The sequence below is a fragment of the Orcinus orca genome, chromosome 8 (assembly GCF_937001465.1).
Source record: "Orcinus orca chromosome 8, mOrcOrc1.1, whole genome shotgun sequence".
Classification (NCBI taxonomy): domain Eukaryota; kingdom Metazoa; phylum Chordata; class Mammalia; order Artiodactyla; family Delphinidae; genus Orcinus; species Orcinus orca.
Window position 1 is genome coordinate 84863470 of NC_064566.1, and position 243793 is coordinate 85107262.

A 243793-nucleotide genomic window follows, 5' to 3' on the forward strand; every position below is an offset into this window, starting at 1 on the left:
CACAATTCTCCAGGAATGTTCTGTAGAATGCTGATGCTAATGATGAATATGTGAATCCTAAATCTTTCATTTGTATTGACCTTATCATCATTAACTCTTCTCCCAACAATGCCATAACTAGAGTTGACTTCTAAAGTGTACCTTCCTCTTTTCCCATAGAAATTGTCCCACAATTTCAAAAAGTGCTCAAAGGTGAAAAAGTGCACACAACGTTTATCACGTTTGCAAATGCCAATGAAAATGCTAAGGTAACACTGTCCAAAATGCAATATTCTTCTGTGAGAGCACCCAACTTTAAACAAATACACATATTCTAAATACAACTTAGATCTGTGACATGTTTTGACCAATGAAGTCTGAGCAGACATGATGGCCTTAAATGAGCAGCAAAGGGCTTAAATGGGCTTGTGCGGTTGGGCTCACCTCTTATGTTTCACTGAATTTTGTGAGAAGACAGGGCCTGGGAGTTGTGGCCTCACAGTTGGGCTCCAGAGGAAGATGTGTGGGACAGACCTCAAACTGACCCAAAACACAGAGCAAAAGCAGCCATCTAGAGGTCTAAAAGAGAGCCACTGCAGCTAGCCCATAGGTCTAAGAAAAACAAATTCTTGTTTATGTAACTGAGTTTTGGGGCAATTTGTTCCAAAGCATTATCACAGCAAGAGCTGACTAATACAACATCCTCCAAAGCTTTGTTATGTACATGGCTGCCACCATGCCTACATGTAAGGCAACTGTGTACTCAAATTTTGAGAATTATTGAACTGTTGGTGCCTCTCCAACACAATGTACATGGCTAAAGTTTCCCCAAATAACGTCACTAATATACCACAAAGATCTCTCTAAACTTTTATTAAATGTAATGCAAAGTTCTTTCTATTCATTTTCTGCTTCTACATAGTTAAAATGCTTTTCATGAATCTAAAGGGTGGAAAATTCGAACGAAACATCTTTGTGGATAGCTGTTATTCACAAAGGAAAATTAAAAACAAAATAGGCATTTCACTGAGTATAGAGCACTGATGCCCCTAGTGCCTCTAAATGTCAAGTGGACAAAGGCACTTAATAAATATTGAATCCTGCTCTCTCCACTTGAGAGGGAGAGCAAGCTATTCTAAAGTGGTGGAAGGATGCTCTTAGCAGCTATTTGCAACACTCTTTGAGCTTGGACACTGTGTAGCTACGAAGAAACCTTTTGTCTAAGGAAACTAACTAAAGAAACTTGAAAGTGGAAAGAGAAAGAATGAGAGAATAAATACCCTTCTCATGGTGACTCATTCACTTATTCATTCATTTACCAAACATTTACTATGTGTATAACACTGTGCTAAGAACTGCACAGAACACAGAGATGTACCCCTGTTCTCAGGGAGGTTAGATACCACAGAGGGAGATAAGATGTAGATGCCTTATGGCAGTTCCACATACGTCTTGTTAAACTGTTTACAAGTTAAGGGGAGAGAAGGGATCCATATCTTGCTTGGATTCTCAGTGAAGTTTTCCCAGAGAAAACTGGGAAGATAGATTGACTAGGGAAAAAAAACTAACGTCATAGGTAGATATGAAAGGGAGCAAAGATGCAGAGACAATTAGACCCAGTTATTTCCTAAAAAGTCTAGAAAGTGAAAATAAAGCCAAATTATGGAGGGACTTGAAGGTCAATCTTAAGAGTCTGGCTGTATTGTGATGACAATGGGTGTCATGGACGGTTTGGAAGAGGGCAATGGCATAATCCAAGAACCTTGGGAGGTGTAATAGAGGTTGTAGGGAGGAACATAGGAAGACATGCTATTCTCCGAAGCAATCATCGTAACCCAGGTGTAAAATAATAAATGGTAGAATCGGAGTAATGGCAACACAGATTGAAGGGAGGAGTAAAGAGACACTATAAAGAAAAACTGTCAGGACTTGGTCATTGACTGGATACATTCATTTCTCCATTTAACAAAGGTTATCAGTAACTTTGCTAGCCGCTGGGGATGCAAGAGTAAGCAAAACAGACATGATCTCTTTCTTACGGACCATATGGTAAACACCTATGTAAAACTGAATGTGAAATGTAATGAAGGCTATAAGCGAGAGGTACCTGGTGTTATGTGAGCTATGGTAGGGGGATGTGATGAGTTGAGTAGGTAAGGGGATACTTTTTTGACAAAGTGACACAGGAGAAGAGATGAGAAGGATGAGGAGGCATTAATCAGTTGCAAACTAAACAGAAGGACATTTCACGCAGAGGGCCAGCATGGGCAATGTGCCGTTGTAAGTATGCAGGCCTGAAAGGAGGCCACTGTGGGCTGGATGATTGAGGAAGGACGTGTAAGACAAGGCTGCAGAGATCATGCTCCATCATGCCGAGGGGATGCCCTGCCCTGCAGACTAGCGCACCCAGAGTGCCAGTGCACAACAAGATAAGAAGCTTGCTCTAGAATGCAAGTCAACACCCTGCTTCGTTCATCAAGAAAGTCTTGCCTGTTAAACCAAACAGTATATCTAGTGGACATATGATTTACATTGTGAAGCAACCACCTTATCTTACAGAATGGCAACAGTTCTCCACCGGCAGCCAGGCTGTGACTCCACATTTTAGACCACTGTAAAGAGGTGTGTCTTTATCCTAAGAGCAATGGACAGTCACAGAAGGATTTGAAGAGGAGGTGGTGGTGCCTGCGTCATGGAACATGGATTGGAAGGCAGCCAGAGTCAGCAGAAAGATGACGAGGAAGTGTGTGTCTGAACCCTTACTTTCCTGGTGAAAGAAGAGGTATCCTCTTCAGGTGAGAGAGCAAGGACACAGAACAGAGTCTAGTGGGACATGAAAAGAGTGGAGAAAGAGTCATTCTTAACAGCCATAAGTAAGGGAGTAGAAAAAAGAAATGGTCACCACATGTCAGTTAAAATAAGACAGGCTATGTTGTTGACATAGCTCTGTGACTGCATCTAACAAAACGCATTGCTCTGAAAGCAGGTCCAGAGAAGACGAATGTTAGAGATGAGCAAAAAACATCTCCACTGAGGTTCCATGGGAAGGTAAAATGGCTTGGCAGTCTAGGTATAATGTTGTCATGATGGACCAGCAGTCAAGTACAGGGAATCAGAGGTAAAATGATAAACTGTATTCTAGTCAAACTTACACTCACCAGAGCCTGGAAGGAGGAGAGCCCGTGTCTTATACTGCCCAATAGCCATGTCCCTCCCAGGTCAGGTACCTGCAGCAAAGCCCAGGCATCTTGTCTTGGGCCGGGCATGCACCTGGCTTGTCAGAGGGTCCCAGAGGTGCTGTGGGGAGGCAGCTTTTGCTCACCATGTTCAGGGAAGCTAGAACACACCAGATAATGAAAGGAGAACCAAAGCCACTATTAAGACATAATTCAATGTAAGGAGGGAAGAGATGATCAGGCAAGCCTTGAGTGCCAGACAGAAAATAGGGAAGCTCGAGGAAAGCACATTTTAAGTTAATCTGTTACATGATTAATTAATATGATAAAGCTTCCCTGAGCTTCATCTGTGGGCAGTAGCCACAAAGTGCTAGTAATGACTTATATGGAGAATAGACGAGAAAGTTCCAGGAGTCATTAATCAGCACTTCCTCTGTACCAACACTGTGCTAGGCATAGGGAATATAAGGATGAATGAGACACGGTGCCTGGCTTCAAAAGGCTTAGAGTCTATGGAAGGAAAACTATCTAAAAGGATGCTTATCATTGGGGACACTAAGTATTATGATACAGGGATGTCAGGGAGCAGAGTAGTGAGGCACTAAAGAAGCAGCAGAGGGGCTTCCCTGGTGGCGCAGTGGTTGAGAGTCCACCTGCCAATGCAGGGGACACGGGTTCGTGCCCCGGTCCGGGAAGATCCCACATGCCGCGGAGCGGCTGGGCCCGTGAGCCATGGCCGCTGAGCCTGCGCATCCGGAGGCTGTGCTCCGCAACAGGAGAGGCCACAACAGTGAGAGGCCCGCATACCGCAAAAAAAAAAAAAAAGAAGCAGGGGAGGAGAGATGAGGGTTAGGGAAAGAAGGGCTCCTAGGGAAGCTGGCCCCCAACCTGAGACTGGGAAAGAAGCAGATGTCAGCTTACTGAAGAGCAAGCAGAAGAGGAGGGTCTTAAGTAAAGAAGCAGCATCTGTAAAGGCCCAGGCAGGAATGATGGAACATCAAAAACTACAAGCTGGTCCACATGTCTAGAGAAGACATTCAGGAAGGAATGCAGCCAGAAGGCAGACAAAAGAGGTAGTCCAATCGTAAAGGAGCTCATATGCCAAGCTGAGGAACACAGATCTGATGCTGAGGACAATGAGAAATATGCAGCTTTCCAGGAGGCAGTTTGATGTATGGAGACAGCTATCTTTTTTAGAAGACATCACCCTGGAGGCGGGAAGTTAAGCCTGAACAGGAAATAAGATCACCCAGAGAAACTGTGAAATGTCCGAAGGGGTGGACGCTGAGGATGGGAAACTAAAGAACACCTACATTGAAACTGGGTAAGCAAGAGACACCCAAGAGTGAGACTGAGAAGAAGGAAGTAGAGAGGGATAAAAACAATAACTTACTTGATGGAAAACACAGAAGAGGGAGCTTTAAGAAGACAGGAGACAACTACATTAAGTGATGCTGGAGACTAAAACAAATGGATATAGCAACACAGAAATCATACTCAGAAGGATTACCACTCTCACCACTTACATTCAACATAGTTTTGGAGGTCCTAGCTGCAGCAATCAGAGAAGAAAAAGAAATAAAAGGAATCCAAATTGGAAAGGAAGAAGTAAAACTGTCCCTATTTGCAGATGACATGATACTACACAAAGAAAATCCCAAAGAGCCACCAGATAACTACTAGAGCTCATCAATGAATTTGGTAAAGTTGCAGAATACAAAATTAATACTTAGAAATCTGTTGAATTTCTATACACTAACAATGAACTATCAGAAAGAGAAATTAAGGAAACAATCCCACTTACCATTGCATCAAAAACAATAAAACACCTAGGAATAAACCTACCTAAGGAGGCAAAAGACCTGAACTCCAAAAACTATAAGACACTAATAAAAGAAATTGAAGGTAACACAAACAGATGGAAAGATATTACATGTTCTTGGATTGGAAGAATCAATATTGTTAACATGACCGTACTTCCCAAGGCAATCTATAGATTCAATGCAATCCTTATCAAAATGCCAATGGCGGGGCTTCCCTCGTGGCGCAGTGGTTGAGAGTCCGACTGCCGATTCAGGGGACACGGGTTCGTGTCCCGGTCCGGGAAGATCCCACATGCCGCGGAGCGGCTGGGTCCATGAGCCATGGCTGCTGGGCCTGCGTGTCCGGAGCCTGTGCTCTGCAATGGGAGAGGCCACAGCGGTGAGAGGCCCGCGTACCGGGAAAAAAAAAAAAAAAAAAATGCCAATGGCATTTTTCACAGAACTAGAACAAAAAATTTTTTGAATTTGTATGGAAGCACCAAAGACCCCGAATAGCCAAAACAATCTTGAGAAAGAAGAACAGAGCTGGAGGAACCATGCTCTGATTTCAGACTATACTACAAAGTTACAGTTATCAAAACAGTATGGTCCTGGCACAAAAACAGACATATAGATCAATGGAACAGGATAGAAAACCCAGAAATAAACCCACACACTTATGCCAATATACGACAAAGAGGGCAAAATTATGCAATGAAGAAAAGACAGTTTCTTCAATAAGTGGTGCTGGGAAAACTGGACAGCTACACGTACAAGAATGAAATTAGAACATTCTCTAACACCATATACAAAAATAAACTCAAAATGGATTAAAGAGCTAAACGTAGGACTGGGTACGATAAAACTCCTAGAAGATAACATAGGCAGAACACTCTTTGATATAAATCACAGCAATATTTTTTTGGATCCATCTCCTCAAGTAAAGGAAATGAAAGCAAAAATAAACAAATGGGACCTAATTAAAGTTAAAAGCTTTTGCAAGCAAAGGAAATTATAAACAAAATGAAAAGACAACCTACTGAATGGGAGAAAATATTTGCAATGGATAGGATCAATAAGGGATTAATATCCAACATATATAAACAGCTCATAAAACTCAACATCAAAAAAACTAACAACCCGATTAAAAAATGGGCAGAAGAACTGAATCGACATTTTTCCAAAGAGGAAATGCAGATGGCCGATGGGCACATGAAAAGATGCTCAACACTGCTAATCATCAGGGAAATGTAAATCAAAACTACACTGAGGTATCACCTCACTCCTGTCAGAATGGCTATCATCAAGAAGAGCACAAACAACAAATGTGGGCAAGGATGTAGAGAAAAGGGAACCCTGGTACAGTGTTGGTAGGAATGTAAGTTGGTGTAGCCACTGTGGAAAACAGTATGGAGGGTTCTCAAAAAACTAAAAATAGAACTACCACATGACCCCGCAAGTCCACTCCTGGGTATATATCCGAAAAAAACAAAAACACTCATTTGAAAAGATACATGCACCCCAATGTTCGCAGCAGCAGTATTTACAATTGTCAAGATATGGAAGCAACCTAAGTTTCATCAAGAGATGAACAGATAAAGAAAATGTGGTACATATAACCAATGGCATACTACGCAGCCATAAAAAAGAATGAAATTTTGCCACTTGCAGCGACATAGACGGACTTGGAAGGCATTATGCTAAGTGAAATAAGTCAAAGAAAAACAAATACTGTAGGATATCACCTATATATGGAATCTAAAAAATACAACAAACTACTGAATATAATAAAAAAGGAGACTCACAGATATAGACAACAAACTAATGGTTGCCAGTGTGGAGGGGGAGGAGGGGGCAATACAGGGGTGGGGAAGTGAGAGATGTAAACTACTGGGTATATGATAGGCTCAAGGATGTATTGTAGAACACAGGGAATATAGCCAAAATTTTGCAATAAATGTAAAGTAACCTTTAAAAATTATATAAAATTTTTTTCAAACAGAAATCATACTGATAATTGGAAACAATTTAAATGTCCATCAACAGGAAAATACACATATAAATTATTGTATTTCCCTACATGGGAATCCTACATAGCAAGGAAAGTACATGAACTACACAGATCTTTACGTGTCAGCATGGATGAACCGAGCAAAGATAACACTAAATAAAGCAAGTAACAAGAGAAAACGTAGTACAATACTATATGCTGTTTAAGAATACTTAAAAATGTTGCCTAAATATAAAGATATCCATGGCAGTGATGGAGACCAAGTTCAGAAGAGTGGTTACCCAGGGTCAGCTGGGGAGTAGCTGTGTTTGGGAAAGTTGTCACACCAGGCTCTTCAACAGGAATGGTAATGGTTCACTTCACACGCTGACTGGAGGACGGAGGAGTGTCTGCGATATTATAATGTGACCACGCTGCATGTAAAAGCCATTGCTGACCACATCTAGGGGATCTGATGCGGGGGAGCTGGTAGTGGGTGGAGGCATCCAGAAGGTGGCGGTAGAAGAGGAACGTTGTACACGTAACGCCTAAGGCCTGACCAGAGGACGACCACTGTTCTAGAAACTGGATACAAGTCCAACTTCTACGGCCAATGTTAAAAGACAAACTGAGGCATATTTAAAATTTTAAGTGTTTATTTGAGCAAAAATAGATTCAATTCAGGCACCACCAAAGCGGAAGTGGTGAGGAGCACTCCAGCCACAGGAGCTGCAGAGATTTTTATTTTAAAAGGGCAGAAGCAAAGCAAGGAAATTACTGACTTGCTATAGCTTTAAAGCCTAGTTGGTGGTTTGTGACTGGTTGTCCTCAGCGGTGTTCCTCACCCTGAGGCGTTGACAGGCTTAGATTTTGGTTGGTTTACGTAGGTGGCTGCATCACTGGAGCTACCACAGGCTAACGGCCTCCTTGCAGGGTTAATTTACTAACACCAGTCGTCTGAGTCCTTCCTGTTACTCAGTCACTTCACTTCCTATGCCTCAGTTTCTCTTCTGTAAAGTGGATATTCAGTAGTAAATTCTCTGTGGAGGTGTCAGTACAAAACAAAGTGATTATTAGTAACCACGATCATGTCCTGAATGCATGGAACATGTCACCGTTTGCCAACCACCGTGTCAAGTCAGTAGAAACTACAGAAATTAAGAGCTCTCCGCAGAAATTCACACAGCCGTGCACCAGGTAACGGACCACAGGCAGACGTTCATTCAACTTTTCACGTGTCCCTCACAGAGTGCACGCTCTCTCCTGGGCGGGGCGAGCACAGACACTTATCGGGAGTTTAACTACTTTTAAAATGCGCTGATACAACCATGTCTCACTTTTGTTTGGATGAGTCAGCAAACGCTTTTTGGAAACCCCAAATTCTCCACACCTCCTACCTGTCGCACCGCCCTAGTCTCGGAGCTCCCGCCCCTGCTCCTCAGGCCGCGTCCCCTTGGGAGGCGGGGCTGCGTGGTGACGCACGGCGAGTTCGCTGACGTCCTCGAGCCCCGCCCCCACGGGGCCGCACGCCGGCTTCAATTTCAGCCCGGCGGCGTGGAGGCAGTTGAGGTCGGCGTCAACTGCAGATGTTGCGGGCTGGAGGCGGAGCTGGAGCGCGGCATCAAGGGGCGGGCCTAGCTGGAGCCGGTGGAACTGCGTCTTCTGGCTGCGACGCCGTTCCTGCGCATGCTGCTGGGCCGCAGCCGCCGGGCGGTGGGCGCCCAAGGGGCTGGGAGGCGAGCCGTGGCCCCCAGGCAGATGTGGGCATCGTATCCGCAGCCAGGCCGCGTTCGGGCCATGATCACTCGGTGAAGCTGCGCCGCGACAGAGCGGCCAACTTCTTCTGGCGTTGTGAGGACCTGTGCGCGTTGCAGGATTCGGTGCCTCTGCCCGCCGTGCGCGCCTCCCTGCGGGAGAGCCTGCTGGACTTTAACGCAGACAGCCTCCGCGGGGTTGACTGGGCGCCGCTCCTGAGCACCGTCTGCCCCTGATCTGTATCCAGAGCTTCTTCCAGCCACGGCTTGGCGAGACAGGTTTGTAGTTCCCGCTTCCGTGGTCTCTCGTGTGGGCGCTGTGAAGCGGGGTTTTAGATGGTGCAAGGTGGAGGGTGGGCACTAGAACCGGCAACCAGTGCCCGGGTTTGCGTGCACTAGACGGGGCGTGAGGCCTAGGACTCCTACCAGCTCCGTGACCCCGGCCGAGTGCCCTAAAGCTTCTAGGTCTCAGTGTTGTCATCTGTATCATGGGCTTAACAGGACCCGCTCTCTGTGGCGGTTGCATGGACTCACTGTTAATGCTTCTAGACTCTACAATGTAGAACACTTAGCACAGTTTGGAGCATCGTTAATTGTTCCACAGATGTTACCTGGTCTGTTGAATGACTTTGTCTGGTACAGACCAAAGCGATTAGGAAATTGATATATCCCAGCTTCATTTCCTTTCCGTTAAAACAGGGCTCGGGAAAAAAAATCTTTTTTTCAATAGTCGTATCATATAGTGGAAAGAGCACCGGTGTGAAGGCAGCTTAGGGTTTAAATTCCAGGGTTTATGCTCTCTGTGGCCTGGGCAGGTTACTTTTGCACTACAATCCCCACACTTGTAAAATGACATTAAAAACCACTCTTTCTGTGGGTTCTTAGAATTAATTAAGCAGGTTATGTGTGTAAAGTATCCTGGCACTTGAATGAGTTGTCAGAACCAAGGGCTGCTGGAGACGATGCTTCTGCCCTAGGTAATCTCCCCTTCTACTGGGCGGCAGGTAAACACAAGCACAGTAGTCAGTACTCTGGAAGAAGTGAGTTCTGGTGCTACAGAACACAGAATCTTTTTCTTTTTAATTTAATTTTTATTTTATTTTGGAGTATAGTTGATTTACAATATTGTGTTAGTTTCAGGTGTACAGAAAAGTGATTCACTTATACATATATCCATTCTTTTTTTTTTTTTTTTTGCTGTACACGGGCCTCTCACTGTTGTGGCCTCTCCCGTTGCGGAGCACAGGCTCCGGACGCACAGGCCCAGCGGCCATGGCTCACGGGCCCAGCTGCTCCGCAGCATGTGGGATCCTCCCGGACCGGGGCACGAACCCGCGTCCCTTGCATCGGCAGGCGGACTCTCAACCACTGCGCCACCACGGAAGCCCCTATATCCATTCTTTTTCAGATTCTTTTCCCATACAGGTTGTTACAGGATACGCAGTAGAGTTCCCTGTGTTATGCAGTAGGTCCTTGTTGATTATCTATTTTATATATAGTCGTGTGTATATGTTAATCCCAAACTCCTAATTTATCCCTCCCCCCCCACCTTTCCCCTTTGCAGAGCACAGAATCTTGGAAGGGAAAGTTCAGGGTAGGCTTCCTGGAGGAGGTGCCATCCTTTCTAAGGATATGTAGAAGCTCCTGGGGTGGCAGGAGGGAGCAGTGTGTGTCAGAGTTTGAGAAATTGTAAGAAAATATGGCAAAACTGAGGTACAGAACTGGAACTCAGGTTTTTGGGAAAGAAATGAGAGTTGATACTGGAAACCTAGTGGGGACAAACAGAAAGGGGCCTTGTTTGTCATGTCAGAACTTTGGATGTTTATCCTGAAGGCTGTGGGAAACACCAAAGAACAGTGAAATGGGATTCTGGTTTAGAGGCTCACTCGGACCTCCATGTGCAAGGCAGTTGATTGGGTGCAGGGTGAATTGTAATCTAAGTGTCACACTTAAGTTATAAAAGGTGGGACTGGATTTTGCACATCTGAGAGAGAATGGGTGAGGCCTGGTGACCAGTTAGAAAAGGGAGGGCAGCAAGCGTGGGTGACAGTTTACAGCTGCATCTTTTTGTGAGATACAGAGCACAGTAGAAAGGGAATGGAGGTGGCGAGAGGATCTTACTTAATCTTCAGTGCTTTAGAGGGGCCTGATAGACAGGTCTGGACCCAAGGTACAGACCTGGGCTTTTGGTGGGGACAGGTGTTTGAAGGCATGGTAGAGACTTAGGTTATCCACAAGAAGGTCCAAAGAATCATAGGTCTGAGAGTTTTTTAAGTGGGTATATTTGAGGATGTTTATAAGGTGAGAGAAAGTAGCCAGCAGAGGAAGGTTGTGAAGATCTAGGAGAGGAAACGATTGTTCATTTGTTTTCAAAAAGCTGAATACTTATCGTGTGCCTGGCCCTTTTCTAGGATCTGGGGTTCACATCATCTGTTATCTCTTCTGCAAGGACAGTTCAACTCATCCCCTGGTGAAGAGAAGTCAGATTATTCTTTGCATCCCATTCAGGTGTAAGAACTGTTCTGTATCTCTGAAGGGACTTTACTTAACCAGAGTAATAAGTTAGAAATCAAAAGAAATTAGAGCTGGAAGGGACCTTAAAGGCCACTGTACTTAATTTTGCCTAATGTTTTACATTGAATGTAAGAAAAATTTATTGCAGAGCCCATTCTCTTCAGAGTTCCTTCACTGAACCTTCTTTATGTCTTGCATCCAGTGGGTCTAGCTTGTGATTTTGACCTCCTCCTAAATTTGCTTCTTCATCCATATTACATTTTGCCTGGCAGAAACTATGGCAGAAGCTCCTGGGTGGTTTCACAGCTCCTGGGCTCAGTTCCTCTAAGTTCATCTGCCTACTCGGGTTGAGTGATCTGCTAACATGAAAAGATACGCCTAAAATAATGCTGCTAATGGCTTGCCCACACAGAGTTAGTGTATACTAGCCGCCCAGCGTGTGCTCTGCACGGAGGCATGAGTCTGAACTGTGCTTGGCCCAGCCTCATGGGGCTCTTTGGCCCTGAGGAAGGGGAACTTTTTGTGATCACTCCCTTTATCTAATTGGTCCTTCAGCAGCGGGGCGCCTTTTTCTAATCAGCGGAGGCACCCTTACTCAGCCAGTGGTAGCCCCAGGCCTCATCACCTGTGGGATACAAGCCATGCTCTCTCCCAGGCTTGCTTCGGCCAACATCTCTATTTTCATTTATGTCTCTTCTCACACTGGGACCCCTGGCCTTTAGTCATCCCCACCTGCAGTATTTACAGTGTGCAGCAGTTGTTAGGCTTGAGTGTCTTTGCACAGGTGCTCCCTCTGCAGTTAAGGCACTTCCTCCTCCAACTCTGCGTAGTCTCATCTTTCTAGATTGTACTTCAGGGTTATCATGAAGCCGTCACTTAATATAACTTTTTACCTCCATAGGAACCTCTGTGCATAAAGGTTATGGTTCTTTATCTCATGTGATTGAAATTTTTAGTTTATACATGTCCCTCCTTAATGAAGGCGTTAAGGGCAGGAGTCGTTTCTAATCCTTAGCAGAGCAGATGCTTTTTTTTTTTAGATGCTTTTTAATGATGATAAAATGTATGGTTTAAATCACTCATTTTACAATAATTTTGCTTTAGGTTCTGGCAGAAATAAAGTTTACAGAAGTCGTGTTCCTGCGATAAGAAATAAAGATGTGACCTTCCAGTTGTGTAAAGCTCTTAAATGTTGTGTAAGTGTGTCGGGTGCGCTAAGGAACCTGGAGCTAAGTGGGCTAGTTCTGAGAGAGAGAGAGACTTAACTATGTTAACAAAGGTAAGCCTTCACTGTGTCCTGCCAACATTTGATAGTTGCTTTTGGGGCAAACTAAACCAGTAAAATTTTAAACTCTTCCTCCACATTAAAGGGATTGAATAGATTGGCCACTTTGGTGCACCTGTGTCCTGTGAATTGTCCAATTGGAGTTGGAGGTTTAGAAAGTGAGGTTCAATCTTGTTTAAGTCTCTTCCCATCAGGCTGGTTTCATGATTTCCTACACACCATGTTACTTCCTGTCTACCTTTTCTTGGTGTTGTTCATGCCTGGATTGTCTCCTATACCTGCTCAAACCTTGGTCCATTCTCACTTGTACCATGAAAGTTTGTCATGCTGGATACTGTCACAACTAATTTTACTTAAGTTTGTGTTAAGCCACAAACCGCACATTTTGTATATTTTCTGTTTTTTTGTGTTCGTCTATATTTTTATGGTTTCTCTTCAAGAAGTATTATGGGAAGGGAAATAGCAAGATGTAAAGAGCAAAAAAGTCATCATTCTCTTTAAATTGTTAGAACATCTATCTGCAATCTTAATTATGATGCACTGTGGTATGTGTTAAAATAGGAAATATATGTAACGTCCCATAGGAGCAGCATACTCAGTGGTGTTAGTAGGGGTGTGTCATGGAAGTAATCACAAAGCAGGTGACTGTTGGTTGGGGTCCTGAAACATTAGTGTGTGTTCCCTGTGTCCAGTAGCAGTCTGGAGGGGTCAGGAAGCCTGCCTTTCAATTTGAGGGAACAGAGAGTTTGAGGTCCTCTCTCTTATATTGCTCTAGTATACTGCATAGCACCTAATAAAATACTGGGTTTATAGTTGACGTTTAAATCGCTGATTGATAATCAAGATTGGGGTGTATCTTTAGAAATGAAAATAGGAAGAATCTTATGCTTTTTCTTTTTTTCTTTTTTTTCCTATATCTGAAAAGGTATGTAGTACTTTGCTGAGTGGTTGGGAATAAAGTTTGCAGTATTCAGTGTATTCAGTTTTAGTATCTAAATAGAATTAATCTGTTGCTGTAAACTGGAATAACACTTTGTTACTGACAAGTTTTAGAATGCATCTGTTCGTCAATTACCTGTTTGGGAAGATTGTAATTAATGATTTTAAGAATGTGGCTATAAACCTCCAATTGAAGAAAAGCAAATAAGTTAAGATTGACAGATGTATAGGCTCTTCATCTTATTGTGTGTGTGGCTTTTTTTTTTCCCTTTAGTTATTTGTCAAGGTATAAAGAATTCTATCACACTTAAGTTAAGTAAACTTCACGGGGTGTAATCTGACATGGCAAGGAGCAGATCACATGGCCTAGATCTTAAAGGTGATTTTATGTTTAAACTTTCATGAAAACATGTGATTGAAGCACATTAATATATTGATATAGATGGCAGTTAATTTTTGTCTTTTGATACATGTGAGTGCAGCTTTCATTTTGCTAAAAGAATATGACCAGTTTTCAGTTTTGGATTCTACCATTTAGTAAAGACAGTCCACTTAATTTTAGAAATAAGAGATTTAATATATAATACATAATATTACTTTTATGTATTTTTAGTTACTGAAAACATTTATTGTAGTACTGTGAAGAAACTATGCCATTATAGTCTTCAAGACTTAAATGAATCAAGTGTTTATTAGCTGCTGTAGTTTTTAAACTAATAAAAATCAGTACATCAGCAACTTGTAAATATAGTTTTTAAAATAATGCCTTAACAACTTTACAGTGGTTATAATTACTATATTTCAGCCTAACGTTATTTAATAATTTGACATGAAGCCTTTTTAATAGTTCGCTGGTGCAGATCAGAGATAGGTAAACTATGGCTGGTGGGCCAGATCTAGCCCGTCACCTGGTTTTGTAAAGAAAGTTTTTTTGGAACATAGTCACACCCATTGTTTACATGGTAGTTATGGCTACTCTCACCCTACGCCGGTGGGGTAGAGTAGTTGCAACAGAAACTGTAAAGCCCACAAATCTGGAAATGTTTAAATTTAGATTTTAAAAATTGAAAAATTCTTTGAACCTATACAGGGCAAGTCCATTGACCCCTGAGGTAGAAAACAGTCAAGAACTTGGGTGCCGAAGCCAAATGGCCTAGGTTCAAATTCCCTTTCTCCCATTTCATAGCTAGTGACCATGGGCAAATCACTTAACCTCTATGCCTCATTATGAGGTTTAAATGAACTCATTTGTATAAATAGTGCTTGGCACATACTAAGCACTGTGTAAGTGATTGCTGTTGATTCTGCTTGGAGCTTTTATAAGTTATTGTTAATAGAAAAATGACACTAATGATTTTCCTTTTAGAGTGTCAAAGGCACTTTGAGTCTTTTATTTTTTCAAGAATGTAATAAGACTTTTTTCATTTACAGTCAGTGTTCCCTGTTACCAAAATTTACTTTATGAATATAAAGAATTGAATGTCTTTAAGACAGTACTTGTGCTTAGATGTCAAACCATTATCTTCCCAAGGCACATCAAACTGGCTCTGCATAGTCCAGGCCTCTAAAGCTTGTGTGCATACCCTAGGTATCATGTGTATCCATTTTGTAAATATAGTTTTTAAAATAATGCTTGGGACTTCCCTGGCGGTCCAGCAGTTAAGACTATGCACTCCCAATGCAGGGGGCTTGGGTTCGATCCCTGCTCAAGGAACTAGGTGCCACATGCATGCCGTAACTAAGAGCCCACATGCCACAACTAAAAGGTCTGGCATGCAGCAACTAAAGACCCGGCACAGCCAAACAAACAAACAAACAAATAAATAAATGAATAATTTTTTAAAAAAATAAGTAAAATAAAATAATGCCTTAGGAGTTAGGAAAAGAAAATATTAGAATGTTTTTACCTTTGTATTATTTTTTAAAAATCTGTGTAGTTTATAATGTACATAAATTATATGTATGGAACTTTGTGTATATGATTTGTTAATAAATAAGATGCATATTAAAAAGTTTTCTTATGGTTTGCGCAGTCAGGTGTTTGGAGGCCATTGGAGGACAGAATGGTGAAATCAGCAAAGATAGAATTTAGAACCAATTCCCTGACTTAGAACATAATGAAAATAATTCATAGACTGTAATTGAGTTGTCCAACTTTACATAAGTGTTCAAAAACAGGACATCCAGTGGCTAGAATCTAATCACTGACCGACTAGAATCTGGGTCACTGGACTCGAAAAACCAGAACTGACTGTTTAATTTCTCAGGTTGATGCTCCTGGCATATATGCTTGATATGTGTGTGTGTAAATCTCTGACATAATAAGCCATACTCAGTAGGCACACCCTGTTTCCTTATTCAAGCATCTTAATTTCATCCCATTAAATCTTTGAAATATCAGACTATCAGAAGGCACGAAGAAACCTGGGCTGAGAGTCTTCTTTCCAGGAGACCTGATCTTGACTCTATGGCTGGTTTGAGGCGCATCACTCTGAACTGCAACACACTCATTGGTGACCTGGGTGCCAGTGCTTTGGCAGAATCTCTTAGTGAGGATTTATGGCTTAGAGGTAAATTCTAAAATTGAAAATATTGAATTTTTAATATGATATATGCTTAGCTTTTGGCATGATACTGTTGTGATAGGAATTTTTTTAAGCCTCATTTTTCTGATAGCTTTTATGTTGCTTTTAAACTTTCTCTAAGAGTTGCATATATTCTTTACAGAAAATACAGAGTAACAAGAGAACAATTACCTATAATTTTAATACCCAGACATAATCACTGTTCATTTTGGTGTATATACTTTCAGTCTTTTTTTTTTCTATAAATATATTTGTACACTTAGGGATTACAAAAATAGAATTGTAGTATACTTGCTATTTCATATTCCTGCTTTTTTCACTTAATGATGTATCATGTAGTATTCCATCGTATTGATGTCCCATAGTTTAATCAATTCTTTGCAATTAGATTTAGACAGTTTATTTTTCCCTGTCAGAAACAATGTGAATACATTGTATATACATCTCTGTGTCCATCGGGATTACTTCTGTAGAATAAGGTACTAGAAGTGGAATGACTAAGTGTGACATATTTTTAAGACTTTTCATACACATTGCCAAATTACCACCCAGAAATGCTATGCCAATTTGTAGTCCACCCCAACAGTGGATGTGAAGCCTGCCTCTCACAAACACTGGCTTGTAGCACTTTTAAAAACTGTAAAACTACAAAAATGAGTACCTCTCCCTTTTTTATGCAAGTAGGATTACTCCAAATTTTGTAACTTTTTTCAGTTAATTTAGTATGAGCATCTTAGCAAGTCAGTAAATTTGCATCTACTGCATCATTTTTTGTGACTGTTCAGTGTTCCATTATATGAATATGCCACAGTACACATAGCTTATCCATTCTTGTATATAAGCTATGTCCAGTTTTTCAGTTACAAATAGTACTCTGATATATATCCTTACCTATATCTCTATTTCTTTTGGTTAAATTCTTAGAAAGAGAGTTGTTGGATCAAAAGGGTATAGACTTTTTTTTTTTTTTGGTATGTGGGCCTCTCACCGCTGTGGCCTCTCCCGTTGCGAAGCACAGGCTCCGGACGCGCAGGCTCAGCGGCCATGGCCCACGGGCCCAGCTGCTCCACGGTATGTGGGATCTTCCCGGACCGGGGCACGAACCCGCGTCCCCTGCATCGGCAGGCGGATTCTCAACCACTGCGCCACCAGGGAAGCCCGGGTATAGACTTTTTAAAGGCTTTTATTACAGAGTCTTGGCTTAATCTGATAGGAGAATAACCACATGTTGTTTTATTTTGTATTCCTTTGATTTACTGGTGAGGTTTACTGGCTGTTTGTATTAATTTGGCTAGTTGGTTAATTATACCCTGTGTCCATTCTTCTGTAGTGAGAGTTTGTAAGGGTTGTATCATATCCTGTCAGATCCATATGTCTGACTTTCTATTTCCGTGTGTCGTGGGGTGTTGAAAGACTCCAGTTATTTTAATGTGATGGTCCACACAACACTTAAAAAAAAAAACTCATGGTAGTTTCCTTTCATGTAATATTTTTTAACATTTTTTAACATTTGTGATGATCCCTTTTGTTTAAATGAGTGTTGCTCAGCCCCAGAACGACTAGAATTCATGATCATTTGTTCTGATTTTTGTCTGACCTTTTACGGAGAGAGTTCTTGACCATCATACTTTCATGATAGGTTTTTAGTATGTATTCTCTATTCACACATTCTTCAAATTTATTATTATTTGTATCCTCTTAGACTTGTCTTTTTTGTTCTAAAACTAACAGTTATTACATTTCTTCTATTTTTGTTTTCCCCTTTTAACTAGTTTCATGTGTGATTTGGAGCTCAAGATCACGATCAAAAGAATGCAGTGCATTTCTGAGCTCCACCAGTTTTTGCTTGTAAGGTTTACACTGCCACTGCCGCCGTTGCTAATTATGAACTGAGATTCATTTTGTGATGTTTTTTGCTCATAGGTTATATACAGTAATTCTTCAGTTCTGTAATTGTAAAATATGTTGGATGATTTATTGGTACTAAAGGCAGGGTTATCATTGCACATCCAAGAAGAGGTTTTTAAATTGGATTATGCATTATGTGTGTGCATATATGTTTCTGTTTTTTTCCATACCCAAAATTACAAACCTGCCATGACTTGTCTTGTGCAGGACTCTTCCACACGTGAGAAAATGAGAGTTGTCTCTATGTTAAATCTGTATAGAGTTAGCAAGTGACCTTTTGTCTTTTATCAACAGCACTTGATCTGCAGCAGTGTGGCCTCACCAATGAAGGACCGAAGGCTTTACTAAAGACCCTTGAAACCAAATAGAGCTCTGCTCATTCTGGATATAAGAAAAAATCCACTTGTTGGTATGCGGTTACTTTTTTTAATTGATAAACACATAGCAAAACAAAAAGAATTTGTTCACATATTGACAATTTTTAAAACTTAATGTGTTTAACTTTCCTCATCGTATACAATTGTCCCAATTGTCCCTTGAACAACTTGGGGGTTAGGGGTGCAGACCCCTACGCAGTTGAAAATCTGGGTATAAGTTTATCGTCAGTGGTTCCACATCTGTGGATTCAACCAACCTTGGATCGTGTAGGACTATAGTACATATTTACTGAAAAATATCCATGTGTCAGTGGACCCGCGAGGGTCAAACCCATGTTGTCAAGCATCAACTGTACTTTTCTAATGTTGCACTCCCTTATGTTTTTAGCAGATAATGTACTAATTAAAGTGAGTTATACTTGTAAATTGTTCTTATCTCTACTCTGAATAGAGGTGAACCTAGATACTAAGCCTGCTTCCACCAAGAGCATTATTTCCTTCTTGTGCAACCTCTGAATTTTTGCAAGGAATACTTTATTCATTTGTCAGTTTCACAAGTAATTTTTTTAATACCTTCTGTGTGCCAGATACGGGTTTAGGCACTAGGGATAAAGCAGTGAACCAGACAGACAAAAGTCTTGCCCTCATGGAGCTTACATTCTAATGAAGTAGTTCAGATAGAAATGAGTAAAGAGATAAGTAATATAATTTTAGACAGTAGGAAGTGGAAAAATACCTTAATGTAAGGAGAGTGGGGGGGGCAGGTAGGACTCCATTGGATAAGTTTGTTAGGGGACAGCTTCACTGGAGAAGTGGCATTTGAATGGAGACCTGAATGAAGAGAGGAGCAAGCCATGGAAGAACTGGAGTAAGCACATTCCAGGACAAGGCGGCAATGCATATGCAGTCATGTAGGTGGGTGGAGTATTTAAGGGAAAGCAAGGAGGCCAACATGGCCAGAGTACTGAGTGAAGAAGAGTGTGGTATGACATGAGGTCAAGGAGCTAGCCAGGGGTCTGCTTTTGTAAAGTCTTGAAGGCTGGAGTAAAGATGTGGATTATTCTAAACGAGTAGAAGGTTTTGAAGTGGAAAAAGGCATGATCCAAATAGTATCTCAATAAGGTGACCTGGTATAGAGAATAGACTTGGGGGGATAAAGAAGAGAAACAGGGAGACCAGTTAGGAGACTCTCACAGTGGTCCAAATAAAGAGATGTTTATGGACTAGCTTAGGTTGGAAGTTTGGACCAAGTGAAAAGCAGTTTAATTCAGGTTGTGTTTTGAGGGTGTAGCTAACAAGACTTGCAGATAGATTAGATGTGGGGTATGAAGGAAATAGTAACAAGGAGACAAGTCGTTGATGATTATGTGTGCAACTGGGTGGTATCACTTAGAAGAAGGGGGCTGATGGGGAGCAGCTTTTGAGGGAATATCAGGACTTTGGTTTGTTATCTTGGATGCCCTTTAGGTATCTAAGTGTCTGGACAGTGCTCAGACTATACTTTCTATCCAAAGGTGTCCAAAGCCTCTTTAGATGCAAAATGTTTAAAGTTGACCTTTGCTGCTGCCAAAATAGTAGCCACTGGGGCAGTCTGCAAGGTGGCATCTTAGGTTTCTGAGGAAGAAATTAGAATACACAAAGGGGGAAATAAGTGTATAATTACATAATATAGATTTCATATTTAATTTTATGGGAAAAGCAGTAATTAGTTGGCTTTTGGTTTTAAATGGAAATAGCCACTCATTGGGAAATAATTACTCTAACTTCAATTTATTTTATCTAGATCATTCTGTGATAAAAGCAGTTATCAAAAAAGTCCTCCAGATGGAAGGAGTGCCAAGTCAGAGGTATATAACATGTTTTAGTTCTTTCGGAAGAATTCTCTTTAATGGCTTGTTTTTTTTCTTTCTTAAAAGAATATTATCAAGGTACTTTCTGCCATCTTAAAACTAAGTTTTTAGTCACATGAAATGGCTTTTCTGTTTTTGAAAATGTTGTGTGATGCTTTAATTTAGGTTCCCAGAAATGCAGATTGAAAACCTTTATTAACTTAAAGTATCTTAATTTCCAATGAAGATCAAACCCTCATAGATTACCTGTGACTTAAATGGCATATTTATTATTTCTCTCTCAGTACCGGTGGATAACTTCTCCATCGGTGAAGGAACCATCTAAAGCTGCTAGACAGAAAAAGAGAACTATAATTTTGGGAAGTGGTCGAAAAAAAGCTACTATTAGAATTGGTAACTTTTTCTTTTTTTTAATGCTACTAGAACTTATACCCCTTATGTTTTCCGATGTGCTAAAATTAAAATAGCCTTAACAGTTAATTATTTCCTTAATGGTAGCTGTTAATATTATTTGTGGTTCTTATGGAACACATCTAGGATGTTCCTGACACATAGTGTTTAATATGTATTAGATATTAATGATATTAATTTTAATATGATAAAGCTGTTGAAGTGATCAAATCCATATCTGAGGTCACCTTTTCTCACTTTCATGGGGATCCAGGCCTTAGGAAAGAGAGGGAAGCATGTGATGTGTCTAGTGACAACCCCAAAATAAAATAAAATATGCAGAGCCCTTGGCGCTTTACAGATATTAATACATTTTATTATCTTCACAACCCTGTGAACAGACAGTGTTTTACAGCAGCGCAGACAGGTTAGGGTCATGTGCAGCAGGGAAGTGGGATCAGGCAGGATAAGAACATGGGGAGAGTCGGGGGACTGGTTCCAGAGCCTTTAGTAAGGAGACAATAAAAATCACAGATGATAATGACTGTTTTTTCAAAATGCAGGAATCAGTGGAAAAACTAGAAATGATCATGTTCAGAATTGTGATCGGTTATGTCTAAATATGTAAAAGTCAGTTACTTTCCCATTCTCCAGAAATAACAATAAAAAACAAGGAAAGATCCCATATGCAGTAGTCACAAAAATTAGTAAATATCTAGAAGTCAGTTCAGTGTTCGCCTGAAAAAGTTAGTGCAGAAGGATAGATGAAACATTTTAAACATATATGTTAACATTAATAAAATGTAATGTTAACATATGAACTATCAACATATAAAGCCACTGGCAGGGGGAAAGACAGATTGGTGGAAAAGTCCAGCAACTGGTCCATGTTTACTTGAGAATTGCATTTTAAATTAGACAATTTTAAAGTCTGACCTGACTTTTTGTCTAATTGACTGATTGAAGCATTGATAATTCATTTAAACAGAAATTAGATATTTGCATCACAGCATACACAGACCCTCCGCAGTCTGCAGTCCTGCCCCCAGCCAGGCACCCAGCACCCCAGATGCTGCAGAGAACTTGCTGGGGTCCCCCATGCCTTGGCAGAGACAGTTCTCTGCCAGATGCCCTTCCTTCGTCTCCCCTGTCCTGACCCCTCCCACCTCCCTTCCTCTGAAACCTTCAACCTTCTCTCCGTCAGAGTTACTTGCTCAGCTCTGTGCTTCCACAGCGCTTGTCCTGTGGAATTTGAATTCCCTCCACAGCCGTCTTGCTAGGTTGGGAGCAGCCAATTCCCCTTCATCTTTTTCTTCCTTCCCTCAGCCCCACACCAGGGACACTCTCGGGCACCGTGCAAATTTAATCTTCAGTTTCTACTTGTTACGACATTGTTGCTGTCATGGTACCACCTACGTTCACAGTAGTATGGATAAATGTGGGGGGGACGACTGTAAATACAGATTCTTTGTAAATCCAGGTTTCTAATTCTTCCCCTTTTTAATATTTTTCCCCTTAAATCACGTGTCCGTTTTGCTGCTCCAGCTCTATAATTGGACTGCCGCCTGGGGAACCTGAGGCAGCAGAATATCAAAGAGGGTAGACACTAAATTTTTAATGTAAATGTCAACCAGGATACCTACTACCTGTGCAAAGGGGGTCCCAGAATTCAGGCTCAAAGCCTATTACCAGATACTTGGTTTCCCTGCTTGTGTCTCTTCTGTCTGTCAATGTGCACTTGACTCCTATCAACTTTAACAGGAATTATGTGTGTGCCCTGAGGGACGAGCATAGCTTTTAATGGGGACTTCCTCACACTGCTTTTCTTTGTTGTTTACTTTTAATGAATCCCACCCTGTAGAAGTGGAAGAATAAAACAAGATGTGCTTGAGAAAATGGAGAGAGTTATTACATATTTTCCTTGTAATCCAGAATAGCATGTCAGCTCTTCTTCTGTTTGTCTCCTTTGGTTGTCAGTGGAAGATAATTTTGGCTTACTTTCCAAATCAGAAACTGAAGTCCAATACTAACGTATCCTAGATGAAACTTGACCCATTCATTTTTGAGAGTCTGTATGAGCCCTGTGCAAGGTGCTGAGAATAAAAAGACAAATTTATTGACTTCAGTAGATATTTACATAGCATTGAATGTGTTCCAGATGCTGTTCTGAATTTTATCAGTTATCTACTTTTGCATCATAGAACACTTCAAGACAGTGACTTAAAACCACAGCCATTTCTTTTGCTCAGGATTCTTTTCAGTCAGCAGGTCAGGCTGGGCTCAGTGGGGTGGTTTTTTCTGCTGGTCTCATCTGAGATCACTTATTCAACCAAAGTCATCTGGTGATCCACCTAGAGTCTAAATGGCCCCGCTCATCTGTCTGGCAGCTGGTGCTGGCTGTGGGCTGGGCCTGTTATTTCCAGCAGGCTAGCTCGGGCTTGCTTACATGGCAGTGATGTTTTAAGAGGGCAGGTATAGAAGCTGCATACCCCTTGAGGCCTCAGCTTGGAAGTTGCACAGCGTCACTCTTGTTGCAGTCTCTTGGTCAAAGCAAGTCCACAAGGCCAGCCCAGATTCAAAAGGTGTGGAGCACTACAACCCACCTCTTGCTGGGAGGGCTGCAGAGAATTTGTGGCCATTTAGTCCTCATATCAGAGAGGCACAACAGAGAGATTTAGTAACCTGTTCAAGGTCACACAGCTTGGGACAGTACAGTGTTTTAAGTGCTTTGAAAGCTGCTGCTCATTATTTTTAAATCTTACAGCCACTATTTGGACCAACTTATTTTTTTTCTCTGCAGCCTTGTAGAGAAAAGGCCTCATTCACATTGCTGTGTGGCTGCCATGGGTTGGAAGTTTCATATATGTTGTACCACTGAACTGTCATGACTAGTATGAAATGGAGATATTATTATTATTCCCAATGTTCAGATGAGGAAACTGAGACTTTTGGAAATTAAGTATGAGTCATATAAGAGAATGTTAACTCACTGTTCCATATGCAAGAGTAGTCTCCCTAAGTAAATTATAAATGTCCTGGCACAGATCTTTTTTTTAATCTCTTGTTTGCATCTAGAAAATGGTTTTTAAAACTTTTCTGTTGCTTTGTTAATGGCAGTTGCACATTGCAGAAAAATAGCTGGAACAAAAGACATGTTTTTCAGATGTCCAGTGGAGCCCCCAATAGAAGCAGGATGAATATTCCATTCCGCATTGGCAACACCAAAGGAGATAATGCTTTAGAAAAAAGATTTCTCGACAAAGCTCTTGAACTCAATATCATCTCCCAGAAAGGGCATAGGTGGTGAGTACTTGTCCCATCCAGAAGCTTGTCAGAGAATTGGTTTAGTTTTCAGACACTGAAGGAAACACATCTAGGAGCCTGCCCATCCTGGAGTAGCAGTTATTGTAACTAGCTGGGAAAGACCATTTGTTACGGGAGTTCTCCTGCTGCTGCTTACAGACCCCTTAGCACGATTCCACGGCCGAGAGCATGGTGGGGCCACACCTTCTAGGAGCTTTGGTCAAAATTTCCTTTGAAAATCTGCTCTGACAGCACAAAGGGTGCCATCCCAGCTCTGGTGCAGCTGGCACAGCCTGTTCAGTGTAAGAACAGACACTGTTGCTCCCCCGAACGTCAGAGAGAGTAGTTAATTCTGTCAGCTCCATGAAAGATGTACGTTCTCACGCATGAGAATAGCTGCCTGCTCCCTGCCCCCTGCACAGCAGGCTCATCGAAGAGTTGAGCTAACCTAGGTTCCATGTGAGCGTGACGGTCCTTCACTGCGTTGGAAAGGAATTTTCTAATGACTGAGATGTGTGACGCTCCTGGCCACCTGTGGGGGCTTTCAGGTGGGAGGGTGGACACGATGGCCTCAGGTGCCGTGACTCTCGCAGGAACTGGTGACGGGAAGGAGGGTCGCCTTGATGCTCAACCAGATGCTTCTGTTCTTAACGGCTGCATTGGTGGTTCTTCTGGGTCCGTGGGAGTCATTTGGGCCTCTCTGTATAATGCTGTCACCATCGAAGATGTCCAGAAGCTGGCAGCCTTCATGAAGCATTTTTTGGAGATGCACCAGCTATGAGCACATCCTAACCAATATACACTCTGCTCTTGAACAATGTACAAAATTGAAAGTCACTTGGGCATGGCTAAAAAAACTAAAGAAACACAGTATTTTTCTCGAATGAACATGCTTATGATAGATTTTCTTCTTTTTTCAGAGAACAGCAAAACATCCACAGCTATCCCAAGCTGTTGAAACTTAACCTTAATTCTGACTTGAACTGGAAGCTTTTAAAAAGTCTTCTCTTGCTTTTCTACCAAATTCCAACTACTGTAGTCTTTGCTGCTACTTTTTCTGCCTAGATCTCATATTCAAAGCTGCCTATGGGTTTAATTATATGCAAATTGCAGGTTATTATTTTTAGAGACACACAGACACACAGCATGGAGGATGGGTGGGGTCCTCTAGGTGCTGAATTTTGATCCTTTGCAAGATGACAGCAGTGGGGTCTTCTGAATTCTTTCTTTATACGGTTATTCTCATAAAGCGATAAAAGTGACATATGTTTATCTAGCAAGGTCTGTTTTTAACACCAAATACTTTATATCTGTATGCATTTATATCTCTGTGCCTTTATATTTCTAATAATACGGTTCTTGTTGGTATATGTTGAGACTTTGAGAATTTGTTAGGATCCCTGACCTTGTGCATTAGAGTGTTACGTTCTCAACTATTGTGTGCCTCCCCTTCCTCCTCCCCTTTCCCTTTTTAAGCTGCTTCACAAGATTTGGAAGCTCCCTGATTCACCACTACTTTCCTTTCAGTGGGTAGAAGAACGGTTGATTGATTGGTTGGTTGGTTTTGTTTTTCAGTTATGCTGTTAAACTAAAAATCTGTGTTAACTTCCCTTACCGTTTGTTCACGTGACTGTTCTCTTTATGGTGTTTGACCAGTGATGCTGTGAGTTCGGGAAGATCTTTGCTGAAGAGTCTTTTCCCCTATTGCTCATCCACTGTCAGTGTTTTATGTTGACCGTGTGAAGGACATTAAAGTCCTAAAACATCTAAACCTTTGTCAGTGAATTTCTTTTCATGCTTTTTAGACAGATTGTTCTTTTAAAAACTTTATTTTGGGAAAACTTGAGTCTAAAAATAGCATCTGTGAAGGGTATTTTGTTCAAAAAGGTGTAAGACTTGAGTCCTGTACATCCATGTTTTTAATGATTCAGCATACTGGTAGCTTTCTGTTGGCTTTTGGAATGGCCGTTATCAACAAACCACCTTACAACACAGCTCACGATATAAAGTTGTATGAACTTTGTCCCACTTAGGCTGGAAACATGCCGCTAGGACAGTTTTGAGCTATCTTCGTGTTTCGTTGGATTGTGTAATGAGGACTATACTGATCTTTCGTCCCAGCTCTGCACCAATTAGTTGAGTTAGTTGGGTTTCCTGCTTAGGGCTAAGCCTTGCCAGTCTTGGTTCTCTCATCTGTAAAAAGGAGGATTGAAATAACTCCCCCACTTATCTCAGGGATGTTTGAAGAGCTTAAAACGAGGGCTCAATGCAGGATGTGACTGTTTAAACACAGTAAATTTTTTTTTGTTTTTTGGGTTTTTTTTTTTTTGCGGTATGCGGGCCTCTCACTGTTGTGGCCTCTCCCGTTGCGGAGCACAGGCTCCGGACGCGCAGGCTTAGCGGCCATGGCTCACGGGCCCAGCCGCTCTGCAGCATGTGGGATCTTCCCGGACTGGGGCACGAACCCGTGTCCCCTGCATCGGCAGGCGGACTCTCAACCACTGCGCCACCAGGGAAGCCCTCACGGTAAATGTTTAAACAGCAAAAGCCGGCCAGTCCATAGACGCCATCCAAGTGTTCACATATAATAGTGCTCAGAGTCTATTTTTCCTCCTTCCTCATCCATTCATAGGATGGTTACAAGTCCCTGTGGTTTGTACCGGCCCCAAATCTCTTGAATCTCCACTTATTTCCATTCCCGTTGCCACAGCCAGCTCTGTCAGCCCTCAGTGGATCATTTCAGCAGCCTCATCTGCCCCCACCTTCCCCTACCAGCACAGCCAGCTGGACGATCACTTCCCCTTCATGCTCCTCCTTGGTTCATAAAAAAGCCCAGGCTTCTTAGCCCAATGGTCACAGCTTTGTGGTGTCTGGTCTGGCTTCTTCTTTCTTGTGTTTCTGGTTCTTGGAATGTGGCATGCATATATTCCCATGCTATGTCTGGTAAGCCTGGAGTTCCTGCCCCCGCTCAGCAAGACTGACGTTTCTTCAAGACACCTGCCAACCTCCTGACCTTGTTTGTGTCTCCTTCATTGGAAGGATGCGCTTTTCCTTTGTTCTTACAAGCGTGACCCTTTTATCCCATCACAGCACCTCCATTCTGTGTTTTCCTGTGCTGAGGGTGTCTGCTTACGTGCCTTCCCCATCAGAGCAAGGAACAAGCCCTGTTTCTCCACCTCCATCACCTTGCATCCTGCCTTGCCCTTAGGAGGAGCTCAACGACTATCTGTTTAATGAATGGAAAGGCAGGGCTTCCTGAATTTCGCAGCCTGCAGTAAAGGCAGAGGTACAATCTCACATATGTGGATGTTTTAACTTTTCAAAAGCTTACTATGTAATTTCATTTTTTACTAAACTTTAAAATCTTGGAGGGCTCCCAGACTCTTCTTTGCTTATGTGTGAAAGTGTTTGGAAAACGGTGAGCAACTGTGTTCATACCAGGACAAAGGGTAGTCACTGTTGTCTGGAGCACAGATTGCTGGAAGATACTCATTGAGCGAAAACCTTGACCTTTGAACGTCTCAAGTGAGTGAATGGACGCCAGTCTGCTGACCACGTGGAGAGAGGGGAAGGGGAGATAAGGATGCAGGCCCCGGGTCAACAGGCTGCGGCAGCCACGACTGGCCAGTCTTTAAGGTTAAAAGCAAGGTGGACAGACAGTTGTCTTTCAGCCCTTGGGAAATCTGTGTAAAGCTTGGTGACCTCATGTTCCTTTATATCCTCCAGAGTGTCCTTCTCTCAAGCTGATTTTGACTATTTTTCTCTTTCAAAATTTGACAACACATCATCATGTTAATACCACCTAAGTGAGAAAAAACAGATTTGTTCCCACGTTGCTTATGTTTACCTCCACACACTGCTTCATCCCCAACACTGCAGCTCTGTTCTTTGCCTGCACAAGAAACAAAATTGTTCTGTTCCACGGTAGTCTATGTTTATCTAAATATCTAATGCTGTCTTGTCACAACTTAGCAGATGCTGGAAGGTTTGGCAAGCCCTTAGGTGAACTATGTGATGTAACAAATAATTAGTCCCTTTTTTCCCTTTAGAGCTTAAGGAGCCACTAAGACCCCATAAAATGGACAAGACCCACTGATAGATGTCCAGCCCTGCCGAAGGCCCTTGCAGGTCTGGCCTTGTATCACTCTGGGATTAACGTTTGTTGTATCGTGTTCTTTGGAAGGAAAATAAAATGAGGAAGAATTTTCTCACATTTGATCAGACTGAACATAACTAAAAAGTGAAATGCTACTGAGTCTGCAAAGAAGTCAGTCACTTTAATTGCAAAGAAGATTCCCTGCCTCTGTTAGTAATTGGGCTCTTGGTAATTTAGAATCAGAATCCATGATAGGTTGTGATAAATTGGCTCCTTTTGGGCTAAAGAAGGTAAGTTCTAATTACCCCTGGATTATTCCAGAGTGGGTGGAAAAGCTTGATCAAGGAGATATTGGGAGAGAGCTGGGAAAGCTAGCAGTGAGCAAAGATTTCTTGAATTTCTTTTTAAGAAGCTTAAGAATAAAATAGTTCATTTGTTGTGACAAAAACAAGAAACTGTGGTATTTGAAATCCCAGAGCAAATTGGATTTTCTAAGAAAATAGGGAACTGGGCATATTAGAAAAAAGTCCTATAGTTACATTACAGAAATTGGCCTTGCTTACTTGTTAGCATACGAGAATATTGACCGCCTTGGGCCTCACTTGGGGAAAAGTATGGAATTCATACTTTGAGTGTTTAAATGTATAAGTAATTGGCACTAAGTTTAAGGCAGTCCAAAATGTTTATTCAAATGAAAGCATAATTTAAGTTAGTAGAAATGTACTCAGGGTCCTAATGAATGAATATACTGACCCAATCCCTGTTGGTATCCTAGCCTTTGACTCTCTTCAGATTGCCTAACAATACCTGAAGAATAGGCTGGATTTTAGGCTAATGCACTTATTTTGAATGGTGTGTGTTGATTTTATATATCTATATAGATGTAGATATATAGTTATAGATATAATTTCAAACTTAAAAGCTGTAAGATTAGTACAAAGAACTCTTGTATATGCTTTACCTAGATTCACCAATTATTAATATTTAGCTTTATTTGCTTTGGCATTCACTGTCTCTCCATATACACATGTTTTTTTCTCCTGAACCCCTTAAGGGTAAGGAGACCTTGTGCCCTTTTCCCTGTAAATAGTGATTACTTCCTAAGTGAAACAACATTTTCTTACCAAACCACAGCACAGTGGTCTAAGACAAATTTAACAATGATACTGTTGACTGATCTACTGTCCATATTCAAATTTTGCCACTTATTCCAGTAACATCCTTAATGGCTAATTTTTTCAGCCCAGGAACCTGTCTACAATCATGCGTTGCACTTAGTTCTCGTGTCACTTTGGTCTAAATATGAAATAACTCTTCAGCCTCTTTGTTCTTCATATTATTGAGAGTTTGTGAAGAGTATAGGCTGGTTGTTGTGTAGAATGATCCTCGGTCTGGGTTTGTCCTCTGTTTCCTCATGGTTGTTTCATGTTATGTGCTTTTGATGGGGTTCCACAGAGGTGACGGTGTGTCTTTCTGTGCATCCTTACAGGAGCCACCTAATGGTCATCTGTCTCATTAGTATCTTGGTTAAGGTGGTGCCCACGAAGTTTCTCCACTGTCAAGTTATTTGTCCCTTTGTAGTTAATAAGTAATTTATGGAGAGATATTTTGAGACTCAAAGTATTCTGTTCTTCATCAAACATTTGAATTACATATCTGGTTCATAGAACCGGTAATTCAGGTGGATTTATTTGATGGAGAAGGTGAAGTGATTCTTAATGCTTATTTTCCACTAGTATTTTTACAAGCCATTCTTCTCTCTCCCAAAGGAAAAAAAAAATCCTAAAATATAAGCAGCAGAGGTGTGCAGAACAGTTCATTAAGAAGTTAAAAGGCAACCGTTGGAGGATATATATTCCAGGAGCCCTGAGAGTAACAAACATATTTTGAGAATGTGAACAGTATGGGCAAGCATGCTTTATGGTGAACCAGGGAAGGAGGATAAGAATCCCCTGATCCGTATATAGCGACCAACTTGTAGACTTTTCCTTCCCTGTCTAGTCAACTTTGTTTATTTCTCAATAGTTTTAGAAGTACAGCCCTTTGGCCACACAGACCTTTAATCTAATAACCAGATCATGAACTACAGAGCCTGATTATGCTTTGAAAGATGTGATATATATATAACAACCTAAAGTTAAAGTTGCTTCTAATGATTCTAGCCTAGCAGAATAGCCCCCAAGAGAAAAGTAAAATCTTGGCTTCCATCTAGCCAGGTGAAAAGCCATAGGCATCCCGAGAAATGAAACTTGAAGTTGAAACGTAAGAAATGTAGGAAGTTACAGGTCATTCTGGGGGAAAAAAAAAATGATCTTATCCAGCACAGTAAAAAGCAGCCAGAGGCTGAATCATTCTTTCCTGTTCCCTTCCCCCAGTTTAAAACCATAGTTTCTTTAGGTTGAAAGTCCAGGGGTTGAAGCAGAAATCTTTAGGAGTTCTTAGGAAATGACAGGTGAGCAGGTGAATAACCTCAGGTAGCACCTATTCTGCTGTAAAACACACCAGGGAAAATGCTCCTGAATTTCTGATGCATTTAAATCTAGGTCAGTCTAACATTTTTTAAAGAACTATATTCAAATTAAGGCTCCAGCTGATGTTACCCAGTCGCCTCCCCCATTAAGCCATCCCCAGTTCTCCCAATGGCATATTGTTCAAGATATGGTGTCTTCCATGAGCATGTTTCTTGTGGATACAGGGGCAAGACATATCAGTTAGGATTTTGTTGGTCACAATAGATAGAAAACTTGGTCCAAACTGGCTAAAGCAAATATATATATATATTGGTTGATGTAACTGAAAAGTGCAAAGACAAGGGCCAGCCCAGGTCTGGTTTACTCCAGAGGCCCATGGTGTGTATTCTTTGGAGCCACCTTCCTAGGACTCTGTGCCTTTGTCCTCCTTCATGTTATGCTTCATGATAACCACATTGGTGACATTGCGTCTTCAGAACAGGTCCGTAGCTCTGCTTTCCCCACCAGAGTGTCCAGCCTCACTCTGCTTGGGCTGCCTTAGGTCAGGTTCTCATTCCTGTGCCAATGAGTAGGACCCAGAGGAAGGGACCTGCTACCTGGCTGGAATGCAGCTCAAACCTGCTACCTGCTACCTGTATTGCTGGAATACAATACATGCTTGGAGCTGGGTAGGTGGCCAATCCCACCTAAACCCTATGGAAGCCTGTGCAGTTTGCCAGATAAGTTCTGCTTTCTGTTGCCCTTATGGAGCTTACAGCTTAATCAGGGAGGCAGACAAACAAATAAGCAAATGGATACAAGATATGAAGTAAAGAACAGAGCTGTGAGACTGTCAAGGGGACACAGTCCAGACAGAGAAGTGGGAAGTGACATTTGAGTTGAGATCCGAGTGGTCGAGCAGGAGTTAATCAAGAAAAGAGGTTAGGGAAAGACAAAAGGCAAGTGAGCATTTGGGGGGACATTTATCCCTTTACTTTCTCTTAGGAGAGTTGGTGTGTGATGCTCAAAATATTCAACAACTAGTATGGTACCCTAGAGAGGGCAAAATTACAAGTGGCCAAAGGAGGATGACTACAGGAAAGCACCAGCTCACCGTAGGTGGCCACAGATGAGTGGCCCACTGCTGGGGTCTGAGGCCCACAGGGCTAGGGCTGGGGCAAAGACTGTTAACCAACTAGGATGGAAGTAGTAGATAAGTATATAAATAACTGGTATGGCTTGTACCTGCTGGTGCTGGATTTCAAGCCTGAGTGTACCCCGTTCTTCTGGGCCTTCTTTCCACTATTTACTGACCACCAAACCTTCCCTATGCGATATTCAATAAACGTTGACTAAACATATAGATGACTATATTGATAGCATGGGAAAATTATCTACATTCATGCCTGATTGATAATTGATAGAAGATTTCGCCGCAGAGCAAATTAGCAAATACTTCCCTAGATTCCACAGAGCATCTCAGACATTGATTTTCAACTAGAGGCTTCTGGGATTTGAATCAGCATCTGCCTAAGGTTTGCAAGTTGAGGGGAATCTCAGCCTGGAGACACATGTTGATTCCACAGTGGAGTGTTGGAAGCCCGCACAGAGTAATAAACTTACAGTTGTGTTTTGTTTGAACCACTTAATACTTATTAACTTAATGGGCACGTTAAAAAAAAATCATGAGATGAAGCACTAACATCTTGATTCCTGTCTTTCCTTGAAGGGGGAGAAAATTTGGGCCTGCATATCAGCATGGAGGTTTGTCTGCAGCCAGTAGAGGCTGCCTCTTTAGATGGTATGCTCTAATTTGCCTTTCTTCCACCTTTCTCACTTTTTTCATATTTGTTACATACTTGCCCTTGGGTACTGGGTCTGAAAATAGCAAGATTTAAGCTTTCTGTTAGGAAACCATCGCAAGGTAAAAAGAGTACGATGATCCTTGGCATCACCCTTCTGGCCTTTTCCACTGTTTTAACCCCAGCAGCAGAAGCATAAACTTTCCAGCTGTGTGAAGGACTCAGAACTGAGTCAGAGCAGTCCCCAAACCAACTGAAGTTAGTCTGTTAGCTTTGTGCAGGCTCAAAGCTTTAAATAATCATTTCCAGTTGTACCTTCTTGTCATTTCCCTTTAGTGTACAGTTCCCACTTCCAAATTCTTCTCTTACACCCTGAGAGCCTGGCCCAGACCTAACCTAGGAGGCTCCACTTGGGTGAGTAATTGTCATTAGCCTCCTTTTAGCTTCTTAAGCATCTCTCCTGTTTAGGGCTGAAGTCTAGTTCTATATGATTTCAAGTAAAAACTCCCATCCGCAAGTCACTGATCCATTCATCCAACCTTACCTATTTATTTAGCAAAATGGGAATCATATTGACAAAATCATTATCCTTAAGCAATGTGGAGCCTAGTAGGGAAATTAAAATGTCAACATGCAATTGTCATACTCTGGGACAAGGGCCTATCAGGTAGAGTTGCAGATAAAATACAGGACACCTGGTTAAACTTGGCATGGTTTATTTGTTAAATCTGATAACCCTACCACCGGGGAAAGTGTTGGGTGCAAGGGAACACACGTGAGGAGGACCAGGGAAGTCTTCCTAGAAGCACTGCCTTTGAGGCCAACACGAGAGGGGTTAAGTCAGAAGAGGTGGAGGATAGGGGAGGGCTCTGTGAAGACAGAGAATAGCATGTGTGAAGGCCTTGACTTGAGAGCCGCCCCAGGAAATTCAGAGGCCTGAGGTTCAGGATGTGGGAATGTGGAGGGTGGAGGAGTATGTCAGGGGAGCGGAGACTGGAGACGCGATGAAGTCCTGCCATGGAATGTGGACTGGATCCTAAGTACAACAGGCCAGCCATTGTAGGACTTGAAGCGGCAGAGTGACGTAAGATACGCATTTGAGAAAAATCCTTCTGGCTGGAGTGTAGTGACTGATTAGAAGAGGAAGTCTGGAGACAGGAGAAGGCAGAGCGGTGCTTGCTGCAGTAACGATAGTGGGTGATGGCGGTGGCTGTGAGGAAGAGAGAGGAATGGATGAGCTACTTAGAGGATGGATGGGTAGATGTGGGAGATGAGGGAAGAGAAAGGTCGTGTATGAAGATGGTTCCACTCAGTGGAACAGGAGAGGTAGGGAGAAGTGGGTACTGCAGTGCCATTTGCCTGTTTGCCTCAGACTGGCTCCCTGCCTTTCCACTGCTCTGCTCCGTGTCACAGGGCTGATCCTGCAAACCCCATCGCCCAGACTTCCTCGCCAACTCTTTTCCAGGTAGGTTCAGCCAATGGAAAGCATTGGCCGGGGGTTGGAGGGCAGGGGGATGGGAGAAGCCAACGTATTTTTCCCTCGCCCTCTGCTCTCTGTTCGGGCAGCTGCAGCAGGACTGGTGGCCGCTTTGCTCTGAGTCTCTGCCCCACCAGGAAGCCACTCCCTCTGTGCTTCCAGCTCCTGCCTGGCAGCTGTGGCAACACCACTTCCTTCTTTGCCCCCCAGCCCAGCAGTGGGGTGGGTGTGGTTTCCTCTGCTGTGACTCTCTGGGATGTCTCACCATCCCATTTGGCCTTTTAGCTTTTTCATCACCATACGAAATTTGTCGTATTGAACTGCCTGTCACGGGCTGTTTTTCTGAGTGGACATTCAGTAATACGGACGTGTTGGATTTGAGGTGCCTTATGAGACATTTAAATAGAGACGTTTAACAGGAAGTCGTATATAGATTGAAAGGTGCAGAGAGTGGTCTTAGATGGAGACAGACTTAGCTGGTAATGGAAACTAGGGGAGAGGATGAGGTCCTTCAGGGAGATGGCATAGAGGATGAAGAGCAGAGAGCCTAATACAGAGCCCTGAGAAATACCCCAAGGAAGATCAGCTCAGCAAGAGACTGGGAGGGTGCTGAGAGACAGAAAACTGTCAGGAGGGTTGGGTGGCGCAGAAACCAAGGGAGGAGATTTTCAAGACAGAGACATTTGTTTATAAGATGTAACTTACAAGATATAAGATATAACATATCTTATATAAGTTATATCTTATAACAAGTTATAAGATATAACTCGGCTTGGCGGTCACATAGATAAGGATTGAGAAGTAGTCCCCTGGACTTGTCAATGGAGAAATCATCGGGGGCTTCAAGAAGATCAGTTTCATGAGAGTAGTGGGGCAGAAACCAGATCGCAGTGTAGATGGGAGGGGAGCAATGGGGGGGCAAGTCAAGAAATTGATGGCAAAGGGAAAGAAGGGAGGGGTGGATAGAAGGACAGGAGAATAGAATGGAGGAGGGCATTTCCTTGTGGCTCTTTAACTCTGGCTGGGAGGAGCCAACAGAGAAGGAGAGTGTGAAGATGTAGGGAGAGAGGATGGCATCCCGAGCCCAAGGAGGACTGGCCGCTGTCTTCAGCTCCCACCAGCTGGACGTTCCCTTTCTCTAGCTTTACACGTAGGCTGTGGAAGTTGCCCCTTGCCTCCTTGGATCAGCTGCCCTTGATTCGTTCATCATTTTCTTATTTCTCAGCACATCTGGGTCATACATTATGTGAAGACAAACAAATCACTACTGATGGTTAAATTTCTTGAAAAATCCCCCAGGCAGGTACCATTTTGGAGAACTACATATTGTTTCTCAAAAAGCCGAAGTAGGGGCTTCCCTGGTGGCGCAGTGGTTGAGAGTCCGCCTGCCGATGCAGGGGACACGGGTTCGTGCCCCAGTCCGGGAAGATCCCACATGCTGCAGAGCGGCTGGGCCCGTGAGCCATGGCCGCTAAGCCTGCGCGTCCGGAGCCTGTGCTCCGTAGCAGGAGGGGCCACAACAGTGAGAGGCCCGCGTACCACAAAAAAAAAAAAAAAAAAAAGCCGAATTAGCCCATTTTTCCTCTCTCATTGGGAGAGATTGCTGTTTCTTGGAGAATCCGATGAAGAGGGTGACTCGCACTTAGGAATAATTTTGCTTGAAAAGTGCAAAAGGTGAGGTGGTTTGGCTGTGAGGGGCCTCTGAGGCCTGAGAGATGACAGACTCACAGCTCCCATTTCCCTCTGACCCTGGGCTATGAGCTCATCAAATGAGATGGTAAATAAAGTCACTGACATGGTTTAAATGATAATTTTGTTCTCTTTTTCATTCAGAGCAAATTTAATGGAATTTGTATACAACATATGGATGAAATATCCATACGATGGGGCTTGACTATATCCTCATAATTCCCCTTTCCTTTTCTATATCTGGCCCCTTTAGCTCTGCAGACTTAGCCCACACCATCAATCCACCCAGTCGGTCCGCTGAGCATCTCTTCCTCCTTCGCATCTGGTCGTTGTCGTCACCTTGCTCTCCACTACCGCCTCCTGCAGTAGCTGTTAGGTCCAGGGAGGTTGGTTCACGGTGAGCAAGTAACTGTCAACTCCATGGACAGGTGGAAGTGACTTGGCAGCCGGAATGAGCCCACCCTGAGTTAATTATACCAGTGAGGATCAAGGAGAATGGGGATGCAGCTGGTCTGCAGAGCCCCGGCAGTTCTGAGACACATGCTCCTGGATCCACACGTTGCTCCATATCCAGCCTTGCCTTTCTGTGTTCTCTCTTGATTCCATCCAGGTTTCTGCTCTCCTTGTCCCTTTGGGGAGGGAGGTCAGTACCAGCCCAGGTGTAGTCCCCAAATGCTTCCTGCTTCCAGTCCCTGCGTAGGCTTGTATATCCACTTGCTTGGGTTGCTCTGGCATTCATGATAACAAGTTGAGTGGTTTCTGCCCTAGGCTATCTTTTCTGGCATCCTTCCTTGCTGAAATGTCAGAGGAGACCATTGAGAGGGCGTGACCACCAGTTGACCTGAGAGCTGGACCCGGGCAATCAGACTCCTCACCCCCTCCCCTGACCTTGGAATGTGCATTCTGCCCACCATTCCCACAGTGGAAACCATTTTCAAGAACGCAGCCTTGAGAGAGTAATGTGTTATTGAGACCATGTGGACAGTATATGTGACTGAACCCTGTTAAGGTCTCTGTGTAAACTCAAGATTCTGGGGGGTGGGTGCTGAGATCTATTCGTCTTTCAGCTGACCAAGGCAAACCTTGTAAGCAGGTTCCCTTGCTTGTTAAAACTGCCACTAACTAGTCTAGAGTGGGCTGCCTCTTTCTTCAGTCTCTCGTTGCCCTCTGTGTATAGGGGCCAGTTTTCACACCAGCAGATAATCTTAATCATTTGTTTTCTTCCAAGTATGTACAAATCAAATAATGCTTTTGTGATGAAAATTATACAACATTATACAGAAAACCAAACATATACTTTCTATTACATCTTTGATGTACTAGTTAGTGTTAAATTGACATGTTTTTTCACCCGTGTTCTTTGGACTGTTTTTTTCGTTCATGTCTGTTTTTCTTCAGATGACTTTCTAGTAATTTATACAAATATGTGAATCTGGATAAACTAATATATTTTACTCTCAATTTCAGGTTGCATCCTTTGCTCTCCAACAATCACTGGAGTGCTGTTTTCAATATGTCCACCCAGGGATTCAAAATAACAAAAATCCTTTTGAAAAATAATGTCATAGGTTGAGTGGTTTATAAATTATAGCATACGCTTATGCTCTTAATTCTTCCTCAAAACCCTGCTTATCATGGCTGGAATTGCTGCTACACCTGTGGGGTCAGCTGGGGGCTGGCTGTAGCCGGGCCAGGGGCCTGACTGGGCCACTTGCCTCTTATGCCCCAGCTAGTAACTGGGGCTTGTGCTCATGGGGGTAGCAGGGCTCCAAGAGGGAGAGTAGAAGCATTGTGGGACCTAGCTCTGAACTGGCACACCATCGTTTCTGCTGCCATCTATTGGCCATGGCAAGTCACCTAACTTCAAGGGTGGGGAAATCAACTCTCCCTCTTGATAGGATAAGTTGGAATGTCACATTGCAAAGAGTGAGGACACAAGGAGTCAACCTGGAGCCAATTTTTGCAATTTGGGATGACGCTTGGTGCCTTCCTCAAGGAGGTCGTCCAAAACCATTTTTCAAACATCCCAGGTTCCTATAAATCTCCACCTCTGGTTTGGCGGCCCCTAAAAATTCCCTGTCAGTTTTGGTGAGGGGACACTTGGTGACAGTGTTGTCTTTTGAAATGAGTAGTTCTGTTATCGACATTACATTGCTCCCCATACATTATTTGTAAGGTTTCCCTGTTTGTATGTGCAAAATATTTCTGTGTATATTTTGAGAAATAAATTGTACAGGCCTCTTTTATTCTTTCACACACCCTAGAGATGTTATAGAGGCAGTAAAAGTGTCCAAATTTTTGAGAAATTAGAACAATCAAGAGTTACCTGTATGGAATGCTGTTAGCGATGGCAATTCCCGCTACAGTACCTTTCATCTGAGACACTTAGGGTGTGTTAACAGATTAAAAGAGTAAAAGACGCTGATGGAGAGAATTTTCATTATCTTGTGCTCTGAAAACGTGGATTTTCATTGGTTTGAATGGGCCTGAAAATGCATTTTTATTACTAGGGGCATAGAAGCCTCTAGCAGTATTCTTAATAAAGCAAGGTGAGTAAACAATCATCTGATGAGGGTAAATGTACCACACTCCATTTTAAGAAAAATACAATATAAAAGTCTTACCATGGAAGAAAATCTTTATATGATCTTTTTTGTTACATCTTTATTAGAGTATAATTGCTTTACAATGGTGTGTTAGTTTCTGCTTTATAACAAAGTGAATCAGTTATACATATACATATGTTCCCATATCTTTTCCCTCTTGCGTCTCCCTCCCTCCCACCCTCCCTATCACACCCCTCTAGGTGGTCACAAAGCACGGAGCTGATCTCCCTGTGCTATGCAGCTGCTTCCTACTAGCTATCTACCTTACATTTAGTAGTGTATATATGTCCATGCCTCTCTCTCGCTTTGTCACAGCTTACCCTTCCCCTTCCCCATATCCTCAAGTCCATTCTCTATTAGGTCTGTGTCTTTATTCCTGTCTTGCCCATAGGTTCTTCATGACACTTTTTTTTCTTAAATTCCATATATACATGTTAGCATACGGTATTTGTCTTTCTCTTTCTGACTTACTTCACTCTGTATGACAGATTCTAGGTGCATTCACCTCACTACAAATATCTCAATTTCATTTCTTTTTATGGCTGAGTAATATTCCATTGTATATATGTGCCACATCTTTTTTATCCATTCATCCGATGATGGACACTTAGGTTGCTTCCATGTCCTGGCTATTGTAAATAGAACTGCAATGAACATTTTGGTACATGATTCTTTTTGAATTATGGTTTTCTCAGGATATATGCCAAGTAGTGGGATTGCTGGGTCTGGGAAAACTGGACAGTTACATGTAAAAGTATGAAATTAGAACACTCCCTAACACCATACACAAAAATAAACTCAAAATGGATTAAAGACCTAAATGTAAGGCCAGACACTATCAAACTCTTAGAGGAAAACATAGGCAGAACACTCTATGATATAAATCACAGCAAGATCCTTTTTGACCCACCTCCTAGAGAAATGGAAATAAGAATAAACAAATGGGACCTAATGAAACTTCAAAGCTTTTGCACAGCAAAGGAAACCATAAACAAGGCCAAAAGACAATCCTCAGAATGGGAGAAAATATTTGCAAATGAAGCATCTGTGGCCTTTTTAGAACCTAAGCTTCTAGGGCACAGAGAACTTCATCTTGACGTAGGACTGAGCAAATGCATGGAGAGGTTCTCAAAAATAGGCATTAAATTCTAAGTCCAGAAGGGGCCTTGAGATGCCCTCTCTCTACTCCTTGGTAGAACTGTTTTAGCCAGCCCAAGAAAAGATTTTTTTCTTTAAATCTCAAAACTCAGAGATTCCACACTAAGAACTTACTTCTCATATTGCCTTGTGGTCTGCTGTGGGCATCTGTCAAATGGTGTAAACTCTGCGTGGGAACCCTCCAGGCCCACGGTTTGGGCTGCTGTGGTGCCATGCTGTGCTCAGGGGCCTTCTTCTTTGGAGGTCTGGGCTCCAGAGAGCCTTGGTCATGTTCTTTTATGGAACCTTGGGTGCTTGACCACTCTGACCCTCAGTCTCATTTGCAGGTTCTGGGGAGGATTAAATGAGCTCATGTGATGTCCAAGTGACTGAGACAGAGTAGGCTCGGGATGAATCTTTGCTTCATTTTAATTAGCTACGGAGAAGAGGATGACCCTAGGGATGAGCTACTTGGACTCCAGCTTGGTGCCTCTCCAACTTTAATATGGGTATGCCTCTCCTGTGGATCTTGTTAAATGCAGGCTGGTATTCAGTAGTTCTGGGTGGGGCCTGGATTCTGTGCTTGTAACAAGCTCCTAGGTGACGGTGACGCTGAGAGCAAGGGTCCAGCTCCTGCCTTTCCCCCTTCTTTCTGGAAGAGCAGGACGTTGGCTCTCCAGTGGGAGAAAACATCCGCAACGTGACTACTAGTAACCAGCTTCCCTCACAGGCAAGGGACCTGTACCACTGCTCCCAACCATTTTGTCTGAGGCGCAGCAAGCCAAAACCTCCAAAGAGGAGGTTTATTCACAAGGCAGCCAAGCGAGGAAGTGACGTGAGAATAGGTCTCAAATCCGCCTCCCCAAAGGGGGTTGGGGTACCTATGGGATAAAGAATAAAGAAGCAGCGCAGTATGAGGCATAGGGAGCATGAGGAAAGGTGATTGGAAAGAGGTGTGCTCATCATTATTCTGAGCTGGCGTAACTAGGCTACAGGGCTCAGCACATTCTCAGGCTGGAGTTTTCGGCCCTCTGATGGCAGAAGGTGGTTCTCTCCAGTCTTAACCAGATCAGCCTAACTAGACACAGCTGATTCCAAGTTCCTGGACAATACCGGGGCAAACATCTTATTGCTTATGCTACATGTTACTTGGAGGACGTGCAAGTGTTCAAGCTACCTTGATGAGTGAAGACAGGATTTGACTAATCATTACACATGGTTTCACCTCCAGGCCAACAGAAGAGACCTGTAGGCTGAGTCTGGCTCCTGGCACCTGGAATTGGAGGCAGATGGTTTAAAAACGGGCTCTTCCACCCTCTGTGTGATCTTGGGTAGATAGACTATTGAATCTTCCTGTGTCTATTTCTCCACCAGCAGCATGGGGACACTCAGAGTCCCTCTCTTTGGGGCTGTTATGGGGGTTCAGTGAGATATAGATGCATGCACAGGCACATGGGAGACACCCAGTGTATGTTACCTTCGTGCTTATCTTTATTAGGAGACCAGTATTGTTAGAAGATTTCTGGTTTGGACAACAAATTAGATAGGTGGTCATTACCCCTGTGTGTCACTGAAAGGGGGACATCTGTAGTGTTAAGTTTAAGTGGATTTTTCTCTTGCTCACCATTGGTAGGTTAAAAATCAACCATAGTTTAGTTTGCTTCATGTTTATGTCAGTATAGCCTTTTGTCCTCTGGAGTTCAATTTCCTTCTCTTCCTCTCCCTCCTCCCTTCCAACAGTGCCTAATACATAGTAAGTACAATATGCCTCAAGGTGTTTCTAAGCTCTCAGTCACACAATCAATAGAAGCCTCTCCAATATAGACTAGCTGCTCTCTGCACTGAATCCCCTATTACCTTCCTTCTTGGTTTATTGCCTCATTTTGCTCGATTATTTCTATAAATAGCTTAAGATGTAGCACAGGAGGTAAATTTTTCAAATTTCTTTCTGTACAAAATATCTTATTCAGCCTCCGCTTATGACTGATAGTTTCGCTGGATACAAAACCCTAGGGTGAAAATTATGTGCTGGAAAAACGTTGGCGGTATCTTTCTAATGCCTTCCAGCATCCATGGTGCTGATGACAACTATGATAAAGTCAGATTTTAACTTTTTTTTTTTTAGGTGAACAGTATTTTTCTCTCTGGAATGGATGTATCCTCTCAGTATTTTATTCTATTTTATTTTATTTTTTCAGTATTTTAAAACTTCACAATGAAGGGTGCCTAGGTATGAGTCTGTTTTTGTTCATCTTGCTCAAAACTTGAGTAACTATTTTAAATCTGAGGCCTGATGTCTACTTTCAGCTGTGGGGAATTTTCTTGCCCTTTGACAGCTTCCCTCCATTTTTTGTCTGCGTCTGGAGTTTCTAATAGTAACATGTTGGATCTCCCAGATGCAGCCTCTCTAACATATTTCTATCATATTTTCCATTGTGTCTTTCTTTTTTATATACTGAGAAATTTTTAAATTCCTACTGAATTTATTTCAGCAACCATATTTTCATTTCCAGGAGACCTCTCTTGCTTTCTGACCATTCTCTTTTTAATTAACACCCTAGTCTTATTTTATAGTTGCTAGCTCTTTTTAAACCTCTCTCAGGATACTAATTAGGGTTTTTTTCTTAAATTATTTTGTACCCTAAATTGTCTCTAGTCCTACTAGGATATGTTTTCACTCTTTTTCCCCCTCTCTCATGTTGTAAGCTTTTACTCAAGTATCAGGCAAATGACAGTTATTTTCTATTTAAGAATGAGCGCAGAAAGCTCCCTGAAGTCAACGATTGATTGGTTTCTTATGCAGGAAGAAGCGGGGAGTAACTGTAATAGGATCCCCCCGCCAACACTCTTTTCTAGGGTGTAAAAACTCACATTAACTGCCCTAGTTCTCCCCAGTTTCATTGTTTTCAAAATGAAATCATCTCATTTCAGGAGCGTGAGGGCGCGGCTGGGAGTCCACTCCTCTAAACACAACCCTTCAATGAGCTCCCCTATTTCAGTCACACTTTTAACTAACTCCACCCTCTCTCCTACATGCACATCTGAGCATGGGAATATTTCTGCAGGTGGAGTCAGAATCCTCCTCAGTTGCAGGTGGTCCCTGTGCATATTCTAGGTGATGCTTTTCCTCTGTTCTACTGCTTCAGTTTCACTCTCTTCCACTTGTCTCCGTCTTTCAAAACTATGTTGAAATCTCTTGATTGTTGTGGGCTTATATACTTAAACACTTTGATACCATCATTGTAGTGTATTGTCAAAACAGAGAAGAGCTGCAAGGGTTCTCAGTGCATTCTGAATCTGCTATTCTGTGGTCCCAGTGTTTAAACTTCTTGGTCTTCCCCAGTGTCTATCACTGGTTTTAGAAATACAATCTCCTGGTCTCCTTGTGAAGGAAATGAATACAACACATCTAAAGTGACAAGGAATGGGGGTTAGATGCTCTGGGGTCTTGTTGTACTCTGCTACTTACCAATAAACCACTTACATACTACAAATTGGAGATGCTCATTTACAAAACGAAAGGGGGTAACTCGAACTATAGATTTCTCCTACTCTAACATTTCATAATTTTCTAAGTTCTTTTCTTAAAATTTCTCTATATTATCATTAATTTTAATTAAAAAAATAAAAATTTCTCTTTTGAAAATCAAATAGTAATTTCCATAATCCTACAATAATGGGGTAATTAGTTCTGAAACCTGTCACGTTTCATGCTTCATACGAAAAGAAAATCATATTGAATAATTTTAAAATATTAAACATGGACTTTGTAGCACAAAGACAAGGTCCCCCCAAATGGTGTTCCCTTATTTACTAGAAATGTTCAGCTCTGCTTTAAAGTTGAAATAAAATAAATATATTATTTTTGAGGTGCAAAAATTTCTTATGAAAATCAATTTTTCTTTTCCGTCCATACAAACAAAAGTATGGAATGACATTAGAGGTCAGGTTTATTTGGTAATGTAATGTAGCTTCTTGATATTTTTTATTTTCGGAAAGGAGAATATCAATATCAAAACTTTTTTCAACTTTTATTTAAAATGAGGCCCTATTTTCCTCTTATAAAAAGAGAGTTCAACTAGAACTGTCAATTTTCTCATCTGTAAAACAAGAGCACTGAATCAGCTGACTATATTCATTCAGAACTCAATTTCTTTACCTTATGATCACTAAGGTTCTCCCTAAATCTAATATACTAAGGTTCTAAGGAAAGGAAAATATATTATTACCGACATGTTTTGATTTTTATTTCTTAGAGTTCAAATGTCCACCATTCACCTTGGTCTAAGCTTAAGGAACCATTCAACGGGATACAATGCAGATGGAAGGAGAAAACAGAACCCTCACACAAGCTGTGCAGGTTTTCAATCAGGCTTCCATTTGAAAAATAATCTTCTCTATAGCTTTAAAGTGATACCTTTGTGCCGGCAATGCTTCTTGTTTCAAACTGATTTTCTCTGGCTCTTCCTGAACACTTTCTGAGGAATCATCGACCTCTTTGATTTCTGAGGAGGAAGGACTCTCTACTGTCACAGTCACAGGAAATTCAGGTGGACCTGAGTGTCTCAAGAAGAAGATAGGAAACCACAGAGTTGTTACACTAAAGTGCAAAGAAAGAAGACAAGATTGTACAAAAGATAACACAAGCCAGATACCAAATATCCAAATATTAGAGGACGTTTAACAAAAGTGATCTGAGGTATCATTATTTATAAATGTCTCTCACTGCTCCTTAGTCTAAAACAGGCAATGACTAAGTAAAATTACAGCAACTTATTTATGCTATGGTCTACTGTACAGACCTCTGTTGTACATGGTTAGGATTAGTAATGGGAATTGCCCATATTATTTTATGAAGTTTCTTTCGCAGAAGCCAAGTGAAGATCCAAGGTAAACATTTTTTCTCAGATCAACTTTATACTGCAAATGAAAAATTTACTTTTCACCATCAGACAAAAACAGTCTGGAAGAAAATGTAGTTTTTCAGAGGAAAATACATCAGTAAAGGGACTGATGAATAAGCAGAAAGTCAACATATCTAAGCCGTGAATAATAGACGTTAGAATTTTTAAAAATAAATAACATACACATACACAACTAAAACTGACCCATCAAAAATTTCATCTTCTCATCACCCTTAAGCCAAAACTAGGGTAACAGTAATACAATTCTCCCGTCAAGCTTCACTGCCACTGCAATGTTGTTCCATAGGACATTTCCAGACATTTAAAACCTGGCCTGGCCACAACCCCATAAAAGTCTACAGATCATAAAGAAGTGCGCTGGGATTATATAACCACGCAGAAGACAAGTCACTAGGACATCATTTTGACAACAAACAGCAAACCCTGCAGCAAGGGAAATTCTAGCAGGAGAACGAGGCGCACACCCCTCCCTCTGGGCATGCAAGGGCAGGACTGACACCCAAGATGCTCTTCTCTGAATCTCAGCAGTGGTGCCTTTCACAGAGCAACTATGCAGTCTCCCAAAACCATTGCGGGGCTTCCCTGGTGGCGCAGTGGTTGGGAATCCGCCTGCTAGTGCAGGGGACACGGATTCGTGCCCTGGTCCGGGGGGATCCCACATGCCGCGGAGTTGCTGGGCCCGTGCGCCACAGCTGCTGAGCCTGAGCTCTAGGGCTTTCGGGCCACAGCTACTGAAGCCCGCGTGCCTGGAGCCCGTGTTCCGCGGCAGGAGGCCACGGCAGTGAGAAGCCTGCACGCAGCAACGAAGACCCAACGCAGCCATAAATAAATTAATTAATTTTTTAAAAAGTCAAATTAATATGGGATTTGTTACTCTTCTAAATAATAAAGAACACTGACAAGAAATATCACAGTGCTGATTGCTATTATCATCTTTTCACTTTCCATTATAGTTGTTTATATTATTTTCATGGGATTTCACTGAAGTTATCAAGGTTTTTTAATAGTCAAATTAAAAAACAAAATCCCTTGAAATGCCTACAAAGAAAAATGAGTCAGAACATGAAAAATGTTTTAGACAAGTTGACAACATACATTCTTTGCTCATTTCTCTTTTTGAGACAAGTTCCATCTTATTCACAGCCACATGTACAAACACTGAATAAAATACAACTCCATCACTCTATGGTGATCAAAAAGAAAAGACAAGCTGGTTCCAGAAAATTCCTCTATTTATTCCTAGTATCTTGTTGCATCTGGCAAAAAAAGCATTTTGAAATATTCTCTAAATTTTGTATTTTATTTTATAATAATTTGCTTGTTTATCTCAATCTAAATATTAAAAATGCATGAGTAACATTTGGCTTTTGACTATCCCTATCTATTTCCTTTGCCTCCTATGCTGATCTTTTAGGATATACTGCACATACCACTCTCATACTCCCCAGAATCTACAGCCTCATACACATGCAAAATAGCTTGTGGGGATGTGTTAACATACACTTGGTTGAGGCAGGAAGGCTGTAGAATACATAGTTTTTACACCTCAACATTTTAAGTGTTTTTGGAAAGTAACCCTAGTTTGAGTGCAAGTTCCATCGATTTATTAAATGCATTTCAGGTATACCTAGGTATGTCCAGTAAAATGGTAAGGCTATATTACTGGGACTACTTACAAGAGCAAGTGAAAAGAAATCAGTGAAAGAATGTATTAAAACCAAGAGTCACATATAATAGGTCAATCAAATAGAATGGGGATCCCAGAAACATATCGACACATATAAGGACAACTGACTTTTCAACAGAGGTGCAAAGCCAATTTAGAGGAGAAAGGATAGTCTTCTTGACAAATGGTGCTGGAAGCATGTAGTACACGGATATTGTGCCTAGATAGCCATATGCAAAAGTATGAACTTTGATCCCTACTTCATACCATATAAAGAATTAACTAAATATAGATCAAAACATAAATCTCTAAAACTTGGACAAAATTTTTTGACCTTGGCTTAAGCAAAGATTTCCTAGAGATGACATCAAAAACAAGATCCATAAAAGAAAAAAAGTGATAAATTGGGTTTCATCATTGGAAGCCATTATTAATAAAAGAAAAGCCACAGGTTGGAAGAAAATATTTACAAGTTATATACCTGAAAAGACTTGTGTCTATAACACATATAGAACTCTCAAATTAGAAACTCTCAGTAATTAGAAAATTTAAAAAAATTAACAACATGGGTAAAAATATTTAAAAAGAGATACTGCCAAGGAGGTGTATGGATGCAAATAAGCACATGAAGTTCCTCAATGTAATCCATTATTAGGTAAATGATAATTAAAGCCGCAGGAGATACCACTACACAACTATTGAATGGCTAAAATTAGAAAAGTCCAACCACACCAAGTATTGGTGAGGCAGTGTAGGAACTGGAAGTCTTTTACACTGCTAGTGGGAAGGAAAATGGTACAGTCACTTCAGAAAACAGTTTGGCTGTTTCTTTATAAGTTGAACATACACCGACCGTATGATCCAACCTTTCTGCACCTAGATATTTATGCAAGAAGAATGAAAGCATATGTTCATACAAAGACTTGTACATGGATCATCATAGCATGTTTATTTTTAATAGACAGAATTGTAACAACCTCAAGCACCCATCAACAGGCGAATGAATAAACATACTGTGGTATACTCATACAGTGAAACACTACTAAGCAAAACGAAGTAATAAACTATTGATACCCACAGAAATATGAATTGCTCTCAAAATAATTACGTTGGGTGAAAGAAGCCAGACAAAAGAGTCCTCACTGTGTGAATCCATTTATATAAATTTCTAGAAAGATGCAAACACATCTATAACTATAGAAAGCATATCAGTGGTCACCTGGGTATGTGGAGGGGTTGAATGTGAGGGGAAAAGAAGGGGCTTTATGAATGAGGCATAAAAACACTTGCAAGTGATGGATATGTTCCTTTTCTTGATTGTGTTGGCAGTTCTATGGGTATATGCATATTTCAGAACTTAAGTTGTGTTCTTTAAGTATGTGCAGTTTACTGTGTGTCAGTTATATTTTAAGAGAGACGTTATTAAAAGGCTAAGAACAGACGTTTGTCTCAACAAATAAATGTAGCAAAGAACAGAAAAGTCAAGTACAGTATGATATCTGTCCGTTGAATTTTATTTCCCTCAAAAAATATATCCCAGTTCTTAAAAGAGATGGGATTCAATAAAAGGTAAAAAAACCCAGCAAAGCCATCAGCAGGGTGAGCTCCAGCCAATTTTCAATTGTGAGACACTAGGTAGACGGTGCAGACATGCTAGGATGTTTGTTCTTCCTGCCCAATATTTTAGAGAGGATATTAAACACCCCCATTAAATGCCTGCAAGTGATGGCCAGAGAGGAGTTTGGAGAATGATGGCTGTGATCTTTAATATGGTTGTGCCTTTGTAAAGAGTCTCACTCAGAATTTCCAGGGTAATTTTGGAGTCAACTTTTTTTTGTTTTTTGGATGATATATATGTCTAACTCACCTCAAGAATATATCCACGTACACTTAAAGTTAGGCACCAACTGGTGCAAATTTCTGTGGTAATTTCCTGACCTAACCTTTTAGTTTCTTTTTGTTCCTTGATTGTAGTTAAGCTTCATCTTGCCTCAGGGCCGTTGTATTTGCTGTTCCCATGTTTTGGAAATATTATTTCCAGAAAATTTTTCCATAAGTGATTCCTTTCTATTCTTTGGCATTCATCTCTTAAAGATATTTTTTCCTTGATTGTCCTGCTAGCCTAACTTAGTCCCAATTTATCAGATTACCTTACTTCTTTCACAGAAAAATAATAAAAACAAATATTATCTTTGGTGTCTCTTTGTATTTAGATGAACTTCTTCCAGAAGAACTGAAGCCCCACAGTGACAGAGGTTGTTACCTTTCTTATCCCTTATTCTGTGTCTTAGAACTGTGTCTGGCATGTAGTAATCACTCAAGGTCTGTTGATTGTGTAAAGAATATATGAGTAGATGAACAGATTTGGAGTTATTTGAGGTCGCTCTTAATGATGGCTGGTGTTGGTGATTAAATTAAAATTGTAGGTTTTAGAGTTGGAAGTGATGTTGCTGAGCCTCACAGCTACGGCAAAACTCTGCTTACTGTAGCATCCCTGACAGAAGATCAAGTCTGAGCTTGAATAACTGTATATGAAAGACCCTAACCAGGGCACCCTCCTAGCTTTCTTCCAGCAGATCACAACCTTCCATGGGAGTTTGCTCCCTATTATTCAGCTGTAATTAGGAGAAAATGGTTTGATTTACCCAGAACCATCTTCTCTCAGTCTCCTTGTTTTAGTTCCTAGAGAATAGACAGGACAAAGTTTCCTCTAAATTACATCCTTTGGGTTTGCATTCCTTCTTGTAACAAAATAAGCACCGTGCTATGGCAAAATTCCCCTTGACTGTCTGCCACTTGTTGCTACATTCCTTGTTAGTGTTTAGAAATAATTTGTCTTAATGTTCCACATTATAATTGATGGAATACAGAAATAAAAGAGATCTCGGGGTTATGTCAGAAGCAATCAGACAGATATTTTAACTTACCCTTTTAATGTATTTCATGCTAACACTGTGAGGAATTGAGCAGTATAGTCACCACGTTATTGCCATTGCTGAAAAAATGTATTCATGGTGAAATTTATGTTAACTTTGAAAGCTTTAGCTCATGGAGGAATTGTAAGCTACATCTTAGAGCTCTGAGCATTTCTCAAAAAGTTGTGATACCAAACACCTCTGCCTTTTCTTGTATTTCTGTTATGTTCAACTACTTCACAAAATGCATTCGTCATATTCCTGAAATAATGATGGGCTTAGTTGAGATTCTTTTGGGTCCTAAGTGACCAACATGTGTGCATAATAGTGTCGAGTTACACAGAGCCTGGATGTTTGGCTACAGACTGAAAGCCTCATGGAGTCGTTTTTTCACATCTGTTCACAAGTGTGTATGAATGGGAGAAAACCAAAGTTCTCGTTTGCTCGAACAAGGGGAGCCACACTCCTTTTACTTTTGCTGTGACAAACAAGTAAAGACGTGTAAAATATCTGAAAAGAGCCTCTTAGGATTTGGTAGAACAAGCCTCTTAGGGGTTGGTAGAACGCTTAAGTGGGATGTAGAGAATATACAAGAAAAAGAAAAGCAAGTGAGTACTGCTGGCAAACATTTTCAAGGACAGCTAACAAAATAATAATAGTAGTAACAACAAGAGTAAGATTGATTTTAAAAGACTGAAGAGTGGCATGGATTCCTAACCACTCTACATGTATTAACTCCAGGCCACAGCTCTGTAAAATGGGTGAGGTTATTAACCCCTTGTTTTTCAAAGAGGAAGTGAAACACAAAGAAGTAACACTCCTGAAGTCCCACCACTAATAAGTGGTGGAGCTGGGGAAAAAAGATACAGGCAAATTAATTTTAGAGTTAGTGCTCTTAACCAGTAGGTTATGTACCACAGGTAATATTTGCACATTTTGAAATCACTTTACAAATACTATTTTTACCCCTAAAGTACACAGGGAATACCCAGGGAAATTGGCATTATAATTATTTTTATATCTTTGAAATAATCTGTTAACTTTTGGCAGTTCAGTATCCTTCCCCAACTTCTTAAAAATTCAGCCGACAATCCAAAAAATAAGGGCTAGTGAAAATAAATGTCTTGTAAATCCAGTTCAAGAGAGCCACTAAAAACTAAGGCCCCCAAGGATGTAAAAGAGAAAGCAAGGGCTTCCCTGGTGTCGCGGTCATTGGGGGGTCCACCTGCCAATGCAGGGGACGCGGGTTCATGCCCCGGTCCGGGAGGATCCCACGTGCCGCGGAGCGGCTGGGTCGTGAGCCATGGCCGCTGGGCCTGCACGTCTGGAGCCTGTGCTCCGCAATGGGAGAGGCCGCAGCGGTGGGAGGCCCGCGTACCGCAAAAAAAAAAAAAAAGAGAGAAAGCAAAAGAAGAGACAAGAAGCCCAAACCCTATGATTAAGCTCCACGTTGTTAGGTAAAGGGGCATTTAATTAATGCTTCTTTAATACCTTGTGCACAGAGGCATGGCTCTACAGAAGCCAAGGAGTCTCCCTTTCATCACTGATTCATGGTATGCTTCTGGCAGGGTCACTTCCTTCTTTGAGGCTCAAAGCTTTTCATCAGTACAGTGAGGGAATTGGAACAAGGTTAGCTCTCACTACCCAGCTCTCATGTTCTCTGTGAGTCTAGGTTAATGCCGAATGTCTTTAACATGACAGATTATTTTTTTCTTAACCATTTCTCTTCTCCTGATTTTTACGAAATTTCTAATTCATAGTAGAATAGTAGAAAAGAAAAAATACCACACTGAAAAGTAACTGATACACTAACTTTCCATTCTCATTTCACTGCCAATTCAGCCAAAAGCCTTCTGTAGAATTCTGATGCAGACCATGAACACACACTGTAAGTGTTCCAAAGTCTTTTCCATATTTCGTAGTCCTGTGATTTCCATTGGCAGAACTATCTTGGACTGTCATCTGAAAAATCTATCAAAAAGAAATTAGTAATAGGAACTCATATCAAAGGTATTGGAGAAAGAAATCCTTGAACTTATCTTACTGTGTGAACCTTCACCCATGTACAAAATCAACAAGAAAGGTTAAACTTTAAAGGCAACATATTCCCATGAATAGAAGGGAGAACATAACACAAATAATATACAATGCTAATATTATGTACATACACATATATACAAGTGGTCTTGAAATATATTCCCAGATATTAATTGGATTAAAGTTTGGGGCAATAAAGCATTTTTTCTCATAGAGAACATTATTCTTTAAGGCACATATAGAGACACATATCTGCCCTGCTGGCCTCTCACAGTTTTAGTTGATTCCAGTCATGTCCCCAGTTCATTTCCCCACATATTTATTCTTGGATTAATGATTTTTTTTTTTTTTTGCGGTACGCGGGCCTCTCACTGTTGCGGCCTCTCCCGTTGCGGAGCACAGGCTCCGGACGCACAGGCCCAGCGGCCATGGCTCACGGGCCCACCCACTCCGCGGCATGTGGGATCTTCCCGGACCGGGGCACGAACCCGTGTCCCCGGCATCGGCAGGCGGACTCTCAACCACTGAGCCACCAGGGAAGCCCGGATTAATGATTTTTGAACAGGTGTTCATCTCTTTAGAAATAACTGTGCCATGACCGCAGAGCACTCAGATTTCATTTTGGCATTTGGTGCCATATCATGGGGAAAGTGACGAGTTGCATGACAGGAGAGGTATAAGGTGAACCTTAGAGTAAGTAAGACTTTATGCATAGTTCTTAATCCCAAAAGGAAAAGTGAAGGATAGCAGCGAAAGTCATTGGAATAAAGGACCTCTCAGATGAATCAGCATTAGGATAATTCATTGGTTACTGACTGTCCAGTCGGTTTAGGTTATAAAGTATTCCTGAGTGACTGCATCACTTTATGAAAGTATCTACCTAACTATAGCTTTCTTTTGCTGAAATTAGTTTATATGGCAATAATATGCATAGAGAATGGCAATTGTGAAATCCTGTCTTCCGCAAATTGAAGACACTCGTTAAGGTACAAGTTTCCCCAAGACTGCAAATGATTTATCCATAATATACTAACTAAGACTGTGTCTTACCGTTCTTGTTTGTTAAAGGAGATAACAAGGCTAACTTTGAGTAGAGTAATAGCAGGATACTTAGAAAATACTTTCAGGTTAAGTTTTGTAAACAAAGTTCAGTGTTTACCCACCAAAAGCAAATCAGCTCATTTAGTGTTGCAGGAAATGCCTTCATACTTTTTCATTGCCACTAAAGGAATTTAAAACACCTGTTGGATACATTCCCTCCTAGAATGCCGTTTGTACACTTATTCCTAATAGGACCTGTTATTTTAAATGCAAACTCATAAGGCTCAGAATTGATACTCAGTATTTTTAGTGATCACATGGTTTAGGGTTCTCAGATTTGGGCTCAGACTTGCATTTCAATCATTGCAATCTGGCCTTGTTAAATGATTTCCTTGCAACCAGGAAAAATTGTTTATCTGAATCTAAAGTCCAATTAAAGAAATGTGATAGTGGTGATAGTGGTTGATGAAGCAGACTAGCATAGCAGCTAGGGCAATTATAGACAAGTTACATTTAACCTCTCTGTGCCTCAGTGTCTTCGTCTGAAACTGAGTTTCTTCATCAAGGGTGATAAATACTGGTACCAATCTGACAGAGTTATTTTAAGAAATGAAGGAGTTCACAAATTTCCTAAAGGCTAATGTTTGGCTTGTTGTTACTAAATGCTGGTAATTATTAGTAAAACAATATCCCTCTATTATTTATTATATCAAAATAATAATGATAAGGGCCTGTTATTTTAGTAGTTCTATTGTTTGGTCACATAGTTTAGACTAACTCATATTGTTTAAATGTGAAACCAAGAAGAAAAACAGTTTTGTTTTGTTTTTTTAACCTGGTCAAGGAACCCAAATCACCTAATTCAGAAATGTTTCTAACTTGGCATCTGCTTTTAATCTGTCACAGACAGAGAAAGTTTATTATGTCAGAAAGTGACAGCCTTGTATTTGTGTAGCATGAAAAGAAGATACATGCTAGATAAGATATATACCCCTTATCATAGTCATGCCACATATAGTGCAAAACTATTCCTGCTGGGTTCAAACATTGTGATCCAGAGCCTGCCATTGCCTATTATCAGGAGCAGGAAAGCATTAAGAATCGTATGTGTTTGCCCTTAAGTTGGTCTGCAACACAGATACTGTCAATCAGCGTCTGATAGTACCCTCCCCGTGGACAACCTTCTGTGCTCTTCTAAGCATGCTCAGATGGAGTCGACCATCAGTGCGGTGGGAGTTCACTTCGCTTCAAGTGTGTCCAAGTTGAAGGGTGAAATTAACAAATACTAACCAAATTTGTGGCTGTCCAAACTAGGAAAATAGTTAAAGAATCAGGACATGAAGAATCAGGCAGGGCTTCCCTGGTGGCACAGTGGTTGAGAGTCTGCCTGCCGATGCAGGGGACACGGGTTTGTGCCCTGGTCCGGGAGGATCCCACGTGCCGCGGAGCGGCTGGGCCCGTGAGCCATGGCCCGTGAGCCATGGCCGCTGGCCCTGCGCATCCGGAGCCTGTGCTCCGCAACGGGAGAGGTCACAACAGTGAGAGGCCCGCGTACCACAGAAAAAAAAAAAAAGAATCAGGCAAATACTCATTTGGCGTCAACCCAATAAAAAAGCTTCTTGGTGAGAAAAAAGTTGCCAAAGATGAAAGCCCAGAATAGTGCTACTTCAGCCTAACCACAGTGTCAAAGCAAATAACACACATACACACAAACGCAAAAGGAAGCTCTCTTCACACTAATGTCCCAAAGTCCTTTATGGGTCTTCAAATTGAGCAGATTAGGTAGGTTGATGGTTGTCATTTATGGACTGGGTCCACCTAACAAGACTCATTACTAACAGAATATCTCTGTTTTGTCATTTAATAGACATCCCAAACTTAACATACCTTGCAATCAAATACACACATAGTCACTCATGCTTTTCCTGTAGACTTTCCAAAACAGAAAAGGGCAGCTCCATTCTTCCTGGTGCTCAGTTACAAAATGTGATTCATCTTTGACTTTTTTCTTTCTCTCTCTTTTCACATCCAGTACACAAGCACAATGTGTCAGCCCTATCTTTGAGATAGAACCAGAATTTGACAGTTTCTCGATTTTTCCACTATTACCACTCAGGATTAAGATTTCGTTGTCTATCATCTTAATTATTATCCCTCTGAACTGTATCCTTAACACAGTGGTCGGAGAACCCTTTGAGAATCTAAGTCAGAAGAATTATGTGACTTCAGTGTCTTCCCCTTCATCATAGTTGAAGCTGAAGTTCTTAAAATGCTGGAAAGTTGCTACATGATTACCCTCCACATTATATATTTGATCTCATCTCTTCCACCTCTACTCCTTGCTCACTCTTTTCCAAACACCTTATACTCTTTAGTCCTTGATGTTCAACAAGTATAGTAGGCAGACATTTTCACTGGCTGTTCCCTTTACCTGAATTGCTGTTCTCTTTACTATCTACAGTACTCATCCACTCACTTTTTTAGGTCTTTTCTCAAATATCACCGTCTCCATTATGAGGCCTTGCTTGGATTCCCTGTAATAACCTGCAGCCCCACTAATACACCCTACCTCCTTAGAAGCCTCCCTTCTGCTGTAGAATCTGTTGAATGAATGAATGGAGTGAGCTATGTCTAGTTTCCAAAAAAATAAACATCAACCATAAACACTTGTTGAGAGACGGGTTCAGGGTATAAAGAATAAAAGAAGTGTAAATTCAGGCCTTACCATTCACCATCCATTCCCTCAGGGTTCTACTATGGTGTATCTTTGAATAAAAAGCACAATTTGATAAGACTAATTAATAGCTTAAATTCTTTAGAATCCCAAACCTTTTATAGTAGAAATGTGATAAAAATTGTGTCAGAGATTCTCCACAAAATGTTAGCAAATTGAAGCCAAAAAAGTATAAAAACAATTATATATCATGACCAAACGGGATTTGTGTCAGGTATGTAAGGCTGGTTCAACATTTGAAAATTAATTAATATAATCCATCCAAGACAAAAAAGGAAAAAAAAACATATAAATTCATGCGGAAGAAGCATTTGACAAAATCCAGCGTGCACTCATGAGAAAAACTCTCAGTAAACTAGGAATAAAGAGAGACTTTCTTAACTTGATAAATACAATCTACAAAAAAAACAATAGCTAACATCAAACTTACTGGAGAGAAACTCAATGCTTTCCCATTAAGATTAAGCACAAGGCAAGGATGTCCTCCTTTATTATAACTTTTCAATATTGTGCTGCAAGTCCTTGCTAATGCATTAAGGCAAGAAAAGGAAATAAAAGGTGTACAGATTGAGAAGGAAGACATAAAGCTGTCTTTGTTCACAGGTGACATGATCATCTATGTAGAAAATCTTAAGGAGTTGACCCAAAACTCCTGTAACTAATAAGTGATTATAGCAAGGTTGAAGGATCCAAGGTTAATATACAAAAGGCAATTGCTTTCCTATATACCAATAATGAACAAGTGTAATAGGTTAAAAAAAACCCAGACTATTTACAAAAGCACTGTCAAAAAGGTAATACTTCAGTGTAAATCTAATAAAATAAGTACAACCTCTATAGGAGGAAAACTACAAAACCATGATGAATGAAGTCAAAGAATAACTAAATAAATGGAGAGATATTGCATGTTCATGAATAGGAAGACTCGGTATTATCAAAATGTCAGTTCTTTCTGACTTAATCTGTAGAAATTCAGTGCAATCTCAATCAAAATCCCAGCAAGTTATTTTATGGATATTGGCAAACTGATTCTAAAGTCCATATGAAGAGACAAGAGACCCAGAATAGCTGTCATCTCATTGAAGAAGGACAAAGTTGAAGGAATGACACTACCCAGCTTGAAGACTTATTATGAAGGTGCAGTAATCAAGACAGGGTGGTACTGGTGAAAGAACAAATAGATCAATGGAACAGAATAAAGAGCCCCAAAATAGACCCACATAAATATAGTCAACTGATCTTTGGCAAAAGAACAAAGGCAATACATGGAGCAAATATAGTCTTTTCATCAAATAGTGCTGAAACAACTGGATGTCCATCATAAAACAAACAAACAAACACAGACTTTATATCCTTCATAAAAATTAACTCAGAATGAACCACAGACCTAAATGTAAAACACAAAACTGTAAAACTCCCAGAAGATAACATAGGAGAAAACCTAGATGACCTTGGGTATGGCAATAACTTTTAAAATATAACACCAAAGACACAATCCATGAAAGAAAGAATTGATAAGCTCGACTTCATTAAAATAGAAAATTTCTGCTCTGTGAAAATCACTGTCAAGATAATGAAAAGACAAGCCACAGAGTGGAAGAAAATATTTGTAAAAGATGCATCTTGTTAGGATAAAGTGGCAACTTTCAAGCTTCTTACATGTGCAACTGGTGTAATTTATTTTGGTATGTAGTGTGAGGTACAGACTTTAGTTTTAAATGGGTGTGCGGTTTTCTAGACATCAATTTTAAAGATGATAACTTTATCACAAACTTCCCAGACATACTTAGAACTATTTGTGGATATTCTTTTCTGTTTAATTTGTGTATGTGTTCATTCATGTAGTAATGCTACAATGTTTGAATTGTAGTGGCTTTATAGTAAGTTATATAGCTGCCTGATAATTAACAGATACTTAACTTCTAATAAAATTTATTACTTGTACTTGAATGCCTCCAGATTATGATCTTCATTCAGACTCTTTACTATTCACTCAATATAAATTCAGAGCTGATATACATTTAAAACTGAACTAAAGCGGCTAACATTTTTTAGTTTTCATCTATATTCCTAGATTTAAAATATGAGAAAGTAATAGAATGCAACATTTTTTTTTTTTTTGCAGTACGCAGGCCTCTCACTATTGTGGCTTCTCTCGCTGCGGAGCACAGGTCCGGACGCGCAAACTCAGCGTCCATGGCTCACAGGCCCAGCCGCTCCACGGCACGTGGGATTCTCCCGGACCAGGGCACGAACCCGTGTCCCCTGCATCGGCAGGCGGACTTGCAACCACTGTGCCACCAGGGAAACCCAGAATGTAACATTTTTTAAAACCTCTAATGACTCACATTTTCTATCTGTAATTAAAACAGAATACCCTGTGGAATATCTTTGCATGATTTACCCGGTTTCATTAATTCTGGTTACTGAAGTTAATTTAAATTCACTCTTGTAAAATGAGAGCTCAGTATAAGCCTTTAGCATACTCAGTGAGACTTACAAATAGTCATCTGCTAGGTGGTAAACAGTAAACAGTCTTGTTTATTGCAAATAATCTTAGCCAATAAATGTTATTTATGCTCCATTTAAGAATAAAAATGTTAATCTGAGATCACAGAACGATCTTTTTGTGAAAGCTAAAAGCAATTCTGCTTTGATTAGTTGCAAATGCAAATATTACCCAACTTCTTTCTCCTTTGATAGTTGTATAGAAATAAAACTAAATATAAGAATGTAAGCCAAACCCACTACAAATGAAACTGCACTACAGGCCCTGTATCTTCAGTGATTTCTACATGATTTCTATGCTCAAACCTTCATTCTATCCTCTCTTCCTAAACAGAATTGTTTTGTTGTTTTTTTTGGGTTTTGAATAACTTTTATTACACAAGGGATTCATATTCTTTATAGACAAATCATGTAATCAAATAAACCAAAAATAGATTAAAAAACAGCCATAATTCCACCTCTCAGATTTATTATCACTGTATCTATTTTATAGTAGAGTTTTCATATATATTTTTTTAACATCTTTATTGGAGTATAATTGCTTTACAATGTTGTGTTAGTTTCTTCTGTATAACAAAGTGAATCAGCTCTATGTATATATATATCCTCATATCCCCTCCCTCTTGCGTCTCCTTCCCACCCTCCCTATCCCACCCCTCTAGGTGGTCACAAATCTCCCTGCACTATGTGGCTGCTTCCCACTAGCTATCTATTTTACATTTGGTAGTGTATATATGTCCATGCCACTCTCTCACTTCGTCCCAGCTTATCCTTCCCCCTCCCCGTGTTCCTAAACAGAATTTTAAGAAGTTAGCCAAGATAAATGAGCAACTGATTTACACCTAGGTCCCAAATTTACAGTTTCAATGATTTAGGAAAATTCCTTGACAGCTATACCTAGCCTCAGTTTTCACATTTGTAAAAGGGTGAGGATTAAAAAAACTGATACTTCTGGACATGCCTATTATTCTGATTGGATATTTTTTAAATGTTGACTGAAATTTAAATGGATAAATTATAAAAAGAAGATGACAAAAAAGCCTATTATCATTTTATTACCCAGATAAACCCTGGTGGTCCACTGATAGGAGAAGGGACTTCTCTAAGTAGTTTTCTTCATCCTGATTTCTGGACACTCCCTTCTTTAATCTGCTTTTGGAGGCAGGGGGTGACATTTTGGCAAGTTTTATTCAATTTCTTTATGCCTTGATTTTAGGAAAGAAGAATAGTAGCTGTGCTGAGCTCTGCCAGGGCAGATAGAATTTTGGAGTATTCTCTTTCTCTCTCTTGTAGACAGCCACTGTCATTTGGTAAGCCATAAGCCTTCCTTTGCTTTGACTGTGGTTAGTGTGTTTGCTGGATTTCTAAAGTATAATTTTAGTGTTTACTTGTTTAGATTGAAAAGATTGGGCTATATTTTTAAAAGTTTATCCCTGGGCTTCCCTGGTGGCACAGTGGTTGGGAGTCCGCCTGCCGATGCAGGGGACGAGGGTTCGGGCCCCGGTCCGGGAGGATCCCACGTGCCGCGGAGCGGCTGGGCCCGTGGGCCGTGGCCGCTGGGCCTGTGCGTCCGGAGCCTGTGCTCCGTGGCGGGGGAGGCCGCAGCGGTGAGGGGCCCGCATACCTCAAAAAAAAAAAAAAAAAAAGAAAAAAGTTTATCCCTTCATTTTGGAAGGCCTTTTAAGTTGTGATATTGCATGCAAGAGAGCTAACGGAATTCTGGACTCCATATTTTCGTTTTTACCTTTTTTTCCTCAGACTTTGAACCAACAATGGCTAACAATGAAAGGAACTCAGACCCAAATATTTTTTCCCTTGTCAAGCACAGAGAATATGGGAAAAAATGAAATTGGGAAATTGTTTTGCTCCTCTTCCTTCTCCTTTCTGGTCAGTTACCTCAGTCATCCAGCTCACTCTGTATTTCTAGTCTGGCTTCAGAAAGACCTGAATTTGATGAACTACACACTGTTGGAGTAGTAGATTGCTAGAAGGAACCAAGATCCAGACAACCTTAAATGGCGGCTTCGTGGAATTATGTTCAATAAGGATGGTCCAGCCAATTTCCTCACTTCCATTATGAAAGGAGCTCCCTATTCCTAAGAAAATGGACCTATGTCCGAAGGACACAGAAGATGGAGATTTATCCCAGTGCATTTATATATGTATGTATATTAAAATTATATATATAATGCCTAATGGAAATATCTCAGATGGTCTATTTTGTGTTTTTTCTTTAATTTTACTTATAAAATTGTGACCATTTTTTAACTCAAAAGAGGAGAACCTTAAAAATTAATTAAAAAGACATTCTCAGTAGTCTAAGGTTCAGTGACTTGGCAGAGAAAATTGCTGAATTGTTAGATAATAGTGCTGGTATGCTTGGCTGTTGTAACACTTTACATTTGAGTTTCTCTTCCTTGAAATTACAAGAACTATATGACTCAAGAGAAAGATTGATAATTAGGAATATTCTGCTTGCTTTTTATATAGCCTATTGAAGAACATTTTGATTAATTATTTGGAGGTCATAGGAAGGAACCTTCATGATCTAACTTTTGAACAAGTAGTCTTGCAACACAAAGCTATGACTTAAAATTAAAAAGGAAATTTGAAATGACCTATTTCTTTTGGCATCTCAATCCAGATATCTGTCAGTAAAATGAGTCACTTTTCAGTCAAATGGGTGGTCAGCAATATAATTTTTTATTGGGAATCTGAAAGACACCATTGCCAAACAGAGCATCTGCAGTGTTGACATCTATATTTGAGCATCTTTCGTTTTCCCAAGGGGTGCAGATGAGAAGAAGGAAGGCAGAGAAATGCACTTGAATAAATCTTTTCAGGATGGATAGAACAGAGAGCATTCCCAGAGGCAGGTCAAATTCAACCCAAGAACAACTCTCTCAGTGCTTTCACAACTAGTTAAAATACAAGACCAGTAGTAACTCAGCTCTCAAATCAGTGCTGAAATCAAGCAGAAGGTTGTTAATATTGATATGGTTAACATACATCAAATAGGATTACTGAATTTTCTGAATCCAAAAGTTCTCCACAGTGTTGACATTTCCTTACTGAACTCCCAGGATTGTTTGGTTTCAAAGACTGTTGGGCTCAAGACGCATTTTGTTTTAAATAATCCTTCATAAAAAGTTCAGCTTTCAGTCTAATATGATTAAAACCCAGCTTGAGTGTGTTTTATAATGCACTGAACTGGAAACACTATGGGCATTCAATTATTCAAAACATGGTAGGCGAAGGAGTGATATGTGGGGAGGAGGTGATCAAATAAATCAGTGACACTTGATATGTCTTTTTATCTCATTTTATTTACCTTTTAGAACTCTTCCAAATATTAGAGGAAAGAAATCAATATCAATTGTCACCTGTCACGTTCCACACTTCAATTATTAATGAATGTCAAATCTGACCACAGTTTTCTGTACCACCTGCTCTGCAATAATATTTCTGAGCCTTTATTAAAAATGTAAAATTGTCATTGAATTTACAAATATGATTCTGCAGTGGCTAATTCAGCTTGTTTTATTAATAAGCAAGTTCTGATGAGTAATACTAATTTAATACGCCTGCATGTAAGGTTAAAGTGTAAATTATTCTTGCCGAAGGTGATGAGATATGACTGCGAGGTGGTGGTAGGGCACTCACCTTCCTGAACGAACCCTGCGAGCACACAGTTCTCGGGAGAAACCAGTACTTCATATAGTAGCAAATCTGATATTATTTTGCATGTCTCCTGTAGCAGTGGAATGCACACACACACACACACACACACACACACACACACACACACACACAAACATGATCATGGGTGAAAAAACACACATGTGCACCTTAGATGCTTACATTAATTTCTGAATATAGTTCTCAGGAAAGAAAAAGCTTTACTGATGATTTGTATTTTTATAGTTTATTATTTTATCCATACTAAAACACTTCATGAAATCACTTACTGTTTTGTTGTCCATGAAATCCTTTCAATTTTGAGATGCTAAATATAAATCGAAATAATGATTATAGTCCTTGGCCATGAAAGACTAAGTTACAGAAAACCAGGTGACTGGAGGTCAGAGCTGCCATGGAATTATTCTCTGCTCCAGAGACCATTAGAATATCACTGTGTACCCACTTAAGGATAGAATGCTGCTATTGAGAAACTAGCTCTCTTTTATTTATACTAAAATGAGAGAACAGTAGGGGACCTTGGCTGCGTGAGTGTATGAGACTTTCTCTGTTTTGTACAATAAGCCAAAAACAATACATGAAATAGCCCTGGGCCTTTTGTCTTTTGTACCCAGCTCTTTCCTGTATTGCTCCTGATCAATTACACTTAAATCAACAGAGTTGCTTGAACATTTTGATAGTTATGTTCCCCATACCCTGAAGCATTTTTAAAGGGTTACTGAGATAAAGCTATTTCAAAAAATACTCCCTCCAAATTTTTCAGGGTGGCATCAATGAAAGTAACTTAGAGGAAAATAACTCCACCTTGAGTTCCTGACCTACCACTCTAAGGCCAGGCAAGCATAATCCTTCATAGCAAACCTAAGTGTGCTCCCAGTTGAGAATTTGGTTTCCATGGTCTTATATAAAAAGTATATGGAGACTTTAATTCCCCATAAGCCCTTTCCAAAGAGTAAATACAGTTCATCATTCGTAAGAGATGATGAAATTACAATTTTGTTGAATAGGTGGAATATATATTATATATAATATATGTATTTATTTTTTATATATATATAAAATATATAAAGTTACTATTCAAAGTCCTAAAACATGGATTTTTCTTACTTACCAAGAATGAACAGTAACTTGATCTCTAAACACAATAAAGCACCTGGTCATAGCAGAATCATAACAAATATTTTATATCAGAATGAATTCACTGTTCAGGTGGAAAGAGGGAATACCTTCAGTTTTCCTCTTTCTTGCACCCAATTATTGCATCCTGGAGAGAGGGGATTTTCTTGATTTTAGTCTAAAGGAGAAATGTTCACTTTTGTTAAGATGGAAATTGACAACCTCAGTAGGCCGAGGCACTGTTTTTATTTGGCTGAATTCATGTTTCTAGTGATAATTCAAGGTTTAATAGGGTTTTCTCTGCCACTCCAAAAATCTGAAAATGATAAGCATCTCACCAGAGTTTCAGGACGGTCCATTACCTATTCTGTGGAAAGGATATTCAAAATACCATGCTTCATCAATGTCTTCTTTGACTTATTAATCAATGAACAACTACTGAGTTAAGACAGTGTCTTATCCTTGCTTCAAAAAAAAAAAAAAAGAAAAGAAAACCACAAAAAAGCTGTTAACAATGAAAACTTATTATTCCAGGCCTTAGTATGGCCTGACTTGGAAATTTAGTTTCAGGGGCTTTTGTGAATATACCAAGGAAAGAAGACCTAGTTGTATTTTATTCCCACAGGCTGCCAATAAATATTTGCTTAACAGAGAAAAAATTAATATATAGTATAGGAGAGAACCTGACAGATGCTTAACATTATTGAGTGATAGCAATGCCCAAACTCATCTGTGATCAAACACTATGAAGTATCCTCCTAAGGATAAACTTATTACAAATAAGAAGTGAAAATTCAATTACGGAGATACTTTCAGTTTCAGCTCTGACATGCAAAAAGCTTGGAAGTTGTCACTGTATCTTGTCCTTACAAGATAATGCTGTACAAAATGAAAATCAATGACTTTTCTCAGACGTGATTAATAAAACATGTAACTACGAAAGAATTTTAAAACTGTAATTATGTATGTGTATATATGTGTCTCTGAAAAATCTGTGTCAAAGAAAACTGAGGCTATCAGTATAAACTCATTTAATTTCTATCTCTTCTTACCTTTATTTCCTCTCAACTCGAAGGATACATGTGATTTTTATATACTGTGCAAGGTTTTTTTTTCTTATTCATATGTCCATGTTTCCCCAATTCTCTAAATTATTATCTACATCTTCAGGATCTCCTTTATCAGTTCCTTCATTTCAACATATAAAATATAAGTCCTTCTCATTCTAAAAAATTCTTTTTTGCTAATTATTTTCTCTTTTCATCCAAACTCCTTCAGAGCGGCCTGTTCCCACTGTCTTCACTAGCCCCGCCTGGCCCCGACAGGCAGCCCTACGCCCTCAATTTATTGCAATCTGGCTTTCTTGTCCACCACTTCACTGAACTGCTCTAAGGTCACTGGGGACCTAACTGCCCAAATCCAATGGACACTTACATTCTCTGAAGGATGACACTGTCATCTACTTCCTCCTTCTTGAAACTCTATCACCTCTCTCCTTCCCAGAATTCTTTCTCTGCTTATTACTTAAACGTTGTCAGTATTCACAATTCTCTGAAATCTCATCCATTTTCATGATTTTAATGACTGCTAATATGTGCTGATGGCATTCAAATTTTTATCTTTCCATGTCTTCACATGCATGTCCAGTTATCTACCAGTCTGTCTCCTGAATTCTACAGGTGCTTTAAAATTCTACATGTGCAGAACTAAAGTCTTTTTTCCCAATTCAGTTCTTTATCCCCTATTTCCAAACTCAATGATACCACCACCCAACCTTAGTCACACAGATGGGGGTTCAGCCTCCGCCTCCTACTTCTTCCTTATTTCCCAAGATCAAGTCTTGCTTGTAATTTCCTAAATAAAATTAGAACTTATTTCCTCCCTTCATCTATACCTTATTTCAGACCCCTTTCTATTACCTGGCCTAGAAGTTACCAAATTGCTGTTTGGTGGAACCAGTTGTTAGACACTTCTACTAAAAAAGGACTCTAGAGTCAAATAGATTTGAGAATGGCTGTGTACCATATGCCTGCTGTGACGATCCAGAATGGACATTAGCCTACAGCAGCCCCGAGAAGCTGTACAGTAAAGAAACCTGATTAACTTTACTTAAGCCAGGTTCTCCCTTCTGCCAGCCTATAAACCTTTCAGTACGGACAGGAGAGGAGATGGCAGCATGAAAGTCCCACTCGAAAATAGAAAACACTGCTCCTCAGAAGAGTGGGGCATAATTATCTCCAGGCTTCTTCAGCTTCCTCATCCATACTGACGTCAGTGGTCTAAAATGCCACCTGAACTTGTCCTTTCCATTCTTAGCTATTTTCTGGGGAAACCAGCTCCACACACATGGATGGTTAAGGCCCGCTCTCCTCCTCCTCGCTGCCTCCTTTAGGGGCATTTGCCACTGCCTGGGGACACTTCACTGATCCTCCAGAGCCTGTGCCTGTGGCTCCGTAACACACCCCTCGCACACTCACGACTCTGGACTTCTGCTGTCCTCTCTGCCTTGAGTGTCCTTGCCCTTCACCGGCTGACTCACCAGTTTCTCACGAGTCCTTTAAGACTTAGCTTAGGGACTACCTCTTTCGATGACTTTTTTTTCCCTCACAGCTCCCCCTCTTCTTCCACAAACACTGACTAAACGCCCTGAATATGCCCATCACAGCATGTCACGTGCAGGATGAGACATCTGCTGTGTGTCTTCCCCTCTCACTCGACTGCTAAAGGGCCAATGCTACATCTTCCTCATCGTTTCACTCCTCTAACACCCAATCCATGACTAATGAACTAACTAGTACTGTAGTAGTCCTCTTAGTAACAATCAGGCAGGACCTTTTAGAAGAAATCTGACACTCCAGCTTTTCTCTGATCTCACCTTTCAGTCTGATTGAACTAAAGACTTAGCTGTGCATGTTTTACTAGGGAGACATAATTTAATCCAGAGATGTGTCATCACATACCCTGCCGTTTAAAAATTCTGCTTAGATGGGGGAAGGAGACAGATGAGTTTTCTGACAGCCCCACTGTTTTGCACTTCTAGTGCTCACTGCTCACTGGCTTCTCTCTCGGTGCCTTCCTTAAACCCTTCTTCTCTTAACAAGGAAACAGGATAACAAAGTAATTAAGAGCCTGGGTTCTGCCTATCTGTGAAACAGAAACATAACCAAGGACATAGAGAATAGACTGGTGGTTGCCAAGGGGGAGGGGGTGGGAGAGGGTTGGATTGGGAGTTTAGGATTAGCAGATGCAAACTGGTGTATATACGGGATGGATAAACAAAAAGGTCCTACGTGGGACTTCCCTGGTGGTGCAGTGGTTAAGAATATGCCTGCCAATGCAGGGGACATGGGTTCGAGCCCTGGTCCAGGAAGATCCCACATGCCGCGGAGCAGCTAAGCCCGTGCGCCACAACTACTGAGCCTGCGCTCTAGACCCTGCAAGTCACAACTACTGAAGCCCGTGTACCACAACTACTGAAGTCCATGCACCTAGAGCCCGTGCTCCGCAACAAGAGAAGCCACCACAATGAGAAGCCCGCGCACCACAAAGAAGAGTAGCTCCCGCTCACCGCAGCTAGAGAAAGCCCACGTGTAGCAACGAAGACCCAACACAGCCAAAAATAAAAAAATAAATAAATACATTTATTTTTTAAAAAGTGGATGTATTTAAAAAAAACCAAAAAGGTCCTACTGTATAGCACAGGGAAATATATTCAATATCCTGTGATAAACTGTAATGGAAAAGAATATGAAAAAGAATGTATATAAATGTATAACTGAGTCACTTTCCTGTAGAGCAGTAATTAACACAACACTGTAATTCTACTATATGTCAATAAAAAATAAAAATTTTAAAAACTGCCATAAAAATAATCACATAAGGGAGACTTCCCTGGTGGTCCAGTGGTTAAGACTTCACTTTCCAATGGAGGGGGTGAGGGTTCGATCCCTGGTCAGGGAGCTAGGATCCCACATGCTTGTGGCCAAAAAACCAAAACATAAAACAGAAGCAATACTGTAACAAATTCAATAAAACTTTAAAAATAGTCGACATCAAAAAAAATCTTTAAAAAAATCACATAAATCAGAAACAAATGAAACATAATAAAGTCCACACATTAAAAAAAAAAAAAAAAAAGCATGGGTTCTGGTCACATCCCAGCTTCCCACTTACTTACAGCTGTGTAATTCTGGGCAACTCACATACTGTCTCCTCAGACTCCTCATCTATAAATGGGGACGGTAATAGTTCCCTACCTCATAGTGTTGCTATAATCCATAAACAAAGTTAAGTGCCTTGGTAAATGTTTGATGCTCTCTGGTTATTGTGAATTAAAATATGTCAATGGCTTCTGGCAATATGATTTATAATAGTTTGACATTTAACCAAATGGTAAAACTATTCCATTTATTATTTCCATCTCTTTTTACCCCTTACCCTGTTTTGTTGTTTATGTTTTCTCTCACCACAGAGTGTTAGTTCCAGGAGAGTAAAGGCTTTACATTGTTCACTGCTGAAAGCAATAGCACCCAGAAAAGTACAGTACATATGAAACCCTCAGTAAACACTAGCTGAATGAATGGTGCAAAGTGCCACAAGGAAAAATACACCAAAACCTTCATTATAATAAAAAACTATAGATAAATCTTTCTCTAATGGCTTCCAGTCAAGTATTTTAAAACACCATATGCTATAATAAAAACATAAGTAATTTATTAAAATTTGAAGGCAAAAGCATAATTTTAAAAGATTTTAAAAGATTTAGACCTATGTTAGGCATGATGGAGTATGGATGCTTTCTTGAAATTCACAGTCAGATCCAAGAGTATCACTTTCAGAATGTTCTAGTAGACTGAGTTTACTTTTAGTTGTCTTTGATGAAACAGTCACTATTCTACTCTCTTTCTTAACAGAAATGTGTTTTTTCTAAGACTCACTTCTAATTGGTTCATTAAGCAAAGACTTATTTTGCCCAATTCCTTTGCTTTTCTGCTTTACAGGTGAGTCAGAGCAGGAATGCAGGTCCTTCCCAGGTTGTTTCTTAGCAGAGTATGTTTTGGTATATTCACCTGCTTTGGTCATTTTCTCTGAAGAAGACCTGCTATTTCTAGATAATTCCTCTTCTTTTCTTTGACTTCCAGTTCCAGAAATGACGTCTGCTGAAGGAGAACATGTTCTAGCAATGAAATCTTCAAAAGACTCCTGCCGCTGCTCTGTGACTGGGACCCCCAGGTTGTCTTTGGAAGTTTCTAAGGCCTCCTGAGTAGAGACTGGGACATGGAAGGAGTCAAGAGGCAAAGGAATCCCAGCATCACCTGTAATTTTCTGAAACTGGAGGGAAAGACAAAAGACAAGGCAAAAATTCAGTGATGAACAAAGACAACCATTAAAAAGTAGAGTTCAAAACTTCAATGTTACTCTGTGATCTTATTAACACAGTCAACTGATTATTCAGAAGACTTCAGAGACATTTTTTTTCTAATTATATCTTGCCAAGTGATTCTCAACTTAACCTAGCTATATCCAAGGCTATGTCAGCTACATTTTCAGACTTTGGTGATTGGGGTAGTTATTACCCATTTCCTTTCCCTCACTAAGAATGAAACCCTACTCTGTAAGAAAAATTAATTTCTTTTCTATCCTCCAGGCACATGTAAACAATATATAGTTTGTGACCAGACTGTGTTCTCAAGCTGTCAGTTCCCAAGACCAGTCTGAGATTGGCTGAGGTGGGCAAAGGGGGCTCCAAGTAAGGTGGAGGAAAAGCTGACAGGTTTCCCCTCCCATTCCCATGACCCGGTGAGTCACTATAATATCTTACATATTAGCTATGTCAAGATTACTTTTTAAAAATATTATATCAGTATGTGTACCTTCATTAGTGTTCCTTCATTGTATGCTGACTGCATACAAATAGAAACCTAGATAAAATATGAATAGAATAGACATTTATACAATTTAAAATTTGGAATATTTTCTGTAATGTTTTCTTTCTTCATTAAGGAGAGTTTGCTTTAACTCATAAATTTTCTAAAGAACTTCCAGTTTTCTTATGTACAACAATACAGTATCATGAAATGGGCCCACATTTACTGATCTCAGATTTGGAGAGGATTCCAGAGTCTTCTAGCTCCCGAGCATGTGAACTATTAGAGACTGACCATTATTATTTTCTCTCTGACTTGGTCATTTCCTTTTTGCTAATCACTCTTAGAATTATTAAGTGCTGTCCTGTCCACTTACTTGGAGATTTTGCGTTTGTACTGGGGCACTCTGTTTGATTCTGATTTTTCTTCTTCAAGTGCCTTCTTTTCTTCTTTAGGTGGACTACTAACAGTAGAATTCATCTGGGGACGACCTAGTAAATGAAAATCTGACTGATCTATACCAGCCATTGTGGCCAGCTGCCCAAGCCTGGACCAAAGGAGGAAAGGAGAAAAGACAAAGGTTATTATAATCACATAAGAGCAGTTTAGATTTCCCCAGACCTACCATCATGAAATACTTCTAAAATCTTAAAAGCCAACATCCTACTCCAGACTACAAGCCTCTCTCTCCCCCAAATTCTCAGCCCTTTCCAGATTCATCCTCTAGGAGACATCCCACTGTCTCACTAGCAGCTTCAACATGTACCATGCACCCCGTCCACTGCCTGTCACACCTCCATTCCCACACTTCTTTACCACCTTTCCTCCAGTTTCCAAGAATGTGTTTGTTCCTTCCTTACCAACACAAATTCATTCACTGACAAAACACCACTCCATCAACTACCAATCTCCACTTCCCTCTTTCAGCAAAAGTGCTCCTGGTTGAGAACCACTGACCTATATCTTCCCTGCAGATTAATAATAATTTTTATGTTTAAGACAAAAATAACTTTAATTCAAACTTATCAAACAAGCAAAATAAATGAAAGATAGGAAAATTCTTATCCATTCCCGAATATTTTCAATGAAAACTGCCTTCAATTTAGTCTTTACAAAAAACTATACCCACTAATTACTCTGTCTACAGGTTACTCTTTTATAATGGGCTCCCCACTCTACCAAAGCAGGCTCCCCTATTTGCATTTCTTAAAAAATTTAATTCCTCATTTTAAAATGTCAACTATATTACCTATAATTACACTAAATTTGGCTAAATATGGCTACATAAGTGATGAAAATTGCTCCAGTTCCTCAGCAAACTACCATTATAGTCACAAAGAGAAGAATGCCATGAAGAGAAATGAACTAACCCAGCATCTTTAAGGATATCTAAGAAAGCATGCAACTTCTGAAAAGAATTCTCAATGCTGCCCAAAACACCTTCATCATCCAGGATCATGCTTGTCAATGAGTGGGCATGAAGGGCTTCAGACAAAGAGAAATTTATATTTCTTAACTGGGCATTTTCATGTTCCAGCTATAAAAGAAGACTGAAAATGTCTGACATGATTTTTTCTCATTGTCATCAAAAGTAGTCTTGTCTAGTTTCAAGGAACAAAACTAAAACACTCAAAATGTAATTAATCTGTAATTAACCTAACTCTCCACCAGGAAAGACAGAGACCATATCACATAATAACCAAAACCCCCAGGCACCCAACAAAGTTTCCTATATAACACTTAGGTGGTATATAAATAAAAGTTATCGTTTTATTAATGATCTTTCACAAAAGATCACATTTCTAACTGGTTAAATTCATAATGGAGCCTCATTCCACATCAGAAAATTACCTGCTTTAAGTTTCCCTTAAATTAGAAAGTGAATTATAGAATCTGATTTGAACAAAACATATTACAACTCTGCTGAATGTTAAGAATTAACTTTAGTGAGCAAAATATCTAATGCTTACGTTTAAAAGTCCTAAATCATACCCAACCCAATTTATTAAATGTACGATCACCAATATTTTTTTAGGATTCTTGAAAATATTCACTCGCGTGCACTCTTCCCCTTCCACTCATCACCTATGCACTTAAAACCCCCTATAAGCTCAACTCTAGTATTTCTCAGAAAAGCTGTTATGTTCATGATGCCCCTTTTGCCTTATATAAGCAGGTGCTCAACATTTATTGAATGAGTGTCCGCCAATCCAATGGATGCACTTTGGAAAATTCCTCCCTACGCTCAACCTATGATAAAGTATATTTATATAGAACTTTTTAGATTATGCCCTGCTTTCATGCACATTACCTAATGTAATTCTTATAGTATATAGTTTTATCTTTCATTGCATTTTTACAAGTTTTCCAATATCTTAAATTTATTTAAATGATTCACTTTCCTAATTCATTGCCAGGAGAGTCTCATCATGCCTTTTATGCTACTGTATATACAGTATATGCACAAAAAGTGCTTTCTTTAATCAAAGAATCATGAACAGAAAATAAGCTAATGTCATATGAAAGCACACACACACACACACACACACAAAACGAGATTTTCACATTTTTAAAAACATGCTTTCTGGAATATAGATCATATGATCACTAAATACCAGTAAATGCAAAAGTCCATATGACACAACCAATTTGCAACATATTACAGTTTTAAAGTTTACAAACTATGTGTATATGGCTTAAAATCAAATCAAAATAAAACCAAAACACTCTCAAAAGTATAAGAAATTGTTTGCCTCATTGACTCATTTATCAGCCTTAAGTCTTATTACTCTTTCCTCCTTTAACTGCTTTAGGCACTCCTCCAGTTTTTCCTAAACAGAGTAAATATTATAACTAATTCGTAGTATAATATCTAAAAGCCTTTCCAGCTATAGGTCTTATCAGGATTTAGGGGCAGAGCCAGAAGTGAACTCAGATTTTAGTCTGCTACTGGTAATATCATACCATGCTAGTGAAATGAATTATCAAAATCTATCAAATTAGCATAGTAAAGATTTATTTAAATTCCACTTTTTCCAACATAAATTTGTGGCAACCTACCATAAAAGGCATATGCGTATAACATAGCAAGTCAGAAATAAATAGTTAAGGCCAAGAAAGAAAAATTCTATTTTTATTTGTGGGTCTCTTTATAGTAGGAAGTCCTATTAATGAACATGCTTAACATACCTGAATTGCATAATTGCAGATTCAAAAGCATTTTTTTTTAAAGTAATCACTTTTAAAGCAATTTACAGTCGAGCTCTGTTCTTGGAGTTCCCTGGGCATTAAATAGTCTAATCATCAAAACCCTAAGAGGGGGCTTCCCTGGTGTCGCAGTGGTTAAGAATCTGCCTGCCAGTGCAGGGAACACGGGTTCGAGCCCTGGTCCGGGAAGATCCCACGTGCCCGGAGCAACTAAGCCCGTGTGCCACGACTACTGAACCTACGCTCTAGAGCCCCTGTGTCACAACCACTGAGCCCACGTGCCACAACTACTGAGCCCACGTGCCACAACTACTGAAGCCTGCGCGCCTAGAGCCTGTGCTCTGCAACAAGAGAAACCACTTCAATAAGAAGCCCGCACACCACTACGAAGAGTAGCCCCCGCTCGACGCAACTAGAGAAAGACCGTGAGCAGCATCAAGCACCCAGCGCAGCCAAAAATAAATAAATAGGGCTTCCCTGGTGGCGCAGTGGTTGAGAGTCCGCCTGCCGATGCAGGGGACACGGGTTCGTGCCCCGGTCCGGGAAGATCCCACATGCTGCGGAGTGGCTGGGCCCGTGAGCCATGGCCGCTAAGCCTGCATGTCCGGAGCCTGTGCTCTGCAACGGGAGAGGCCACAACAGTGAGAGGCCCGTTTACTGAAAATAAATAAATAAATAAAATAAATTTATTTAAAAAACAAAAAACCTTACGAGGAAAGAACAATCACTAACTCCATGTTATTTTACAGATGAGGGAAACAGAGGCAGAGAAGTAGAGTAAGTAGAGCAGCACAGCCAAGGTCACACCACTAAGTAGCAGAGCCACACTGTGGACTCAGGAAGCTGGGTGCCATTCCTATTCACAGAGGTGGTAGTCTTCCCATTCACCAAGATCAATAAAATAAAATGAACACTGATAAACTCTCTCAGGAGTTTTAGGAACTAAGACACTTCAGTCCTTGAAGTGGGGACACTGCTTGCAATGGGCAGAATTCTAACAGAGCCCCTAAGACTCCTACTTACTGAAGTACACAAACCTTCCACTTATCCAATCAAACCCTAAATCTGGGTGCTGCAGTGAAGGGATTTTGCAGATGGAATTAAGATTCAAAATCAGTTGATTTTTTAAGATAGGGAGATTATTCTAGGTGGATGTGACCTACTCAGGCACCCCATGAAAAGGACCTGAACTCTTCCTGAATTGAAGTACAAAAGGGAGGGAGACTCTCCATTGCTGGCTCTGAAGAAGTCCAATGCTGTGGCAGGGAAGGCAAGCGAGAGGCCTCTAGGACCTGAGACTGCCCCCCGACTGACAGCCAGCAAGGAAATGGGGACCTCTCTCCTGCAACTGCAGAATCTGAATTATGCCAACAAGCCAAAGAAGCTTGGAGGCATTCTTTCCCAGAGCCTCTGGATGCTAACACAGCCAGACTGACATCTTGATTTCAGCTCTGTGACCCACACAAACTATGGTGAACATCCAACATTTGGGGCTCAATGTTTACACTTAAATTTCACGTGCTTTAACACTCTCAGGAGGGAACCACGTGTTTCAGTGTGTATCTGAGCAGGAAACCCAGTCACGCTGTGCCTGGACTTCTGACCTGCAGAACTGTGAGCTAGTCAAGTAGGTATTGTTTTCAGTCAGTAAGAGTGTAGTAAAAGAATTAATATTCTACTCAACCTCCAGGTTCATGAACAAAATAAATGATTGTCATTGTTTTAGGCCGCTGTTTCGGGGTGGTTTCTTATGCAGCAATAAACAATCAGAATACCTATACTTATGAAAACAGTACGGTATATTTATACATTTTAACTGCTTTGAACAATCACTTAAAGAATGAGGAACTCTGTTATATGCCATCATTGGGATAGGAGCTGGTATCACTTTCTGGAGAGTAGGTTTTGGTACCTAACAACAATCCTACATCAGGGGTTTACCCTAAGGAAATCAAAGATGTGGGCAAGGATTTATCTACCAACATGATGTCATAAGATTGTTTATAACCAAACCCTAGAAGAAAGCTAAGAGCCTCCAAATTGGGATTGTTTAAACAAAAATAGCTCACCGTATGAAGGAATGCGCTATGAAGCCACTAAGAAAAGAATGACAACAGGTCTCAACCAGAGTTAATGGATGGGCTTCAGGAGTTCTACATTCAAAATATATCTGTGCATTTTTCCTGGGAGATGATGCATAAGCTTAATCAAATTCTTTGATGTAGAAGAGTATTTAGTGACATGGCAAAATATTTTTGATACTTTTTTAAGACAAAAGAGCAGATTAGGTGTGTGTACATGCAGAGGTGGCTTTTATTTCCTTCAAGAAGTTGTTCATTGTTTTCAAACATTTGCTCAATGAACATATATTTTTATATTCAGAACATGTTTAAAAAATTGAGAGTCTAAGAACTTCAAATTCTTTAATGTTTCATTACTAAAGCCAGTCAAGTTTTCAATGGGGAAAAGGGGAAAAAAATTGCAAAATTCCTCTACTTTTAATATAATGATTTAATCAATCTTCTAAAACAGATTTCAAAGAAATTCTAAACAAATAAGCAAACAAACAAAAAGCCCTCACCACAGTCAGAGGAAAGTAGACTAAAATTCCTGACTGGTTCTAAATAGCACATCAAAGTGCAGTTACATGAAATAGTTTCTCCCTCTAATGGAGGGAATTAGAACACAGTGTTAAATTTTTGTGAGAAAGTGTACCCTCTTCCTACAAAGTATTAATAATTCATGTCCCTTACATGGAAATATGGCACCAAAAAAGTTAGAAAGTAAAATTGCTTGATATTCTATTACTTAAGTAAGACTAATGATAAGTCTTCGGAATAATTTTCCTTCCTGTCATCTGCTCTCCTTCCTCCCTCTGTACACTGGCTAGGGTGATTTTTCTGGGACAAAGCTCCCATTATATTGGATATCAAATTTTATGTTCACCTTTTCTCCATTTAACATTGAAATCAATTATTTGTCATAATCAAGGGATTCATAACCTTGATTTTTTGTGTGTGTGTGGGCTACAAAATATTCCACTGAGTGGGTTTACTGGTTAACCATGTTACGCATTTAAATTCTTTCCAACTTTTCAATATTATAAGACAAAATAACCGTTTTTATGCATGAAGGTTTTTTTCCATATTGAGAATAACGTTCTTACAATAAATCTATAAAAATGAGTTTGAGGTCAAAGCAAATGAACATTTTTAAGGCTCTGAGGTACCTATCTCCAAACTTCTTTCCAAAAGATTTCTGAGATTTTATACTGCCATCAGCGATGTATCACTTGATATATAACCTCTACTATAACTGTTGGCTTACTTCCTCATTTAGAGTGCAAGTTATTTGAAGATAGGCGGTGTATTTTATTAAGTGTTTATCCCCAGCACCTGTGCCTAGCACAACGTAGACGGTCAATAAATAATTGCTTAATAAGGAAAATCCCTGCCAATACAAGAAGTACGTGTGTGAAAGACAGACTGTGTGTTTTTCTCTAACTGGATAGATGAAAACTTGTCATCTTCTTTAATGTGCAATTTTTTGCTTATAATTAGTAATTAAATTTCTCTTTTAGATTATATTGTAAAAATTCAGATTCTCTGAGGTAAATGAGTCTGGCACTACCCATTAGCTATATAACCTTGGACAAGTTCTATAACTCTAGGCCTCAACTTCCTCATCTATAAAATGAAGATAAGCTTCCATATCACAGAGCTCTTGTGAGGATTACGTGAGTTAAAACACATATAAAATTAGAAGAGTGCTTGGTGCACAGCATATGTTCAATTAATGCTGAATGAATGAACATGTGAACGCAAGCGGTAGTGAAGGGCTTAAAATGAAATAGTCCCATCCCACTCCCACATCCAGCACTCAAGAAGCAACCGATTCTTTACTTAGTTTTTTTTTGTTTTTTTTTTTGCGGTATGCGGGGCCTCTCACTGTTGCGGCCTCTCCCGTTGCGAAGCACAGGCTCCGGACGCAGGCTCAGCGGCCATGGCCCACGGGCCCAGCCGCTCCGCGGCATGTGGGATCCTCCCGGACCGGGGCACGAACCCGTGTCCCCTGCATTGGCAGGCGGACTCTCAACCACTGCACCACCAGGTAAGCCCTACTCAGGTTTTTAATTGTAAAATACAATATGTGTACTGAGAAGTGCATAGAACAAAACTGTCAATGTAACAACTAAAAAGAGAATACTTACTTAACCAATACTCGAATCTGAAAGTATTGATACTTGTCAGCATCTCAAAAACCCCCCATATCCTTTTCTCATCACAATCTCCTTCCCTCTTCCCGGTTAAACACCATCCTCATTTCTCCACAATCATTTCCTTTAACCTGCATGCATCCCTAACAAAAGAGTTCAGTTTTGTCAACATCTAACTTTATGTAGAGAATCATAGTTTATGAAGTCTTTTCTATCTTATTTCTTTCACTCAACATTCGTTTAAAAAATTCATCCACATTGCTGCCTGTTGCTCTAGTTCATTCAATTTTATTGCTTGATAGTTTTCCCACTGTACGAATACACATAATTTATTTAATTTTTGACTCTTGATGGACATCTGGTTTGTTTTCGGTTTGTGCTAATGCAAATCATGGACAGGAATCCTGCTGTACCGGTTATTCTGGTGCATTTACACAGGGCGGGGGTGAGGGCTGCTGGGTCACAGGCTATTTATGTACCTTCAGTTGATGGAGAGTGCTAAATGCTTTCCAAAGTAGTTGTGTCGATTTATACTCCAGTATAAGCAGGGTAGAAGATTCCCATAGTACTCCAGGTCTACAATACCTGATACTACCAGACTTTAGGTATTTGTCAATCTGATTGGCATGTAGTTTCGTTGGTTTGGACTCACTTTTCTCTTATTACATAATGAAGTTGTACACTTTTCTGTGTTTACTGGCTGTTTGGATTTCCTTTTTTATGAGGTTTACGTCAACTATTGGTATTTTTTATTCTTATTTTATTATTCTTATTTATTTTTGGCCGTTTTGGGTCTTCATTGCTGTGTGCAGGCTTTCTCTAGTTGCAGCGAGTGGGGGCTACTCTTCATTGCAGTGGCTTCTCATGTCGTGGAGCACAGGATCTAGGCACACGGGCTTCAGTAGTTGTGGCACGTGGGCTCAGTAGTTGTGGCTCGCAGGCTCTAGAGCACAGGCTCCGTAGTTGTGGCGCATGGGCTTCGTTGCTCCATGGCATGTGGGATCATCCCGGACCAGGGCTCGAACCCGTGTCCCCTGCCTTGGCAGGCAGATTCTTAACCACTGCACCACCAGGGAGGTCCAACTATTGTTAGTTTGAATTCTTCTCCATTTCCAGGTGATACTCTTATAGGACTATTTTCTGACTAAATTTGAGGCATTATCTGTTCACTTTCTAATTTACTAAGTAAGGGTTTAGTTCCTTTACACTCTTTCCTATGTCCACACTACTCAGTAAAGTTATGTCATCATTAGTTATTCCACTGCTCATGATCTCTTTGACTTGTAGTGATATACTTAAAAACTTAAATTGTTGATCAACTATAAACTCTCTCAATGTCATGCTTTGTAAAATGAGGACATTCATACCATTTTGCCTTTTTTCTACCTCTTGTCTACCTTCCAAACCTAGCTTTTACGTTGTCAAAGCTGAAATTTATATTCTGTTCTATGTGCAGTTAAGTCTTCTGTTATTTGAGAGTCAGTAGGGAGTAAGGTTTAAGAGAACAGGCAGAGAGCCTAAACTCAAAGCCTCAATCCAACCCTAAATTACGTACAGCCTGGGCAAGTTCCTTCTCTGTCTTAGCTTCCTTTTCTCAAAAGTGGGAATGATATTAGCACCAACCTCATAAGGCTATTCAGAGGGTTAAATGAGTTAATATATGCAAAAACACTTAGAGCCTAATATATACTTAGTACATACTGGTACACAATGCATTTCAGTACATACCAAGTTAATGCAAATACATACTAAGTATAGTTTATGTTAGTTATTTGCTATTACATGCAAGTTGACAATAAAAGCTGCAAACCAAGACAGTATTGCCATTATTACAATTAAATTAATATTGCCCACTGCAGATGTACTGTGTCTCTGTGTATAAACTACACCTCGTTCCATACTGTGTCAGTGTCACTGCCCTTGTGCAGGGTGACCACATACCCTAAGCCTCCTTGGACTGTTCCAGTTTATACATGTTGTCCTGATGTTACAGCATTAGAGCGCCTCCTTATACTATTGAAGTGTAAGGAGTTTGGACAAGTTCTGGTTTGGACAACAAATTAGATAGGTGGTCATTACCCCTGTGTGTCACTGAAAAGGGGGACATCTATAGAGTCAAGTTCAAGTGGATTCTCCTCTTCCTCATCAATAGTAGGTTAAAAATCAACCATAGTTTAGTTTGCTTCATGTTTATGTCAGTATAGCCTTTTCTCCTCTGGAGTTCAAGTTCCTTCTCCTCTTCCTCTCCCTCCTCCCTTCCAACTGTGCCTAGTACCTAGTAAGTACAATATGCCTCAAGGTGTTTTTAAGCTCTCAATCACACAGTCAATAGAAGCCTCTCCAATATAGACTAGCTGCTCTCTGCACTGAATCCCCTATTACCTTCCTTCTTGGTTTATTGCCTCATTTTGCTCGATTATTTCTATAAATAGCTTAAGATGTAGCACAGGAGGTAAATTTTTCAAATTTCTTTCTGTACAAAATATCTTATTCAGCCTCCGCTTATGACTGATAGTTTCGCTGGATACAAAACCCTAGGGTGAAAATTATGTGCTGGAAAAACGTTGGAGGTATCTTTCTAACGCCTTCCAGCATCCATGGTGCTGATGACAACTATGATAAAGTCAGATTTTAACTCTTTTTTTAGGTGACCGGTATTTTTCTCTCTGGAATGGATGTATCCTCTCAGTATTTTATTCGATTTTAATTTATTTTTTCAGTATTTTAAAGTTTCACAATGAAGGGTGCCTAGGTATGTCTATTCTTGTTCACCTTGCTCAAAACTTGAGTAACTATTTTAAATCTGAGGCCTGATGTCCACTTTCAGCTGTGGGGAATTTTCTTGCCCTTTTGACAGCTTCCCTCCATTTTTTTTTTCTGGGTCTGGAGTCTCTAATAGTAACATGTTGGATCTCCCAGATGCAGCCTCTCTAACATATTTCTATCATATTTTCCATTGTGTCTTTCTTTTTTATATACTGAGAAATTTTTAAATTCCTACTGAATTTATTTCAGCAACCATATTTTCATTTCCAGGAGACCTCTCTTGCTTTCTGACCATTCTCTTTTTAATTAACACCCTAGTCTTATTTTATAGTTGCTAGCTCTTTTAAACCTCTCTCAGGATACTAATTAAGGTATTTTCTTAAATTATTTTGTTCCCAAAATTGTCCCCGGTCCTACCAGGATATGTTTTCACTCTTTTTCCCCTCTCTCATGTTGTAAGCTTTACTCAACTATCAGGCAAATGACAGTTATTTCCTATTTAAGAATGAGCACAGAAAGCTCCCTGAAGTCAACGATTGATTGGCTTCTTATGCAGGAAAAAGCAGGGAGTAACTGTAATAGGATCCCCCCAAACACAATTTTCTAGGGTGTAAAAACTCATACTAGCTGCCCTAGTTCTCGCCAGTTTCACTGTTTTCAAAATGAAATCATCTCGGGCTTCCCTGGTGGGACAGTGGTTGAGAGTCCGCCTGCCGATGCAGGGGACACGGGTTTGTGCCCCGGTCCGGGAAGATCCCACATGCCGCGGAGCGGCTGGGCCCGTGAGCCATGGCCGCTGAGCCTGTGCGTCCGGAGCCTGTGCCCCGCAACAGGAGAGGCCACAACAGTGAGAGGCCCGCGTACCGGGAAAAAAAAAAAAAAAAAAAGAAATCATCTCATTTCAGGAGAGTGAGGGCGGGGCTGGGAGTCCACTCCTCTAAACACAACCCTTCAATGAGCTCCCCTATTTCAGTCACACTTTTAACTAACTCCACCCTCTCTCCTACATGCACATCTGAGCATGGGGATACTTCTGCAGGTGGGATCAGAATCCTCCTCAGTTGCAGGTGGTCCCTGTGCATAATTCTAGGTGATGCTTTTCCTCTGTTCTACTGCTTCAGTTTCACTCTCTTCCACTTGTCTCCATCTTTCAAAACTATGTTGAAATCTCTTGATTGTTGTGGGCTTATATACTTAAACACTTTGATACCATCATTGTAGTGTATTGTCAAAACAGAGAAGAGCTGCAAGGGTTCTCAGTGCATTCTGAATCTGCTATTCTGTGGTCCCAGTGTTTAAACTTCTTAGTCTTCCCCAGTGTATATCATTGTTTTTAGAAATACAATCTCCTGGTCTACTCGTGAAGGAAATGAATACAACGCATCTAAAATGACAAGGAATGCAGGTTAGATGCTCTAGGGTCTTGTCGTACTCTGCCATTTACTAATAAACCACTTATGTGCTACAAATTGTAGGTGCTCATTTATAAAATGAAAGGGGGTAACTCTACATGAACTATAGATTTCTCCTACTCTAACATTTCATAATTTTCTAAGTTTTTTCTTAAAATTTCTCTATATTATCATTAATTTTAATTAAAAAAATAAAAATCTAACTTTCTCTTTTGAACATCAAAGAGTAATTCCCATAGTCCTACAATAATGGGATAATTAGTTCTGAAACCTGTCACGTTTCATGTTTCATACGAAAATAAAATCATGTTAAATAATTTTTAAAAATTAAACATGGACTTTGTAGCACAAAGACAAGGTCCCTCCCAAATGGTGTTCCTTTATTTACTAGAAATATTCAGCTCTGCTTTAAAGTTGAAATAAAATAAATATATTATTTTTGAGGTGCAAAAATTTCTTATGAAAATCAATTTTTCTTTTCTGTCCATACAAACAAAAGTATGGAATGACATTAGAGGTCAGGTTTATTTGGTAATGTAATGTAGCTTCTTGATATTTTTTATTTTAGGAAAGGAGAATATCAACATCGAAACTTTTTTCAACTTTACTTTTTTTTTAAATGAGGCCCTTTTTTCCTCTTATAAAAAGAGAGTTCACCTAGAACTGTCAATTTTCTCATCTGTAAAACAAGAGCACTGAATCAGCTGACTATTCATTCAGAACTCAATATTCATTCAGAACTCAATTTCTTTACCTTATGATCACTAAGGTTCTCCCTAAATCTAATATACTAAGGTTCTAAGGAAAGGAAAATATATTATTACCGACATGTTTTGATTTCTATTTCTTAGAGTTCAAATGTCCACCATTCACCTTGGTCTAAGCTTTAGGGAACCATTCAACGGGATACAATGCAGATGGGAGGAGAAAACAGAACCCTCACACAAGCTGTACTGTGTTGCAATCAGGCTTCCGTTTGAAAAATAATCTTCTCTATAGCTTTAAAGTGATAACTTTGTACCGGCAGTGCTTCTTGTTTCAAACTGATTTTCTCTGGCTCTTCCTGAACACTTTCTGAGGAATCATTGACCGCTTTGATTTCTGAGGAGGAAGGACTCTCTACTGTCACAATCACAGGAAATTCTGACGGACCTGAGTGTCTGAAGAAGAAGACAGGAAATCACAAAGTTGTTACACTAAAGTGCAAAGAAAGAAGACAAGATTGTACAAAAGATAACACAAGCTAGATACCAAATATCCAAATATTAGAGGCCGTTTAATAAAAGTGATCTGAGGTATCATTATTCATAAATGTCTCTCACTGCTCCTTAGTCTAAAACAGGCAATGAGTAAGTAAAAGTACAGTAACTTATTTTTGCTATGTTACTGTACAGACCTCTGTTGTACATGGTTAGGATTAGTAATGGGAATTGCCCATATTATTTTATGAAGTTTCTTTCACAGAAGCCAAGTGAAGATCCAAGGTAAACATTTTTTCTCAGTATACTGCAAATGAAAATTTTATTTTTCACTATCAGACAAAAACTGGAAGAAAATGTAGTTTTTTGGAAGAAAATACATCAGTAAAGGAATAAAGAATAAGATAAAGAATAAGAAGAATAATCAGAAAGTCAATATATCTAAGCTCTGTATAACAGATGTTAGAATTTAAAAAAATAAATCACATAACCATGACAAATAACATACAAGGGAACTCCCATAAGGTTAACAGCTGATTTTTCAGCAGAAATTCTACAAGCCAGAAGGGAGTGGCATGATATACTTAAAGTGATGAAAGGGAAGAACCTACAACCAAGATTACCCTACCTGGCAAGGATCTCATTCAGATTTGATGGAGAAATCAAAAGCTTTACAGACAAGCTAAGAGAATTCAGCACCACCAAAGCAGCTCTGCAACAAATGCTAAAGGAACTTCTCTAAGTGGGAAACACAAGAGAAGAAAAGGACCTACAAAAACAAACCCAAAACAATTAAGAAAATGGTCATAGGAACATACATATCGATAATTACCTTAAACATGAATGGATTAAATGCTCCAACCAAAAGTTGCAGGCTTGCTGAATGGATACAAAAACAAGACCCATATATATGTTGTCTACAAGAGACCCACTTCAGACCTAGGGACACATACAGACTGAAAGTGAGGGGATGGAAAAAGATATTCCATGCAAATGGAAATCATAAGAAAACTGGAGTAGCAATACTCATATCAGATAAAATAGACTTTAAAATAAAGAATGTTGGGCTTCCCTGGTAGTGAAGTGGTTGAGAGTCCACCTGCTGATGCAGGGGACATTGGTTCGTGCCCCGGTCTGGGAAGATCCCACATGCCATGGAGTGGCTAGGCCCGTGAGCCATGGCCGCTGATCCTGTGCGTCCGGAGCCTGTGCTCCGCAATGGGAGAGGCCACAACAGTGAGAGGCCCACGAACTGCAAAAAAAAAAAAAAAAAAAAAAATAGAATGTTACAAGAGACAAGGAAGGACACTACATAATGATCAAGGGATCAATCCAAGAAGAAGACATAACAATTATAAATATATATTCACCCAACATAGGAGCACCTCAATACATAAGACAACTGCTAACAGCTATAAAGGAGGAAACCGACAGTAACACAGTAATAGCGGGGGACTTTAACACCTCACTTACACCAATGGACAAATCATCCAAAATGAAAATAAATAAGGAAACAGAAGCTTTAAATGACACAATGGACCAGATAGATTTAATTGATATTTATAGGACATTCCATCCAAAAACAGCAGATTACACTTTCTTCTCAAGTGCACAGGGAACATTATCCAGGATAGATCACATCTTGGGTCACAAATCAAGCCTCAGTAAATTTAAGAAAATTGAAATCATATCAAGCATCTTTTCTAACCACAACGCTACGAGATTAGAAATGAATTGCAGGGAAAAAAACGTAAAAAATACAAACACATGGAGGCTAAACAATACGTTACTAAATAAACAAGAGATCACTGAAGAAATCAAAGAGGAAATCAAAAAATAACTAGAGACAAATGACAATGAAAACACAGCGATCCAAAACCTATGGGATGCAGCAAAAGAAGTTCTAAGAGGGCACTTTATAGCTATACAAGCCTACCTCAGGAAACAAGAAAAATCTCAAATAAACAATTTAACCTTACACCTAAAGGAACTAGAGAAAGAAGAACAAACAAAACCCAAAGTTAGAAGAAGGAAAGAAATCATAAAGATCAGAGCAGAAATAAGTGAAATAGAAACAAAGAAAACAATACCAAAGATCAATAAAACTAAAAGCTGATACTTTGAGAAGATAAACAAAATTGATAAACCATTAGCCAGACTCATCGAGAAAAAGAGGGAGAGGGCTCAAATAGATAAAATTAGAAATGAAAAAGGAGAAGTTACAACTGACACCACAGAAATACAAAGCATCTTAAGAGACTACTACAAGCAACTCTATGCCAAAAAAATGGACAACCTGGAAGAAATGGACAAATTCTTAGAAAGGTATAACCTTCCAAGACTGAACCAAGAAGAAATAGAAAATATGAACAGACCAATCACAAGTAATGAAATTGAAACGGTGATTAAAAATCTTCCAACAAACAAAAGTCCAGGACCAGATGGCTTCAAGGTGAATTCTATCAAACATTTAGAGAAGAGTTAACACCCATCCTTCTCAGACTCTTCCAGAAAATTTCAGAGGAAGGAACACTCCTAAACTCATTCTATGAGGCCACCATCACCCTGACACCAAAACCAGACAAAGATACTACAAAAAAAGAAAATTACAACAGATTGCCAACAAACACACAAAAGAATGCTCAACATCATTAATCATTAGAGAAATGCAACTCAAAACTACAATGTGATATCATCTCACACCGGTCAGAATGGCCATCATAAAAAAATCTAGAAACAATAAATGCTGGAGAGGGTGTGGAGAAATGGGAACCCTCATACACTGTTGGTGGGAACATAAATTGATAAAACCACTATGGAGAACAGTATGGAGGTTCCTTAAAAAACTAAAAATAGAACTACCATACAACTTAGCAATCCCACTACAGGGCATATACCCTGAGAAAACCATAATTCAAAAAGAGTCACGTACCACAATGTTCATTGCAGCTCTATCTACAATAGCCAGGACAAGAAAGCAACCTAAGTGTCCATCGACAGATGAATGGATAAAAAAGATGCGGCACATATATATACAATGGAATATTACTCAGCCATAAAAAGAAACGAAATTGAGTTATTTTTTGTGAGGTGGATGGACCTAGAGTGTGTCAAACAGAGCGAAGTAAGTCAGAAAGAGAAAAACAAATACCACACCCTAACACATATATATGGAATCTAAAAAAAAAAAAAAAAATGGTCATGAAGAACCTAGGGACAAGATGGGAATAAAGACGCAGACCTACTAGAGAATGAACTTGAGGACACAGGGAGGGAGAAGGGTAAGCTGGGACAAAGTGTGGGAGTGGTACTGTAAATATGGACATATATACACTGCCAAATGTAAAATAGATAGCTAGTGGGAAGCAGTCGCATAACACATGGAGATCAGCTCGGTGCTTTGTGACCAGCTAGAAGGGTGGGATAGGGAGGGTGGGAGGGAGGGAGATGCAAGAAAGAAGAGATACTGGGATATATGTATATGTATAACTGATTCACTTTGTTATAAAGCAGAAACTAACACACCATTGTAAAGCAATTATACTCCAATAAAAAAGTTAAAAAAAAAAAAAAGAAAAATACAGACCAATATCACTGATGAATATAGATGCAAAAATCCTCAACAAAATACTAGCAAACAGAATCCAACAACACATTAAAAGGATCATACACCATGATCAAGTGGGATTTATCGCAGGGATGCAAGGATTCTTCAATATACGCAAATCAATCAATGTGATATGCCATATTAACATATTGAAGAATAAAAACCATATGATCATCTCAGTAGATGCAGAAAAAGCTTTTGACAAAATTCAACACAAATTTATCATAAAAGCTCTCCAGAAAGTGGACATAGAGGGAACCTAGCTCAACGTAATAAACGCCATATATGACAAACCCACAGCAAACATCATTCTCAATGGTGAAAAACTGAAACCATTTCCTCTAAGATCAGGAACAAGACAAGGACGTCAGGCTTCCCTGGTGGTGCAGTCATTGAGAGTCCGCCTGCTGATGCAGGGGACGTGGGTTCGTGCCCCAGTCCGGGAAGATCTCACATGCTGCAGAGCGGCTGGGCCCGTGAGCCATGGTTGCTGAGCCTGTGCGTCCGGAGCCTGTGCTCCGCAATGGGAGAGGCCACAACAGTAAGAGGCCCGCGCAAAAAAAAAAAAAAAAAAGACAAGGACATCCACTCTCACCACTATTATTCAACATAGTTTTGGAAGTCCTAGCCACGGCATCAGAGAAGAAAAAGAAATAAAAGGAATAAAAATTGGAAAAGAAGAAGTAAAACTGTCACTGTTTGCAGATGACATGATACTATACATAGAGAATCCTAAAGATGCCACCAGAAAACTACTAGAGCTAATCAATGAATTTGGTAAAGTTGCAGGATACAAAATTAATGCACAGAAATCTCTGGCATTCCTATACACTAATGATGAAAAATCTGAAAGAGAAATTAAGGAAACACTCCCATTTACCACTGCAACAAAAAGAATAAAATACCTAGGAAGAAACCTACCTAGGGAGACAAAAGAGCTGTATGCAGAAAACTATAAGACACTGTTGAAAGAAATTAAAGATGATACCAACAGAAGGAGAGATATACCATGTTCTTGGATTGGAAGAATCAGTATTGTGAAAGTGACTATACTACCCAAAGCTATCTACAGATTCAGTGCAATCCCTATCAAATTACCAATGGCATTTTTTACAGAACTAGAACAAAAAAATCTTAAAATTTGTATGGAAACACAAAAGACCCCAAATAGCCAAAGCAGTCTTGAGGGAAAAAAAACGGAACTGGAGGAATCAGACTCCCTGACTTCAGACTATACTACAAAGCTACAGTAATCAAGACAATATGGTATTGGCACAAAAACAGAAACATAGATCAATGGAACAAGATAGAAAGCCCAGAGATAAACCCACGCACCTATGGTCAGCTAATCTATGACAAAGGAGGCAAGGATATACAATGGAGAAAAGACAGTCTCTTCAATAAGTGGTGCTGGGAAAACTGGACAGCTACATGTAAAAGAATGAAATTAGAGCACTCCCTAACACCATACACAAAAATAAACTCAAAATGGATTTGAAACCTAAATGTAAGACGGGACACTATAAAACTCTTAGAGGAAAACATAGGAAGAACACTCTTTGACATAAATCACAGCAAGATCTTTTTGATCCACCTCCTAGAGTAATGGAAATAGAAACAAAAATAAACAAATGGGACCTAATGAAACTTAAGAGCTTTTGCACAGCAAAGGAAACCATAAACAAGAAGAAAAGACAACCCTCAGAATGGGAGAAAATATTTGCAAATGAATCAACGGACAAAGGATTAATCTTCAAACTATATAAACAGCTCATGCAGCTCAGTATTAAAGAAACAAACAACCTAATCCAAAAATGGGCAGAAGACCTAAATAGACATTTCTCCAAAGAAGACATACAGATGGCCAAGAAGCATATGAAAAGCTGCACAACATCACTAATTATTAGAGAAATGCAAATCAAAACTACAGTGAGGTATCACCTCACACCAGTTAGAATGGGCATCATCCAAAATCTACAAAAAGCAAATGCTGGAGAGGGTGTGGAGAAAAGGGAACCCTCTTGCACTGTTGGTGGGAATGTAATTTGATACAGCCACTATGGAGAACAGTATGGAGGTTCCTTAAAAAACTAAAAATAGAATTACCATATGGTCCAGCAATCCCACTACTGGGCATATACCCAGAGAAAACCATAATTCAAAAAGACACATGCACCCCATTGTTCATTGCAGCACTATTTACAATGGCCAGGTCATGGAAGCCACTTAAATGCTCATTGACAGATGAATGGATAAAGAAGATGTGGTACATATATACAATGGAATATTACTCAGCCATAAAAAGGAATGAAATTGGGTCATTTGTGGAGACGTGGTTTGATCTAGAGACTGTCATACAGAGTGAAGTAAGTCAGAAAGAGAAAAACAAATATCGTATATTAACTCATGTATGTGGATCCTAGAAAAATGGTCCAGATGAACCAGTTTGCAGGGCAGAAGTTGAGACACAGATGTAGAGGAGAAACATATGGACACCAAGAGGGGAAAGCCATGGGGAGTGGGGATGGTGGTGTGCTGAATTGCGCGATTGGGTTTGACATGTATACACTGATATGTATAAAATTGATGACTAATAAGAACCTGCTGTATAAAAAAATTAATTAAATTAAATTAAAAATTTTTTAAAAAAAGGAATTCTTCAGTCTGGCAATCCTCCAAGTGCTGTAAGATCCACACATCCTGCCTAACTCTTTTCAGGCCTACACACATATATTGTACGTGTGATTTCAGGATTTACAGCCTGAACATTGTTAAAAAAAAAAAAAAAAGATGAAACATGAGGGGAGGGGGCAGGGCACAACATTTAAAAGAATGACATACCCTGAGGACAAGACATAAACTGATTAGAATCAAATAGGTCCAAGATGGTGGACAAGTCGACTTCCACTAGACCTTAAGCCTCAGTATACCTCATCGTAACACATCAGCAAGCTAAATGACATTTCCAAAGCCAACCAAAAAGTGGGCAGTGACCCAATTTCTGGAAATCCCCACCTGTTCCCCACAACAGTTAGCATAGTCCTCCCTCTCATTAGCCTATGAAATTACCCACTCCTATAAAAACTGACAACCCCATACCCTGGTGCCTTTCTCACCTTCTGAGATGGTCCACACTCTGTCTGTGGAGTGTTTCTCTCTAAATAAATCCGTTTCTTACCTATCACCTTGTCTCTCACTGACTTTTTTCTGAAATGAGACATCAGCAACCTGGGCTTCATTAAGTCCCAAAACCAGGCGTGTGATCTCAGTTAAAAGACCATGGGCTCTGGACGGGTTTGAGGCCTGGCCGCATGGGTTGCAATCCCAACCTGGTTTAGGCTGGGTTTGAGTTCCGGCACGTGAGTTTGGGTCCCAATCTGAGGTTCATGGCTTCAAGTTACTAACGAAAAGTACAGCAGGACCCATTTATTGTACTGTAATTACTAGGTTGCTTTGGCACAGCAGGAATCCTATGACAATTCTCTTCATATATAATTCAATCAAAGAATTGAGTTTCAGGTAGAAGGTACCTTTTAAATTTGATTACTAAAATATTACTTTCATAGTCCATCCTTATCTTGTAAATTGTCTAAACTGAGAATTTAAAAACAAGGATTTTAGGGCTTCCCTGGTGGTGCAGTGGTTGAGAGTCCGCCTGCCGATGCAGGGGACACAGGTTCGTGCCCTGGTCCGGGAAGATCCCACATGCCGTGGAGCGGCTGGGACCGTGAGCCATGGCCGCTGAGCCTGTGCGTCCGGAGCCTGTGCTCCGCAATGGGAGAGGCCACAACAGTGAGAGGCCCGCGTACTGCAAATAAATAATGATAATAAAAAAATAAAAACAAGGATTTTAAAAGATAGTTCCTTAAATTAAAAGTATTATATAATTTAAAAATAAAATTGTAATTAGACAAGTCAGAGTCAAGATGGCAGAGTAGGAGGACGTGGAGTTTGTGTCTCCTCTCAACTAGGGCACCAACCAGGTGCTGGTGAGGGACCTCAGGCACCAAAGGAGACGGGAGGAATCCCTGCACAACGAGGTAGGATGTGGGGGGAAAGGGGAGGGAGGAAAAGTGGAGGTGGGATGGGACGAGCACCCCCGAGGGGTTGCTGGGAGAGGGGAGGGATTCTCATGATTGGAGGTGCTAATGCACTGCGAGGGGATCAGCGGGGATGGGGAAAGACCTTTGGGGTATTTGGGGATCAGAGGGGAATGTGGTAAGTGTCTCCCCTGGCCGCTCAAGCCCTGGTGAGGCTGCTGGGGCACTGGGTCTGATCCTCAGCCCTCCAGGAACCCCTCCAGCCATGCGGGTCCTGAACCTAAGCTTCCCTCACCCCCATGCCCCAAGCCCAACTGCCACCCACCCCACCCACACCCTACCTCCCCTGAGCCTAAGCCCCAGCCCCCCAGGGCCTTTTCCATCCTGAACCTAAGCCCTGCCCCTCCCTAGCAGGGCCTTTTTCAGCTCACACAGATCCTGGGCCTAAGCCACTCCCCAGATCCTCTTCCAGCCTCGAGGGTCCCGAGGGTCTCAGGCCCTCAGGCCTGAGACCCGCCCCCCCACCCCCGCCAAGGCCTTTTCCAGCTTTTTTTTTTCTTTCTTTATTTTTTTTTCTGCTGTTGTGGTTCTGCTTTGCTTTGTTGTTGTTCTTACATCTTTATCTTTTCTAATATATTTTTTATTTTTCTAATTTTATTTTATTTTTTATTCTTTGTTATTGTTCTGCTCCTTTTTGTTTGTTGCCTTGTTTTTTTTTTTTGGCCATGCTGCATGGCTTGATGAGTCTTGGTCCCCAGGCTGGGGTCAGGCCTGAGCTCCTGTTGTGGGAGTGCCAACTCCAAACCAGGGAACCTCAGACCCCAGAGAATATTAATAAGTGTTAGCTCTCCTGGAGGGCTTCATCTCAGCACCAAGACCAGGTTCCACCCAACAGTCCGCAAACTCCAGTGCTGGACACCTCAGGCCAAACAACCAGCAAAACAGGAACACAGCCCCAATGATCAAAAAAAATGAGATGACAAAAAAATATGGTACAGACGAAGGAGCAAAGTAAAAACCTACAAGACCAAATAAATGAAGAGGAAATAAGCAACCTACCTGAAAGAGAATACAGAGTACTGGTAGTAAAGATGATCCAAAATCTTGGAAATAGAATGGAGGCACAGATCAAAAAAATACAAGAAATGGTTAACAAGGACCTAGAAGAATTAAGGAACTAACAGAGATGAACAACACAATAACTGAAATGAAGAATACACTAAAAGGAATCAATAGCAGAATAACTGAAGCAGAAGAACAAATAAGTAAGCTGGAAGATAGAATGGTGGAAATGATAGCTGAGGAGCAGAATAAAGAAAAAAGAATAAAAAGAAATGAGGACAGCCTCAGAGACCTCTGGGACAACATTAAACGCACCAACATTTGAATTGTAGGGGTCTCAGAAAAAGAAGAGAAAGAGAGGACTTCCCTGGTGGTCCAGTGGCTAAGACTATGTGCTCCCAATGCAGGGGTCCTGGGTTTGATTCTTGGTCAGGGAACTAGATTCCACATGCCACAACTAAGAGTTCACATGCCACAACTAAAGAACCTGCATGCCACAATGAAGATCCTGCACATGGCAACGAAGATCCCACGTGCTGCAACTAAGACCTGGCAGAGCCAAATAAGTAAATAAATAAATGTTTTTTTAAAAAAACCGACAGGGCTTCCCTGGTGGTGCAGTGGTTGAGAGTCCGCCTGCCGATGCAGGGGACATGGGCTCGTGCCCCGGTCCGGGATGATTCCACATGCCGCGGAGCAGCTGGGCCTGTGAGCCATGGCTGCTGAGCCTGCGTGTCCGGAGCCTGTGCTTGGCAACGGGAGAGGCCACAACAGTGAGATGCCCGAGTACCGCAAAAAAAAAAAAAAAAAAAAAAAGGAAGACAAAGGTTCTGAGAAAATATTTAAAGAGATTATAGTGGAAAACTTCCCTAAACTGGGAAAGGAAATAGCCACCCAGGTCCAGGAAGTGCAGAGAGTCCATACAGGATAAACCCAAGAAGAAACATGCCGAGACACATATTAATCAAACTAACAAAAATTAAATACAAAGAAAAAAATATTAAAAGCAGCAAGGGAAAAGCAATAACATACAAGGGAATCCCCATAAGGTTATCAGCTGATTTTCAGCAGAAATTCTGCAGGCCAGAAGGGAGTGGCAGGATATATTTAAAGTGATGAAAAGGAAAAACCTACAACCAAGATTACTCTACCCAGGAAGGATCTCATTCGGATTTGATGGAGAAATCAAAAGCTTTACAGACAAGCAAAAGTTAAGAGAATTCAGCACCACAAAACCAGCTTTACAACAAATGCTAAAGGAACTTTTCTAAGCAGGAAATACAAGAAAAGAAAAAGACCCACAAAAACAAACCCAAAACAATCAAGAAAATGGTCATATGAACATACATATCGATAATTACCTTGAATGTAAATGGATTAAATTCTCCAACCAAAAGACACACTGGCTGAATGGATACAAAAACAAGACTCATATATATGCTGTCTACAAGAGACCCACTTTAGACCTAGGGACACATACAGAATGAAAGTGAGGTGATCGAAGAAAGCTGGAGTAGCAATACTCATATCAGATTTAAAAAAGTCTAAAGTCTTAAAAATAAAGACTGTTACAAGAGACAAGGAAGGTCACTACATAATGATCAAGGGATCAATCCAAGAAAAAGATTATAAATAATTATGCACCCAACATAGGAGCACCACAGTACATAAGGCAAATGCTAAAAGGGGAAATCAACAGTAACACCATAATAGTGGGGGACTTTGACGCCCCACTTACACCAATGGACAGATCATCCAGACAGAAAGTAAATAAGAAGGGACTTCCCTGGTGGCACAGTGGTTAAGAATTTGCCTGCCAATGCAGAGGACATGGGTTCAATCCCTGGTTTGGGAAGATCCCACATACCATGGAGCAACTAAGCCCATGTACAACAACTACTGACCCTGCGCCACTCTACAGCCTGTAAGCCACAACTACTGAGGCCGTGTGCTGCAACTACTGAAGCCCACACACCTAGAGCCCATGCTCCACAACAAGAGAAACCACTGCAATGAGAAAGAAGCCCGCACACCGAAACGAAGAGTAGCCCCCACTTGCCTCAACTAGAGAAAGCCTGTGTGAGCAGCAACAAAGACCCAATGCAGCCAAAAAAAAAAAAGTAAATAAGGAAACACAAGCTTTAAATGACACAATACACCATATAGACTTAACTGATATTTATAGGACATTCCACATGAAAGTGACAGAATACAAGTTCTTCTCAAGTGCACATGGAACATTCTCCAGGATAGATCACATCTTGGGCCAAAAATCAAGTCTCAGGAAATTTAAGAAAATATAAATTTTATCAAGCATCTTTTCCTACCACAATGCTATGAGATTAGAAATCAATCACAGGAAAAAGCTATAAAAAACACAAACATGGGCTTCCCTGGTGGCGTAGTGGTTGAGAATCTGCCTGCTAATGCAGGGGACACGGGTTCGAGCCCTGGTCTGGGAAGATGCCACACGCCATGGAGCAACTAGGCCCGTGAGCCACAACTACTGAGCCTGCGCGTCTGGAGCCCGTGCTCTGCAAGAAGAGAGGCCGCGATAGTGTGAGGCCCACGCACCGTGATGAAAAGTGGCCCCCGCTTGCCACAACTAGAGAAAAGCCCTTGCACAGAAACAAAGACCCAACACAGCCAAAAATAAATAAATAAATAAATAAATTAAAATGTGAAAAAAAAAAACCCCACAAACACATGGAGGCTAAACAATACACTACTAAATAACTAAGAGATCACTGAAGAAATCAAAGAGGAAATCAAAAAATACCTAGAAACAAATGACAATGAAAACACAATGACCCAAAACCTATGCGATGCAGCAAAGGCAGTTCTAAGAGGGAAGTTTATAGCAATTCAATCTTACCTCAAGAAACAGGAAAAATCTCAAATAAACAATCTAACCCTGCACCTAAAGCAACTAGAGAAAGAAGAACAAAGAAAACCCAAAGTCAGCAGAAGGAAAGAAATCATAAAGATCAGACCAGAAATAAATGAAATAGAAACAAAGAAAACAATAGCAGAGATCAATAAAACTAAAAGTTGGTTCTTTGAGAAGATAAATAAAATTGATAAACCTTTAGCCAGACTCATTAAGAAAACAGGGAGAGGATTCAAATCAATAAAATTAGAAATGACAAAGGAGAAATTACAACTGACACTGCAGAAATACAAAGGATCATAAGAGATTATTACAGGCAACTATATGCCAATTACATGGACAACCTGGAAGAAATGGACAAATTCTTAGAAAGGTACAACCTTCCAAGACTGAACCAGGAAGAAATAGAAAATATGAACAGACCAATCACAGGCAATGAAACTGAAACTGTAATTAAAAATCTTCCAACAAACAAAAGTCCAGGACCAGATGGCTTCATGGGCAAAGTCTATCAAACATTTAGAGAAGAGTTAATACCTATCCTTCTCAAACTCTTCCAAAAAATTGCAGAGGGAGGAACACTCCCAAGTTTGTTCTACAAGGCCACCATCACCCTGATACCAAAACCAGACAAAGATATCCCCAAAAAAGAAAATTACAGACCAGTATCACCTTAACACCACACACAAAAAACCTCAACAAAATATTAGCAAACAGAATAAAACAACACATTAAAAGGACCATACATCATGATTACGTGGGATTTATCCCAGGGATGCAAGGATTCTTCAATATGTGCAAATCAATCAATGTGATACTCCATATTAACAAATTGAAGAATAAAAACCATATGATCATCTCAGTAGATGCAGAAAAGCTTTTGACAAAATTCAACACCCATTTATGATAAAAACTCTCCAGAAAGTGGGCATAGAGGGAACCTACCTCAACATAATAAAGGCCATACACTACAAACCCACAGCAAAAATCATTCTCAATGGTGAAAAACTGAAACCGTTTCCTCTAGGTCAGGTAAAAGACTAGGATGTCCACTCTCACCACTATCATTGAAAATAGTTTTGGAAGTCCTAGCCACAGCAATCAGAGAAGAAAAAGAAATAGAAGGAATACAAATTGGATAAGAAGAAATAAAATTGTCATCATACTATACATAGAAAATCCTAAAGATGCCACCAAAAAACTACTAGAGCTAATCAATGAATTTAGTAAAGTTGCAGGATACAAAATTAATACACAGAAATCTCTTGCATTCCTATACACTAACAATGAAAAATCAGAAAGAGAAATTAAGGTAACGCTCCCATTTACCATTGCAACAAAAAGAATAAAATACCTAGAAATAAACCTACCTAAGGAGGCAAAAGATCTGTACTCAGAAAACTATAAAACACTGATGAAAGAAATCAAAGATTACACAAACAGATGGAGAGATACACAATGTTCTCGGATCGGAAGGCTCAATATTGTGAAAATGACTATACTAACCAAAGCAGTCTAGATTCAATACAATCCCTATCAAATTACCAATGGCATTTTTCACAGAACTAGAACAAAAACTTTTACAATTTGTATGGAAACACAAAAGACCCCAAATAGCCAAAGCAATCTTGAGAAAGAAAAACGGAGTTGGGGGAATTAGGCTCCTCAACTTCAGGAGATACTACAAAGCTACAGTAATCAAGACAGTATGGTACTGGCACAAAAACAGAAATATAGATCAATGGTATGGGATAGAAAGCCCAGAGATAAACCCACACACCTATGGCAACCTAATCTATGACAAAGAGGGGAAGAATATACAATGGAGAAAAAACAGCCTCTTCAATAAGTGGTGCGGGGAAAACTGGACAGCTACATTTAAAAGAATGAAATTAGAACACCCCTTAACACCACACACAAAAATAAACTCAAAATGGATTAAAGACCTAAATGTAACACCAGACACTCTAAAAGTCTTAGAGGAAAACATAGGAAAATCACTTTTGACATAAATCACATCAAGATCTTTTTTGACCCACCTCCTAGAGTAATGAAAATAAAGACAAAAATAAACAAATGGGACCTAATTAAACGTAAAAGCTTCTGCACCGCAAAGGAAACCATAAACAAGACAAAAAAACAACCCTCAGAATGAGAGAAAATATTTGCAAATGAAGCAACTGACAGAGAATTAATCTCCAAAATATATAAGCAGCTCATGCAGCTCAATATCAAAACAACAAACAACCCAATCAAATAAATGGGCGGGGCTTCCCTTGGTGGCGCAGTGGTTGAGAGTCCGCCTGCCGATGCAGGGGATGTGGGTTTGTGCCCTGGTCTGGGATATCCCACATGCCGTGGAGCGGCTGGGCCTGTGAGCCATGGCCACTGGGCCTGCACATCCGGAGCCTGTGGGCCGCAACGGGAGAGGCCCACGTACCGCAAAGAAAAAAAAGAAAAAAAAAATGGGTGGAAGACTTAAATAGACATTTCTCCAGAGAAGATATACAGATTGCCAACAGACATATGAAAGGATGCTCAACATCACTAATCATTAGAGAAATGCAAATCAAAACTATAGTGAGGTATCACCTCACACCAGTCAGAATGTCCATCATCAAAAGATCTACAAACAATAAATGCTAGAGATGTTGTTGAGAAAAGGGAACCCTCTTGCACTGCTGTTGGGAATGTAAGTTGATACAGCCACTATGGAGAACAGTATGGAGGTTCCTTAAAAAACTAAAACTAGAACAACCATATGACCCAGCAATCCTGCTACTGGGCATATACCCTGAGAAAACCATAACTCAAAAAGTTACATGTACCCCAATGTTCATTGCAGCACTATTTACAATAGCCAGGTCATGGAAGCAACCTAAATGTCCATCAACAGAGTAATGTATAAATAAGATGTGGTACATATATACAATGGAATATTATTCAACCATAAAAAAGTAACAAAATTGGGTTATTTGTAGAGATGTGGATGGCCCTAGAGTCTGTCATACAGGGTGAAGTAAGTCAGAAAGAGAAAAACAATATCATATATTAACACATGTATATGGAATCTAAAAAAATGGTACAGATGGGCCTATTTGTAGGGCAGAAATAGAGACACAGATGTAGAGAACAGACATGCGGACACAGGGTGGGGAAGGGGAGGGTGGGATGAATTGGGAGATTAGCATTGACATATATACACTACCAGGAGTAAAATAGGTAACTAGTGGGAAGCTGCTGTACAGTACAAGGAGCTCAGCTCGGTGCTCTGTAATGACCTAGATGGGTGGGATTGGGGGAGGGAAGTGGGAGGGATGTCCAAGAGGTAGGGGATATATGTGTACATATAGCTGATTCATTTTGGTGTACAGCAGAAACTAACAGAACATTGTAAAGCAATTATACTCCAATAAAAAAAATTCTAATTAGATGAAGTCTCCAAGTGATAGCATGAATAAAGTGTTATACCTGGCCAAAAACTGCTAATTTTTGTTCTACTTAGCACTTGATTAGGCAAGGTGAAGTTTTTTCCTGGTATTGGGAAAGTGAATAATTGTGTAATGATAGATAATGAAACAAGTATTAGAAGTGATTACGTGCCTGTACATGTTTCTTTCAGGGTCTTTTACATCCCCCTTAAGCCAAAAAGTCAATGTGACCTCAGATGGTAGCTCCTGCCACTGTAGCTAACTGACATGCCACATGGGGGGAGCTAGTGAGATGCTGTTTTGAACACTTTCCATCACAGCTGCCGCAAGACCAACGGTGGTCGCTGGAGGGCTCCAGAATGCAAGGTTAAGGATCCTGGAGTTAAAACCTCTGACTTGTCTTCTCTCTTCATGAAGAAGTGTTTCCAACTGCTGGCGAATCTACTTACTGGGAGAGTAAGAGAGAAAGGATGAGCTTGATTTGGGCACTGGAGCAAAGAGGTCCAGAGGATATGCAAACGGGTCTAGCAAGAAAGTCCAAAAATCTGCAGTCATCTCTGGTTTAATCCCTCCTCTCCTATGTGAAGAGAGTTGGGGTACATCATGAGAGTAACGCAGGGGAGATTCACTGCTGTGGACAGGGGGCAAGAGGAACTAGAGTTTGAGTTTTCAGTGAGGCAGCCTCAGAGGAGATAAGAATCAGGTCCAGGAGTGTAAGTTCAGCCTCACAGAACAAGCAAAACGTGCCTTGAGTATTTGTCTGTTTTGTTTTTTTCTGAAACCATCCTTAAGACAAGAAAAACATTAAATCACAAATCTGAAGACTTGAATCTAGTCCCAGTTCTGTCAATCAACAAAACTAGCTGATATTGTGGAATATAATTTGACCCACAGGATAGAAGTTGGTCAACCCCACACGTTGGTTAAAATATCTATTTGTTCCAGAAATCACGTACCTAATCACTGGTTTTTCAAGAATTGATAATCGTGGGGACTTACAGTATTGTTTTGCAATATTTTTGTTTTTTGTTTGTTTGTTTGTTTTGTTTTTTTTGCGGTACGCTGGGCCTCTCACTGTTTTGGCCTCTCCCGTTGCGGAGCACAGGCTCTGGACGCGCAGGCTCAGCGGCCATGGCTCACGGGCCCAGCCGCTCCGCGGCATGTGGGATCTTCCCGGACCGGGGCACGAACCCGTGTCCCCTGCATCGGCAGGTGGACTCTCAGCCACTGCGCCACCAGGGAAGCCCTGCAATATTTTTAACCTTTGGACACTTCTGCTATTTTTTGGCTTTTGGGGGATTTTCTGTAATACAAATAGAATATCATAAGCCCATATTATTTAATTCATCCTTGTCTAGAAAATATAATTGAGGCATAAGCTTCAGGCATTAGTTAACAATTGTTAATGAAAGATCTTAAAAGGACAGGTGACTATTCACCAGTTGCTTTGAGAAGACTAGCCACAAACTAGTTATTAAAATTTGTTCTCCAGGGAATTCCCTGGCAGTCCAATGGTTAAGACATCGCACTTCCAAAGCAGGGCGGGGCATGGGTTTGATCCCTGGTCAGGGAACTAAGATCCCACAAGCCTTGTGGCATGACCAAAAAAATTTTTTTTTGTTCTCCAGAATTCTCAGTACCTCAGATAAGCCCATGTCTCTCCCCGGTTCCCTGCCCCCTCTAGTAAAGGTCAAGAGAATTCCCAAGAACCCTGTGGATTTGAGTGAAGTAGAAGCGGCCCTTCCCAGCTTCTGCACTTTCAACTGCAGCAGAGAAGGGGACCCTAGAGCTCTGTGTGTTTCTGGCAAGGTCCCTACCATTCCCTACTGCCTGACACACCCCTATTATCTGCCCTTCCACCATTAAAACCAATCTCATTATGCCTTTAGCTTTGTTATGTCAGTCTCCACAAGGAGCCCCAACATCTAGGGTTACCCCTTATTCAGATACACCTCAGCACTTACCCTTCTGATTCCATCTCCCCTTTGCCCAACCTGCAAGCCTCTGGACAGGCAGTAAAATCCTCCGTAGCCTCAAACTTTTCTCTTAATAGTCTTTTACTTTCTTATTCTAAGTGAAACTTGATTCTCCTCTGAAGTCAGTGCTTCTCCTGCATCTCTCTCAAGTTATGGCTGACCTACCACTGAGTCTGAGCTCGTGTGCTGGTCTTCTTTTCTCCCCATTGCCACTTCCAAATCATCCTCCTCCCCTCCTCCCTAAAAGCACTCAGCTTCGAGTCTGGTGTCAATGGACTATCCATCCATTAACCCTCTTTGTCACAATCATGTGCTGAACCCCGCCCCCAGGTCATACTCCCTCATTCCTTAATTTAGGTCCTGACTCACTATCATTCTCTCCAACATGACTCCTGTCATAATTTTTAGTGATTTCAATATTCACAGAAGATTATGAGTACCCTGATGTTTCAGTAAGCTTTCTCCTGAAAGTACACCCTGAAACAAGGGCTTTGGATACAAGTGGTTTATTTGGGAGGTAACCCAGGAAGCAGGAAGCAGGGAGCAAGGAGAGTAAGATATAGGGAAAGAGGAAAAGCCTCTGTAAAGGTGTGGCATCAAGGTCACCACTATGAAAAATAAGGGGGGGGAAGGTAGTCAAGTCCAGTAAGACCTCCAGGAAGCATCCTGAGTGTCTCACAAAATTGTCTGTCAAAGGACCAGAGGCTGGGGCACTTATTCACTGACTTCTGACCCTACTGGCTGAGGGTTGTTCCCTGAAGCATATCTTCCTCATACTAGCTGTACTTTGTTCTTGCCTGTAAACCTAGCAGGCTCCTGGGCTTTCAGAGAAGACCTTGAGGTGAAAGCAGAAGAGGTGCCCTTTTCAGGTGGGAAGATGTCAGGGGGAGTCTGAAATGTCTTCTACCATAGCTGTTGCTGAAACCAGAAGTAGGTCAAGGAGATATGACTAGGACATCAAAAGCATCTGGAATGCCTGGCTTCTCAGTTCTCTTACCTCTTGTTTTCTAGTGATCCTGTCCTCTGCCCTACCTCAACTATTCTCCCCCTTGATCATAATTTAGCCATTGTCATTACCAATTTCACCCTCCAGATGCTTCCTTCTATCTCTCAACTTGGTCCCTCTTGTATCTTTTTTTTTTTTTGGTATTTTTAAAATATTTTATTTTTATTTTTTTAATAAATTTATTTATCTATTTATTTATTTATTTATGTCTGCATTGGGTCTTCGTTGCTGTGCATGGCTTTCTCTAGTTGCAGTGAGTGGGGGCTACTCTTCATTGTGGTGCATGGGCAAGGGCTGTGGGCGTGCGGGCTACAGTTGTGGCTCGAGGGCTCTAGAGCACAGTAGTTGTGGCTCAAGGGCTCTAGAGCGCAGGCTTAGTAGTTGTGGCACAAGGGCTTAGTTGCTCCGCGGCATGTGGGATCTTCCCAGACCAGGGCTCAAACCTGTGTCTCCTGAATTGGCAGGCGGATTCTTAACCACTGTGCCACTAGGGAAGTCCCCCCTCTTGTATCTTGACTCCAACAATCCTTAGACTCTTACCCAGACATACAATACTTTGATCCTATTATCTTACACTGTTCTTCACCCTCCAAATTCAACTTTAATCCTATGGTCAATCATCATACTCACTCTTTTACATCTATGATCACCTCCCTCAGCAAAATGCCAACCTAGGTTACATTCTATTCTATACCTATTCAGTGTTTGTGCCTGAGCAGCTGAATGTGGTTTTAGAACCAAATAGGTTTTGCCACTCATGAGCTGTGAGACCTTAGGCACATTACTTAACTCTGCTGAATCTTAGTTTCCTTAGCTATGCTGAGTAGTCTCAAAAAAAATTCAGGATCACTAGTCTCAAGTGGGTCCTTGGGCTGCCTAGGAATCATAATGCATTTCCTTAGTCCCTTCACTCTCCCTCCATCAAAAATATCTTCTTCTTTTTTCCTTTCTTCTTAAACCTCACAACATCCTAACTATCAGCTAGCTTCCAACTTCAGCCAGAGAAGAGGAGCAATCAGAAGAGAACTTTCACTTCCAACAGCCCATCTGCTGCACTGTAGCCATTCCACTTCTATGTGTGATTGTCCATGCTCCTAGCAAAGGCCAACCCCTCTCCATTTGTGCAGTAGGTGCCATCACCTTTCTTTATCAAGAAAATGATTCTGGAAAATTTCCCCCTTCTATCTTCTGCATCATCATTTTTTTCCTTTTAGTGTATCACTCCTATTGGCCACTTTTGACTCCTCCTTTTCTAAGATGTAAAGTTTAAATGGTACTTAAGGTCTCCACAAGGAGGGATTTAATTCCAGCACTAAATGTGCATAGAACAGTGCGTAGAACAGTGCCTGACATACAGTAAGCATTATATAGAACAATGCCTGACATACAGTAAGTGTTATATAGAACAGTGCCTGACATACAGTAAGCGTTATATAAGTATTAGGTCTTATTACATTTATTGAGTGCTTTCATGTGTAATGCATTATACTATATTATATTTTACATGTATTATCATATTTAATCCCTACAATAACTATGATGCAGATGCTACTATTTCTATCCTAATTTTACAGGTAAGGAAACTAAGACCCAGCAGGTTAGTAATGCACCCAAAGTCTCTCACAGCTCGTATATGGCAGGACTTGCTGGGTTCTAAAGCTCATGCTCTTAAGGGTTCTCAATCATTAATACATATAAAAATCACCTGGGATACTTGGAATAGGCAGATTTGGGACCTAATTCCTGACCTGTGAAATCAGAATCTTCACAGGTTGGAGCCTGGAAGTCTGCCTTTTTAATAAACACTCTAGGTTATTTTAATGTAACATATCCACCACATTTGAGAAACTCCTTCATATATCCTTTAATGTATACACAGAAAACAGAGGAGAATAAAGCAAACTGTTAACAGTGGATTTCTAGGAGGTGGCAGAGAGGAGAACATAAAGAACTTTCATTTTCTAATGTATGATTTAACATGATGTTTAGATTTTCTTCAATGAGCAGGTGAGTTTTACAATATTTTAAATGAATAAAAAGTAAAAATTATCCCTTTTTCTACCAAACGCATTCAAGCACCGATAACATTTTGAAGATTTTCTTCCAGTTTTTTCCCCTACTCAGAGTAGGAGATAATATTATAATTTTTTTTTCAAAGTTAGAATTTTAGTACATATGTGGAATTTTGCATCTTCTATTTTCATGTATTATATTCTGAGCATTCTCCCGTGTAATTAGCCTTATATGAGTTTTAATAACTTAAAAATTGTCATATATCTGTAAGAATTATTTGACGATTGCTGTGCTGTTATATTTTTATGTTGTTTATACTTTCTGCTCTTATTGATAATGCTAGGATGAAAGTGCTCATACCAAAATTTGAGGATTTATTAAGATAAATGGTTATGAACATTTTTAAGAAACTTGAACCCACAGATTAAAATGCTTTTTATTGACATTAATGTTCCTTTGCTCCTATCCTACCTCTTCATACTTGTGTGGCTTTGAACCTGAGCACTAGATTTTATTTTCTTTCCTTACTAGATATTGTCACATTAGCTCATTATTACAGCCAGGTGAGATATTTTGGATTCTGATTCTTTTCTTCAGACATATTAGATATCTTTACCAGCTTCATATCATCTGGAAGTTAATATATGAACAAAAATTCAAGAAAGAGTGGAGTCCCAACTCCTAAATGAGACCGCAATCAGACTGACATTGATTGGACATCCATTATGTTTAACAGAAAATGTTCGTAGAAAATTCTACTTTTGGGATTTCCCCGGTGGTGCAGTGGTTAACACTCCATGCTCCCAATGCAGGGGGCCTGGGTTCAATCCCTGATCAGGGAACTAGATCCCACATGCATGCTGCAACTAAGAGTTTGCAGGCCGCAACTAAGGAGCTCACCTCCTGCAACTAATACCGAGAGCAACCAAATAAAAATTTTTTTTTAAAGAAAATTCTACTTTTTTCCTTAATATTCAGCATGCTGGAAAACACTTTCCATACCTAAAGCAGAGAATAATTATTTTATTATTCCCCTATATACATTTCATAGAATCTTAATATTATAGTAATAAAGTGCTAGTACATTTACTCTTAGTAAATAGGTCATAAAAATTTTCAACAAGGTTGTGGTTCCCGAGATTTGAAGATGGCAGAATAAGAAGTCCCAGCACTCACCTCCACCCATAGGCACAAGAAAATTACAACTATTTACCAAGCAACTAATGATGAGAAAAACTGGAAGGCTATCAGAAAATATCTTCTATAACTAAAGATATAAAGAAGGAACCACAAGATCGGTAGGAAGATGGAGAGGCGTTATAGTCAAAACCTATACCCCTGGGTAGGCAATCCACAAATGGGAAGAAAATTACAACTGCAGAGGTTCTCCCCAAGGAGTGAGGTGTCTAAACCCCACATTGGGCTCCTCAGCCTGGGAGTCCTGCACCAAGAAGATGAGTCCTCAGAACGTTTGGGTTTGAAGGGCAGCAGGATTTACTTTCAGGAGAGCTAGAGGGCTGTGGGAAATGAGACTCTACTCTTAAAGGGTGCACACAAAATCTCACATGCTTTGGGAACCAGGGCAGAAGCAGTTATTTGAAAGGAGCCTAGGTCAGACCCACTTGCTGATCTTGGAGAGTCTCCTGAAGGGGCAGGAGGCAACTAGAGCTCAACCTGGGGCCACAGACACTGGTGGCAGCCAATTTTGGGGAGCTCATTCTACTACAAGAACACCGGTGCTGGCAAGGGCGATTTAGGAATCCTCCCTGGAGCTTATTAGCACTGAGACCTGACCCAACCCACCAGTGTGTCAGCACCAGTACTGGGATGCCTCAGGCCAAGCAACTAGCTGGGCAGTAACACAGCCTCACCTACCAACAGGACTACTACCTTAAGACCCCCTGAGACCACAGCCACCTCAGACCAGCCCTGTCCACCAGAAGGCTCAGGACCTGGCCCCACACACCAGGGCACTGGCACTAGCAGTGGGGTCCCTCAGGCCATGCAGCCAGAGACCCTGGGCCCAGATCCAACTGCCAGTGGGCCAGCACTAGCCCCAGGACCAGCCTCATGCACCAGTAGGTAGACACCAGCCACAGGAGTCCCTGGACCCTGGTCCCATCCACCATCTACCAAAACACCAAATCCAGGATGCCAGGGTCCTACAGCCAGAGACCTCAGGTCCCAGCTCCACCCACCAGTAGACCAGCACTAGCCCCAGGACTTGACCTCACTCATCAGTGGGCAGACAACAGTCCCAGAATCACTTGGGGTCCAGCCTTGCCCACCAGCAGGCCACCACCAGGTCCAGGACTCCCAAGGCCCTGCAGCCAGATACCCGGGAACCTGGCTCCACCTACCAGCAGGCCAGTATCAGCTCTAACATACTTTGGCCCCCTCAGCCAGCTGCCCCAGGATGCAGCCACACTCACCAAAACCTGCCAAGAACCAGCTTTGGGGCACCTTGGACCCTGCAGCCAGTCAGGAACTTGCCACATCTATCAGCAGGCCGACACTAGATTCTGGACCCCTACCCAACTACCGCCCACTCCAGAAACCAGCTCTGCACACCACTGGGCCAGCTCTAGCCCTTGGGCCCCTCAAGTCCCCTTAGCCAGCAGCCTTGTGACTCGGGCCCTCCAACCAGTGAGCAGCAGGCTCTGTACAAAGCAGGACCTGGCAACCAACTGGATCAGGGCCAGCCATAATTACCAGACTGCCCACAGTAGTCAGCCCACCACAACAGAAGGACCCATGGAGCCCAAATATGAGGCACCCCTATAGTATATAGCTCTGGTAACCAGAGAGAGTGCATTGCTGGGACCATAGGACATCTCCAAGGACTCAAAGGCCACTTCTCTAAGGTAGGGAAATGTAACCAACCTACTAGAAATAAAAACAACGAATAGGGGGCTTCCCTGGTGGCACAGTGGTTGAGAGTCCGCCTGCCGATGCAGGGGACATGGGTTCGTGCCCCGGTCCGGGAAGATCCCACATGCCGCGGAGTGGCTGGGCCCATGAGCCATGGCCGCTGAGCCTGCACGTCGGAGCCTGTGCTCCACAACGGGAGAGGCCACAACAGTGAGAGGCCCAAGTACTGCAAAAACAAACAAACAAACAAACAAAACCCAACAAATAGGCAAATTGAGGCAACAGAGGAATATCTTCCAAACAAAGAAACAGGAAAAAAGCCCAGAAGAATTGTGAAGTAGAGATAGGCAACCTACCCTATAGAGAGTTCAAGGAAATGATTGTAACTCAGGAGAGGAATGGATGAACAGAATAAGAAGTTAGAAGTTTTGTTTGTTTGTTTGTTTTTTAATCTTCAGTAGTTTTTATTCCTTTACACTATATTTTGAATATTTTCCCAACTTTGAAAGTATTTTAATGTTTTTCATTCAATTTTTATTTTTATTTATAAATTTATTTATTTATTTTTGGCCACATTGGGTCTTTGTTGCTGCACATGGGCTTTCTCTACTTGCGGTGAGCAGGGGCTACTCTTCGTTGCAGTGCGTGGGCTTCTCATTGCAGTGGCTTCTCTTGTTGCAGAGCACAGGCTCTAGGCACATGGGTTTCAGTAGCTGTGGCACTCGGCTCAGTAGTTGTGGCTCGCGGGCTGTAGAGTGCAGGCTCAGTAGTTGCGGTGCACGGGCTTAGTTGCTCCCCAGTATGTGGGATCTTCCCAGACCAGGGATTGTACCCATGTCCCCTGTGTTGGCAGGTGGATTCTTAACCACTGTGCCACCAGGTAAGTCCTCATTCAATTTTTAAAAATCATACAAGTGAAGACATACAGATGGCCAAGATGTACATGAAAAGCTGCTCAACATCACTAATTATTAGAGAAATGCAAATCAAAACTACAATGAGGTATCACCTCACACCGGTTAGAATGGGCATCATCAGAAAATCTACAAACAACAAATGCTGGAGAGGGTGTGGAGAAAAGGGAACCCTCTTGCACTGTTGGTGGGAATGAAAATTGATACAGCCACTATGGAGAACAGTATGGAGGTTCCTTAAAAAATTAAAAATAGAATTACCATATGGTCCAGCAATCCCACTACTGGGCATATACCCTGAGAAAACCATAATTCAAAAAGACACATGCACCCCAATGTTCATTGCAGCACTATTTACAATAGCCAGGTCATGGAAGCAACCTAAATGCCCATTGACAGACGAATGGATAAAGATGTGGTACATATATACAATGGAATATTTCTCAGCCATAAAAAGGAATGAAATTGGGTCATTTGTAGAGACGTGGATGCATCTAGAGACTGTCATACAGAGTGAAGTAAGTCAGAAAGAGAAAAACAAATATCGTATATTAATGCATATGTGTGGGACCTAGAAAAATGGTACAGATGAACCAGTTTGCAGGGCGGAAATAGAGATACAGATGTAGAGAACAAACGTATGACACTAAGGGGGGAAGTGGCAGGGGGGTGGTGGTGGTGGGATGAACTGGGAGATTGGGATTGACATATATACACTAATATGTATAAAAGAGATAACTAATAAGAACCTGCTGTATAAAAAAGTAAATTAAATAAAATTCAAAAAAAAATCATATAGCTGGCTGTAGCAGCCAGTAGATTAAATAACACAGAGGAACGGATCAGTGAGCTGAAGACAGAGGTAGTGGAAATCACTGATGCTGAACAGACAAAAGAATAAAAAAGAAATGAGGACAGTTTAAAAGACCTCTGAGAGAACATCAAGTGTACTTACATTCACATTATAGGGGTCCTAGAAGGAGAAAAGAAAGAGAGAACAGGGACAGAGAGCATATTTGAAGATTTCAGAGCTAAAATCTTCCCTAACCTGGGGAAGGAAACAGATATCCAGGTCCAGGTAGCATAAAGAGTTTCAAACAGGATCAACCAAAAGAGGACCACAAGACACATTGTAATTAAAGTGGCAAAAATTAAAGGTAAAGAGAATATTAAAAGCAGCAAGGGAAAAGCAACAAGTTACCTTCAAGGGAACTCCCATAAGGCTATCAGCTCTCTTTTCAGCAGAAACTCTGCAGGCCATAACGGAGTGGCACAATATACTTAAAGTGATGAAAGGGAAAAACCTACAACCAAGAATACTCTACCTGGCAATGCTTTCATTCAGATTTGACAGAGAGATCAAAAGTTTTACAGACAAGCAAAAGCTAAAAGTGTTCAGCACCATCAAACCAGCTTCAAACGAAATGCTAGAGTTCTCTCAGCAAAAAAGAAAAGGCTACAAATAGAAACATAAAAATTATGAAAAGGGACTTCCCTGGTGTTGCAGTGGTTAAGAATCCACCTACCAATGCAGGGGACACAGGTTTGAGCCCTGGTCCAGGAAGATCTCACATGCAACTAAGCGTGCCACAACTACTGAGCCTGCACTCTAGAGCCCATGAGCCACAGCTACTGAGCCCGCGTGCCACAACTACTGAAGCCCACATGCCCAGAGCCCTTGCTCTGCAACAAGAGAAGGCATCACAATGAGAAGCCTGCACACCGCAACAAAGAGTAGCCCCTGCTCGCCACAACTAGAGAAAGCCCGTGTGTAGCAATGAAGACACAATGCAGCCAAAAATTACAAAAGGATGGGCTTCCCTGGCAGTCCAATGGTTAGGACTCTGCGTTTCCAATGCAGGAGACTCAGGTTCGATCCCTGGTCAGGGAACTAAGATCCCACATGCGGTGTGATGTGGCCAAAAAAAAAAAAAGTATAAAAATTATAAAAGGAAAAGTCTCATTGGTAAAGGCAAATATATAGTAAAGGTAGTACATCAGCCATGTATAAAGCTAGTGGGAAGATTAAAAGACCAAAGTAGTAAAATTATCTATACCTACAATAAGTAGTTAAGGGATACACAAAACCAAAAGATGTAAAATATGATGTCAAAAACAATAAATGGTGGGCAGGGTGGAGTGGGGAGTGAAAAATGCAATATTGTTAAAATGCATCTGAACTTAAGAGAGAAGCAACTTAAAATAATCACATATTGCTATGTACAGTGTGGGGGATATAGTAAATAACTATGTAATATCTTCTTATTGGGACATATAAACTTATTGAGGTGATCGTTTAAAAATGTATAGAAATACCAAATTGTGCAATAGGGACTAACATAACTCATATAAAAATATACCAGGGACTTCCCTGGTGATGTGTGCCACAACTACTGAGCCCACGAGCCACAACTACTGAGCCCACATGCCACAACTACTGAAGCCTGCACGCCTAGAGCCCATGTTCCACAACAAGAGAAGCCACTGCAGTGAGAAGCCCGCGTACCACACTGAAGAGCAGCCCCCGTTCACTGCAAGCTATGCAGCAATGAAGACCCAATGCAGCCAAAAATAAATAAATAAATAAGAAAAATATATCAGATTTGTGTTTACCAGAGGCAAGGTGTTAGGGTAGTGGGAATTGGATGAAGGTGGTCGAAAGGCACAAACTTCCAGTTAATAGATGAATAAGTTCTAGGGATGTAAAGTACAACATGATAAATATAATTAACCCTGCTGTATGTTGTATATGAAAGGTGTTGAGAGTAAATCCTGAGTTCTCATCACAAGAAAAACATTTTTTTTCTATTTCTTTAATTTTGTATCTATGTGAGATGATGGATGTTCACTAAACTTACTGTGATAATCATTTCATGGTGTATGTAAGTCAAATCATTATGCTGTACACCTTAAACTTATACAATGCTGTATGTCAATTATATCTCAATAAAACTGGAAGAAAAAAAATTTCAACAATGTTGTGAATTATCCTTTCTCTGAAACTTAAAACTAACTCCTCACTGATCGAAAGGATTGTCCAGTACTTTAGACACCCCAAAAAGATATTTGTGAACTTCTTTTCTCTGCTGAATAAAAATGAGATTCAATAATGATTAAAAAAAAAAGGAAATTAGCAAAGTGCTAACTGATTCATACGATTTACAAAGGAGGCAGGATAATGGAGATAAACATTTTTCTCACAAGGAATATATAGAATTTTATTTTAAAATAATAAAGTAATTATTGGAAAGAATAATCTTTTAGTACCCCAAATTAAGTATAATTTGGTAGCCTTACAACATATCAGATGGTCACTAATTCTTCCCTCTGCTCCGATCCACATCTACTACATAGAGAATGAATTAGAGAAGCGTATTTAGGGATCTGTTTAAGTTATCCTGGCTTGTAATAAGGTGATGGCAGTGGTTATAGAGTGAAAATGGACAGATTCAAATTATGTTTTGGAAACAGAATCAAGAGGATTTGCTGATGCATTGGTTGTAGGGGATAGGGAAAAGGAGGAATGATGATGCCAAGGTTTTGGGCCTGAACAACTGGGTGGAGGGTGGTTGTTTAAACTGAGATGAGGACGCCTTGGGGAGGTGAGAGAGAAACTCTTTTGGACGAGCAAAAGGCATGGAAATGGCTGTTAAAGGAGAGAGAAGATCGGAAGTTATGTTTTGCATATTGTCGAAGGTAAAAATGTTACTGAGTCCAAGCTTGCTCTGCTTGCCACACGACAGGCCAATAAATCAGGAGACGAGGTGTTGAGGCAAAGAATACGATTTTATTCAGAAAGTTGGAAGACCGAGAAGATGGCAGAGTAATGTCTCTAAAAAACCATCTTATTGGGGCTTGGATGCCAGTTTCTTTTATAGAACAGAGAGGGGGAGGAGGTGGGGAACTAAAGTAAAAAGGCCATAACTCTTGCAAATATCTCTTAGAATGGACAGCCTCGGGGAGGGGATGTGTTAATTTCTTCTTTCTTGCAGCCATCCACAGGTGGACAGGGTCAGGATACTTCCCTGAACAAAGGCACTTCGCTTTAACATTCAAGCAGAGGGGCAGGGTTCCCTGAGGCAGGCCATTATGTATGATTATAATAACAAAAGCAACTAAAAGCAAAGGTTAAAGTCAAAGAACAGATCCAACATGGAGTCAAAATTGGCTCTTCCCTGTTACAGGGTGATTTTGTAACTGAACAGAACCCTATGAGGCCTTCCCAGAACAGACCCCTCCCCCATATCCTCTGCTTTAGCTCTTCTCTGAAGTGTCTAGATAATAGTATCTGATGTACATTTCCAGAGTTGTTTTACAGATGCTAAAACCTTCACCAAATGGAAAAAGTTAACTACTTGATGACATGAGCATGTAGCCCCCAGGCCTACTGCCAGCTACCGATTGATAATATTAACCCTTGTGACACCACCCTGTTACCATCAACCAATCAGAGAATTGTGCCTGAGCTGATCACTTACCCTGGGACACCCCTCCCTCACCTTGCCTTTAAAATGCTTTGCTGAAACTCATCCAGGAGTTCGGGCTTTTTGAGCACTAGCTGTCCCTAACTCCTTGCTTGGTGCCCTGAAATAAATGCTGCGATTTCTTCATCACAACCTAGTAGATTGGTTTTACTGCTGCAGGTGAGCAGACCCAAGTTTGGTTCTGTAACAGTTTTACTGTTGGGGTTGTTTTTATAATCAGGGAATCTCTATGTCTAAAGATTAGTTCAGCTAATCATTTATGAGACCAAGAATGTGAATTTGGAGGGTCTGTGTCTGGCCTTATCACAGGTAAATGATAGAGTCACTTGTGAGTGACTCTTCAGGGAGTCATGAGAAAGAATGGACAATCTAAGTCATATGGAGAAGGGTCTTTCTTTGTAGTAAGCTGTTTCTGGAAAACAAAGTTTGGTAAGGGGGATTACCTGTCACTGTTTTCTAGGAGCACAGGGCTCATGTAAAGTCAACACTGTCAGTATGTTATACTTGAGATATTTGTGAGATCCCAAATAGAGATGGCAAGCAGGTAGTTGGATATATGAGTCAGGAATCTGGGAGAGAGGTCCAAGGCTGGAAATATATATTTGAAAGTTCTCAACATTATAGGTGATATTTAACACTATGGGACTTGGTATGATCACTAAAGGAGAAATTGTATATAGAGAAAAGAGGGTCTAAGATAGAGCTCCAAGGAACTATAACCATAAACGTTAAGTAGAGGAGAAGGGCACAATATGAGAGAGATATAACCATGATGTGGGAAACAGGAGAGTTCGGTGTCATGGAGGCCAAGAGAGGAGAGCCTTTCAGGAAAGGGAAAGTGGAGAAGTGCACTGAAAGATGTGGAGAATTAAAATCAGGGCAGTGACCATTAAAACTGATGAGGAAATTAAAGGAAGGAGTCTTTTCTTTTAAGATGAAAGATGCTTCTGAACATGTTTTTTATGCTGATGGGAATAAAATAGGAGAGAGGGTAAAAAAACTGATGTTACAAAAGAGGTGGGTGATGGCTAGTTCTTGAGATGGGATCCAGAATATAAGTAGAAGTACTGGGCTAGAGGAGGGGCCTGGCCAATAATACAGTAAGAGAAAGGGATTAAAAGATGGAAGGACAGAAGTCTGAAGATTTCATGGGAGAAGAAAGGAAAGATGCCATTTATTTTTGCAATGAAGTATGGATGGAGGTAATCCACTATGGAGGAGGAAGGGGAGTAAGAGGTTATGAAATGAAACAAGTGTACAAGGGAATGCAATGGAAGAGCAAGCCCAACAGAGAAAAATAGGACAGGATTGTTGGGTAGTGTTAAGTTCCCATTTGAGGTCTGAGTTTGAGTTTAAAGAGAAACCACTCAACCTGGTTTTGGGCTTTTGTCCAGCAGTGTTCAGCTACTTGGGTGTAGGCATGAAGAAGACTGAGAGGGTTTATTAAAGGTTGTGATTTTATTACTTAATGTACAACAGAGGAAAAGGGGCTAGGTTGTTGTAGATATTTTCAAGAAAGTGATTACATAACGTGTATATCCTGACCTTGTCCTATGGGTGGAAACCTTAGGATGGTTTTCTTCAGTTTCATAAGTTGCTAGTGGGGATTTCACTTCCTTATCTCCCCATCCCCCAGTCACCCATCTTGTCCAGGGTCCCACTTTCTGGAGATGGAAGTGGAGCTTAGGAGTGTTTGGGGCCATGGAAGAGGAAGTCATCCAAATATAGTCCCATGGGCTGAGCAGACTTAAGGTGATTGCTTTTATGCAATATGGAGAAGGCAGCTGCCTCTAAGATACCCTCTCCCAAGAAAGGCAAGTAATACACCTGTCATCACTGGCAAGGTGTGGCATCCTCTGTCACAGCAAAGTAGGATCTTCTGGATTAGGAATAAGGATAGAAATTGATATAGGGATACAGTTCAATTCCAGTTACAGTTAGGCTTAGGGTTGGGTTTAGGGCTGGATTTGTGGGTCTTCCTGGTGCCAGGCAATGGTACAGTCTTTCGAGGTGAACTCTTCTTTTTCTCCATGTAGTACCCAAAGGTCTAGGAAGCCCCACTAGCCATCTTCCTCCCTCTCCCACTCCAAAATCTTGAAAACCCTTGATGCCCCATCTAGTTTTTCACCAGTTCTTTGTTTATTGATTAAACTTTACATACTACCTTTATATGCACAAAGCTTTGTTTTTTGCTTCTTACAAATGAAAAGCTTTGACTTTATAACTATTGTGTCAAAAATGGACTTCAAGAGCCTATTTTGGAAGTAACAATCCCAAACATCCTGGAAGCAACAGGTGCTTTAGGGTCTGCTAGTCTTGTTTGGATTTCTATAATGAAGTGTGAAAAAATAAGCACAAACATATTTTTCAGAGATTTATATCATTACAGATGAGTGGGGAAAAAAAGATGTTAAAGAGTATGTTTTTTTGTTTGTTTTACCGGTACGCGGGCCTCTCACTGCTATGGTCTCTCCCGTTGCGGAGCACAGGCTCCGGACGCGCAGGCTCAGCAGCCATGGCTCACGGGCCCAGCCGCTCCGCGGCATGTGGGATCTTCCCAGACCGGGGCACGAACCCGTGTCCCCTGCATCGGCAGGCGGACTCTCAACCACTGCGCCACCAGGGAAGCCCTGTTTTTTTTTTAATGTTTTAATTCACAAGAAATTTATTATAATTGTGGTTGTCTCTGAGTAAGGGAGAATGGATGCCTGAGGGACTGTGGAGGAAGGGGGCCTATTAAAATAAATTTCCTACAACACTTCATTATGAAAAATTTCAAACATATAGACAAGCTGAAAGATTTTACATAGAGAACACTAGTAAACCCACCCCCAGATTCTGTCATTAACATTTTTGCTACACTTGCTTTGTCCCCTTTCTATGCAACCATCAATCCATCTTATTAGGACCTCCCAGGTGGTCCAGCCGTTAAGACTCCGCACTCCCAATGCAGGGGGCTCAGGTTCAATCCCTGGTCAGGGAACTAGCCTGCATGCTGCATCTAAAGATCCTGCGTGCCACAACTAAAGCTCTAGCCTGCATGCCACAACTAAAGATCCTGCGTGCTGCAACTAAGACCCGGCTCAGCCAAATAAATAAAATAATTAAATATTTTAAAAAATCCATCTTTTTTGGATACATTTCAAAGCAAATAGTAAACATAAGTTATCCCTAAATTCTTCAGCATGAATATCATTAACTAAACTCAAATTTTGTTTACTCTTTTTTCTTTTGAATGAGATGCAAAAATCTTAAGGGTACACTGGCTGAGTTCTGACAAACGCATACACTTGAGTAACCCAAATACCTACCACAACACAGAACATTAAATTACCCCAGGAAGAGGAAGGAGGCTTACTTTTAACTGTATTCCTTTTAGCACCTTCTGAATTTTATATTATGTGCTTCTGTTCTCTATCTTTAAATAAATTAAATATTTAAGCATTTAAAATATTTAAACATTTTAATAATGATGGTTTATAGAGTCTAAACTGGATGAGGAAGAAAGTGAAGACAGGAGGGGATGATAGGTAACAAGGAAGTGGTGGGGTAAATGGAAAGAAGAACTCATTTGAGATTAGACTTTTGTAGCCGTGGTGTTTCAAGAACAAGCGAATTGGGAGAAAGAAATGTCTTGTTAGACAGTGGGATATTTGAAACTGTTTTCAAAAGTAGTCATAAGTTCAGAGCGTGATCATAGGAATAGTACTGTCATAGGATAGTAGCCCCCTCCAAACCATATGCTCTGAACTGCACATTGTATTTTACCCTTGCAGTATTTACCACAACTCCAATTAAGCAACATTTGGTTTGTATAACTATGCTTAATATCTAGCTCCCTTATTAGACTATAAACTCCAAGAGGGCAGAGGTCTTGTCTGTCTCATTTAATCCTATATTTCCAGTGCCTAGTACATAATAGGTACTCAAACAAGTATTAAATACTTAATTGGATTCTTTAAGCAGGGTCATTAATTTATGAATTAATTCAATTGTTATAGCACAGTTTGTCACCTAACTTTTTTTTTATGGTACATAAAGTTGGTTATAATTCAATCAACTTACACTTTAAATTAAGCAGTAGAGTTGGACTAGGGTTGAAGACAACCCAGTTTCACTGGAAAAGGGAACCATAATTATATAAAGTTTATTCTGGACTAGGCCTTTTCTCTGACCCAGCTGTGACCTTGACCAGAGAGAAGCCTCCATTTTCCCATCTGTAGAACAAAGATGACCTCTAAGAGTCATCCCTATGTTGACAATCTGGCAGGACATTACAGGCCTAGTGGCTCTGAATCCTTGTTCTACCACGTAGTCATTGTTTAATCATGCCTAGATTACTCTCTAATATAATCACTGTAAAATGTGGGGTAACTAGGTGGCATGATTGTGCTGATTTAATGAGATAGTACAAAAGTTTTCTAAATTACCCTTCTCCTTCTATTCACTACACAGTAGTCAGAATGATCATGTTGGAATGGGAGTTTGATCATACCACTCCCTCTTCACAAGCCTGCAATGAGAAGCCTGCAATGATTGCCCATCTCACTCAGAATAAAAGCCTGTCTTTACTGTGGTCCACGAGGCCCTATAAGCCCTTATGCTCTTCTTACTCTCTGCTCTGAACATACCAACCTTCTTACTGTTCCTCTGACACTCTGGGCAACTTGCCACCTGTGTTTCCCCCTATTTGGAATGCTCTTCTCCTGCATATGTCCTGGTCTTCTCCCTTATCTCTTTCAAGTCTTTTTGCTCAAATGCCATCTTCTCAGTGAGACCTACTTGGATCCCTCTATTTAAAACTGCAAACTAGGGACTTCCCTAGTGGTGCGGTGGTTAAGAATCCGCCTGCCATTGCAACGGACATGGTTTGATCCCTGGTCCGGGAAGATCCCACATGCCTTGGAGCAACTAAGCCCATGTGCCACAACTACTGAGCCTGTGCTCTAGAGCCCTCGGGCCACAACTACTGAAGCCCACGTGCCTAGAGCGCGTGCTCTGCAACAAGAGGAGCCACTGCAATGAGAAACCCGCGCACCACAATGAAAAGTAGTCCCTGCTCGCCGCAACTAGAGAAAGACCGCGCGCAGCAACGAAGACCCAATGCAGCCAAAAAAAAAAAAAAAAAAAAAAAAACACTGCAAACGTCATTACTTTTGCCTGCTTTATTTTACCCTATAGCTCTTATTTATCTCTGTACTTCTCTTACTTATTTCTAATATATTATGTGTCAATGAACACAGTTTGGAAACGTGTATAATACTAGATATATTCTATATCTATATAGGTTCTATATATAGAGTATATTCTCTTTCTTCTCCTAGTGGTTTGAGGTCTGAAGGGATAAAGCTTAGGGGTTTATGGCTTAGGATATTCTAGGATAATGTGCCTTCAGGTAATCCAAGATTTATATTCATTACCTGAATAACCTCTTATAGATTATTTCACTGCCAGGCACTCTTGAGTAGAAATATTAATAGTTAACACTTTCGTGCATGCATTCATTCATTCATGCAAACAAATATTTAGTGGGTGCCTTCTATGTGCCCTTTCTTCTTGAAGACAGCTAGTACAAGCATTTCATTCGGGAATCCCCCGAGGCGGGGGATGAGGGAATACGTCTAGTCCCGCCAGCAGAGGGCGTGCTTTCGCACTCTCTGCAGCCTCCCGGCCCACGAGGCTTTCAGGCTCCCACGCTCGCTTCCTAGCGCGGCCCCGCCCGCCGCATCACGTGACTCGGCCACCGAACCAGAGCTGCAGGGCCCAAGCCGGGCTAAGTTCGTTGCCGGTGGCCTCTGCGGGTGCAACCACAAAGGGTAATCCGAAGGAGTGGGGGGGCTCGCGAAGTCGATGCTTCCTCTTCCAATTCAGGTCGGCTCCCGTTACCTTCTCACCATTCGCCGTTGCTATCTTCCTGAGCGTTTGCATGAGCTCTTTCGTCTGGGGAGGCTCCGGTGACCATGTAGGGGGGAAAAGTGAGGAAGCTCCAGGTGCCTGGGACTAGGTCACCGCTGTTGGCACGCCGCCCCGGCTCCCCCCACATCTCCATTGCGGGCCGGTGGCCCCATCAGCCCAGGTGGAAACTCCGGCCTGCAGTTGTGGCCTGGCAAGGAGCGCCACGAAATCTCGCGCAGTCTCGCGAGAGTCTAAGTTGAAGGAACATGGCGACGTCTAATCTGTTAAAGGTAAGACCCTCAGTCCAGCTTGGTTTTTACCCTGGGGGCGCTGGGTTCAGCTCTTAGGGAATGGCTCGGCCCAGGTTCAGCGGCAAAATGTGGGAGTGTTCAGGGGTTGCCTACCGGAAGGGAAGCCAGGGAGGCTGCCGCCGAGGACCGGAACGCGGGTCTCCGGCCTTGGGGTGGAGAGGCTCTGGTTGTCCCTCTTGCCGGTTGACCGGTGTGTGAAAGGCCCTGCCGAGGGCTGGAGGGGAGCAGTGCTTTCAAGGGACCAGCTCTGGCCTGGGGCCGCAGAAGAAGGGTGGTGCCGGGTCCTGAAAGATAGGGCAGTTAGTATTCTTGGCGTCTCAGTTTCTTCTGAAGCGAGAGCCTAAGGCGCAAAGAAGGAAAATCCAAGAAAATGTTCCATAACAGGTTTTAATGACTGGACCCCTACCTCCTCAATTTCTGTTCTCATTCTGCCTGCATGAAACTACAAGTCAGACAGCAGTGCCTGTCACCTCACTCCCTCCCTTATCTGCATGCTACTCCTTCCCTCCTATCCTCCCTTTCTTAAGTTCATATTTTACCCTTTTTTCCTTAGGAAACTGTTCCTCAACCCCATTACAGCACACAACCAGATGATTACTGTGGAAGCACTACCATCGTTTTATGGGTTAGCATAGTTGCCTTATCAAAGAAAACGGTTAAATTTAGTTTTATGTATTTGGGATAGCAAGGGAGATGTAGGCCCAGAGAGGCAGATTCTCTACCATCAGTTAAAAAGTTTGGAGGAGAAGAAGGAAGACATGGCACTAGTTTCTGCTATGCTGTCTTTGTAATAGGAACCTTTTGCCTTAAAAGTATTGACTGAAATGGGGGTAGTGATTAGCTCAGGGAACACAAACACAAAGGATGAACTACTCCTCCCTCAAACCCATCATTAGGCCTTCAGACAGTGTGGATTGATAATAGAAAATAATAGAACAGAAAATATATTAAAATTTACTGTAACCTCACTCATATCTTCTTTAGACTACTACACTGTTAGCTACACTGTTAACTGTTTAATACATGGGACTGTCTCCTAAAATGTAGACCTAATTTTACTAATTTAAGAGGCAATATATCTTTTAAAAGGGGAAGGACCTAGAACTTGACTGAATTTCTGCCACTTAGAAGCTGTATGACTTTGGGCAAGTTTCTAAACCTCTCCGTGCCTGAGCTTCTTCATCAATACAGTGGCATTATCAATAGCACCCAATAATTAAGTGACTGGAACTTAATTAGCACCCAATAAACATAAATTGCTAGAGTTACTATTTCTGCTGCTTCTCTAAGAAAACAAATTCATGGGAATTGAGTAACCCACTCTCTACTCTTCTTTTATAACAGTATAGCAAAGCTCTAATGTGTTAATTCAGAAAGAAAACTTTAACTTGTTAATTCAGAAAGACTCCTGTTAATGCATCTGTGTATTTACATAAGCAGTAGTGTATGTTATTAATTGAAATGTGTTTAAGAAGTAATTGAATTCCTTATTCTTTGTGAATTTTTGACTTGTTGATTACCTGGATATAAAGCAAGGTCTTTTTTCCTCCCAGATTTCTCTCTCAGAAAAGAGTGAGTCACTTTATTCTACTCCATACAAAGCCTTACAAAGGATTGTTTGGAGGAGATATAAGTCTGAAGCTACTTCAATCAATACTAGTAAGTGGTTACCTAGTAGAGATTGTGAATCGACATCTATAGCACACACCTACCTATAGAATGAAAAAACTGCCTGAATGTCTAGAAATCGGCACTTAGGACTTAGGTTAAAAAGATCGTAATTCAAGCAGTTCTGTAACTCAAATAACTTTTATAAATGAAAGGAAAGTGATAACGCTTTGATAAACTGGTAAAAGACTCAGTCTCTTTAGTGAACATGAAGAGATGCCAAAGATACACTGGAAAATTTTCAGCAAAATTATTTAATGAAGTGTTAAAAAGGGGGAAAAAGAATTTCTAAATATTTTATATAGTATGTGATTTTAAATATGTACGACTAACATAATAAAATGGATATTATAAGTAGACATTTGATTCTTTTTTCTGTATCACCAAAAGTTTATGTATTCAAGGTGGCCAGAAAACCTTTTGTATTTCTTTTTTCTCTCCTCATTGCGGGGGTGGGAGGCTGGAGGGGAATTGCCTTGTGTTTATACATTTAGAAGTAGTTAATTAAAAAGTGGGGAAGTTTGTCTTCTTGGAGAAATGCAGTAAGATCCTAACAGAATTCATAGGATCATTTAAATTCAAGTCTGGAGGAGGGTGTGTGAGAGGAATGGAGTGGGAGTTTGAGGTTAGCAGATGCAAACTAGTATATAGAGAATGGATAAACAGCAAGGTGCTACTATATAGCACAGGAAACTATTCAATATCCTATGATAAACCATAATGGAAAAGAATATGAAAAAGAATGTGTGTGTGTGTATGTGTGTGTGTGTGTGTGTGTGTGTGTGTGTGTGTGTATATATATATATATAAAAATGAATCACTGCTGTACAGTAGAAATGAACACATTGTAAATCAACTGTACTTCAATTTAAATAAATAAATAAATTCAAGTCTGGTAGTACCTTGAATAGAGATAGAGCTGGCTGGGGAGTGGCCAACTTAGCCTCATTTCCTTTTTTGACAGGATTAATAGGTTAGTTCATTAGACAAATGCCTTAGACATTGCGCGGTTAGATTTCATCAGAGCATATTTGACAGAATTATCATGTCTTATGGTCAAAATGGAGGGATGTGGGCTAGATGAGAATACAGTTTGAATTTGATTATCAGGTAAACAGCTGTACCTGAAGAATGATGAGTAATAAATCATCAACCCTGAAGGGAGGCCTTTAGTGTCCTGCTGAAAAAATATGTCCTCTTCCTGTGTACCAGTAACCTGGTTGGAGTTAAGTTTATTGAATTTGTGGATGAAGAGTTCGAAGGGATAGCTAATAAGTTTATGAAAGATAACAAGGTTCAGAACTTTGCTGTGAAACTTGAAAGTCAGAACACAATGCGATAAAAACCACCTACTTATTTCATATTGGAATTTGATTGTAATAATAATTTTATTTACTAACGTAAGTGGGCTATTGCTGGGTTTTGGAAATCTTTTGGATATACAAATATTTGTGTTGTACAATTTTACATATACAGTTATCAGTTGCTTGGGGGTTTATATCTCCCCAAACCTTTCAATATTACTACTTTAAGTTTGCTGTTTTAACATATAATTCTCCTTGTTCCTTTACTTTTGCCGTTACCACCTAGGCCTTCAGTGCACATTTTCTTCATTTCCAAGTGATTATCCTATTCCAAATAGCTGTTGTTGAAATCTTATTTTGTTAAACCTAACCCTGTTTAATTCTTAGCACATTACTTTATCCAGCTGTTTGAATGCCCTTAACTTTCTTGGTCAATAATACCACAACCTTTTCTAGTTTCCCCTATATTCTCCTCTTTTCCAAGGCACCTGTTACATTGCCTGCTTCCACTTGTTCTTGTTCAGCCTTCTTTTTCCCCCCAGGACTTAGCAGCATGTCTCCTGTTATTTTGTTTCAGTCTCCTTTATTCTCACTTCTATGAGGATAAGAAAGTTCACCTATCCCCCTCATATAAACTTAACCTGTACTCTGCTTTGGCTTCAAACCTCTGCCCTTTTCTCTCTTTCCATTCACTGTCATAGTTCTTAGAAAAGCAGCCCCCAATTGCTTCTTTTATAATTCTTCACCTTTTTCCTTAATTTATTATGACTTGGCTCTCCCCGTACCCCCACCCAATTATATTAAAACTGTCAGTCTCAGGATCACTAGCAACCTCCTGATTGCCAAAGGAGATTCTCCCTGGATACATTCATCCTCTATTCTGATATTGTTGCTTGCTTGCTACTTAATGCTTCCCTTTTGGTTTTATGCCATTCTCTACTTGGTTTCCTATCTCTCAAATCTCATGTGTTTTTCACCTCTCCTCCCCAGTATAATTATTTCTCAGGATTTAATCTTCATCCTTTTTCTGTCTTTGTACTTTTTTTTTTCTGGGTCAGCCTTAACTCCCATGATTTCACTATTTTTATCTCTTAACTCTGATCTGAGGACTAGACCAAAACACAATGCTGACCATATCACTTTCCAGCTCAATTTTTAAAAAACTACTTATCTATTTGGTTGCGCCGGGTCTAAATTGCAGCAGGCAGGCTTTCTCCTTAGTTGCGGCTCCAGGGCTCCTTAATTGCAGCTTGCCAGCTTTTTAGTTGCAGCACGTGGGCTCCTTAGTTGTGGCATGCATGTGGGATTTAGTTCCCTGACCAGGGATCGAACCTGGGCCCCCTGCATTCGGAGTGGATTCTTATCCACTGCACCACCAGGGAAGTCCTGCTCATATACCTTTGATAGTTCAAGTTCTTTGAGATCTTTCTAGCTGTGTCTTCTCCCTAATACCTCTCTCCTCCCTCTCCCCCACTCCTCTCTTTCTCTTTCTCTCTCTCTCTCTCTCTCTCTCTCTCTCACACACACACACACACACACACGCGCACACACACACACGCACACACACACACACACACCCTTACCCCTCCCTCTACCTGGCTAGTTACTTCTTGATTTACTGCATACCAGAGTCTTCAAGACTTTTTGTTTGTTGTTTCGTTGTTTTTTTTTTTTTTAATATTTATTTATGGGCACATGGGCTTTCCTCTAGTTGCGGTGTGTCAGTTTTCTCTCTCTAGTTGTGGTGCATGGGCTCCAGGGCACGTAGGCTCTGTAGTTGTGGCACGCAAGCTCTCTTGTGTGAGCTCAGTAGTTGTGGTGTGTGGGCTTAGTCGCCCTGTGGCATGTGGGATCTTAGTTCCCCGACCAGGTATCGAACCTGTGTCCCCTGCATTGGAAGGCAGATTCTTTATCACTGGACCACCAGGGAAGTCCCTCTTTGCTGTTTCTCCTGTCAGGAATCCCCCCCCTCAGTATTACCCTGTCAAAATCCTATTTAGTCATCAAGACCCAGCCTAGATACCTCCTTTCTTCGTCTTTTTTTTTTTAATTTTTAAAATATGTATTTATTTATTTGGCTGTGCCGGGTCTTAGTTGTGGCATACAGAATCTCCGTTGCCGTGTGCAAGATCTTTAGTGTCAGCATGCGGGATCTAGTTCCCTGAGCAGAGATTGAACCTGGGCACCTTGCATTGGGAGCGCAGAGTCTTAATGCATTGGGAGCGCAGAGTCTTAACTGCTGAACCACCAGGGAAGTCCCCCTCCTTTCTTTTTAGTGTTCTCATTTGGAATTTAATTGTTGCTTACTCTGCACAGGCATAGCACTGCATCAATCTATTCTAGCACTTAACATTTTTTAAAATTTAATTAATTAATTAATTTATGGCTGTGTTGGGTCTTCGTTTCTGTGCGAGGGCTTTCTCTAGCTGTGGCAAGCGGGGGCCACTCTTCATCGCGATGCGCGGGCCTCTCACTGTTGCGGCCTCTCTCGTTGCAGAGCACAAGCTCCAGACGCGTAGGCTCAGTAGTGTAGCACTTAACATTTTGCCTTCTGTATTAGTTACAGGATATGTTTACATATATATCTAACTCCCTTTCTAGATTGTAAGCAGTATTAGTTTAGGGACTTTATAATCTGTTGATGCTTTAACCATTTAGCACAGTGATTACTCGTGGTAGGTGCTCCATAAATGAGTGATAGTTGATTGAAAAGAGAAGTCTAGTGCATGCATTGTAGATGCTCAGTAAATGAGTGTTGATTGGTTAAAGGGAGGAATTTTCTGCCTTTATTCCCTTCTAAGTAGATCTAGAGAGGGGGAGAGAGGGGAGTAGAGGTATAAAACCAACCCACAAGGCAATCCAAACTTAAAACTGAAATATGGAGGACACTACTTTTTTCAGTGGAAACTTTTTTACCCTTTGAGAGGAAAGAAAATGGAAATACAAAGGAGTAGTTCAAAGTGTGTGTAGAATTTATTTTTTATTTAAATAATTTTATAGACACATGTGCAAGGCACTGGGATGCAAAGATAATGCAGAACAATGTCCATGCTCTTTGGGAATTATACTACTACAGATACTAAAGGAGATAAAGTACTAATTATTTGTTTAAAGGCAAGAACTTTAGGAGTGCTATGAGTTGTATTGGTCCCTCATAGACATAGGAGATCACTGCTGGTGGGATGATCAAGGAAAGTTTTATGGAGAAAGCATTAGAGCTGGATTTTGAAGAATGGGTAGACTTTTTGTAGGTGATGATTAGGGGAAAATTCGGTAGAACATGCTTGGCAAAGAATATGGATGTGATACCAAGATTTGAATAGTGTCAGTGAATGTGGTTAAGATACACAACTGGATAATTCTTTTTAATGTCTATTTAAACATAAATGAGAGCCTTATTTAGAACCCAACTTTTCATTGGGTTGATGGAAATTGCCCTTTTGAATGGACATCTAAGAGGAATGTGATCCTTAGGGCCACCTTCCTTCACTCCACTGGCCTGTCCTAGAGACCTGGTTACATTTGACACTCACAGCCGAGGGAGAAAACCAATTCGAGGGTGTGTAGATTGGCCATCACTAGAGGTGGGAGTGGGAATAGAGGACTAAATCATCACTTACTATAAAACTGTGATAAATATAAATGTGAAAATCTTTCATGTTCTGTGAAAATATAAATGAGTGAGCAGTTACCATAATCTGGAGGTGATATATGTAAATTAAAGCTACTAACAGGAAGTGGCAGTTTAAGGTACACTTTAGAGATCAGTCATTTATCAATGGATTAGAAGAGAGGAATTTCAGACTGCAGGAGGTTTTCAAGAGGACACTAGGCATCCATCTGGTGGACAGAGAAGAAGGGTGGAAAAGAGAGACAGACAGGTGTTTCTTATTAGGTATTTTGTTAGGGTCCTAGTGAACCTAAGTTGTATCACAGAAAGTCATGACTCTTGCCTTGGTATAGTGATAGAGTAAATTGGTGCCTTATAGGCTCTGTAAACAAGTAAACAAGTTACAGCTGAGGTTAAAACGTTGGTCATTATACATGGAGTACATAGAAGTAAGTAACATCAAGGATATTTGATCTGTATAACTGGGCTTGTTCATTCCACAGATACATTAGTATCCACTCTGTGCTGAATCCTATTCTAAGTGTCAGTGATACAGCAGTGAATAAGACAGACAAGGTCCCTAGTGTTTGGAGCTTATATGCTAATGCATAAGTACTAACACCAGAGAAATAAGTTAACACATTGGGAAGTTTTTATAGTAATGAGGTCTGTGATGAAAACAGTATAATCAAGAGTGCTCAGAAGATGGTGCCACTATTTTACTTACTTATTTACAGCAGAAAATAATTTTTTCCCCTAAATACAGCTTTCAATTATGTTCTGTTGAATTTTCCTTCCCTGCTATTTGATGACATTTCAGCCAGATCCCATAGTTTTCCGTTTTTTTTTTTTTTAAGTACTGTTTAGGGAATTTCCTGGAGGTCCAGAGGTTAGGACTCCATACTTCCACTGCGGGGGGGCTCGGGTTCGATCCCTGGCTGGGGAACTAAGATCCTGCAAGCCGAGCGGTGCAGCCAAAAATTTAAAAAAGTACTGTTTAGTCTGAATTAAAATTTCATTCTCATAGCCAATCAAAGTAACTGTCCTACCTGCTCAAGACCTTGGCTCTGGATCTGCAGAAAGGAAAAGGGAATGACATTCTTCTTAAGTTGACTTGGGAAGGCTTCTCTGAGGTGACAGTAACACTAAGACCCAAATGATTTGCTTTCTAGGCAAAGGTCTGAGGTGCAGTGGTGAGCTTGGCATATTTGAGTAACACCTTTAAAAGGGTGGTGTGGCTGGAACATATTGAGAATTGCCAGTATTCGAATATATACTGTAGTTTTGTGGTTCTTTTGTTTAATGGGGATTGCAAATGTGGTTTTTGTTTTTTGTTTTTTGTGGTACACGGGCCTCTCACTGTTGTGGCCTCTCCCATTGCGGAGCACAGGCTCCGGACGCGCAGGCTCAGCGACCATGGCTCACGGGCCCAGCCGCTCCACGGCATGTGGGATCCTCCTGGACCGGGGCATGAACCCATGCCCCCTGCATCAGCAGGCGGACCCTCAACCACTGCGCCACCAGGGAAGCCCTCTATTACTTTTAAAACATTTTGCAAGCCAGTAGGGTTTTCTGTTTCTCATGTGTTTATTTAAGCACTCCTATTTTTTAACATAGTACCAAATTTTATATTTATACATAAGCAGTTATACCTCTACTCTTTCTTGGGATCAGGTAACATGGAATTGTTGTAGATGAATTCATTGCTTGAAAAAGCAGTTTTGAATTTCAGTGGGAGGTGTGCAGATTTTTAAATCAATGATATATTCTAGAAAGATCTATATAGCATCTTTCATTACTGGCCTATAACACCTCCCTCCACTCCAATATATTACAAAAAATTATTTTTTTTCTGTAATTTACCTTCTTCCTAGTGCACGTTTGTTTATCTTTGAAACAACCACCAGGGCTATAAATAAGAGATTGTGGGACTTTACTGTCAAAATTGTTTTAGAACTGATACTTCTACTAGGGAATATTTTTCAGGTAAAGCTGAATGTAGTTTATTTGGGTCTGGGCAACCAACATGTTATATTAAGAGATCCTGATTTCTTTGTACTGATTAGAGCAGGGAAAGGGAGCTGAACCTTTGTTCACCTGTTTTTCTTTTAATTTTTCTTTACCGTTTTTATCCTCTCCTAATTGTTTGTGAGAAACTTTACACTGATTTTTTTTTTTAATATTTATTTATTTATTTTGGCTTCGCTGGGTCTTAATTGTGTCTCGTGGGATCTTCGTCGTGGCATGCAGGATCTTTTTAGTTGTGGCATGTGGACTCTTAGTTGCAGCATGCATGTGGGATCTAGTTCCCTGACCAGGGATCAAGCCCAGGCCCCCTGCATGGGGAGCTTAGAGTCTTAACCACTGGACCACCAGGGAAGTTCCTACACTTTTTTTTTTCCCCTCAGCCCTCGGGGTTTTACATTAAGTAAAAAGCAATTCAGTAGTAGGTAAGCTTTTACCTTATTTAAAATAAGGAAAGAAGAAGGGAGAACGCAGGGAAAAAGAAATGAACCCCAAGAGTTACAACTTCAACATTTGCTTTTATTGGACAGTACATCCAAAATGCATCACCTCTTATAAACCATCCAACTCAAATGCATTATTCGCCTGGCATTTTTTTTCTATGGTCAGTGATTCCACCAGCCATTCATTCAAGTCAGAAATCTGAGAGCCATGTTGTATTATCCAACAGGCAGAGCAAGCACGTGTCCATTATCCACAATTTAAGAAATACTGTACTGGAAAGTGAATTACTTGAGGACCTTTCATTTATGTGTCCCAGTGACTAGCATAATTCTTCATGTACAGCAGGTAGTCAGATGTTTGTTGAATGAATAAGTGTAGTAATGAATGATTAAGAATCCCACCCCCAAAATAAGTTCAAACTCTTTCATTAGTAGTTATTTTTTGTCCTTAAAATTAGTTGTTTGGGTTTTTAAAAGTACAAGCATTGTCAGAATTTGTTAAAAAATTTTTTTTACCTCTATAAAAGAATTCTAAAAGCTTTTTTTTTTGACTCATTTATGGGTCAAAAGAAACCTAAAAGTTTTAAAGGGAAGTGGAATGTGAAATTTTTCATTTCAGTGGAAAAATGTGTCCTCCCACTCCCCCACTATGTTTAAAGAGAAATATGTCTTTTATGTAGTGATGCTTCCACCTTATGGCTTCTAGATAATTGCCACTAAATTTTTATAATCATAGATTTTTTTTTTCCTTCAGTTTATAAGCCTGATGAGGTGAAGCCAAGGGCTGGATCTGGCCCATAGGTTAGAAGTCCTACCATTCCTCTTCCAGGAAAGGTCCAGGGAGTATTTAAGAATGTGGCTGTAACAGAACTAAACTGCTTGGATTTGACCCCTTGCCCTGCCACTTACTGCTTGTAACCTTAGGGAAGTAACCTAACCTAATTACAGTGTACAGTTTTTTCACCTCTTAAATGATAATAATGTCACCTAACACATAGGGTAGTTGTAAAGATTAAATAAATTAATATTTGTAGGTATATATTTAGAATAGAACCTGACACATAATTGGCAATCAGATGTTATAAGGTAAAACGATAAAAGTGATGGAGTGATCTATACTGAAGTTAAATAATAGAGGGTATAAATAGCTGAACTCATTTTATCACAGATCTCAAATGTTTGAACTACCCTTGGAAATGTAAAGGAAACTATTTAAAGATAAAAGGAAATGCTCTTTTGTACCACATTTATCACATGTACAAAATTTATTGGTTTCTATAACCCCGAATTAGCCAAATGCCATATATTTGTAATGAAAGAAATAGTAGAAAGTCTTGCAGTGGAATAATTAAGCAAAAATGTAATCAGAAATTTTTTATCATTCCAGTTTCAAGCATCCTACTCTGATTACCCTCTCCTGTTTTTCTAACTCATTCTAGTGCTTTTATTCTGATCATCCAGCTCCACTATGGTCTCCAATTCATTGATTCTGCCTCATTGTTTAATGTCTGAAATCTCTGGGTTTATAGTTTTCATCAAATTAGGAAACATTTTAGCCTTTATTTCTTCAGATATTCTCTGAATCCCAAGATTCCTGTTATATGTAGATGAGGTCATTTGAGGTTGTCTCACAGCTCACTGATATTCTTTTTATTTTTAATTTTATTTATTTATTTATTGACATATAGTTGATTTGTAATGTTGCTTTAGTTTCAGGTGTACAGCACAATGATTCAGTTATATATATTCTTTTCCAGATTCTTTTCCCTTATAGGTTATTACAAAATATGGAGTATAGTTACCTGTACTATAAAGTAGGTCTTTGTTGGTTATCTGTTTTATTTATAGTAGTGTGTATGTGTTAATCCCGAACTCCTAATTTATCCCTCCCTAATACTTGTTTTTAAACAACTTTTGTTTCTGTGATGTTCATGCTTTCTGCTATTTTCTTAAATGTGTGGAGTGTATTCATAATAGCTAGTTTAACATCATTGTCTACTAAAACTATCATCCACGTCATTTCTGGGTCAGTTTCCTTTGTTTGGTTTTTCTCTTGATGGTGAGTTTATATTTTCCTGCTTCTTTGCCTGCTTGATAAGTTTTGATTGGATGCCAGACGTGTGTTTTATGTTTTAGGGGCTGGATTTTTAAAATTTCCTTTAAATATTTTGGCTGTGACACAGTTAAGTTACTTGGAATCAGTTTGATCCTTCTGAAGCTTGCTTTTAAAGTTAGAGTGGGTCCAAACAGCACCGAAGGTACGGCTACTTTGGTGTCATTATAGATGCAATACCTTTCTGAAGACTGCCAGATGCCTAGCATATTAAGGAGTGTTTCCACTCTGGCTGGCAGAACGTGAACTATTACTAAGCCCTGTGTGGACTCTGGTGATTGTTTTGTCTACTCCTTTCAAATGATTATTTCCCCAGTCTCTGAGAGTTTTCTCACTCACATGTATAGGTCAATATTTAATAGTCAGAGGCTTGAGTGGAGTCCTCTACATATCTCCAGAGCTCCCTGTGTGTGCAGTTCCCTTTTTTCTGATACTCTGTGCCACGCATTTTCATCACCTTGGCCTCCCCAAACTCTGAACTCTTGTCTCCTAAACTTAGTGAAACCACCAGGCTGTTTGGGGTCCTTCTGCTTATGCTCAGTCCTGGAAACTCTAGGCAGTATGCTTGGGCATTTGTAGGGCTCACCTCATTTGTTTATCTTTTCTCAGGAAACACTGTCCTGTACTCCCCTTTGGTTTTCCAGTTGTTCAAGCAGGAGGAGAAATCTGGCACCTGTTATTCTATCCTGGTTGGAAGCAGAGGGCTCTGTCTTTCATCATCCTGTTGTCCTTTCTCTTCCCCTTACCCAGCATAAATTCTCTGTTCAATCATTATAATCTCTTCCTGGAATACACTTTTGACTCCTTTGCTCCTCTCTTGTTTCACTGGGGAAAACCACAACCCTGGATCCACCTCTTCACCTTTTAGTGCCATCTATGCAGTTGAATGTTGCAGGAGAAAAAGATACACACATGCTATTTTCACTTTAAATTCATGACCACAAACTATAATTGAGCCCAGTCACACTGTACTTCCATAGTCATTTATTCTTCCACTTTCCTAGATGTCTGTTTCACATCTTTTCTCTCAAAATTTTGGCACCTCCTCCCCCATCTTCCACGGCATTTTCCTTATTTCCATATCACTAAGAAGCTGAAGCAATCGAAAAGGAACTTCTCACAGTGGTGTGGTGCCACATCTACCCTCCTACCCACATCTGCACGTACCATGTACTTTGCCTTCTCTTAGCATATAGTCACTTCCTCCATCTGTGCATTAGATTCCATTCCCTTTTGCCTGTCCAGGGCATTTAAAATTCTCCAACAATTTCCTTCTTTTCTCCTACATCATCAGTATTATATCTTGGAACATACTTATCAGTATACAAACATACTGTATTCCATCTAGATGGGATTCCCTCTTACCCTATCAGTTATCATGCTGTTTCTGTGCTCCTTTTTTTTTTTTTTTTTTGCAGTACGGGGGCCTCTCACTGTTGTGGCCTCTTCCGTTGCGGAGCACAGGCTCCGGACGCGCAGGCCCAGCGGCCATGGCTCACGGGCCCAGCCGCTCTGCGGCACGCGGGATCCTCCCGGATCGGGGCACGAACCCGTGTCCCCTGCATCGGCAGGCGGACTCCCAACCACTGCGCCACCAGGGAAGCCCAGGGAGCTACTCTTCATTGCGGTGCGTGGGCTTCTCATTGCGGTGGCTTCTTTTATTGCGGAGCACGGGCTCGAGGCACGCGGGCTCAGTAGTTGTGGCACATGGGCTTAATTGCTCCGTGGCATGTGGGATCTTCCCGGACCAGGGCTCAAACACGTGTCCCCTGCATTGGCAGGCGGATTCTTAACCACTGCGCCGCCAGGGAAGTCCGAGCGAGTTTTATATATAGAATGTTAGAAGAGGCAATACAGAAATAAGGCATGATTGGCTAGGAGGTCAGGGATTTCCTTATAAGGTAAGCAGGTCCTATTTTTTAGGTAAGGTTAGCTAGCTAAAACTGAGTTAGAGGATTGTGATTGGTGTTATGTTTCCTTGACAGTGAGGTGTTTCCCATATGTGCAGGCTGATTTAAGTTTAGATTTTTGATGTGGGCTGAGCCAATGGGGTGGCCTCTGTTTTGCTGTTCCAATATACAAATTAACTTTACTAGACAAAAACCTTAGAGTCAGGCTTTATTCCTTTCTCTCATCCCAGATGCCTGCTGTCAGGAAATCTTGTTAGCACTACCTTTAAAACATATAAAATCTAATTACTACTCACTACCACCCTGGTCCATGTCACTATTATTTCTAACCTTGCCTCCTACACTCAGGTTTAACACTTGCCCCTTTAATGTATTCTCAGCATAGCAATCAGGAAGATTTAAAAATATAAGTCAGATCGTGTCACTTCTTGCTCAGAATTTTTTAATGGTTCCCTATCTCACTTATGGTAGAAGCCAAACTTTTTACAATGGCAAGGCCCTACAAGATCCGGCCCTACGTTGCTTCCCTGACCTCATCCACTCTCTCCTCTGTCCTTATTTTGCTCTACTTTGAATACATCAGGCATGCTTCTACCGTAGGGTCTTTGCAATGGCTGCTTCCTCTGCCTGGAATAGTCTTCTCCCAGTTATCCCCCATGGTCAATCTCCCATCAGCTTCCCCATGGCCCATCTGTGTGTTTGAGAAGAAGAGTGCCTCTGAGGGAATTAGTTGTGCTGTAAAAAGTGAAGGATAGAGGGACAAGGATATGGCAAATGTTGAAATCCTATTGGTGAAAGAGAGCCAGTGGGTGAGATAATCTTAGACTTATTAGCTATTCTGAGTGGTAATGAAAGACTTAAGCAGAAGAGACTTGTAGCACATCAGTAAAGATGAGGCAGCCGTTAGTTAGCCATTGGAAAAATTCATAAATCAGGGTTTGTAATTTGAAGGTGTCTTCGCCTATTAATATCTTTTGTAGATAGTAGGTTTGGTGTCCTGCTGCTTAGTTTTGATTTAATTATATGCTTTTCATTTTAACAGAGAATAGGTCAAAGAACTGCTTGAACATCGTTTTTGGAATCTATTATAAAAGCTTAACAGGAAAAATTCAATTATTTAGTTTCTCCTTTAACTGAGTATTAGAGGAAAATGTTTCTGTAGTTAATCTTGTATGTTTCATCAAATAAGAGACAGTGTTTCCTGTCATTTTACCATAGCTGATAGATTTCAGAGCCTAACCAGTATTTATCTCATACCTGTTTAGTCTTCTGTACCTTTTTGATTATTTATTTATTTATTTAGGTCTCTCACTGTTGCGGCCTCTCCCATTGCGGAGCACAGGCTCTGGACGCGTAGGCTCAGCGGCCATGGCTCACGGGCCTAGCCGCTCCGCGGCATTTGGGATCTTCCCAGACCAGGGCATGAACCCGTGTCCCCTGCATCAGCAGGCGGACTCTCAACCACTGCGCCACCAGGGAAGCCCCTATTTTTTATTTTTTTAAAAATAAATTTATTTATTTATTTTTGGCAGTGCTGGGTCTTTGTTGCTGCGCGAGGGCTTTCTCTAGTTGCAGCAAGTGGGGGCTACTCTTCGTTGTGGCATGCGGGCTTCTCATTGTGGTGACCTCTCTTGCTGCGGAGGATGGGGTCTAGGCGTGTGGGCTTGCTTCAGTAGTCGTGGCTCACAGGCTTTAGAACGCAGGCTCAGTAGTTGTGGCGCACGGGCTTAGTTGCTCTGCGGCATGTGGGATCTTCCTGGACCAGGGCTTGAACCTATGTCCCTTGCATTGGCAGGCAGATTCTTAACCACTGTGCCACCAGGGAAGCCCCGTTTTTTATTTTTAATTGCAGGATTTACACTAAGTTTAATTTTGTAAGTTGCCAGAATCACTTATGGAAGTAGACCTATTTGACATTATAAAATATTCTCTTATTAAGAGGGTATTATGTTTCTCCATGTCATAGTCAAGAAAAGATTTGCATGTCCTTTCTGTGGTTCTTCCATATTTGTTTATTTGCACACCCTTTTCTCAGAGGGAAGAGTAAATGAAGAAATGATGGTTATAGGAAGATATTAACAGAAAAAGTGTAGCCAGCCATGATTAGTACACGAAGTATATACCATGGGATCTCAAATCTGACTGAATTCTCTTTAGCCAGCACTAAGGAAAGCAAAGTTACCTACATGATTCACTTAAGTTCATAAGGTAAAAACAAACTAGTTTTTCAAGGGAGAAGCACAGTTAATCCCAGTACTAAATTTTGAGTATCTCCCATGGGTCCCTATAATAAGAATACTTTGTGATAAAAGTAGGTACCTGGGGCAAGAAAGTACAGTAACTTTTAGGATCAGCTGTGTTTGTAGATGTAAGAAGTATCATTTGCTTTCACAAGAGTTTAATGTTAGTCAGTGGTTCTTAACCTTTTTGGGGTCATAGACCCTGTAACATTTTTATGTAGTTTTATTGTGAATTTGCTAAACATATAAATTCTGGACTCATCTCAAGAGATTCTGATCCAGCCAGCGTGTGGTAGGTTTTATAAAGGTATGTGTAAGCACCATCCTAGGTGATCCTGACGTAGGTTCTTGTTAGACCATATGTTTAGAAACTGCTTCTGGAATATAATTTCAGGGAGTTCGAACATTACATCAGTACATGGATCTTATCTCATACGAGTGAACAACATTCTCAACAATTGTATGGTGAAAACAATAATGTGATTCATAGGGGTGTTTGGTGCTGCTGTATTAGAAAATTAACGATTTTTGTTGAAATTTATTGATCAAAGCAAGTCACATGGCCATACCTAACTTGAAAAGGAACAGTACTCATGAGTAACACATGTGGGGTGCCCCCCTTCTCTTTTTAGTAATGAATTGATTTTTTCCCCTTAATATCGAATCACTTTCACATCACTGAAATAAACATGCATGATTATGAGGTATTATTTGTTTAATTTACTAATATTTTTTAAAACTTTTGCATCTATATGTTCTAATTAGATTGGTCTACAGTTACCATTTCTTGTTCTCTCCTCACCAGTTTGGTATCAGGGTTTTGTTAGCATTATAAAATGAGATGAGTATCTTTCTGGTTTTTTTTCTTCCTCAACTTTCAGAGTTTATATGGATTTTTGATATACTTTTTGTGAAGAGTTTAGGGCACAGTCTCTACACACAAGATCACCCTCACTTCTGACATCAGCTGCAAATTTGGGAGGTTCCCAAAACCCTGAGGTTCAATAATTTGTTAGAAATATTCATAGATCTTAACTGAAAAACTGCTTTGCTCATGGTTATGGTTTATTAAGGGAAAGGATACAGATTAAGATCAGCTAAAGGAAGAAACAGTGTCCAGGAGGGTCAAACACAGAGCTTCCCTTGTCCTCTCTGGTGTTGTCAGGTCACCATTTCTCTCCTTTCCTCATTAAATGACAGGGCACATAAGTACTGCCAGCCAGGGAAGCTCACACAACCTTTGGTGTCCAGAATTTTTATTAAGGCTTCATCATGTAGGCATTGCTCATGTGGATAATCTCAATCTCCAGCTTGATTGACCCAAACCCCTTACCCTGAGTCACACTGTTGCTATTTCTGGATTGACCTGCTCCCTAAGACTATATGAGTTTGCCAGTCCCCTCCCTGAATCACATTGTTAGGTTATCCAGTATGACCCAAGGCCCCAGGCTAACAAAGACTCTCTTATCAGATATAACATTCTTAGGGCCCAAGGATATTACCTACTAGAAGCCAAGGGCAAAGGGCAGACCGCTCTTTGGACAAGACCAAATTCTTTGCTACACACTTTCACATAACTGTCTTTTTTCTTTTATGGTTGTCTTCCTGTGATTCTTTGATACCAGATTAAGTTATAGGGATTCCTTGATGGAAAATTGGTTCTTTTGAATTTCTTTAGTTGTCTCTTATGAGATAAAAATAACAGACGCTTATTTAACTGCACTTAAATTACTTTTTTTTTTTTTTTTTAAGAATAAAGGTTCTCTTCAGTTTGAAGACAAATGGGACTTCATGCGTCCAATTGTTTTGAAGCTTTTACGCCAGGAATCTGTTACAAAACAGCAGTGGTTTGATCTGTTTTCGTAAGTAATCCATTCATTCTACCTTTTTGATAACATAAAGGAAAATTTGGTGGCTATATTCAAATGGAATATTGGCTCCAGATTGGACTGTTTACCTGTTTGAAATTATTACTGATTGTGTTGGGGGTCCCCAAGACCACCCCTAGGTTCAGTGGTTTGCTCGGAGGACTCGTAGGACTGAACATAAAGTCATACTCACAGCTATGATTTATTACAGCTAAAGGATACAAAGCAAAATTAGCAAAGAGAAAGGTATATGGGGTCAAGTCTGGGGAACAGGCACAAACTTCCAAGAGTATTCTCCCAGTCGAGTCACACAGGATGCATTTAATTTCCCCAGCAACAAGATTGACAACATATGTGATATGCTGTCACCAAGAAGCTCTTTGGAGACTCAGTACCCAGGGTTTTTATTGGGGGCTGCTCACATAGGCAGCCTCTGCCTGGCATGTACCAAAATTCTAGACTCTCAGAAAGAGCGGTGTTCAGTGTAAACCATGTTGTTTGTACAAACAGGTTAGGCACAGTGAGCCATTCTCATCATTTCAGGAAAATTTTCTATCAGTGTAGGAAACTGTCAAACATTCAAGTTCTCAGATCCCAGCCAAACAGGCTTTTCTAAGGAATACAGTCTCAGATCTGTTATGTTAACTCTTAGCCTTTGGCCAGAATGTCTTTACAGCAAAACTATTACCAGTAGGACACCACCCCTGCCCCCATCCCCACCCCCATGTGCAGCAAGGTAAGACCAACTTGTAGTATTGATCTCAGTTATGCCTTTTAGAGGGCCTAAATTTAGTTAGTTAAAATAAATCCCGCCAACCATGAGGTTTATCTTAGAAAAGCAGGTGGCTTTCTCCTTCAGTTTCTGTATGGACCTTTTACATGGCCTGAGGCATCAATTCAGGCACAGCACAACTATGGCCATACAGTTGAATTCGACCTGAAAATTTTCCAGGGTTGAAGCAGTGTCATGATGGGGTACATACAAAAAGAAGTATAATTTCAGAGGACCCACATGGTACCCCTGGAAACAAAGAGTTTGCACTTTTTTAGGGTACTCCAAGCAAGGCATAAATTAGATAGTATGGGTTAACAGGGCCCTCACTGTGTCCTCCCATGGGGCCTTTCACTTTAGAGTTCTCAGTCTAGTTCATTTAATTCAGTTCAGGCCTTGTTTTCAGACGGACTACCTGAAGCCAATTAGTTCCAAACAGTTTGTTTATCCACGACACCATTTCATTTGCTTCATAGTGTGGATGACATTTAGAGGTGTTCTTTGTGGAAGGTGTAGGAATTGGGGCTGCTTGCAGCCGTCTCAGAGTACTGCTAGGTGTGATTGAAGTTCAGCATTCAGTTTGAATTCAAAGCACTAACAACAGCATGGAAAGCCAACACCAGGAGCTGGGAAAGCTTTCAAGAATACTTATGAAATACAAAAATCATTCATGTCCTTCTCCCTGGTGCCTCACCAGGTGCTGAGTTTTATTTTTTCTCCCTTATAAAATCAGTGTGTCCCATTCAGTAATGAAAGCTTTTCATTTTTTTCCCAATCACCCAGACCTGGAGGAGGAACAAAAACATTTTTACAGAAAAACGTTTTTATACAACTTAACTAGAAAGACATATGTTTAGGAATTGGTCTGGATGAAATCCCAAATTTTCAAAAATTTTCATAATAAGTTTACATCACACCCCCACCCCTTTTGTCCTGACCATTTACCTAGTGAGCAGCCTGGAAAAGATCAATTCCTTTCTGGAGATAGCTGTGTTTAATAATGAAGTTGCCTTACTAAGGTGTGTGTGCAAGGAAGGGTGATGCGAAGGTGAGGGAAAAAAAATCAGGTTATTAATTCATTGTTGAAAACTGCAACTAATCCGGAAAGCTGGACACAAGTCCGTAGCAGTGAAATATCACCGAGAGGGGATCATGAATCCAGTCTGTAAGGAGCGAGTATGCTTTCTTCCAACTTGCAGCTTTTAGCAGTAACCACAAGTTAGGAATGCACTTTAGGTCTGTATATCTGATACAGAGGCTATCAGCAGCTTGATTTCAGATGGCCCCGTCAGAGAATGAGTCCTTTTCTGTGGGCATCTGCAAGTGATTTAGATCTTCCAGCCAGAATCCATGACGTTTTCAGTTTATGGCTTCACAGAGGGTGTCTTAAATCTTCAACAGTCCACAAGTCAATGTCCTGTTCACTGAGCATATGCCTGCTTTAGTTCAGCACAGCTTGTGTTGGGGTTTAAATAGCCCAATGTCAGACAATATCAGGTTTCAGCTTAGAGTTAGATCCAAGCAATTAGGATTTGTGAATTCAGGATTCCAAAAAAGCCAGTGACTTTTCTCGAGCAGTGGCAAAGCCAAGATGCTGCAGACCAGTCGTGTTCTAAGTCCAAGTGACAAGACTTTTCTAATCCACTTTTATTTTGTCAGTCTTAGAGTTTAGATTAATCCACTCAGTAATATGCACATCATGCTGGAAAATCATCAGCCTTTCAGGGTCAGACATCTGATTTCACAAGAGCTCAGTAGCAACTAAAAACTGCTTTTTAAAACTCCAGAAGTGTATATCTATTTGGAAATTTCTTATGTTTTCATGTTGTCTCCCTTTTCTCTGAGATGGTAATAAGTAGAAATAATAATATTATTATTATTTCTATAATATTATTATTATAGAAATACTTATTATTATAAGTAGAAATAATAATGGAGATTTATTTATTCTGTTTCCAATACTCAAACAGTTCAAATTCTAATCCTTTCACCAGCAGTAAAAAGCAAGGAAATTGTGTCTCAGTAACTTTTTTAAAAAAATTTATTTATTTACATTTTATTTTTGGCTGCGTTGGGTCTTCATTGAGGCGAGCGGGGGCTACTCTTCATTGTGGTGTGCGGGCTTCTCCTTGTAGTGGCTTCTCTTGTTGCGGAGCTTGGGCTCTAGACGTGCAGGCTTCAGTAGTTGTGGCTCTCAGGCTCTAGAGCGCAGGCTCAGTAGTTGTGGCGCATGGGCTTAGTTGCTCTGCAGCATGTGGAATCTTCCCGAATCAGGGCTGAAACCCGTGTCCCCTGCATTGGCAGGTGGATTCTTAACCACTGCGCCACCAGGGAAGTCTGTCACTAACTTTCTATTTTGCAACTTTTCCTGATTGATGTGATCCCTCTAGCATCTATGAAAGTACAAGCATATAATATTTTATATCTTTATTTATCATACATCCAGGTACAATAGCCAAAGAATACAAAGCCATCTTTAAAACTTTCCCTGCCTCTTTTTTCTTATTACAGATTTATTCAAACTCCTAGCAATAAATTTAGCATTTGCAATATTAACATTACAGTTGCTGGGAGATCCTGACCGGAATGTGGGAGGCATGGAGAGGTTGCTGAAGCAGCAGTAGTTAGGCTGAAGAAACACCTGGAATAGTTTCTTCTCCCTTGGTTATCTAAAACTTTCTCCAGCCCTGCGACCTAATGTAACTATTAATTCCTCCTGCTTGGAGGAGAGACCAGCAGAAACATTTAACATTTTTGGTCCACCCGAAAGCTTATGTTTGAGAACTTTTGGGCCTTTTCTCCTCTTATTTGGAGGCAAGAACAAAAACCAAAGTCTTCATCCGTACTGGGCTTTTTCTCTCCTCACTTGGGTCAGCATGGCCAAAGCAGCTAGAAGATATAATGAGCCAACTCTCTTGGGGTTAGATCTGTCATTTTCAAATTTCATAGGTAACTTTTACCTTTCTCACAGCAGATAGCAACTCAGCTGCTGATTCATACCACGGTTGATTTCATAGCCATGCAAGTAGCAGAGGTTCATGATACTACCACTTAATCCTTCCTTTTCTCAAACAGTGCTTTCACCATGTTTAATGAATCCCACGTCTGACACCAACCATGTCAGTGGTCTTAAGACCACCCCCAGGTTCAGTGATTGTTAGGAAGACTCATAGGACTCAGCATATAGTTGTATTCATGACTATCATTTATTACAGTGAAGGGTACAAAGCAAAATGCAACAAAGGTGCATGTGGTAAAGTCCAGGGGAAACCAGGTACAAGTTTCCAAGCATCTTCTCCCAGTGGAACATATCCACTTAATTCCTCCAACAACTAATTGGGACAACACATGTGAAATGCTGTCTACCAGGGAAGCTTCTTTTTTTGTTGTTGTTAATATTTATTTATTTGGTTACACCCAGTTTTAGTTGCAGCTTGCAGCCTCCTTAGTTGTGGCAGGCAGGCTCCTTGGTTGTGGCACGCTGGCTCCTTAGTTTTGGCATGCAACTCTTAGTTGCGGCATGCATGTGGGATCTAGCTCCCTGATCAGGGATCGAACCTGGGTCCCCTGCCTTGGGAGCGTGGAGTCTTATTCACTGCACCACCAGGGAAGTCCCCAGGGAAGCTTCTTAAAGACTCAGTACCCAGGGTTTTTACTGAGAGAGCTGGTCACAAAGGCAGCTTCTGCCTGACGTGAACCAAAATTCCACATCCTAGACAAAAAGCAAGTGTTGAACATAAATCAGATTTTTTACATAACAGTTTAGGCACAGTGAGCCATTCTTATCAGGAAATGGTGAGAACTCTCACAAAACCCAAGTTCCTATATGTCAGCCAAGGGCCAACCTTGCAACCATGTCTTCCTAAGGATAGTAGTTTCAGACTTAGTATAATTTCTGTGTGTGTGTGTGCACTAGTAAAATACTATATCAATGAGTTGAAGATGTATGACTGAATAATCTATACACATTAGGCTGCTGTGCTCATTTTTTTTCTTTATCACGGAAGAAAATAGTCTAATCCTAAATAACATAGAACTTGTTGCATAATATTAACTTATATCCATGATTCTGCCTTTTGAGAAATTAGAATTCAATAAGAAGCAGCTGAGACCTTTTAAAAATTTCATAGCATTCATGTATATGTATATATTTCTTAAATTATTTGATTAAATGTATTTTATGAACAACGTATTGAATGTGGTGGTTTTTTTTGTTTTGTTTTTGCCAGTTTGTGTTAATAATATGGTTTATCATGTAGAGTAATGCTTATTCTCTGTGCATTCCTGACTGGAAAAAGGAGCATAGTGTGATGGTGTTTCCTGCTTAAAGTATACTTCTAAGCAGAAATAGTACTTGCTACAGTTAGTGGCCTCAGCACATCGTTTTTCAAAATGCTTGATCTCCTTGGAGTTACCCAAGGCTGCTCAATATGTAATCCTTTTAAGTTAAAGGATTCCTTATGTCTTATCATGCCACACCAAAATTATAAGACCTACATTAATTAAAATCTTTCCAAACTTTAGCCTATTTAGCCATATTAATTAATAACCTTTAGGTTAGTTATATCTTTCTAAATCTAAGGTACTAAAATAATGTTATGGTATTAAACTACATTTACTATTTGTTGCCCTTTTCTCATAACCTGTATCATTATTTTTTAGCAGGGGTACTGTTGGTGTTTTGGGTGGTTATGAGATTGTTCTGCATACTGTGGCATGTTTATCACCTCTGGCCTTTACCCTCATAAACTCTAGTAGTGGATACTTTCTGTGTACTCCTCTCCCTACCCCTCATTACTGAAAGAAAAAAAGCTCTCACTTCCAAATGTCTGAGGCAGTACCTCCCTCAGTTGAGAACTGCTGCTTTAGATACATGTTGTTTGGTTTGACTCTGGTTTGTGAAATTGGCTAAAATTTAAAAATAAATTATTTTCAACTTGTGAGACTTTATTTTTAAGAAAATTCATCTTTACTACAAATAATTTTTTTAATGTTTTTCTTGTTCTTAAGCTGGTTTTTAGGATACCACTTTCTCCTGTTTTTTCTCCTATCTCGTCTACCTCATCTCAGTCATCTAAGCTGATCCATCCCTTTTGTGCCCGTTAAGTGTTGGTTTCCTTCAGAGTTCTGTTTTTTTCATATTCTTCAGAGTTCTGTTTTTTTCATATTCTTTTACCTGAGTTCTCATCTATTTAAGCAATCCAGATTATTCTCCAAACTTCCATACCCATGTGACCTATTGTTTCCTGCATACTTAAGTTCCATAAGTACTCCATATTTAGAGTGATGAAAATCTATTTATAGTCTCAAACCAAAAATCTGGAAGCTACCATCAACCTCCTGTTTTTTTACTCCTTCATATCCGCTTGATTACTAGATTTCATAGACTTTTAAGTACCTCTTGAATTTCTTTCCATCCCATCTGTCTTTCCCCCCCACTCTCTTGCCTGAATGATTACAGTAGTCCCGTACTTTCTTTGTTGTATTTCTAGTTATCTATTGCCACACAACAAATTACCCTGAAGATTACCAGCTTAAAATAACAAACATTTATTATCTTACAGTTTCTGAAGGTCTGGAATCTGGTTGCAGCTTAATTGGGTCTTTCTAGCTCAGTATCTCTTAAGAAGTTGCAGTCAAGCTCTAGGCAAAAGAACTAGGCCTATATTCAACTAGGAGTGAATGATCTTCAAAGCTTACTCATGTGATTGTTGGCAGGCCTCAGTTCTTCACTAGCTGCTCAGTTCCTCACTGTGTAGAACTCTCCATAAAGCTGTTTACTGTGTGGCAGCTTGCTTTCCCCAGAGCAAGAGAGAGTGTTCCCAAGACAGAAGTCATGGTGTTTTATAACATAATTTTGGAAGTTACAAACCATTATTTCTTTTCTTTTTTTTTTTAATTGGAGTATAGTTTATTTACAATGTTGTGTTAGTTTCAGGTGTACAGCAAAGTGAACCAGTTATACATATATCGATTTTTTTTAAAGATTCTTTTCCCATATAGACCATTTTAGAGTATTGAGTAGAGTTCCCTGTACTATACAGCAGGTTCTTATTAGTTATCTATCTTATATATAGACCTTCATTTCTTCTGTATGCTGTTGATCACACAGACAAATGCTTTGTACACTGTAGGAGGGAACTGTACATGGGTATGAATGCCATCCAGGAGACGAGGATCATTAGGGGCCATCCTAGAGACTGTACCTTCAGAGGAAATAGATGATGCAAGGTTTAGAAGATAGCTCAAAAAGCATTCCAGTTATATCATTAGAGAGGAATAAAATGAAAGAGACTACTTTGAAAATGAAATAGTCAAAATAAGGACCTTTGAAATAAAAGAGCTAAATAAAAAAAGATTGAATTAGTAATACAAAAAATAAAACCAAAGAGTCCTCCCTGAATGTAGAGCAAAGTATGGAAAATTAAATAAAAATGAAGACATATTTAGGACAGCTTTAGAATTGGGCTAACTTATACTTAAAAGGGGTTCCAGAAGGAAAGGACAGAAAGTAGAGGAGAGAATATAGCCCCAAAGGATAAGAAGAAAATTTCCCAGGGCTGAAATCTTGTATCTCTCCCCCCAACCCTCCAGATCTTCATATTGAAAGTGCTAAAAACCATGCCTACACATGTCCTTAATTTCAGAATTCCAAGGATAAAGAAAATAATCTAATTGTTGGAGGGAAAATTACCTTTCAAGCGAAACAGACTGGCCACACTCTTTTCATTGGCCAAATTGAATGCAGGAGGCTGACGCAGTTTTCTTTAAATATTTAAAGGGAAATTATTTTGAACTTAGTATGCTGTACCTAGTCAAGTTTTCAATCATGTTTAAGGCGAGATGAACATGTTTTCAGACAAGTAAGTATTTAGAAGATTTAAGGATCCTGCAGAAATGAAACAGATACCCTTTTCTCCACTATTACCAACACTGACCATTAAAGAAATTGAACTTTACTGAACTAAACTGAAGGAGGTACTCTTGAACTGGGAATCCTGACCATGAAATGAATATGAATAGAAAAAAGCAGACACCATCTATCCAAAACCATAAAAAAGTACAAATTGAAACATTTTAGCTTATAAAAATTGTCCCACAGAAACCAACTATGAAGTAGAAAACAAATACAGCACTCCGAACTGAGTTCAGTATCCTCACACAACCATGTGGGGTTATAAAACAAACTTGAACGGAAAATTCAAAAGCTAAGGAGAGAAATCAGCAAAAGTGGAGGAAATAATGAAATGAAAATTGAACTCAGAAAACAAATAGAACAAGACAAAATCTTATCTGAAATCGATCATCTCAGTAGATGAAGAAAAAACAGAGATAATCTTTCCAAAATAAAACAGAAAAATGAAAATATTCTTTAAACTGATAAAGATCACCTGTAAGTAATCTAGCAGCAATATCCCAGTAATAGTATGTTGGAAGCATTCCATTTAAATTGGGAATAAGAGCCCAGTCTCCCAGCCTCTCTTGGGAGAATGAGGCAGCTTGAGGGCTGTGGCTGAGTTGCAGTTGCTGGGTGACAAGTCGGAGCCGGGACAGGCATAATGGCAGAAACTGCTTCTCCACTGAAGCACTTCGTGCTGGCTAAGAAGGCAATTACAGCACTCTTTGACCAGTTACTGGAGTTTGTTACAGAAGGATCACATTTTGTTGAAGCAACGTACAAGAATTCAGAACTTGACCGAGTAGCTACTGAGGATGATCTGATAGAAATACAGAGGTATAAAAATAAGCTTTCCATCATTGGTGAGGAGACATGAAAGTGGCATTTTTTTTTTTTTTTTTGCGGTATGCGGGCCTCTCACTGTTGTGGCCTCTCCCGTTGCGGAGCACAGGCTCTGGACGCGCAAGCTCAGCGGCCATGGCCCACAGGCCCAGCCGCTCCACGGCATGTGGGATCCTCCCGGACCGGGGCACGAACCCGTGTCCCCTGCATCGGCAGGCGGACTCTCAACCACTGTGCCACTAGGGAAGCCCCGAAAGTGGCATTTTTTGGCAGGACAAGCAGTGGGAAGAGCTCTGTTATCATTGCCATGTTGTGGGATAAAGTCCTCCCTAGTGGAATTGGACATACAACCAGTTGCTTCCTGAGTGTTGAAGAGACGGATGGAGATAAAGCCTGTCTCATGACAGAAGGGTCACATGAAAAAAAGAATGTGAAGACAGTTAAGCAGCTGGCCCATGCCCTTCATATGAACAAAGACTTGAAAGCTGGCTGTCTTGTACATGTGTTTTGGCCAAAGGCAAAATGTGCCCTCTTGAGAGATGACCTGGTTTTAGTGGATAGTCCAGGTACAGATGTCACTACAGAGCTGGATAGCTGGATTGGTAAGTTTTGCTTAGATGCTGATGTCTTCGTTTTGGTTGTAAACTCCAAATCAACTCTAATGAACACTTAAAAACAGTTTTTTCACAAGGTAAATGAACGACTTTCCAAGCCTAATATTTTTATTCTGAATAATCGTTGGGATGCCTCTGCATCAGAGCCAGAATATATGGAAGATGTATGCAGACAGCTCATGGAAAGATGCCTACATTTCTTGGTGGAGGAGCTCAAAGTTGTGGATCCTTTAGAATCATGGAATCGTAACTTTTTTGTTTCTGCAGAGCAAGTTCTTAGTGCTAGAAAGCACAAAGCCCAGGGGATGCCAGAAGGTGGTGGGGCACTTGCAGAAGGATTTCAGGCAAAATTACAGGAGTTTCAGAATTTTGAACAAATCTTTGAGGAGTGTATCTTGCAGTCAGCAGTGAAAACAAAGTTTGAACAGCACACTATCAGAGCTAAACAGATACTAGAAACTGTGAAAAACATAATGGATTCAATAAACGTGGCAGCAGCAGAGAAAAGGGTTTATTCAGTAGAAGAGAGGGAAGACCAAATTGGTAGACTGGACTTTCTCCGAAACCAGATGAACCTTTTAACATTGGATGTTAAGAAAATAATCAGGGAGGTTTCAGAGGAGGTTGCAAATAAGGTTTCATGTGCAATGACAGATGAAATTTGTTGACTCTGTTTTTGTTGATGAATTTTGTTCTGAGTTTCATCCTACTCTAAGTGTATTGAAAGTATATAAAAATGAGTTAAATAAGCACATAGAAGATGGAATGGGAAGAAATTTGGCTGATCAGTGCACCAATGAAGTCAATGCTTCAATGCTTCAATCCCAGCAAGAAATTATTGGAAATCTGAAGCCATTACTTCCAGCTGGTATGCAGAATAAACTACATACACTGATTCCTTGCAAGAAATTTGATCTCAGTTATGACCTAAATTGCCACAAGTTATGTTCAGATTTTCAAGAGGGTATTGTATTTCATTTTTCCTTGGGCTGGTCTTCCCTTGTCCATTGTTTCTTGGGCCCTACAAATGCTCAGCGGGTGCTTCTAGGATTATCAGAGCCTATCTTTCAGCTTCCCAGATCTTTAGCTTCTACTCCCACTGCTCCTACCAATCCAGCGTCACAGGAAGAACTCATGGTTACCTTAATAACAGCATTAGCTTCTCTTACGTCTAGAACTTCTATGGGCATCATTGTTGTTGGAGGAGTGATTTGGAAAACTGTAGGCTGGAAACTCATATCTGTTTCATTAAGTATGTATGGAGCTTTGTATCTTTATGAAAGGCTGACTTGGACCACCCGTGCCAAGGAGAGAGCCTTTAAACAGCAATTTCTGAATTACGAAACTGAAAAACTGCAAATGATTGTTAGCTTCACAAGTGCCAACTGCAGCCATGAAGTACAACAGGAAATGGCGACCACTTTTGCTTGCCTGTGCCAACAAGTTGATACTACACAAAGACATCTAGAAGAGGAAATTGCTAGATTTTCCAAAGAAATAGATCAATTGGAGAAAATATAAAACAATTCGAAGTGCTTAAGAAATAAAGCTGTTCAACTTGAAAACAAGCAGGAGAATTTTACTAAGCAGTTTCTACATTCAGGCAATGAAGAAGAATCTTAACAATAGAGATTGCTTTGGTGATCATGATAGGAGAAAATGGAACTTGGAAGATTGGGACAGTTATTTTTATGAAGTGACTTTAAATATGAATTCTACTAACTATACCTAAATAGCAAATCCTTGAGTAGATCCTGGTATTGATCTATCTCAGGATGTTTGCATTTCTGAAAAGTGTTGTGATGTCTCTTTTAGTTTTAATTTTGGATAAAGAAAAATCCTTTGATACGTGAAAATGATGAATTAGTTTAAAGCAAAAGAACCAACTCTGTGACCCCTGAGGGGTGGGGCCTTTCTCTTAATTAGGGCTCTCTTTGTTTTTGATTCTGAAAAACTCTGCTTCCTGGCATCCAGTAGTTAGAGAATGCTCCTTTCATCTTCTTTCTCAAAACGAATTTTTGATGCCTACTTCAACGGGAATAGTCACATTTTTGTTTTATAAACTGCATTGCTCTAACCACAAAGGAGTGTGGAAATGTTCTTGAGTGTATTATTTATGCAGGTTACAATCACTTTTGCCATTCTGGCAGACGTGTAAACCACTAATAAATAATACTGTTTTTACTCTCTTATTCCCTTTAAAACTGATGTAAAACAGTAAAAGAAATAAAAATAAAATGAATAAGACAAAGTATCTGCACACTTCATTTTAATTTCCTCTAGGTTTAGAAATTTGTTGCCATAGAATTGTAAGTAGTATGCTTATATTTTATATGTGGTCATATCTCATTTTTTAAATCCCTAATCCTACATATTTTCTTTAATATCCATATTAAGGAGTTGATCCACTTTATAGGTCTTTTCACATAATCAAGCTATAAAAATTACTTTGATATGATACATCAAAACGTATTGGATCCAACTGTGCAGTGCTTAAATGCTAAGGAGTTCATAGCCTTTGATGCGTATATTAGACAAAAAAAGCTAAAAATGCATGGTCTAAGTAAACCTGAAGAAAGTAAAAGGAGGAAAGACAAAAGACAAAATTAATGAAATACAAAATAATTGTGAATAGAGAAAAGAAAAAAGGTAAAAATTTGTTATTTGGAAAGAGTAATATTTATTCCATTTTTGTTTATTACTATGTTTATAATTTGCTTCCTTATTAGTGTTTTCTTCCTGGTTTCTTCGATTTATTTTGTCTTTTGATTTCTTAGTTCTTTTATTGAATTCTTAATTTTAAAATTCTTTTTAATATTTTTCTTTACAATGAAAGCTTTCAAGCTACACATTTTTTCCTTAATATTGCTTTTATTGTCACCATAGTTTCTGTGGTATTCAGGGTTTTCCTTTTTATTTCTTTCTTACAGATTCTATTTTTAAAAAATTTTACTTTAGTTTTTGGCTGCGTTGGATCTTTGTTGCTGTGCATGGGTTATCTCTAGTTGTGGCGAGCATGGGCTACTCTTCGTTGTGGTGCGTGGGCTTCTCATTGGCGTGATGTCTCTTGTTACAGTGGCTTCTCTTGTTGTGGAGCATAGCTCTAGGCATGCAGGCTCAGTAGTTGCAGCACGTGGGCCCCAGAGTGTGCAGGCTTCCGTAGTTGTGGCACATGGGCTCTAGGGTGCGCGGGCTTCAGTAGTTGTATCACGTGGGCTCAGTAGTTATGGCTCTTGCGCTTTAGAGCACAGGCTCAGTAGTTGTGGTACACGGGCTTAGTTACTCCGTGGCATGTGGGATCTTCCCGGACCAGGGCTTGAACCCGTGTCCCCTGCATTGGCAGGAGGATTCTTTTTTTTTTTTTTTTGGCAGGAGGATTCTTAACCACTGCGCCACTAGGGAAGCCCCTTTATTTCTTTCTTGATTGTTAGTAATTTTTCTTTTTGTTTTCCTTTAATCCATGCATTATCTAGGAGCTTAAATTTCTAGATAGTGAAATTTTTAATTATTTATGGATTATAATCAGAGAAATAGCCTATAAAATTATCTTCTTAAAATTTTGTATGTATGCATGTGCTCTTAGGAAAAAATTATATTTTTGTGAGTTGCAAGAATCTCTACCTAATAAATCATAGCCATTAATTGTATTTTTTTTGGCTGTGCCATACGGCTTGTGGGATCTAAGTTTCCCGACCAGGGATTGAACCTGCGTCTCCTGCGCTGGAAGGCAGATTCTTTACCACTGGACCACCAGAGAAGTCCCCAGAATACCTATTTTTTGCACCAGGGTCACACTATTTCTCTTTTACTTCCTGTTTAACTTGAGGAAGTTGAAATACTTTGGAATATTTCTTACCTCTTCTTCTCTCATCCCTTCTGTCTGTCCTCTTGAAACCTTTAAAAAGTTTTTACTTCATCATTCTCCCACTCCCCAACCACTTGATTTTTCTAATATAGTTAAGTATTTAAAAAGAATTCCCTGGGGGACTTCCCTGCTGGCGCAGTTGTTAAGAATCTGCCTGCCAATGCAGGGTACACGGATTTGAGCCCTGTTCCGGGAAGATCCCACGTGCTGTGGAGCAACTGAGCCTGTGTGCCACAACTACTGAGCATGCACTCTAGAGCCTGTGTGCCACAACTACTGAAGCTGTGCGCCTAGAGCCTGTGCTCCACAACAGGAGAAGCCACTGCAACGAGAAGCCTGTGTGCAGCAACGAAGACCCAACGCAGCCAAAATAAATAAATAAACAAATAAACAAAATATTTTAAAAATAAATAAATAAAATAAAAAGAATTCCCTGGGACTTCCCTGGTGGTCCAGTGGTTAAGATTCCATGCTCCCAATTCAGGGGGCCTGGGTTTGAACCCTGGTCAGGGAACTAGATCCCACATGCCACATCGAAGATCCTGCACATGGCAATGACGATCCAGTGTGCTGCAACTAAGACCTGGTGCAGCCAAATAAATAAATACATAAATAAATATTAAAAATAAATAAAAAGAATTTCCCTTAACAGCATGTCTCTTTTTAAAAACACTTAGTTATGGGCTTCCCTGGTGGCGCAGTGGTTAAGAATCTGCTTGCCAATGCAAGGGACACGGGTTCGAGCCCTGGTCCGGGAAGATCCACATGCCGCGGAGCAACTGAGACCGTGTGCCATAACTACTGAGCCTGTGCTCTAGAGCCCGTGAACCACAACTACTGAAGCCCACGCACCTAGACCCCGTGCTCAGCAACAAAGAGAAGCCACCGCAATGAGAAGCCCGCGCACTGCAACAAAGAGTAGCCCCCACTCACCGCAACTAGAGAAAGCCCGTGCACAGCAACGAAGAGCCTACACAGCCAAAAATAAATAAATAAATAAATCTTAAAAAAAAAAAAAAGGTAAAGTGCATCAACGAGAAGTACATCCAACTATATGAGTAAATAGTAGAAACGTGTTGAGTAAAAAAATTATTTGAAAAAATTATTTGATATAATTTCTATAACGTTCAGAAACCCTCATAGTATGTTGTAAAACTTGAAAATAAAATGACAGTTTCAGGCTTAGTTACTTCTGGGGATGGATGAGAGAGTAGGATTAGGGAGAGGAACATAGAGGTCTTTAAGGGTATTATCATCATACAGTCCTCAAGTATATTACAATACATTCCTCAAAATGTGTATGAAAATTGACCAGGAGACTTGACATGTTCTATTGTGTGGTGGTGAGAAGTATTGTGTTTCAAATAAGAATGTATTGAAGATATTCTTCCATGATGTAACAACATATAGGAGCACCTGGAGGTTGAGGAAAGGGAGCTGGAGAAGATGTATTGATCACAAGTTTGACTCTTTCCTGGGTACCCAACTCAACACCATTCCCTCTTGCCTTATGAGACTCAAGTCACGTTTGAGCCCTTCTGACATGTACCTGCAGTGGGTATGAGTAATCCTATTTTGGGGAGGTATGGAACTCCTTTGATGGGTGACTTTTGCTCTAAAACTCTTAAATAGCTTTACCAAACTTTCTTAGAACTGCTGTGTAGTCTAAGACTCTTGCTACCCAACCTTCATCCTTCCTACTCTTCCCTACAGGGATCAGACCAGCATTGTGAGCTTATGTTTTGCCCAGCTTCTTGTAGCTCACTTCCCATTGTCCCTCACAGGCATTACCCTCAATCAATCTCTCTTGCATGTCTGATCCCATCTCTTTTTTGGGAAACCTAAACCACTGCATGGGTCAATATGTGTGAAGTGCTTGGTACATCATAAGCAGTCAATACATGCTAGTTTGTGTTATAGTAAATTAAGTAAGAGATGATGGTAATTTTGACTGTGGTAGTGGTGATGGATGGAAATGTCCAAATTGGAGAGACATTTAGCTGATGGATACAATAGGACTGTGATTGAATTATAAAAGGGTTAGTTTGCCCAGTTTCTTGCTTATCACTCCCCACTTCACACTTGACAGCCAAGCCACACTGATTTGTTAATAGTTCACTGCATACACCCTAGTGATCTATAGTTCTTTACTCACATTGTGACTTCATAAAATATCCTTCCCCCACCCTCTTTTGCCTGGCAAAATCCTACTTGTTCATTGAGATAAGCTTAGGAATCAACTCTTCCAGGGAGTCTTCCCTTTTTCTCTTTACCAGTCACTTCCATCCTTTCCTTCTCCTTGGGTTCCTAAACCGTCTTACGTTTATAGGCTTAGTAGTCGTAAACATTGAAATATAATCAATCTATTTTTGTATCAGTTTCTTCTTTTAGACTCTAGATTTCTTTAGCCATGAGGTGAGATTGCAGAGGTATTACAGGGGTCAATTAACCATTTTGTACTTTATTCAAAGAGCAATGGGAAACCGTTGGAGGACTTGAAATATAGAGGCAGTAAGATGTAATTTGAGTGTTATGATGATCACTTTAGCTACTGTTGGATGGATTAGAGGGGTGCAAGAGTAAATTAAGGGAAATGGTTTGATGTGGGCTCTAGAGCCCAATTGCCCGTGTAATTGCCATATACTAGCTGGGTAATCTTGGGAATGTTACTTAACCTTTCTTTGCCTCAGTTTCCCCATCTGTAAAATGGCAATAAAATAGTACTACTTCAGGGTTGCTGTGAAGGTTAAGTGAGTTAAAACAGCTCAGAATAGTATTTGGCATATAGTAAGCAGTTAGCTGTTACCTATTATCTTGTTATTTAACAGATATTTGTGTGCTTACTACATCTGCTCTGGTCCAGATACCACTATTAAGCCGAATTTAACAAATGATGAAAGCAAGTTCAAATTAATATGCAGACAGAACTTTAGATTATAATTATGTCCCTAAGAATCTGAATGTAAAACAGACTATTTGGCCATTGTTATAATGTTACAATTCTAGAGATATTTTTTGGTTTTTTTGACATTTTTTATGGTAGGAGCTCTATAAAGTACTGGGGAACATTTTTTGAATAAAAGAATCCCCAGTATAAGACTCTATCCTTTTGTTATGTTTCCCTGCTCTACAATATAGTAATTAAAAAATTCTCTCTGTGAACATGTATTAATATTAAATATATTTCTATAATGAATGATCTTTGGGTAAAATATGTCAGATTTATAGTTTAAAGAGCTTTTGTTTCTGTTTATTTTAAATAAAGGAGGCACAGTGGTAATTGATGTGTAAATGTGATGAATGTATGGGGGAAACTAGGAATTTTGCTGTAATGGTATTTAAATTACAAATTTTCTAAAAAAGGATAGTTTATATATATTGTGTTATATATTAAAGGATTTATACTTGTCTTTGCACAAGAAAATATTGATAGTATTTAACTTTGGGAATCTGATTGGGAGATCCTTTTATAATTTAAAAATTTAATCAGTAAGTGGCAAAGATTTAAGGAAAGCAATGACAAAGAAAATAGAAGCAAATGTTTATATATGAGATGGCTTACAAAGAATGCTTGGTTCATGTGAATGGATTCAAGCACCCTTGAATGGTCCATGGAAGGGTGTCCATGGTCCATGGAAACTGTATTGAAACAGAACAGAGTTCTTTGTTCTTTTTCCAGTGTTAATGTTTGTTTACCTGCTTTATTTTTACAGGGATGTACATGCAGTCTGTCTCTGGGATGATAAAGGCCCAGCAAAAATTCATCAGGCTTTAAAAGAAGATATTCTTGAGTTTATTAAGCAAGCACAGGCAGTAAGTTTTGCATCTATATATTATTTAAGACTTTACTCAGAGAATATCATATTTTCTGATTTTGAATGTAGGGCTTCCTGAAGTAATTTTAAAATATCACATTAACTTTTTTTTTTTTCACATTAACTTTTGACACACTTGGCTAAATAAATTTTTTAATGAAATGATTGTCATTTGTTGTTTTCCCCCCCCCCCCACTGACATTTCTTTCAAAAGAATATATTATTATCCTCAATTAAAATGTGCTATAAAAAGAATTTCATTTTTAATACATTCTTTAGAAATCCCCACCACCATTATTTTTTGGCCACACATCAGTTCACATAAATTATTTTTTTCCTCACAATTAATACTTACTCTTTTCAAGCTGACAGCAATTTTCTTCAATTCTCAATACTTCTCCGACTGTAATTCTTGGACTGTCCTTTGCATTGCTGCTGCTGAGCTGAAATTCAGCACTCTTGAGTTGATGATATGTATAAGTGTTTAATATTATTGAAATGAAGATACAGCTCATTTAGGCATTAGGTCAGTTATGCAAGAGCTAGTTTGTTTTTGTCTTTATTAACACCTTTGTTTTTTGGGAAAAATTAATGCAGAGGTAAAGTATTATTTCAGATCAACTCTGGCATCACTAATGCATCCTTTACCACTTTGGAGAAGGGCCTAAAGACATGAGATTATTTTCCTTTCTATAAAATGAAGTTTGAAAACTAGAGAGCTAGAATTTGTTATTCTTTATTTGAAATTTTACATCATTGTCTTGTACAACATTAGTAAAAGTCTGTTAGAAATCTTGTTAATATTAATAAGTGTTAGCAGTTGGAAATTAAAAATGAATATATAACTTAAAGGAAGATACTGAAATTGAATATATGATTGGTATATATTTAATTGTTAGTAGCCACTACCATGATAAAATAAGAATGATGTCACATTGGATGTTACTTACAAAATGAAATGTTTTATTGATGACACCATTAATTCTGCTGTCTTGATAAATGATTGTTTAAAAATTAGAGTTTTATAAGGAAATTTTTTTTTTAGGAAATTATCTTTTAATGAAAATAAATCATCAGGTTTGCTTAGAAAAATTAAATGTTTCAATATCACAGTTTAATCAAAACATACATTTTTCTAGAACTGATTTAGGAAAACAGTTTCTGCTTGCATTGGAAAGCATATCAGCTTATCTGTTTATGACTTTTAGTGAAGATAAATTATGTTTATTTCAAATTGATAGAGCATTATTCCTTAGTTTCTGGAAATGGGCTCACAAAGAATCATCTTAGAAATATACTTCACACTAGAAAACAGAGTATGTTCAGGGTTTGGAATGATGTTTGGAACGATCCAGAAAAGTTTGGAATGTAGACCTTAGCAAAAACTCGAGGATGGGATTTAGTGCCACTAATTCAGAGCAGTTAAATTCCAGGACTGGCAGTGCCAGACATGGGTGTATAATTTTAAAACATTTAAAAACTTTTAAGAAGATCTAGCTTTGTGAGTTTACTAGTCAATTACTAGACTAATTGAGTTTATCCTGTTAGGAAGGACCAAATCTCCCAAATAGGACAGTGAGCATTAAAATGTTTATTATAGCATTATTGAAAATGACGAAAAGAAATAAAAATAAATATGCAATGCTTGGAAAGTTATTAGGATATTGAATTTTTTCTTGTTTTGTTTGTTTTGTTTTTAAGATTAACGTAACCCTTCTATTTGTATTGGGTTGGCCAAAAAGTTCGTTCGGGTTTCCTGTAACGACATATGGAAAAACCTGAACAAACTTTTTGGCCAACCCAATACATAATTCTGTGGCTTAGCAGTTTGGGCTAGACTCACCTGATTTTGCCTGAGCTTATTAATATGGCAGCAGTAAGGCTCTTCAGGGACTGGATGGTCTAAGAGAGCTTTTCTCATATTCCTGGTGTTTGGTACCATCCTGGCTTCCCTCTGGGGCTTTTTCCCCCTCACATGGTTTCTTGTTCTCAAGAAAACAGTCTTTGAGGTGTGATAGTGTAATCTTGCAAATCTCTTCAGGTCTTGGCTCAGAAGTCTCACAATGTCACATCTACAGCATTTTGTTGGTCACAGTTAGTCACAGGACCAGCTAAAGTCCATCCAGTGGTGGAGAAATAGACTAGGATCTTTAAAAAAAAAAAAAAATTGAAATATAATTTCCATACCAGATTTCACGCTTTTAATAAGTGTATAATTGTGTGTGTTTTAGTATATTCATAAAGTTGTACAACCATCACCCACTAATTTTAGAACATTTTCATCAGCCCATATAGAAACTTTGTACCCATTAGCAGTTACTTCCGCATGACCCCCCCCCCCCCACTTTGGCAAACACTAGTCTACTTTCTGTCCCTATGGATTTGTTTATTCTGGACATTTCCTATAAATGGAATCCTACAATATGTGGCCTTTTATGACTGACTTCTTTCACTTGGGATAATGTTTTCAAGGTTCATCTATATTGTAGCATTTAGCACTATTTCATTCCTTCTTATGGCAGAATAATATTCCGTTGTATGACTGTGCTGTATTTTGTTTACCTGTTTGTCATTGATAGACATTGGGTTCTCACTATTTTTTGTCTGTTTTGAATAATGCTGCTGTGAACATTTGTGCACAAGTTTTGTTTTAGGTATCATTGACACATAACATGATACTAGTTTCAGGTGTATGACATAATGATTCAATATTTGTATGTACTGCAAAATGATCACCACAGTAAGTCTACTTTCACATCCGTCACCATATGTAGTTACAAATTTTTTTTCTTGTGATGAGAACTTCTGAGATTTACTCTTCTTAGCAGCTTTCAAATGTGTACTACAATATTTTTTTTTTTTTTCGGTACGCGGGCCTCTCACCGCTGTGGCCTCTCCCGTTGCAGAGCACAGGCTCCGGACACGCAGGCCCAGTGGCCACGGCTCACGGGCCCAGCTGCTCCGCGGCATGTGGGATCCTCCCTGACTGGGGCACGAACCCGCGTCCCCCGCATCGGCAGGTGGACTCTCAACCACTGCGCCACCAGGGAAGCCCATACTACAATAATATTAACTGTAGTCACCATGCTGTACATTACACCTCTGTGACTTTTTAATTTTTTAAATTTATTATTTATTTTTGGCTGCATTGGGTCTTCATTGCTGCACGTGGGCTTTTCTCTAGTTGCTGCACGTGGGCTCTAGTTGCTGCACGTGGGCTTTTCTCTAGTTGTTGTGGTGCATGGGCTTCTCATTGCAGTAGCTTCTCTTGTTGTAGAGTACAGACACTAGGCACGCGTGCTTCAGTAATTGTGGCATGCATGCTCAGTAGTTGTGGCTTGTGGGCTCTAGAGCACAGGCTCAGTAGTTGTGGCTCATGGGCTTAGTTACTCCGGGGCATGTGGGATCTTCCCAGACCAGGGCTGGAACCTGTGTCTCCTGCATTGGCGGGTGGATTCTTAACCACTGTGCCACCAGGGAAGTCCCCCTAATTTATTTTTATAACTGGAAGTTTGTACCTTTTGACCCCCTTCACCCATTTTGATCCCTCTCCTCCCCATCCCTCTGCCTGGCAATCACCAATCTGTTCTCTGTATCTGTGAGCTTGGCGGGGGGGGGTTGTTGGGTTTTTTGGGTTTTGGGGGGTTTGTTTTTTGATTCCACATGTAAGTGAGATCATAAGGTATTTGTCTTTGTCTGACTTATTTCACTAAGCGTAATGCTCTCAAGGTATCCATGTTGTCACAGATGGCAAGATTTCATTCTCTTGTATGGCTAAATGATATTCTATTGTGTCTATATACCACATTTTCTTTATCAGTTCATCCATTGTTGGACATTTAGATTGTTTCCATGTCTTGGCTGTTGTAGATAATGCTGAAGTGAACATGGGGGTACATATATCATTTTGAATTAGTGTTTTTGTTTTCTTTGGATAGATACCAAGAAGTGGAATTGCTGGAAAATATGATAATTCTATTTTTAATTTTTTGAGGAATCCCATGCTGTTTTCCGTAGTGGCTGCACCAATTTACATTCCCACCAACAATGTACAAGGGTTTCCTTTCTCCACATCCTCAACAACACTTATTTGTTGTCTTTTTGATAATAACCATTCTAACAGGGATGGGGTGATGTCTTATTGTGGTTTTGACTTGCATTTTTCTAGTGATTAGTGATGTTGAGCATCTTTTCATGTACCTGTTGGCCATCTCTGTGTCTTTGGGAAAATGTCTATTCAGATCCTCTGCTCATTTTTTTAAAAATTAGTTTATTTATTTATTTATTTTGGCTGCATCTTCGTTTTGGCTGTGTCTTCGTTGCTGAGCGCAGGCTTTCTCTAGATGTGGTGAGCAGGGGCTACTTTTCGCTGTGGTGCTGGGGCTTCTCATTGCAGTGGCTTCTCTGGTTGTGGAGCATCGGCTCAGTTGTGGCTTACGGGCTCTAGAGTGCAGGCTCAGTAGTTGTGGCACAGGGGCTTAGTTGCTCCATGGCATGTAGGTTCTTCCCAGACCAAGGATCAAACCCACGTCCCCTGCATTGGCAGGTGGATTCTTAACCACTGTGCCACTAGGGAAGTCCCTCTGTTCATTTTTAATCAGAATTTTTTTTTTTTGCTATTGAGTTGTGTGAGTTCTTTATATATACTTTGCATATTAACCCCACATCAGATATATGATTTGCAAATATTTTCTCCCATAGGTTGCCTTTGTTTTGTTAATGGTTTCGTTTGATGTGCAGAAGCTTTTTAGTTTGATGTAGTCCCATTTGTTTAGTTTTGCTTTTATACCTTTGCTTTTGGTGTCAAATCCAAAAGATCATCACCAAGACTGGTGTCAAGGAATTTGCTACCTATGTTTTCTTTTAGAAGTTTTATGGTTTCAGGTCTTATGTTCAAGTCTTTAACTCATTTTGAGTTAATTTTTGTAAGATAGTTGTCTAATTTCATTCTTTTGCATGTGGCTGTCCAGTTTTCCTAACACCATTTATTGAAGAGACTGTTCTTTCCCCACATATATTTTGACTCCTCTGTCATAAACTAATTGACCAACTATGCGTGGGTTTATTTCTGAGCTTTCTGTTTTGTTCCGTTGATCTGTGTGGTCTGTTTTTATGCCAATACCATACTGTTTGGATTACTAGCTTTGTAATGTAATTTGAAATCAGAAAGCATGATGCCTCCAGCTTTGTTCTTATTTCTCAAGACTGCTTTGGCTATCTGGGGTCTTTTATGGTTCCATACAAATTTTAGGATTCTTGGCTCTATTTCTGTGAAAAATGTCATTGGAATTTTGATAGGGATTGCACTGAATCTGTACTACTTTGAGTAGTGTGGACATTTTATTTATTTATTTATTTTTATTTATTTTGGCTGCCCTGCATCTTAGTTTTGGCATGCAGGATCTTCATTGTGACGTGTGGACTTCTTAGTTGTGGCATGCAAACTCTTAGTTGTGGCATACATGTGGGATCTAGTTCCCCGACCAGGGATCGAACCTGGGCCCCCTGCATTGGGAGTGTGGAGTCTTACCCACTGGACCACCAGGGAAGTCTCAGTGTGGACATTTTAACAATAGCATTGTAACAGTCTGTGAGCACAGAATATCTTTTCATTTATTTGTGTCTTATTCAGTTTCTTTCATCAGTGTTTCAGTGTAGGTCTTTCACCTCTATAGTTAAATTTATTCTTAGGTATTTTATTCTTTTTGATGTGATTTTAAACAGGATTCTTTCCCCCTAATTTCTCTTTTTTGGTAGTTTGTTATTAGTGTATAGAAACTCAACAGATTTTTGTATGTTGATTTTTCTATCCTGCAACTTCACTTAATTCATTTGTTATTTTTTGGTGGAGTCTTTAGTGTTTTTCTGTATATAATATCATGTCATCTGCAAATAGTGACAGTTTTATTCCTTTCTTTCCAATTTGGGTGCATTTTATTTCTTTTTCTTGCCTAATTGCTCTGGACAAGATTTCAAGTACTGCTTTGAATAGGAGTGGTGAGAGTAGGCATCCTTGTCTTATTCCAGATCTTAGAAGAAAAGATTTCAGCTTTTCACCATTGAATATGATGTTAGCTGTGAGCTTGTCATATATGGCCATTATTACATTGGGGTGCATTCCCTCTATACGTTTTTGAGAGTTCTTAATCATAAATAGATATTGCATTTTGTCAAATCCTTTTTCTGCATCTATTGAGATGATCGTATGAGTTTTAGTCATTCTGTTAATGTGGTGTATCACACTGATTAATTAGTGAATGTTGACCCATCCTTGCATCCCTGGAGTAAATCCCACTTGATCGTGGTGTATGATCCTTTTAATGTGCTGTAGAATTTGGCTTGCTAGTATTTTTTTTTTCAGAATTTTTACATCTGCATTTATTAGGGATTCTGGCTTGTAATTTTCTTTTTTTGTGGCATCTTTGTCTGATTTTGGTATCAGGGTAATACTAACCTTATAAAATGAGTTTGGAAGTGTTCCCTGGTTTTTGGAAGAGTTTAAGAAGGATTGGTGTTAGTTCTGGTTTAAATGTTTGGTAAGATTCACCAGTGAAGCCATCTGATCCTGGACTTTCATTTGTTGGGAATTTTTTGATTATGAATTCAGTCTTGATAACTTACCAGTAATCTATCAGATTTTTTTTTCCTCACCATTGAGCTTTTTTGATTATATGTTTCCAGGAATTTATCCATTTCTTATAGGTTGTCAGATTTGTTGGTGTTTAATTGTTTGTAATAGTCTCTCATGATCCTTTGTATATCTGTGGTATCAGTTGTAACATCTCCTCTTTCATCTTTGATTTTAGTTATTTGTGTCCCCTTCTTGGTGAGTGTGCACAAGTTTTTTGTGGTTTTTTTTTTTTTTTTTTTGGTACACAGATGTTTATAGCAGCATTATTCATTATAGCCAAAGGTGGAAATGACCCAAATGTTCATCAGTGGACAAACAGATAAAAAAAGTGTGGTATGTCCATAAAATGGAATAGTATTTAGCAGTAAAACAGAATAAAGTACTGACATATACTACAACTTGGACAAGCCCTGAAAAACTATGCCATATAAAAGGAGTCAGTCATAAAAGTCTACATATTATATAATCTCATTCATATGAAAGTCCAGAATAGGCAAATACATAGACACAGAAAACAGATTAGTGGTTGCTTAGGGCTGGGCGGGGAGCGGGGGAACTAGGAAGGGAGGAAGGTAGGAAGGTAATAGCTAAAGGATATAGGGGGTTTTTAATTGAAGTATAATCGACATATAACATTTTATTGGTTTCAGGTGTACAACATGATTCGATATATGTATATATTGTGAAATGTTCATTACAGTAAGGCTATGTGAACAAGTTTTAATTTCTCTTTGATATATATATATGTTTTAATTTCTTTTGGGTATAATATAGGTTATACAGTAAATAAAATATTTTAAATTTATGGCATGAATGTGTTCCATTATTCTTTAAAGCTCCTGTATTTATTTAAAATTGGTATGATTCTTTGTTTTCAGCGAGTACTGAGCCATCAAGATGATACAGCTTTGCTAAAAGCTTATATTGTTGAATGGCGAAAATTCTTCACACAGTGTGATATTTTACCGAAGCCTTTCTGTCAACTAGAGATTACTTTAATGGGTAAACAGGGCAGCAATAAAAAATCAAATGTAGAAGACAGTATTGTTCGAAAGGTAAGTTAGTTTTCCCATTTTTCCCTAATGTTCTTCAGAAATAGGGTGAGTTGAAGACTTTTGAAAGAAATTTACACTGAAATGAGTTTTTCTACTTCACATATAAATTCCTTTTCAGCTTTTGCCAGGTTTTATTGAATAATATTAGTTTTCTTTCGTCTTTTTTTAGCTTCAGTTCTCTTTCATCTTTTATGTGGTCTTAAGCTGTAAATCTGTGTCTTCAAACATTACCTCATTTGCTTTTCCTTTTCTCCTTTTCCTAGTTTTATCTTCATAATTTTATTTCATTATTCTTTCTCTGTACCTTTACCTTTCTATAAACTCAATTTTTTTCTGTTCAAAAAGTCTTTCCTTATTAGGTTACCTTCTGGTATCTTTGTGTTTAATTGTGGCTAAACTGCTGTCATCTTTATCATTTTTTTACTTAATTCTAGTTATTATAAACTCAGAATGTACCATGTTTATTTTCATATTTTGCCTAGTTTCTAGTTAAAAGCTCTGTGCCCAGTAACAACTCATGAATTAATGGAAAGAACTCAGCTCTGAAATTGAAGAGTCCCAGGTTTCCCTTTCAATTCTTCGGTCAATAATGTCCTAAGCTTGCTGTCCTCATTTTTCATATTTATAAGTACACACACACACACACACACACACACATTTCTACTTGTGAGAATCAAATGGAACCACAGATTTGAATAGTAAAAAATGCCATTTGAACTTTGAACAACTCACTGCTTGCTGTGATGGTTCTAGCAATCAGCTCAGGCATTTCAATAGTGTCTTGGACCTTGTTGCCCCTTCCCAGCCTTAAAATTTGTACTAATGCTGACAGCATACTCATGAATACGTATATGCCATTTTCATCATTTAAACAGAACATCCATAGGGTGGATTTGTATATTCTTTTCTTTTTGAGATTCATTATCAAACATATTTTCATTTGGTCCTTTTCACATTTATCATGTATTTGTACAAACATTCATATGACCATCCCAAACACATATCAGTATCTCTGAAATACAGCCTTGGAACTATAGGGAAGGTGACATTTTCCATGTATTACCATATTAATTTTTACAACAACCACTTGAAATTTGTACTGTTATTTTCACTATTTTACAGAAGAGAAAGCAGGCAAATAAGTAACAGCTGGAATTCAAATCCAGTTGTGTTTGATTCTGAAACACTTGTTCTTTTGTCAGTATTTACCACATGATAGTTACCAAATTTAAATATACTGCTTTCCTGTGACTTCCTTGGTGGCGCAGTACTTACAAATCCACCTGCCAGTGCAGGGGACATTGGTTGATCCCTGGTCCGGGAAAATCCCACCTGCCGCAGAGCAGCTAAGCCCTTGCACCACGACTACTGAGACTGCACTCTAGAGCCCACAAGCCATAGGTACTGAGTCTATGTCCCACAACTACTGAAGCCCGTGCACCCTAGAACTCACGTGCCGCAACTGCTGAGCCCATGCACCGCAACTACTGAAGCCCTTGTGCTCTAGGGCCTGAGTGCCGCAACTACTGAGCCCACATACTGCAACTACTGAAGCCCAGTGCGCCCAGCCTGTGCTCCGCAACAAGAGAAGCCACCACGATGAGAAACCCACACACCGCAATGAAGAGTAACATCCGCTCACCACAACTAGAGAAAGCCTGCGCGTGGCAACGAAGACCCAAAGCAGCCAAAAATAAAAATAAATAAATAAATATGTTGCTTTCCTGTAGTAGTCAAGTGAATGTAGGTCTAAGAATTTTATTTCCTTTTTTAGCATTTGTACTTAAAATTTTTTGTGTGTATTTATGGTACTTGGTATATTAATAATTGAAATGATGGCATATTTTCTTCTTTTTTTCCTAGCTCATGCTTGATACATGGAATGAGTCAATCTTTTCAAATATAAAAAACAGACTTCAAGATAGTGCAATGAAGCTGGTACATGCTGAAAGATTAGGAGAAGCTTTTGATTCTCAGCTTGTCATTGGAGTAAGAGAATCCTATGGTATGTTCTGAACCTTTATGATCAAATTTCCTTTTCATGGAAATTAAGACAATTATAGAATAGTAGTCTCAAAGTTATGTTTATTAGAATATAGTCACATCTACTTTTAGTGCCACATGAAATTAAGAGTACATAAAAGATATTCTGTTTTAATGAAAGCTACAAAAGTTTATATTCGTGTGGTTAATATTTATTTTCTCCATTTCACTCATTTCTTGGCTAGTGAATCTTTAGCAACCTATATTAGAGAAATGTAGATTCGAGTCTCTAGCTTATGAAAGGTAACTGGTTTTGCACTTATATTTTTAGGACATCAGTTTATTCCATGTATACGTTCTGGAATTTCTAAACTTTTTAGTGTCTGATAGTGATACTCTCATTTTTCGTTCAATCAAATGTACTGTTTCCTCTGACCAGAATACTTTTCTTCCTCTTTTATTTGCTAACTCATCCTCATTCTCTGTTTCCTCGTGGAGGCCTTTCCTAATTCCCAGAGTAGGTTAGGTGCTTCATAGTACCTGTGCTTCTCTTGTCGTAATACTTCAGTGTATTTAACTGTGTTCTTGACACTATATCTTTACTGAACATAGAATGCCTGATGCAAAATAGTTGTCGATAAGAAAGTTTTATATAAATGAACCTTTATTTATCTTTGACTTGCTTTCTCCATTGCCATTGTGTTTCTTTAGGTATCAAGTCTAGATTTCCATTAGCCATGTCCCTGAAATTTATTTCTTTTTATTTCAACTGCCACCAGTTAAGACTTCTTTGAATTCTACTTCTAGACTTTTCAAACAGTCTTCTTATAGTGATGTTATTGCTATCATTTAGCCCTTATACTTTCACAAGATTAATTTTTAAGTATAATTTTATTGGTGTTTTTATTACCCATTTAGTGGTAGGCCATGCTAAATTCAGGTTACTTAGCCAGAGATTTGAGGTTCTCCATAACCATTCCTAACTTACTATTCTACCTTACCTTCTATTAACCTTACAATCCACGCAGACAACCTCGTTGTTATACCTCGATTTGATCTTGTGTTGTTCTACTTCTGAATATTTACTTCCTTTACTAATCAGTGTAAATCCTACTTTGTTCCTAAAGGCTCAAACTCAAATCCCATCTTTTCTGTGAATGGTTTCTTGATCATCCAGTTTGAAGTCAGTCTCTTTCCTATTCAAAAATAAAATAGTTCATGTTATCTATACTATTTGTCACTTTACTACTCTATACTGTTATCTTTTTAAGTTTCTCATAAAGAAGGATTTTGTCTTTCATGGCTTTATGTTCTCTTGAGCATTGTCACAGTTCCTTGAACATGACTCCTCAATATTTGTTATTTCATTTATTGTACTCAAAATACTGATTTGAATCATAATTAGAGTAAAATTTTATTTTCTGTTTTTCAGTTAACCTTTGTTCTAATCCAGAGGATAAGCTTCAAATTTATAGGGACAATTTTGAGAAGGCATACTTGGATTCAACAGAGAGATTTTATAGAACACAGGCACCTTCGTATTTACAACAAAATGGTGTACAGAATTATATGAAATATGTAAGTGAGAACTTAGTATGTGTGGTAATTTGAGCTATTTTCTTGATTTTCTTAAAATGATTGCTATTTTGCTTCTGGACAGGCAGATGCTAAATTAAAAGAAGAAGAAAAACGAGCCCTACGTTATTTAGAAACAAGGCGAGAATGTAACTCTGTTGAAGCAGTAAGTAATTTTGTAATTGTTTATTCTTTGAGATTACTTGAAGTACAGTAGCCCAGGGGTGGTATATACATGAAACAAGTAACATTATTTATCCTTTCTCACTTCTGTGACCAATATTACTAATTGATTTTAGTACTCGTTCCCAGTACAACTTGAGAAGGCACGTTACTCAGAACTCATTGTTCTTCAGAGCTAATGTGCAAGATAAAATCTGTTTGCCATCCCTGCTCTAGACTTTTCTAAATTTAATGTACTTAATTTTTAATCAATCTCCTTCTATTATGTTTTGTGCCTACCTAAAGTTAACCATATTAGGGATTTTCAGGTATCAAGTAAAGTATGCTCCTGAGAGATACAGTTGATTCTCAGTATTGATGGTAATTACATTCTGTAAAATAGTGGCTGCGAATACTGAATGAATGAGCACCAAACCGTTACTACTAGGGGATATTTCTTCTTTTTATGTGAGGGTGTTTTCAAACTTTTCTTGTCATGAGATAAAATATTAATTACTTGATAAGAGAACATCAGTCTTTTAAATAGTTTTTATTTTATGTTGTAAGTTCCTCATTAAAAGAAAGAAATGATCAGAGGTAGTAGCCATGCTACAGTGTCTATTCTGGTGTTTTCTTTTACATGGATGATGACCTTAGTGTGCTTTGTTAAGGAATTTAAGAATCAAATTTGGGTAGAGGCTTAGAAATTGCTCAAATATAGCAATAATATTTCTTCCAGTTCCTTTCAGTCTTTGGAGCCTACAAACTAGATTTAGATTCACAGTCAAAGAAGTAACATTCCAGTTTGCTTACAACCAGACATTTTTCAACTATGGATGGGATTTCTTTTTTCCTTACTTTTGATTTTTCTTTGGCTTCTTCCATCTTGAGTGATAGTCATGTTTATTTGTTCAGATATTGGACTGAGTTGGATCGTTTTTCCCTTTTTTGTTTGTTTTGCTTTTTATTATGTACAGTATATATCCTCTTTCATATAACTCTGATATTGGCCAGGGAAGGGGGCAGATTTAGTGGTTGCTTATAGAAGTTCTCTATAGAGATTTAAAGCCAGGCTTGAACTTCATTCAGAAGGTAGGGAGGCCATTGAATATTTTTTAAACAAATAATGCTATGCTCAAACTTAATCCGTCAGAAAAATTAATCTAGTGTCAGTATGAAAGATTAATTGGAGTGGGGGGGACTTCCCTGGTGGTCCAGTGGCTAAGACTCTGTGCTCGCAGTGCATGGGGCCTGGGTTCGATCCCTGGTCAGGGAACTAGGTCACGCATGCCACAACTGAAGATCCTGTGTGCTGCAACTAAGACCAGCACAGCCAAATAAATAAATTTTTAAAAATTGGAGTGGAGAATAGCTTGGAATAGGAAGTGGGAGGCTTTTGCAATAATTTAAGCAAGGTATTAGGAGTGCCAGGTAGGGTTATAGCAATGGGAATGGAAAGAAAGAGGGTAGAGACAGACTTCCCAGAGGTGGAACATTGTAATATGAATGGGGCTGATATTGGAGAGAACTGAGTTAACAGTGTTTCTAAGGTTTTGGCTTGGGAGAATTGTGCTGCTGCGGGAAGATCAGGTATAAGAATAAATCTTCGTTGTGAGGGAAAAAAGATGAGTTTAATTAGAGGGATTTGAATATTTTGAATTGATTGGTGGGCCTATACCTCCTGGATGGGGATGTTGTAAGTTTGTAAGATAGAGTTGTTCTTCTATTCTTGTACTCTATTTTATACATCTTCGTTGTATCATATTTATAGTAAACTTAAAGAAGTTCAACTATAGAGGTCCAACTAATACAGTGAATAAGAGAGAGCAAGAAAAAGAGAATGAGAAAGGTAGAGATAAATAAATACACATGAAAACTTGTATAGAACAGTTAAGTCTCCCTTTCTACTTTAAAATACACACACACATTTTGGGAAAAACTAGAAATAGAAGATGTGAATTTGTGCTTCCATGGATACCAAGTGTGAACATCTTACCAAGCTGAATGATTCTAGAGTTTAAAGATAAGTTTTTGTTTTGTTTCAACAAAGACCCTAAGTGCAATATAATGTGCTTGCAAAGAAATTGTGCCTTATTGGGGAAGTAAGAGGTCTGTTTGTATGGTTTGTTTTGATTTTCTGCTTATTTTTCTTAAATCAACTATTTTGATTGATACAGAAAAGTTACAAAAGTTACAAAAATCTCAAGTGTAAGTGAGTTATCACAAAGTGAACATACCTGTGAAATTACCAGAAAAAGAATTATCAGCAAGTAAGAAACATTCCATCATGCTCCCTCCACAGTATTATTACCATCTTTTTTTCCCAAAGGTTATCACTTTCCTATCTCTTAAGAACATAGATTAATATTAATCAGTGACCACTATATAGTCTGTACAGGAAAATTTGGTGCAGAGAAGACATTAAGCATGAAAACTATAGAATTAATTGTAACATTGGGAATTTAAGGTTTAATGCAGATACACTACTGTATTATATACCTTACTGAGCTAAGGCCATTATACTATATACATAATATTTGTTATATATTTGTTAATTTACAGTTTCTGTTTCCAAAGAGAAATGGTGTGTTAAAGTGAAGTATGTTGTAATGGAAGGAACAGTAAACCAAAAAATCACCAAGTCCGGGGTTCTAATTTAATATGCATAAAGTATGAACAGTATTATTTGAATAGTTACTAAGAAAAGTGACTTCCATAATTGAAAATTATTCGGAGCAGACTTACTGCCCTAAATTCTGTCTTACAGGAATTATCAGCCATTAGAACATGCTATGCTATATCTTAATGCTTTATTGATAATAGTTTTCATCTCTCCTTACCTATTAGGCTATTACTAGTGGAAGACAATTACCTATCAGCTCATATGGGGCTACACAGTGTTGCACACCAGAATTTAATATTAAAGTATGTACATTTTGGACATTTGTGTTTTCTCTGAAAATTAGGAAATTATTATGATTTATCACTTACCTTTTTTGAATGTTGTAAGTCTTGATCTTAATCTTCTAAACCTGATTACTTTTCAATATCCTAGGAAAACAAATTCCTGGACCAGTGTTCTGTATAATAGAGCAAGTCTCACCTAAGTAGTACCCAGTTGTGAGGCCAGGCCTAATAAAGGCCAAATATACATTTCAAGTAATGTTCATATAGTGCTTAGCAGCTTACTGAATTCCCTTCCTTGTTTATAAGAGTTTTATTTTGTTCTTTTGAGTATTCTAAACATCTGATTATATCTTTGTAACATTAATATCTCTTATTTCCTTCAGTTGATTAAAGCTGTTAATGATTTATTTTAGGAAAATGTTAATAATATTGGGGATCCTTGTCTTCTTTCAATGTTTGATAGGAGTGCTTCTAAATGGTGCTTCTAAAGCACCATTAAGCATGATGCTTCTTTCTAGCATGATGTATGCATTTTATGATGCTAAGAAAGTACTTATTTTTCTTTTATTAAGAATATTATCAGGAATTATCTACCTTAGCCCTAAAGCCATCTTATTTTATGGAGAATCATTAGAGGCATTTCCATGAAGATAATAAACAAGGCAAGGACACCCACTATTTCTACTTCTATTGAACAGCGCATTAGAAGTATTAGCCCATGCAGTTAAACTACAGAAATCAATTAGAGGCATAGAATGGGTAAGCCAAAAGGAAAACTGTCTCATTTTAGAGATGATATGATAGTACTTTGTCTGGAAAACTCCACAGTTGATGATAAAACTCAAACAGTAAAGTAATTCAGGGAAGTGGCAGGATATAAAATTAACATACAAATATCAGTCTTCATATACACAAATAATAAACAGAAGATATAAGGTTAGGGCAAACCTTACTTATAGTAGCAACAAAGAAAATTAAATACTTGGGAAAAGTCTAGTAAGAAATGTGTGAAACCTGTAAGAGGAAACGTTTTAGACACTCCAAAGACACGGATGTAGACTTGAAAAAATGGAGAGATATCTCTTATTCTTAAATTCTATGACTTGAAATGGTACAGATATCAGTTCTTCTCTAAATTAATTTATATATTTCCTGTAATTCCAATAAAAATACCAACAACTATTTATTGAAATTAGACAAGTTGAAAAAAAGTTCATGTGGAAAAATAAACATGTAAGAATGGCCAGGAAAACACTGGAAAATAAAAACTTAGAAGAGAACTAGCCCTACCAGACATAAAACATACTATATAAATTCTCTGTAATTAAGTGGTGTGGTATAACAATAGAATAAACAAAAAGAAGATGAAATGAACAGAGAACTACAAAAACAACTGGAAAACAGGTAATAAAAGGGCCTAAGTAAACACATACCAATAATTACTCTATATGTCAGTGGACTAAATGCACTGATCAAAAGACATAGGGAGGGATGGGATTTCCCTGGTGGCGTAGTGGTTAATAATCAGCCTGCTGGTGCAAGGGACATGGGTTTGAGCTCTGGTCCAGTAGGATCCCATATGCTATGGAGCAACTAAGCCCATGTGCCACAACTACTGAGCCTGTGAGCCACAACAATTGAGCCCCCCTGCCACAACTACTGAAACCTGTATGCCTAGAGCCCATGCTCTGCAACAAGAGAAGCCACTGCAATGAGAAGCCTGCACACTGCAACAAAGAGTAGCCCCTGCTCACGGCAACTAGAGAAAGCCCGTGTGCAGCAACTAAGACCCAACACAGCCATAAATAAATTTAAAAAAAAATAGGCTAATTGTATTACAAAACAAGACCCTTCAGTATGCTGGCTACAAGAGACTCCCTTTAGGATGAAGGGCACACAAACTGAAAGTAGGTATGGGATAAGTTATTTCATGCAAACAGAAACGATAAGAAAGCAGGGGTAGCAATACTCATTTCAGAAAAAATTAAAACAAAGATCGTGATGAATCACAAAGAAGGGCAGTATATAATGATAAAGGAATTGATACAAGAAGAGGATATTATACTTGTTAACATATGTGCACCCAATCCAGGAACATCTAAGTATAAAGTAAATACTAACAGATATAAAGGGATAAATTGACAGTTAATACAGTAATAGTAGGACCCCACTGACATCAGTGGACACGTCATCCAGACAAACAATACGGCAGCAAAGATCCTGAATGACAGAATAGATGAGTTGGATTTAATTGTTGTCAACAGGACATTCCATCAAAAAAAAAAGGGCAGAATAAACATTCTTTTCAAGTGCACATGGAACACTTTCTAGGATAGGTCACATACTAGGTCACAAAACAAGACTTAACAAATTTAAGAGGATAGAAATTATATCAAGAGTTTTTTCTAATCACAACAGTGTGAAACTAGAAATCAACCATAGAAAGAAAAGTGGGAAAATAACAAACATGTGGAGACTAAACAACCTGCTGCTAAAAATCCAGTGAGTCAATGATGAAACTCAAAGAGGAAATCAGAAAATACATCTGGACAAATGAAAATGGAAACACTGCTTTCCAAAATCTATCTGATGCAGCAAAGCAGTTCTAAGAGGGACATTCATAGCAACTTCAGGCCTTCCTCAAGAAACAAGAAAAATCTCAAAGAACGTAACCTAATACCTAAAAGAAATAGAAAAAGAAGAGCAAACAAAGCCTAAAGTCAGGAGAAGGAAAGAAATAATAAAGATCATAGAGAAAAAAAATAAAGATTAAAAAAACCAAAAGAAAAGATTATTAAAACCAAGAGCTGTTTTTTTGAAAAGATAAACAAAATTGATAAATCTTCATCCAGGCTCACAAAGAAGAAACCGATAGGATCCGAATAAACAAAATAAGAAGTGAAAGAGGAGAAAGAACAACTGATACCACAGAGATAAAAAAATAAATCAATTGAAGAGGAGGGAACACTCTCAGATTGATTCTATGAGGCCTAATACCAATAGCAAACAAAGACACTACAAGAATAGAAAATTAGAGGCCAATATCTTTCATGAATACAAATGCAAAAATCCTCAACAAAATATTAGCAAATCGAATACAACAATGTGTAAAAAGGATCATACACCATGATCAAATTGGATTCATTTCCGTGTCACAAGGATGGTTCGGCATATGCAAATCAGTGTGATACACCACATTAAAGAAAGGAAAGATAAAAATCACGGTATCATCTCAGTAGATGCAGAAAAAACATTTGAAAAAATTCAACATCTGTTCATAGTAAAAACTCTTATCAAAGTGGGTGTAGAGGGAACATAACAAAGGCCATTTACAGCTAACCCTCAGTCAGCATAGTACTCCATGGTGAAAAGCTGCAAGGTTACCCACTAAATTCAGCAACAAGATAAGGATGCCCATTCTAGCTGCTTCTATTTAACCTAGTTGGAAGTCCTAGCCACAGCAGTAAGACAAGAAAAAGAAAAGGTATCCAAATTTAAAGGGAAGAGGTAAAGTTGTCACTGTTTGCAGATGACATGATACTCTGTATAGAGAACCATAATGTCTCCGCCCCAGAACTGTTAGAACTAAGAAATGAATTCAGCAAGGTTGCAGAATACAAGATTAATGTATTTCTATTTCTGTTGAATTTCTATACACTAATAATGAAATATCAGAGAATTTAAAAACCAATCTCATTTAAAATTACATCAAAAAATGTAAATACCTAGGAATAAACTTAACCAAGGAGATTAAAGGCATATACTCTGAGAACTATAAACCATTGATGAAGGAAATTGAAGATGATTCGAAGAAGTGGAATGATATCCCATGCTTGCTTGGATTGGAAGAATTAATATTTTGAAAATGGCCATACTACCCAAAGCAATCTACAGATTTACTGCAATCCTTATTCAAAATACCTGTGACATTTTTCACAGAACTAGTACAAATAATCCTAAAATTTACATGGGACCACAAAAGACCCCGAATTGCCAAAGCAATCCGACACTGTCTTCAACAAGTGGTGTCTGGGGAAACTATATAGCTATGTGTAAAACAATGAGATTAGAACATTCCCTCACACGTATACAAAAATAAGTTCAAAGTAATTTAAAAACATAAATGTAAGACCTGAAACCATAAAACTCCTAGAAGAGAATATATTCAGGACACTTTGTCATAAATCGTAACAATATTTTCTTGGATGAGTCTCCCAAGGCAGAAGAAATGAAAGCAAAAATAAACAAATGGGGCCTAATTAAACTTAAAAGCTTTTGCACAGCAAAGGAAACTATCAAGAAAACGAAAACAATCTGGGAGAAAATATTTACAAATGATGCAGCCGACAGGGATTAACAAGGATTTGTTAATATCCAAAATGTAGGAACAGTTCATAAAACTCAATATCAGAAAAAGAAACAACCCAATCAAAAAATGGGCAGAAGACCTGAATAGATATTTCTCCAAAGAAGGCATAGAGATGGCTAAAAGGCATATGAAAAGATGTTCAACATTGCTAATTATTAGAGAAATGCAAATCAAAATTACACTGATGTACCACCTCACACCTGTCAGAATGGCTATCATCAAAAAGTTCACAAATAACAACTGTTGGAGAGGATGTGGAGAAAAGGGTACTCACGTACACTGTTGTTGGGAATGCAAGTTAGTGCAGCCACTATGGAGAACAGTATGGAGGTTCCTTAAAAAACTGAAAATAGAGTTACTATACTATCCAGCAATCCCACTCCTGGTTATGTATCCGGAAAAGATGAAAACTCTTAATTCGAAAGGTTACATGCACCCCAATGTTCATAGCAGTGCTATTTGTAATAGCCAAGACATGGAAGCCACCCAGGTACCCGTCAACAGATGATTGGATTAAGATGTGGGGTGTATGTGTACACACACACACAAACACACACACAATGGAATATTAGCCATAAAAAAGAATGAAATATTGCCATTTGCAGCAACATGGATGGACCTAGAGATCATTATGCTTAATGAAATAAATCAGACAGAGAAAGACATGCACAGTATGGCATCACATGTGGAATCTAAACGATACAAATATGCAAAACAGAAACAGAGTCACAGATATAGAAAGCAAACTTGTGGTTACCAAAGGGGCAAGGGAAGAGGGGAGAGATAAATTAGGGGTATGGGATTAACAGATACAAACTACTGTATATAAAATAGATAAGCGGGCTTCCCTGGTGGCGCAGTGGTTGAGAGTCCGCCTGCCGATGCAGGGGATGTGGGTTCGTGCCCCGGTCCGGGAAGATCCCACATGCCGTGGAGTGGCTGGACCTGTGAGCCATGGCCGCTGAGCCTGTGCTCCGCAACGGGAGAGGCCACAACTGTGAGAGGCCCGTGTACCGCAAAAAAAAAAAAAAAAAAAAAAAAAGCAAGGATATACTGTATAGTGCAGGAAATTTTATCTATTACCTTATAATAACTATAATGGAGTATAGTCTGCAAAAATACTGAATCACTATGCTGTATACCTAACTAACTGTACACCTATCTGAAAGTAGTACAATATTTTAAATCAACTATGAATTGGTTTCAATAAAAATACATAAATTAAAAAAAATAGTGTGATATTGACCCATGAATAGATAGTAGACTAGTGGAATGGTATAGAAAGTGCAGAATTATATATGACAAAGGTTGCATGTCAAATCAGTGGCGATAAAGATGGACTTTTTAAAAAATGGTGATGGGATGACTCAGCAGATACTTGGAAAAAGATCTTTAGATCTGTATTTTACACCATTCAGAAAAATAAACCCCAAATAGATCAGGGATCTACATGTTAAAAATGGAATCATACAAGTACTAGAAGAATTCCTCTTTAACTTTGGCGTAGAGAGAGGGTTTTTTTTATGACTCAGAGTTCAGAGTCAGTAAAAGAAAAGACTGACAAATGTGACTATACAGTAAAAAATTTGCAATCTTAAAAGTTCTCATAAGAAAATAAAATTTTTAACTACGTAGTTATGTATGTATGTTAACTGGACTTAATTGTGGTGACTTAATTCACAGTGTATACAATTATCTATTATGTTGCACACCTTAAACTAATGTTATATGGCAATTATACCTCAATAAAAATAAATTAAAATAATTTTAAAAATTAAAAAGTATGTAATTGCAAAAAGTACAATCAGCAAAGTTAAAAATCAGCTCACAACCTGGGAAAAAGTATTTGAAATATATGTCACAGACAAAAGCCCAATATCCCTACTATATAAAGTTCTACTATATAAAGAACTTTTAAAAATTGGGGAACAAAAAATGATAAATATCTGGTAGAAAAACGTTGGAAAAAAGATGCAGATATATACTTAATACTGGCCATCATACATGAAAAATGTTCAGAGTTTTAGAGAAGAATTCTCTAAAAATGTGGAGGGAAATTGACGATCACTATTAGGTACGATCACACTAATAGTTGTTGCAGACAAGCTTCACTAATGGATACTAAAATCAGTGGCCAAAGGTTTGAGGTAGAATTGACAGTTTCAGAGTATCTTCCTCAAGATATTTGGTAAGGGAAAAATAGTTACTACGATGGAGAAACCCAAAAAACACTTATCTTAATCAAGTGATCAAGGTTAACATAACCAGTAATAGGACATATTGATATTATGTACCCCTTCATATGATACACTAAGAAGAGTACAAAATCATTTCTGTTGTATTCTTGTCAAAAATTAGTACTCTTATTCTAATAAGAAAATTTTAGAGAATCCCTATTTTTGGGGCAGTGTACAAAATAACTGGCTACTATTCTTTAAAAGTGTCAAGATCCTACGTAAGGAGGCAAAAGACCTGTATGCAGAAAACTGTAGGATACTGATGAAAGAAACCAAAATGACACAAACAGATGGCGAGATACACCAAGTTCTTGGATTGGAAGAATTAATATTGTGAAAATGACTATACTGCCCAAAGCAATCTACAGATTCAGTGCAATCCCTATCAAATTACCAATGGCATTTTTCACAGAACTAGAACAAAAAATTTTACAATTTGTGGGGAAACACAAAAGACCCTGAATAGCCAAAGCAGTCTTGAGAAAGAAAAACGGAGCTGGAGGAATCAGGCTCCCTGACCTCAGACTATACTACAAAGCTACAGTGATCAAGACAGTATGTTACTGGCCCAAAAACAGAAATATAGATCCATGGAGCAGGATATAAAGCCCAGATATAAACCCACGCACCTATGGTCACCTAATCTATGACAAAGGAGGCAAAAATATATAATACAATGGAGAAAAGACAGCATCTTCAATAAGTGGTGCTGGGAAAACTGGACATGTAAAGGAATGAAATTAGAACATTCCCTAACACCACACACAAAAATAAACTCAAAATTGATTAAAGACCTAAATGTAAAGCCAGACACTATAAAACTCTTAAAGGAAAACATAGGCAGAACACTCTGACATAAATTGAAGTGAGATCTTTTTTGACCCACCTCCTAGAGTAATGGAAATAAAAACAAAAAATAAACAAATGGAACCTAATTAAAAGCTTTTGCACAACAAAGGAAACCATAAACAAGACAAAGAGACAACCCTCAGAATGGGAGAAAATATTTGCAAACAAAGCAGCTTACAAAGGATTAATCTCCAAAATATACAGGCAGCTCATGAAGCTCAATATCAAAAAAAGACCTAATCAAAAAATGGGTGGAAGACCTAAATAGAAATTTCTCCAAAAAACATACAGATGGCATGTGGAAAGATGCTCAACATCATGAATTAGTAGAGAAATGCAAATCAAAGCTACAATGAGGTATCACCTCATACGGGTCAGAATGGCCATCATCAAAAAATCTACAAACAAATGCTGGAGAGCATGTGGAGAAAAGGGACCCCTCATGCACTGTTGGTAGGAATGTAAATTGATACAGCCATGTAAATGGAAAACAGTATGGAGTTTCCTTAAAAAACTAAAAATAAAACTAGCATATGACCCAGCAATCCCGCTACTGGGCATATACCCAGGGAAAACCATAATTCAAAAAGACACATGCACCCCTATGTTCTCAGCAGCACTATTTACAATAGCCAGGACATGGAAGCAAACCTAAATGTCCATCAACAGAGGAACGGGTAAAGAAGATATGGTACGTGTATACAATGGAATATTACTCAGCCGTAAAAAGGAATGAAATTGGGTCATTTGTAGAGATGTGAATGGACCTAGAGACTGTCATACAGAGTGAAGTCAGAAAAACAAATATCGTATATTAATGTACGTATGTGGAATCTAGAAAAATGGTGTAGATGAAATCTGTTTGCAAAGCAGAAATAGAGACACAGAGGTAGAGAACTAATGTATGGATACCAAGAGGGAAAGAGGAGGATGGGAGGAACTGGGAGATTGGGTTTGACATATACCCTATGGATACTGTGTATAAAATAAATAACTAATGAGAACATATTGTACAGCACAGGGAACTCTACTTAATGCACTGTGGTGACCTAAATGGGAAGGAAATCCAAAAAAAGAGGGAATATATGTATATGTATAGCTGGTTCATTTTGCTGTATAGTAGAAACTAACAGAACATTGTAAAGCAACTATATGCCAATAAAAATTAAATGTGTCCAGATCATAGCACACACACACGGACCAAGAAATTGTCACAGATTGGAGGAGACTAGGAAAACTAACAACAAAATGTAATCTGGGTTTGTAGATAGCATCCTGGAATAGGAAAGACTGGTGAATTTCTAATAAGGTCTGTAGTTAAATAATATTGTACTAATATTATTTTCCTGGTTTTGATAGTTGTGCTGTAGTTATGTAAAAAGTTACCATTATGGGAAATAGGGTGATGGATGTATAGGTACTCTCTGCTATTTTTACAACTTTTATGTAAGGCTAAAATCAAAATAAAATGTAAAAAAATAAAGAATATTGCGAAGAATGCCTTTATTATTTGGGAAGCATCAGTGGAGATGATCATGTGGCATTTTCCTCCGTTGAACTAATTCAGGAAATCACATTAACAGAGTTCCTAACATAATAGCATTCTTTCATTTTAGGATAGAACAGAAAGTCCCCCTGTCTTTTTTTTTTGGCCACACTGTGCAGCATGTGGGATCCTAGTTCCCTAACCAGGGATTGAACCCGTGCCCCCTGCAATGGAAGTGTGGAGTCTTAACAACTGGACCTCCAGGGAAGTCCCAAAGTCCCATTTTTAATGGATAAAAATTTATACCCCAAAGGGATTTTGACATATACTATATATAGCCAATAAAAGTTACTCTCAAGATATTTCTGTTTTTTATATATAAAATGTTTAAATGTTTGGTTTAGCATGTAATAACTATATTTTTGGGATCCTTTTATAGATTTATCCTAATTCAACTTTCATTTGGATTTGCTTGTTGTCAATACAGCAGATTCTAATAGAGATGAATTGAAGAAAAGTGAGTTATGCTGTTTGGATAGGGTAATATATTGATATTTTGAACTGAAATCTCTAGGCCAGAGATTTTCAATGAAGATAGTATCTACCTCCAGAGAGTGTTATTGAAATTTGTGGAGGCTTTTTTTTTTTGGTTGTCACAATGATTGATTTTTAGTGAATGGAGTCCAGGAATGCTACATGTCTCACAGTGCTCAGACTGTCCCACATAAATAAGAATTAGCCCATATCCCAAAAATAATATTCAGTGCTCCCGTAGCCACTCATGTAAATGAAAATCTTGTTTACACTTAGATATCTGAGTCTAGAATTTAATTTCATTTTACTTTTAAACCAGAACATTTTTGCACGATATTAGTAATACACTTCATTTTCTAGGTATGTTGTTGTGTAAATTGAGCAATGAAAATATATTTTTTGTTTGGAATCTTAAATTTTTTTCACTGTTGGAAATTTATATCATCTATAGTGATACTGCTCATGGTATCTGTGTCACCAATGAACCTGTGTTAAATTGAGGTCAGGACCATGAATGCTGCCAGTTTGTCCCTCCAGTTTGTGACCTGAGAGGAGTCTTGTTCCACCGGTTTTAATTAGCCTAGCTCTAATTGGCCTAGCTTGGGTTGAGTGCCCAAACTTGGATCAAATGCTTTGTGTGTGTGTCTTTGTACACATGTGCAAGCATGCTTGAGTTGTCAATGTGTTTGTAGTAGGTATGATATAGTAATACTTGACTCATCCAGAAGATAACCCTTTTAGCAACTTTAGCTACTTGCAGTTCAGTGGAGAACTTAAACAGTAAGTTAGGCCAAGAGTTCTGAGCAGCTGCATTGCATTAGGTGTCTGACAGGCCCAGTCTTCAACTTTTGCTTATAGGAGAACAACTTAGCCCCACCCAGATCCAGCTTAGCCCCAACACAATTCTAATGAGCTTGATTATCACTGGATGGGCCTCTAGCAAATGAGCACCGTATATTAGTAAAACCAGGTAAGAGGCTTCAGAGCTGTGCTGCTTGAAGAGGCATTATTGACAGAAAAGTGACACGTAACAGTAAGAAAAGAATGAGAAAAAATATTTTTAAAAATTACTTAAAATTTTTTTTCTGTGGCTATTAGTATTTTAGGTGATAGTCCTGTATAGCTTGGTTTTACCTGAAGGCAGTCATTTATTGTGCACCTAAACTATGTCAGGCCTTGTGCTAGTGGGGATAAGAACGTAGAACGGGTTCCTATCTTCAAAGTAACACTAGAATAAAATGGATTGTTTATACAGTGGAATAATGGAATAGAGAGTGAAATGGTGATGGCAGGTCTTCATTTCTTCTCATTGACCAGAGCTCTGATAGGGAAGCAGTGTATTACACTGGTTAGGGACATACATGTTGGAAGAAGATGAGGATTTGAATTCCATTGTCATTTTACCAGCTGTGTGCCCTTTGTCAATTTCTTCAACCTTTGTAATCCTTGTTTTCCTAACTGTAAAGTGGGGTAATACCCACTTGTGTTTAATGAACTACTATATCAAAACATTAAGTGCTGTGCCTGGCATGGTAGTTTTTACTGTTAGGGCTGTGGTTTACAGACGTTGCTTACTGATTCTCAGAGAGATAGACACTATTTTGCTACCTGTGCAAAATATTGATAAAAAATGGAATTAGCAACAAGGTCACAAGTCATAAGTTGTTAACATTAAAGTAAGTAAAGTACTTGTTAACCTTCAGTATTTAAGTATATTAAGGGTGGTATTTAAAAAGTCAGGGTGAGTCTAACTGACTGCATTGGTCTATGTAGAGAGTTACTTGTATAACTAGTTGAGAAGTGAAGCAAGAAACACTGGTTATAAAGGTTTAAAAAAACCTTTTTAAAAAAAAAGAAGTTAATTTTGAGAATAGCCTACCACACATGGAATAAATGAATTCTTGAATACATAACCATATCCATGTATGGTTAGAGACCTGATAATGATAAAGTAGAATCTTAAGGTGGAGTAATCTAGGATGATTTTTAATTCAACTCCTCTATTTTATAGCTAAGGCAAAAGCAAATTATAACTTACAGGGAATTACATAACTAACAAAAATCAGAACTGTTCCTATTGTTTTTATTAAACTTCAGTGAAGTAGCATTGTGCAAATGGAATATCACTAAAAAAAGACTCTAGTACATCAGTTAGCCTACCTATCCCACCTTTCTCATCTTCACAGAGCTATGCATTCATTCATTCAACAAATACTGAGTGCCTGCTGTGTTTTATGGCAGGCATCATCTTTGAAGAGTTTTGCTATAAAGGAAGGTAAAACATCAAGCACATTGATAGTTAAAGTGTTTCACCTTGCAGACCTCTGGGGAGATTGCTATGGATTTAGAAGTTGTGCTCATCTCAGGCAAAATACAGGAGTTGATGACATATGGCAAAAAGTTTTTTTCTTCACGGAAGCTAGCAAAAGGAGACAGAAAGGGAATACAAGGTGAGAGAGATGGTTTATCACTATCCTTTCCATTCAAGACGTATTTTTCAAATAACAAGTATATACTCAGGGTTGACTCTGTATGTAGAACTTTGGTAAATGATGGGGAGAAAAATACAAAAGAGGAATAACATGGTCCCTGCCCTCAAGAAACTGACCCTCTTGTTAAGACAAGACTCTTTGGAGATAAGGAGAGAACTCTATCAAGCAACCTCCCTTTCTTCTTTTTGCCTACATAAAATAGTTTTCTAAAGGATTTTCAATACACAGGGATCTGTACCATGATTCTTCTTTTTATTTTTATTTATTTATTTATTTATTTTTTGCGGTACGCGGGCCTCTCACTGTTGTGGCCTCTCCGTTGCGGAGCACAGGCTCCGGACGCACAGGCTCAGCGGCCATGGCTCACGGGCCCAGCCGCTCCGCGGCATATGGGATCTTCCCAGACCGGGGCACGAACCCGTGTCCCCTGCATCGGCAGGCAGGCTCTCAACCACTGTGCCACCAGGGAAGCCCTTCTCTTTATTTTTTAAAAAAATATTTGTTATGAAACTTTTCAAATATTTTCAGAAGTAGAGAAAATAGTATAATGAACCCCACCCTCCAAACCTAGCCAGCAACAATGATCATCATTTTGTCATACTTGCTTGGTTGATCCTTTTTTTCTTTTCTTTCCTTTTTCCCCTTTCCTCCTTTCCTATCCTTTCTTTTCCTTCCCTTCCCTTTCCTTCTTTTCTTTATTTTTTTTAAATTAAAAAAAAAATTTTTTTTTTGGCCAGGCTGTGCAACTTGCAGGATCTTAGTTCCCTGATTAGGGATTGAACCTGGGCCCTGGCAGTGAAAATGTCAAGTCCTAACCACTGGACTTCCAGGGAATTCCATCTTTTCTTTCTTTTCTCTCTTTCTTCCTTTCCTCTAGCATTTAAAGAAGTTATGATGTACATTTTTACTCTAAACACTTCTATATTATAACATTACTTTTATTGCCTGTATATATTTCATTATATATATGTACTATAATATACCTAACTACTTCTCTAATGATGGGAATTTTCATTATTATTTGTTATTATTATGGTTTTTTTTAATAAATAGTACTTCCTGGAATGTATTTACATGTTTATATCTTATATCCTGATATATTTTTAAAATCTTTATGTATACATCTTTCTTACATGTGGCATTCTATTAGAATGGAATTTCCTGGAAATGAGATTGCTGAAGCAAAGGGTATGCACCTTTTACAGATTGCTATATAAGACCAAACTGATTTTCAGAAATGTTGTTGTAATTCTGATTCCCATTAACAATATACGTGTTTATCTTTGCTGATCTGGGTTTTTTCAGTCTATTAATTTTGCCAATTTCCCAGTGTCATAGATTTTAAAATATTTTTTAACGTGCATTTAAAAATTACTAGGGGACTTCCCTGGCAGTCCAGTGGTTAAGACTCTGCGCTTCCAATGCACGGGGCGCGGGTTCGATCGCTGGTTGGGGAACTAAGATCCCATATGCTGCATGGTGCAGCCCCCCCCCCCAAAATGCTAATGAGGCTGGGTATCTTTATTTTTTTAGGATTGACATTAATTGTTTAATTCAAGGGAATATCCATCTGCTAGTTCCTATCATTAAGAACATTGGATTTTCCACTACTTTATTCTTATTATGGACCATTTGTATTTCTTCTTTTGTGAGTTGAGGCTACTCTTTCATTATTTTACTTCTTTATTCAAAAAACCATAGTATCTTGATTTCCTATCTCTGATTTTCAAGGCCCTTCATAATTTGGCCATAACTTATTTTTCTAACTTAATACTGTCCAGTAGGAGTCATTCTACCCAATAAGGAATATTTTCTTATTCATATACCTCATTCTATTCGTTTTTTTCTTGGATTCATTCTTTTTAAGTAATGTTTTACATTTCTTTTCTGCCTATTCAAATCCTTCAGAATTCTTAAAGCCCATCTTGCGAGTCTCCCCAAATACTCTAGCCTTCATCCATTTCCTGTTATTTGAATTCCCACTGTACCAATTGTTTCTACAACTTGATTTAGTAGCAAATTATAGGCTACTTTGTTGTGTTATTTATCAAGCACCAAATGTGTTGAGTCCATGAATATATAGCTGGATGGAACACAGTCTCTGTCCTTGTGAAGTTTATTTATAGTGTAGTAATAATGTGTTTATTTCCATCTCTTTGCTTTATTGGTGAAATTGAACTTTTCATATACCTCTGTTATGTATGAAGTATGCACACATTTTAGATACACTATAGTTACATATCCCAAACTGGATTGTAAGAGCATTGAGTGTATAAACCATGTTTTATCTTCTCTATTCCTTACAACACTTAACTCATTTCTGAGCACATAGCCATTACTAAGTATATACTTGCTCTCTTAATGTAGTATCAAAAGTTGTAGGCTTGGAGTCACATACCTGGCCTCATATTACAGCTCAAGACCTTATGAACTAATTGTGTAACATTTGTAAGTTACTTAGCCTCTGTAAGCTTGTTTCCTCATATGTTAAATATCTGCTTCATAAGGTTTTCATGAGTTAAATGACATATGGGTTAATCAGATAATGTATGTAAAGCATTTACAGAGTAGGTGCTCATTAAAAGATATTTGTTATTATAATAACTTGTTTAACCTTTCAAGCTAGAAAGTGTTTCAGTAACCTTTATATCCCTAACTCCTTTCATCTAAGCAGTTACCAAATTCTGCTCAGTTTACTTCAACTATCTTGTCAATTTAGCCTCTCGTTTATGTTATGTTATGTAATGTTATGTTATGTTATGTTATTTTTTTGGTCGCACCACGTGGCTTGCAGGATCTTGGTTCTCTGACCAGGGATTGAACCGAGACCCATGGCAGTGAGAGCCCGAGTCCTAACCACTGGACACCTAGCCTCCTTGGTCTCTCCTTTAAATCCTCATTGTAACCCACAATAAGAAATACATTTTTTATTGTGACTTAGTATATGCTTTGTTTATTTGCTCATATCTGAAACAATGTTATGAAATAATATTGTTTTTGTATGTGATGCACTCTGATTTTTTTTTTGTTCTGTTCTATATTAAAAAAAAAAAACAAGCTGTTTCACAACAGTTTGAAACACATGACACATGATTTTTGGAGTCTGCAAAATTTGGACTACTCCTGAACTAGATTATGTTCAAGTGTAAATTTTCAGTGAAACAGAAAACAGATTATTTTAGAAAACAGAAAATAGAGCTTATTTTAGAAAACAGAGCTTAATCTGATTACACTTTGTTTCTTCTTCATTAGTTGTATATAGTTAGATTTACCTATTCTCTGTCGAAGGTGGGAGTGTTCCATTGTGCATATTCCAGGGCTGGTATAGAATGAGATTACTCAGTAATTGGGGCAGAGCTTCCCACCCTGGCAGAAATTTCTCAACCATTTCATATGTATGTTGTTCTTCTTAGGACAGAAATTGACATACATGGACTTTAAAGTCATTAGTGTAATTCTCATAGAGGGAGCGATCTGAAAAAATTCCTTTTATTGTGGAAATTTTTTTAACATTTTAAAAAGTGGAAACAGTGATATAATGAATCTCCATTACATAAATTTAACTTCAGTAATATAACAACATTATGTCAATTCCAAGAGGAATTTTTAGCAAAGAACTTTTAAGGCACACACAATTCCCTTCCTTAATACAGACAAATGATCTGTTTTTCAGAAGAGAGGTATCAGCCTTAATGTACCTTGTGTTAGTAATCACAACCTGTTCATTTTGATACCTGCAAGAAGAATAAATATATGACACGAAGGAGCAGTGGTGGAGTGGAGCCAGCCAGAACATTAGACCCTGACCATCTTAACTTGCAATCTTTCAACAGCCATGTTTGCCAGTCTCCCCACCACCACTCAGTACCACCTACCTTGCTGACATTAGACTGACCTTTTAAAAATGACTTGGTGGGGGAATAGAAGCTCATTACATTTATCTTCTGTTTAAAACCTTCCCTACCTATAGAGTAAAATCCCAAACCATAGGTTTTCATTCATAATCTGGCTCCAGTCTACCTTTCTCTCCCACTCTCTTCATATTCAGCTTTTTTTTCTTAGAATACCCAATCCATTTTAAGATTTGTACTTTTCAATATCCAATTTAGATTTCTTCTTGTGGATGAGACCTTTTTAACTACCCAGAAAAAAATAGTAGTTCCTTTGTTTGTTTCTGTTTGTGTGTGTGTGTGTGTTTTGCCACTTAACTGAGTTGTATTTATTAAAGTTTGCTTCCCTCCCCACCCTCAGTAAGACAGTGATCTTCTCCAAAGCAGAGGTTATAGCTTATTCTTTGTATCCTAACACTTCTTTGGTGCTCACAGCAATGAAACCTACTATGTGTTGAATGGATGTTCATACTTCTAGCATTTTAGAATCTAATTCCAACACAGGTTCTCTCCAGATGAGAGTTCATTAAAGTTTAGTTTTTCAGTTTGTTTTGTAGATTAAAAAGTTTTTTCTCCTCCCCTTGTTGGGGACTTTCATTAAAATTTCTAAAGAGAACCTAAGTTCTATAGCCTTTTCCTTAGGGGGAAGTATGCTTTGGTAAACTAAAATAGAGTATCCATCTTCAGTAATCCTCTAGTAAAGGTAAGTAAAATCTACTTTCAGTATTCTTAGTTTTTTGCTGTTGTTGAACATTGTGGTTTTGTGGGACTATGAAGCAAAATGGAGTGGAATAGATCTGTGCCTTATTGTTGCTTATAATAGCCTTGACCAATTTTTGATGTATTTCAGCTCATGGAATGCTGTGTAAATGCCCTGGTGACATCCTTTAAAGAGACTATCTTAGCAGAGTGCCAAGGCATGATCAAGAGAAATGAAACTGAAAGTAGGTAAAACATCACATAAAGTTCTCATACTCTTTTAAGAGGATATCTTTGAAGCACATCACTTTTAATAAATTGCTGTTAGATCATTCTTTTATACATAGGTATTTTTGTTATGGCAAACTGTGTAAAGAAAATGATAAAAATATTTAGCATAGTTAGAAACACTGTAAAGAAAATCTTCTTTATAAACTTATATTTTAAGCATTTCTCCCCGTTATGTATCAGTATGTTTGTGTGCGTTCACATGCGAATTTCAATTTGTTCCCAAAAGTAGGACGCTACTTTTAAAGGCTAATTTAAATGGTAAACGTATGGTATAGGATAGAACTAGGTATTTTGACTTTTGTGTGGAACCTTGTGGCAAATATTTTTAAAAAGTAATAAAACACTCTATGTTGGTAATCTTCATCCCTCTCCCCCAAAATATCTTATAATTTAAGATTTCTGAAGTGTATTTTTTATTACTTAAATGTTATTTTTTTATTACTTAAATATGATAAAGTTCTGTTTTGGGAGGTAACAAGTACATTAATACCAAAAAGCATACAGTAAAAATTACCCATATACTTACTACTCAGAGACAACCACTTTTAACATTTTGATGTATTACTCTCTAGATTTCATTGCATAAAATTGCAAGGTCCTATTTAATCTCTAGTTGTCTTTCAAGTACGTTTTTCAGTTCACTTAAGTCTTACACTCTTCAGAAGTATTTTGGAGTAAAAGCAAGTTTCTCATTTGGCATAAATGAAATATTTGAATTTCTGTATGCCAAACTAAGTAGAGTTATGTCTGATCCAAGGTGGACTCACTTCAGAAGGATTTATTTAGTGGTAACCATTCTGTGAGGTAAGATTATTGTGAAGGTCAATTAAATGGGTTAATAGGAGAAAGTGCTTTTTGCAAACTGAAAAATTCTTTATGAATACAGTTGTATATTACCTTGTTACTCTGAACAATCTGAGGACATTATTTTACCCCTTAGTGATGTGACTGTGTATTGTGTATTTAACATTGCATCTACTTTATGAAATGTAACTAATTTTCTGTGTAGACTTTTGTATTTCTTAGAATAAATATATTCCATTGCATTGAAGGTCAAATGACTCACCTTTTAAGAGGAGTTGGGTTTTGCAGTGTGTGATCACTTTAATTAGAGTTTCTTTTAAAAATAATTTTTGTCAGACTGATATGGTAGATCAGGAAGTTATAGTACTTAACGATAACAAGTCCTAAACTAGTCTGCACCCACAGAATACTATTAAAGCTATCAACTTCCAGCTAATATTTCCCCACACTCTTATTATCATAGGCATTCTAGATCCATGATACAAATCAAAGAGAAAGTCTGTTCTGATGGATGAAATGATTACATGGGTGTGTTCTATCGTTTCAGAATTACATTTGATGTTTTCATTAATGGACAAAGTTCCTAATGGGATAGAGCCAATGTTGAAAGACTTGGAGGAACATATCATCAGTGCAGGCCTGGCAGATATGGTAGCAGCTGCTGAAACTATTACTACTGTAAGTTCTCCTCAATGACAATGATAGATATATATCAAAGTTATTTTGTAAATGCAGGATAAGGTATTTAAAATCGGGTATTTTAAATTGATGGCAAAACAGTAATGCTGGAACACCTTTCTTAATAAGAAAAAAATATTTCAGAAAAGTTACCAAATTTTAAAGCTATAGTGTGTTATGAGAATTATGTTTATATTTTCTCATTTTTTGTATTTTATTTTTAAACTCAACTTAATATACAACACTTTATTTTTAGGACTCTGAGAAATATGTTGAGCAGTTACTTACACTGTTTAATAGATTTAGTAGACTTGTCAAAGAAGCTTTTCAAGATGATCCACGATTTCTTACTGCAAGAGACAAGGTATATATTCCTGTATGTTAACACTTGTCATAATTTAATTTTAATAAGAAACTTGCATCATGATGCTATTAAATTACAAACTAAAAAACCTAGCAACTCTGATTTTTCATCAGTGCAGGCCAACCATATTATATTTGGTTTCTTATATGCTTTTGTAAGCATTGGGTATGCTTGTGAACCAGAATTTAGCTAGAAAGTTGCTTTCTTAATTTTTCAAGAATGTCTTCCTGTTTTTGAATATTATTGATTATTGAATTCTTATTCATCCTTCCTTTAAGACTCAGCTCAAAGTATACTTCTCCTGGAATTTCCTTGATACTCTGCCTCCCCCCACATCCTATCCCAAGCAGAATTGATTTCTCTGTCCTGTTTCCTTTCATAGGGCTCTTGTGAGAGTTGTATCACATTTATTCTTGCTTTCCATACCTTCTTTCCCATCATTATAGTCTAGGATAATGATAATGAAACAGTATTATCCTTAGAGTCATTATCTTTTTATTATTTTAAAATAAATTTATTTATTTTATTATATTATTTATTTATTTTGGCTGCGTTGGGTCTTCATTGCTTTTGGCTGCGTTGGGTCTTCATTGCTTCACGTGGGCTTTCTCTAGTTGCGGTGAGCGGGGGCTACTCTTCGTTGTGGTGCACTGGCTTCTCCTTGAGGTGGCTTCTCTTGTTGCGGAGCATGGGCTCTAGGTGTGTGGGCTTCAGTAGTTGTGGCGCGAGGGCTCAGTAGTTGTGGCTCACGGGCTATAGAGCACAGGCTCAGTAGTTGTGGTGCACGGGCTTAGTTGCTCCGCGGCATGTGAGATCTTCCCAGAGCAGGGCTCGAACCCGTGTTCCCTGCATTGGCAGGTGGATTCTTGACCACTGCACCACCAGGGAAGCCCCGTATCTTTTTAAATATCATAAACCTATCACTAGAATTACCATTAGTTTTTCCCCCTCTTCAACTACCTTTCCTTACTTCCCAAGTGAAATTATTTTCTAGACTCTAAAAACACAATCAACTTTCTCCAGTAGCATTTTTTAAAAATTACTGTCTACCTTTAGATAAATATTTGGGTAGAAAGAAAGGTAGATAGGTAGGTACCTAGGTAGATAAAGTAGGAAAAGGGTTAAGGGAGTATGGAGGTAATGAGATCATTTGAAATATTAAATTGAGTGGCCTGCAAAGGGCTTTATATGAGGTGACATTCAAATCAAGATTGAAGTTGATTAAGGAATATGTCATGTGGCTCTCTGAGGGAATAATACTCTAGTCTGAGGGGAGAGCAAATGCAGAGGCTCTAAGGCAGGATTATACCTGTCATGTTCCAGAACCAGAGAAGAAAGAGATCATTGTGGCCAGAGTGGATTGAGTGAGGGGGAGAATAGTAGGAAATCAGAGATAAGTAGTCAGAGATAACAGGAGGCCAGATCATGTAAGACTGAGCCATGGTAAGGAGTTTCATTTGTACTCTGAGTAGGATAGAAAGTCATAGAAATATCTTGAACCAAATGACAGGATCTGACTTACATTTTTATCAGGATCACCTGCCTGCTGCAAAAAGAATAGACTGAAGGGGGCAAGAGAGGAAGCAAGGAAATGGGTTAAGAATCGATTTAAGTAATTCAGTTAAGTAATGATGGAAGCTCTGCCCAGAACGATAGTACGTGAAGGTAGTCAAAAGTGGTTGGATTTTGATTATATTGTAAAAATAGGCTATACAGGACTTGCTAATGGAATCAGATGTGGAATGTGATAGAAAGATATCAGTCAAGGATGACACTCAGATTTTTGTTCTGATCCATTAGAAGTATATGCTTGCTGAGATGAGGGAAGATGAAGACTTTGTGAGAAGCAGGTTTTGGGGAGATGGTTGAAGAGAGATTAGGAACTCAGTTCTGGACAAGTTAACTTTGAAATGCTTGTTAAACATCCATATGGCAACATCAAATCTGGAGCTTAAGGGAGGGGACGGGCCTGCAAAAATAAATCTGGGAGCTTCAGCATATAGATGGTTTTTAAAGCACTGACAGTGGCTATGATCTCCAGAGTAAGAGTGAAGATAGCAAAGAGAAGAGATCCAAGGACTGGTCTGGGGCATTTTAAAATTAGTTATCATAACGATAAGGAACCAGCCATCTTTCCTGAGGAGAGAGGCGAATGAGTGGAATGACCAGGAGAGTGCTGTGCTAGAAAACAAGTGGAAAAAGCACTTTCCAGGAGGAGGGCAGGATCTGCTGTTTTAAAATGCTGCTGATAGGTCAGATAAGATGGGGATTAACCATTGTCTTCAGCAACATGGAGGTTGACAAGAATGATTAGTTGGAGTAGTAGTGTGAAAGCCTGTTTAGAACAGTTTCAGATAAGAATGGTAGTAGAGAAATTAGCGACAGTGAGTTAGATAATTCTTCTAGGAGTTTAGCTTAGAGAGAGAGAAATATGGGGAAGTAGCTGAAGGTGGACAAAGCCAAGAGAGAGTTTTTAAGATTTAAAGAATAATATGTATGCATATTGAGGCTGTAGAAATAATGGAGGGGGGAAAAATTGATGATACAGGAGAAAAAGGAGGGAATTCTGATTACTTTGGTTTTCTCAGTGAATTAGGAAGCCACATCATCAGCTGAGAGTATGCATGGGAGAGGAAATACTGGAGGTTTGAAGAGAAAGGAGGTGGTATGAAAATGTTTTCTAGGAGAATGTGTGGACAAGAGAAAATGTTATGGTTGTCAGGCAGCATTAATACCTCACTTGAGAATAATGATAATCATGACATGAGAAAGAGCATGTTGAAATCATTGACTTGGCCAGATACATCATTAAAAATAAAAACTAATTTGTATTTTATGTATTTTTAGAATTATAATTATCTATTTTAAGTATTAAAAATAATGTTCGTATCTTATTTTATATTATTTGTAGGCATATAAAGCAGTTGTTAATGATGCTACCATATTTAAACTTGAATTACCTTTGAAGCAGAAAGGGTAAGTCTTTTAAATCATATGTTTAAAATTTTTACATTAAAATTCTTAAATTTTTTGGAGTGTATTATATGTTATTGGATATGCAAAGTGCCCTGTTTCCCTAATCCTATCAGGTTTGTTTTTCATTTTTTTAACTTTTATGATTTTTGCCGCCTTTGATTATTAAAAATTCTGTCTTGATTTTAAATTTTATATTATCTCCTCTATGACCAAAGAATGTTGACCTTATTTTTTTAAGTAAAAAACGTTTTGTTCTTAATCTTTTTGAATCTCTTCTTTATTTTTCCCTCCTCGTTATTCACCAAAGTTATTTTATAACCTACAAAAGCATAGAATATGACTCTATTCACCATACTGATTTTAAGGGAAATCAATTTTAATGTAAATTTTTATATATTTTTTTTAGTTGATCTCTCATTGGTGAGATCTCAATCTCAAGTAAGATAGATTTATTTGTGCTACTATTACAGAAAATATGAAAATGAAAAGTTAATGAAATATTAATTAATCTGAGCTAGTTACAGTATCTTCAGAGTTGTACTAAGTAGTGCTAAAGGTTAATTGGAAAAACTTCTTTCTTAATCTTAAATAAATTTTATACACAGTGCTAAAATATTCAAAAATAGCATTTCTCAAGAAGGAAAAGTAATTGTTCAGGGCTTTGTTGTTTTTTTTTAAAAATCATTTTCATTTTGTATTTTTTTGAACCGTGTAAGTTATTTGAGTGCCATCACAGTGGAAGACACCTACCTGGGTCATACAGTTTTATTGGCATTGTTTAGAAGGGCATTTATTGTGTTCTCTTTATAAATATGAAACATATAACACTACATCTTGGAGATCTCTTCATGTGAATACATAAAGGTCTTACTTATTCTCCACTACTCCCAGCATTTTTTAATGAAAATATTCAAACTGAAGAGTAAAGTCACTCTGTTGCTTTATTTATATGTATATGTATCTTTATATGTATATTTATATATATATGTATATTTATTTATATGTATCTCCCTATACATCCATCAGTCAACTTTTAAATGCATTTCAAAAGAAGTTGCAAGCATCAGTAAACTTTGCTCCCTAAACACTTTAGCATGCAGTCATTAATTGAATTTTGTGTTTGTTTTGAGGTAAAATTTACCTACAGTCATATCCATAAATCATATCTTAGGTGTATAATTTTGTCAGATTTGACAAATGCCTACATCCCTATTAAGATACACAATATCTTCATCATCCTTGAGAATTACCTTATGTCCTTTCCCAATCAGTTCCACCTCCTTCCAGAAGGCAACTATTGTTCTGATTATTTCAACATAGGTTAGTTTTGCCTGATCTAGGACTACATATAAATGGAATTCATACAATATGTACTTTTTGTGTACAGCTTTTTTCAACTCAGCATAGTGTTTTTAAGATTTATCCATGTTTTTTTGTATCACAGTGGTTTGCTTTCCAAAGTGGTTGTACTGTTTTACACTCCCACCAGCAAAGTATAAGAATACCACTTAATCCGTGTTCTCGCCAGTGTTTAGTGTTGTCATTTTAATTTTAGTCATTCTGGATGTATGTAGTATTATCTCAGTATAGTTTTGATTCCCATTTCCCTCATGTCTATTGATATTGAACACTTTTTTGGTATTTTTGGTACTCTTATTTTCTTTAAAAAGTGTTCAGATTTTTTGCCTGTTTTTTTTCTATTGGGTTGTTCCTTTTTAGTAGTGAGCTGTGAGTCCTTATATATTTTGTATGTAGGTCCTTTATAAGATATATGCTTTTCTTTTGTGGATTTTGCTTTCTATGTTTTGTCTAGGAAACCTTTGTCTACCTCTGACACTAGGACAAGATAACCTTCTGTTTTCTTCTAGAAGCTTTATAATTTTTAGCTTTCATATTTACATTTAAGAGCCACCTTAAATTGATATTTGCATATAGTGTAAGTTAGGGATTAACTTTCATTTTTTTCTTTTCTGTATGGATAGCAAGTGGTTTCATCACCATTTGTTGGAAATACTTCCCATTCCCTACTGGGTTGCTTTAGTGTCTTATGTGAAAAATCAAGTGACTTAAAAATATGTATGTTTTTCTGGACTTTCTATTCTATTCCATTGAATTAAATGGGTATCCTTTGGCCATTACAAACAGCCATGATTAATATAGTTCTGCAGTAAGTCTTTAAGTCAGCTGGTATAACTTTGTTCTTTTTTTTCCTTGAGTGCTTTTGATATTCTGGTATTTTGCTAGTATATAAAAATATGGTTGGTTTTTGTATATTGATCTTACCTCCTGTTACCTTATTAAAGTTATTAGTTCTAGTAGTTCTTTTTTAGATTTCTTGAGATTTTCTGTGTAAAAAATCATGTAATCTTTGAATAAGGCAGCTTTATTTCTTCCTTTCTCATCTTTATACCAGTTATTTCTTTTTCTGGATTGATGCACTGGCTAGGATCATAAGTACAGTATTGAACAGAAGTAGTGAGAGTGGGCATCCTTGCCTTTTTTGGCAAGCTTAGGGGAAAAGCCTTAATATTTTGTCATTAAGTACAAAGTTAGGTGAGGGTTTTTCATAGATGCCTTTAATTGGGTTTTTTTTAATTCCTAATTTGCTGAAAGTTTGATAATGAATGGGTGTTGACTTATTAAATGCTTTTTCTGTCTTAAAATGACCAGAAGGTTTTTCTTCCTTATTCTTTTGATGTGGTGAAATACATTGATTTGGGGGAGGGGTGTGGGGAGATAGAAGAGAGATTTATTTAAAGGAATTGGCTTATGTAATTGTGGGGGCTGGCAAATCCAAAGTTTGTAGGGCAGGCTAGCAGGCTGGAAATTCTTGGGCAGGAATTATTATACATCTTTGGGCAGAATTTCTTCTCAGAAAGAAACCTGAGGGAAACATCAGTTCTGCTTTTTAATTTTTATTTTATATTGGAGTATAGTTGATTTACAATGTTGTGTTAGTTTCAGGTGTACAGCAAAGTGATTAAGTTATACATATACATATATCCATTCTTTTTCAGACTTTTTTCCCATTTAGGTTATTACAGAATATTGAGTAGAGTTCCCTGTGCTATAGAGTGGGTCCTGTTGATTATTTATATATATGTGTGTGTGTGTATATATATATATATATATATATATATACACATATACACACCATATATATATGGTAGTGTGTATATGTTAATCCTAGACACCTGATTTATTCCCCACACACACACACATTTCCCCTTTCATAACCGTAAGTGTTTTTGAAGTCTGTGAGTCTCTTTGTTTTATAAATAAGTTTGATTAATTTTTTTTAGATTTCACATGTAAGTGATATCATATAATATTTGTCTGACTTACTTCACTTAATATGATAATTTCTAGGTCCATCCATGTTGCTGCAAATGGCATTATTTCATTCTTTGTTATGGCTGAGTAATATTCCATTGTATATATATACCACATCTTCTTTATCCATTCCTCTTTTGATGGACATTTAGGTTTCTTCCATGTCCTGGCTATTGTAAATAGTGCTGCAGTGAACATTGGGGTCCATGTATCTTTTCAAATTATGGTTTTCTCTGGACATATGCCCAAGAGTGGGATTGCTGGGTCATGTGGTAGCTCTATTTTTAGCTTTTCAAGGAGCCTCCATACTGTTCTCCATAGTGGTTGTATCAATTTACATTCCCACCAACAGTGCAAGAGGGTTCCCTTTTCTCCACACCCTCTCCAGTATTTATTGTTTGTAGACGTTTTGATGATGGCCATTCTGACTGGTGACATTGTATTTTTGATTTGCATTTCTCTAATAATTAGCAATGTTGAGCATTTTTTCATGTGTTTTTTGGCCATCTGTATGTCTTTTTTGGAGAAATGTCTGTTTAGATCTTCTGCCCATTTTTTGATTGGGTTGTTTGTTTTTTTTGATATTGAGCTTCATGAGCTGTTTGTATATTTTAGAGATTAATCCCTTGTCAAGTCACTTCATTTGCAAATATTTTCTCCCATTCTGTGGATTGTCTTTTCATTTTGTTTATGGTTTCCTTTGCTATGTAAAAGTTTTTAAGTTTAATTAGGTCCCATTTGTTTATTTTTGTTTTTATTTTCATTACTCTAGAAGGTAGATCCAAAAAAGATATTGCTGCAATTTATGTCAAACAGTGTTCTGCCTGTGTTTTCTAAGAGTTTTATAGTGTCCAGTCTTACATTTAGGTCTTTAATCCATTTGGAGTTTATTTTTGTGTATGGTGTTAGAGAGTGTTCTAATTTCATTTTTTTACATGTAGCTGTCCAGTTTTCCCAGCACCATTTATTGAAGAGACTGTCTTTCCTCCATTGTATATTCTTGCCTCCTTTGTCATAGATTAATTGACCATAGGTGCATGGGTTTATTTCTGGGCTTTCTATCCTGCTCCATGGATCTATATTTCTGTTTTCGTGCCAGTACCAGACTGTTTTGATGACTGTAGCTTTGTAATATAGTCTGAAGTCAGGGAGCCTGATTCCTTCAGTTCCGTTTTTCTTCTTCAGGATACATTGATTTTTTTTAAGAAAACATTTAACCAAGGTTGAATTCTTGGGATAAATTCTACTTGGTCGTGCTGTATTATTCTCTTTATATATTCCTGGATTTAATTTGCCAGTGTTTTGTTAAATATTTTTTGTCTATATTTGTGGATTTACCATTTTCTTTCTGGCCTTTGTGCCTTGTACAATTTTCATTTTTTTGATATTTGTCCTTTTCTGGTTTCAGGATTATGCTGGCCTCAAAAAGTATTGAGAGTTATTCCCTCCTTTTGTATGTTTTAAAAGAATTAGTTTAATTGACATTACTTCTTCCTTAAATGTTTGGTAGAATTCATTAGTAAAACCATTTGGGTCGGGAGTTTTCTCTGTGGGTAGGTACTGATCACAAGTTCGATTTCTTTAATAGATACAGGCTTTTCAAAATTTTAAATTTAATCTAGTTGTAGTTTTGGTGAAGTGGTGCTTTACAAGGAATCTTCTCAGTTGTCGAAATAACGTACATATAGTTGTAAGTTTATTATCCTTTTCTCTTTGGACATACATTAAAACTTTTTTTTCTGGAACCATTTGAGAGTAAGTTGCTCATTATTCCAAGTACACTAGTGTATATTTTCTACAAATATAATCACAATACAACTATCAAAGTCAGAAAATTGTCTTTGATGCATAATAACCATCTACTCCTCAGATCCCTTTAAATTTATTGATAATGTTGTATTTTTTATAGCAGAAGGATCCATCGCAGAATCATGTGTTGCATTTAGTTCTTATATTCCTATTTCTTTGGTGTGGAACTGTCTCTCTTCTGACTCTCATTATCTTGACATTTTGAAGATTACAGTCCAATTATTTTGTAGGATGTCCCTTAGTGTGAGTTAATCTGATGTTTTTTATGATTAGATTCAGGTTTGCATCTTTGGCAGAAGTGAAAGTTTATTATTCTCATTGAATCTTTTTTTTGGCCACGCCACATGGCTTGCTGGATCCTAGTTCTCTGACCAGGGATTGAACCTGGGCCCTCAGCAGTGATAGCATGGAGTCATAACCCCTGGACCACCAGGGACTTCCGTCATTGCATCTTATGTGAGGGAGGGTGCATGATTTTGATTTATCCCAGTACTGATTTAGTTTAGTTTGATTACCTAATTAAGTTGGTATATGCCAGACTTATCCACTCATTCTTTTTCTTTTTGTAATTAAGTATTTTTTGACAGGTACTTTAAAACTGTAAGATCCCATCATTGCTCATTAAATTTTCAATTCGTACATTGATTTATCATCTCAGTATGAACTCATAGTTTACTATTTTTATTCAATGGGTTATAATTTACTTTTTTTTTTGGTGGGGGTGGTGGGTTGCTGTGCTGCATGGATTACAGGATCTCAGTTCCCTGACCAGGGATTGAACCCAGGCCACAGCAGTGAAACCACCAAATCCTAACCACTAGACCACCAGGGAACTCCCATAATTTACTTTTATTCTTTGTTTTGAGTTTTAGATTATCCTAGATTTCACTAATGGGAGCTGGTTTCTGGGTCCTTTTAAAGTAAATTCTTCTTTCTTTTTGGGATGTGAAGATTTCCGGATTCATTTTGTACTTTCCCTTGCCTTAGCCTCAGGGTTAGCCATTTTTTCACAGAGCTCTAGTTGCTTTTAGTGGACGTTGGTATTTAGTGGACAAAATCTGTTGCTAGGTGTATTAATTGCTATTGTGGTGTCACTGCTCCTAGAGCCTCTCAGTGGACAAGCTAAAGGTACACATATGCATTTGCAACTACAGTACCTGGCCTTGTTTCTTTGTGGATGCATTCCTCACCCTGCTGAGGCTCTGACTCCCCAGACTGGGCCACCCCCTACATGAATGCCTTCCTCATCCAACTGGAGCCTTAATGCCTCCCGTTGTACCTTCTCCTTGCATGGACACCCTCCTTACCTATTTGGTCTCTTCTCTCATACTCCATACATGGCCACTCCTTCATGTCAACACACCCCTTAACTGTTTGGTCTTTGATGCCTGGATGCTAGGCCTTTCTAGTGGCTCTGACACCTCATGCAAAGTTGCAGACCTGCAAGGATGGCTCTTTTACTCTGCTTGGGCTTTCATGTCCTTGGTTAAGTTTATTTCTAGGTATGTTTTTCTTTTGGATGTTATTATAAATGAAATTGTTTATATAATTTCCTTTTGGATTGTTCATTGCTGGCATATGAAAACGCAACTGATTCTTGTGTGTTGATCTTGTACCCTGCAACTTTGCTAATAAATTCAGTCATTGGCTCTAGTAGCTTTTCTGTGGATTCTTTAATACTTTATATATAGAAGGTCATGACATCTGTGAATAGAGATACTTTTACTTCTTTCTTTCCAATTTGGATGTCTTTATTTTTCTTGCCTAATTGCTCTAACTAGAACTTCTAGCTCTAGATAGAACTTCTAGCACAGTGATGAACAGCAGTGGTGAATGTTGACATCCTTGTCTTATTCCTGATTAGTATGTTAGCTGTAGTTTTTTTCATAACTTCGTTATTCTTAATAGCAGCATGGTGTTATGTCTGGTACATATAGCATAGTTTATTTAATTGATCCTTTATTTCTACACTAAGTATTTTCTGATACTTTGCTATTACTAATAATAGTGCTCCAGTGAATAATATTGTACAGTTGCCATTTTATATGTTTCTACAGTCTAAATTCCCAGAAGTGGGGATTACTTTCTCTTTATTTTTTTTATTCTAAGGTGACCAGATCCTGTCTTTAGCTCCAGATTAAGTAGAAAATTTCTGTGGAATAAAATGAGTATTATTAGATGATTCAGGCAGCAGAACATGAGTGTTGTAGCTATTGGAGGTGGTAGAGGTAATGTTCTAGAAGAATAAAGCTGCTAGTATCATCCAGGTTATTTGGGAGAGTCACTTCTGAGGAGGAATATAGTAGTTCATGGTGAGCCAGTGCTTCCACTGAGAACAATCAGGGAAATCAGGTAAATTTAGGAAATAGTCATTTTAATATTATCAAAGAGCTACAGAAGCAACTAGAACAAAATAATGAAAGTTATAGAAATGAGAGAGAACCTTCAGAAGTTAGCTGATGCTTTGTAGCTGTGTTTCCCTGAAAAAAAGTAACTGAGAATCTAGGTTTCACTCAGGCTGAGCAGTACTGCTGGGGGACAGTAGAGCTTTTGGTGGTCACGCAGGACTGGAATGACAAAACTCAACTAGGATCTCAAGTGAAAGCCCAGGAGGGACATTCCTTAGATTCAGTGGGTAACCAGAGGTAGACTGATTCTTACCAAAACTACAACCCATCCTTGAACCAAAATAGTTTGATTGGATTAAAGTGATCAGCCTCTGCCATAGCAGAACAAAGGGTGAACACACATTCTTAATGGAAGATAAACTAGTCTGGTGCCTCTGTGATTCTTTTTTTTTTTTTTAAATTGAAGTACAGTTAATTTACAATGTTCTGTTAATTTCAGGTATACAGCAAAGTGATTAAGTTATACATTTATATTTTTTTCAGATTCTTTTTTCCTGTAGGTTATTACAAAATATTGAGTATAGTTCCCTGTGCTATGTAGTAGATCCTTGTTGGTTACCTGTTTTATATATAATAATGTGTATGTGTTAATCCTAAACTCCTAATTTATCCCTCTCCCCCTTCATGATTCTTTTATATGCAGTGCGTAGTATTCAGTACATTACTAGTCCTGTGATGGCAGAGAAATTTATGGTCAACTAAGAGAAAAATAATTTCAGAAGCAGACTCTCAGGTGATCCCACTATTGGAGTTAGTAGATAAGGACTTTAAAATAATTAAGATTAATAACTTAACCACAGTGATATATCACTCACGCCCACTAGGATGGCTAAAATTAAAAAGACATTAACAAGTGTTGGTGAAGATGCGGAGAGAGATTGGGATCATTATAGTTGGTACACAGCTACTGTGGTAACACTTTTGTAGTTTCTCAAGAAGTTTAACATAAAGTTAACATGTGACCCATCAGCTCCACTCCTGGGTATATATCCAAAAGAAATGAAAACATATATCTACTCAAAAACTTGTACATAAATGTTCATAGCAGCATTATTCTTAATAGCCAAAAAATGGAAACAACCCAAATGTCCATTATCTGATGATGGATAAGCAAAATACGGTATATCTATGCGATGGAATTTTATTTAGTCATAAAAGGAAAGAAATTCTGATACATGCTACAACTTGAGTGAAACCTTGAGACGTGAAATAAGCCAGACACAAAAGGACAAATTTTTTATGATTACATTTATATGAAGTATCTAGGATAGGCAAATTTATTGATACAGAAAAGTAGAATAGACGTTACCAGGAACTGGGGATAGGAGGGAATGGAAGGTTATTGTTTAATGAGTACAGGGTTTCTGTTTAGGATAATGAATAAGTTCTGGACATAGATAGTGATGATATTTGCAGAACATTGTGAATGTACTTAAGGCCACTGAATTGTACACTTAAAATGGCTAATATGCTAAATCTTTTGACCATGATAAAAGGATAATTTTTTGAAGGAATGAATGGATATGTGCTATGATCTGGATGAATCATAAAAACATTATGCTAAGTAAGAGATACCAGTCACAAAAGGTCACATATTGTATGCTTCCATTTATATGAGATGTCCAGAATAAGGAAATCCATAGAGACAGAAAGTCGATTAGTTATAACTAGGGACTGGGAGGGAGGGATAGCTAGAAAATGAGATTTGACTACTAATGAGTATGGGGTTTGTTTTTGGGGTAATGAAAATGTTTAAAATTTTATTTTGATGATAGTTGTACAACCTTGTGAATATACTTTAAAGAAACATTGAATTACACACTTCAGATGGATAAATTGTATGGTATGTGAATTATATCTCAGTAATCTTAAATAGATCATGAATAATAATGAGTAAGTAATACATATTAATAGACAAATAGGTGGAAATTGTTACCTGAGAAAAGGTAAAATATCTATAGCGATATGTAATTGGAATCATAGAGAAAGGAAAAGGAGGCATGAGCTATTGACCAAAATTTTTCCAAATTGCCAAAAGATGCCAACTTGTATTCAAGCAACTCTTTGAATCTCAAGCATGATAACTACAAATTAAACCATTCCTAGGTACATCATAGTAAAACAGCTAAAAACTGGAAAAAAACAAAACACAAAAAGCCAGAGATCGGGGGAATGACACAATACCAAAGAAACAACAATAAAAGACTGAAAACTGTCTTCTCAACCTGTTGAATTGGAGGAAGGGAGATAGACTACTGCAGTTATTACAGCAGTTCATATAGAAGCTAGCTAGGTATTGGCAATGTGAATAGATTGGAGGAGATGGATAGATTCTTATGAAGTAAGTTAGTGGTCTTTAGACTTGCTATATCTACCTCGAGGGATACAGAAAGAATTCCCAAGAGTATGCCAGTGTAGCTACTTTTAAGGAAATCACTTTCTAAATCCTCAATTTCCACATCTACTTTTTTCTGAAATTGAACCCTCTGGTGGAAGTATTGCAGTTTCTCCTTTCACTTCTCCTTTCCAGAATTACTCTTCCCTATTTTGTAAAGAAAGGCATATCTCTCTTCATTCTTACTATGGTATGTGCCTTGAATTGTAAAATGCCTCCAAGTCGTTTAAGAAAGGAATATTTTGAAATATTGGTATTGTTGTACAGAAAATGAATTTCTAATGACTAGATGTTATATCCTTTTGCAAAATGGTTTCTAATTATTTGCTTTCAACACAATTGATGGCTAATTTGATCCATTATTAAAAAATAACTTTTTTTGTTAGATCAGTATATGTTTTTTTAGCAAATAACTCAGGAGGTGCTCAATGAATTGAGTAACATTATAAGAAAAACTTCTTCTAGTCCTATCTATAAATATGAATAAGATTTTTTAGGTAAAAGACATAAATTTATAAATACAAAAAGTAGAAGTAAAATTGATGATTTCCTGCATTCATAATTGGGAGGGGAAAAAAGTTTCATCCACTTCATAGACAAAATTTTGCATATGCATATGGTTTATACACACACAATATAATTATGTTGTTTTGTTAAGTCGTGTACTTATAATTTGGACAACTCATTTCTGATAACAGTTGAATTTTATATATAAGAAGTTTTAAAATGTTGAATTTAAATTTATTTACATATATAGTTTAGAGAAGTGTGATAAAGAATAAATGAAAGACTTTCAAACATAAAATATGATACACTCGTTTTAAAGTTTTGTTAGGAAAGTGAAATAGAGATGTAAGTTCATTGTTTAAGGAAAGTTTGTTTACAGTTGTTTTTAATGAAGGATGATATATATCATATCACTGTGAAATTTAGGTTACATTGGATATGTCTCAAAGAGTGAAGTAACAGTTTTAACATAAATTGATTGATGTTCTGAATCAGATCGTGAAAAACAGGGGAGAATGCTACCTGTGTGACATCTTGCAAATAAATCGAACACTGAGTGCTTTAAAAAAAAGTTTTAAATGTTAACTTATAAATACGCAAGGATTTACACAGTTTTTCAAAACTATTTTAGAAGCATCTTAATAAAATCTTTTAAAGATCATTGACAAAGCTGCCACTAGAGTGAGGCAAGGTGGCACATAGGTTACAAAATACAAGGAGGTCTCACTCTCAGTGTTCTCCAAGTGCACTTATGGGAACCTAAGAGTGAGTGCCTCCTTAAACTATGCACCCTAGATGTAGACTTGCTTACCCTAGTCCCATTGGATCTATACAGCATAAGAAATCTGTGAAAAATCGGCTTTAGAAAAAATATTTGCAGATTCAGTCATTTTCATCAACTGCTTTTAATTTCTTTTTTAGGGTGGGATTAAAAACTCAGCCTGAATCAAAATGCCCTGAGCTGCTTGCCAATTACTGTGACATGTTGCTAAGAAAAACGCCATTAAGCAAAAAACTAACCTCTGAAGAGATTGAAGCAAAGCTTAAAGAAGTGGTACATAAAATTTTTTTAACTTGAAATTTTTAAATTATCTTTGAATTTGTGTTTTGCTTTTAAGGCTTTCTGTGATAGCCTCAGTTTTTTTTTTTAACGTATATCTCTAAGCAACTAATATTATGAAATTTTACCAGTGCAAGATCTCTATAGAGCAGTTATTTTTCTTACTGAAAATTTTTATTCTGTAGCTGCCAGAAAGGGAAATAGTATTTAATTCTTCCCCTTTCTTGATTATTTTTAAAAGTCAGTTAAATTCTAGCTTGTATTAAAGGACAAAAAAAAGGAAAATGGAGCTAGCTGGTAGTATTTGGAATGATATTTGAGAGACCAGGAGTTTTTCACTTCTTTTTTTTTGTGAGAGCCCAAAATAGATAGCCAGGGATAAATGAATGTAGATAAAAAGTTAGTTGCTTTCATATTTATTTGTCTCTGCTTGTTATTGTAATATGATATAAGCCAAGGACATCATATCAAAGAGGAAAAAATTAGTAAGTAAAGAGAGAAAGTATAGACAAAGAGGGTTAGAGGGGGGAGTTCCATGGCAGTCCAGTGGTTAAGACTGCTTTCGCTGCTGGGCCCAGGTTCAATCCCTGGTCAGGGAACTAAGATCCCATAAGCTGCATGGTGCAGCCAGCAAAGCCGGGGGGTGGAGTGGGGGGTGGTTAGAGAGAAGATTAGCGTTAGAATAAAGTGAAGAAGAAATGTAGAAGAAAAAAATGGGGAAGAACCATTGATTTTCATGTAAAGTTTTATCACACTTTATATTAAATCTCAAAACTTAATGTTTCTAAGAACTAAAAGGTTATTTGGTTACAGTCTCAAATTTGCTAACTTTTGAAGTATTAAAGTATTGTAGTATTTCAGGACTGGTTATTTTTCAGAGATGGGCAATTTACTAAACCTCTCTCTGTATTTGATTATATAAATTTCTGAATTTTGACAATTGGGGATGTAGAAAGGTCTAAATGAGAGGGATGGCTAAGAATGTATGTAAATTGAAAGTAACTTTTTTTTCTGTACAGCTCTTGGTACTTAAATATGTACAAAACAAAGACGTTTTTATGAGATATCACAAAGCTCATTTGACACGACGTCTTATATTAGACATCTCTGCTGATAGTGAAATTGAAGAGAATATGGTAGAGTGGCTAAGAGTAAGTAAAATTTTAAAAAATATTTGGTTTTCTTAAAATAGCACGTTTCATATGTGTGCTTAAGTAATGCGTTTTGTTGATATTGTTAATATTGAAGAAATACGGAACGTTTTAGAAGAATATAGCATCAATTATATAAAATAAAGTATATTTTCTTAATGAAGACTTCTGGTGAAGCACCTTTGCTCTTGCTTTGCTTCTGTTGTTTCACTCTTTTGTATCTCTGCTCTCATTTGAACTGACCTTAACTAACGGACAAATCGTTTCATTTTTAAGATGTTTTTAGTACTAAATATTTAACCATAGAGATGTTTGTAAATAAATACATCTATTAAGGAAAAAGAACAAATAGGTAAAAGTTGATGGCTTATTTAGGTTAATTAATGCTAATTATGGCTAAATTCCCATGTTAAAATATTTTACGTCTGTTCCTTTCAGTCCATTTTAATGGAATTTGAGTTATATCAGTATAGCATAAATGAATGTCTTTCATTTATACATATGGTGTTATATATAATATTACATTAATATATGATAATAAAACATCTATTATAATGTGTATAATTATATGTATTTTATATATTTTTTTTTCATTTATATGTGTATTTCAAATTAAAGATTTGCAGATAGCCCTGTTTTGCCTGGTAGTGTGGGATAGTAAAAATTACTGTTCAGGTGATCTTAATATTAACAATCACTGGGAAAAATTACTGCTTTGTGACTTCGAAATTTTTGTCAAAATATTAAAAATCTCTTATTATCTAAGTATATAGGAGAAAGAAAAAATTAGTAAAATTAATATGTATTTAGTACACTGTAATTTAAAACAAACTTTCAGATTTAAAGTGTATTTCTTTGAAAAAAGTGCTATTGCAATTCACATGTCTGATATTGTATCTAGAATATATAAAGAACTCTTACAACTCAACAGTAAAGACAACTCAGTTAAAAATGAGCAAAGAGGGGCTTCCCTGGTGGCGTAGTGGTTGAGAGTCCGCCTGCCGATGCAGGGGACACGGGTTCATGCCCCGGTCCGGGAAGATCCCACATGCCGCAGAGCGGCTGGGCCCGTGAGCCATGGCCGCTGAGCCTGTGCGTCCGGAGCATGTGCTCCACAACGGGAGAGGCCATAGCAGTGAGATGCCCGTGTACCCAAAAAAAAAAAAAAAAAAAAAGGGCAAAGAATTCGAATAGACATTTCTTCACAAAAGATATATAAATGTCCAATAAGTGTATGCAAAGATGCTCAACATCATTAGTTATTAGGAAAATGCAAATTAAAACCACTGGGATAGCTGAAAATTCAGACAATAACAGATGTTGGTGAGGAAGAGGAGAAATTGGAACCCTCATGCATTGCTGGTAGGAATATAAAATGGTGCAGCCACTTTGGAAAACTGACGGTTCCTCAAAAAGTTAAACATAAAGTTGACCCAGCAGTTCTACTCCTAGGTAATTCCACTCAAGAGAAGTGAAAACATAATGAGCACACAAAAAATTGTACATGAATGTTCACAGCAGCATTATTCATAATAGCCTAATAGTGAAAATAACCCAGAAGATCAGTCAGCTGATAGATAAAATATGGTTTATTCTTATAATGGAGTGTTTTTGGTAATAAAAATAAATGAAGTGCTGATATATGCAACCATATAGATGTACTTTGAAAATATTATGCTAATAAGCAAAGAAGCCAGTTAGACCACATACTATATGATTCCCTAATACAAAGTGTCCACAGTAGCCAAATCTGTAGAGACAAAAAATAAATTAATGGTTTTCAGGTATGGAGGAGTGGGGGAACATGGGGAATGACTGCTAGTAAGTATGGAGTTTCTTTTGGGGATGATGAAAATGTTCTAAAGTTAGATAGTGGTGATGGTTGCATAACTCTGTAAATATACTGAAACCTGATTAATTGTACACTTTAAAAGGGTAAATTTTGAGGTACGTGATTTATATCTCAACACTGTTACTAAAATGAAGAGTAGTTTGACTAGTACTTGCCTTCTTGTCATGTAACTTACAAGTTACTTAGTGAGCACCTTTTGTATACTTTGAAGAGTTCTCATGCTCTGTAAGTTTGGATCAGCTTCCAAACTTTTGTCTTTTGGTCTTTCAAAGTCGTCAAAGTTTTTGCTGGCATCACTTCCTCTTCTTAATTTTTTTGTCACTACCACTTTTCTCATTTATGTTGATAATTTGCCTTCATTAAGTTCCTTGTACCTGCATGTTTAGACTCTTCAGCATTGGCATTATCAACAAACATTACAACCACAGTTAGCTCTTTCTTCAGAAACTCCATTTATGTTCTATTTTATTTTCATTTCCAACATTATTCCCTTCCTTCCTTCCTTCCTGCCTCCCTCCCTCCCTTCCTTTTCTTTCCTTTCCTTTTCTTCTTCTTCTTTTTTTTTTTTTGGTGTACTTTTATCATCTTTCTTGACCAATACCCTTTCAGTTATCCGTTTTTGTAAAATGTCATGTGGATTTATCAGTGGAAGACATGAATGCAACAAAGCTACATGCTTTGCTGTCTGTGGGTGAACTGAATAAACAGATGACTAACAGATTTTGAAAGAAATATTGTGATTGGTCAGTGATATGATGTGCTTTGTTAGTGATTTGTAGATTGAGGAGCTAGAAGTGAAATTTGTGCTTTATGCATAACTCACGTTTAATATATAATGGTAATTGAAAGTTGAACAGTGTTGTTGGGGTACTGGTGTTCTTTTAACTGTACTGTGGTAACTGAAATTCATGCATATTGGAATCATGCACAGAAAGCCAGGATTGCCTGTATATTCTGTTTAGGTTCTAAGAATCAAATTTAATAGGTATTAGATTATAAACATTCTATAAATATAAGAGAGAAGAAGAATTTTGTATTAAAGCATCTAAAACTTAGTTTTCCATTAAAATTTTTCCTAATAGTATATCAGATTATTTATTATTTATTACTTCTTCTGTCTTTGGTTTTCATAGGAAGTTGGTATGCCAGCAGATTATGTAAACAAGCTTGCTAGAATGTTTCAGGACATTAAAGTATCTGAAGATTTGAACCAAGCTTTTAAGGAAATGCACAAAAATAATAAATTGGCTTTACCAGGTATTATTTTATAATTACATACATTTTTTTAAACATTTTACAAAAGAATATCTTTGTTTTCTAGTAAATTAAAAATAAAACTAAGCAGTAATAGAGACAAAGATGTTAAAAAGTCCACATTCCTTGAAAATATCCTACAAAGCAGAATTTAGATTTACTAACTCTTATTTTGAAACAGAAAGACACTTTTAACAAAATCTTTAGAGTCTTATTTTTCACCAAAGCTTATGCTCTGTGTATGTATTTTACCCATTGTCAAGATTATTTGCTTTATATTTTCTGATATACTTTCCTATAGCTGATTCAGTTAATATAAAAATTCTGAATGCTGGTGCTTGGTCAAGAAGCTCTGAAAAAGTCTTTGTCTCACTTCCTACTGAACTGGAGGATTTGATACCCGAAGTAGAAGAATTCTACAAAAAAAACCATAGTGGTAGAAAATTACATTGGCATCATCTCATGTCAAATGGAATTGTAAGTAGATGGTGTGTTAGTTCAGATATTGGTTTGGCTGAAAGTAGCAGGACTCCAAATAAGACTTGTTTAAACAAGATAGATCTTTCCTTCTCTCACAAGTGAAAGTTTGAGCGGGTATAGTAGATCTGTTCCATGAAGTTGTTAGGGACATAGACTTCTGGTTACAGCACCATCCTTAAGGTATTCCCTTGCCTGCAGAATCCAGTATGATCCTCTCACTATGTCTGTCTTCCAGCCCAACAGGAAGGGAAAGATGTGAGGGTATAGCTTCCTTGAATGGCAACTTCTAGAAGTTTTCCCCATTATTTCCACTCAAATCTCATTGGCCAGAACTTAGTTACATGGCCACATTTTTGCTCAGGAAAGCTGGGAGGTGAGCCTTTATTCTGGACAGTCATTAAAGTCTGCTAAAATTTTTATTACCATGTAAGAAAGGAAGAATGGATATTGAAAGACAACTCGCAGTCTTTTTGTATATAATCTCATATAAGAGATATTATAGTAGATAGATGGTAATCATCATGAAGAGATTCTTATTTTTTTAACTATTTTATCTATTATAGATAACGTTTAAGAATGAAGTAGGTCAATATGATTTGGAGGTAACAACATTTCAGCTGGCTGTATTGTTTGCATGGAACCAAAGACCCAGAGAGAAAATCAGCTTTGAAAATCTAAAACTTGCAACTGAACTCCCTGATGCTGAGCTTAGAAGAACTTTATGGGTTGGTTTGTTTTTATGTTTTTTGTTTTTAACATTGCATCCTCTCACATAGCAGGAAACATGTGTTGGCTTGTGTTATAATAAATTTATGAATTCATAACACTCAAATGACTTTTAAGCAAGAAAAATACACTAGTGAGGTATTTATGGAAAAAAAAATTGAAAATAAGCAAGTTACTAAGACAGAGAATGGCAAGAGAGAGAGAAAGAAAGAGATTGAGTTGGTGTTTAAATTTTGCCTGTGAAGAGCATGACCAAAGATTTCATATTGAAAATGTGTTCAAAGTTTTTTATGGTAACCAAAATTCTAAGAATAAGAAGACTTTGGTCCTTTTGAGGCCCTGTAAAATGTACTTATTAGCCTTCTCTTCAAAACTACATTTTACCCCCTACTCCATATGCCTGTTAAAAGTTCCAAAATAAACTATTACCTAGAGAGAAACAGCTGGTTTATAACCGGCAATGATGTTTGCTGTGGTCATATATGACCAATCCCTCTAGTTTCTCGTTGTTGTGTTTTTTTTCATTGTCTTATTGTAAAGAGAGCATTTATTGCTTCCTCATAACCAACTCTTTTCTCCTCATTCTCTTTCCTCATTATGCATTTACATTGTTATATTCATGGAAGTACCAAATAAAATTTTGAATTATGAATTTGTGCTCATAATTTTTTCTCACCTTTATTGGTCATGTTGTAAAATTGATCTTGGTATTCTATAGTGTTTATAGAAGCTAATTGTTTTCTCTTTATTCTTCATAGTCTTTAGTAGCTTTCCCAAAGCTCAAACGGCAAGTTTTATTGTATGAACCTCAAGTCAACTCACCCAAAGACTTTACAGAAGGTACCCTCTTCTCAGTGAACCAGGAGTTCAGTTTAATGTAAGGTTTATGTTGATTGATCTAAAATAAAAATACCTTGTTTGAATTTTAATATTTTATTTTTAGCAAAATAATTTTCCTTACATGATATTTAAAACATCTGTATGCTGTCATCACTTTAGATTTATGCCATTTAGTTGTTTATTAAACATATTAATGAACTAGAGATGTTTATTATTTCTTTACATATTTTTCATGGATACGTTTTGGTGTCTGACATACTATATTGCTTTTCATCTTTAAAGTAAACATCCTTTTGCACTCTAAAGCAGCTTTATCCACACGGAGTACTGTTTCCTTTAGATCCAATTAGAAGATAATGTTGAATTACAACCCACATATCTTCAATTATCTGATCACTTTCATGGCAATATAAATTATATTAACTTTGTTATTACAGGGAGCATAGTCACACTTATTAACAGAGCTTTTATCATGTTTGAGGGAAATCATAGGGTTCATTTTAATAAAGCTACATGTTGGTTATTTGTTATTTTTCCCTTAAACAGTGTTGGATATTAATTTTTAGACTATTTCTAAATATTTTCTCTTAGACATTGTTGCTATAATATGATGTTTAAAAAGCCTTTCACTGTAAAATATTTGATTTAATGTTTTTTATAGAAAAAATGCAAAAGTTCAGAAAAGGGGTAAAATCAACTTGATTGGACGCTTGCAGCTCACTACAGAAAGGATGAGAGAAGAAGAGAATGAAGGAATAGTTCAACTAAGAATACTGAGAACCCAGGTTTGTAATATTAAGACACAATGTCTAAATTTTGAAAAATGTTGTTTTTTTAATCTTCAAATCTTTTTTTAAAATTAAAGGAATGTAGGTACTCAACACTTTTCGTGCAGAAGAGCTAATTTTCAATTTACTGAAATATAAAAATTGTATTAGTAACATTCTCTTAGTTGTGCAAAGAGATGTCTATATGAGTTGGTGGTCTCTGGTAGGTTCTGTTGGTTGGGCAGAAATCTTGGTTTTAGGTTATGCTTCTCTGACTGCATGTCAAAGAGAATAAATGTATATCAGCAACAAGTACGATTCTAGGATTGAGTATTTAAAATTTAATTTTAACACTTCTAATTCCATTGTAATGGGAAATTAGGGACACTTTAAAAAACGTATTTTAAAACTAGGATTATACCTTCTGAACATGATAAGGAATACCTATTGCAAACTAATGTATGACTGTTTTAACTTTAGAAATAGTCTTATTAAAACCAAGTAGTCCCACTTTTACTGTTTTCATTTAATATTGTTTGAAACTATTGGCCAATGCAGTCAAGCATGAAACAAAAAAGAAGAAAAGATTAAAATTTTTCATGTCTTGTAGATCATATAATATGATAAAGGAACAGAGAAAAGATAAATAAAAATCAAATACTTTTCTATTTAGCAATAAACAAATAAATAAATAAATTTAAGAAAATAAAAGAAGAAACCATAGAATTCACAGGCATTTCTTTAAAAAGCAGTGTGTTGGACCTGTATGAAGAGAGGGGCCTTCGCCTGAGAGATTCAAAAGGAGATTTGAATAAATAGAAAGATCATGTTCCTTTTTTTCTTACTAAATTTTTTAATTGAGGTATAACTTACATATAATAGAATACATATTTCATAGTTTTCAGTGTGTTTTGCTAAATGTGTATACCTGTGTGACCATCACCTCAATTAAGATACAGAATATTTCTATCACTCCAGTAATGTCTCCATGTCTCCATTCAGCCAGTCTCCCCCTTCAACCCACCTGATTCCTATCACCATTGCTTTGTTTTGCCTGTTCTTGGTCTTCATATACATGGAATCAGACAGTGTACTCTTTGTATCTGGCTTCTTTTTAACATGAAATACCATTTGTTGTTGTTGTTTTTTTTTTTTGGCTGCTTTGGGTCTTCGTTGCTGCGTGCGGTCTTTCTCTAGTTGCGGAGAGCAGGGGCTACTCTTTGTTGCAGGGCGCAGGCTTCTCATTTTGGTGGCTTCTCTTGTTGTGGAGCACAGGCTTTAGGCACACAGGCTTCAGTAGCTGCAGCACACGGGCTCAGTAGTTGCGGCACATGGGTCCTAGAGCGCACGAGCTTCAGTAGTTGTGGCACATGGGCTCAGTAGTTGTGGCTCACAGGCTCTAGAGCGCAGGCTCAGTAGTTGTGGTGCACAGTCTTTGTTGCTCTGTGGCATGTGGGATCTTCCCAGACCAGGGATCGAACCTGTGTCCCCTGCATTGGCAGATGGATTCTTAACCACTGTGCCACAAGGGAAGTCCGAAATACCATATTTTTTAATGATAAGGCTGAATAACTTCCCATACTAGTAACAAGTCTACTGAATTTCATATAAAAATTCAACTAGGAATATTTTTGGAATTTTAAAAATTGATTCTCAGTTTTATCAGAAAGAACAAATAGATGAGAGTAATTGAGAACCTTAAAAAAATAAGGTGTTAATGGTAGTGGAACTTGCCTTGCCAAATATTAAAACTTATTAAAATATCTACAAAAATAAAATAGCATAACATACAGATTAATAGAAGAAAATAGCTCAGAATTAAACCTCCTATATAAGTGTAGATGAACTTTGCAGTAAAGGAAATCATTTCCATGGCCCATGAAAAGAGAATGTATTATTCAATAAGAGATTTTGGAAAATTTTACTTCTGGGAGGAAAAAGCATGACATAGTCTTAGTTTATGGCTACACCAGGATAAATACAGATGGATTAGAGTTGAGATATGAAGTGGAATGGGCAGGTATAGTCATACTATAAGATGTGCAAAGAAAATGAAGTTTTTTTGTTTTATCTAAAACTGATTCATAATAATGCTCAATCTGCTAATCCAAGCTATCCCTTTAGGTAATGCTCAGACTTATTTCTCCCTGATTCTACTCCACCCATCCTTGTTCTTTGCTGTTTTCACAGATGGCATCTGCATGTATTGAGGTTGAGAGAAATTCACTTGACTTCATAGTGACAGTGAAGGGATTGTCCTATCTGTACAGTTGTAACAGTGTTCTAGGTTTTTGGTCTTGTCAGCTCTAGAGTGCTTTATCTGTCAGCTCTAGAGTGCTTTATCTGTCACCTATGGGAATTTGACTTTCTATTGCTATCTATTGCTGATGTCTGTAGCAGATGAACTATGGTTTATTCTTTTTCCAGTTGGTAAGGACCACGTGGCCTCTTTCCTGTTCTGGCTGCCTGTCCTCTGCTCTTACTGAGCTCTTGAGCCCTCTGAGCCTCTGCTACATCTTCTTTGTGGCCCTTGGCCTACATGGCACACTGTTATCATCTGCTGTTACAGGATCACCCTCTCCTGACACTGAAGGCCCTGTGGCAGGTCCATTGGCTCTAAACTCTAATCATATGGGAACTGAGAGAAATTCAGGAGTGCAAATTACTTCCATCATATTATGCCACTTTTCAAGTGACCTCCAACCTATTAAATGGGACCAGGGCCAGAACCCCTCTGTTTTTCTTTTAACATCTCTAACACAGCCATCTTCACCTCTACCGAAGCTAGAATAGGAGAAATTGGAATATTTACAGTTGTTCCTCTCCTACTTACTGGTTTCTGTAATGTACAAGTGCCTGTAGGGGGACAGACTTTTTCCATCTTCTTTCTTTCTCTCTGGACCCTTGACATAAACCCCTGTGATCAAGAGCCTGGATCTGGACATACTGACATTGGGAGTAATTCACCTGACCTCCTAGAGGCAGTGTAGGAATCCTCATATCTGTACAGGGGAAGTTGAAGGTATACTTTTCTCACACTGAGTAGTGCCTGACTCCCAAGCCTATTGCCTTGTAGCCAAACTCCATTTTCAATGTTAAAAAGCAAATATTGATTCCTTTTTTTGTTTTCACATTTCTTTTATAATGAATTCTAACCTCCACTAAGGCAGATGAATGCCTTTTGTTGACTAAGCAGACACCTTGTACTGGAAAAGGCAAAAGAGAAAATATGTTGTAATTTTCTAATTTTCCTTATTAAAAATAATAATTAAAGAAATCATTAAGGAAGCTATTGATAAAATTGATTTAGATGAAAAGTGCTTACTCCTACAGAAAGTTAAACCATTTAATTGAGTCAGTACAAACTGAAGATACTTATAACAAGTACAGTTTATTATCTGATAAATTTATAAAGAATAGGAATTATTAATTTTTGAAACAGACAGCAACTGGCCTCTACTGCTATACAAAGAAGTAACTGTGAATACAAGGGAAAAAGTATGTGTAAGGGGTTTGTTGTATCTTAGTTGATAGTTGATTCTTAACACAATATCAGGTTATATACATATTGTGTTCACAGGTAAAATAAACTTTTTAAATGTACATAGTGTGGATACGAAGGAATGAAAGGAAATACACCAAAACCTTAGGTGTGATTTTCTTTTCATCAGAGAAGTTATGGGTAATTTTGTTTTTCCTCATTTTTTAAAATCTCCATAATATGCAGATTTTATTTTTCAGAGTGAAAAAAAGATAACTGGTCTCAAGATTGATCTAGTGATTGCTAATCATTTGGATAGGTATTGGATAGAGGATAAAATACATTAAAAGTCATTTTTTGTTTTGTTTTACTTAAAATAATTTAATATTTTATTTTTTCTTTTAGGAAGCTATCATACAAATAATGAAGATGAGAAAGAAAATTAGTAATGCTCAGCTGCAGACTGAATTAGTAGAAATTTTGAAAAACATGTTCTTGCCACAAAAGAAAATGATAAAAGAGCAAATAGAATGGCTAATAGAGCACAAATACATCAGAAGAGATGAATCTGATATCAACACTTTCATATATATGGCATAATTTTGAATATCATGGACAGTATTAAGAACCAAAATTTTGGAGTGCTTGGGCAGAAAGTTCTTGCAGTTTGTGCTAGAGGAAGGTTTATTTGGACTTTGATTACATAAATATTAAAATCTCTGCCTTACCTAACAAAACAACTATATTTTGCCAATCACATTAGTTAGCATGGTGGCATTCCCTTCATGTTGCACACTCTGTTTTAACAGCATGCCGTTTTGTGGAGAAACTTGCATTCATGAAGAGCCCATAATGAACTTTTAAAAATCTGATTTATACCCACCGGAAGAAATACAGTTGGGAAGGGTGAAAGTGGGGTTCTTGTTGCTTTTTTTTTTTCTTTTTTTTTTCTTTTTTTCCTCTCTTACAAAAATGTACTTGCACAAGGAAGGATCTTCAGATGTTTGTGTGCTGAAAAATGCTGTTACGTTTTGTTTTAAAAAATGCAATTAAAACTAGAAATAGCACTCTTGGTTTCTTTTGATCAAAAGAGTGAGCTGGTCTACACAACATTGGGACAGGGCAGATATAGGTGAAAAGATAAGTTTATAATAGTATCAAATTATATGTTCAAACACTGCTTCAGTATAGCAGCTGGATTTTAGTGGTGACTTAAAAATGGTATTAAATTTTTCCAACTAAAAAATGTTGGCTTTCTTTAAGCAGGAGACTACTGTCTTAGTTGTTTATTGTTAAATGATGAAGAGTTTTTTAAATCTTACATGGCTAAGAGAGCTTGTTTTGAAAAAGTGAAGCTCATATTAATTATTATTTTAATTGTTTAAAAAAATGTATGGAGATAGGTTGGTCGATTGCAGAGTCAAAACAGCAAAATAAGCATTTTAAGTGTTTACTAAGACACTTAATATTTATATACTTAATATTTATTATGCCATATTCAAATTTATTAAAAACAAGACAGAAATCTCCTGCTTTAATATAATACAGTTATGTAACTGACCTCTTAATCTGTAGCATAGAAATATTTTGAAATTTTAAAGTCTCATGATTAGGGATTTATAACCTCAGGTTTCTGGAAAGGAAGACATTCTGTTTTAAAAAGTAATAATTAGGTATCAGTCACCTAGGAGGAAGAGAAAAACCACAACATAGACCTGAAAAGCATAAGCAAAATTGTTGCAATCTTAATATGAGCAGTAAACTTGCCAAATATATGTATATATATATTTATATATTTTAAAAATAAGCATTTAAAAAATGTTCAGAAGGCAACACTTACCTTGTTCCTTTTAGTCAATCCAAAGTAGCAACTTACTAGTTGCTGGCAACTGAATACCCAGAGTAATGGAGATTTTAGGACTTGAGGACATGAACAACTTAAAAGAGAAAAACTTACTCCCCTTTGGGAAAGAATGGCTCAACATGGATTTTATTCATTGTGGTGCACATTTCAAATTTTCTTGCAAATTATTTTATATTTTATTTGATATTAAGTAATATTTTAAATTATTTTGATGATAGTAGGAAATGGAGTGCCAGAGTGTTGAAAGGCGTACAGTATTATTACAGAGTGCTTTCAAGAGCATTTCATGGAATCTGTCCCCAATCCCAAGAGACTTTGTGAGCTGCCTGCTGAAAGGAAGGACAGCAAATTTAAAACATTTTAAAGGTTTTGCTGGCTATAGTCAAAGGCCTATTCTGAAACTCATAAGAAATTGGAATTTTGTTTCTAATTTAAAATCTTACATTTGAGCTCTAAGGTAGCATATGTCAGTTATTAGACCAAGCATATTGTGAAGATTAAACTAAATTAGCACTCACTGTTTTCTCTAATTAGATGACTGTTAACAATGGATAAATTCAAAATTTTTAAAAACTGATAATTTGGTAATAATTGTGGCCCTTATGTTTAATAAATAGTTTGGTATTGGCATATTTGCTTATCTGATAAAGGAGCGCCAAAGGAGGAAGCAATGGAAAGAAAAATTACAGGCCATTTCTTAAAGTTTAAGATTTGTTGTTGTTTTAAACCAGAATAGTTCTCAGAACTTTTTTTGGAATTTCTAATCTTTTTTTAGTCATTTAAGAATGAGAGCCATGATGTTTTGATTTACAAAGGCAAATTTAATGCAAAAGTGGGTAACTCTAAATCCATAGCAAAGTTTTCTAATAATTTTATAAATTTTTAAATTGCTAATTATGTCCTAATTGTATTTTGGGGAATAGAACAGCAACAAATACTGTAGACTTACAGTTTTCATCATTTTGTTCATTATGTATACAAAAGTATATCTGACTACTTTTTGGTGTTTATGAAAACCGTTTAGTTGACAAGGTGCCTATACCATTGTTGAATTTTCTTTAAATATATTTTGACAACAGATTTGCTAATTAAAAAAAAAAAAAGGATCTGGAAAAAAAACTACCAGCAATTTGCTAAAGATACAGAATCACAGTTAGTATCCTTTATTACTAAGTCCCTTTTCTCTAATGTGCACTTAAAATTAGTGCTATCTGAGCAGGGATGAACTCTGATATAGTTAAGGGGAAAAATATATACATATATGTGCATATATTTTTTTCATGAGTAGTATGGCAATAGGACACTTCAGAGGTTAAGATTTGAACATTGATCTTCTAATATAAAGGTGGAGCCATCTTGAAAATGTTAACCTTTATTGCCATCTCATTGCCAGAGTAAGTAGATATGAAACAAAACTTACAAAGTGAAAATACAGAACAATTTTAATGCTTACAATGAGTTAAATATTTAGAGTATTACTGTTCTAATGATTTAATGAGTATCCTGAAATAAATTCTGAAGTCTTCCAATTTTTACATTTATTGGAGGGGTCCCTGCATTCTGGCAAACTTTATTTAAGTCTCTTTCTCTTATTTTGTGCATAAATGTTAAAATTTCCAAAAATGAAATGTTAGCTTTCTTATTTTTACCTTTTATTAAATTTAATACAAACTATGACCGGAGTAGTTTAAAAGTATTTTGTATTATTTGCAGTAGGATGTCATTGGCCCTGCTCAAAGGGCAAATTTTAAAAATTCAATTTGGGTGAAAGTTTTGCTAGTTTTCCAGAAAGATTTGCTATCTTAAACTCAAGCTTGTTTTTTCTATTTTCATGTAAATGACTGGGATGCTATCTTATAAACTCTTCCAATGTCATGTTTGTGAAATAAACATTACAATGAGAGCTTTCCTGTCATCTACACTATATATGTTGTCTGGAGTGTTGAACAAATTTGAGTTCCTAAGTTGTAATCTATCCTCGTATATACAATTTTGAATGTGTGCCACTACATACTGAGATGATAATGCTGTACAATTTTAAATGGTAGCAGTTTCTGTATGCAGTAGGCTGAAATATTTTGATGAACTGCTTAATTTTTGGATTTTATTTTTTAAGTTGTATAATTTATTTTCTTGCAAAATAAAAATGTAATATAAAAGCTTTCACCTATCAAGAAAATGTTGATGTTCTACTGTAAAATAGTTTCTAAGAGTTTAGTTAAAATTTTTATAATAGGTATATTTATATATTTAATTGTGAAATAGTAAATCTTAGCCAGCCTTAGGAATCAGAAATATGAAAAGTAACCCACTTATTTCTTTTAAATTTCAAAATCTAGTTCAAAATGAAAGCTAACAGGAATGTAGCTTTTCCATTGATGATGGCATAGGGCTATCATGCCTGGAAGAGGTCAAAATTTCAAACCTGAAAGTGATTAATGCATTCATTCATCCGTTTAGATAGGTCATGTCATAACCAAAATTTAAATTTTATATCAGACAAAAGTAAAAAATATATCACAAATTATTTCATGTTTTGTATATTTTTGGAAGTTTGTGAATATTTAAATTTCAAAGCTAGAGATAGTTGTAATAAGGTTACGAAGATGGACTGTGTCTTAGTCTTGGTGGTTGTAACAAAGTACCATAGACTGCATGACTTATAAACCAACAGAAATTTATTTCTCATAGTTCTGCAGGCTCAAAGTCTGAGATCAGAGTGCCAGCATGGTTGGTTCTGGTGAGGAACCTCTTTCAGGTTGCTGCTGACTTCTGTGTCCTCACATGGCAGAAAGAGGGTTTAGAGAGCTCTGGGTCTCCTTTATAAAGGCACTAATCCCATTCACAAGGGCTCCACTCTCATGACCTAATTACCTCCCAAAGTAAATGCCCCACCTACCAATAACGTCACATTGGGGATTAGGTTTCAACATAGGATTTTTGGAGAGAGACAGACATTCAGTCTTTAGCACTTCATAATGACCCTAAAATCAACCTTGGACTTTCTGGGATTTGGAGGTGGGGGGAAATTGACTTGGAAATGAAGGTAGAGAAAAGTGTGGCCTCAGTTTAAGATTCCCCAGAACGTAGAAACAGGTTAGGCATAGAAACAGGCAGAAGCTTCTGGGCCCCTTACTTGCCCATGTCTCCCAAGGCACTAGGAGGGACCCTAAGAGTTTTGTATTTGTGATTTATATTATTTTTCTCAAAGAGAATCCCCTAAATATCCAAGGTTGAATCCAGTCCTGCTAAAACTGAATGCAAAAAGAAACGTGTCTGGCACACAGAAGGCATTCAAGTGCGGATTGAATGAATGAGGTGTGTGTGCCTGAGAACAGAGTAGAGTTTAATACTTTGTTTTAAATGGGAAGAGTTTATTTTCTAATTGCCTATTCTAGACTGTAAAATCAAATACGGACTTTGCATGTCACTAAACTTCTATTTTAACCAATGGACAGTATGGAACAGGGGTCTTAGACTGTTGAGGAGTTACAGACTTTTATGAGCGTCTGATTAAAGAAAAAGACATGCATATAAAGATACGGACAATTCTGTTTATAAATTTTAAGTATTCCAACACTCAAGATTAAAAATCTTTGATAATGAGATCCCACAGTGAGTAAAGAGAGTAAGTAGCAGCCTGCTCTCTGAATTGGTAACGCTTAATGTCACAAGTGCTGATTCAAACTTAGATCTATACTAGTTGTTGTCTGTTTTTATCTAAAGAATGACAGGAGACTTCCCTGGGTGTTATTGGGGTTTGCTATTTTCATTAATGATAAATGCAGTATTTTATTATTGTGGTTGCTGAAGCAGACTGATACTACTTAGATGTTTCTTTGACACTGGTTGATGGTTGAAGGGTAGCAGTGGGAACCAGGAAGGCAGAGAGGAAAGAGCCAACTTTGCAACAAGCCAGGTTTGAAAATTAACACTCCTGTTAAGAGACCACAATTATCATACCTCTAAGAAGGGGTGGGGCTTGGGACTACCTTTACAAGGCCCTTTTCCTAGGGCTGCTAAGTGTGTAATTTTCTTGCCCCCTACTCTACCTTACCTCCTCCATTCTCAGCAGATGACCTTACTTTGGGAATATAAGCAGAGAAAATAAAATAAGGCTTTCAGGCATGCACTTTCATAACTTGCTTTCTCTACCTCTAAACTTTACCTCTAATAGTGCCCATTTTCATCTGCCTACCTATCTCAGAGGAAGGGCTGCCTCACTTCTTACTCGAGGCCAACTGTTTTTTTATCTTTTCCTGAATTCCTTCTGCTTCTGTGTTTTGCTCCAGAATACCTACATTTCCTGTATCTTCCAAACATCTTTTTATTAGTTATTTCCTCTTTAGCCTCCTACAGGGGTTCTCAAAGTTTTGGTCCACAGACCAGCAGCATTATCATCACTCAAGAACTTGTTGGAAATGCAAGTTTTTGAGCTCCACCCCAGACCTACTGATTCAGAAAGTCTTTGGGGGGGGGCGGTGTCTCAGCGATCTGAATTTTAATAAGCCTTCCAGGTGATGCTGATGCACTAAAGTTTGAGAACCACTGTCTTACAAACATTGAAGTATCCGCCATCCTTAAAAAAAATGCCTTCCCCTACCTTGGTCAAGTTATGACCCTTGTTTTCCTCCTTCCTCCATTTTCTGCTAAACATCTTGAAAGAATAGTCCACAATCTGTCTCTATTTCTTCTACTTAGTACTCATTGGCTTATGTCCTCACTGGTCCTCTTGCCAAGGTCATCAGTGACCTCCTATTGCTTAATCAGAAGCTCATTTTCAATCTTCCTCTAACTTGACCTCCTTACAGCATTTGCACCTTGAACACTCCTGGTTATTGAATTTTGTTCATCTCTTGACTTCAAAGATACCATTCTTTCCTGGTCCCACATTTATCTCTCAGTTTTCTCAGTCTCATTCTCTGGCTCTTCCTCTGCCTGCACATCCCAGAATTTCATCTCCATTTCTACTCTTGCTGAGCTACGTACTCTTCCTGGGTAATTTTATCTACCTCTGTGGCTTCAACCACCGTCTGCATGTTGATGCTTCAGACTGTCTGCAACTGCTTGCAAGATCGACATGTATTTCCAGGTATTTCTTGAACATCTCATCATCCATTACAGACTTGCTCCACTTAATAACTATCTCCATCTTCCAGGTTAGCAACCTTCATTTGACTGTCTATTGACCCCCTCCCCACACCACATTATTGATTCTAGTTATGTATTATCTCTAGAATCTGACCTTTGTTCGCCTTTACTTCTGTGTTCACTGAATGAATAAGAACATTTCATAGTATGCTTATACTAGGTGAAGTAGGTAGGGACTAGCTGTTGGGTTGCTTCTTAGCCTACGTTTGGAAGTAGACTAAGTGTACTGAGTGATAAGTAGTGGTCAGTAAGATTATGTTTGCTTTAAATCTGTGGCATTTCTGGACCACTGGCCTAGCTCTAATTTTTCTCTTAATTGAGCTCATACCTCAATGTCTGAGGCCTAAGACAGCAGCAGATGTAAATTGGGTCATTCCTTTTAGCCTGTGGCTGAGGAGCCACTCCAAATCTAAAACATAAAAGCAGGAAAAGGACTTTCATCATTTAAAAAATTTCCCACATTTTTTAGTGCAGTTCCTTGCTCAGTTAGGGGCCCACTACTTGTAAAATTGAATTGAAAGGCTTGGGAGCCACTGTTGAGCAGACCTCCTAAAGGTGGAGGAACATGTAACAAGCCCAAAAGTCATTCTTGGGACAAGTAGGACTTCTGTCTTACACTTACTAAGAACTTCCTAAAATATCTTCTTTTGTATCTTTTTGTTCTAAACCCCAAGATAAATCATATGAAAGTTATTTTTAGGAACTCTCTTCTGTTGCACCATCTTCCTATTGTAATCATTTTCTTGTTGAATACCTGTTGTCAAATGACAAAAATAGGACAATTTAATAACGAGTTTGATATCTGTTATTCAAGGGAAAACTTGTACTCCCCATGGATTTGGGGGAGTACAGTGCCTCACAAGCAGCGGAGTACTCTTCCTGAGGGATTTGGGGCAAGAGCGAGTTTTATAGACCTTTAGAAGTGGCAAAGTGGAAACAGCATGATTGGCTTGGAGGTCAAGGATTTCCTTATAAGGCTAGCAGGTCAATCAGGGAATAAGGAAAGAGTATTTGGCTTAGTTAATTGTCTGAGTTTGCATATCTGACCTTACTTAGAACAAAGAAGTTATTACAAATTCTTGGCAGTTGGGGGTTGGCTGGTTTGATATACTCTATTTCTGCTCAAGTGAAGCATTTACAGGGACATGAAAATTATCTAAGTTTCAGTTTGCTGACATGGCACCCTAGGCAGGAGGAGCTTCACCCTGGGCTTGGAAAATTATTTCAACAATGGGGTACAAACATTTCTAGATATCTGCTAAAGAAGCTCTTGACACTGTCCTTCCCAGGATTTCAAGAAAGGAGATGTTTTGTGGGGTATATAATTAGGAAACATAAGGAAGTGACATGTAATTTGACTCAGGATGAGTATATTAGTTTCCTATGGCTGCCATAACAAAATACCACAAACAAATTTATTTTCTCACAGTTCTGGAGGCTAGAAGTCTGAAATCCAGGTGTTGGCAGGGTTGGTACCTTCTGTAGGGTCTAAGGGAGAATCTATTCCATGCTTCTCTCCTAGCTTCTGGTGGTTGCTGGTATTCCTTGGTGGTTCATTTTTTGTAGGTGCATCACTCCAGTCTCTGCCTCCTCCACATGGCCCTCTCACTGTGTGTGTCCTTTCTTGTTATAAGGACACCAGTCATTGTATTTAGTTTAGGGCCCACCCTAATTCAGTATGACCTCACCTTAACTTGATTACATCTGCAAAAACCCTATTTCCAAATAAAGTCATTCACAGGCAGTATTTGTGGGGGACACTAGTCAAGCTAGTACAACGAGTTATTCCAACAGACTATGATAGAAGTTACTTGCTATAGAAGAATTTAATTCGAAGTGAATAACAAATATCCTTGTATTGTGAATTGAATACATGCATTTTTTCTAAACTCTTAAGAAAATTGTTTATTTTCCACTTTGTTCTCTGCTATGAAAATATTATTCTAATGTTCCTAAAACTAACTTATACTTTTAGAAAAGCACTCTGGGGCTTATGACTATAGTTATGGACATTTATAAAGAGGAAGAGGCCAAAAAGTTTATTTTATCAATACTGATAGTATACTTTCCAAGACATAAGACTCCACTTACACTTATTGGCTAGATCTCTAACAAATGTAGTTAACTTAGAATCCAAGATGAGGTACATTTCGAAAGATGTAGTCTTTATTAACGACTCTATGTCCAGACACTGTGTTATCTAATGTGATAGGAATGATAACTTGAAGCTACAAATTCAGATATGCAAAAAAAAAAAAAAGCTTTAAATTCTCTCTAAACTGGACTTAATTTTTTTTTTATTCAAACACTTCATTTCTATCTCATGGAAGAAATTTTAATCTAGTCATTTTCACCTAAACTCAGTCAAATTCAGTTATCTTTTCATAAATTTTAAGTTAAAGGTTTGTCACTTTCAGGATTGTTCCCTTCACCCCTTCTATCTTGGGTATGATATCGTCCTGGTCTGCCTCATATCCAGCCTGGTAACGCCTGTATGACTTGTATGGTGAGGCCCTGTTTCCCAACAGTGGAGCCTCTTGAGGATCACCAGCTCCAGTTCAGCTAACTTCTGTACTCTTCACAGCTATAACAGGAAAATCACCCATTTAGCTGTATGGGGGGGCTCTTTGGGTCATGGGGACTTTCTGTGAGGCTACCTTAGGCTCCTCATATCCAAGCACCCTAAGCAATCTTCCATTTAACCTCAAGTGCTCATGTGGGCTACCTTTTCAGACAAGCTGGTTTGAATCAGGGAACTGAGATCTACTCTCCGTCATACCACTGAATTTATTCTGTGTGTGTGTGTGTGTGTGTGTGTGTATAGAGGGGATGATTCTAATGTCACATTCCCCTGTGGCTGGGCTGCAGGAGGAGACAGAGATCAGGGACACTCCTCAGAGGCTGATCCTCTGGCTTCCTCTCCAGCTCTAGCCTTTCTCCCCTGAGTTCTACTTAACTAGTATTGGATAGGGGTAGGAAAAATGGATTTCAAATACTTGTTGTCTTCTACCTGAACTGTGACTTTAGAATTCTGGAATAAAAAGTTTAGTGTCCTGTTGTCTGTTTGCTTTGGTTCTGCTTCCCCTCAGGGTGGTTGTGGCTTCACATCCGGGGTGTGAATGGGGATTATCACAGATGTATAAAGAAGTGGAGGTGGAGGGTGCAGCGTGACACAGCTCACAGCATAATCTGATTCTCTGCTACCTTTTTATAATTCTTGCTCCATCTACTTTGGTGAGTCCTCTTCCTCCACCTAAATGCAGGTGTTCCCCAAGTTTCTTTCTCTCTAGACTCTTTGGGTAATTTCATCTATTTAATACCGTCAACAATTACCTCTTTGCCCTAACTCCCAATTCTATGCTTTGAATGGATTCCTAATTAAATTTTTTTGATAAACATAAATAAAGATCAGAATTAGATTTTATTTATTTAGGAGTCTAAGTGTAAGCCACTCAAGTGCTACAATTATTCTTGTTGCAGTGAATTTCCCTATTTTCTTTAAAAAAAAAAATTTGACTTTCCAAATTCCTAGATTCTTAAATGAAATTATTAACTACATTTTGGCTGCCTTATTTTTCTGAATTTTAGTTTTAAGGGAAGCTATCTGCTGTAGCTCAGGAGTAAATTTGCTCTCCTTCTCTCCCAACTGCCCCTAAGTCTCTTTGAACTTCTCTAGAAGTCATCCTGTCCAACATAGTGGCAATATTTCCTGATAGTGCTTTTGACAGCAGAATTGTCCAAAGCTGACCCCTGTGCTTCTAAGGCAAGTCTCTCGTAAGGCAAAACTAGTGTAGAGGTTAAGAGCCTAGTTCTGGCAACCAGACAGCCTGGGTTCAAATTGTAGCTCTGTCACTAATTACTTGCTCTGTGACCTTGGACAATTTATGGAATCTAAGTTTCCTCACCTATAAAATGAGTAACAAAGCTCCCTAATTCATTGGGTTTTTGTGAGGATTAAAGAATTAAACAGTGAAAGAAATGCCCCATACTAAGAACTATGTAAGGAGCTATTATTATAACCAGTCATCTTTTGCTGTTTGTTCACCTAGTGTAATTATTAGCCTTGGCCTCTGTTTATTAGGCCAGACTAGCTGTTTAATTTTCTCAGTTATTTCTTTAAAATTCAACTTTTTCAGATAAAGATGTGATATATCTTGTACATTTCACACACATGCACAAACACACACACACACACAATTTCAGCACTGGTACACATTGTAATGATTTCCTTTCATAGCCATTAAAGCCGTAGGTACGAAAAAGTTTGTGCTTGGCCTACAGTAGGGTCAGCAAGAGAGAAGGCTTGAGCGTGACATTCAAAGGAAGTAGGCAGGACTTGGTGACTTATTGATTATAGAGGATCTGGTAGGTGAAGGTATTACACACCACTCTAAGGGACCAACCTAGGGTGATTGGGAAAGTAAAGATAGGGGTGCTGTATTTATCTATTGCTATGTAAAAATGACCCCAAAACATAGTGGCTTAAAACAACAATAGCTATTTATTTTCTCTCGTTTCTGTGGATCATGAATTCAGACAGGGCACAGGAAGGGATGGCTGGTCTCTGCTCCATGATGTCTGGGGTCTCAGCTGGAAGGTTGAAGGCTGGGACTGGAAGTCATCAGAGAGCTTTTTTTAATCCATATTTCTGGCTAGACCTAGCCTGGGAGGTCACATACCTCACTTCTGTGATACTCCATGGTCAGGGCAGTCAGTATTCCCTCCCCAGATTCAAGGGGAGGGAACACCGACCCCACCTCTGGTTGGAGGAGTGAGCATGAGTCATATTGAAAGAAGAGCTTGTAGGGTAGGCTAATTGTATGATTAGGCCACCCAAGATGGCTGTTCTCTTGCTCTCTGTACATCCCTCAACCAGACCCTGCTTCACCTATACCCTACTCACCTGACTGACCTTCCCTCTTAATCATAGAGCCTGATCAGTAAATGCCTACCTACTTGCCCTGACCCCAGCTAGTGAGTGTTGTAATCTTTAAATCAGAACAGCTCCACAAAGATGGTTTATCAAAGGGGCAGTGAGGGTTGTCTCCTCTGCTGGTTTCCCTGGTAACTGATGAGGCAACCTGATATCAATTCCCCCGTAACAATTCCCTCTTCTTCCGGTAGGGAAGACTGTTGCCACTGCCAGCCTGCCATCTGCTGCCAACAATGGTGTGTCTCTCCAGGACCCTCTTGCTTTGGGTGTAAGTAAGATCCCCTATCCAATAAACCACTGATGTCTCTGTCGCTAACTCTGGATTCTTTCCATCTTGAGGCTGGGCAATTACAAGCTTTGAAGTCCTGCTGGGGTGCAGCCCAACACTAACTTTTGGTGTGGCCAACTTTGAAAAATACAATCTCCCACTTGTTACAAAACATAATTAAGGGTGGGGATTTTACTTTAGGAAAAACCTGGGTTTGGCTTGGAGTAAGTAGGGTTAAAGTGCTCACTTTGTATGTTGTCACTCCTATCTTCTGTATAAAGTAAGTACAGGGAATTCCCTGGTGGTCCAGTGGTTAGGACTCTGCACTTTCACTGCTGTGGGCCTGGGTTCAATATCTGTTGGGGAACAAAATCCCACAAGCCACTTGGGCAAAAAAAAGCCAAAACAACAACAAGCAAAATTAAAGAAATAGAAAAAAATTAAATAAATAAATAAATATAAACGAAAACAATGTTACAAAGTCACAAAAATTTGCTGTCTCCAGCTGAAGATCCAAAATTAAGCAGTGGGTTCCCAAAACGTGAGAACATCATACCTAACACATCATTCTCTGGAAATAGGTACAGGAAAGCAATGCCATGTAATGCTATCAGTTCAGACCCCAGCTCTACCACTTTCCAGGCCATCATGGAAAAATAAGTTAATTTCTTTGTAGCTCAGTTATCTCATTAGTTAAGGGTGGATAATAATAGCATCTAATTCATGGAGTTTTTGTGAAGGTTAATATAATTTTATTAATTGTTCAAAGTTAGGCATTAATGTTTCCTATTCCTCTTCTTCCTCCTACTAAGAAACAATTGCAAAATTATCTCATCATAAATGAAAAGCTAACTGGATTGCTTGAAAATATTTTCATGAATATCCTTTGTGCTTTGTGGGTATTAAGTGAGAGAAGCAGGCCCAGTGAACAGAAAAGGCCCAGGTTACACATAAACCACTGGTCTCAGAAGGTCAGAAGTAGTGGAAAGGGGACCTGGCACCTTATCAGCAGACTTCTAAGCCAGCGCTTCCTGCCACGCGCCGCTCGGGCGTCCCAGCGCCAGGCTCCGTCCCTCCCCTCCTATGCTGCCGGCCAATGGCCGCCGGCCGTCGCGGCCCGAGGCTGCTATTGGAGGAGGCGGCCGGGTCGGCGGTTGAAGCGGGGTCGGGGACCCGCCGCTTGCGATCACATCTCTCCGCTGGTATCTGTCTGCTCGGCGCTCGGCCACCATGGCTGTGCTGGCGGCGCTTCTGCGTGGTGGCGCCCGTGGGCGCAGCCTCCTGCTTCGGAGGCAGATGCAGGTGAGAGGGACTGGGACTCGGGTCTCGCCTCGGAAGTCTTCTGCGTGCGGCCTCGCGGCCGGAAGGAGCCCTAAGTGCAGGCCTGAGGAAGCCCCCGGAGGGACCCACGCCCCGAAAGCCACGCGCTCAGACTTGCCGGCTCGCACAGGGCGTTTCCATTCTCAGGGGGCTCTCCCGGATCGTGATAATTGCTTTCTGCTGTGTCAGGTGGGGCAGGTATTTTGACAGGCAGAAAGGCGCGGGCTTGGTTCTGACCTTGCCCGACGGGTAGGGAAGGCCCGTAAAACTGTTTTCGAGCTTTTCTTTAAAACATGTTTGTGAGCGTTATTGTCAAGAGATTTTGATTTCCTGCAATAGGTAATCATTATGGGCTTACAGGGTGATAATAAAAAGATGTACCGACTCGGAGCAACTTCAAACCTATAAGGGAAAATAAATGGCTACTCACTTTCTTGATGAGTAATGCTTACGTATTAAGGGCGTCCAGAGCCGTGTTTCTCCTCTGGCTGTTGTGTTTAGGGAACACAGGAGCGACAGCCTTGAAAGAATCTACTGTTTTCCGTACATCAAAGCAAGCTAGCTTGCACCACATGTTTAGGGTCTGGCAAAAGCTAAAGAGTAGGTAGAGAAGTTCAGGGTGTGGTTGGTGAAGCTTGACTTTTCCAGTTTGGTTGGAGCAATAAAGTTTGAAATCCAGTCATATTGTAAGAGTTTGGATTTGACTTAAAGTCAGTGAGGACCGTTGATATTTTTGCTCTTGTCATAATTAGAGGTATAGGAGCATTGAAGTGGGGAAAAAGCTATTGTCTGTTAGGTGTGATGTAACTTGAACGGGTGTGTTGGCAGTAGGAGCTGAAAGGGAGGAGCACTATGCAAGAGATTGTGAAAGAATAAGTGTAGAACTTGACAAATGCAGAGTGAGGGTGGGAGCCAAGGGAAAAGGAAGAGTCTAAAATTAATCCTGGGTGACTGAGATAATAGAAAAGTCAGGAGGAGTGGGTTTCCAGGAAACATGAGTTCTTAGCATATTTGTTAGTATGTCGGAAATCACAAAAATGTACTTGGGTCATCCTGAGTTTCAACCAACATTTATTGGTGAATTAGGTGAAATAAGTACTCTAATTTTGTAAAAAACAAAACAAAACATAAGCCAAATGGAGAACCCTCTTAATTTATAGTTTAACTGGGAGCTTAAAATCAAACACAATTGTTGCTGATGAGAAAAATGAAGTTGTAGGTTATGTAGCATATGATTTGTGGTGTTCATTTAATTGAACTCTAGGAATTAGTTGTATTGGTTGTTACTTGAATTAAGTGGTCATTTAATGAACCATGGAAATCCATTTGTCTTAACAGGTTTTCAATATTCAGTGCCATTTTGTGGAATGGAACTTGATCTCTAACCCATTAAACTGGCTTTTTCTCTTTTGCCTTCAGATACACACAGCTCTCCCTTACGGTCAAGAAACCTTTATGGACTTTATCAGAGCTTGTTGGTTTCCAGCTGGAATTGCTTTTTTCTTATGGTCAAAAGAGTAGTCCTCCTCGTCACCTTCGTTTACATCCATTTCTCCTTAAACCTCTGCAGTTAGATTTCTGTACTGCTCAACAGAAGAATACCAGTGATTTTCTTTTCCTGTAATTTTTCTTCTTCTTCTTGACTTTTCTTTGTACTATATTTGACACTTTTGACCATTCCCTCCTTTAAAGTCCTGTCTTGCTATTTTGAACCAAGATAATTTTCCTTTAATACTCAGACTTAAAAAAAAAAAACAAATCCTGCATTGTGCCAGTCCTGAGCCTATTTGTTCCCAGATTCATCTTCTCTTCTCTTTCTGTATTGCTGTGAGGCCGACCCTTGCAGGTGCCAGCATCATCTGGCTTCTGTCTGGGTTCAGAAACTGGTGGAAGATTGGGAGATAAGAAGGGAGAAGTCAGGATAATTATTTTTTTCCTCTCTCTGCCTTAGATTGTGTTTCTGACAATGTCTGCTAGTCCTTTGGTTCTTGTTTCTGCCAGGTGACCCTGACCCCTTGGCTTTGGTAACCCTGCTTCTTCCCTTTGTCTTAACAGCCTGAGCATGCTAGTGCCTTCCTGTTGCTAATCTCTGTGCTGCTTCCTCCTGTTCTCAGCTCTTCTGTCACCTGTACATTTATTTATTTTAAAATTTATTTATTTATTTATGGCTGTGTTGGGTCCTTGTTGCTGCGTGTGGGCTTTCTCTAGTTGTGTAGAGAGGAGGCTACTCTTCGTTGCAGTGCGTGGGCTTCTCATTGCAGTGGCTTCTCTTGTTGAGGAGCACGGGCTCCAGGCGTGCGGGCTTCAGTAGTTGTGGGTCGCGGGCTTAGTTGCTCCGCGGCATGTAGGATCTTCCCAGACCAGGGATCCAGCCTGTGTCCCCTGCATTGGTAGGTGGATTCTTAACCACTGTGCCACCAGGGAAGTCCCTCACCTGTGCATTTAATTCTCTGCATTAAATTCTGTTTCACATAGAATGGTTTTTATTTTCCTGGTTGAAGCCTGATGGATACTCATGGTTTTTGCATTCCCTTCCCATTCCCTTTCACCATGTGGAGTTTTGAACCTCAGTTCTCAGCCTTATACAGAAAAAAAGAACAGAATGTTTTGGTAAGCAAGTAAGTGGTGATAGTGATCTGATTGGCAGTAAACACCGAGAGAAATGGATAGATTCAAGAGATAGCATGGAGATAGAATCTGTTGAACTTAATGACTGATTGGCTGTGAATGGCTGAGAGAGGAGTTCCACAGGCCTTGATGAGCCCAGCTACAGCAAGTGTGTAGACAGAGGAGAGAAGAGGGCTTTGTACAGGGCCTTTGGGAGACACTATTTCAGGACAGGCAGAACAAGTGGGAACCCGTGAAGGTGAATGAAAAGAGAGGATGGTGTTGTGGAAGAAAACCAGAGGAATGTAGTGTCACCTGAAAGCCAAGGGAGGGGAGATTTCCAAGAAGGAGGGTGTATTAGTTTCCTTAGGCCATTGTAAGAAAATACCACATATCGGGCAGCTTAAAACAACAGATATGTTGCACAGTTCTGGAGGCTAGAAAGTCTGAAATCAAGTGCCTCTTCTGAGCTTCTTGTGGTTTGCTGGCAATCTGAGTTCCTTGGTTTGTAGATGCATCACTCCAGTCCTCTATCTGCACATGGCAATCTCCCTGTGTCTTCACTTCCCTTCCCTGCAAATGTCTCTGTGTTCAAATTTCCCCTTCTTATAAGGACATCAGTCATATTGGATTAAGGCCCACCCTAATGAACTTATTTTGACTTGATTATTTCTGTAAGGACCACATTTACAAATAAAGTTACATTCTAAGGTCCTGGGGATTAGGACTTCTTTTGGGTGGGGCACACAATTCAACCCATAACAGAGGGAGCATTCAACAATGTAAAAATTTAATATAAGTGTTTATATAAGATTTTAACAAAGGAATTATATAAATGAAATACATAAAATGAACATATACATAAAATGGAAAGCGTTGATTGAAATTAGCATAACTGTTTAATACTTGGAGAACTTTATAAAGGCCTGAAGAAATACAGATTTGGGATATCAGTTTTATGTAAGGGAACTTTGCTTCCCCATACAGACAGTAATATGCATAAACACAAGGTATTTTGAGTACTAACTGCTAAATCCTCTAAGAAGTTGAAAAATTTTTTAAATGATTAATCTGTTTTCTCAAAATGTTTCCTTGATAATGGCTCAATTTCTAATTCATTTTACTGATTTTTTACAGTTATTTTGGCATATGGATAGTTCTCATGAATTTGTCTCCTGTGAACAGAAATAATGAAAAATTAGTATCACTGATGACACGCTTGATTAGTGAAGAATATCATAAGCAAATCATTAATTACTCAAAAATAGTGCAGTACTTTGGAAAGAGCAGTTGCCTCAGCTTCCTAAATTTTATTACTATTTTAAATAAAATATATAATATGTATAACAAATATATAATATGCATAATACAATATGTATATATGTATAATATGTAAACTATATGTATAATAGAGTGAGACTGTTTGGATTTGAAATCCCAGGTCTGCCCCATATTGGCTCTGTGACTCTGGGCAGGTTACTTGACCTGCCTGTGCTTTAGTTTCCTTACTTGTAAAATAAGAATACTAATACCCACCCATTGGCTGGTTCTATATCTAAAACATATTCCATATACATCTGTTTGTATCCACCCCTCTTGTGACCTCCTTAGCACTAGCCACATGAGTTCTTGCCTGGTCTCCTTCCCTTTTTCTACTCCTGCTCCTACAATCAGCTCTCTATACTTCAGCCAGAGTGGTGTTTTTATAGTAGAAAAGCCTTCAGTGGCTTCTCATTGCACAGACTAGAATCCAGAGTCCTTCTCATGGCCTCTTTGGTCCCTGCTTGTTTCTTTAGTCTCAGCTCAGACTGTGTTCTCCTGAGTATGTGGCTCCCACTATACTGTTCCACTTTCTATACTTAGCATGCGCCAAGTTTGTTTCTAATTCAAGGCCTTTGTCCTAGTTCTTCCCAATGCATCAAATGCTGTTTTCCCTAGATCTTCCCCAGGCTGACTCTTTTTTTTAATTTATTTATTTTGGTTGTGTTGGGTCTTCGTGGCTGCGCCTGGGCTTTCTCTAGTTGCAGCAAGCGGGGGCCACTCTTCATTGCGGTGTGTGGGCTTCTTATTGCTGTAGTTTCTCTTGTTGCGGAGCATGGGCTCTAGGCACGTGGGCTTCAGTAGTTGCAGCGTGTGTGTTCAGTTAGTTGTGGCTCGTGGGCTCTAGAGCGCAGGCTCAGTAGTTGTGGCACATGGGCTTAGTAGCTCCGCGGCATGTGGAATCTTCTTGGACCAGGAATTGAACCCATGTCCCCTGCATTGGCAGGCGGATTCTTAACCACTGCGCCACCAGGGAAGTCCCCCCAGGCTGACTCTTTAATATTCAGTTTCTCAGCTCCAGTGACATCTCCAGAGAGCCCTCTGTGGAACATCCCATGTAAAGTAGGCCCTCACTCTGTAGCTCATTATCCCATTTTGTTGGCTTCAAAATATATTTACCCTACTTGAAATGTTTTTTTGTTGTTGTTGTTGTTTTTTGTTTTTTGTTTTTTTGCGGTACGCGGGCCTCTCACTGTTGTGGCCTCTCCAGTTGCGGAGCACAGGCTCCGGACGCACAGGCTCAGCGGCCATGGCTCACGGGCCCAGCCGCTCCGCGGCATGTGGGATCCTCCCAGACTGGGGCACGAAGCCGTGTCCCCCGCATCGGCAGGCGGACTCCCAACCACTGCGCCACCAGAGAAGCCCCTCAAATGTTTTTCAGAGCTGCTAGTAAGCACCAGACTTTGTTCATTTGTTTAGCGTTTCTTGCCATCATTGGGATAAAAAATAAAATCAGTCTCTTCTTGAAACTTACAGTCTAGTGGGGAGACAGGCCAGTGAGGGTTACAGAATTATGTGTTTGGGACAAATAGAGTGTGCACAGGGTGTGCAGAAGCTAAGACTGGAGTGTCTACCTCTGCCTGCATTGTCAAGGGTGGTCTCTAGAGTTCTTGGGGCAGCTGAGCTGTCCTTGAAAGATGATTGTGATATGCAAATAAAACTTAACTAGTTGTGTTCATTTATCACATATTTATCACACATTATGTTCAGTGTCTTGATCCTACTATAATTTTGTCATTCCTGGGATATTTAATGAGCTCTAGGCACTATGCCAAGTGACAAGGATGTAGCAGTGAACGAGAAAGGAGGAGGAAGGGAAGGGGGAAAGACAGGACTGCTCTCAGAAGCTTGCATTAATTATACGGAGAGAGAGAGATTAAATATGTGAACCCTGTATTTACACAGTGTGAGAGGTGCTTTGAAGGAAATAATCATGTTGAAATAGAAGCCAACTTTAAATAGTCAGGGAGAAGCACTCTGGGGTTGTATCATTTGAGCTGAGACTTGAAGAACAAAAATGAATCAGCCAAGGCAAGCTGGGGAAAGACTGTTACTGGCAGAGGCACACTGCAAAGAGCTTGAGGTGGGAATGGGTTCAGAACAAAGAGGAGGCTGGTGTGGCTGGCACAGAGCAAGAGTGGCATGAGTTTGGAAAGAACATTAGAAAAGAAGACCAAAAGAAAAAGGAAAGAACATTAGGAGCCAGATCATACCATACCATCCAGATCATCAGAAGCTCCAGTTCCAGGAGCCAGGAACTTGTAGGATAAGGGTGAGACTGTGGATATCATTCCAAGAACAATGGAAAGCCATCAAAGGATTTTTTTTTTTTGCTGTACGCGGGCCTCTCACTGTTGTGGCCTCTCCCGCTGCGGAGCACAGGCTCCGGACGCGCAGGCACAGCGACCATGGCTCACGGGCTCAGCTGCTCCACGGCATGTGGGATCTTCTCGGACCGGGGCACGAACCTGTGTCCCCTGCATCGGCAGGTGGACTCTCAACCACTGCGCCACCAGGGAAGCCCCATCAAAGGATTTTAATCAGGGGAGCGATGTGATCTGATTTACATTTGTGTGTGTATGTGGGGAGGGGGGGTTGTTTTTGTTTTTTTGTGTTTTTTTTGGCCACGCCACACAGCTTGTGGGATCTCAGTCCCCCTGGGATCTCAGTTCCCCACCAAGGATTAAACCTGGGCCACTGCAGTGAAAGCACCAAATCCTAACCATCGGACCACCAGGGAACTCCCTGATTTATGTTTTAAAAACCGGATGGACTGAAGAAGGGAAGCTGGGGATGCAGGAAATGAAGTAAAAGGCTGTTACAGTAGCAAGAGATCGTGGCTGGGACTAGGTGGCAGTAGTGCAGATGAAGCGAAGTGGAAGAATTTAGGTATATTTTAGACAGTATTGACAGTACCTGTGATAGAGTATCTCTAGGTATTAGGCACAGATGGAGGGTGAGTCCTAAGATTTTGGCTTAGCACCTGGACAGATTGTGATGTGATATCTTGAGGAGGGAAATGCTGGAAAGAAACTAGTGTTCTACTTTTCTGGTTATCACGGCGTGAGGCACCATGAGCAGTAAAGTCTCCCGTGACACCCTCTATGAGGCGGTACGGGAAGTCCTGCATGGGAGCCAGCGCAAGCCCCAGAAGTTTTTGGAGATGGTGGAGCTTCAGATCAGCCTGAACAACTGTGACCCTCAGAAGGACAAATGCTTCTTGGGCACTGCCAGGTTGGCACCATTCTCATCCCACCCAGCCCTCAGTGTCCCTGTGCCCGTCTCCTCCCTTCAGGCTCTGGTTGAGGCTGAGATGGCCTGGCACATGTGGCACTGAAGTGCCCGGGTAGTTCAGACCCCCTGCTCCAGGCAGGTGTGGCTGGACAGACCCTCACACTGGGTCTTAAAACAAGAGGGGAGGGACTTCCCTGGTGGCACAGTGGTTAAGAATCCGCCTGCCAATGCAGGGGACACTGGTTTGAGCCCTGGTCCTGGAAGATCCCACATGCTGCAGAGCAACTAAGCCCGTGTGCCACAACTACTGAAGCCTGTGTGCCTAGAGCTTGTGCTCCACAACAAGAGAAGCCACCGCAATGAGAAGCACGTGCAACGCAACGCAAGAGTAGCCCCTGCTCGCTGCAACTAGAGAAAGCCCGCGCACAGCAATGAAGACCCAACGCAGCCAAGAAATAATAAATTAAAAAACAAACAAACAACAACAACAAAAAAAACAAGAGGGGAGGTGTGGGGAGGCCTTGGCTGAGCCTGCCGGCTAGTTTGGGAAGCCAGACTAGCTGTTGGTGAATGTGGATGCTCTGGGCTTAAGTCCACTCCCTGCCCCAAGTTCTCCATATGTGTTCTGGGGGACCAGCAGCATTGTGATGAGGCCAAGGCTGTGGATATACCCCACATGGGCATCAAGGTGCTAAGGAAACTCAACAAGAATAAGAAACTGGTCAAGAAGCTGGCCAAGAAGTATGATGCCTTTTTGGCTTCAGAGTCTCTGATCAAGAAGATCCCACGAATCCTGGACCCATGCCTGAATAAGGCTGGCAAGTTCCTTCCGTGATGACCCACAATGAGAACATCGTGGCCAAAGTTGATGAAGTGAAGTCCACGATCAAGTTCCAGATGAAGAAGGTGCTGTGTCGGGCAGTGGCTGTTGGCCACATGCAGATGACAGATGATGAGCTGTGTACAACATCCACTTAGCTGTCAACTTCCCGGTGTCATTGCTCAAGAAAATTGGCAGGGGATTTCCCTGGTGGCCTAGTGGTTAATAATACACCTGCCAGTGAAGGGGACACGGGTTTGATCTCTGGTCTGGGAAGATCCCACATGCCACAGAGCAACTAAGCCTATGCACCACAACTACTGAGCCGGCGCTCTAGAGCCCGCGAGCCACAGCTACTGAGCCCACGTGCCATAACTACTGAGGCTTATGCGCCTAGAGCCCGTACTCCACAACAAGAGAAGCCACCACAAGGAGAAGCCCACATACTGCAACGAAGGGTAGCCCCCGCTCGACACAACTAGAGAAAACCCGTGTGCAGCAACCAAGACCCAATGCAGCCAAAAATAAATAAATAAATTTATCTTAAAAAAAAAAAAAAATTGGCAGAACATTTTGTACATTAAAAGCACCATGGGCAAACCTCAGAGCCTGTACTAAGGCACAGCTTAATAAACCACACTCCCACCATTAAAAAAAAAAAAAAAAAGCAACTAGTGTTCTAGGGTGGAAATTGAGAGACATGAGTTGGACATTAAATTCAGGCTATCAAGTTGGCACTTGGATATATGAGTCTGGAGGTCAAGGCTGGAGATAGAAATTTTGAAATCACCAGGACATAATTGCTGTTTAAAGCTATAGGGCTAGATATGATTAAGGAGACAGTGAAGATGGAAAATTAAAAGGGGCCTGGAACAAAGCCCTGGGACATTCCAGCACTTAGAGGTTGGGAAGGGGAGGATGAAACAGCAAAGAAGACTGAGAAAAATAACTAGAGAGATAGGAGGGAGACTATAAGATTGTGTTAAAATGGAAGCCAAGAAATTGGAGGGTTTGTGTAGTGGTTTACACATATTACCTCATTTGATTCTCACAACAACATGTGGGGAGTATTTTAGAAAACTTAATGCTCAAGAATACTCAGCTAGTAAGCCTAGGCTCTTAACCACTGTGCATGTTTCCCCAAGGAGAAAAGTGAGTCCCAGGTTGCTGAATGGATGAGATGAGTATAGTGAAGTCTTTATTGGATTTTGCTATCCAGACATTGTTGATCTTGGTCAGAGCCAACAAAAGGATAGATAAAAGCCAGATTGGGTGGGGTTGAACAGTAAATAGGAGGTGAGGACAAGGAAGCAAATTGTAGGTAACTTGTTGGAGAACTTCTCATGTACAGAGGAACTAAGAAATGAGGTGAAAGCTCAATGGGAGTCTGGGTTAAGAGGTTTGTTTTTAATTCTTTCAGGTGGGAGGAAGCCTATTACTATGCTTACAGAATAATCCAGGAGTAAAGGGGATGAATGATACTGGGGAGAGGGAAGGGATAACGGAAGATGTGGCATCTTTGAAAAGGCAACTGGAATGGGATCCAGGGCAAAGTGGAGAAACCAGGGAACCTTCAACTAAACAGAACCAGAGACTTTAAAGTGGTTTAGAAAAGGCCCTTTGATTGCAAGGAACAATATCCCATTTCACACTAGCTAAGTAGAAAGGGACTTTTTTGAAGATATACAATAGGCAAGCTCTTTGGACATCCAAGGTTAGGAAATAAAGTAAAGCTGGCCTTGCTGGAACCCTAACTAGAAAATCACTAACTATGTTATCTTCTTTTGTCTCTTGTAGTGTGGCATGGTCTTTTCTTCCTTTTCTGAGTGTATATGTTCCATTCCTTTGCTTCTCTGCTTACTTGTGGCTTTTCTCTTTGCTGTAACCTCTGCTTTTACATGGTGTTGCTGACTAACTCCAGCCCCTTGGGCCTTTCACTTCAAGTGCCCATCATCATTCAGTTGATTGGGTCTCTGAGAGTGCTAGCTTGGTTCAAAGTCCATTCCATTTTTGGTCCTGTCAGCTCTGGCCAGTGGGAGGACGATGGGAATCACCTTGTACTTAGGACTGTCCCTTCCAGACCCTTTGGAGAAAGGGGTGTAGCTGGAGAGGCAATGACTGGTATGTTTACTACAAGTAGGAAATATAAATTCAGAGTTGGGTCACAGATAATATGGTAGAATCCTTCAGTGTAAGTAGGTTATATAAGCAGCAGCCCAATTTGGGCTTACTTAATTTAGAACTTAGATTTAACTTAAAATTACATTTTATAAAGTTTATACTTAAAAAGGCTTAGAAATTTTAAGATGATAAATTCATCAGAAGTTAAAACATACATTTCCAATGAACAGTTAATCAGACGAGAATATTACAAAAGTAATTTTAAAAATTGTAACAGTGATATATGTGAACAGGAAAATTTGGAAATTAAAGTATAATGCAGCAAAAAGAAATAACCATAATCCCATTACTGAGAAGTATAAAGTGATGTAGGTTAATATTTTTTACATCATAACAAATATTTATATTACAGGAAATAAGATATGTGGAACGAAGTTATGTATCAAAACCCACTTTGAATGTAAGTATAAATTTAAATTGTGCTTTAAAATTTCAAGAATTTAAAGGAAATGTAGTCTATTAAAAATGCATATTCTAAAGCATGTATAGATGAGGGTCAGCTTGGGATGATTCAGTGGTTAGGAATAGCTAATTATTGAAATATTAAGTCAGACTCCCAAATTACCCTAAAAAATTTCAGTCTAGCGCCCTGCATAATTTCTGCTTCTTCCCCAGTCATTGTCTATGGTAAACAACCTTCTCTAAAACTAGGCAGTGTTCTTCCTTTACTTTTGGGAACCCCCATTATATTGTGTTGGTTGGTACATTGCAGAGGCCACATGGAAGATACTAGAAGAAAGGGGCTGAAGGAGATTGGGGATTAGACAGGAAGGACCATCACCTGGTCACCTAGTGCTTCCTGAGGGGTCCTCCTTTTGTTTCATAACGGTTTCTAAAAAGACTTAGTAATAGCCTTCGACCAGAATCTAGGGAATGGTTCTCTTATTATCTATGAGAATTTATGCATGTATGTATGTATGTATTTATCTAAGAGCATGTAGAAGGCAAGCGTAAGGAGAGAATTGTTAAAATAGTGTTTTGCAATATTTAAGAGAGCTTTTATCTTTTTCTTAAATTTTATATTGTCTTATTAATAGTTTAAGAAGTATGGCTCTGGCTGTGTCCTAGTTAAGTGGTATGCCCCCACTAACATACAGGTCTTGACCCTAGACCAGAGTTTGCCTTCAGTAAGGAAGCCCTTTAATTAGGGCTTTTTATGCAGTTAACAAGGGTAAACTGATCATTTCTTAAATTTTGACTAAGGAATAGAATTGAACCTTAAGCTTCTGGCCTATGCCTATTTTAGAACTGGTTTTTCTTAGGTTTTCTATTAGGTCTTAAATCATAAAGTACCAGAATTGAACTGATTTTAGGGCTGTTCTAATATTATTTTCATCTTTGATGGGTAATTAGTCATTCATAAAAAGTCTGTTTTTTGGCTAATATATCTATGAATTGTTTATTTATGAAAGATGATGTGGGTAAAATATTTAAATATAATAATTTTTACCATCTTCTGTCTTGCCAGGAAGTGGTCATAGTAAGTGCTGCAAGAACACCCATTGGATCCTTTCTAGGCAGCCTTTCCTCTCTGCCAGCCACTAAACTTGGTTCCATTGCAATTCAGGGAGCCATTGAAAAGGCAGGTTAGTAGTGCTTTACTTTTTGTGTTGAGGGGTAGTGATTCAATGGAACAAATGTTTATTTTGCACTTAACTATATACGTAACACTTAGAAACGAATTAATGTCTACACTTCTGAATTCCCTTGAAAAGAAATCCTTGTACTAGAGTGTTATGAATGAAGCTCAAAACTGACAAGAAAAAGAAACCATTCCTGCTATATAATGTCACATACTTTACTAGGTAATTACTAAATTGAATAAAATATGGAAATGTCTTTTTGATTTTTTTAAAAAAGGGATTCCAAAAGAAGAAGTGAAAGAAGCATACATGGGTAATGTTCTACAAGGAGGTGAAGGACAAGCCCCTACAAGGCAAGCAGTACTGGGTGCAGGTATTAGGACTACATTTTTGCTTTTATACTTAAATGTTTGACATGGCAAAATGGAGGTCATTTCAGCTTAAATAAAATGTTAAATGCATAATAGACTTATATCGGCAGAAGAAATGTTGCAGATTATAGTTTAACATGCTCTATTTTATTACAGTTTATTTGAAGAATATCTTTGTTCTTCAAAAGTATGATTTATATTGGTTTTAGGCTTACCTATTTCTACTCCATGTACCACTGTAAACAAAGTTTGTGCCTCAGGAATGAAAGCCATCATGATGGCCTCTCAGAATCTTATGTGTGGACATCAGGTAAGAAGTACCTTCTTTTCCATTTTATAACTAAAATAATATGCAGTGCTAAAAAACACTAAAAATCTAAGCATATTCATACTCTAGAAGTGAGATTCTTTCTCATAAGTGCAGTTGCTCTGTTGTTTCAGACACTCAGGAGTGTCTGGATTTGCCAATTCCATTTGAAGTAGAGGTCAAAATGATAGCTCAAGTGTCTGGTATTAAAAAGTAGTTTTCAGCCAGGACGTTTTTGTCTTTGGGTGCCCCTTTACTTAGGATTCTGGTTGATTTAAGACACCGTAAATTTTGTCTGTGCTAGAATGAGAAGGGTTTTTATCATAAATGAGAATAAGGTGCTGACCCTGGGAATCAAATCGTTGATTGAGCCCAAAATTGATGACTAATTTATAGCTCCTTATGTTCAGGTTCAGCTGTAAAATTGTGCAGGCTTTCTATTGGCCTTGATGATTTTGATCTTGTCTTTACCAGAGCAAGAGATAGGCTGCTCAGCAAACATATGCTGGATGTTAGGAGGCTAGACCTGGACTCGTAGACCTAAGAGTTTATCAGATCCAAGCCTTTTTTTCAGTTGAGGAAAGAGGTTGAGAGGACTACAAACACAGTTACAGGGGTAAAATTAGAAAACAGGTGTCCCTATCCCTGTCTAGTGCATTCCAGCCTATCAGGGTATAACACACCAAGGTAAAAATCAGTTGTGAGGTGTTTGCAGATTATTTCTTACATGTACAAGAATCATAATTATGCATACCCTTGCTGTTACTCCTCCCTTGCTTTGTTTCCAGTTGTAAGGCAAGCCAAAGAGAAAAAAAAGAGTGATACCTGATACACATGCTAAAAACTGAGATGGTATAGAAAAGTATAAAATGAAAAATCTTCTTTCTTCTTGCCCTACTTTGAATCTCTGACTTATTCATCACTTTTTTGTGTATTCTGCCACTGAAAAGCAGAGAAACTTTGGGGAAGTTTCTTAAACTCAGTGCCCCATGTAATGTCTTGGAGGTCATTCTGTATCAGCACATAAGATAGTACTCTATTGACCTGAACAACTATAATATACTTATGGGTCCTTATTGAATGGACATCTAGGTTGTCTCCAGTTCTTCACTATTTTAAATAATGCTGCAGAGAGTACCCCTATATATATCTTTGTGTAATTATAAATACTTAAATCAATTCTTGTTAATTCACTGTACTAAGCAGTATAGTGTAGTGGTTAAGAACAAAAAGTCTGGAGCCAGACTAATTTCAAATCCTGGTTTTGCTCATCATTAGCTGAGGATCTACTATGTGGACATTCACTGGAGATTGGTGAACAAAACATTAAAAAATCTCATCATGTGCAAGTCTGTCTTTTGGAAAAATTCCTAAGAGGAGAATTTCGGAGTCAGAGATTTAAAAATTTTGATATTTTCAAATGCTTTCCATGAAAGTTAAACCAGTTACATATTTTCCATAGCTTATGAGAGCTTGTTTGCCTATACACAAGGTAACACTGACATCAGGTATTATCAAACCCTTGTCAAACGGTCATGAAATTGTTTAGATGTTTCAGAATGGTTTGAATGACAAGGAAAATTTTGTCTCAGTTGATTTTTTTGTGGTTCTCTAGCAAATGCTTTCAGTTAGTGTTCTTTGATTCATTTGTGCATGTATAAAATTATCTGACTTAGAGGAATACTAGGAATTGCCTTATTTTGAATGGTCACTTATATTATATTCTGTAGAATAATTGATAACTTAATTTCTGTCACTTATTATTGCCATCATCCCCAGAAAATACTCAGTATTTCAGGTTAGCAGAATAAAACTTATATGAGAACTATTTGAGACTCTCCATATTTGAAAACAGGCAAAATATTTAGGTTTCTTTGGTACAGAACTTCTGTTTGTCTTTATTCTTTTTTTTTTTTTTTTTTTTGTGGTACGCGGGCCTCTCACTGTTGTGGCCTCTCCCATTGCGGAGCACAGGCTCCGGATGCGCAGGCTCAGCGGCCATGGCTCACGGGCCCAGCCACTCTGCGGCATGTGGGATCTTAGTACCCCGACCAGGGATTGAACCTGTGCCCCCTGCAGTGGAAGTGCAGGGTCTTAACCACTGGACCACCAGGGAAATCTCTGAAGATATTTAAACAGTTCTGTATGACCTCAGGTGTAGGTCCAGGCATGAGACTGGAAAGGGAATGAGAAGTCAGATTGTAAAGGGCCTTATGTGCTATGCTGGTGAGTCCTGTAAGGAGTGGAATGACCAGACTTACAGTCTAGCCAGAATGACTCAGATGAGTGTAGATGACACTTGGGTGGAAGGACAGGCTGCATATCAGATGATCAAGTAGAAAATTACTATAGCTATCTGGGAAGAGCTGATTGGGAGGATCACAATCAAGGAAGTCGGATTATTTCCGAGAACTGAGATTACGTTTTTGGCAGTGTCAGTGAAATGAAGGGTTAGAAGAATTTCAGAAGATGGTTCTACATTAAAGATTCCTGGCATTCTTATTAATGTCTGATTCTGATCTTAATTATCATTACACGTTTCAGACCATTTCCTTTTACCAGTGTCAAGAGGGTACTTCCTATAGTGACTGTATAGCAAATGTTTAATAAAGTCCATGTAGAATACTTGTTTGTTGTAGCTGTGTAAAGGGTATAATGGGTTTGCAACTACAGTTGACCCTTAAACATGGATTTGAACTGCCTGGGTCCACTTAATGTGCAAATTTTTTTCAATAAACATGTACTACAGTTGAATCTGTGGATGTAGAACCATGGATAGGGAGGGCCGACCGTGAAGTTATACACAGATTTTCAAGTGTGTGGAGCGTTGACGTTCCTAATCCTGGTGTTGTTCAGAAGTCAACAGTACTACTTGAATTGACATTGGGTTTTTGTGTGTTGCTGAGCAGGATGTGATGGTGGCAGGTGGGATGGAGAGCATGTCCAATGTTCCCTATGTAATGAACAGAGGAGCAACACCATATGGTGGCATAAAGCTTGAAGATTTGATTGTAAAAGATGGGCTAACTGATGTCTACAATAAAATTCATATGGTAATTATTGCTTTTTAATGGAGAAATGCCATGTATATAAAATACTGCTTGATTTAAAAAATATATATATATATACTTTAATTTTTATTTATTTATTTTTGGCTGCATTGGGTCTTTGTTGCTGCATGTTGGCTTTCTCTAGTTGTGGTGAGCGGGGGCTACTCTTCATTGCAGTGTGCGTGCTTCTCATTGCGGTGGCTTCTCTTGTTGTGGAGCACAGGCTCTAGGTCCACGGGCTTCAGTAGTTGTGGCTCGCGGGCTCTAGGGCACAGGCTCAGTAGTTGTGGTGCACGGGCTTAGTTGCTCCACAGCATGTGGGATCTTCCTGGACCAGGGATCAAACCCATGTCCCCTGCATTGGCAGGTAGATTCGTAACCACTGCACCACCAGGAAAGTCCAATATATATATCTCAGAAACTGAACTGAAGGATATAAATGTTGATTGAGCCATTCATTTTAGGAAAATGTTTTTCTAAGCTCATTGCATCAACTTGGCTCAACTGTTGAATAAATTGCCCCACACTGAAATAGGACATTTTCTGACATTTAATAATGGATTCCATAGGTGTTTAATTATTTGTCTTCAAAATAGCAACTTCTGGGCTAATTCAAGTATTTGAGGATGAGACATGAGTAAAAAAATTACCTAGTACAGAAAGAAGTATATTTTAAGAAACTAAATTTAACTACTAACCACTATTTTATGTTATGCAAAGTTAATTAGTTTTTTAAAACTTCCAACTTCTATCAGGGCAACTGTGCTGAAAATACTGCAAAGAAGCTGAATATTGCACGAGATGAACAGGATACTTATGCTATTAACTCCTATACCAGAAGTAAAGCAGCATGGGAAGCTGGAAAATTTGGAAATGAAGTTGTTCCTGTCACAATTACAGTAAAAGGTTGAAGAATAAATAGATTTTAATTTTTAGTAGACTTTGTGTGTTGCTAAATATTTTATGTTTGAGTTTTAGTACATTTTTATCTTTGTTAATTTCAACTGAGGACGCTGACACTGCTGCTTATGGTTATTAAAGGGAAATGTTGCTAATTCAGAGGTAAATTTAATTTCTAATATAATTTAATTTAATTTCTAATATAATTGTTCCTAATATAAGCAACAGACAACACACTAAGTTAAGTGAAAAGGGGGGGATTTATTAGAAGGCCACTTGGGGATTCGTCCCAGAACTGAAAGATGTATGGCAGCAACCAGTCAGCTCTGGGAACTTCAGGAATTGGAAGTGGGTAGTCAGTACCATTAGGACATGCTGTCTTGGCTTTTCCGTGCTGCTTTTGTTCTTTATTGTCTCAGCTTTTCTGTGGTGCTGCCTCCATCTCCAGGGTCACATCTGTAGGGCTCTCAGTCACAAAGGAAAGAGACCTCCTCACCAATTGCAGCAAAATAAATCCACAGTAAAGACTCAATCAACTTGGTTTAGGTTACATTTCGATTCTAGAAATAATTACTGTGATGAGAATGATGGAGTACCAAAACTTATCCAGCCTAGGTTGGACATCTACCCCTGGGGTTAGAAGAATGAGGTCTGTGATCATAGAAGGAGGCTGAGAGAAGAGAATGGGATGTGGCTAAATAGAAGATTTAAATTGCATCAGGCTACTTAATAAACTCTTCTTTAAGACACTAACAGAAATTATTGATGGTAGATTCTTGAGTGGAATTTACTTGGGATGGTTTAAGGTATGTGGGCATACAGGGAAGCACAGACTACCAGGCACCTTGTGTACCATTTCTTACTGAGCAACTAATTATTATCTTCACTGCTAAGATTACTTAATTTAAAAGATTTTTGTTTTAGGTAAACCAGATGTAGTGGTGAAAGAAGATGAAGAATATAAACGTGTTGATTTTAGTAGAGTTCCAAAGCTGAAGACGGTTTTCCAAAAAGAAAATGGTTAGTATTAAGAAATGAAGCATAAGAAAAAAGAGTCAGTGTACCATATCTCGTCTTAGAACTGCCTGAGGATTTAAAAAAATTCTAGAAAACAACTAGATGGTATTTAACATTTTCAATGTATCAGGCTCAAGTGAAGGTAACAAAACGTATGATATTTATCCAAAGTATATTTAAAATTGCTTAACAGTTAATATTTTCTTTGCATGTCTGTGTGTGTTTGAACTTGTTTTTTATTATTAATTTTTATTGGAGTGTAGTTGATTTACAATGTTGTTAGTTTCTGCAGTACAGCAAAGTGAATCAGTTATGCATATACATATATCCACTGGTTTTTAGATTCTATTCCCATATAGGTCATTACAGAGTATTGAGGTAGAGTTCCCTGTACTATACAGTATGTTTTTTATTAGTTATTTATTTTATATAAACAGTTAATACTTTCAATATATAAAGCCTCTGGAACAGGTTGTAGAATGATGTAGAACAGTTTTTCATATGCACTTCATCTTGAAAGTTTTTCATGATACGAAAGTCAAGTTTACATATTATGTTAAATATCTGTAAGCCTCTGGAGGATTAAGCTGATAGATGTTTTTCATTTTTGTATCTCTAGTGCCTGGTTCTCAACAAATAAATGTTGAATGTTTGTTAGTGTAAGTGGGATCCCAGGTTACTAAATCCTTTTAGGAGAAAAGGTCAGTTCTGCTTTTAAAATTGGCTGTATACAGCTGCGATAATAATCTGAAATAACTTTTTTCCCTTTTTTGATTGAATTTCTCAATACTAACTATAGGAGTAGATTAATCTTTTTTATTAAAGCATCATATAAAAATTTATATTGCAGGGAATTCACCGATGGTCCAGTGGTTAGGACTCTGTGCTTCCGCAGCAGGGGCACGGGTTTGATCCCTAGTCGGGGAACTAAGATCCCGCAAGCCTCACAGCTTGGCCAAAAAAAGAAAAAAAAAAATTATATTGCAAAAGTATATTTTTATAATTTTAGCAGCAGTCTATTTTAGGGTCTTCATTGGTATTTAAAAGAAAACAGCTTAATTGACATATAATTTGCACACCATAAAATTCTCCTGTTTAAAATGTACAGTTTAGTGACTTTTATTATTCATTTAACTTCAAGTGATTGTAGAGAAGAAGAAACACCTGATTTTGACACTGATTTGAAAAATATATAATGAGTGCCCGCTCTACTGTGAATAAGCAAAGACTTAGTGTTTGTTAGGAAAAATATGAAGTGGTCCTTATCTTTGAGGAATTATGAACCAGCATTTACCCAGTGCCATCACACATGCCTTTTGAGGTAGCTTTGAATAAACTGTTACAAAAAACTAACGTAAGGGGACTTCCCTGGTGGTCCAGTGTTAAGACTCCACGCTCCCAATGCAGGGGGCCCGGGTTCGATCCCTGGTCTGGGAACTAGATCCCACATGCCACAACGAAGATCCCACACGGGGCAGCAACTAAGACCCGGTGAAGCCAAATAAATAAATATATATATATTTAAAAAAATCTAACGTAAAAAGGCATACTGACATTAATTGTGTTATATACATACACATTTAATTATGTGTATTTTCCTGAGGGCAGGAATTATCTCCATCCATATCTTCATGCATCTAGCAACCCAGGCAGTATTCTGCAGAAATTTGTTAAATTGATCCAAACGAATTCAGTGTGAAAGGATGTTCTGATGTCATGCTCATTGATACTTTTAGGTACAGTAACAGCTGCCAATGCCAGCACACTGAATGATGGAGCAGCTGCTATGGTTCTGATGACTGCAGATGCAGCCAAGAGGCTCAGTGTTAAACCACTGGCAAGAATAGCAGGTAGAAAATGTTCTGAACTTGTTTATTCCTAAACCGCTATATTCTTCCTGAAATTGAGGTTCTTTGCCAGTAATATTATACGTAATATTGAAGTTGGCTATTTCTGTCTGTAGGTTGTACTTTGTGACAGAATTTAACTAGTACATGTTTTAATTGAGATAGAACCTCCTTCAATATTTTCGTTAGTATTTGATTTGTATAAGAGAAAGCTTTTAAAAATCTTTCCCTATCCTGGATGATGTGTGGGAGACTACAGGGTACATGTTTTCCCCTGGCACTGTGGGGAAAGGTAGCCAGGTAGAGTAAAAAGAATATGGGCTTAGGAGTATAGAGATACAAAAAATTTAATTGTACTGGCATTAATTATTAACTGTGTGGCCTTGGCATGTCCTCAGTCTCCTTAAGACTTTTTAGCTGTAAAATCTGCCTTGCCTTCTTCATAAGGAGTTAAACAGATACCATTTTGTTTAGATCATGGTTTCTTAACCTCAGCACCATTGACATTTCACAACAAATAATTGTGTTGTAGGAGCTATTCTATGCACTGTAAGATGTTTAGCAGCTTGGCTTCTACCCATTAGATACTACAATAAGTGGCATTCCACCTGTGCAACAACCAAAAATATCTCTAGATAATGTCAGTGTCCCTGGAGGCAGTTTCCCCTAACTCCCTATCTGTGAAAGTCAATGGCTTAGATGACTGGTATAATCTTGTAAAGTGTAGAATCTTAGAAAAGGCACAAATACATTTAAATACACTATAATGTTTAGGAAACTTGCATTTTTGCATATTATATGAGTTGTTAGATATAGCTTTGGGTGCTTATAAAAAGATTTTAACGACGTATTTTTTTTTAATGAAGCATTTGCTGATGCTGCTGTAGAACCTATTGATTTTCCAGTTGCACCTGCATATGCTGTACCTAAGGTGAGAACAAAATAACAGACCATAACTCATTGTGCCAATTTCTGTTTTTGCTTATACCAAGGTTGCATGTTTTAGATTTTACATGTTACTCATCCACCAAAGCATAGAGGTAGCTTAGTTTCAAATCTTCTCACTTCTCCTGAAAACAATTAAAGAGCAACAAGGATAACAACAACAAAAGTAAAGGGGCAGCCCACAAACTATATTTTCAGTGGAGCAGATAAAAACTACATGATTGAATTCCTTGTGTGGAACTCACATACCTGGAATGGCAACCGCAAAGTGGGAGGTTGGTGCAGCAGAGAAAAGAAGGGAATGCTGAGGGTCCAGGGTTCTAGAATTCAAAGCAAATATTCATTACTAGAAGGAGCAGTCTTCATCCTGAAAGGGAACTCATGGGAGCTGGTCTCAGAGTAAAACTGGAGATGGAGAGGACCTATCTGCTCCAATTGTCAGTCTGAGTCTTTGTGGGAAGTTACTAAGGGGTCCCAGGAAAGGAGACAGTGTTGTGTTGGTTTAGGGGTTAAGGGATCTCAGAAGACTCCAGCAAATGTTCCCTTTCAGAAGTAGAGGGCCTCACCCTGAAAGAAAATGTCTGAGGGTGGCACCCAGATTAGAAAAAAAAAAAAAAATCAGTCGGGAATAAGGATAGAGAAGGATCAGAAACAACAGGGAGTGCTGATCTGTCCAGAGGTGGCAGATCTCAGAAAGCAACACAGTTATACAGCTTCTGAAAGTGAATGTGCATCACATTGGAAAGGAAGGGTGATAAACACTTCTCAGCTAGATTCTGAGAGCTAGAAAAGTGGCTACACTTAGGTAGGTACCATGTTTTGTCTCATGGTGTTGGAACTAGAGGAAGCTGTTTGAGCTGTACAGCTTAGAAAGCTACCTGAGCCTGCTGGAGGAAGAGAGCAAGGAGGAACAGAAGTTTCACGTTAATATTATTGTTGCTCAGAACAAAAAAATTTCTAAAGATAAACACCCTCCTGCAATAGCTGAGGAACTATCAAAACAAGAGATCATATAATAAGACTTTAAATAAATCATTTACAGTGAAAATACGATAGCTCTGAATAACTGTGCCCCAGATAACCCCACAGCAACTTTTATAAAGCAGAAACTCTAGGGGATGCAATGAAAAATTAGTAGAGCGTAGTATACCTCTTTCATTTGACAGATAAAAAATCTAGAACTAAGCAACATATAATCAGTAAAGTAGATCTTAAGAATATGTATCAACTGTGTACCCCTAAATAAAGAGTATTCAGTTATCCATGGAATGATCAAGAAAATGAAGTTTTCTCTCTCCAAAATAATAGAAATACGATAATGCAAACAAGTCTTTGATTACAATGCAATAAGATGAGAAATTAGGGCATTCCCTGGCAGTCCAGTGGTTAGGATTCCACACTTCCACTGCAGGGGGCATGGGTTCGATCCTTGGTCAGGGAACTAAGATCCTGCATGCTGTGCAGCACCCCCCCCCCGCAAAAAAAAACAAAAACAAAAACAAAAGATGAGAAATTAAAATCAGAAAATAAAAGGGCCCTTCCTCCTGGAAACTAAGAAATTCCATATTTATGTATTACATCAAAGGGAAATATAAACGAAAATTGCAGAATTTCAAGAAGATAATGAAAATAAGTTTTGACTTAATTATCTGAACATAATCTATATTTTTAAAAAATTTAGGTTCTTAAAGATGCAGGATTGAAAAAAGAAGATATTACAATGTGGGAAATAAACGAAGCCTTTAGTGTGGTCGTACTAGCAAACATTAAAATGCTAGAGATTGATCCCCAAAAAGTGAATATCAATGGAGGAGCTGTTTCTCTTGGACATCCAATTGGGTAGGTAAAATTATAAAGAAAAATATACCTAGGTTAATGGCTGCCTTTGTATATTCCTATCAAAACTTAAACTGCTTCATGATAATTCTTGTTACTCTTGGTTTAACAGTTTTTCTTCCCACACATCCTTCATAGGGCAAATACCATTTCTGATAGGATCCCCATTGAACACAGATCTATCACATCTGTTCCTTGAAAACTAATATTGTTTTATGTTGAAGAAGATAATTTAAGAGTAAAATCTATGCTTGGGCTTTTCAAAAAGCTGTAACCATTCTTGGGGCTTCCCTGGTGGTCCAGTGCTTAGGACTCCACGCTTCCACTGCAGGGGGCATGGGTTCGATCCCTGGTTGGGAAACTAAGGTCCTGCGTGCTGCTCAGTGCAGCCAAAAAAAAAAAAGCTGTAACCCTTCTTGAAACAAGTCTCCCAAGTTAAAATAAAGTAGTTAAATTCAGCTATAAGTAATGGCTAATTTGGTTATTCATACAGTCTATAAACCATTAAAGTACCAAAATGCTTTCTTAATCCTAGGATGTCTGGAGCCAGGATTGTCGTCCATTTGGCTCATGCCTTGAAGCAAGGAGAATATGGTCTTGCCAGTATTTGCAACGGAGGAGGAGGTGCTTCTGCCATGCTGATCCAAAAGCTGTAGACAACTTCTGTTGTCTAAGGCAACAACCCTATGTAGCCAGAAAGGCCTGCTGTAATCAGGGTGACTGATTACCCTGGGTCAGCTTGTATGAAAATAATCTGTTTCACTTTTTATTATTTTCAACTCTTTTTAAAAAAATAAGATAAAAAATCAAATCCCCAAACCTTTTGAGATTACACAGTAATTTTTTCTTCTAATTTACATTGTTTCTAATCTTGAGCACATTTTTGTTATAAGGCTGTACTGTTTAAAATACCACTGTGCAATATTAGTGACTTATAAGTAGCTAGAAGCTTCCATTTTAGAGAATAAATCTTAATTTACATTTTTGAGGACTGTTAAAGATTAAGTGAATGTTATCTATCACTAATTTAGATTTAATAGACCCTTCAAAGTAAGAGCAGTTATTCTGTGCAAACTAGGAATGCCTCATATCATTAGTCAAGAAGCCAAAGACTGTAGTGTTGCTAGAAACAGGAGGAACCCGTGTGCTCAGGTCTGAAGTGGGTGCAATTTTTCATAACCTCATCATTCAGAATTTGTTTGGGCGTGGGGGTTAGGGTTTTTGCTCTGAATTACTACAGTAGCACAAAGAGTGGGAAAGAAGGTGGAAACTAAACTGCTCAACTGAAT

General features: G+C 38.8%; 3 protein-coding genes, 1 long non-coding RNA gene and 3 pseudogenes across 7 annotated transcripts; 6 read left to right on the top strand and 1 right to left on the bottom strand.

The window, feature by feature from the left end:
- The first annotated feature begins 8486 nt into the window (after positions 1-8486).
- LOC101275801 (centrosomal protein of 78 kDa-like) lies at positions 8487-65887 on the top strand (annotated as a pseudogene).
- Positions 65888-66440: 553 nt separating this feature from the next.
- Positions 66441-69076, bottom strand: LOC117197630 (centrosomal protein of 78 kDa-like; annotated as a pseudogene).
- Positions 67033-72549, top strand: LOC125965268 (uncharacterized). The gene is made up of 2 exons (XR_007478964.1): positions 67033-67364; positions 68073-72549. It is a non-coding gene; the product is annotated as an uncharacterized LOC125965268 (long non-coding RNA).
- A 41826-nt stretch (positions 72550-114375) lies between these two features.
- CUL5 (cullin 5) lies at positions 114376-210993 on the top strand. 3 transcript variants are annotated; one of them, XM_033410177.2, is made up of 20 exons: positions 114376-114896; positions 131983-132092; positions 148804-148903; positions 156415-156591; positions 158455-158596; positions 160007-160152; positions 160235-160315; positions 163159-163236; positions 179926-180019; positions 181417-181547; positions 181804-181911; positions 184823-184887; positions 196261-196393; positions 197419-197550; positions 200536-200659; positions 200958-201133; positions 201700-201861; positions 202621-202739; positions 203364-203487; positions 207356-210993. In XM_033410177.2, exons 1-20 carry the CDS (start codon positions 114873-114875, stop codon positions 207548-207550), a joined length of 2421 nt encoding a protein of 806 aa, XP_033266068.1. In that variant the 5' UTR covers positions 114376-114872; the 3' UTR covers positions 207551-210993. The 3 variants fall into 3 exon arrangements, with proteins under 3 accessions (XP_033266068.1, XP_004282320.1, XP_033266069.1); XM_004282272.3 differs by lacking the exon at positions 163159-163236 and having other exon boundaries at positions 114448-114896; XM_033410178.2 differs by lacking the exons at positions 200536-200659; positions 200958-201133 and having other exon boundaries at positions 114448-114896.
- On the top strand, positions 138032-143919 carry LOC101272806 (mitofusin-1-like). The gene is given in 3 exon segments (XM_012537607.3): positions 138032-140647; positions 140855-141889; positions 141891-143919. Coding segments are annotated over 3 exon segments (2211 nt in total). The 5' UTR covers positions 138032-140429; the 3' UTR covers positions 142849-143919.
- Positions 210994-219141: 8148 nt separating the features above from the next.
- Positions 219142-243492, top strand: ACAT1 (acetyl-CoA acetyltransferase 1). 2 transcript variants are annotated; one of them, XM_049714111.1, is made up of 12 exons: positions 219142-219166; positions 231001-231048; positions 232117-232234; positions 232509-232604; positions 232812-232912; positions 235819-235962; positions 236715-236865; positions 237784-237879; positions 239613-239726; positions 240590-240654; positions 242350-242507; positions 243040-243492. In XM_049714111.1, the coding sequence occupies exons 4-12, from the start codon at positions 232541-232543 to the stop codon at positions 243158-243160; spliced, it is 1014 nt and encodes a 337-aa protein (XP_049570068.1). In that variant the 5' UTR covers positions 219142-219166; positions 231001-231048; positions 232117-232234; positions 232509-232540; the 3' UTR covers positions 243161-243492. The 2 variants fall into 2 exon arrangements, with proteins under 2 accessions (XP_049570068.1, XP_004282319.1); XM_004282271.4 differs by lacking the exon at positions 219142-219166 and adding an exon at positions 220198-220468.
- LOC101272050 (60S ribosomal protein L10a-like) lies at positions 228177-228986 on the top strand (annotated as a pseudogene).
- Positions 243493-243793: the final 301 nt, after the last annotated feature.

Coding starts and splice junctions, on each gene's coding strand:
- CUL5 (XM_033410177.2), top strand. CDS start 114,873: ATGGCGACGTCTAATCTGTTAAAG. Junction 158,597..160,006: donor TGGAGTAAGAGAATCCTATG/GTATGTTCTGAA, acceptor TCTGTTTTTCAG/TTAACCTTTGTTCTAATCCA. Junction 201,134..201,699: donor ATCTCATGTCAAATGGAATT/GTAAGTAGATGG, acceptor TATCTATTATAG/ATAACGTTTAAGAATGAAGT.
- ACAT1 (XM_004282271.4), top strand. CDS start 220,397: ATGGCTGTGCTGGCGGCGCTTCTGCGTGGTGGCGCCCGTGGGCGCAGC. Junction 235,963..236,714: donor TCTACAATAAAATTCATATG/GTAATTATTGCT, acceptor AACTTCTATCAG/GGCAACTGTGCTGAAAATAC. Junction 239,727..240,589: donor ACCACTGGCAAGAATAGCAG/GTAGAAAATGTT, acceptor TTTTTAATGAAG/CATTTGCTGATGCTGCTGTA.